Genomic DNA, 254,413 nt, shown 5'->3' on the forward strand with positions numbered 1-254,413 from the left:
GGTGTGGATGAGCCCAGGGTCCTCATTGTAGCCTGGGGGAGCCTGGTCCCTCTCCCAGCTGCGGAAAGGGGCGTGGTCACGCCCAGGGGGCGTGGCCCAGGCTTCAAGGACAGACCAATGGGGGCGCCGAAGGGCGCGGCCCTGACCGGCATGGGCGTGGCTTTGAGCGGGTGGGAGGGGCCAGGCCGCTGTGGGAGCCTCCGGGAAGAAGATGCTCGGGCCAGCAGCCACCGCCAGCCCTGCCGCCGCTGCCGCCCGCACCCGCCGCCCCCCGGGTCCCCACTAGCGGCTGCCTCCGCCTCCTACCTCCGGTCCCGCTCCTCCGGCCCCCCCGCCCCGAGTAGGGTCTGGGGGGCTCGGCCCTCCGGCCGGGGGAGCAAAGAGGGGGGTCCCGACCCCCCCAGTGGCGCGGCCGGTCCCTGGCCGCGGTGATCTTGAGAGAGACCCCACCCCTCAGTTCTCTCTGGGCCCTATCGGGGACTCCCCCTTGCCCTCCCGTCCGGCTCACACCCGCTCTCCGGGCTCTGTCAGCCCCCCAGAACCAGCTCCCTCCCTTCTTCCCTCTCCGGGGTTCCCCCTCCCCCATCCCTCCGCCGCCGCCCCCTCCCCCTCCCACATCCCCTTCCCTCCCCCTCCCCCACCCCCGTCCCCCGCCCCCCCCCCCGACCATGAGGATGATGGCCGCCGGCGCGGTGCACGGCCTCTTCACGGCCTCCGCGGCCCCGCAGCCGCCGCCGCCCCCGCCGCCGCCGCCGCCGCAACCCCAGCCTCCCCAGCAGCCGTCGCCGCCGCCACAGCAGCCGCCGCCGCCGCCGCCGCAGCCGCCGCAGCAGCAGCAGCCGCCGCCCCAGGCCCCCCCCATGGAGCCCGAGGCCCCGGATTCCCGCAAGAGGCCCCTCGAAACGCCCCCCGAGGTGGTCTGCACCAAGCGCAGCAACACGGGAGGTGAGAAAGGGTTGCGGCTCGGTGTGGGGGAGCGGGCAGGGGGCCTCGTCTTTCTCCATCCTCCTCCCCCCTCCGTGGCAGGTGCAAGGGCTCTGGGGAGGGGAAGGGCGCCCCTCCCTAGCCCCGGGAGCTGAGAGGGGCGTTGGGGAGGGGGCCGGACCCCCTCCCCCTCTCGCCGCTGCCCCGGGCTGAGAGCTTTGTCTGCGATGAAAAGGGGTGGGGGGGGGGAGGGGGTGGTAAGTGTCCTTGGGGGGCGCAAAGGATGGGGGGCGTGGGTCTCTCCGGGCGGGTGTCTCTGTGTCCTTGAGGGGTGTGTGATGTGACCCTTTCGGGGCAGGGGTGTTCCCGGGCTGGCGTGTCCTGGCAGGGGGGAGGGGAAGGAGTAGAGGAGGCCTGTGGACCCGGAGCTTCCCAGCCTCCCTCCCTGGGGATGTCCTGAGCAAGGGTTGTCCCAGAGGGAGGCATGAGTGGGCCATGGGCGGGATCGTGCGTGGGGACAAGCTGGGTGGGTGTGTTGGGTGAAATGGGGGAATGGGTGGGTGTGTAAACCCAGGTGGGAGAACGTGTGGCTGGGACAGGTGTGTGTGTGTTTGTGTGTAAGAGGCAGGGTGAGATGAGGGGCTGGGCCCTGTGTCTGAGGCTCTCAGAGGGGTAAGTGTGGCAAGGGAAAGTGTGTGCCTGTCACCCTGGAGGGGGCTGTGGCCTTGTGACACATGAGTGAGAGGGTGTGTGTGACATGCAAGGGGGCGTGTGGGGGAAGCTGAATGGGCCAGCTTTGGGTGTGAGCCACGAGAGGCCGTGTGGATCCAAGAAGGCAGTTCCGTGTGTGTGACACAGGCGTGTCTGGGGTGGGGTGGGACCAGGAGAAGCTGGTGAGGGTATGTGACAAGAAAAGGGTGTGGGCGTGACTCCAAAGAGGCTGGGGCTGGGTGTGACACATGGAGGTGTGCAACGGTGACATCAGAGGGGGCGTGTGCGACAAGGGAAGGTGGGCGTATGACGGGAGAGGTTGGGGCTCCGTGGGTGAACTGCACGAGGGTGTGTAACAAGGGGAGGGAAGGATGGGTGCCTGTGTGACAGGGAACAGGGAACGTGTATAGATGACACCCAAGGGCTATGCAAAGGGAAGGGGTATGTGCGCGTGTGCGTGTGTGTGTATGTAGCTGTCACAAAGGGCGGGTGTTTGTGTGAAATGGTTGAGCGTGTAACACCAGGAATGTGAGAGTGATCTGTGTGTGAGAGAGAGACAAGGGATTGTGTGTGTGTGTGTGTGTGTGTGTGATGTCTGAGTGTTTGACAACACAGAAGGTGTGTGCGTGGAAGACAGACGGGAGGGCCCCTCACTGTGTGTGTGACCCGAGGAGGTAGGTGTACCAGAGAATAAAAGACAAGCTGGTAACTCTAGGGGTGCGACTCTGTGGCCAGGGACTCAGGAAGGAGGTGGGGAGTCTCGGAGACCCCAGAGCCCAGCCTATTAGCTCCCTGGATGGAGGGAGACCCCAGAGCAGCCAAGCCCCTCCCCGCGGTCACCTTGGCCAAAATCTGCTTCCTCTGGCCTTTTCCTCCGGACGGGAGAGGGATGGCCTGGGGCAGAGTGCACTCCCCACCCCCCTCCACCCGGTGGGTGGGGTGGGGGCCTCCCGCCTCCTCCCCTCCACTCTCTTTCCTCCCACTCCAGCCCCCCTCCCACTCCTGTCGCGGTGGGACAGGAATCGGGGACCCCCTGGCTGCCTGTGGGGGGGGGTGTCCGGCAGAAATCGAAGGAAAGGGAAGTTGGGGGAGGGGTGAGAGGGAATTTCCTGTCCTTCTTCCTGCTCCCCCACCCCCCAGCACACACATGAATGTGTCCCAGCCAACTTCCTTCCCTCCTTCCTGCCGCGGGCCATTCCCAGTCCCGGGGAGAGCCCGACCTGGCAGCCCAGCCCTGCCCCTGCTTGAGGAAAGGGGTCTCGTCCTTCTTTGGAAGGGACTGAGGTCCTCCAAAGCTGCCTAACGGTGGTGATGCTGTGCCAAGGACGGTCAGGCCCAAGTACTCGGCACCTATTGCCAGTCGGGCTCAGAGATATGGGTTAATTTCCCAATACAGCCCTCTGGGGGAGACGACCGACCGGAGCTGCTTTTTCACAAGAGGAAAACAGGCTCGGCGAAACGAAGCCACTTGCCCCAAGTCACACAGCTCAGGAGTTGGTGGCGCTGGGATCTATCCAGCGCTGGGCTGCCTGGCTCCAAAGCCCGCGTGCTGAACCACCGTGCACCCGGCCTCCCTCAGCAGCGGGGAGACTGGGAGGAGCCCTTAGGGACCCTCTCCTCCAGACTCTGCCACCTCCCCTCCCGTGGACCCGCGGGGAAACTGAGGCCCGGAGCTGCAGAGGGACGGTCCTCCGTTGACGCTCAGGGGGCAGCGTTGGGCAAGGATGCGGGACTTCCATCTCAACGTTGAGGGCTTCTTGCAATAATACTGTCCCGACGCGGGGTGGGGGGGGGGTGGGGGGATGCCGGGTCACCCTCACGTCCCTTCTGAGCCTCAGGGTCACCATCTGGCAAGTGGGGAGATCCCAATAACCGCACCGATAATAGTAATAACGACGACCATTATCATTGTTTGCTGCTTCAGAGGCAGCATTTCATGTAATTCTCCCAACATTCTGTGATGTAATAATTAATAATGCATTATAATAATGGCTAACATCTATGGTCTGCAGTGCGCCAGGAAGTATTATGGAAAATGCTTGGCACGGACCCGATCATTAATCCTTATAATTCTGTTATGTTACCCTTCTCACAGATGACAAACCGAGGCACAGAGAGGTTAAGTCATGTGCCCGAGGTCGGTCAGCTAACAAGAGGCAGAGTTGGGGTTTGAACCCGGGAGACGGGCTCCGTTCTGTGGCTAGACACGAGAGTGAACCCCGTTTTCAGGCGAGGAAGCCGAGGCTCAGAGGGGTGAGGGAGTTTTCTGGGGTGTCACAGCAAGTCGTGGCAGACGGGGTGGGGGGGGCAGATTGAGCTCCTGCCCGCAGCGCCAGGCGGCCCATTCTTGGGGGCTCCTAGGAGGGGTAGCGGCTGTTACCATTGGTGCCTGTGCCCTGTGACTGACAGAGGCCACTGGGAGGGGGACAGGCTGTCCAAGCACAGGAGGACTTGGGTGAAGAGGTTGAACGGGAACTCCAGGGGGAACCCATCAGAGACACAAGTGACTGCAGTCTGGTGGGACAATAACAAAGAGTGTCACCTGCCTCCCACTCCCCCCCCCCGGGTGCAGATGGGACTCTTTATTTACTTTTTTTTAATGTTTATTTTATTTTATTTTTTGAGAGAGAGAGAGAGAGAGATAGAAACGGAGCAGGAGTGGGGTAGGGGCAGAGAGAGAGAGAGACAGACTCCGAAGCAGGCTCCAGGCTCTGAGCGGTCAGCACAGAGCCCGAGGTGGGGCTCGAACCCGCTAACCGCAAGATCACGACCTGAGCCGAAGTCGGCCGCTTAACCGACTGAGCCACCCAGGCGCCCCCAGATGGGACCCTTAAAGTGCCACTAGAATAGCAGACTGCCGACTGTATTCCCATCTCTGTCACCCCCATACGTACAGAAACAGCCACTCTCCCCCACATGCGGGCGCGCGCGCTCACCCCAGACTAGCTTAAGGCAGCGGCGTCTTGCTCCCAGCATCCCTCACTGTGTAACATCAAGACAATGTCACCAAGGGTCAAGAGCGAGACCTTCCCCCCGGGGGGGCGGGGGGATTTGTCGCCTCACTGCCACGTGCTTGGTGTGGGACCCTCAAGCAAGTTATTCTACGCCTCCGGGTCTCAGTCTCCGCATCTGGAAAGTGGGGGCCGCGGAGGCCCTGCGCCCCTCCCGGGGCTGTCGGAGTGGGTTCAATGAGATTGTCTCCGTGAAGCACTCGCCAAAAGGCCTGGCAGATGGGAGGCCTGGCGTTGCTATTGCTATTAGGGTAGGGCCGCCGCAGCCTCCACGACATCGCACCCAGCCACCCTTCTCTCACCCAGAGCCCAAATCGCCCCTTCGGCCTCTCGTCCCTTGGAAGCACGCGCCACGCCCCGGTTGGACTGCATTTCTCCCACGCACGGGCACCCCCGACGTCCACAGAGAGACTTCTTCATACGCCTGACGTCCCAGCCCTCCTGGGGGGGCGCCACTGTCCCTCTGCACCCCACCATGGCTTGCCTTTCACCAACAACACACCCCCACACACTCCCACAACAATACCAACCTCACACCCCAGCCACCTCGGAGCTCCGTGGGGCACACCGACCCTCCCCAAGGAGGTCCCCTCCCCAACCTCCCCACCCAGAGCAGGTACCCCGAGCACCGACACCCCAACGGCCGGTCCTCCCCAGACGTGCTGTGTCTGAAAGCACCTCTACAACATACACCCCTTCAGGTCTGCCTTTGTCATTAATGACCCCCCCTTTATTATTTTTTAATGACACCCCCCACCCTCCACGTAAAGCCACCTCTCAGGGTCAACTCTCTGACAATAAAAAGGGCCACCCTTGCCACGGCACCCCCAATCTCTTGGGCAGGTAAACATTATTGAAGGGGAGAGGGGTATTCTTTGCCTTTTGGAAGACTCCAGAAGCATGTCTGAGGACGGTGGGCACCAAAGTTAGGGGGAGACTAGAAGGAGGAAGACAGCCCCTTCCCAAGGGGCGAATGCTTGACATTGTAGTGGGAGGAAATCATCGGGAGAGGGGAAGTTGGCATCTCGACTGCTTCGGTCCCCATCGTGGGTAAAGGGAGCTTCCTGAGTCCCAAGGGAAGCGCCAAGAGGGGGGGTGGAGGTAGGTGGGTGCAGAGTCTGGGGGTTCAGACTCTGCTTTGGTAGAAGGAAGAACTTTTCCACAGGGAGAGCCTTGGTGGTTTGGACTGGGTGGGAGCGTGTGAAGTCTGGGGGCTCTGGGTTCAGCGGAGGGTCCGTGTCTCTCCTGGCTGCAAGGCAGGCCGGGAGATCGCGGCCTGGCTCTTTCCTGGGGGAGGCGGGGATCACATGGGAGGGAGGGGTGCCCCCGAATGAGAGGGATGTGCAGAAGATTCCGAAGAGGAGCAGAGTGGTCTGTTGGCCACACTGGGGACTCCCGCCCTGAGTTCTGCAGGCGGGAGGTCGCAATGGTCACTCTCCACAGGAGATGGGCCTGAGGTCGGTCTGATACGGGCACCCCACCCCCCACCCAGAGCACCCATAAGATGGTTTCAGGCGGTCCACGGACCAACTTTTTTTTTTTTCCTTTTACCCTTGTATGTGTCTATGATATGCTTCGTGGGGGTGGGTGGGACGTAACCCGCCTTCAAACCCTGATTATGAGCAGTGATGTTCAAATGTCCTCTTGAAATAGATGCGTTTAAATGTTCAAAGGGAGCGGACTTGAGGGAAATGGACCGTGGGTCTTGTTCCGTGCTGTGTCACCAGCACCTAAAACGAGGCCTGGCACAGAGTGGGTGCCCAGGAAGGATTTGTTGGAGGAAGGGAGGGGAGGAGAAGGAGAGAAGGCAGTCGAGGGAGGGGGTCAGAGATGCTGGGCGGGGGAAGGGCTGCAGGGGGGGGGTGGTGGCGGTGGGGGGGCGACTGGCTTCCATCAATGAGAGCTCCTTCCTCCTCCAAGAAACAGAGAAAGGCCTGGGGCAGCCCCTAGGGGTACGTGATGAAGGAAGTGGGGTCTCCCCTTCCTCCGGTTGCCCAACAAAAACCTCAGACCTTAGGGGCTCATCTCCCCGTTTGGGCCAGACGCTGTGAGAACTCTACTTGTGTTCCTGACATCAGCATCCCTAGCGATCGGGATGGAGGTAATGACAGCTAACGTTTCTCAAGGGCTCTACGTGCCCGAGACCATCCCAAGTGGTTTATGATTTATCATTTAACGAGTTGCCGTAGCCCTATGAGGTAGTGCTCTCATGTCCCCATCCTATCAGTGAGAAAACTGAGGCCCGGAGAGGCGAGGCGGCTTGCCCAAGGCCACGCGGCCTGTCAGTGGCAAAATTCACACTCTGTCTAGGGCTGTTTCTGCGGCTTCAAATGGAGATTCCTGGGGAAGTGTGACAGAGGGAACAGAAAACGGGGTGTGTGTGTGGGGGGGGTAATCAGTTTTTTTCAGAACAGATGAATACTTTCCATCTTTAAGAGGGGAGTTTGCGGAGGTGGGGGGGCGCCTGGGTGGCTCAGTCGGGTAAGCGTCCGACTTCGGGCTCAGGTCGTGATCTCGCGGTTTGTGAGTTCGAGCCCCGCGTCGGGTCTGTGCTGACGGCTCGGAGCCTGGAGCCTGCTTCGGCTTCTGTGCCTCCTCCTCTCTCTCTGCCCCTCCCCTGCTCGTGCTCTGTCTCTCTCTGTCTCTCGATAATAAATGAACATTAAAAAAAAAAAAAAAAGGAGGGAAGTTCAGGACGAGGCCCTGGCTGGAGAGAAGAGTGGCAATGAAGTCAAAGAAGGAAAAAGAGGATGGAACCCTTGCGAGAACGCCCTCCCCATCTTTCTGAGCCTCCCGGAGGTGGAGAGCTGGCCCCCCCATCTCTGTGGCAGGTTTAGGGGCGGCGTCAGGCAAGGGGCCACCTCTGTGACCCCAGAGAAGAAAGCGAATTCAGGAGGGGGGGGGGGGTCAGGATGATCGATGGGAAGGCACTCTGGGGGACTAATTACCTAATAGGTTTAATGGTCTGATGAGGCAAGTTTAAGAGGATTGCCTTGGGCTCGGGGCAACCCCTTCATTCTGGACCCTCTCACCATGCCTGCAAAGCCACATCCAACCCCTATACCCCCATCTCAACGCATCGGGGAGTTCAGAACCTTCCGTCTTAAGGGATCAAGCAGAGATGGGCAGGGCTCCCAGCCCCCCACCCTGCCCCCACTTTTACCAGAACAGTTTCTCTTTTCTCTGCTCTGTGTGTTGGAGTTTCATGTGAGACATTGAAAATAGGTTTCCTTTGGTTAAAAGAAAAAAATTAAAAAACCACTGGAGGATGGTTTAAGACCTTAAGCTTTGGAAGTAGAATGGCCTGGCCCCTCCCTTCCTTTCCCCCGGGTTTATTGCATGCCTACTATGTGCCAGGCACCACATGAGTCCCTGGGACACGAGGGTGAGCTCCAGTGACATGACCCACAATGGACCTTCTGTGATACATTGCTCTGAAGGCATAAGACAGGGAGGAGGGATCCACTCCTCCTCTGGGTTCCAGGAAAGCTTCCAAGAAGAAGCAATATTTGAGTGAGGGCCTGAAGGACAAGAGGAATTCGCTGTGGAAGGGGAGTTCCAAGCAAAGCGAATGTGCAAAGGCCCTGAGGTGGGGGGGGGGGGGCGGAGGGAACGTTTGAGGAGCAAAGTTACGTCTGATGGTCTGATGCACATAGTGGAAGATGAGGACGTGATGCTGGAAAGAAATGCAGGGCCAAATCACAGAGGATCTTATACTGAGAAGTCTCCAGAATTCCCACCCTATGAGAACTTAGGGGCAACAGTTTGGTTAGAAGGTAGGAGAGGTTAGGCATGTGCCTTGAGTGCATTCACAAAGTGCTTTACACATGACCGAGAAGATTGGTCCATAAAAAAGAATGGCCACAGTCCCACAGTGGCCACTGGCACCACCTGTAGGTCTTGGAGACTGTCCTTGAGTGTGTTGGTCTTAGCTAGCAGGATCGGAAGGTGCTAAGCAAGTGAGGGCCAAGAAGGAAGAAGGATTGCGTTGGACGCTCAAGCCAGTGGCTGTCTTGGCGCCCTTGAGCAGCTGACCTTCGGCTGGTGCCTTCACTGTCTCTGTGCCTCAGTTTCCTCCTACGTAAAAATGGAGCTCATTATGCCCACCTCATTGGGAGTTGTAGGGAATGGTTGAGGTCAAGCTTGCGAAGCACAGTGCCGGGTCCCTATTGAGTGTTGAGAACATCTCTGGAGTCCAGCCCTCCTCCCCACACCCCTCAGTGGTTCCACCAGTCAGATCGCCATTACTCCTGCCTCATGAGCATCAGAGGGATCTTCTTGAAACTTAAGTCAGACCCCATCCCTCCTCTGCTCAGAGCCTTCCCATGCTTCCCATCTCACTGGGAGTAAAAACCAAAGACCTCCCCGTGGTCCACAAAGTTCTACAGCCCACCACTACCACCACCCCTCCCGGCCCTCTCTTCCTCAGCCCCAGCGACACCAGCTGCCTCACTTTCCCTCGGACAACTCAGGCACGATCCCACCCCAGGGCCTTTGCACTTGCTCCCCCAGAGAGCCACATGGTTCCCTTCCCACCTCCACAGCCTGGAGGCAGCGTATCACAACAGTCGCCAGGTTGGGTTCAAATCTCAGCACTGCCACCTACTAGCTATGTGATCTGGGGCCATCATGTTACCTTTGTTTCCTCGTCTGTAAAATGGGCTTTCAAAAAGTACGTCTTTCCTGGCACCAGTGTGGAAATTCAAAGAACTGGTATGCGTACAGTAGTTGGAACAGAGTTTAGCATGTCCCGGGTTCTGTAGAAGGGTCTGTTAAACAGAGAATGCCACGTTCTTGGGGAGGGCTTTCCCGGCTACCGGATCTGACCCTGCAGCTCTCCCTACAACCCCTATCTCCTTTTCCTGCCCCTTTTTGTTTCCTTGGTGCTTACCACCATCCAACATAAAACATACTGTCTGTCTCCCCCCCCCCCCGCCTTCTAGAAGAATGTAGCTGTGTGAGCTCTTGGCTGAATCGCCCAAACTCTTTCGGTCTTATTTGCCTCATTTGCTTGCGAAATCAGGGAGTTTGTCTGCTTCCCTCAGGGCTGTTTCGCTAAAACAGTGCCAAGCGGGCGGTAACAGGTGCTCGGGAACTATTTGTGGGATGAATGAATGAGTGAGTGAGTGAATGAGTGAACATCATTATTTGTGTTATTTTCCCCACTGCTATTCTCATGATCATGGCCCCTGTGTGTTCCTGGGATGCCTGTGGTTTCCTGGGCCCACAACCATACCGGAGATGAAGACCCCTTCCCCTGACTCCCTCACTCCCCCCCCCTCCGTGTGCCCCTGCAGAGGAAGGCGAATACTTCCTGAAGGTGCTGATCCCCAGCTACGCAGCAGGCTCCATCATTGGCAAGGGCGGGCAGACCATCGTACAGCTGCAGAAGGAGACAGGAGCTACCATCAAGCTCTCTAAGTCCAAAGACTTCTATCCGGGTGAGCCCTGGCCCAGGACTCTGCCCTAGGCCTCCTGTCCTCCCACCTGGGTCCCGGATAAGCGGCAAGAGCTGCCCTTGGGGCAGTAAGAGTGATGGGGGGCCTCCCCCTCCTAAGGGGACAGAGCTGCTCTCAGCCCCAGGGGCCAGGCCTGAGCAGATGGGGGTGGGGGCAGGGCAAGACAATGGGCCTGCTGCATATTCATGAGCTCATTTGCATGGTGTGCTCGCAGATGTGCCCCTTCCCACACACCTGCCCCTTTGGGTCAGTTGGAGTTGCTGGAGGGGGGTGGGCAGGGAGGCAGGTGTCAGGGTGGCCCTTGGGGCGTGGGGGGGGCAGCCATCCGTGTTGCACACCCCCCGCCGCTTCTTTGCCCCCACTCTCCCCCTGTGGATTTCTCTGTTACCCCATCTTGCCCAGTCCGGGCCGCGCTGGTTTTCTCTGTGTCATTCTTCCTATGTCCTTCTCATTCTGTTTCTGACTTTCCCAGTCTCTTGTTCCCTGAGTCTCCATCCCCATCCGCCCTCTGTCTGCCTCCTCCAGCTCTTCTTTTTGCTTCTATCTCTCTGATTCTGTTGGGACCCCCCCACCTCTCGTTCCCATCGGTCGGTCCGTCTCTGCTTTTCCTCTTCTCTCCCTCCCTCCTCTTTCCCCCTCTTCCTGCCTTCCCACCCCTCTCCCCAACTTTTCCTTTCCCTCCACCTCTCGTGGTCTCACGTTTTTCTTTCTCTTGCTCCTTAACTCTCTCCGGCCAGTCGTGCACTCAACCAGTATTTCTTCGGTAGCACCCCTCAACAGGGTCACTCTGCCGGATTGCCCCTCGTTTCTCCCTGCCTCTGCTCACCCGTCTCTCCTTTTAGGTTTCCTTCTCAGTCTCAGCCCCCTTCATGGTTTTCCTTTCCTTTCTCCAAACCCAGCGTCTTTTCTGCCTGTCTTCCAGCTCTCTCTCTCCCACAACCATAACATTTTCAAGGCCCCTCCACTCCCTCTAATCCTCCTGCGTCTGTCACCCCCCACATCTCTCCCTCCCAAGACCAATGCCTGAGCTTCGACATCCAGGAATCCAGGGAAGGCCCCCAGAATTGCATCTTTGGTCCAGAGCTGGCTCTAGTTCATCCTTAATCCCCTTGGATTTTTTAGGTCAAACACCAGAGCTGTAGCCCAGGGTCAGGGCACATTCATATTCTCTCTTTCTCTCTCTCTCTCTCTCTCTTTCTGTCTCTGTCTCTCCCTCCTCCCTCCTCCGCCCGCCCTGCCTCCCATCTCACTAAGCAGCTTTGGCAAGAGGTTTAGAGAACAGTCCAGGGAACCAGGCACACACACACACACGCACACACACACACACACACCCGCCGCTTTCCTCTTCCACCCTGGCCCAGTTTCCCCCGCACCCCCCTAGGCCCACAAGATACGGATAAGAACCTGTACTTGGGGCATTTATCCGAGGACACTTGGTTCCTTACTCCTGGATCACATTGTGTGACATGAGACACATCATCTCCTCCCATCTCAGTGACACAGCCCACAGGCCAGGCAGCTGAGATCCCCCAGAGGATGGGACGGTCGTTGGCTCTCTTGGGCCAAATACCATTCACACAGGCAGCGTGAGCCAGCGACTCCCCCCAGCCCCAGGACATGTGGCCAGCGCACACACACACACACACACACACACACACACCATTCCTGACATGGAACTTCCAGATCGCCTGGCACGTGCCGGCTCTTGACTCAGAGGTACAGGACACAGCCCTCTAATCCTAGTCCTGCCCCTGGGACTTCCCACGAACCACAGGAACACGAGAAATGAGAATGCTACTGCTTGAGACCATCAGCTTATTTCCCTCTGCTCCTGACTAACCCCCTTTCATTAATTTATTCACCCCACATCCGCTGGACACCTACTGTATCGACAGCGATGAGGACACAGCAGTGACTGAGATGTCCCGCCCTTTCCCTCACAGATCTCACAGCGCAGGGGGGAAGACAGGCGGAACACCTTCAATGACCCAGCCATGGTCAGGGCTAAGACGGGGAAGGACAGAGGGTGGTGGCAGCCCAGCCAGGGCACCTGACCCAGCCTAGAAAGGTCAGGGAGGGCTTCCTGGAGGAGGGGCCCAGGACAATAAGTAAGAGTGAGCTAGATAAAAGCAGGGAAGGGCACTCCAGGAAGATGAACTGGCATGTTCAAAGACCGGAGGGGTAGTTGGTTCATTGTGACTGAAGCATCCAGAACAGATGACAAATGACAATGGTAACATCCAAAGGGCCCTCTAGGCCTTATGGGTTCACACACGATCACACAGACAGATGGACACACACACACACACACAGACTGCACTTGTGTTTACTACGTGAAACAAAAACCCACCTGACCTTTAACCCCAGGGGAGGGGCAGAACACAAAGGGTGTCCCCCTCCTTGGTACAGGAAAGTCCAAGCCCCAGATTCCATCCTTCAGATCATATGTGGAGAAACTGAGACCCAGAAAGCAGGTGCCCGCCCAAAGCCACACAGACTTCTGTACATCCACTCAGACACCCTAGAGTGATTCTAAACTCCTTCTGATTTTGAGCATTTGCCCAAAACTCTGTCCCCAGAAAAAAAAGCACAGACACACACACTTTAAAAAAAATTATTGATTTATAAAATGGTTGCCTTAAAGTGCAAAATCTTAAGTGAGTACTTAGTAAATCCATACACATTCTTTTTTACTATGAAAAATACAAAAGCAAAAATGTAACCATTTTATGCCTTTCCCCCAACACACACACACACACACACACACACACTCCACACACTCCATATTTAGCACAGGGTGTCTCAGTGGTTAAAAGCCCAGGCTCTGAAGCCAGACGCCTGCATTCAAGACCCTGAACTTCCACTACTGGCTGAGTGAACTTGGACAAATCCCAAACCTTCTCTGTGCCTCAGTGTCCTTAGCAGTAAATCAAGAATCATCGTGCTGCCTACCTCATCCTTTAAGTGCACGAATATATACCGAGTGCTCAGATCGGTGCCTAATACTTGGTATTTTGTAAGCACCAGCTGTCATTACTGGACGCTCTTTCAGGGGTTAACCGAACCCCTTCCCCCACAAAGCCCTTGTGGACCCCAGTTAAGAACGACAAAGAGCGGGAAGTCACAGACTCCTGAGCTGGAAGGGAGCCACGCAGAAATGGAGAGAGGAGCCACTCTAGCCAGGCTGTCCCTAGGGCCACCCCGCCCCCCTCCCCCCAGTTCCCACCCTGACCCACACCCTTTCCTATTTATACCCAGACGGAGGCAGCCTGCACGCTGACTCACCCTTGGCTCAGACCAATCCATTGTTCTGGGGTTGGGGGGAATAAGAGTGAGTAACGGCGGCCCAAAGGATATGGGGGATGTCAAGTACACAAGTGACCCAAGACAGTGATACCCAGATGCATGGAGAGACAGCCAGATGCCAGGCTGAGACATGGCAAGGGAGGGGTCAGAGTGGAAACACCATCGTGCTGCACTAGAACGCCCACAGGACGCCAGACACTCACCCCCCGATGTCCCAGACGCCCAGGCACACGAAGCCCGGCACACACTCAAGACCTTCTACAAACCCAGCGAGCTCATGGTCCTGCCGGCAGAGTCCCACCCCGGGAGAGAGACAGATACCGGTTCCACACACGAAACATGCCTGGCTCCCCTGGGCACTCATACAATTGTCACACGGACCAGTCATTGTAGAGTCACCTTTGCCCAGTTGTAATGTCTACACCAAAACACATATGCAGACAGATCAGTCCTCTCCAGTCTCACATACTGACACTTGAGTCTGCCTGGCACTCTCCCTCTTTCTCTCTCTCGTATACACATTCACGTACACACCAGTCATAGTCCCGTCTGTCTGTCTCCCATACGAAGGCTCGTGCACATACACACACACACCACACACAAGTCATACAAATAGTCTTTTTTAAAAAATGTTTTATTTATTTTTGAAAGAGAGAGAGAGAAAGACAGCACAAGTGGGGAGGGGCAGAGGGAGAGGGAGACACAGAATCCGAAGCAGGCTCCAGGCTCCGAGCTGTCAGCACAGAGCCCGGTGCGGGGCTCGAACCCACGGTCCTTGAGATGATGAGCTGAGCCACCCGGGTGCCCCTAGCCTTTGAACACCTAAAGGTTGTCTCTTTCTTGCCAACACTCCCACTGACATCCAGTCTCAAAGTGATACTCACTCGTCACACAGCCTCAATGCTGTTTCATGAGATTCTTTGTTTCTGTGTCTCAAACTCTCATGTTCTACCAGCCCGGTTCTCACCAATAGTATACATACCCTTGAACTTCACAGTGACATCCAAGTCTTTCCCCTGCATAACAGTGCACATATCTTTACTGGATTCACTATGTCACGCTGTCTCTCCCACTCTTTCTCTTACACACATACACAGATAAAGATAATTTAGCCAGTCCTGCCCAAGTATACACATGCATGTATGCGCACACACACACACACACACCACTCACTCAAACAGCCTAACAGATATATTCACACTGGTTAGAGTATCACCCAGAGTCTCTGTCCCACACACATATATCCCAACACCACCCAGAGTTGGCTTCTCTTCTCCTAGCTGCCTCCCCACCTCTCATACACACACACACACACACACACACACACGCGCACACACACGCACACACAATAAGCATGCCTAGATTAGAACCACAGCCAATATCTAGGCGATCTCCAGCAAAGGCATCCACCCCACCCTCCTTTCTCCATCCCTGAGTTCCTGCCCTTCCACAAGTTGCCTCCTCTCTCCCCTGTCCACACCCTTGCCCTCCCCCACCCTTCAGCCCTCCATCTGGTGGGTCCAAGCAGGCACTCAGGCCTCTCTTCTGCCTCCCCCATCCCCCAGCCCTTCCCCATCCTCTCCAAAAGCCCAGAGGCCTTCGCTGCAGGCTTTCAGGGGTTGCCACGGCAACGGGGCTTCGTCCCTCGTCCCCCTGGGGGTGGGCTGAGGACCCGGCCAGCCAGACCGATAAGGGGGTTCCAGTTACTGTGGCAACCGTTGCAGGCCTGAGCTCTCTCCGCTTCTGGGGGGGGGGTGGTTGGAGGGAGGGAGTGAACGGTTGCCAGAGCAACCGGGAGCCGGCAAGGCCTGGGAAGAGGCAGCTGAGCCCTGTCTCCCCTGCCCAGGGCTGCTGTGGGCATCGCAAAGCACTTAAGCATCATCCTTCCATCCCCCTGGGGTTGTTTTGGGGGAGGGACACGAAGTACAGATTATGAAACAGGCATTCCACTCACTTTTCCAGCTACCCATCATGGCCTGAGAACCCTGGATGCCAGCTTCCCCAGGCTTACTTGCCATGTGATCTGGGCCCAGTCAGGTTCACTTTCTGGACCTAGGTTTTCTCTTTCCATTAAGTGGGACCTGTCTCCCAGGAATTTTCCTATTCCTGTCTGATGAGTGTGCCCTCTCTCTCCCTTGCTCAACAGGAACCACAGAGCGAGTATGCCTGGTACAGGGCACAGCAGAGGCCTTGAATGCTGTGCACAGCTTTATTGCTGAGAAGGTCCGAGAAATCCCACAAGCAATGACCAAGCCTGAGGTGGTCAACATCCTTCAACCCCAAACCACGATGAACCCCGACAGAGCCAAGCAGGTCAGCAGGGGCAAAGGCTGGGTTTCTGTAAAACCGGTGAGGTTCGGAGAAGACACTTCTCCCATGCCACTGGGTTACTGTGGAAGTTTAATGGGGTAACGCCGATAAGAGGTTTGTCAATCAAATGCGTGGTAGTAGTTAGTTAGTCCTATTATTAGGGAATCAGCCTAGGGACTCCAAACCTCTTGGAGTGGGCTTGATTCAGAGAGAGAGTGAAAGTTTGGGAGAATTTGGCCCAGACAGCCCCCCCCCTCCAACTTATCCCTCCTTCCTGGGATTCTCTAGACCCTCTCTTTCCTTCCACCTCATCTTATTGTCTCCCAGAGCAACCTGCCTCCCACTTCCTGTTCTCACCGGAAGTGGCTTCAGTGACAGCCCGTCCTCATCCAGAAGAGTTTAGAAATGACTTCATACTCCCTCTCTCCATGAATTATTGTATGAGAGTAGCCACCATTTTGGAGAAATGGTATTTCGCTAGCGAGAGAGAAGGCACGTCCCTCTCCTACACAGCGCTCTCTAGGAGGGATGAAAGGAGGAGGGCCGTTCCTCTTGGTTGCCTCAGTTACTGGGAAGCGGTGGCGTAGGGGCGTGGCAGCGAGGGGACCAATCACTCTCCCAGCCTCTCTGGTTGCCATGACCACGGCGCTCACCGGGCAGGTGGGCTAGCGGCAGGGGCCCTGGAAGTGTGGCCCCGAATGGGTAGGAGGCGGAGGGGAAGGGAACTGCGCGCACTCCTGCTTTTCTCTCCCTTTCCCCGCTCCCATATGCTTGCGCAGACGAGGCAAAGGGGAGAGAGTCCCTGGCAGGAAGACAGGCCACTTGTGAGGGTTCCTTAACGTCTGCCTAGAAGCAAAGACAAGAGACAGACCCTCTGTAAAGGAATCTGGAATTCTTGGGAATTCTTGTTGCCCTGAGATGGGAGAAACCACGGACCTGAGTTCCCCCAAGCTCCTGGGAAAACGGTGGGCGGAAAACCCTGGAAGAATGCTGCCTAGCGGATCGTTCCCAAAAAAGACTTCGGGCTTGGGGGTTTGGAGCGCGGCTGCTGTCCTTGGTGCTGAAGCGTCTCTGCCCGGTCTCTCCCGATTCCCTTCCCACGGGCAGGCCACAGTTTACACACAGTTTACAGGGTCGCAAGGATATTGCCTCTTCCCTCTGCCTTGGTGGCGGCCTCAAAGGGCTCCAAGTTCACGAAGAGTTTGCACATGTTGCAGAGAAATGGGGTCAGCACCATCTGCGCCTGATCCTTCCACCCCACCCCCTAATCCACAGGAATTCAGAGGTAGAGGAATCGAAAGGTTATAGAACCAGGATTTTTCCTCCCCTTACTTACTACTGGGGGGCTTCAAAGAATGAAAGAGTTGAGACTGAAGGCTCAGGCTCTGGAGTCAGATGTTGAGTTGGATCTTACTCTGATAATGTACTTCTTACCTGTGCGACCTTGAACAAGTGACTTGATTTCTCCATGCCTCAAATTTTCTCATCTGCAAAATGAGATTCACTAGGGTACCCACTGAAGGGCAGTGATTAGTGTTCCCTGGTTTTTAAAAAAGCACATAGCATGTATCCCTAATACATAGAAAGTTCTCAAAAAATGTTAGCTGCTGTTATTATGGGATTTTTAGGTCGGGAGATGGGTCTATTCTCTTTCTACATTGGACTTGCTGTGTTACTCTGGGTCCCTTTCCCTTCTGTAAGCCTCAGTTTCCTTTCTTTACAGTGTGGAAGCTGGGCCAAATCAGGGATTATAAATTGAAATGCCTCCAAGATTCAGCAAGGGAACATAAAGAATTGAGGACTCTGGCCTCATCAGAGAGATATAATGCCCTAAACGGGGCAGCTGCTACTCAGCTCCACTTAATTCTTGCCTTTTGGGAATGTAGACAAAGTGTGGCCACATCTTCCACATTTTTCAAAAGAAGCCAGAAATATTTGAAATCGACTGATTTTTAAAGGTTGGCTCAGTCTTAAAAACACTATGTATGGGGCACCTGGGTGGCTCAGTCAGTTAAGCATCTGACTCTTGATCTCAGCTCAGTTCTCGATCTCAGGGTCGTTGAGTTCAAGCCCCCACACTGGGCTCCACACTGGGCATGGAGTCTACTTAAAAACAAAACAAAACAACTATGTGGCTGTGGGCTGCCTATGGCCTGAGGACCATCAGTTTGCCACCTCTGGACTACACCAGTGGTTCTCAGCCCTGGCTGATATCTTATCCTCTAGGTAGCATAGAATGCAGATTCCTGGGTCCCAGCCCAGAGCCACTGAATCAGAATTTCTGGGGTGAAGACTTGGGACTCTGAACACAGATTCTGGACTGGGATCAGATCCTGGCTCTATTACTTACTATCTGTGTGACCTTGAGCAAGTTATTTAACCTCTCTTGCCTCTGTTTTCCAATCCATAAAATGTGGTAATAGTACCCAACCTATTCTTGTAGGATGGTTATAGAAATTAAGTAAATTACTATACAGAAGTGTTTACAGAAGTGTCTGGGCTATGGAAGCACTGTTAGCTTCTGCTATTATTATCATCATCATCATTATTATTATTACCATTTGAAAATTTCCGCAGACTTGCAAATCATGGAGACAGATGGTCTCTCAGGTCTTTCTGGCCCTAAAACTCCTACAGTTCTATGGCTCTGTGATTTCAAGATTCTAGACATACATTATTCTAAAACTCTACTGTTCTAACATCCTGGCACTCCAGGAGTCTATGAAACTGCACCTTGCGATCTCACTAAGATGCTATGGTTCTACCACCTGACCCTATCATGAAGACAGCTACCATTTTCTGAGGGCTTCCCATGTGGCAGGCATTCCCATCACTGAATATTCCCAATAGTCATACGGAGTAGCTGTGGTTGTGTCGGTGCTGGAGATAAGGAAACTGAGGCACAGAGAGGTGAAGGCATTTGCTCTTGCCATGTTTTGGTGAACAATTACGTCATCCTTTTGCCCTCTGAAGTGCTGTATCATACTAAATACCTCTTTACTCTTAGGTCTGGTTTTGTGCATTCTGTTCTATCTGCTTGACTTGTCTGACATTTTTCTGATGATATATATTTTTTTTAATAACGGCTGTGTTGAGATATAATTCGCATGCTGTAAAGTTCACCATCTTAACGTATACAATTTATTGGTTGTTCAGTATACTCACAAAGCTGTGCGTCGATCACCTAATGTAATTCCAAAACGTCTTCACCACTCCAAAAAGAAGACTCATACCCCTTGGCAGTCACAGCCATTCCCTAGCCCCACTCCCTGTCCCTTCCAACCACTAACCTACTTTTGGTGTCTATGGATTTGCCTATTCTGGATGTTTTATATAAATTGAATGATATAATATGTGGCCTTTGGTGTCTGGCTTCTTTCCCGTAGCCTCATGTTTTCAAGATTAATCCGTATTGTAGGGGCGCCTGGGTGGCTCAGTCGGTTAAGCGTCCGACTTCAGCTCAGGTCATGATCTCCCGGTCTGTGAGTTCGAGCCCCGCGTCGGGCTCTGTGCTGACAGCTCGGAGCCTGGAGCCTGCTTCCGATTCTGTGTCTCCCTCTCTCTCTGACCCTCCCCTGTTCATGCTCTGTCTCTCTCTGTCTCAAAAATAAATAAACATTAAAAAATTAAAAAAAAAAAGATTAATCCGTATTGTAACATAGACCAAAACTTCCTTGTTTTTTATGGCCAAATAATACCTCACTCGATGGAGAGATCACATTTTGTTTGTCTATCAGTTGATAGTCCTTTGGGTTGTTTCTACTTTTCAGCTATTATGAATAATGCTGCTAGGAACATGTGTGGGCATAGTTTTCCGTTCTTTGGGGTATATACATATGAATGGAATTGGGTCAGATGATATGTTTAACTTTTTGAAGAACTGTTAGACCATTTTTAAAGTGACTGTACCACAGATGTGAGGTGTAAATCCAGGTCTGCCCATGGGGGTAACAACCACTTCCTGAGTAGCTACTATGAGCACATATTAACTGGATGCTTCACATGGCACCTAACTTAGCACATAGCAGGTGCTCAGAAAATGCTGCTGGTTTGAAGAAACGGATGATGATATGCCCATAAGAGCCAAGCAGAAACATAACTAAGGGGCAGTAGTTCCTTACTCAAGCTCATCATCCCATGAATGATCTCAGGCCTCACACAAATTATGTGGAGGAGGAATGAATAGCCCCATTTTACAGACGAGAAAACGGAGTCTCAAAGAGGGTGTGTCCCTTGCCCAGCATTAGTGGTAGAGCCAGGATTTTGAACCCGAGATCACCAATCTGTAAAAATTAGGGTGCCTCCCATTCTACAAATCAGAATTTCCAATTAATCTAGAAAACTCATATCAGGCTGAGTTTTCTGCCTCCTTGCCTACACACACACACACACACACACACACACACACCACCAGGTGAGATACACCTGGCCTCCTCCATCCAGTTCCATTCCTGCTTGGTCCTGTGGACACATTATTGTTCCTTCTTCCATCCATCCATCCATCCATCCACACACTTTTTGCTGTATGCGTACCAGGCATTCCCCGAGGCCCCAAGAACCCAGTAGTCAACAATCCAGACAAAAATCTCTACCCTTGTGGATCTTACATTCTTTCTTGGGGACACCAAAAACCAGAAAATGAATAAAATAAAACCAGAAAATGAATAAAATAAGCAGAGAGTGAAAAGTGCTATGAAGAAAAATAAAGCAGAAAAGAGGAGGAAAGAGCACTGGGGCATTTTTTTCTCCTTTTTATTTTGAAAATGTTTAAAAGTAACACAGTGAACTCTCTACACACTGCACTTACATTCACCAATTGTTAACATCTGCTTTACCTCTTCACACACACACACACACACACACACACACACACTGGTTGGTTTTATTTGTGTGTTTGTTGGGTTGTTTCTTTATTTTTGCTGATCCACTTGAGAATAAGTATAAACCTCATGACTCTTCACCCCTACATTCTTCAGCATGCGTCTCCCAAGACTAAGGGCGTGTCCTATATTGTTACGTTACTATTATCACACCTACAAAAGCTAACACCAATTCCATAATTTAAGTTAATAAAAAGTTCATATTCACATTGTCCCCAAATATCTTTTATATCTATAAAGTATTTTTCTTAAAAAAAAATGTTTTTTAAGGTTTGTTTTTGAAAGAGAGAGAGAGAGATAGCGCCAGCAGGGGAGGGGCAGAGAGAGGGAGACACAGAATCCGAAGCAGGCCCCAGGCTCTGAGCTGTCAGCACAGGGCCCAATGCGGAGCTTGAACCCTTGAACCGAGAGATCATGACCTGAGCTGAAGTTGGACGCTTAACCGACTGAGCCACCCAGGCACCCCTATAAAGTGTTTTTCTATCCAAGAATATTCATGCATTGCATTGGGTTGTTATGCCTCATTACTCTCTTTTAATCTAGAATAGCCTAATATATATTAGACTATATATTTTAGTCTATATATTATATAGACTATATACTTATAAATATAGTCTAATATATATAAGACTATATATTTATATATTATGTAGTATATATAAATATATACTATATATAAATATATGCTGTATATTTATATATAAATATATATATAGTGTGTATATATATGCACTATATACACTTAGTATATATAATATATATATAATATAAAGATTTTTTAAAGTAATCTCCACACCCAATGAGCGGCTCAAAATTGCAACCCTGAGATCAAGACTCACTGTCTACAGACTGAGCCAGCCAGACACCTCATCTACTATGTATTTTGAAGGTAGAGGCACCAGGATTGCTGATTGGGTGTTGAGTGGGAGAGAAAGAGAAGACTCCTAAGTCTTGAACCTGAGAAGTGAAAGAGTGCAGTTTCCACATACTGACATGAGGAAGACCATGGTAGAAACACATTTGAGAAGATGAAGAGTTTCACTTCGGACTTCTAAGTCTGAGGTGTCCATTCTGCATGATACTAGCGATGTGAGGTTAGCGGTTGGATACAAGTCTGGAGGTGTTTGTATGGGGACATAAAATAAGCAAAATAAACAAGCCTTGATAATTGGGGTGGTAAGGTCCCTCCAAGGAGGTGCATTTGTGCAAAAACCTGAATGATGAGAGAGGCGAGTCTTCTTTTCTGGGAAGGAACATCCTAAGTAAGGGAACAGCAGGTGCAAAGGCCCTGAGTCTGGACCAAGCTTGCAAGTTGGAGGAACAGCAGGGAGTCTAGTAGCCTGCGCAGGGGTCAGCAAGAGGGAGCGAGAGAAGAGTTGAAGTCAGATCCCACAGAGCAGAGCAAGGAGAGCAGTGGTTCTCAGTTTTGTCAAAGCCCACGCCCTCTTTCTCCTGCAAATATTTTTCCCCACCCCACTTAACTCTGAAGGTATATACACACACATACACACACTCATTGCGGCACATGAGAAAATGCATATAATGATATATTACATATCTAAATCTGTAATATTTTTTTTTAATTTTTTTTTCAACGTTTATTTATTTTTGGGACAGAGAGAGACAGAGCATGAACAGGCGAGGGGCAGAGAGAGAGGGAAACACAGAATCGGAAACAGGCTCCAGGCTCTGAGCCATCAGCCCAGAGCCCGACGCGGGGCTCGAACTCACGCACCGCGAGATCGTGACCTGGCTGAAGTCGGACGCTTAACCGACTGCGCCACCCAGGCGCCCCAATCTGTAATATTTTTAACAGTTGTATTGAGATACTCATTCGCATCCGTACAATTCACCCATGTAGAGTGCGCAGTTCGAAGTTTTTAGTATATGCAGAATTGTGCATCCGTGCCCACAATCAATTCTAGAACGTTTCATTTCCTCCAAAAGAAATCTTGATCCCCTTAGCTATCGCTCCTCAATCCCCACAGCTCAGCAGCACCACCACCCCCACTCCAGGCCTAAGCCACCACTAATCTACTTTCTGTCCCTATAGATTTCCCTGCTCTGAACATCCATATAAATGGAATCACACGATATGTGGTCTTTTGTGTCTGGCTTCGTTTCACACAGCGTGTTTTCTAGGTTCATCCATGTTGTAGCCTGGATCAGTACTTGGTCCATTTAAGTTGATTGCCAAAGAATATTCCATTGTACGGATGTACGTTTTCTTTATCCCATAAGACTTTTTTACATGAGAAATGAAAGGAAGGCGATTTGTTATAAAATGAGATGGATTTTAACACGTAAATGTTCAGCCAGGACCCCAGTAGAAGTAATGAAATAGTCACCTGCCCACACCTCACACAGCCTGAGCTAAAGAGACAGTGACAAACACAGGGATCCAGGGTGTAGCATCGGAGACGTAAATGATATATGTGGCGTTACTACTGTTGTCATGTTTTATTTTTAAATGACGAATGACTCTCGGTGAAATTCAAAACAAAACAAGGTACGATCTTCCCTTCATTTACTGATTGGTTGCATTCCTGGAAATTTCAGTAGATCTTAAAACCATTGGAGGGAAACAAAATTAGGTACTTACATGGATCGTGGGGCTCAGGTTTGGGCTCTGAGATTTAGAAACAGACTTTTTACCGAGATGAATGTCCAGGGAGGCATTTGATATCCATATAGGGGTCACCTGGGTGGCTCAGTCAAGTAAGCATCCAACTTCGGCTCGGGTCATGATCTCACAGTTTGTGAGTTTGGGCCCCGCATCGGGCTCTGTGCTGATGGCTCAGAGCCTGGAGCCTGCTTCGGATTCTCTGTCCCGGTCTCTCTGTGCCCCTTCCCTCCTCATGCTCTGTCTCTCTCTCTCTCTCTCACACAAAAATAAATAAACATTAAAAAAAATTTTTTTAATAACAATAAAAGCCACAGGGACCTGGACGGTTCATCCTTGTGAAGAACTGACTCTCACATTCTGGGGTGCAAATACCCAAGGCCCTGCCCACTGAATGCCTGTATCTGCTTCCAGTCACCATGACAACCAAAACCGCTCCCACAAATGTCCCAAACACCCCCCAGGGGCTGGCTCAGGGGCAGAGAGGAGACACAGGGGTGACAGCGTCAGGGGGTGGAACCCACAGGTCTGACAGGACACGGGGAAGACTGAGAAAGAGGAATTTAGGTGTGGAAATGCTCTCGGATATGTGAAAGGAGAATTTGGGCATTGAAATCTCTCCGCTGGAATTCAGACTGATCGGATTTGCAGCGGCAAAGGACCGGCTGCTCTGCACCCCAGTAGGGGACCACTGTTATTTAAGCGATCGATTTTCTCCCTGCCTTTGCCGGTGTAAGGTCTTGTTATCTTCATTCTACACCTAGGACAACGGTATTAGACTTCTAGGGCTGCCCTGACAAAGCGCCACCGGGTGGCTTACGCAACAGAAGAAATTCATTCGCTCCCAGTTCCTGAGACTGGAAGTCTGCGATCTGGGGCAGTGTTGGTTTCTTCGGAGGCTTCTCTCCTTGGCCTGCCGGCGGTCGTCCTCTCTCTGTGTGTTCTCATGCGGTCTTCCCTCTGTGCTGTGCGTGCCTGTGTCCTAATCCCCTCTTCTTCTAAGGACGCCAGTCCTATTGAATCAGGACCCACCCCGGTAGCCTCACTTAACCTTAGTTGCTTCCTGAAAGACTCTGTCTCCAGGGGCACCTGGGTGGCTCAGTAGGTTGAGGTCGGAATTCGGCTCAGGTCATGATCTCACAGTTTGTGAGTTCCAGCCCTGCGTCAGGGCTGTGTGCTGACGGCTCAGAGCCTTGAACCTGCTTCAGATTCTGTGTCTCCTTCTCTCTCTAACCCCACCCCCACCCCCACCCTGCCCTCTCTCTCTCAAAAGTAAACATTAAAAAAAATCAAAAATAAAAGACCCCCTCTCGAAATACAGCCCTATTCCGAAGCACTGGGGATCATGTGAATGGTGGGGACAACAATTTGGCTGATAACAAAAAGAGGTTAAGGGAGGCGACCTTGACATAGGGCAGGAAACACCATGGGGCAGGAATCCGTGAGTCTGGATTTCAGCTCCTTTGCTATCTGGGTTACCTTGGGGCAAGTCCCTTGGTCTCTTAGGCCTCAAGTGGCTCATCTGTAAAATGAGACTTAATGAGTCCTTTTCTGGGGCTGGGAGTCAGAGTGTTCAATGAGCTAGAAGGCTAGGGCACCAATGCGAGTGGGGAACAGCGTCCTGGAGGGGGCCCACTGGGTCAGCCATTAGGCCTTTAAGGTGCGGGATGGAAGAGAGGTCCCAGGGGCCCCAGAGGCATGGGACAGGGTGGCTGAGCGCCTACCGAGGGGACTTGGAGTATTGGCTCTTTTTATTTATTTTTTTAACCAACCTAGATGGAAGCATTTCACTTTTTAACAACCCATAGGACCCTGGGGTGCATTTCAAGGGGCACACCGGGCCTGGTTTGGGGCACTTGAGAGCAGGGGGCGAGAATGACTTAAGACGGCCAGCCCCAGACTGATTTACTGTTCAGCCTCCACCCACCATCCTAAAGACCCTCCCTCTCCCTCCACACGCAGGCCAAGCTGATCGTCCCCAACAGCACCGCGGGCCTGATCATCGGCAAGGGGGGCGCGACAGTGAAAGCCGTGATGGAACAGTCGGGTGCCTGGGTGCAGCTGTCCCAGAAGCCAGAGGGCATCAACCTTCAGGAGCGCGTGGTGACAGTCAGCGGCGAACCGGAGCAGGTGCACAAGGCCGTGAGCGCCATCGTGCAGAAGGTACAGGAAGACCCCCAGAGCAGCAGCTGTCTCAACATCAGCTACGCCAACGTGGCTGGCCCCGTGGCCAACTCCAACCCCACCGGCTCACCGTACGCCAGCCCCGCTGATGTGCTGCCCGCCGCCGCCGCCGCCTCGGCCGCCGCCGCCTCCGGCCTGCTGGGCCCCGCGGGGCTGGCGGGCGTGGGCGCCTTTCCGGCCGCCCTGCCCGCCTTCTCAGGCACCGACCTGCTGGCCATCAGCACGGCGCTAAACACGCTGGCCAGTTACGGCTACAACACCAACTCCCTCGGCCTGGGCCTCAACTCGGCCGCAGCCTCCGGGGTCCTGGCCGCCGTGGCCGCCGGTGCCAACCCCGCCGCCGCCGCCGCGGCCAACCTCCTGGCGTCCTACGCGGGGGAGGCCGGGGCCGGGCCGGCCGGAGGGGCCGCCCCGCCTCCACCCCCGCCCCCCGGAGCCCTGGGGTCCTTCGCCTTGGCCGCAGCCGCCAACGGCTACCTCGGGGCCGGGGCGGGCGGCGGGGCGGGCGGCGGGGGCGGCCCGCTGGTGGCCGCCGCAGCTGCGGCAGGGGCCGCCGGGGGCTTCCTGACGGCCGAGAAGTTGGCGGCCGAGAGTGCCAAGGAGCTGGTGGAGATTGCGGTGCCTGAGAACCTGGTGGGGGCCATCCTGGGCAAAGGGGGCAAGACGTTGGTGGAGTACCAGGAGCTGACGGGCGCCCGCATCCAGATCTCCAAGAAGGGGGAGTTCCTGCCAGGCACGCGGAACCGGCGGGTCACCATCACGGGCAGCCCTGCGGCCACGCAAGCCGCTCAATACCTCATCAGCCAGCGGGTCACCTACGAGCAGGGAGTGAGGGCCTCAAACCCCCAGAAAGTGGGATGAGGCCTGTGGTGTCTGCTCCCACCCTCCTTCCTGTCCCTTCTCCTCCTCTTCCTTCTCCTCCCCCTCCCCCACACCCCCAACTCCTGACCTCAGCTCGGTGTAGTCCTGCTCCTCGTGGGATGGGGCTGGGGTAGGCCTGACTGCACCCCCCCTTCTGGTAGTCATAGGCAGGATTGAGTGCTGGCTGGGGATGGGGCCCAGAAGCTCCCTCCCCAGCCCTGAACTGACCCCTCCTTCCCTCCCTATGCTTGACTGGGCCTGACCCTCCTCTCCCAGGGCCCAGGTCTGTGTGATATCTGTATATATTGCATTTTGTTGATTTTAATAGAAAACAAAGCGTTATTTTCTCTTTCTTTCCCTCCTTTTTTTTTTCTTTTTATTTTCCTTTTCTTCTACTTCTTCTTTTTTGTTTTGTTTTTTTGTTTGTTTGTTTTGGTTTGTTTTGGTTTGGTTTTTTGGTAAGGATTTCCGCCCCCCCCCCTCACCTTTAGAAGTTTTTGTTTCCATATGGGAGGAGGGGAGGGAGCCTCTGGGCCACCTAGAATGAGGGGCCTCCCCAAAACAACACCCCACCTCTCCTGCTTTCGGTTCCAGATCTGAAGGAAGGGATGGGAGTAGAGGTAGCCGAGGAATCTGAGCTGACATGGGGTATTCGGAGCAGGGACCCCAGAGTTCCCAGATCTTCTCAGCGGCTCTACCCCTCTTGGAATTGCCCCTTCTAGGTGGGACTGTTCACTGTTCTGTTGTCAGGTTGTTATGGTGGGGGAAGGGGGTGGGGGAGCGGTGTGCAGTGCCTGCTGGGAATGAGGCCGGCTCTGGGATTGGTCCAGTCCTGTGGGCATGACTCTTGCGACGGGCTGGAACAACTTCCGGTGGCATCTTCGGTGGTTTTACTTAGAGTGACGGGAATGAAGTTCTCCGTTGGGATGTCACTGAGTCAAGTACTTTCTGGGGTGCTTCTGGCACTCCTTATGATGTCACGGGAAGCAGTTCCCCAGAGGTCACTTCCTGTGATGATAGAAGAGACAGGTACTTCCTATGATGTCTCAGTGAGCCTTCCTTGAAGGCTACTTCAGGGATATCATGGGAGCAAGTACTTCCTGTGGGATCTCCAGGGTATTTCCCGTGACGTCACTGGGATGGAGCATGCACTTCCTGTACTGGGCCATGGCCAGTCACTGACACTCCTTCTCCACTCGCACCCCTCTTTGGTGGGTCGTGGCCCGGGGGTCTTCCTAGGAGGAGAATGAGGGGTGGGACTTGGATCTTATCTGGAGGACTCTAAGGAAAAAGACCCAGTATTGTCAGGGTCACCTCTATCCGAACACGCCAAGTCTGTGAACCCACCTGGCAGCGAGGGGTGGGAGATGGAGCTGGTGAAAACTGCTGTTAAAGACCCCCATTCCCACCCCGCCTTTTGTGTGCATGCTCGTGTCCGCGTGGCTTTGTTCCATTGAGTCTGGTGAGCCAAACGTGTGGTGGCTCTGTCGGGCCATCATGACCCCAGTGTAGAGTTCAGTGAGCCACGGCAGGGTCCCTTGAGCTGGAATGCTCCGTGTGGTCTGAGAGTTTAGATTGGCTTGTGGTTTCCAGCAAGCTGGAGTGCTTTAGTAGTATCGGAGGGATCCGAGTGTCTTGGTGCTCTCTCACCACGGGCCCTGAGGCGCTAGAATGTTCTTTCTGATGGAGTCTGCCAAGCCAGGCAGCCCTGAGAGATGGTTTGGGAGTGGCTTCGCTGAGCACTGCGGCTGTGGTCTGCTCTAAGGCCTTGTTGGCGGGCTGAGATTTCAGGGCCTGACAACGCTATGGACTTAGAATAGCTGAGACCCACCTCTACCCTCGCCCATCTCCCCCTTTCCCTTGGAGACCACCTCCGCTCCCTCCAACCCAAAGCAGGGCCCCCAGTGCCCTGGTTCCATCATCAGCATCTCTGGGGGAGGGGCACCCATGCCCATCCTCTCCCCCATTTGTTCCCCTCCTCGGTCTTCCAGACCCTTCTCTGTCCCATGGCTTTGGGGGAATCAGGCCTCCTCATCTCTCTCCCACACGAGAGAAGAAAAGCCAGAGACAATTCCCACCCCTAAAGCCTGGGAGACCCCTGCCCCTCGCTAGAGAGCCACCCCCAAATCAAAATGTGAAAATCCCTAGAAAGCAATAGCCTTCAAGGTACCTTGCACTGAATTTCCCACCCCGCCCCTTCCACCTAATGGGAGGCTGTAGCTTGGGCACTAGGGTGACTTTTTTCCATGGCCTCTTCATCTCCAGGGTGGGGGGCAGGCCCCATTTCCCCATCCCCCACCTCCCATCGCTGCTGCCCCCACCCCTAGTCTCCAGACTGAACCCAGATGGAGATTCCAGTGCCAAAACAATTCTTGATGTAACTTTGTACATATCTTCTGCAGGGGGCGGGGGCGGGGGCGGGGGGGGGGGGGCTCTTGGGGTTGGAGGTGGAGGTGGCCCTGTGGGCCATTGCTCCCCTCCACCTCTCAAAAGACCCTACAGTATTTCGCACTATCTCCACCCATAGTGGGTATTGCAGTGTCTAGCTGGAATATCCCCCTACGGCCCCCCAGGCCCCAATGAGGGGAAGGAGCCAGGGAGAGGTAAAACACGGTCTGGGAGTGGGGAGGTGGGATTTGAAAGCGCTAATTTGCATATCATTTGCATCCTCAGCTGCCCTGGTTTGTCAGATGCTTTCTATAGCCCCTTTCAAGGGGGTCCGGGTCCCAATCAGCAGGACCCAGTAGTCCTGTCACACAGACACGTCTCTGGAGGCTGGGCCTCCCGAAAAACGTTCCCCTGGGGTATGTGTGTGACAACCCTCTCCCTATTCACATTTCTCGGGGACCCCCCTACCCCACCAGCCAGGGGTATCTGAAAGGTAGTTTGCTAGCTCAGTGAGCTAGTTCACTCACCAGATTGGTGAGTGGAGAGCCACACACCTTTCTCCATTTTTACCCTAGGAAACCCCCTCCACCATCTTCCCCAACCCTTGAAAGTCTCTTTGCATTCTGACCTCAATCTTTCGTGCTGCAGTGTGTCCAGAGGGGACACAGATGTGGGGTCAGGGATGGGGATCATTGAAAAACCCACCGCCTCTTTTTTTTCTCCTCTTCCCTGTCAGCCAATCAGATCTCAGAGACTCTGAGTGGCCTCCTTGCACCCTGCTCTTCAGCACCCAGTAGGTGCTTAATAAGTGTTTGCTGCATTAAACTGTCTCCCTGTAACTCCCCATTCACCCTCCAGCTCCCAACATCTTCCCCCAGAACTTCCCTCTCTCTTTCTTGGGCTCCCTATGGCTTTCTACCTTTTTCTCCTTGTGGCTCCCATCATTACCTGTCCTGTCTCTATCTTTGTCTAAATCTGTCTTTTGCCCTCTTCTCAACCCTCTCAAATCTCTCCCCTCCCCCATTCCCCCAGCAATTAAAAAAAAAAAAAAAAGTGCCAAACTTCCTTAGAACTGAGCCGCTCTGGGGGGAGGGAACCTCAGATAGAGAGGAGAGAAATGGAGCCATCTCACTTTGAGGAGGCCCCTAAGAGGCATTGAAAAAGTCTGTGGACACTTAGCTAAATTGGGTCCCCCTTCCTCACCCCTCCCACCCTGAGTTTTTCTTAGAATCTTTGTAAGAAAAAAAAAAAAAAAGAAAGAAAAAAAAAAAAAACCTCCCTCTCAGCTAACCCCTAACCTTTTGGATCCCCCAAATTCCACCAGCCGGGGAGAACCCCACTTTGCCTCCTTCAGGCAATTCTGTAGAAATTGGGGAGGAGGGGACAAGCTCAACCCCTCTTCTGTTGGCCTTGAGGGACGGGTGCCAGCTGGATTCCAGAGAAGGACCTCAAAGCACTTAACGAGAAGGGGTTCAATGTGCCAAATTCACCTCCTTCATCCCCCGTCTCAGGGGCCTCTGAGCCAACCTGCCCCAGCCACCTTCTTCTGCCCTGTCCCAACCATCTCTGCATGGGCAAGGAGGCTTCACTGCAATAATTATTAGGGGATCAGAAGGTGAAGATCGTGTGCCACCTTTATCTGCCCTAGCCTGCCCCGGACTTGTAGGTGGGAATTATGGGTATCCCAAGCGGAGTTTGGTAAGAGTCAGACTTAGAGACCGTTGGGGACCTAGACTTGGAAGAACATGGCACCACTTTTCGGAGTGGTATTTCTTCTCCCCTTCTTAGCCCCCAAGTCCCGCACTCTCCCCTCTTTCCGTTTCTCTTGCCTACTTCTCCATCCCCCACCCTCCTTACTTCGTTTCTGATTGGTGGCCTACCGTTTGGAAAGTGAGGGGATTCCCCTGCATTGATTGTCGCTGTGGCAAGACCAGGACTCGAGGTCGTGATACGCGGAGCGGTGGAAAAAGTATTAACTAAGAGCGGCGACGAGGCTGGCTATTGGGGGCGTCCAGGCTGCTGATTGGGTGCCCACCTCTCGCGACAGCCAGGCAGGCCTTCGCTGTTGGCCACGCCCCTGCCCCGCGCCGACTTTGAAACTCCGAGGCCGGCTATCGCGAAAGCCTGAACCGGATGTCACGATGGGGAGGACGGGATCGCGATGCCCAAGTTGGGGCACCGAGGGCCGGGGACACAAGTTTACGGCTCTCGTGGAGTCGCGACACCCAGCCCTGCTATCTGATCCCTCTACACTGCAGTCAGCTGTCTGGACGCCGTGGTGGAGGGGCTTCTCTCGGTGGCGCCGCGGCTGGTGTGTGTCAGGTCCGTCTCAGTGGCCCCTGCCAGTCGCGTTGGGGATTGCTGGGTGGCAGGGAGGGAGATGGGGAACGTCTCTGTGGGGGTGGGGTGGGGGGGGTGGGGGTTGCTGTTTTTTAACCCCTTCTCAGCCAGTCCAGGACATTCTTGTCTCTCAGAGATAAGTGGGGGGGACCGCCTAATCCCCCTCCCGCACACCTTTCCTCCTCCCTACCCCACCCCCCCAAAACCACCAACCTCTCATATTCTAAGTGACTCCATCACCACCGGCCACCGGGACCTGCGGCCTCATTGCTCCAGCCCGCCCCACTCGACCGTCAGACTCGCTCATCGAACTCTTTTTGATTAACCCTTTCTGTGTTCATCCCACGGAAAACTGTGTGTCCGGCGAGGAGGAGGGGGGAGGCGAGGGGCAGCAGCTACCTTTCCTCCATCTCCTCCCACCGCCCATGCCTCCCCACCCGCACCCCATCCCATGGCCTACCCCATCCCTCACCTTAGGGTCCTCCCCGCCCTGGGGAGAGTGACCCTTTATAAATATCTCTGCTGTTTGGCTTTGTCCCTTTCAAAGGCGGGGCCAGGGGCGTGGCCTCCTGCACGCGGAGCGCTGACTCCGGCCCCAGTCTTATCTGTGCCCTCCCCCCACACTCCCCACCCCTTCATTGTAAATAGTCACTTTTGTACTGGGTTTGAGCCAGGGGACGTGGGGAGTCATTTTTTTTCTTTGTGTTGACATCTCAGGCCCCTGGAGGCATGGCCCACATTCCGGTTACATTTGGGAGAATCCCAAGGTGGGTCCTCTCACCTGCCCCCAGTGCCAAGGATTTCAAGATATCAGTATTACTCCCAGAGGAATGCGGTGCACCGATCCCCTCCACGGGGAGGTGGGAGAGGCGTGGCAAAGGTGTAGTCTGACGGGATGTCTCGGTTGTCCCCATCTATGAAATGGGTTGGTCCTCCAGGTTCCCTGGGGAGCCTCAGTGAGATAATGGTGGAGTTAGCATCTCTCTTTGCCCCTTTCTCTGTTTGGGACAGACAGGGTAGGAGAGTGGAGGCGAGGGGATGACTGTCTATGGAGAACAGACCGCTAAATCCTTACTGGGGACCTTAAGCTAGCTTCTCCCACGCCTGTTCTCGCTCTTGGACAATGGGGGGATTGGAGGACCTGTGAGGTCCCTTGGGTATCCCCAATCCTTACATTAAAGGCCCAAGCCCAGAGCTGGCCCGCTGCCTGCTGTCCCACATTCCCACATTCCATGTCTTGGGCCCAGACCATCCGCCATGTGGCCATGCCTCCAGTGCCTCCATTCAACCCCCTCTAACTGATTCCTTCCATCCTCTGCGACCAGAGAAGCCGCCCACCTCCCCACCTCCCCCCCACCCCCCCCCCCACCACCACCTCCAGAAGCTCCTGGCTGGGGCCCACTGCCCTCTCCCCTCCCCCTCCCCGCATTGCCATGCCTGGGCCACGCCCACCCCCCCACCCACCACCCCCAGTGTCCGTCGTGTGACCTAGTGCACCATGTATTAGCTTCCATGGCCCCCACCCCGGCCCCCACCACACCCCTCCCCCCTCCCTCGGCGACTTCACCTTTTTTTGCCGCGATAAACGCCATCTCAGCATCTGTGTCTAATGTTGTCTTTTTTGCTTGACATCACACACTCCTTCTTAACCCATCCCCTTCCCTCTCCCTCCTCCCCACACCTCCACCCTCATCCTAAATTCTTTCCCCCTTTCCCTCGAGGGCTCTGGGTATCCAGGGGAGGGGGTGGGGGGACCCCTGAGGATGGGCTCAGGAGGGGGAAAGAGGGGAGGGGTGGATTATTCTCTCTGGACTGGGCCAGCACCCAGAGCAAATGTGTCAGAGGGGAGCCAGCATCCAGGTTTGGGGGGGGGGGGCTCAGTGTCCAATCAGGAGGGTCGACGCCACTACCTGCACCACATATATTCAGCACGACGGCCGCGCAAAGACGCTCCTGGACCCAAGTCCACACGCACAGCATTGCAAATGCACAGCCCCGAGCAGAGTCAGGATAGCCTGGGGTTACGGTTTTGGAGTCAGGTAAGATCTGGATTCAGATCCCAGTGCTGCTATGTAACCCTGGGCCCTTGCCCCTCAGAACCTCCATCTCCCTATGTATGAAACGGAGACGTTTTTAATGTTATTTCTACGGTCGATACTAGGATTCAATACACCATCCGCTTAAAAAAAAAAAAAATACTGAGCACGTACAATCTATAAGGCACCATTCTGGGTGCTGGAGATAAAGCGGTTAACAAAACAGACCCAGATAGCTCTGCCTTCATGGAGCATAGATTCTCCTGGAAAATCTGGAGATTCTTCCTTAGCACAGAACCTGGAATGCGGGACTAAAACCAATTCAGAGGTTGCAAACCATCCGCCAGCAGGCCTATCTGATGCACACGCAATCTCGTTGGGCCCGAACAGCGGTTTGTGTGAATTTGGTGCCAGCATTTAAACCTTGGGAGACTTCCGAAAATGTGGGTTGCAGGACCCTCCTGAGGCATCAGATGCGCCATCTCTGGTGATAGCCACGTGGCCAGAATTGGCTGGAGTGGGCCAGTCACTACCCCTCATCCAGGGCAGGCAGCATCCGCCCCTCCCCCACCCTACACTCTGCTTTTGTGTCACCTGCCTGGCCCCTGGACACATTTGAGTTTGCAACCCCTGTGGTAAACGTTTAATACCAAGCCCCTTACGTTTTGGAGGTGTCAGAGATGGCTGGGCAGGTGATGATGTCCCGAGCACGAGGAAGAATGGCATTGGAGTTGGAGAGACAGGTTTAGGGTGAGGCCAGACGGGCTGGTTCCGGTGTGACCGGGGCGCCTGGCTTCCTCTCTCTGGGTCTCAGTCTCCACGTATGGAAAATACCCTACAAAGGTGTACTTACCTTCTGGAATATTCCAGAAGGATTCCACGAGCGCATCACCCCATCAGTACCTGACACAGAAGAGATGCTCAGCACACGGTGGTCACTTGTAGAGACCCCTCCAACTGAAAAATAACAATAAAAGGATTCTAGGGAAGAACAGAAACCGAGAGAGGGGGGTAGGAGGAAGGAAACTGAGGCTAGGACAAAGTGAGAAAGCAAGTAGCAGACGTGGAGAAGAGTCCTCAGCTGCTCGGGGTGTGGTTTGTTTGTTTTTTTTTGTTCATTCAGTCAACCATCCATTCATTCATTTGTTCCGCAGACATTTATTGAGCACCTGCTATGTTCTCAGGCCTAGGGACATGGCAATGGCCCTGACAGGTCACTGTTCTCGTGTTGCCAGTCCGAAAGCCACATCCGCACCTCTTAGCACACAGTCGATGCTCAAAAGTCTACCATTCCTGGCCCCACAGGCACGTCTGGTCCTGGTCTGTGGCCCACAAGTATTGCCTGGTATTCAGAAATATTGCCTAGCCAGGCCATTTTCTGGAAAAGTCGAGGACTTTTCCACCAGGAAGCTGGGAACTTCGAAGGGATTTGAGGGAGAGGGTGCAGTGTGGTCTCTAGCCTGCTGTGTGACTTTGGGAATCTCTCTGACCTCTCTGACCCAGGAGGTGGAAAGGAGAGGAGACGAGGTCAGGATGTAGGTGAGTAATGGGGGATTCCTGACTCCCTCAAAGCCTCCAAACCTTCTCCTCTGGAGGGGGGGGCGGATTTTAGGGGTGCAGGGTGGCCTCAATGAGAAGACAGATGAAGAAAAAAGAAGGAGTTGCCTGGAGGAGGGAGATGGCCCCTGAGGCAGGGCTGGGAGGGGAGGAAGGAGGGAAGAGCGGGGCCTGGGTCCGGGGATGGGGGTCTCCGGAGTGGCTCTGAGAGAGCACATCAGAGCAAGGTCATTTGGAGAGAACAGAGAAGGTAGAGGTGGACCGGCAGAGAGGGAAAGACAAGCAGAAACACGAAACAGACAAGAGACAGAAACAAGACAGGGATGGGGATACGGTTGCCAGATGTAGCATATAAAAATACAGTATGTCCGGTGACCTTTGAATTTCAGATTAAAAAAACATTTCCTTAAGGATAAATATGTCCCGTGCAATGTTGGAGCTATACTTACACTAAATATTAGCTGTTGCTTATCTAAAATCCAAAGGTAGCTGGGCATCCTGGATTTTATCCGGCAACCTTAGAAGGAAGAGAACACAGAGATCTGAGGGGCATCAGTGACGCCAGGACAACTAGTCAGAGAAGTCAGGTCGTCTGGGTCCACTTTCTGGAATCCTAAAGCCGGTGTGCTTGGCTCAGCGCCCCCCTCTCTCCCCGGGTCCCCTTCTCTCTGCCCCTGGGGCTCCCTCTTCTCTGCGTCAGTCTCCCCAGATCTCTGCCTCTCAGACCCCTCTCTTTTCCACTCCTTTTCCCTCTCCTGCAGTCTCTCCGTTCCCTCCATTCCTCTTCCCCCTTCAGTCTTGCTCAACCCTCAGGCATCTGCCTCAGACATCAAAGGTGATTGACCCACCAGGTCACCCTTCCCCAAGTTAAGTGGGCTTCGGGGCAAGTGACAGGCAGGTGGGGAGTGCATTCAGGGACACTACTGTTTTCCTCAGTCAGGGCTGTTGAAGCTTGGGGCTGGGAGGGGGAAGAGACAGTCTACTGGAAAAACTCTCCATCAGCAGGCCAGGCCTTGGTGAGTCTGGCAAGTACAGACCTCCCCAGGGTCCCCTCCATCCTCCTATCCCCAACTGTGACTTAGTCTTTCTAAAGTGTCCTCTCCACCAAAACGCCCCATTGCAGCATTCTGGAGAGAGCTCGGCCACATGGTTTCTGGCCCCCTTGCCCTTGCCTCTGTCTCTCTCTCTGCCTCAGTTTACCTTCAGTACCTCTCTGGGTGTCTGTCTCATCACATCTGCCTCCTTCCATCGCTCTTTTTCTCCCCCCCACCTCTTTTTTTTTTTTTTTTTTAAACTTCATCTCCTTGTATCCCTCCAGGGCTCTGCCTCTCTGCTCGCTTCCGCTGGGGGGGGGGGGATCTCTGCGTACCTCTCTGAATCACTTTCTGTTTCTGCCCGCCTCCGCATCTCCTTCTCCCTGTGTACCCATTATCGCTGAGTGGCAGCGAACAGAATCCACTCCGGCCAGTGTAAACTTATTAGGGGACACAGAGCCTGTATGAAGAAACTCTCCAGGCTGAGCCTTCAAGGCACTTCCAAATCTACCCTCCAGAAATAGCCGCCCAGGAACTGCTGGTCCTCCTGCAAGATCAGGAAGCCAGCCGCTGGGCTCCGCAAGGGCACCAGCCCTGGGAGCCGGTGGAGGCAGGGGCGGCGGCCTCGCGGCTACCTCCCTCCCCGCAGACTTTAGTTAGAAATTCAAGCTTCCCGCGAAGGCATCTGATTGGTGGACCCTAAACGTACTTCCGGAACGGCCAACCACAAGGTATTCTGGGAAGTGTAGTTTTTTTTTTTTGGCTTGCCAGTCTGCGGTCGCAGGAATGCGCTGCGGAAGACTGGGACAGACGCTACGCGGAAGAGATGTTGGGGGGACCCGTTTTCTCCCCATTATCGCACGCCCTCTTTCTCTGTCCACCTCTCTTTCTATGTGCATGTGTTTCCCACCTTCAGTCTTTCAGTTTGTCTCTATTTTTCTCTTTTTTGCCTCTTTTTCACCGTCCGGTTGTATTTCAGTCCTTCCACCTCTATGGCCTTCTCTGTCTTCTTTCTTCGCCACTGGCCGTGCCAAGCCCCACTGCGTTCCTGCCTCATCCCCACCTTTATCCCCAGTTCCAGCTCCAGTGTTGAGCAGAGTCTCCCTCCTGGCCCTCACCCCATTCTCAGCTGGACTGGAAGCTGAGAGTTCTAAAGCAGGGAATATATGGATGTCCCTGGTTCCAGGAACAAGCTAGGAAGAGAACCCAGGCTCTGACCTTACTCAGCTGCTCTCCCTGCAGGTGGGCAACGTGAACCACAAGTTGGGTGAGTTCCTGGCCAGGGCTGAAGTGGCCCCAGAGGTTTAGGGACAGAGCTAGACCCTCTGTTGGCCAGATATAATTGAACACTCCTGGCAGCTGTGGCCACGGCCACCTGCTCCCATCTGCACTATTCTTTCTCTGACCCAGTCATCCCAGAACCACCGGGAAATGGAGCTGCATCTTTCTCAGGAAGCACATGGTCATTCAAAAGGTATTAAGTGTCTGCTATATGACAGGCACTGTTCTAGACATTGAGTAACAAAAAGAGACAATTCTTCCTATCCTGGGGACCTTATACATTATGGGGGGCGGGGGGGGGGGAGAGATGGACAATAAACAAGATAAATAAGTAAATCACACAGTACACTAGGTGATAATACACATCATAAAGAAACATGAAGCAGAGAAGGGAAACTGAGAATTCTGGGAGAAAGAGGCATTGCAATTTTCAATAAGGTGAATGGTGAGACTTTACTGGAAATATGACATGTGAGTACATACCCGAAAGACGTGGCGGTGGGCATGTGGGTACCTGGGGAAAGAGCATTCCAGGCAGAGAAAACAGCAAGTGCAAAGGGCCTAGGGTGGGATGTCCCTGGAGTATGTGTGGAATAGCAAGGAGGCCAGGGTGGCTGGAACAGAGTGAACGAGGAAAGGGTGGGAGGAAATGGGGTCAGAAAAGAGAGAAAAGGGGCCATATTATTTAGGATCTTGGGGGCTAGTGTAGGACTTCTACTTTTCCTCCTAGTGAGATAAAAGCCATGGGAGGTTTCTAAGCAGACAGATGTGAGCCGACTCAGGTTTTAACAAGATCCCTTTGGCGGGGGGGGGGGGGGGGGGGGGGGCTAGAGAGTAAACAAGGAGCCTAGGGAGAGAGTGACTGAAGTAATCCAAGAAGATGATGATGGTGACTGAACCAGATGGTGACTGTGGAGGCAGAAAGGAGTAGTCAAACACTGATAGAACATGAAGGCAGCACTGTTAGCATTGACTGGCAGACAGGATGTGGGGAGTGAAAGAGAAACGAAAGTCAGGGATGACTCCAACTTACATGAAACTCTTAGCGCCGGAGTTTGGTTCCAATTAAGATTAGAAATTCAGAATCAGGCTAAGGCTAAGCTTAAGGATCAGTAGCAATCAGTATTGGTGGAGTTTGGTTTGGGGTTGAAGACAGGGTTAAGATTCAGGGTACAGGATGGGGCACCTGGGTGGCTCAGTCGGTTGATTTGACTGACTCTTGATTTCAGCTTAAGTCAAGATCCCAGGGTCGTGGGATGAAGCCCTGAGTCGGGCTCTGTGCTGGGCATGAAGCCTGCTTAAGATTCTCTGTCCCTCTCCCTTGTCTCTCTCTCTCTCTCTCTCTCTCTCTCTCTCTCTCTCTCGTTGAAAAAAAAAATTCAGGTAAAGGTGACAACCAGCCTAGTGTTTGGGTTATGGCTATGGTTGGGGTTAAGGCTGAGTACACAGGACCTGGGTAAAGACTGGGTATAGAGTTAAGACAGCTAGAATCAAAATCAAGGCTAGGATTGTAGCTAAAATCAGGGCTGGATTTGGATCTAGGGCTGGATTGGGACTGACACAGAGATCAAGGTCAGCGTGAATCTCTGCTTAGGACCAGGATTAAGGTTCAGACTTGTGATATAAGTGGGTCATAATCATCAGACTTAAGAGTAGTATCAGGGCCAAGGTCATTAGAGAGAGAATTAGGCCAAGACAGTGTTGGGTTCAAGGACAGATTCAAATTTGGGTTTATACCAGAAACAGAGCTAGGGATTTACCTGAGGTCAGAGTCAGGTTAGGTCAAAGGTAGAATTGAGACTAAGACTGGGGTAAGATTACCTTTAAATGTTCACTCAGCTTTTGACAGGATGTGAGTTGGGTCCTAATATGAGAAGACATTGTCCTCCCATTGGAGATGGATATGTGAATTGAAGATTCAGGAATTTTAATGTTGGGGTCTTGTCAGCTTTCTGTAAGAGAAGGTAGGTTGGGCATGGTAGATAGTAAGGTAACTTTAGCTGCTGTAACAAATAAACCCTGACATCTCAATGGCTTAGGACAACAGCAGGTTAGCTCCTGCTCACACAACAGTACAATGTGGGCTCAAAGTAGATGTCCATTTATAGGCTCCACCATCACCAATGCGTGCTGCCCAAGGAAGGGGAAGGGGAAGGTGAAGAAGCCTTCCTGACTTCCTTCTGTCACCTCTGCTAATCTTCTATCTGCGAACACTAATCACTTGCCCCTTACCAGTGATACAGAAGAGGACCCTGGGAGGAGTAGAGTGGAGTAACAGCCCTAGAATTGATGGGGAGAAATATGCGTGGACAGTCTTCAGCCCTGGTGTTGGAGGGCTGAGAAGGGGCATGGCCAAAAATCCAGGTAGATGGCAGAGACTGAGAAGGCAGAGAAACTCGGTGTCGGAGAGAAACAGAGACCCCAGAGAGGAGGGGAGAAGTCAGAGAGAGGGACAAGAGATGCAGAGAAAGGACAGAGACACACAAGAGAGGCAGAGCCAGAGAGATGGGAGATAGAAACCCAGAGAGAGCAGGACGGACGTATCATGAGGGGGTGAGTAGAGACCCAGAGAAAGAGAAAAAGAGAAGCGAAAATACAGAAATCCAGGGAAGGTGGCTGGGGGGCAGACCCCAGAAGCCCCCTCCTCACCTTCCCTGGGTCTACCTTTCACTCCTCTCTTCACTCAGCGATGAATGACCCCCCACTCTGGGTCCTTCTAAGTGATACCGATATGTTGTTGATTTTAGTAAATGAACTGTCATTTCCCTTTCTTTTCTTTCCTTTCCTTTTTTTTTTTTTTTAAGTTTTGTATCTTAGAGGCAGGAGGGAGTCTGCCCAATTCTGACCACCCCCCTTTAAAAACAAAACAAAACAATCATAACGCTTTCCTCTCTTGCTATAGATTCCAGAGATTGGGTGGAACTTTGAGGATGAAGGTAGAAAACAAGCGGCCTTTGGTGAGGGGTATCCCCACATCACCCCAGGTGCCTTTGGCTCTTTTCTCCCCACCGGAAGATTGATCCCTGGAGACGTTTTTCAAATACAGATCACTTGCGGACCAAGAGGGGGTGGGCAGAGGTCTCTGGGTCGGCTTCTGCCTACCCCGCGAGGCCCAGAGATTCATGTGTCCGTAGGGCAAGATGTACTTCGCCAACCTCCCATGGCAAGACCTTTTCGCGGGCAAATAAAGTCTCCAGGACCCACACCCTTCCACAATCTAGTGACTGCTCGAGGCCAGGTGCTAGAAGGGGGGCGGTGCTGGAGTCGGTGGGGGAGAAGGCGTGGCTAGAGCGGGAAGAGAGGGAGGCGTGGTGTGCTGTGGGAGGACTTCGGCACACCCAGCCGTGGAATTGACAGATGGGCGTGGCTTAATGGCCTCACGCCTGGGATTGGAGGGCTGAGGCGTGACCACATAATGTTGGGCGTGGCTGAGGAAAGCAGGCTTCCGGGAGAGGGAAGGTAGCTGTCGCTGTTTAGCCCTGGGATTGGAGGGCTGGGGAGAGGGCGTGGTTCCGGAACCCGGGCCTGCGCGGGCGTCTGAGAGTGGATGCCAGGGTTAACCTTGTAACTAGCCCTGGGGACAGAAGATGCGGAAAGTATCGACGCAGGTCCTCCAAGCGCTCAGGAGTACACGGGTTGGCAAACATAACACCCAGAGGAGGCACAGTGAAGTTGATGGAATGTCACCCAGCAGACACTGTGGAATGACGCACTAGATCGAATAGGCTGCCCTTGAGGAGCCCCTTGCCACGGGCTGGGTGACCCCCGACATGCTCCATCTCCTTGAATCCTCCCTCACAAAGCCTTATGAGGTGGAAGCTGTGATTGCCCCCATTCTACAGACAAGGAAAAGGAGACACAGAGACGCTAAGTAATTTGCCCGAAATCGTCCAGCTAGTGAGCCGTGAGCAAGAGTTGAAGCCGTGCCACCTTCCCGAGCCTATGCTCTCATTTACTAAAACTCAAATACTCCCACGGACCCCAGGAGCAGACACAAGGTAACAAGCAACAAACGCACACAACGCACACCCTGACTGGATCCTCTCCCCATGCCCACCTTGCCAGCTGTGGAACTCCACAACCCAGCCTCCCTGCCTCCCAAGCCTGGGGTCCTCACCTGACCCAGCAATGACAATCCTTGCTTTATTTACCCAGCTTTCTTGGCGCAGCTGGGGTCAAATAACCAAAGTTGCTAGCCACTGAGCCTGAGACCCGTGGAAAGACCTAGCATGGATTTCAGAGTGTCTTTGCCCCCTAAGCTTGAGTTAACTTGGAGGGAGTCCTGGCCTAATAGCTAAGAAGAGAGACTCCGGGTTTGTCACCCTTCCTTTGTCATTGGCTACCTGTGGGATCATGGAAAAGGCAGCCCTCTCTCGTTCTCTCTTTCCCATCTATACCATGGGGGATCGTCAAGGACCTTCCGTCTTGGATTGTGGCAAAGACTGTGCTATCCGTTTATAAAGTACTTAGAACACAGCCTGACACAGACTAAGGGCTCTGTAGGTGCTAGTTATTAGTAGATGTGAGTCTCCATTTCTCTGTCCAAGGGGTGTGACAAACCAGATAGTCTGAACCTGAGCATTCATTGAACCCCCCGAAACTGCACACAAAATTGCATGTGTTTACATACAACTTTTATTAGATTCCCCAGTGGGTCCCCAAAATGGTAAGAGAAGTCCACAGGAAGGCACAAAAAGATGTCTTTCTCTATAGCAAGGGACCCCCAATCACATCACCCTGTCCTGACACCAGGCTTCCCATGTAAAATCCACACTACCCATCCCGGTCTGCAGCGTCCCATTCCACTGGCCAACCCATCAGCCTGACCTTGAGGGGACTCGGATTCAGCCTTGCTGGCTCTCCTTGCCACCCCCCCACCCCCCATCCCTGGCCCTCTCTCTGTTCATCAAACACACCAAATTCTGTCTGGCCTCAGGGACTTTTTACATTTGCTTTTCCTCTTCTTTCCAACTCAGCTTCCTACCTAAAATAGCCACACAACTCACCTCACCCCTCCCCAGAGTCTCTCATGAATATCCCCTTTTAGCGCCTAAAGCTCTTCATTCATTGCTTCCAACATGACTTTATAAAGCGGACGTGTCAGGTGCTCTTTCAGGCAACAGACACAGCAGTAAACAAGACAAAGTCGCTGCCTTCACGGGGGGCTGACCCTCTGAACCTCTTAACTGTTTATTTGCTGGTCTATTGTCTTCCTCCACCACCCCACCCCCAAATAAAATGTTTACTCCCTGAGAACCAGAAGTATTCCTGTCTCCTGCTCTCTAACACACTTTTTTTTTAAGTGTTAAAATGTATCCTAAACAGGATCTGCATACAGTCTCCACCTGTGTTCCAGACATTCCTTGGTAATTACAAAGGGGGGAAGGTATTTATACAGTGGTGAGATCATACGTCTCATCTGACTCTGTACTGACACCGTGGGAACCTGCTTGGGAGTCTCTCTCTGCCCCCCCCCCCACTTGCATTCTCTCTCTCTCTCAAAAATAATAAACAAACTTTAAAAATATATGTATATATATGCTTGAATTTCAAATTTGAACGTGCGAAGTTTGAACACTTGAAATTTGAATGTTTGATAGTATTAAGAAATTATGATTAATATTTAGACATCCTATTGTGTGGCGGTACGTCAAAAACAACCTTATTTAGAGCCGCATACTCTAGTGTGAGTAGTTGAAATGATCTCATGGCTGGGATTTATTTCAAATAATCTAGCAGATGCAAGAACAGAGATGAAACGAGAACGGCCATGTGGCAATAACAGCGGAGCCTGGGTGACAGGTATGTGAGGCTTCAGTAAACCATTTGTGTACGTATGAATCTGCTCAGGCTGAGATAACAAAACTCCCTAGACTGGGTAGATTAGATCACATACATCTATTTTCTCCTAGTTCTGCAAGTCCAAGAACAGGGTTCTCGCCGTGTCCTCACACAGACTTCCCTTCGTGCTGGTGGAGAGGGAGAAAGAAACAGAGAGAGAGTGTGCGCTGGTGTTTCTTCCTCTCCAAGGACACCACTTTCAACACATTGGGGTCCCACTCTTATGTTCTCCCTTAACCGTAATCACCTCCCCCAAGACCCCATCTCCAAATACCATCCCCCGATGGTTAGGGCTTCACCATATGAGTAGGACGGGAAGGGAACCACAGTTGAGTCCATAACAGCATGTGTTTGAAATTTTCCATGATAAGAAGTTCTTCAGGAGAATTCTCAAATGCCAGTGTGCATCAGAATCGCCCAGAGTGCTGGTTTAAAATGCGGCTACTTGGGGGGGGAAGGGGGGACGGGGGGGGGGAGTGCCTGGCTAGCGCAGCTGGTAGAGCTTGTGTGTGACTCTTGATTTCACTGTCGTGAGTTCCATCCCCATGTTGGGTGTGGAGCCTACTTAAAAACATAAAATGAAATCTAAAGTGCAGCTAGAGACTCATCCTCAGAAACATCTGATTCTCTGGTGTGGGGCCCAGAGGCTGCACGTTTAACGAGCTCCCCAAGCTCTTCTGATGACCCTTGGACCATCATCACCCTACTTCACTCCCAACCTCGGAAAAATAGTGCCAAGTACAGAAATCCAGGAGTTAGGGTGCAACGCAGTCCCTCTGAGTGCAAGAGGTCAGTGGACTCTGGGGAGTGAGTCCCAGCCATGCTTCATGTAAACCTCCACTGTTAATTCAAACACATTCCAGCCATCCTGTCATTTCATCCATATATTCCAGGGGGTATCTTTAAAAACAAGGGCTTTTTAGAGGCACCTGGCTGCTTCACTCAGAAAAGCATACGACTCTTGGTCTTGAGGTCATGAGTTCAAGGCCCACGTTGGGTGTAGAGATTACTGAAATAAATTAAAAAAAAAAAAACAAACTTAAATAAGGGCATTTAAAAACATCACTAAAATATAATTATCACATCTAATTTTAAAATTTTGGGGGCGCCTGGGTGGCGCAGTCGGTTAAGCGCCCGACTTCAGCCAGGTCACGATCTCGCGGTCCGTGAGTTCGAGCCCCGCGTCGGGCTCTGGGCTGATGGCTCGGAGCCTGGAGCCTGTTTCCGATTCTGTGTCTCCCTCTCTCTCTGCCCCTCGCCTGTTCATGCTCTGTCTCTCTCTGTCCCAAAAATAAATAAATAAAAACGTTGAAAAAAAATTAAAAAAAAATAAAATTTTTAAAAAATGTTTATTTATTCTCTAGATAAAGAGACAGAGTGAGAGTGGGGGAGGGGCAGAGAGCGAGAGACAAAGAATCCGGAGCAGGCTCCAGACTCTGAGCTGTCAGCGCAGAACCTGACATGGGGCTCGAACTCACAAACCACGAGATCATGACCTGAGCCAAAGTCGGACGTTTAACTGACTGAGCCACCCAGGCGCCCCACACCTAAATTTTTTTTTAGAATAATTCCTAACATCACTTAAAACTCCTATGTCACCCAGTGTGTTTGAACATATGAGAGGAGTTTTTACTCTTATGGTGAGGATTCCATGGTGGGAAATTAAGGCAACAACAACAGATGGCAATTATTCAATCTCATGAAAACAAAAAGTTATCAGAGAAAATAAATGTAATCATAGCACACTATAAGGCTCAGCTGGGGACAGGATTTTACTTAGTCATAATAATACAGACACGAATATTGATCTAATAATAAATTGCAAAGTGATTCTACAGTGAGGAAGGAGAGGGGATGTGAAGTCAATAGATAATGTGAAATAGAAACATAAGAAGTAGAGATTTAAACATGTTATCCAGAATCCTGGAAGTAAAATACCAAAAGAAACAGTTACAAGATTTCAAAGTGGTGGGGCGCCTGGGTGGCTCAGTTGGTTAAGCGTCTGACTTCTGCTCAGGTCATGATCTCACCGTTTGTCAGTTTAAACTCGGCATCCGTCTCTGTGCTGACAGCTCAGAGCCTGGAGTCTGCTTGGGATTCTGTGTCTCCCTCTCTCTCTGCCCCTCCCTTGCTCACACTCTGTCTCTCTCTCAAAAAAAAAAAAAGGTTTCAAAGTGGTTTGATAAGAATAAAAATTAAATAAATTAAAAAAAAAAGAATTGACATTAAATGCACTTATCATGGAGTGTCCATAGTCTCAGAAGGGTGGCGGTCCTTGGGCCATAGGGTTTTGTGTTTGTGTATGTTTTGTTCAAAGAAGTGGGGTGCTGGGGTGGTGCCTGAGTGGCTCAGTCAAACAACAGACTCTTGGTTTCCGCTCAGATCATGATCTCATGGTAGTGAGATCAAGCCCTGAGTCAGGCTCCACACTCAGCCTGGGTCTGGAATCTGCTTGGGATTCTCTCTCTCCCTGTCTCTCTGTCCCTTCCCCCACCCCATGCACACACACCTCTCTCTCAAAGATAAATAAAAAAGAAAAAGAAACGGGTGGACTCTGGAGGTTCTCTGAGATGAGGCAGTGGGGGGGAAGGTGGAGGCAGAGCTACTAGGATTTATAAGGAGCCTAGCACAAGTTCAGGGAGCTCTCATCACCCCCCCACTCCCCCACCCCCACTGCCAAAGGAAACTCAGGACCCCCCAGGGAAAGCCAGACTACTGTCCCCAAAGGAAACAGAGGGCACGTTCCATTGGAGTTGTTTCAGCAGCTGAATGAGGAGGCTATTTACAAAGGTATAGCCAACCCCCAAGAGGACGGTGCAATATCCTGGGTCAGGTAACCTTGGGGAGCCGTGACCACCCCAGGCTGGGAGCTGTGAGGAGGGGGAATGCGACCAGGACCCAGAGATAGGGAAGGGTCTTCGAGGGGCTTGGGCAAGAGCTGATGCCTTGACCTGTCTCTCCCTTCAATTCCTCCCTTGTCTTGGAGGGAGAGGGGAGGCAGGCATTGGCCGAACCCGACGGGAAGGGGAAGCGGGATCCCATTGATGCACCCCGATCAGAGGTGGGAGAAGAAGGGCAGAATCTGACAGGGGCAAATGGAAATTGACCACAGCAGGGGAGCTGAGGGACAAACCAGTGAGTCAGATTCTGCGCGCAACTGAAAGGGAGGATGGTGATAGCCAGGCCCTTGGCTACGGGGAACCTCCCCCCTGCCTCCCCTTGCAGACGCCGGGATCTCTTCCCGGGTCCTCTCCAAGTGTTTCTCCTCACCACCCGCGTTCCTCCTCCTTCTGAAATGCTTCCCTGGTGAGGAAGGTGGTTCCTGGAAATAGCGAAGGAGCCACACTGGACCAGGGAATACAAATGAGTCATCAGCATAAGAAAAGACACTCACCTTAGGGACCTTGGACGAGGGAATGAAACCAGTAACGATCTTTAGAAAAGATTGCAACCTGGAGAAGTCGTGGTCTGGCCATCTTCTGAAAGCCAATACGTTGGAAAGTTTAGTTTTTTTCTGCTTCCGGTAATGGCAGGCTGAGTTATTTGCCTCAAGGGAAACGCTGGCAAGTATAATGTTTAATCTCAGAAGCCCCGAGGAGAAAACAGTTTAACACTTTGTTACAACACCAATCAGGCAATCACCACATGACCCAGCAAGTTACAGTCTGGGCAGCTTCCCTGAGAAATGAAAATATACGTTCGTATGGGCAACTGGTACGTGAATGGTCATGCATGGCAGCTTTGTACAGATAGTCAAAAATCAAAACCGATTCAGATGCCTTTCAGTAGGTGAACGGTTTTGAAGGCACCGGGGTTCGCCCATGCCCCGGACCACAACTCAGCAACAAGACGGAACGAACCATTGGCACATTCAACAACGTGGATGAATTTCCAGAGAATTACGCTGTGTGAAAAAAGCCAATCTCTTGGGGCGCCTGGGTGGCTCAGTTGGTTAAGCGTCCGACTTGGGCTCAGGTCATGATCTCAAGGTTCGTGGGTTCGAGCCCTGCGTCGGGCTCTGGGCTGACAGCTCAGAGCCTGGAGCCTGCTTCCCATCCTGTGTCTCCCTCCCTCTCTCTGCCCCTCCCCTGCTCGTGCTCTGTCTCTTTCTCTCTCAAAAATAAATAAAAACATTTAAAAAAAACTGCATAGAACTAAACACTCACACATACACACAGATGAATTCAACTAAATGCAAACTCCAGATAAGATCAGCAGATTGTATCAACATCTACACCGCAGTTGTGGTATTATATTATGGCTTTGTAAAATATTATTAATCAGGCAAACTGAGCTAAGAACGTGCAGGATTTCTATTATTTCTTACGACTGAAGGAGAGCCCACAGTTTATCTCAAAACAGAAAGTTTTATTAACAGCATTCCCGAGATGAAAACACAGATGGGATATAAACCTACTAGAGTTTGCAGTAGAAACAGAGATGCAGGAAGAATTTACAGAAGGTGTTGTAACCTAAGGGTGTTTTCCTGGAGGACACAGTTGGGTTTCCTATCGTGGCCCCCCAGGGTCAAAGGCCCATTGCCTGGCCAAGACAGGAAGTAGACTGGAAGGCACCCCCACATTAACCTGAGACCCCAAAGTGCTTTTCCGAGTTAGGGCAAAAGCCAGATCTAAACCTGTCCCTGCCCCGACTCCGGGAGCAACCGCCTTGACACAGCAGAAGAGGAGAATGACATTTTCAAAAGTCCTTTACAGAGGTGCCTGGGTGGCTCCGTCAGCTAAGTGTCCAGATTGATCTCAGCTCAGGTCCTGATCTCAGGGTTCCTGGGATCAAGCCCCACATCGGGCGCTGGGCTGACAGCACAGAACCTACTTGGGGTTCTCTGTCTCCCTCTCTTCCTGCCCCTCCACCCCGCTCAAAATCAATAAATATTTTAAAAACCTTTTAAGTTTATTTATTTATGTTGAGAGAGAGAGAGGGAGAAAGCACGAGCAGGGGAGGACCTGAGAGAGAAAGAGAGAATTCCAAGCAGTCTCCGTACTGCTCAGAGGCCGATACGGGGGCTCGAACCCACAAACGGAGAGATCGTGACCCGAGCTGAAGTCAGACGCTCAACGGACTGAGCCACCCAGGCGCCCCTGAAAATAAATAAGCAGTTTTTTAAAAGTCCCTTAGAAGTTGTGACCTCAGAATGACTCCAGGACAGGGATGCCTGGCTGGCTCAGTTGGAAAAGCATGTGACTCTTGGTCTCAGGGTCATGAGTTTGAATCCCACGTGAGATAGAGAGACTAAATAAATAAACCTTAAAAAAAAAAAAAAAAAGAATGACTCAGGAACAGATTGAAACCCCTGGGACAGAGATCTGGGTGAGCCAAGGAACATCAAGGCAGAACTGGGTCTAAGGTGGCTCTGATTGGAAGTGTTGCCCCAGAGCCCGGCCAAAGCAAACACAGCCTCCGGTGGTGGCACATCCGTGTTGGGACTAGGGGAAATCCCACCAATCAGTAATCATCAGTCAGAAATAATCAGGTCACAAGAAAATACTACAACATCAAGAGCCAAGAGAACAGAACAGGTGAACACAGGCTACAGGTTCTAGAATGATTAGACACTGATTTTAAAAGTTATGCTTATTACCATGTTGGAATAAGGGCACGCACGCTTGAGAATATCTGCCGATAATTAGGAAACGATCGAAAGTGACACTGTTTTCTGAAAGAGAACCAAAAAACCAGAAATGAAAAAGAGGAGCAATGAAATTTAAAAATCAACAGGTGTGGGGCGCCTGGGTTGTTCAGTTGGTTGAGCATCTGACTTCAGCTCAGGCCATGATCTCCTGGTTCTTGAGTGCAGCCCCATGTGGGGCTCTGTGCTGACAGCTCAGAGCCCGGAGCCTGTTTCAGATTCTGTGTCTCCCTCTCTCTCTGCCCCTCCCCTCCCCTCCAAAATAAACATTAAAGGGGCGCCTGGGTGGCGCAGTCGGTTAAGCGTCCGACTTCAGCCAGGTCACGATCTCGCGGTCCGTGAGTTCGAGCCCCGCGTCGGGCTCTGGGCTGATGGCTCAGAGCCTGGAGCCTGTTTCCGATTCTGTGTCTCCCTCTCTCTCTGCCCCTCCCCCGTTCATGCTCTGTCTCTGTCCCAAAAATAAATAAACGTTGAAAAAAAAAAAAAAATTTAAAAAAAATTAAAAAAAAAAAAAAAAACAAAATAAACATTAAAAAAATTTTTTTTCAATAAAATTAAATAAATAAAAATCAACAGGCGTGTGTAACAGCAGGATGGGTACAGCAGAAGAGAAAGCAAACGAAATTATCCAAGACATAGCACCAAGAGAGGGGAAAAACAGAAAACACAGAGAAAGAGAGAGGTTGATAGATAATACAGGGAAAAGGTCTAACACGCACCCTTACTTCCAATCCTAGAAGGAGAGACGAGGGAGGATAGGGCGGAAGTAGCGTCTGTAGAATAGTTGAAAATTGTCCAGAACTGATCAAAGACATCAGATCACAACTTGAAGAAGCCAGCGAATCCAAAACAAGACAAACACGAATACACAAGTTGAAAACTCAGAGTAAAAAGTTAAAAGCTTCCGGGTCAGGGGGGTGGGGGGAGGGGCAGGCTGGGGGGGGGGGGCGTAGATTACTTTCAGCAGAAGGCTGTTAAACTAGACGTGACTCCTGGACAGCACCAGCGGAAGTCACCAGAACGTGACATGAAATCTCCAATGTGATAAAAGGCTCTAACTTCAAATGTAAAATTTCGCAACCTGCACAAGCAACTCCTAAAAGGCTTAACATTTGAAATTTTGCACCCGTAAAAGGCACTCCTGGTTCGGGGGCGCCTGGCTGGGTCAGTTAGAAGGGCACGCGACTCTTGATCTTGGGGTGGTGAGTTCAAGCCCTATGTTGGGTATCGCGACTATTTAAATTAATAAATAAAAACTGGAAAAAAAGGGGGTAGGTTTTACTAGTTTTGTCGGGCCATCATGACAAAATACTACTGACTGAGGGACTTAACAGAAACTTATTTCGGAGGCCACAAGCCCAAAATTACGGTCTGCAGGTTGGCAGACCTGAGGCTTCTCCCTGTGGGTTGCACATGGCCACCAGTGAGAACACAGTGGCCTCATATGGTCTCTCCTCTGTGTACCCATGTGTCTTGGGTCTCTCTTTTTTTTTTTTAATCTTTTAAAAATTATTTATTTCTGAGACACAGACGGAGCATGAGCGGGGCAGGGGCAGAGAGAGAGGGAGACACAGAATCGGAAGCAGGCTCCAGGCTCCGAGCCGTCAGCACAGAGCCCGACGCGGGGCTCGGACTCACGGACCGTGAGATCATGGCCTGAGCCGAAGTTGGACGCTCAACCGACTGAGCCACCCAGGCGCCCCTCTTGTGTCTCTTTCTATGTCCTCATCTCTTCTTCTTCTAGGACATCAGTCATATTGGGTTAAGGCCCATCCTAGCAACCTGATTTTCACTGGATCACCTCTTTAAAGGCCCTATCTCCTGATACAGTCACCTTCTGAAGTCACATAGTGAGAGTCAGACTCAGCGTCAGTCACATACTGAGAGTCAGGGCTTCAATATATGAATTTCGAGGGAACACAAATCCGTCCATAACCTAGGTAACCTAAAAAAGGTTTTCAGACTACAAAATGAGTTCATGAGAGATGAGAGATGAGAGAGATGAGAGAGTTCATCACCACCAGACCATCATTAGGGAAAATTATGACGGATATACTTTGGGCAGAATGCAACACCATCCCAGAGAGAAGGTCTGAGAATGTAAAAAAAAATTAAAAAATAAAATAGAATAGTAATGTTGGGGTGCCTACTGGCTCAGTGAGTGGAGCATGATCTTGGGGTTGTGCGTTTGAGCCCCATATTGGGTGGGGAGATTACTTAAAAACAGAATCTTAACTGAACTAAAAATAGCAGACAATAGTAATTCATACACTGGGAACAAACGAAGGGAAGGTAAAGTGTTCTCAGGTCCTTGTATTATCCAGGAGCAGATGAAGCGTAAATAGTGATTTCAATATGTTAACTATGCATTTGTAATTTCCGGGATGCCCAGTGAAGGAACAGAAACGGGGCACCTGCGTGGCTCAGTTGCCTTCTGCTCAGAACCCCACCCTCCCACTCTCCCTCTCAATCCACCCAAACCATGATGTCCCTTGAATACCTCCGTCATGCCCTGACCTCAGGGCCTTTGCACCGGCTGCTCCCTCCGAGACATTCTTCCCCCACGTATCTCTAAGACTCCCTCTCTCACCCCCTTTAAGTCTCTTCTCTAATGTCACCTCCTCCAAAAGATCTTCCCTGGCCGTTCTCTACCTGTATCCCACACCTTTTATTTTTTTCTCTATAGCACATAGCCTTACCCAATACACTATCATCTATCTTATTTGTTTGTTACCTGTAGAAAATTCCAGCTCCATGAAGGCAGGGGATTTCTGGATATTTTGCTCATCGCTGTATCTTTAGCAACTAGAACTGTGCCAGACACACATCAAGTAATCAGTAAATGTTTGTTGAATGAATGAGCAAATATTCTCCCCATCTCTCTGGGCCCCCACTGTCTACATGCCTCGGCATAGCACTCCTCAGTAAATCTTTAGTGAGAGAGATTAAGCATAATGGCCAAAAGTCACTATGTACCTGTGCTAATGACTTTACCTGCGCTCTCAGCTGTCATCCTCAAAAACAGCCCCAGGCGCCCCTGGGTGGCTCAGTCGGTTAAGCAATCCGCCAGCAAGCGATTTGGGTTCAGGTCGAGTTCGAGCCCCCACGTCAGGCTCTGTGCTGACAGTTCAGAGCCTAGAGCCTGCTTTGGATTCTGTGTCTCCCTCGCTCCCTGCCTCCTCACCACTCGTGCTCTCTCTGTCAAATGCAAATAAACATTAAAAAAGTAAAAAAAAAAAAAAAAACACAAAACAAAACACAAAAACCCAGTCCCATAGTAGGGGGTCTGCAATGGTCTCCCTTTTTGTTAAACAGGGGAGACAGAAGTCCAGAGAGGTGACATGACTCCCTCAAAAGCACACAGCTGTGAGTGGCAATGCCCAGATTTTACCCAGGCATTCTGGCTTGCAGTGACCACACTCCCAATCACCAGGCGACATCACGTATTTTTCTTTTATACGTATATTAAAAAAAATTTTTTTTAGCATTTATTTATTTTCGAGAGACAGACAAAGCATGAGCAGGGGAAGAGCAGAGAAAAAGGAAGACAAGAAAGAGGGAGACAGAGAATCCAAAGCAGGCTCCAGGCTCGGAGCTGTCAGCACAGAGCCCAACGCGGGGCTCAAACTCAGAACCGCGAGATCATGACCTGAGCCGAAGTCGGACGCTTAACTGACTGAGCCACGCAGGCATCCCCGTAGCATATTGTTCTTATTTTCTGTCTCCTGTCTCCATCTTTCTCTCCAAGAGTCTCTCTTTAACTTCCCTTGTGTTGGTCTCTGCACAAGTACACCCCTCGGGTCCCTCTGGGAATCCCTGCCGCCTCTCTCTGTGTGTCTCCCCCACTTTCTCGGGGTCCCCCTGCTCCTGACTCACGCGTGCCCCGCCCCGTCCTTCTCTGAACTTCCCAGGAGCTGTTTTCCCACCAGGCACCAGGTTGAGGGGGAAACTCACGAGTAAACAGGGCAGCCTTGGAGTCTGGTCCACTGAGAGTGGTGTGGCCACTGGTGGGAGTGGAGGCTGGGATCGAGTAAACACCATGGCTGATGAATTTCTCATCAGTATCATCTCTGACTTTCCCTCAATACACAGCTCTGACCACTCCAGGGAAGAAGGCTTGTCTGAAGAGGGATGTCCTTCAATTACTGATCCAGTAAAACACCACTGGGAGGGGGAGGCAGGGTAGCCATGTGCTAATAACAGTGTCCTAGAAAAAAACGACCCTGGGGGCGGGGCGGGGCGGGAGGGGGGAATAATAAGGTAAAAAAAAAAAAAAAAAAAAGACTCGCAAGCAAGGGAATCTGAGAGTCTCCAAATGGTAGGTGCGATTATTAAGGGGAGTTCATGGAACCTCCAAACCCCCACTTCTCCATAGTCAGCCTCACACGTGCTGCGGATGTCATGGCTGCCGGGACTGGCACCGTGTCCCTACGTCTCCGTCCTGCAACGCACAGGGACTCCTATACCTGCTGGCTCGAAAGCTCCCAGCTGTGACTTTGTGGAAAGCACTTAGCACAGAGACCCCCACACTCGTCCTGGTCCCTCCCTCCAGGAGCCTTGTTCTTCCACATGGCAGATTCTGGTCTCTTCCGCCTCAAGAGGGTCCATCGATGGCCGGCAGGTCTCTTGTGTTCTCCCTGTGAAAATCTATGTGGCTCAGCTACCCCCAACCTTCCCAGTTTTCCACTGCAGAATGCAGAATGTCCCTACACCCGGGAAGTCCCTTTTCTGCTCCTCTCCTAACCACTTTTGCAGACTTTCAGGGGAGTGGGTGGATGTCCTGAGTTCAGCTCCAGCCCCCACTCCATACTATCCATATAACCTTGGACAAGCCCCTCGGCCCCTCTGAGCCTCCCACTGCTTATCTGTAAAATGGGGCTGCCTGATAGGGTCTGGGGAGGATTCAAGAACACACGTAGCCCATCATGCTGACCCAAAGGAGATGCTCCGTAAATAAGTGCCCTTAAAATCATTGCCTTCTCTGTGTCTTAATTATCCTAGCTAACGTTTTTGGTTGGTTGGTTGTTTTTTTAGAGAGTGAGAGACAGTGCGAGTGCTGGGGAGAGGGAGAGGGAGAATCGGAAGCAGGCTCCACACCCAGCGAGAAGCCCTCCGTGCAGCCAGACGCGACAGGGGCAGGTGGCAGAACCATACGCGGAACCTGATGTGGGGCTCAATCTCACGAATCAAGAGTCAGATGCCAACCTGACTCAGCCACCCAGGCAGCTCTCTAGCTAACATTTAATAAACATATCCAGGGGCGCCTGGGTGGCTCAGTCGGTTGGGCGTCAGACTTCAGCTCAGGTCACGATCTCACGGTCCGTGAGTTCAAGCCCCGCGTCGGGCTCTGGGCTGATGGCTCGGAGCCTGGAGCCTGCTTCGGATTCTGTGTCTCCCTCTCTCTCTCTGCCCCTCCCCCATTCATGCTCTGTCTCTCTCTGTCTCAAAAATAAATAAACATTAAAAAAAATTAAAAAAAATAATAATAATAATAAACATATCCAGGGGCGCCTGGGTGGCTCAGTCAGTTAAGCCTCCGACTCCGACTCGGGTCGCGATCTCCTCAGGTCATGAGTTCGAGCCCCGCGTTGGGCTCTGTGTGGACAGCTCGGAGCCTGGAGCCAGCTTCAGATTCTATCTCCCAATCTCTCTCTCTCTCTCTGCTCCTCCCCCCCCCAGCCCTCTGACGGTCTCTCTCTTTCTCAAAAATAAAAATGAACATTTAAAAAATGGCATCTTTCGATAAATAAATAAATAAATAAATAAATGAAACACATCTCATCAGGCGGATACTAGCATCTCTGTGTAGACGTCCATGAATGAGACAGGAATAAACTGTGTGTTGTCTGGACAGTTGCCACCATTAGGCTGGGTGGTGGGGCTTCTAGAAATAGTGAACAACTCTGCAAAACAATATACGCGGGAATTGCGTTCCAAGAAGAGTCAGTGTATCTGAAAATATCGTGGAAGTGCTGGCGTTTATACGCAAAACACAGCTAGGTTCTAGGCTTAGATCATCATAAATGGCTTTTTCTACACATGTGGGTGTCCAATAACACACTGGACAGTTAAATGGGGCCCAAAACAGATCTTGGTCATGTGGGTTGTTGAGCTATCCGGCATTCTCTGCTCACTAATCCCAGTCACACTTCCTTTTTTTTTTTTTTTTTTTTAACGTTTATTTATATTTGAGAGAGAGAGAAAGAGACAGAGTGCGAGCACGGGAGGGGCCGAGAGAGAGGGGGACACAGAATCCGAAGCAGGCTCCGGGCTCCGAGCTGACAGCACAGAGCCCGACGCGGGGCTCGAACTCACAAACTTCGAGATCATAGCCTGAGCCGAAGTCAGACGCTTAACCGACTAAGCCACCCAGGCGCCCCTCCAGTCACTCTTCCAATCGCTGTGACAAACCCAAAGAGCCCCCAACCATTTCCAAAACATCCCCTAAAAGCGATCCATAGTCCGATGGCTTCTAGCCACCCCTGCACGCTGGGCTGGCTTATTTTGGGATACTCGCTCTGTTCTGTCCACCCTATTCCTCCTGCTGTCCCCAAATTTTAGGCTTCCATAGCTTGCGTTCCTCTTTCTGGAAGATTCTTCTCTGTGGTTTCAGCTTCTAGGTCACTTCCCTCAGCCCCGCCTCCCTTGGAGCACCCTCGCTATATGTAAGCGGGTATTTGGGGTCTATTGTTTTCTCATTTGCTGGCTGTCCCCCCAGTGGACTGGCAGCTCGTGAAACGGGCACTAGGTAGCCGTCACTGCTGAGTTTCCAGCATCCAAAACAAGGAGCCTCGGTGACTCTGCACTGAGTGGTCAAGGCAACAAATGGAGGTGGTTAGTGGAGGAAGAATTCCCCGAGGTGACGTGGGCAGGAGGCAAAGGCTTTTCCTGGCCCCCAAGTTCAGGTGGGATTTGTGACAACGCACAGGGCCATGACGGGGCATTCTAAGTAAGGCTGTGCCATGCCAAGGTCCTCTGCCTGCTGCTTCTAAGATCAATTCCCAGTATTTCTAGAGTCACATGGGGCATGAATTCCAGGTATGCCATTTCCCTACTGTGTGACCTTGAGTACCTCCCTTAACCTCTCTGAGCCCCCTATCCTCCTCTGTAAAATGCAAGTGATAACCACCTCCTTGAGTGGCTATGAGGCTCAAAACCTGTTTATAGATGTCACTTATAAAACACTGTGGTGTGCACTCAAAAAACATGTATTGAATATATGCTTCCCAGGTCCAGACGTGATGGAAAAATTAGGAGTGCTTGCTTTGGGGTCCCGAAGTCTTGGGTAAGAGCCCCAGCTCGGTCACTTGCATGCTCTGTGACTCTGGGCCGGTGAGTTTCCCCCTCTGAGCTTCAGGTAACTCATCTATCACAGGGGGCCCATAACCACAGTGAGAAGGAGATCAGATCGCGCGGGGAACTGCGCAGCACAGCGTGTGGTCCGTGGTAAGGGGCGGTTATTATAATCAGGAACGGGTCTGGAGTAAATGGAGGACCCCGGCCCGGGAGTAAAGGAGGAGGGGGGTGAGAGGGGCATTTGTGGACACGGAGCTTTATTGAATGGATGGAGAAACTGAGGCCAGGGGAAAGGAAGGGCCTTTCTGGAAGTCTCGAGGCACCCTGGAGGCAGAGCAAGGACCAGAGACCAGGGAAAGGGCCTCCTTCCTGATCTCTGTGGGGGATTACAGTCAGATGGAGTCGTGGGTAAGGAGTGGGCCCTTTAAATCCTAAGCTCCACCTTTGCTTAGAAGGGTCTTTGGGGGAGTATAAAAGGGGGTGCAGTTCCTCTCTGCTCCGTAAAAGCACCTGCTGCTCCTTCCCCCTGGTCCCCGCGGCCCTGGCCTCTCTCTAGCCACGCGTCACCTCTGCCGGAGAGCCATGCAGCTGCCTCCCTTCGACATGTGGAAGGACTACTTCAACCTGAGCCAGGTGGTGTTGGCGCTGATCCGGAGTGGGGGGCAGAGGCCAGAGGCCCCAGGGACCGGGGAGCCGAGACCTGGGCCCCCGCTGGAGCAGGCTCAGGGTCCGGGAGGGCCCGGGGCCAGCGGAGGCCTGGCCACCTTGTGCAATTTCTGCAAGCACAATGGGGAATCGCGTCACGTCTACTCGTCACACCAGCTGAAGACCCCAGACGGCGTGGTGATGTGCCCCATCCTGCGGCATTACGTGTGTCCCCTGTGCGGGGCCACCGGCGGCCAGGCACACACGCTCAAGTACTGCCCGCTCAACGGTGGCCAGCAGTCTCTCTACCGCCGCAGCGGGCGCAACTCGGCCGGCCGCAAGGTCAAGCGCTGAGGACTGTGAGGTGCCCGCCCCCCAACCCCTCCTGGTTCAGTCCCTGCCAAGTCCCTGGACCCTCCCCCTGACTCCCCCAGCCCTCTGGAACTCCTGGCCCCCCAGAAGGACATCCCTGTGGATCCTGAAACAACAGAGGCTGTTAGGGGGCCAAGCCAGCCCTGCCCCTGGGACCTCTCGGCCACGGGGGTTCTGTCCTGGGGGTGTCTGTGGATTCTTGGTGCGGCAGGACCGCTGCCTCTTGGGACCGCACGGCCTCGTGGCCCTTTGTGCGCCACCGTTCTTGGATCTTTACTCCTCCTGGGGCTGCTGGTGACGCTAGCCCTGCCCCCCTCGACTTCTCAGCCCTCTGGTTCCATTCCTCGTGGGTTCTTGCATCCATGGACCTAGGGGACACCGTGTGCTCTCCCAGGCCAGCCCTCAGAATCTGGAGAGAGTGAACAAGACTGGTTTGGACACCCCCCCCCCCGCCACCAAGAACTTTCAAGATGGGATTCGGACTCAAGACCAGCCTTGTCCACCTTCTTCAGCCACCTGTAGAGCCGCTGGTGCCTCATGGACCTCCCTTGACTGTTCCTTCTCTGGCCCAGCAGCCCATCCATCATCAGGAGCTGGGGGAGGGAGGGGACACAGGGGGGGCACCCTGTCTTCGAAGGCTTATCTGGGAGTGGAGAGCCTTGTGGTGTGCTGACACCTTTCACCGCCCCCCCCACCTTCTTGTTCATTCCATTTCACAGCACTCAACCCCCACCTGCAAATCACCAATGGGTGTTTTCCCCCCGCCCGGGGGCGTCTCTCCACTGCCTCTCACCCTTCAAATCCTGCTAGTTTGCTAAATGTCTTTTTTTTTTTTTCTCCTGTTTTTTTTCATCCTCCAACACTTAAGTCAACAAGCTCCCCGAGAAGCATGGGGTTTTAGTGCCCAGAAGGGAAAGGCAGGTGCCTAGATTTTATGTTAGGGGCGAAGTAAAGAAAGAGCCCAGGTCAGATTTTTAAGTTGCGTGGTTTTTGGCTCCTGGCTGGGGCCCTGGGGGGTTGAGCTCTAGCGAATAAAGAGCGTTTCTGGTTGTCTTTGAAATCACTGTTTGTCTTCTCACTGGAGGCTGGGGGAGGGAACCACGTCTGCCCCCAACGCGGGGAGGAAGAGCAGGAGGGGGTCCTGGGTTCCTCTCACGACGTGTCCTCCCTCATGTCCTCTGACACAGGTCACCTATGGACTAGTCCCCACGTCCTGGCCTCCACCTTAACCCCAGATTCCCTTTCTTCGTCCTTCCTGGGGCTCTGTCCAGGGGTCCCTCTCCCGCCCCTCTAAACCACGGGTCTAAAAGGACCAACTTTGATGGTAGCTCTTAAACTTTGGGCTCCCAGACCCCCTTCGGAGAGGTGACAGAAAGTATGGTCCCTGCCCCTTAGAAAGGCACACGTAGGCACAAAACATTGCCTGTAACATCAGGTCTCCTTTTATTCCACACGTTCACAGATATTTATTGATCACCTGCTTTGTGCCAGGCACCTTTCTAGGGGGTGTAGCAGTAAGCAACTCAGACAACACTCCTGCCCTCATGCACCTGACTTTCTAGTGGGGCGGGGGGGGGTGCACTGACGATTAATCAACAAATATCTCATGAAATGTCGGGTGGATGATGAGTGCTCCGCTGGGAAAGAAGGCAGGGGAAGGCTTCTCCGTGAAAGTGACATTTGAGCAAAACCCAAATGAAGGGGCGCCTGGGGGGCTCCGCCGGTTAAGCGTCCGACTTCAGCTCAGGTCACGATCTCACGGTTCACAGGTTCGAGCCCCTCTGTGCAGAGCCCTCTCCCGATCCTCTGTCCCCGTCTCTCTCCGCCCCTCCCCCGCTCTCTCGCTCTCTCTCAAAAACAAACATTACCTGAGCTGAAGTCGGACCCTTCACCAACCGAGCCACCCAGGCACCTTTGCACCCCCCCCCCCATTTGTATTCTGCACGTATCTGTGTCTGGACATAATCTACTCTAGTCCCATTGATGGCTGATTTCTTCCCTCATTGAACCTTCCCCATTTTTATATTGTTACATTGTCTTAGCTTAAGTTTAGTTGGGTTTTCTCCTCCATGCATTTAAATGATTCCCAACCGGTTCCCAGACGTCGGCTATGATTCCGGGCGGGGAGTTACGCTGAAAATCGAAGGTGTTCTTTCCACCCGGGGGCCCGGCAGAATGGCTCCCACAAAGAAGGGTAGCGAGAAGGGCCCTTCTGCCATCAAGGAGGTGGGGTCCAGAGAACACAGCAACATTCACAAGCGCATTCATGGAGTGGGTTTCAAGAAGGGAGCCCCCTGGCAGTCGAGGAGATCTGGACACTCGCCACGAGGGAGATGGAAACTCCAGATGCGAGCTTTGACGCCAAGGCTCAACAAAGCTGTCTGGGCCAAAGGAAGAAGGAACGTTCCATCGTGTACCCGTGTGTGGTGGTCCAGAATACACAACAAGGATGAAGGTTCACCAGACCAGCTCTCTACGTTGGTTACCTATGCACCTGTCACCGCTCACAAAAAAATCTCCAGTCGGTTAATGTGGAGGAGAATTAGTCGCTGATTGTCAAATAAAGGTATAAAACTGAAAAAAAAAATTAAAAATAACAATAAATTGAAAATAATAATAATTAAAGAAAAGATATTTGGGTTTTAAAAAAAAAATTTAACGTTTTATTTATTTTTGAGACAGGGAGAAACAGCATGAACAGGGGAGGGTCAGAGAGAGGGAAACACAGAATCGGAAACAGGCTCCAGGCTCTGAGCTGTCAGCACAGAGCCCGACGCGGGGCTCGAACTCACGGACCGAGAGATCATGACCTGAGCCGAAGTCGGACGCTTAACCGACTGAGCCACCCAGGCGCCCCTAAAGAAAAGATATTTGTAAAAAAAAAAAAAAAAAAAAGGCAAGGGAGCAATGTACCTTGACCTCTATCTTCCGGCACCTCACCCCTGTAGAGGGCCCCGTGCACCTCTGCGGGTACAGCCTCGTCGTGATCTCCACACCAGATTTAGACCCAGCTCCCCACTTAGCCCAGACTCTCAATGAGTCACGGCATCCTGGCTGCCTCCCCTAGATGCCCAGGGGAAGGGGACGGCTGGGTGACACGCGGGTGTCCGGGGCAAGTCCCAGTTGGAGGTAATGGGGTCAGTGAGGACATGATGAGTATAAGGTGCTCCAAGGGTGTTACGGGTTGAGTTTTGTCCCACCCCCACCCCCAAAAAAGATGTGTTGACGTCCTAACCCTCAGCATTTCAGAATGTGACCTTCTCTGGAAACGCACGGTCATCAGAGATGTAATGGGTTCAGATGAGGTCCTACTGGAGTAGGGTGGGGGGCCTTAATCCAACATGACCAGTGTCCTTATAAGAAGAGGAAAGAGGGGCGCCTGGCTGGCTCAGTCCGCAGGGCATGCAACTCTTGATCTCGGGGTTGTGAGTTCGAGCCCCAGGTTGGGTGTTAGAGATTGCTTAAAAGATCAAATAGAATTTTAGAAAGGAAAAGGAAAGAGAGGTGCACACAGGGAGGACAGAGGCAGAGATTGGAGTAGTCCTGTCACGAGCCAAGGAAGGACCCGGGGCTGCCGGAGGCTCCAAGAGGCGAGGAAGGATCCTCCCCAGTGACTGCGGCACTACCGACAGCGTGGCTTCAGGATTTCTAGCTTCCAGAACTTGGAGAATACATTTGTGTTGTTTTAGGCCACCCAGTTAGTGGTATTGTTATGGGTGCCCTCGAAAACTGAGGCGTCCCTAAGAAACGAATACACCGGGCATCCAGGGGAGGCATCCAGAATGTTCTTGGTGCCAGGGGAGTCTGGGTTGAGAGGGGAGCTGGGTCTAAATCAGCTCTCACGAGAAGGCTGGAGACAGGGAGCCATGGACAGCAGCGAGGCATACAGAGCTCTGCAGGTGTGGGTACATCGAGGCAGGCTCAAGAGGCCTGGCATCCCCCAGCACCTCCCCCGTCCCCCATGAACACAGAGACAAGGCAGCTGGGCAGATGCACAAACACACAAGGCAGCCCCCTGGGCTCAGAGCAGGCAGACAAGGGGCAGGGTGGGCCGGGAGAGCATCTGGAAAGTTCTGCTCAGGGGCCTTGTGCGCCCACTCTGTGCCTGCTAGAGCACAGCAGAGGAGGAGACAAGAGGCTGCACTCCATGCAGAAGTGCAAATGCTTAGAAGTGACCCCCTCCCTCCAGCACCACGCTGGGCTTAGGAGGGGCGGTTCTACACCCACTTAGAGCCAGGGAAGGAAAGTCAGGTGCACGCAAGATGGCTCTAGAACCCCACAGAGTTCCCGTTGCCCCCTGAAGCGTACGAGCCTCAGGCCGAATTCCCTGAACCTCAGTTTCCCGCTGTGCGCACGGGTGCCTACCATTTTGGGGGGTCTCGGAAATTGAATTGGTGCCCCGGTGGAGGTCCAGCGGTCCCCCGGTGAGGTGTGACTATAGGTTAAAGCTGATTTTTTGTTTTGGGGGGCGGGCAGGAGAAGCAGAGAGAGAGGGAACGAGAGAGAATCCCAAGCAGGCTCTGCACTGTCAGCATGGAGCCCGATGCAGGGTTCACTGCGAAACTGGATGCAGGGCTTGAACTCACAAACTGTGAGATCGTGACCTGAGCCGAAGTCAGATGCTCAACCGACCGAGCCACCCCGGTGCCCTCCCTCCTTTTTTTTTTTTTTTTTTTTTTAAGGTCCTCACTGTTCCTTGAATGCTCTAGGAACTCTCATGCCTCAGGGCCTTTGCACTTACGCTTCCCCCTACTTGGATTGCCCTTGCCCCAGATAGCCACACATTTTGTTCCCTGCCTCCTGCAGTCCTTGGCTCGTACATCACCTCCTCTGTGAGATCTTCTCACCCTCTCACTCCTGATGTTTCTTTTTTTTTTTTAAGTTTATTTAGTTTGAGAGAGAGAGAGAGAAAGAGAGAGCATGTGCAGGGGAGGGGAAGAGAGAGAGAGGAAGAGGGAGAATCCCAAGCAGGCTCCATGCTCAGTGTGGAGCCCAGTGAGGGGCTCGAACTCACAAACCGTGAGATCATGACCTGAGCCGAGATCGAGTCGGGCACTTAACTGACCGAGCCACCCAGGGGCCCCGCTCCTGATCTTTCTTACCCTGTTCTATTCCTCTTTCCTCCTCAACACCGACCAGCATCTAACAGGGTTTACCACTTACTTATTGATGACGTCTGTGGTTAAGATGGTCAGTTTGATGTATCCCCTTGATGAGGCTACAGTCCCCAGTTATTGAAACGCTAATCCTGGTGTTGCCACGAAGGCATTTGGTCGATGCGATTAAAGTCTATATTCAGTTCACTTTAAGTAAGGAAGATTATCCTGGATAATCGGGGTGGGCCTGATCCAATTAGTTGAAAGGTTTAGAGAGCAGAAACTTCCTCTCTCGAATTCAGTGCCTTTCACTTTTTTACTACAAACCACAATGAGAAATTCATTTCACGTCTTTTTTTTTTAATGTTTATTTATTTTTGAGACAGAGAGAGACAGAGCATGAACAGGCAGGGGCAGAGAGAGAGGGAGACACAGAATCGGAAGCAGGTTCCGGGCTCCGAGCTGTCAGCACAGAGCCCGACGCGGGGCTTGAACTCACGGACCATGAGATCGTGACCTGAGCCGAGGTCGGACGCTCAACCGACTGAGCCAACCAGGAGCCCCTTCACGTCTTTTTCTTTAAAGCTTTTTAAAAATGTTTTTTACTTATTTTGAGGGGGGCAAGCAGAGAGAGAGGAGGAGAGAGAATCCCAAGCAGGCTCCACACTGTCAGTGCAGAGCCCAATGTGGGGCTTGAACTCACAAACCGTGAGATCATGACCTGAGCTGAAATCAAGAGTCAGACACTTAACCAACTGAGCCCCCCAGGTGCCCCAAAATTCATTTCACATCCCTTTTTTTTAATGTTTGTTTATTTTTTGAGAGAGTGTGAGCAGGGGAGGGGCAGAGAGAGAGGGAGACATAGAATCCAAAGGAGGCTCCAGGCTCTGAGCTGTCAGCACAGAGCCTGACGTGGGGCTCGAACCCATGAACTGCGGGATCATGACCTGAGCCAAAGTTGGATGCTCAACTGACTGAGCCACCCAGGCGCCCCCTGAGATGTGTCTTAAGAACGTCTGAAAATATCGGGGCGCCTGGGTGGCGCAGTCGGTTAAGCGTCCGACTTCAGCCAGGTCACGATCTTGCGGTGCGTGAGTTCGAGCCCCGCGTCGGGCTCTGGGCTGATGGCTCAGAGCCTGGAGCCTGTTTCCGATTCTGTGTCTCCCTCTCTCTCTGCCCCTCCCCCGTTCATGCTCTGTCTCTCTCTGTCCCAAAAATAAATAAACGTTAAAAAAAAAATTAAAAAAAAAAAAAGAACGTCTGAAAATATCTAACAAACCAGAGTTCCTCCAAGCAATATTTACCCCACACAGCACATTCGGATATTTGGGTTCTTCAATGCTTGTGGCAACCCATTAAATATTTTTCAGGATCCACAGTTTGGAAAACATGCCTTAGAAAGGCTTCCCTGGGGTGCCTGGGTGGCTCAGTCAGTTGAGCAGCCGACTACTGGTTTGGGCTCAGGTCATGATCTCGCAGTTTGTGAGTTCGAGCCCCGAATCGAACTCCACGCTCACAGCTTGGAGCCTGCTTTGGAACTTCTGTCTCCTTCTCTCTGTCCCTCCCCGACTCGTGCTCCTGCTCGCTCTCTCTCTCTCTCTCAAAAATAAATAAATGTTTAAGAAGGAAAGAAAGAGAGAGGAAGGAAGGAAGGAAGGAAGGAAGGAAGGAAGGAGGAAGGAAGGAAGAAGGAAGGAAGGAAGGAGGAAGGAAGGAAGGAAGGAAGGAAGGAAGGAAGGAAGGAAGGAGGAAGGAGGGAGGGAGGGAGGGAGGGAGGGAAGGAAGGAAGGAAGGAAGGAAGGAAGGAAGGAAGAAGGAAGGAGGGAAGGAAGGAAGGAAGGAAGAAGGAAGGAGGGAGGGAGGGAGGGAGGGAAGGAAGGAAGGAAGGAAGGAAGGAAGGAAGGAAGGAAGGAAGGAGGGAAGGAAGGAAGGAAGGAAGGAGGAAGGAAGGAAGGAAGGAAGGAAGGAAGGAAGGAAGGAAGGAAGGAAGGAAGATAAAGAAAAGCTTCTCTGTTCAACCAGCATCCCAGGGCCCTGGCTCTCTGACCTCCTACACCCACACCTACAGACCTCTATCCGCCTCACCTCTGCCCATGGTTCCTTGTCTCCGGCCTTCTCATGAGCTCCAGACCTGAATTGGATCCACAGCTCCCCCCCCCAACCCACTCTTCTCTGGTTCCACCAGCATCCTGGATGCCTCCTCTCGATGCCCGGCCTGTTAGCTTTCCCAGCGCTTCCATAACAAAGTACCACAAACCAGTGACTTAAAACGAAAGGTATTCTCCTAGTTCTGGAAGCTGGAGACCCGAAATCGAGCTGGTGGCAGTGCCGCAGTCCCTCCGAAGACGCTAGGGGAGGATCCTTCCTCGCCTCTTCCTCCGGCCTCCTTGCTTCCTTCCTTGCCTCTTGGAGTTTCTGGAAGCCCCCGGCCTGCCTTGGCTTGTGGTAGGATCACTCCCATCTCTGCCTCTGTCTTCCCTCCGTGCGTCTCTTTCCTCTTCGTATAAGGACACCGGTCATGTTGGATTAAGGGTCCCTCCTACTCAAGCATGGCCTTATCTCAACTAATTACATCTCCAATGACCCTATTTCCAAAGAAGGTCTCATTCTGAAGTCATGGGGCGGTTAGGACGTCCACGTATCTTTCTGGGGGGACAAAGTGGAGTGCCTTACAACCACCTTGTCCTAGCTGACTCCACACCCCCGACAGGAACCTGGAGCAGAGGACCGGCTGTCACCTAGAGGGCTCCCTTCCCCTCCCCAGACTGACAGTCACACCCCCTGTACATGCTGCCTCTCAAATGTCTCCCAATTCATTTCTACCCTTCCCACCGTCCCCTGCCTAGTCTCCTCCACCTCTCTTCCTAGCTCCCTCCTGCCCCTGCCCCAGATTTCTCTTTTGAGTCTAGCCAATAGTCTTCCTCCTTCCCATAAGAGCGGGGAAGAGGGGTGTCTTTCTAAAGCACAAATCAGACCCTGCCCTTTCTTGCTCAGAACCTGCACTGAAGTTCCTTAATGTTGCCCACAAGGCCTGGTGTGGGCTGGCCCTGAGCTCTGGACCTCATGGGGCCCATGGCGGGACCTCATATAAACCCAGCCCTGGCGAAAGTCAACTTGTTACTCACTGTGCACCTGCACCCACTCAGAGAAGTGCGACCCGAGAAGAATTCATCTCACTTCAACCTCATAGCCGATAACCTCCAAAGATTGGGTCTATTTGTCCACATTTCCCTGGCCACTCACTCACTATTTCAATGCTTTTCTCCTTTGTTGTCCCTAACCTCGGAGCCTCCCTCTCACCTCAGACTCTGCTTCCTACTCTACTGAGACAACCGAAGGCACAGAAGAGAAAATTCACATGGCCCTGACATCCATCCTGCCTCCTGCCTGCCTCTGTGCCCTCCCCCTCCCACTGTTTTCTGTAGATGACCAGCTCGCGCCCCTTGGACCACTCTCTACTTGCGCCCGCCCTGCCTAGTCAAGGCTCCAGCCACTCTCCCCTCTCTCCTCTGCACCATTAATCTCCCCTCTTGTGATTCATCCTGAATTGGGACACACCATACTTTTACAACTCCCGTCTTAAATAAACCTCTGGAGATCCCATGCCCCCTTCCAGATATACCCCTTTGCTGTGCTAGAAAGGATCATCTACACTGGTTCTCCCCAAACCCTCTCAACAAACATATAAGCAAACCCTCTCTTGAACCCACCCAATCAGACCACTGCCCCCACCGCATCACCAAAGTTGCCCTCTTCGAGATTACTAATGACTTCCAGATTGCCGGTCCCAATGGTCAGCTCTCAGGCTTATGGGCCTTGGGCTCTAGGCAGCATTTGGCATTGATTCCTTCCTTTGTCTTTGATTGATGCCCTTCGCTTGGCCTCCCGGACAGCAGACAGCCCTGGGTCTCCTCTCATTTTACAGATTCTTCAACCTCCTTTGCTGGTGTCAGCCCTCTACCACTGGAGTGCCCCCACCTCAGGCCGGGGACTTCCGTCTACAGCTGTTCCCTCTCTAACCTCTCCCATTCTTGGGGATTTCGATTCATGTAGTCACTGACAACGCCTAAATTTGTATCTCATGACCCAACCGCTCCCCTGACGTCCAGTCTCAAACATTCCAACTGCCTACTCCACATCTGTACTCGGTTGGGTAAAGGCCACCTCAAGTTTGGGGAAACTTGAACTCTCGATCCACTTGAATCCCTGCCCATCTTCCCTTCTGGTAGCTCCAGACTTCCTGATGCTCAGACCAAAGACGATGGAGTCACCCTCAACTCCCCTCTTTCTCTGGCTTCCTGTGCCCAGTTCTACTGCCCCCACCCTCCCCGCCTACCCCTCTGGCGGGAACCCCCACCCCCTCGCTCCTGAACCACCTGTCTCCTCAATTCACTGGGCACCCAGCTTCCACTCTTGCTTCTAAACTCCATTCCTCCCCGCCGCGGAGGAAGCCTATTAAAACCAGAGCCAGACCATGTCTTTCCTCTGCTCGGGGCCCTTCTGTGACTCTCACTTGGGTAAAGGCCGAAGGAAGTCCCTTACAGGGCTCGGTAAAGCCAGCACGTTCCTGGAACACCGCAGGGCACACCCGCTCCCTCACCTCCTACACGTGTCTACTCAAATGTCCCCTTCTCAGGTAGGTCTCCCTTGCCAACTTATTTTAAAGTCACAGACACATACAGGCACCATACTCCCCAACCCTGTTCCGACGTCTGCGTTTTCCCCATAATATTCATCACCTCCTCACGTATGTATCATATTTGCATACTGTTTCTCCCAACTAAAATGTGATTTTAGCGTTTATTTTTTTTTTTACGTTTATTTATTTTTTTGTGAGACAGACAGCGAGCGGGGGAGGGGCAGAGAGAGAGAGGGAGACACAGAATCTGAAGCAGGCTCCAGGCTCTGAGCTGTCAGCACAGACCCGGACGCGGGGCTCCAGCCCACGAACCATGAGATCATGCATGACCTGCTTAACCGACTGAGCCACCCTGGTGCTCAGATTTTTTGTCTTTTGTATTCGCTGCACTTGGAACCGCGTAGGTGCTCAATAACTATTTGTTGAATAGGTGAACGAAACGCTGTCTGTTGGATGACCTTGAGGACTCCTGCAAAGATGCAAATCAAATTTCTCAGCCCGACTTAACTCCATCACCCTTTCTTCCAGCTCATCCAACCCGTGTTCTAGATTAATTGCTGCCTCCGCGCATTTGCTTGAAGCCCTACCTGCGCCAGGATCACCCTCCCTACGCGCCGAACTCTCCCTCTAAATTCTCGCTCCCCGCGCCATGACGTCACTGTGTGGACAGGGGCCCCCAGGCACCGTTGGAAGGTTGACGGGTTGCCATGGTTACTGCACCGCCTGGGGTGGAATATCCCCAGGGTGCCCCGCCCCCGTGGGTACGAGTTGGCTGGCAGATCCAGGGCAGCCCCGCGCCGGGGCAGGTACGAGTGGGCGGCAATCCGGTTTCCTTACGCCCCCACCCCGCCCACACCGTTGTCATGGAAACGCAGCGCATCCCTTTAGCGTCGTCTCCCTCCCCTTTCTCCTAGAGAAGGGGACCCCAGCACAGTAAGAGGGCTGGGTTCGGCTGGAAGACTGGCCGAAAAGCGAGGACGCAGCTTGTTCTCAGCGCTCTCTCTCTCCATCATTTCTCCCACTTCCTCCAAGGATTGCTACGCCTGCGCAGGGACGCAGCCCCGGGATACCAAAGCTAACTAGGAGCGAGGGGCACGCATGCGTGGACAGAGTTCCGCGCGAATGCTCTTGTGGCCTCAAGAAGCTAGGGGAACGGACGCAGCGCTAATGTTGCGCCTGCGCAGCTAAGCCCCCACGCGAGGAGGGCGGTGGAAGGCAATTCTGCGCTTGCGCCGTGGGAGGGGCGTGAAACTCTAGCGGTAAGGGCGTTGGGGGCTGACTGGCGCTAGGTGCGCCTGCGCCATGGCTCTTGGGGCGGACGGGGGCGGGGCCCAGAGGGGGACCAGAGAGGAGGGGGGAGGGAAGAGGCCGCAGAAGCCCGAGCCTTGACCGACGGGCAGGCGGGGGCTGCGGCGGCGCCGGTGAGTGACCCGCGGCCCGACTCGGTCCCCACCCTCCACGACCCTCACTCTTCATGGAGTCCCCGATCGCCTCCGTTGTCCCCTCTTACTCCCGGACCCCTTTACCCCCAGAGATCTTCTTAATTCCTGGCAATCCCCAGAGCCCCCACAATCCCCGCAGACCCTAATCCCTAGTATTTGATAGTCCCAGCTTCTCCACTGTCCCAGGAGCCCCCAACTCCCCATTCTACCTGGACATCCCTTCTGAGGACCCCATCTCGTACCGTTCTTACAGACGTCCTATTGCCCCGGAGCCCCCAGAGCGCTCCTCTGCTCCAGATCCCCCCTTCTTGCTGCGTCTCTCCTTCAGCATCTCCTTACCCCCATGCTTCTTCGACCCCGAGACACCCCCATTCTCCCTCCATTTCGCTTTCTCCCATGCCCCCATTCTCCTCTAACTCCTGCAGACACCCCCTCTTCTTTCGCCTTTCCTCATTTCTCTCCACCCCTCCAGACCCTCCCCCAATTTCCATCAACTCCTCGGCGTGGCACTTTGCGCCGCGCGAGGCACAAGAGGAGCGCTCAGCGGGTGTCAGCTATTATTAGGCGCTCTGAATGTCCCCCGTGGCCCGTCGCCCCCGGCCACTCTCCGCCCCAACCCCTGGCCCCGGGGGCATTGGAGGCGGTGTCTGGGCGGCCGGGGTGGGGCTGGCGGCGCGCGGACGCCGAGCCCCCGCCAGCGCCGTGCGCCCTGTGCCCGCAGCGCCGGCGCCCCCCCATGCGCCAGGCGGCCGGACGGCGGCGTCGGGGGGCGCCATGGCCTCGGCGGCGGCGGGCGAAGCGGAAGAGACCACCCGGCTGCGCAAGCCGCGCTTTTCGTTTGAGGAGAACCAGATCCTGATCCGTGAGGTGCGCGCCCACTACCCACAGCTCTACGGCGCGCAGAGCCGTCGGGTGAGCGTGGCCGAGCGGCGGCGTGTGTGGGACGGCATCGCCGCCAAGATCAACGGCATCACCAGCTGGAAGCGCACTGGCCAAGAGGTGCAGAAGCGCTGGAATGACTTCAAGCGCCGCACCAAGGAGAAGCTGGCCCGCGTGCCGCACTCCACGCAGGGCGCCGGGCCTGCCGCCGAGGACGCCTTCTCCGCGGAGGAGGAGACCATTTTTGCCATCCTGGGGCCGGGAGTGGCGGCACCGGGAGCTGGTGCGGGAGCCGAGCAGCCCTCGGTGGCCGCTTCCTCACAGCCGTCAGCCGCAAGTGCGGGCACCCAACGCTACGTCTTGTCCGAGGACCGCAGGGAAGACCGACGGGCAGGTGAGTTCCTTCGGTGTCACCTTAGCCAGAGCAAGACAGTCGCGAACTCAGCTGTTTGCTCGGCACGGTTCCCCAGCTCTTTACGTGGCTTGCCCAAAGTCCCACAGCCCATGACTGTCAGCGTCATGAACGGAACCTAGAAGGCCTGGCTCCAGAGTCCACACCTGGGATTATCAGCACAGGCAGGATTTCATTAAACGTAATGTAGGGTAGTGACCAATGGAGGCTGACCGGGCTCCAGTCGTGACTTTGTCACTCAGCTGTGTCATTCTGGGTACGTTATCGCAGGTCAGTTTCCACATCTGTAAAATGGGGATTAAAAAAAAAAAAAAAGCCCCCACCTCAAAAGCATGCTGTGAAGATTGAACGAGTTAATATGCGTGAATTGCTGAGTACAGCGCTTCCTGAACCTTCCTTGTTCGCTCTTGATAGGATTACCAATGCTGCGAGGTATGAACTATTTTGCCATTTTATGTATCAAAGCCTTGGAGAGGTTTGGTAACTTTCCCAAGGTCATGCCATGCATAGAGGAAGTGTGGAGAGCAGAGTACAAAGACATCCCACTTGGCCTTGACTCTGGCTTCTTATTTCTTCTACAGCTATTTCCCCAGCACCTCCCCTGTACTGGGCAGTGTTGGGGACACTGCTGTGAGGGAGACATCTCCAGCCCTGCCCTCCTGGGCCTGAGTTTGGGAGTCCCGAGGGGGCACCTAACCCAGGCTGGAGGTCAAGGAAGGCTTCCTGGAGGAGGAGACATCAGAAAAGCAGAGTGAGAATGAAGAGCTGAGGAAGTGTTGCTGGTAGAAGAAACAGCATGTAGAGTGGCTTTGAGACAAGAAAGCTTAGCCAGTTTAGGAACTGAGAAGTTTCCAAGTTCGAGGAAGGGGAAAGTAGAAAGATTGAAGAAATGTTTTGAGATGAGGTCAGAGAGGTCAGCAGAGGCCAGACAGTGAAGAATTTTATCCAGAATGCCATACGGAGTCACTGAAGGGTGTTTTGAGAAAGGGACGGAGGTGGATATGATCAAACAAGTTCAGGATCATGTGGTTCAGAGAGTTTCATTCATCCACCCAAGGTCACCCAGAAACTAAGTAGTAGAATTGGGACTCAAATGCAGGTTGTGTCCAACTCACAATGCATGCACTTAACCTAACCACTGGGCTAGATTGTCTGGCAATAACAACAACAATTAATATTGACTGAGAGTTAATGGGTATGCCGGAATTAGATCACACGCAGTTTGTAAGTGAAGGTCGGAACTTTGGACTTTATCTTCAGGGCATTTGGGAGGCGTGAAAGTGTCTTAAGCAGGGGAGAGAGAGACACGATCACGTGGGACCCCTGTTCTCCACATGAATCTCAAATCTCATTGTTTCTGTCTGTGAAACGGCCACACTGAACCAGAGCAGAGACGGCAAACATTTTTTCGAGAGTCGTACAACTGTGTTCTTCCTGCATTAATTCAACAAATATTTATCAAGCACCTATTCTGAGGGAGGCGCTGTGGCAGATGCGGGGAATACCGTGGAGAAAAAGCCACCTTCCCTTTTCTTACGGAGCCAGCATTCCAGTTATTGGAGAAAGACACGAACAAACAACCCCAAAACAGATCACATACCAGGAGGTGATAAGAACTAAGAAGAAAAATAAAGCATGTTAAAAGGATAGGGAGTTGGGGTGCCTGGGTAGCTCGGTCCGGTTACGCGTCCAAATCTTGATTTCCGTTCAGGTCGTGATCTCACGGTTCGCAGGTTCGAGCCCCAGGCTGGCCTCCCCGCTGACAGTGCAAAAGCCTACTTGCAAGTCTGTGTCTCCCTCATTCCCTGCCCCTCCCCCCGCTAGCCCTCTCTCCCTCAAAAATAAATAAACATTAAACACACGAAAGAGGACAGTAAGTGATAGAAGGGGGTTGCTCTAGATCGTGTAGTCAAGGAGGGCTTCTCTGAGAAGGTGGAATTTGAGCAGAGACCTGAATAGAGAAATTGCGGCAAGTAGATAATCTGATAGAACAGCACTTGAGCCAGAGGAAGCAGTATATGCAAAGGCCCGGAGGCAGGAACGTGCTTAAAGCATCCTTGATTAGAACCTCACGCAAATTACCCACTGCGTAAAATTCATAAAAGATGAACAGGCTTTGATTGAAAGACTGGAATGGGGCCTGGGGTGGCCTGAGGTGTCTGTGTTGACACTAGAGGAGAGCTCGGGATAATTTATCTCTGACCTAATATTTGAAAACAAAAAAACAAACAGTCACAGCATTGAAGATGCACTGTGCCTGGGGTGATTCAGTTAATCCCTGTGATGGCCCTCAGGGAGAGGTTCTGTTATTGGGTCACTTGGTCCTTTGCCTGCTTACGGCGCGCGCGCCCACACACACACATACACACACCTATTTTACAGGTGGGGAAATGGAGGCCCAAAGGTTGCAAATAAATGATTTTACATGTGGCAGTGGCCCTTCCGTGACCCCTGTGGGCACGAAGTGTGGGCCATTTTCTATTCTATGGTTCAGTAGGCTAGAAGAACAGTATTCCAGAGTGGCAACAATCCTCACACCCCTCATGAGGGGGACTTACCACTCTTGAGCCCTCAAATGCCTCTTCTCGCATTCACCAGCACTGTGGTGTCTCTCTGGGCCTCAGGTCTCTGCATCTGTAAAATGGGATGATAATGGCAGCACATACCCCTTCCCCTCCGCCCCCCGCCCGCAGGAGAATGGCTGAGAGGACTCACTGAAATGACGTAGGAGGAAAGCATAGCCGCTTCGCCCAGGGCCTGGCCAGGAAAGTGTCCAACAAGTGTTAGCTCTGGTTATCATCTCTCTCCGTGCCTCCCCCACCTCCTCTGCCTGCCTGGTCCAGGGAGGCTGGACCCCCAGCATTGAAGGCTGGAGGGGATTGGCTGTTTCTGCAATAGGAGAGCAGGGAGATCAGATCTGGCCTAGGAGCAGGAAGCAGGCTTCTCTGAGGAAGGACTATCTGAACTGGCCAAGAGGCCATGCAAGGGGGATACTCTTAATAGAGGGAACCTCACGTACACTCTCCCTGAGGCAAGGAAGAGGGACCGAAAGGGGTAAGGGCTAGGGCTTTGTAGCCTTGGGGGCTGGACTGTCCCCTGTGGGTGCTGGGGAGCTGTGGGAGGGTTGCAGCAAGGACCTGGGGCCTGGGGCCCCAATCCGTGCTGACTCCTTGGAAGCCACAGTTCTTTTTTCATTAAAGAAAACATTTTGTGCTGGACATTGTTCTAGGCGCTGGGTAAACAGCAGTGAACAAAACAAAGCCCTGCCTGATGGAGCTGACATCAGGAGGAGGAGACAGACAACAAACAGAGCGACCCCATGCCAGGTGGAGATAAGTGCTAATAAAAGAAATCAGGTAGGGTTAGGAGAGAGAAGAGGACAGAGCCGGGAAATGCTGTCGACAGAAGGTCAAGGAAGATCTTCCCAAGGAGGCCGCATTTGAGCAGAGGAGCTGAGAGAGAGGGAGCCAGGAAGGTGTCTGGGGAAAGGTCTTTCCAGGCCAAGGAACAGCAAATGCAAAGGCCCCGAGGCAGGAGCAGGCGTATTGTGCGTGTGGACCGACAAGAAGGCCAGTGTGGCTGGAGCCTAGTGAGTGAGACAGAGAAGGGAAGGGGTAGAGATGAGGTCAGGGAGGCCCTGGAGCAAATTGTGCGGAGCCTTGAGAGCCTCAGGGACTTTGCTTTTAGTCTGAGACATGAGAGCCCCAGGAAGCTTTCGAGCGGAGAAAGACAACATCTGACTTGTATTTGTTAAACACCTTTATCGAGATACAGTTCCCATACCGTACCGCCACCCCTTTAAAGAGGACAGTGCGGTAGCTTTTAGCATCCTCGTGGAGTTGTGCAACCATCACCACTGTCAATCTTAGAACATTTTCGTCACCCGAAAAAAAAACCCCGCATCTCTCAGCCATCACCCCCACCTGGCCCCCCCAGCTCCGCCCAGCCCCAGGCAACCACTAATCTACTTTCTGTCTCTGGTAGATTTGCCTGTTTGGACATTTCCTATACATAGATCCTCGGATATGTGGTCCTCTGTGGGTAGCGTAACTGACATGTATATTGTTTGGACCTCTGAGACTTTGGAGGAGGCCGGCGACCCAGTCGAGGAAGCAGTTGCAAAAGTCCCAAGCGGGAAATGCGGGTGGTTGGACTAGGAGGGGCTTGTGGAGGTGGATGGAAGCGGGACGTTGAAATAGTTTGAAGGCAGAGCCAGTGACCATTGTACATGAACAGTGTCTTGGGCGAGAAACAGAGTGAAAGTTGTAGCCCCCAGCGGCTGGAAGGATGGGGCTGTCATCAGCAGCGATGGGGGGTGGCGGAGCCAGGAGCGGGATGTGAGAGGGTCAGGAGCTCAGCTCCAGGCAGGAGGGTGTGAGGCAATACTAGACCATCGAGGGGCTGTGTGGCCGGTACACAAATGGAGCAGAGGTTTCAGGCAGGGCCCGGAAATCTGAAAGCCTCTGTATGCAGACTCTGTCCAAGTTCCTGAGCGTGAGTGAAGTCTCAGGTGACAGGAGACGCGTGCGGAAACCCAACGGGCTTGGGGTTGAGGGTTGAACTGGTACAGACCACAGCTGAGGGAGAAATCCCACCACCCGGCCAGAGAGAGCCCGCAGAGGCGTGTGGTGGGGGGAGCGTCCAGATAGTTGGAGGAGCCTTCTAGAATGTTGGTTCTGCCTGGCTCCAGCAGGGGACCTCCAGGACCCTGTTTCCACCAAGGCTGGCATCAGCCACCAGGTGGTCATTCGCTATATTGTTTTTCTCCCCTGTGTTCTCCTCCAAGGCACCATCCGACTTGGGTTTTGAAAAGATGGCTCTGGGGCCAGGGTGGGTGGGAGGTGGAAAGGGGAAATCGAGACACATGGTGGGGGGAGGGGGGGTCACGTCACCTTACCTACATCTCTCTCTCCACAGATACGCCAGCCCACAGCAAGGGGGGCTCCAGCAGCCCCGAGCAGTGGGCCCGGCCCTCCTGCAGCCCCCAGGAAGGGGGCTGCCCGCCACCCAAGGAGCGTGAGTCCCCGCCCCCTCCGGCCCTGCAGACCGTGCAGCTGCCGCGCCTGGCCTTGTCTCCTCCGCCCCCGGCCCCTCCACCGCCACCACCCCAGCCGCCTCAGCAGGTCCACGTGGCACCCTCGTCCCCCAGCCCACCACCTCCTCCACTGCCACCACCCACGCCCTCGGCCCCGGACCCCTCCCTGGACTTCCTGCGGGCCCAGCAGGAGACGGCCAACGCCATCCGGGAGCTGGCTGGCACCCTTCAGCAGGGACTGGCCAAACTGAGCGAGGCCCTCAGCGCCCTACTGCCCCTTCTGCCCGGAACCGCCGTCGACAGGCTGCCCCCGCCTCTGCCCCCACCCCCGCCCCCGCCCCCACCCCCCAGGCCCCTCTTGCCCCCGCCTACCCCGAAAGCGGAGATCACCCCAGAGCCCGTGTCCGTGGTGGCTGCCGTGGTGGACGGAGCGGTGGTAGCAGCCAGGGGGGTGATCATCGCCCCTAGGAGCGAGGAGGCGGGGGCCCCCCGGCCTCCCCCGGCTCCCCTTCCTCCGCACGACTCACCCCCACACAAGAGGAGGAAAGGTTTCCCTACACGGAAGAGGCGGGGGCGTTGGAAATCTCCCTGAAATCTGCTGTTGGGTTCGAGCTCCTTCTGCCTGTACCTCCTCCCCACCCCCACCCCCAGCTTAGCCCAGTGGAGGAGGGCGACGCACCTTCCCCATCTCGGCTGCACCCCGGCTCCCTGCTGCGGGGGGGCGCGAGCACCCCACTCCCTATACTAGTTAGTGCCTGATTCTCAGGGGGGCTTGTTGATGGGTCCCCCACCCCTTTCTCCAGTACAGCGCTGTCTGCCTGGCTGCTTCCCTGAACCCTAACTTCTAAGCCATCAATTTTAACGTTATTTATTATTGCCCTTTGTGGGTTGCTGAGAGAACCTCTCGGGTCTGCACATGCGCCCCCCTTCCCTAACAGCTCCTGGTCTTGACTTGAAGAGAATTGACCCGTAGGGGCCTCCTCACCTCCCCAATCCAGACTTTGGAGGGGGTGGGAGTCGCAAGACAAATCAGAATATGGATGACAAAGGATATAGCAGTCTGTACCCTAGGGAGAGGGGGGCAGAGTTCTCACTGGGGAGATACAGGTTGGGCCCTCTGCCTCCCATTGCAGTCTCTGACTTCCAGAGCTCAACCCCCTCATTTCTCCCCAGTGGTGACAAGATATGAATAAACTTATTTTTAATACAATTACTTTGGGCTCTGAGACAGGCCTGGGGTTTCAGCACCTACACCTGTCCCCCTCACCACCCTCCCTCCCCCAACCCTGCCTCCATGGACAGTGGCATCCCTTTGAAGTTGGGAGGCTGGTGATTTTCCAGCTTTTTTCTCTTTCTTTCTTTCTTTCTTTCTTTCTTTCTTTCTTTCTTTCTCTTTCCTTCCTTCCTTCCTTCCTTCCTTCCTTCCTTCCTTCCTTCCTTCCTTCCTTCCAGCCATCAGATCCTGTGTTCAAATCTTATTCCAACTTACTCATCCTTCCCATACCAGCCTAAGTGTCCTCTCCTCCAGGAGAGCTTTCTGGATTTCCTCCTCCAGGCTAGGATGGGTCTGCTCAGATTATCTTCTAGTGTCCTCTGTTCTCTAAATGAATACATGCCTTTATCTGTTTAAAGCTGCCCCCCCCACACACCCCCACCCCCTTTTCATGAAGGCAAGAGCTGGTTTTCTTTTTTACTCCCAAACCTGCTGGAAAGCAAAGTAGCCAATAACCACCACCCTGAAATCAGTCACACCTGGCTCCGTCCCTGGTGCTGCCCTGGCCAGCTGTGTGGGGCTCCCTTTTCCTCGTCTGTAAAATGGGCATAAAAATGTAGGCGTCTACATCTACATTCTATGTTCATCCTTCAGGTCTCAGCTCAAATATTGCTGCCTCAGGAAACTCTTTTCTGGCACTCCCTCTCCCCTAGCAGTCGGGGGGTGGAGGGGGGTAGGGAGGTGGGGAGAATGCAGTTAAATAATCATTTGAGTAAATTTAAGTTGAATGTCTGCCTCCATCACCAGGATGAGCCTTGTCAGGGCAAGGCCTGAACGTATCTCAGTCACTGCTGTGTCCTCAGCCTTGCCCAACACAGAAGAGGGTTGCATCTTTGAATTAATGAGCAGCTTAAAAAACAGTTTCCATTTATGTATGCTGTTCCTTTTCTGGGCCAGGCACCATGCTAAACGTTTATATGTGTGTTTTCATTTTAACTTGGAGCTATCCAATGAAGAGCAACTTCTACAGCGTCTCTGTCCTGAGAAGTGTAGGGACTTGCCCTAAACTTGCCAGGGGACAATCCCAATTCAGCCCACCTGAAGCCGAACTCTGGCCAGAACTCTTGACCCCCCCAGGAGTGTTTACTGAAGAATGGCTTAAACGCAATTTTAGGTGATCCCTGAATGGCCTCTTTAGTGGTTCCATACATAGTGTTAACTTACTTGATTAAAATGTAGCTAGTACATAAAAAAACCGTAGGACTGTGCCCATAATACAGACATACCTCGTTTTATTGCGCTTCGCAGATACTGCATTTTTTTTTTTTAAGTTTATGTATTCGTTTTGAGAGAGAGAAAAGGAGAGAGAACACAAGCAGGGAGGAGCAGATAGAAAATCCCAAGCAGGCTCCGCACTGTCTACGAAAAGCCTGATGCAGGGCTCAGACTCACCAACCATGAGGTCATGACCTGAGCTGAAATCAAGTGGGACGCTTAACTGACTGAGCCCCCCCCCCAGGCGCCCCAGATACTGCATTTTTTTAGAAGTTGAGGTTTGTGGCAACCCCGCCACAAGCAAGTGTATCAGTATCCCTTTCCCAACAGCCGCTCACTTTTATCTGTGTCACATTTGGGTAATTCTTTGACTATTTCAAATTTTCTCATTATTATCACATTTGTTACGGTGCTGTGTGATCAGGGACAAAATGTGAAAGCTCAGACGATGGTGACCATCTTTTTTGGCAATAAAGTATTTTTTAGAAGTTTTTTTTTTTTTTTTTAACGTTTATTTTTGAGAGAGTTAGAGCGTGAGCAGGGGAGGGGCAGAGATAGAGGGAGAGAAAGAATCCGAAGCAGGCTCTAAGCTGGCTCGAGCTCACCAACTGTGAGATCGTGACCTGAGTGGAAGTGGGACACTTAACCGACGGAGCCACCTAGACGCCCCAGCAATAAATGTATTTTTAAATTAAGGTATGTACCTTGTTTCTTTGGACATAATGCTGTTGCACACTTAATACGTGACAGCCTAAACTTAACTTTTAGATGCACAGGAAAAACCGGAACGTTTGTTTGACTTGCTCTATTGTGCTACTTGCTTCATTGCTAAGATTTGTTGTATCGTGGTAGTCTGGAGGGAGAATGCAATACTTCCGAGGTATGCCTGTATTGCTCAGGACGAGGCAAAAGTAGATGGCCTTTTTTCCCATGGGAGTCCATATAAAGAAAAGAATACAGGTGGTGAGTGAAATTGCAAAGCTGAGGCTGATGTTTGGAGAACAAAATCACAGCGGCTGTGATTGCAGCGGGCTGGGGGAGAGGAAGCAGACAGTCCGATTAGTTTGAAAACCAGTAACGAATGCAGCTCTGGCAAGTCACGTAAATACTTTTGAGCGCTTGTCACGGACCCAGGCTTAGCGGACAGAAAGAGGGTGATGGGGGGTTAGAACCCGAAGACTTGCCTCTCCTCCCCTCCCTACTCTTCCAGTCTGACTCCCACTGTTCCAGATGTTGAGAAGAAAAACCTAGGCGGGGGGGGGGGGGGGGGGGTGGAGTCCCCAAAGCCCGGTTGGGCCGATCAGGGAATGAGCGCTCAAGGCTGGAGAAAGGTGGTTTCCCCGGAAACTAACCCCACAACTCTTAACTCGCCATCTCTGGCCTCCGTCCCTTCCCCCCAAATTAGGGAGCAGTAGAGGGTGAGGATTTCCTCAACCCAGTGCTCCGAGAAAACGTAAAGCCACCCCAAAATTGAGCCGGGGGTGGAAGACAGCGGGAATCGGGAAGGCCTGCCCCCACCTCCCATTCAGCGGAAGTGCGTCCTCGCTGCAGAGCATTTTGGGAATTGTAGTGAGTGGTTGATGGGGCTGGCAGGGAGAGATACAGTGTAACCCTTTGTAGACCAGAGCGCGCCGGCAGAACTGGAAGAGAGTTCGAGGGCGCTCGACCACTCTCTTTAATGGATGAGGCAACTGAGGCAGAGGCCTTGACCGAGAGGCCTTCGTTCTTCCCCTTTCTCCCGCTGTTGCCAGCCCCATTCCGAGAATGGTATACAAGAGTTGAGGAAAACGAACTGCCATGCAGAACCCTCCCTCCCCCAGTTGCCAGCTTCCCGTCCCCCTACCCCGAAACCGTCCAATCAGAGCCCCTCCGCCCCGCCCCAGGAGATGCTGCCTTCCTAACCAGTCATTGGCCCACCTCTGATGGGCGGGGAACGGAGCCTCAGAAAGAGCAAGACTTTTGCCTAAAGCTGCACAGCAAGTCGGAACAGAAATTATGCGCGCGGAACCCTGTCCACTTCCTACCATTTCTGAACCCGTGGCAGCTCTGGCCATTCATATCTCCTTTCCGCCCCCAAACCCTGTGCCGGAGCTCCGCGAAGCGCGCCGAACTCCCTGCCCCGCCGTGATGAGTGGTCGGGTTTGCGCGTCGGAGAGGCGGCGAGCCCACTCCCTCTGCCGCCGGCTGTCCCCTTTAAGAATCAGCCCCGGCGGGACTACGTTTCCCAGAAGGCTTTGCCGGCGCGTTATGTAACTTTCCCTGCGAAGCGGCCTCTGGGGCAGAAGGAGGTGGAGGCGGCGACGGCCGTTGCAACGGCGGCGGCGTCGGCGGCGGGAGCGGCGGGAGCCCGAGGCGGCGGCGCCCGCGGCCCATCGCGGGGCCCGAGCTGTGCGCCTCGGCCGGGAGCCCGGACCGGGCGGGGGCGCCGACGTGCCTCTAACAAGCTTTTCAAGGAGGCGGGAGTGAGGAAAAAGGCTTAGGGCCCAGGGGGCGGGGAAGGGGGGCCGGGCCTGGATCGGCGGGGAGGCCGAGCCGGAGGCCTGACTGTGGCTCGCGCGGTCCGGGGGACACGAATCAAACGTCGGCGGCGCGGATCGTACGTCGGCGGCGGGTGGAACGCCGGGGCTCGGCGGCGCGCGCGCGGGGGGTCATGGCGTCGGTGCAGGCGTCCCGCCGCCAGTGGTGCTACCTGTGCGACCTGCCCAAGATGCCGTGGGCCATGGTGTGGGACTTCAGCGAGGCTGTGTGTCGCGGCTGCGTGAACTTCGAGGGTGCGGATCGCATCGAGCTGCTCATCGACGCTGCCCGCCAACTCAAACGCAGCCACGTGCTCCCCGAGGGCCGCTCTCCCGGGCCCCCCGCCCTCAAGCACCCGACCACTAAGGACCTGGCTGCGGCCGCTGCACAGGGGCCTCAGTTACCGCCTCCGCAGGCCCAGCCCCAGCCGTCAGGAACAGGCGGCGGCATCTCTGGCCAGGACCGCTATGACAGGGCCACCTCGTCGGGCCGCCTCCCCCTACCCTCGCCCGCCCTGGAGTACACCCTGGGGTCCCGCTTGGCTAATGGGCTGGGCCGCGAGGAGGCCGTGGCGGAGGGGGCGCGAAGGGCCTTGCTTGGCTCTATGCCCAGCTTGGTGCCCCCCGGGCTGCTGGCAGCTGCGGTGTCTGGCCTGGGAAGCCGAGGCCTGACGCTGGCACCCGGCTTGAGTCCTGCCCGTCCAGCTTTTGGCTCCGATTTCGAGAAGGAGAAGCAGCAGAGGAATGCGGACTGTCTGGCAGAACTGAACGAGGCCATGCGTGGCCGGGCAGAGGAGTGGCACGGGCGCCCCAAAGCGGTGCGGGAACAGCTGCTGGCGCTGTCAGCCTGTGCCCCCTTCAACGTCCGCTTCAAGAAGGATCACGGGCTGGTGGGGCGGGTGTTCGCTTTTGATGCCACTGCCCGCCCGCCCGGCTACGAGTTCGAGCTGAAGCTTTTTACCGAATACCCCTGTGGTTCTGGCAACGTGTATGCGGGAGTCCTGGCCGTGGCGCGCCAGATGTTTCACGATGCTCTGCGGGAGCCGGGCAAGGCTCTAGCCTCCTCAGGCTTCAAGTACCTCGAATATGAACGGAGGCACGGCTCCGGGGAATGGCGCCAGCTGGGGGAGCTGCTGACCGACGGTGTCCGCAGCTTCCGAGAGCCAGCTCCTGCCGAGGCCCTGCCCCAGCAGTACCCAGAGGCAGCCCCTGCAGCTCTGTGTGGCCCACCGCCGCGAGCCCCGTCCCGGAACCTGGCGCCCACGCCACGCCGTCGCAAGGCCTCCCCTGAGCCCGAGGGTGAGGCGGCTGGGAAGATGACCACCGAGGAGCAGCAGCAGCGGCACTGGGTAGCACCCGGTGGCCCGTTCTCCGCCGACACCCCTGGTGTGCCCTCACCCATCGCCGCCCTGAAGAATGTGGCCGAGGCCCTGGGCCACTCCCCCAAGGACCCTGGCGGGGGCGGGGGCCCCGTGCGCGCTGGGGGTGCCAGCCCCGCAGCTTCCTCCGCAGCCCAGCCTGCGACCCAGCATCGTCTAGTGGCCCGCAATGGTGAAGCCGAAGTCAGCCCCACAGCTGGGGCAGAAGCGGTCAGCGGGGGTGGTAGCGGCACGGGGGCGACCCCCGGGGCACCCCTGTGCTGTACCCTGTGCCGGGAGCGGCTGGAAGACACCCACTTCGTCCAGTGCCCCTCAGTGCCCGGACACAAGTTCTGCTTTCCCTGCTCAAGGGAGTTCATCAAGGCACAGGGCCCTGCTGGGGAGGTGTACTGCCCCAGTGGGGACAAGTGTCCCCTGGTGGGCTCCTCTGTCCCCTGGGCCTTCATGCAGGGCGAGATCGCCACTATCCTTGCTGGAGACATCAAGGTTAAGAAAGAACGGGACCCCTAGGCCACCACTGCCACCAGTCTACTGCGTCCTACCCCCTTGCCACCCACCGCTGCTGCGGATAAATTATTCCCTCCCCGACCCAACCCAGTGCTACCCCCACCTGTGTACATACCCCTTCCTCATCCCGGATGGTTCCCTGGGGTAGATGCATTGAGGGTGGGGGGAGAAAGCTTGTGGCTTCTGCCCAAGGGGGTGTTTGGGGTCCCTTGGCCCCTCCAGTTTCCCTCTCCCCTCCTTGGCTTGGCTTTGCTGCTGCTTATAGTCGGGGGAGAGGTGCCCCCCTCCTCCTCGAGAAGGGGCCTCCTGAAATCTCGCTCTTTATAAACAAAGCAAAAGCATTTTATTGCCCCCCCCCTCCCGCCCCCTTTTCCTCCTTCAATAAACCGAAAGATGGTTTTTTTTTTTTTCCTTCTTGGTCCCTTAGTTGTGTGAGACGCTGCGCCCCCTTTGGGACCGAACTGATCCTGCAGGGAAAGGACGATGCGTGGTAGCCTCCAGGTGGCGCCCTCCACTCAGGCGGGCCCCTTGGCGCTTTTCAGAAGTGCTGGCCACTGGTCAAGCGGTCTAGCCATCTGCCCGTTTTCCAGATGACAGAACTGAGGCTTAGAGAGCACGGGAAGCTCCTTGCATGGGAACCAGAGCCATGCTCGGGAATTTGGTTTCTCTTCTGGTCCCGCCCCTGTATCTACCCAAGGTGTGGGGGACTAGCGCCCGCGAGGGGAGGGGAAAGGAGAGAGGCATTAGGAGGCTTCCTAGAAGGGATGGGCAGTGAGTTCTTGCTCAGCAGGCAGAGAATTACGTTACATTGCTTAGAGGGACTGCCCTAGGAAAGAGGAAAATTACCTCCATGGGGTACACTAACAGGATCCCTGGAAACAAGGTGACTGCATCCCCCCTCTGGTGGTGCCCTGAGCTGCGTTGCTCGCACCCATCTTGGGAGACCAGTCTCAACGGTGGCCATCCTAGGACACCGTGACTGGCAGGGTGAAAGGCACTCCCCCCCGCGGCAGCCTCTGATGTGCGCGGCCTTGTCCCGCACCTGTCCCGACGGGCTGATCATTAACCAGGACTTCCTGCTCTCTGGCGTCAAGGGGCGGGGCCTGAGCAGGCTGCGGCAAAGCAAGGGTTAAGGGGAGGGGGCTGCCCCAAGAGCCCAGCCTAGACCCCCGCGGTGTCTCTGCGACCCTGAAGTGGAGACTGCGGGAAGGGGGAATGCGGGGCGCCAAGGCCAGTGGATGGACAGAAAGATGGGGGGGGGGGATTGTAGTGTGTCCTTTGACCGCACAGCACTGTCCTACAGCCCTGAAACCCCAGGTTGCCCCGGATCTCAGGAACACGGGTGTTCCACCGCCGAAATCTGGAAGACCTTAAAGTCTGGACCCATCTGGTTGGTTATGCACGTGTCCGACGCACACATCTTGCAGAGTCACATGGCCCAAATCCCAAACATTAAGGACCCTGGGACTTTGTCCTCCGCATCTGGAGGACGCTCAACTCTTTTTTTTTTTTTTTTTAATTTTTTTTTTTCAACGTTTATTCATTTTTGGGATAGAGAGAGACAGAGCATGAACGGGGGAGGGGCAGAGAGAGAGGGAGACACAGAATCAGAAACAGGCTCCAGGCTCTGAGCCATCAGCCCAGAGCCTGACGCGGGGCTCGAACTCCCGGACTGCGAGATCGTGACCTGGCTGAAGTCGGACGCTTAACCGACTGCGCCACCCAGGCGCCCCTAAAGGACGCTCAACTCTTAAACCGCCAGCTCTTGGGCTGAGGGGTCCCCTCCCCTCCCCCAGCCATCAGGTCTCAGGTGTTCTGTCACCCCCGGTACTGCCAGCCTGGGCCCTGGGCAGGGCTGGGAAAACCACCCCTGATTAAATATACAGGCGATAAGCCTGGGGCAAGGGAGACGCTGGATGGAGCTCCAGGCCTGGGCACCCATCCCTGGCAATCTTGTGGCCTCCCCTGCCCCAGCTCTGTAGACCCAAGCACTGGGTAGTTCCCCCTCCCCCATCCCCAGGGCGAGAGGCCTCCAGACGCCAGGGTCCCCAGTGAGGGCTAAAGAGCTATGGAGGACACCTGGTCCTTTAAGAACAGCTGGTAGGGGGGTGGGCAGGGGAGTCACCCCCAGCCTGGCTGGTGTGTGTATTCTAGATAGAGGTTGAGTTAACCATTAACGGAGCAGACGGCCTGACCTGTGTGGGTGTGGGGGGCTGAATCAGTCCCCCTTCCCCCAGTGCCAGGGTGGGGCCAGAGCGGAGGGATTCTGGATGTATTGGGGGGATCCGTGAGTAGGTGAAGAGACTTCCAGAAAGGAGACACAGCCAGACCCAGGGAAAGATGGGAGACAACAGAGGTGGAAAGGTATAGAAAAACCAGCTCACTGGAAGAGGACAGACCCAGAGGGGGACAAGAGAGCTCAAAGACCCTCTTGAGATGGAGGAAACGAGGTAAAAACAGAGGGACAGACAGACGTTCAGAAGAGAGAAATACCCAGATAGGTGCAGAGAGCCTGAGATACACAGATGAGACACCAAGAATAGAGACCTAGAAGGAGGGAGAGAACATTTGAAAGCAGGAGAAAGGGGAGACTGTGAAATCAAGGAAAGGTTCGGGTTTAAACTAGAGAGTTAAGACATCTTGAAACTCAAGTTCTGCGAAGACAGATCGCTTCTCGGCCTTCTGGCTAAGATCAAGTGAAGCTCTACGAGGCAGAGGGAGAGAACGGAGATCTGTGAAGACGAGCGAGGCTGGGTCTGTCTCGATCAGTTGGTCCCCACGACAAGGCCTGGCTCACTCCTACTCATCCCTCAGGTCTCTGCTCAGCTACCACCTCCTCCGGGAAGCCCTCCTTGGCCCCCAAGCTGTGTCAAGTACCATTTCTGGGCTCTCACAGACCCTGCACTCCCCTATCCCGGCCCTGCACATTCTGGATCGTCATTGGGAAATCGACTGTGGGCCCCATGAGGACAGGGTTAAAGCCGTCTCAGTCACCACTATGAACCCAGCATTGCCTAGCACAGGGCTAGTTTAAAGGACGGATAGGGAACAGCAGGAAACAGAATGCAGCCCCTACTCTCATGGAGCTGACGTTCATGTAAGAGGTACAGACAGACCCATAAAATGTGACAGCCATGGAGTCCTAAGAAGAAAAAAGAAACCAGGGGAAGGGGATAGAGAGTGATGGAGGTTGCTGCCACAAAGGAGGAGGTAGAGAAGGGCTCACTGAGGAGATGACACTAAATTGAAGGAAGCGAGGGAGCAAGCCGGGGGAAATCTAGGGGGATAGCGCATGCAAAGGTCCTGAGGCAGGAGTCTGCTTGGTTTGTTCCAGAAGCAGCCAGGTGGCCAGGGCAGCCATGGCAAAGGGGAGAGGTAGAAGAATGAGGTCAGAGTGGGGCGCGTGACTGGCTCAGTCAGTAGAGCATGTGACTCTTGATCTCGGGGTTGTAAGTTCGAGCCCCACGTTGGGCGTAGAGATTACTTAAAAACAAGATCTTAACGGGGTGCCTGGGTGGCTCAGTCGGTTAAGCGTCCGACTTTGGCTCAGGTCATGATCTCGAGGTCTGTGAGTTCGATCCCTGTGTCGGGCTCTGTGCTGACAGCTCAGAGCCTGGAGCCTGTTTCCAGTTCTGTGTCTCCCTCTTGCTCTGCCCCTCCCCCACTCGTGCTCTGTCTCTCTTGCTCTCAAAAATAAATAAAACATAAAAAAATTTTTTTAATGAAAAAAATAAGATCTTAACCAAGAAACAGAAAAAGAATGGGGTCACAGGGATAGCAGGGAAGCATCGGCCACGGTAAGGACTTTGGGTTATATTTTCATGGGAAGGGAAAGAGCGCTGAGTGAGGAGATAGCAGCCGTGAGACAGTAATTGCAAAGAATCAGCTGGGATGGACGGCATCTCATTTATCTGTGTCTGGGGCTCAACAGAGGGCCTAGTACATGTGCCCAACAACAGCGTGTGCACGAGCGAATACGGCCCAAACCAGCAGAGAAAAAGTCAGAATGACATTAGATGGATGGACAGACTCCCAGGGAGAAGCCAGGTAAGGACCCGGGGGACACCCAGGGACAACAGACACAGACAGACAGCAGCCGGCTGAGAAGTCCCATTCCTTCCCCACCCGGAAAGCTTCCCTGCAGCTGGAAAAGTCCCCAGGCCCCCCTGCCCGCCTCGCCCGTGGCGTGCCCACTCACACCTCAGGCAGAGGAAGCTGGCAGGCCCCACAGGAACCTTTCTGTGCGGGAGGGGGGGGAGTGGAGGCGGGCGGGTAGCAGGGACGAAGGGAGAGGAGTGGCGGGCGGGCAGGCAGCGGGCAGTGGCTACACAAAGGCCCCAGTGTCTGCCCCTCCTGCCCCCGGGTACAGATATAAATAATATGTACATATACCTTTATATATATACCAGCGGGCTGGGGGCGGGAGGCTGGGGGCCACGCATTTTCCCAAGGGCCCCAGGATGACAGAAGCTGGCTCCTGTGGGGGTTGGGGGCTCAGAGACACACACAGAGAGTGGCCAAGAGTGAGAGACATGGGCTGAGAAGGACACAGTGACAGGAGGAGAGAGAAAAACTTCTCAAGTATGAAAGAGCAACAGAAGGACTGGCAGAGAGAGATACAGAGTCAGCGACCCGAGGGGCAGGGAGAGAAGGCAGACTCCAAGGGAGACGGACCAGGAAAAGGGAGAGATCGACCTTCACCGAGAAAGAACAGAGAAAGATGGAGTAGAGGGGACAGTGGCAGAATGAAGACAAAGGTCATTCCAGAGAAAGGCAGAGCCACAGAGAAAGGGACAAGCCAGAGAGAGACAGACGGAGAGAGAAGACAGACAGAGAGACAGGGCTGGGCCGAGGCTGGGGGCTTGGGAGGCTGGTGACCGTGGGTGAGGGGAGGGTCAGGGCAAGTCTCCAGTTTGGGGACAGCGCCCGTGGGGCTCTGGCGCAGCCCGGTCCGGGGCAGGCTGAGGGACAGGGAGCAGAGGTGAGGGAGGTGGCCCTTGGGTTCCGGATCTTGGTGTTTACCTGTGGCCGGGCATTGCAAACAGGCACCCAGCCTGGCCCACAGCAGGCGAGGGTGGGATGGGCTGGGCCCCAGCCCTGGCACCAGTGGGCCCGACACGCCCACCTGTGGCCTGGGTGGTGAGTAACGCGGTGACACCTGGGTAGATGGTGACACATAGGGGAACAGACATGGTGACAAACAGGGACAGATATAGGCAGACCCAGAGTGTTGGAGACATAAACAGACCCATAGGACCCAGTCACAGAGGCACACTGTTAACAGACGCAGTGACAGACACACACAGTAATGACATCGGGATACGGATACGAGGAGGGGCAAGCACACTGTTAGGCGCGGAGAGACGATGACAAAACACAAGCAGTGACAGAGACGACACAGTGACAGACAGGCACATACAACACACACTGATACGCTGACTGGAGAGACATGTCATGGGGAACACATAAGCCTGTCACGTAATGACCCTGACATGTTCACACCAAGATAGAGATGGTACACTTTACACAACACACACACACACACACACACACACACACACACGCACTTGCAATGCACCCCGACTGCTGGCTTCTGGGCATGCTTCCCTCCTGGTGCAGGTTGTGGTAGGGAATGGTGGGGGGGGGACTCTGAGGGAGGGCTCGGGACCCCAAGTTCCCCCCCCCCACCTTGCTGTCACCCCTCTTGTGCTCTAGAACAGCACAGCGGTGGAGGGCACTGACTCTGGGCCGGACTGCCTGGGTTCAAGGCCTAGCTCCCCCCCTACACTAACCGTGTGACCTTGGGCAGGTGGCTTCACCTCTTCCAGCCGGCCTCCGTTTCCACAAGAATAAAATGGGGGTGGGGTGGTGGGAAGGATGAGGCCAATCCACTCTGTAAGGTGCTCACACAATACCTGACCGGTGATAAGCCCCTAGGAGCCATTGTCAGGATGACTCCCTCCGTCATGGTTATGGCACGCCTCCCAATACAATTGGACCTCTGCCTGCAGCTGGGACCCTGCCCTGGCCCTCTTTCTCCCCAGCCGTGGGCCCCTCCCTTGGACCATGTCACCTCAGGCCTATAGGCTCTGTCCAGTTTCACCTGTCCCAGCCCAGGCTTCTCTGTGTCCCCACGGCTGTCCCTCCATCCCCAATCGCTGGCATCATCATGTCTGTCCATGCGTCCCACGTCTGACCGTGGTACTTTTCCACGCTGGACATCAGCCGGCTGTCCCTGGGGTGGGGGTCACACCTGCCCACGCCAGCCCGAGCTGGTGGCCACCAGACACCCTGACGGATGGCCCCACCCTCCCCCCCAGGACCCTACAACAACACCCGCCCCTCCGGCCACCTGAGGTCCCTACTGGGGCGATCTGAGGCCCAAGCCTGGGGACAGGAAGCCCCAGGCCTGGCCGCCCTGAAAGCCTCTTTCAGCCTGGGCCTCCTCCCGCCACCACCGACTCCTCCTGCGGAATAATATTTGGGCTGTTGGCCGGGGGGCGGGGGCCAGATCCGGAGGCCGCCTGGGAGAAGCCAGAAACCGCAGGGCTTCCTGCCTCGGGCCGGCCGACTCCGGGAGAGACCCCCAGGCCCGAGGGAGGGGGGCAGGCGCCCGGGGAGACTGAGGGCCTTTCTCTCGGCCCCAGTTGTTTTTTCCAGGAACCAGGAGGAATTCCCCGGCCTGCCCAGGACAGCGAGGCCGGTGGGACGGCTGACGCGAGCCAGCACGGCAGGGGGCGGGGGGGGGGGTGACACACAGCCGCGGCGGCAGGGCGGGCACAGCGACAGAAATAGAGGGCCTGGCCTGCGAGGTGGCAGGTAGGGGCAGAAACTCAGGGAGAAGGAGGAGGGAGGCCAGAGATCCAAAGGCGGGAAAGGGAAGGCCGACCCCAGAAAGGAGTCACAGTTCCCAAGAGAAGGAGGGAGAGACCCAGAGCCCAGAGAGAGCAAGGGACAGAGTCAAAGCAACGGAGAGAATGAGAGAGAAAGCACAAGGCAGACCACAGAAGAGGAAGGCATCCCGAGGATGAGTAAAATTTTCAAAACAGCCAAGAGACAAAGTCCAGGGACAGGGCTAGGGACAGCGTGCCACAGAAAGATGGCACTAAGAGACAGAAAGATGGGGGCGCCTGGGTGACTCAGTCAGTTGAGCAGTCCGACTTCGGCCCAGGTCATGATCTCGCGGTTCGTGGGTTCGAGCCCCGTGTCGGGCTCTGCGCTGACAGCTCAGAGCCTGGAGCCTGTTTCGGATTCTGGGTCTCCCTCTCTCTCTCTGCCCCTCCCCACCGCCTCTCAACAATGAATAAACGTTAAAAAAAAATTTTTTTTTTAAGAGACCGAAAGATGAACACAGAGAAACCGGGGGAGACATCACACAACACGTAAACAGACAGCCTTTGGTCTCTGAACGAATGCTAACGAACAAATGAATGAATGACCGGGCAAGCAAGAACCAAGAAAGGCAAACCCCAAATAAGGAAAGGACAAAAAAAAAAACCAAAAAACCGAGAGCAGGCCTGGCCACCTGCTCTAGCCCGGCTGAACGGCTGAACGATGTTGGCCCGGGGCCTTTCCTTCTGAACCTCCGCTTCTCCTCCATGAAATGAGATCCGTGCGCTCGGGACATCTGAGCGACTGACACCAGACCCAGAGCCTAGGGAAGAGACCTGGAGGAAGAGAGACACCCAGAGACCCACAGCTCCCGAAGGCAGACCGAGCTCCTTCCCCCCACACACCTGTGGCCAGAAGTGACAGGCGCGCTGTGCAAACCCAGGCGGGCGCTTGTTAACACGCAGGCAGATGCCGACTCGCAGAGGTACACGTAAGACACATAGTGACAGGCAGGCCCGCGACACGGATAGAGCCACACACAGATTCCTCAGGGCCGCGGGTTTGCACACAAACTGAGACACAGACCCGCACCTGATAGTGTGAGACCCAGAAGGCCCCAGGGGTAGGTGTATGAAGAGAACAACACACACAAAACGGTAAGAAATCCCAGGCCAGCGGCGCCTGGGGGTCTCGGTCGGTTTGAGCGTCCCACTCTTGATTTCGGCTCGGGTCATGATCTCACGGTTTGTGGGTTTGAGCCCCGCATCGAGCTCTGCGCTGACAGTGTGGAGCCTGCTTGGGATTCTCTTTCTCTCTCTCTCTCTCTCTCTCTCTCTCTCTCTGTCTCCATGCCCCTCCCCCCCCTCCTGCTCCCGCCTGCACTCTCTCTCAAAATAAATAAATAAACATTAAAAAAATTGTAAAAAACCCCACAAAATCAGGACACCTACAGTTAGCACCCAGGGTAAGAACAGACATGCAAACCCACACAATCGAGGGATATGAACAATAGGTAACAATCAGAGGTAACAACAGGCAGACCACAGAGACCTCAGTGGGCACAGTGATATCCTAGGACCAACAGAGGCCCACCCCGCCCCCCACACGGATAAGCCCCACACACCATGTCCTTCAATTAACGCTCTGTTTGTCCCTTCCCTTCCTCCCCAGCTTAACCAAAAATTGAGCAGCCCCCTGGGCTCCTTGGGCCCCAGAGCGAGAGGTGTGTGTCTGGGGAGTGGGGGTGGGGAGATGGCCTTGGTCACTGCAGAGCCACCTCCCCCTTCTGCCCTGGCCCCACTGCTGCGGGGGCTGCTATCTATGAGCAAACTGTCCTTGGGGTCAGGGACAGCAAAGAGCCAAAGGTCAGGTCGATGCCTCCCCCAGCCCCTCCCCCAGAGGCAGCCAGCTCCTGGGGGACAGGGAAACGACAATTCAGGTGTTCAAGCCCCACAGGGCCCGCCGGCCAAGGAAACGAGACATTCAATGAGAGGCAGAAACAGTGCCTTTAATGGTCAAACACAGCCAGTATCCCGCTTCCCAGGCAAGAACCAGATTTCAGTAGAAATTTCCCACACCCTAGCCAGTCCTTTCTGGATTCTCCTGGACCAGAGAGGGGGAATAGGCTCCCGAAAAAAAAACAAGGAATATTCTCACCTCCATTCCTCACTCAACTCGCACCAAAGAGATGGTGATGACATGGCCAACACAGGGGCTGTGATGGCCGTCATGGTGCACAAGCGTGCACTGGTAATGTCAGCCAACCAAGATAGTGGCCATCATAGCACCCAATGGGCCAAATAAAGATGTTATGCAGGATGTTGGCCAACTTGGCATCTCCTATGCCAAGAAGTTCCCCAAGAAAGAAGGGATCACAGCCCCCAACGGGCCAAAGAAGTTGTAATTGCAATGGTATCACCATCACATGCAAAGGGTCAGTCAAGAGGACGTCCGTCACCATGTCCAAAGGGCCAACTAAGATGTCATCCAAGATGGCAGCCATCAGAGCACCCAATGGATCAACTTATAACATCGATCAATACGGCAGTCTTTGTAACACCCAGCGGGCCCACCACCATGTCGATGGCAGTCATCACAGTACCCAAAGGATAGACATGATGCCCACAGAGACAGCAGTCACCACAGTAACAGACCGGCCAAGATGTTAACTGACGGGACAAGCAAAGTGTCACCAGGTGGGTCAGGCCCCAAGGGCCAGATGGTGGGAGCTACAGCCATACCCCACCCACCACACTCCCACGCCCCTGCTAGGATGCGTTAAGCAGAGAGCGGGAATAGACACCCTGGTAGTACACCCCAGGCTCCCCACCCTCTGCCCCATAGCCCCCAAACCCCACGTCCAGTTTAGGAGGTGCTGGTGTCTGTTCCGACATCAGGTTGTTGATGGAGAAGGGGTGGTTGAAATTGTAGGGTGCATCCAGCTTCAGCTCCCCTGGGAGCTCCAGGCCAGCGAAGTAGGGGGTGGAGGAAGGGGGAGAGCCACAGTCCAGAGCCCCCACGTCTTCCCCACCCTGGGCCTCGGGCTCAGGCGGTGGAGGCTGGGGCTGGGGGGGAGAGGTGACCGTGGCAGCAGGCGTGGTGGCCGGGGCAGCAGACCCTGCACTGTTCCTGGAGGTGGACGTCCCCCCAGCCCCCTTCTTCACCTTCTCCTCCAGCTTGAAGCGCTTCTGGCGGCGCAGGTAGCAGCCATTCTCAAACATGTTACCTGAGCTGGGGTGCAGGGCCCAGTAGGAGCCCTTGCCTGGCTTGTCTGGGGAGCGCGCCACCTTGACAAAGCAGTCGTTGAAAGACAGGGAGTGGCGGATGGAGTTCTGCCAGCGCTGCTGGTTCTCCCGGTAGTAAGGGAAGAGGTCCATGATCCACTGGTAGATCTCACTCAGGGTCAGCATTTTGCCCGGCGCCTGCTGGATGGCCATGGTGATGAGCGAGATGTAGGAATATGGCGGCTTGGCATGGGCCAGTGGCCTCCGGTAGCCTTTTGGCATCTCCTTCCCGTGCACCAGCCCCGGGCCCGGGCCCCCATACCCTGAGCTGCTGCCTCCACCAGTGCTGGCACCCAGGCCCGGGAAGGTGGGCCCCAGGGGTGCCGCGGGGGCTGGGGGCGCCAGGGGTCCTGAGGGCAGCGGAGAGGCAGGGAGCCCCCCGGGGGGGTAGGGAGAGCTCAGAGGGTTCAGGGTCATGTAGGAGTTGAGGGGGGCCATGGTGGGCACTGGGGTCACCGGTGAGTAGACCTGGAAGGAAAGAAGGACACAAGGGGAGAGGTCAGTGAGTTTCTACTCTGCTGGTCAGCAAAGGATCACTGGCCCCCTCTGTGCATCTATCCGTCTGTCTGCCTTGCCTTTTCTACAAAGTCCCTCCCATCCTTACCTCTCTCTGTGGATGGCTGTCTCTTGAAGTCTCTCTCTCTTCTCTGTCCTCATGCACCCCATCCCTGACCTCATCCTCCACCCCCCCAGGCCCCCCCGTATACTGAAGCTCACCCTTTAAGTGGTTCTCAAAGTGTGGCCCAGGACACCCTGGAGAGTCTCCAAGACGCTTTTAGGGTGTCCATGAGGTCAAAACTATTTGCGTATAATGCTAAGATATTACCAGCCCTTTTCACTTTCTCTCATGAGTATACAGTGGAGTTTTCCAGAGGCCACGGGGCAGGGGATATCGCAACAGACCAAATGTAGGAGCAGCCACAAGAATCCAGCTGTCTCCTATTGAACCAGACACTGAAGAGATTTGCCAAAAATATAACAGTGCCACTCCTCTCACTAAATGTTTTGAAATATAGTTACTTTATTTTATCCTCTCCTCTCCTCTCCTCTCCTCTCCTCTCCTATCCTGTTCTATTCTATTTTGTTCTATTATTTTTTTCTCCTATCCTATCCTTTCCTATCCTATTTTGTTCTATTATTTTTATCCTCTCCTCTCCTCTCCTATCCTGTTCTATTCTATTTTGTTCTATTATTTTTTTATCGTCTCCTCTCCTCTCCTATCCTATCCTGTTCTATTCTATTTTGTTCTATTATTTTTTTAAGTAGGCTCCATGCCCAATGTGGGGCTTGAACTGACAATCCTAAGACTGGCCAACTGAGCCAGACAGGTACCCCGAAATATAGTCATTCATTCATTCGTTTTGAGAGAGAGAGAGCGGCAAAGTGAAAGAGAGAGAGAATCTTAAGCAGGTTCCGCAATGAGCGTGGAGCCCAACTCGGGGCTTGATCCCATGATCCTGGGGTCAGGACCTGCGCCAACATCAACAGTCAGAAGCTTGACCGACCAAACCACCCAGGCACCCCCAAAGTATAGTTATTTTAACAAAAAACACAGTATTTATACTAAAAAATTATTTTATTTTTTTACTAAAAATATTTGTAATGTTTATTTTTGAAACGGAGACAGAGCGCAAGCGGGGGAGGGGCAGAAAGAGAGAGGGAGACACAGAATCCGAAGCAGGCTCCGGGCTCTGAGCTGTCAGCACGGAGCCCGACATGGGGCTCGAACCCACGAACCGCGAGATCACGACCTGAGCTGAAGCAGACGCTTCACCGACTGAGCCACCCAGGTCCCCCTAAACAATTATTATTTTTAAACTAATTAATCCATATCTTAAAATTTTTTTCAGTTGTAATCTCAAATGCAGTAAATTTTTTTTAGTGCGGTAACTCCTGATAGACATAATCCACATGAATGAAAACTGTTTGGGGTCCTCAATAACTTTTTAAGCGTGTAAAGAGGTCTTGAAACTGAAAAAATTGGAAACTGCTGATCTCTCCAACCATCTCACCTACATGGGTACTCTCTATCAATCTTTTAGGTTATAGAATTACAGTGGTTATAGGTCAAAAATGTTTCAGTATCCAAAATGATAGATTTCAATCTAATGTGTGTGTGTGTGTGTGTGTGTGTGTGTGTGTAAAATTTGTATTTATTTTGAGAGAGATAGAGCGGCAGCAGGGACGGGGCAGAGAAAGAGGGAGAAAGGGAGAATTCCAAGCAGGCTCACTGCTGTCAGTGCAGAGCCCAACTTGGGGCTTGAACTCACAAACCGTGAGATCATGACCTGAGCCAAAATCAAGAACTGAATGCTCAACCAACTGAGCCACCCAGGCGCCCCCCCACCCAACCTAATATATATTCTGTAGTTACAATATATCGTCAAATCTAAGACATCGTCATTGGTAAGATGCAGCGTTGTTTCAAGTAGCAATAAAAATGGGGGAAGAAAACACGGTCAATCCCTCGACGCTATCGACTAGAAGACCCATTCCAGACTGTAAAACATTTCAGAAACGTTCAAATGGGGAAAAACACGCATCTGCACTCAATGGAATGCGGTAGACATTGCTATGTCTCTCTAAATAACCCTCTATTCTTTCATCCATTGAACAAATATCTATTGGCCACCTACTTTGTGCCGGGCACAGCTCCAAACACTTCACGGGGAAAGGTCTCCTTTTCAACCTTTACAAAGGTACTATGGGGGAGGTGCTATTATGACACCCATCGCATAGCTGGGCAAGCTGAGGCCCAGAGAGGCAGTCCAGGGTCACACAGTAAGAAGGGGGCAGAACTGGGATTCTGAATTTAGGCAGTCTGGCTCCAGACCACCACTCGGGATTGTGCTATAGAAGCAGTGACCAAGACAGATGGAAGTGCCTCCCTTCGCAGACCTGACAGTCTAGCAGGAAGTGAACAAGATAAACAAGGAAAATGTAAAGCGGAGATTTCTCCCTTCTGGTGTGCATTTACCCTCCCATCCACTGTCTACCGTCCTCTCTCCCTCATAGCCCCGTCTGCCCTGCTCCCTCCCCACGCTGGGGTCTCCTGCGGCTCTATTTGGCTCTATTTCCTATTTCCGGGAGGAGCCACCTTTGCGGTGAGTCAGTGGGTCCTGTCTTAGACCCTGTCACTGCAAGGGTCTGCAGGTCCCAAAGTCCTGAGAGAAAAGGGAATTGCCAGGGTCACTCAGAGAGTCAGAGACAGGTGGGAACCAACCCTAGTCTGAGGGCAGGTAGAGACTTTCTCTCTCTCATGAGCTTTCAGGTAGCTCTTTTGTCCCCTGTCTCTGAATCTCCCAGCTGGCTCCATATGTATCTGTCCATCTCTTTCCCTGTCTCAGAACCTCTGTGCTCCTCCCCTCTCTCACTCCGCGTCTCCCTCCGTCTCTACTCCCCAATCTCTTCTAGCCCTGTCCCTCCCCATCTCTTTCTCGCCCCTCTCTTTTCACCTCCTTCTCCAGTCTCTCCCTCTCGCTCATCTCTCCCCAACCCCCCTGCCTTTCCCTCCTCCTAACTCTTTCCAACCCCATCTCTCTCTCCCCCACCCTCTCTCTCCCTGTCTCTCTCTATCCCATTCCCCTGCTAGGTCTCTTGCCCTCCAGCACATCTTTGTATCTCTGTTCTCTCCATTCAGCATCGCCGTCTCCCCAGAAGCCTCACAATGAAACTGGGAGTCACAGCTACCCCTCTTCCCTGCACCGGTCTCCCCACCACCACCTTGGCTGCGTCTGCCTTCTCCCCAGAATGAGGGAAGCGGGTCCTTCGGAGCTGAAGGGAGGCAATGGACTCAGGGGCATCCACAGAGAGTTGGTAAATCCCTCTGCAACCTCCACTCCAATTCTCCAACTCCATCGGACTCCTTTGTATCACAGAGGAAGACTGACCAGGACCCCAGGGCCCTCCTTTTCTGGTCCCCACCCACCCGGAAGTCCTCCTTTGCATCTGACCTCAAGCTCTCCTGCTGCCCTAATCCACCCTGGGCTTTCCCACGCCCTAGGGCTGGGATGAACCCCCAGTGTCCGGGTGTGAGCCTGTGAACCGGATCTCCCCAGCCGGGCGGGGCTGAGACTGGGGGGAAGCCTTCAGGGGACCTGCACCCCCATCCCAGGAGGCTGGAATTTCTCTCCTTTCATTTCCTTATTGTCTCTGAGGAAGGGTGTGACAGCGGGCAGAGGAAGGCGGTGTGAAACCAGAAGCCTAGTTTTTGGTCCCAGCCCCAGTCCAGATCCTCAAGCAGCCCCCCGACACTCGACACTTCAGAGTTCCCATCTCTAACAGGGGGGAGCCCTCGGACCAGCTGATCTGTAAAACTGGAGTCCAGGGGGGACACCCCAGGGTGCTAACTTTCCAATTTCCTTCCAGATGGGGAGCCTGATCCGGGGTGTCAATCACCCCAGCAGGAGGGTGCTGTGCGCAAGAGGCAGTTTGGGGACCTTCTTAGTTCTTAGACGCTGAGTGAGTGCAGATGTTTCTCTATTGTTCAGACCCAAGGGGGAGGAGGTGGCTTTGCTGGTGGCTGATCCAAAGGCTGGGGCTACCATCAGATCGTATTTCCATTTCCAGCCCCCAACATGCTAACTCTTCCAAAATATGCCCCCCAATGCTAATCCTCTCTAGACTCTCTAGACTGTCCTTGGATATCTGACAGATTCCATACAAATTCTTAAACTTCAGACTGTGCCCCAAATGGCAACTCCTCTGTCCTTAGACCCCGCAGGGCTTACTTCTTCAAGATGTGCCCTCCCCCCCCCCAACACAGATCGGCAGTTGGTTCTCTTAAATCATGTCCCCAGGCTGAACTCTCTAGGGGTTCAGCTGGGATCCCTCACTCCCTGGGAGCCTCCACGTCGGACCTGGTCTGTGCCTTCCCCACTGCCCAACTGATATCTCCAGTAGGTCCCAGCTCTGTCTCTCAGCACCCCCAATCCCTTCCCTGGTCGGCCCGCCCCACCCCACGTGCACCTCACACCTCCACAGCCCCAGGACTGGCCCCTCCCGGGCACCCTGCCAAGCCCCGCAGGCCTGGGGAACCAGGAGTCCCACCCTAAGCTTCAAACCCCAGATCCAGAACTCAGGCACGGTGGGGCCCCTGGAACCTCCAGATCTCAGAATCTTTGGAGCTCTCAGCCATTCCAGCCCCACTCCGACCTGAAGCCCAAAGCCTCCTTCCAGGCTAGGAACCCAAGTGTCTGGACCCCCATAACCCTCCTACCAGGACCCCTCCCCCGTCACTTCACAATCTTGACTCTCTAGAAAGAATGAGCTAAGGGGGAGCCCTTGCAGCAACTGGAATGGGAGTTAGACTTGGGTAAGGACTTTCGGTCAGCTGAGGTGCGGGAATTAAGATACACCCCGCCCCCTACTCCAAGGGCGGCCTTGTCGAAGGTGGGACAGTAAGGACGTTGGCAATTACTGGAGATAACTGGAAGGGGGGTGGTGGTGTGAAATCTGAAACCCTCCAGCCTCCAATTAGGAGTATCCCTGCTGAGGGTCTCTGAAAACAATTAAACCACTGAAGTTCAGTCGGGAGGGGTAAGGATCAGGAATAGGGTTGGAGGGTGGAGACTGACCCCTCTCCAGCCAATGCCGTGGCTCACATCTGCTCTCAGGCTCCCAACTCTGACCCCATCTGGGCCCCCATCTATCTGAGCCCCAACTCTCACCCACCTGTTATTACAGACTCCCCCAAACCATGTCTCGCCTCTTTGAGCACCAATCCCTATTTTCTGATTCTTAGACCGCCACTCCCGTGTTTATCTCCCAGCCCTCAATTCTGATTTCTACCCCAGAACCCCCATCTTTAACTATATTCTAACCTTGAGTTCCCGCCTCAGGCTTTCCTTCATGGGGACCCCTTTCTCTCATCTCTTCGTTCCGGTCTTCCTCCCCCAACCCCCCCCCATTTTGAACACCATTTCTCAATCCCCCAGCTGGGTCCCCTATCCTGGACCTCGGATTCCCATCTTTGGTTTTTAAAATTTCTGTCCCTTGGATTTGGGGGTCCCCGAGCCCCAGTCTTCACGCGTAAACTATGACCTGACCCTTGCCTAAATTTTTCTGACTCCCATTAAAGGCCTGGCTCCGGTCAGCCTAAACCGCACTCCCGTGCTTCCCCCCCCCATCCCTGACTCTTACACCTGGTCTCGGTGTCTCCAGTTCCTCCGCCCCTCAACCGTGGTTGGGGCCCCCATTTAATCCCCATCCTTGTCCTCGATTACACCCGCACCCTGATTCCTGCCCCCCGCTTCCCGCTCCGCCATCCCCGAGGACACACCTCGCCCGCCTCCGGGTAGTAGCTCCACTCGGCCAGGTCATGGGCCTCCATCTTCACAGAGCCCAGCATCCCCCGGGCCCGCGCCCCCTCCCGCCCCCGCTCCGGCCCGGGGTGGGGGGGGAAACCGAGCGCTTCAGATCTCTCAGCCGGCACGGCCCGAGTTCCGACCGGTGCCCGCCCGTCCGACCGCCCGGGGTCCCAGCCGTCCTGGGCGCCGCGGGAGGCGGCCACGCTTTATAGCTGGGACACCCCCCCCCCCCCGCCCCGCTCTCGCCCGCCCCGGGCTCCCCTCCCGCCTCCCCGAGGGCCGGCGCGCTCGGGCTGGGGCGCCCCCTGCGGGATTGCGAGGAGATAGACCTCAGGCGCCGGGAGCCGCAGCCCGTGGCCGCGAAAGCTGGAGGTGGCCGAAGAGAGACGGAGCTGCAGGTGGGAGACGCTGCGGATGCTAAAGCCAAGGGCAGAACTCTGGGGCTTTTCTACTCCAGTGGGTTTCATCATCTCGACAGGAGAGGGCGAATAGCCAGTGCCCAGTATGACGGCGGCGGAGGAAAGGGGGCTCAGAGCGCAGTGGATTGCAGAGGTCCTTATGCTGCTATAAGGACCGTAAGAGGCCCTCGAACCCACATTCCCACTGGACAGACTGGATGATTGAAGCTTCCGACAGCTGGAAGTGCTCCAGCCTGTGTAAATGGTCAGGACCAACGGTGGAGGGGATCGGAGCCTCTGCTTGGGTTCCACTGGGGCGACAGACCATCTCCAGGACCTAAGAGCTTCGTCGCCCGGACTGTCCACTCGCTCTAACGCCGGCCGTCCAGGGACTCAGAACCACCGAGAACTCCATTTCCCAAAAGCCTCTACCTTCCTTTCCGTCCAGTGCCTCTGCCAAGGGACTACATTTCCCTTAAGGCACGGCGCTCAAAGGCCGGAAACGAAGGGCGCCCCAGCGTGGTCTGGCTGAAGGCGGAAGGCCGCTCGCGCAGCCGGAGGTAGGGGCGGGTTCGGGCCGCACCGTGGACTCCATTTCCCGGCGGCCCCGCGCGCGCGGCGCGTGCGCGGTGTCCCGGCGGCGAACGGAAGATGGCGACGGCGGCGTCTGCGAAGAGGCGCTGCTGAGGGGGCGCGAGGGGGACGGAGGCCGGCGCCGCGGTGAGCGGGGGGCGGCGTGGGGGCCCGGGAACGAAGGGAGGAGGGGCCCCCAAGCGGCAGGGGCGCTGGCCGGGGGGTTGGGGCGCTGCGAGGAAAGGGGAGCAGTGACGTTCGGGACCCCAGTTTCTTCTCCTGCTCAGGACCCTCCCGTGGCTCCCCAGTGCCCTCAGGGCAAAGTTCCAACGTGGCCCCCAAGGCGCGTCGGCCCCGCCGGCCTCGGCTCGGCCTCTCTGCCCGCTCCTCACTTCGCACAGCTGCCCTGGCCTTCCGGTTCCTCAAACTCGCCTTGGGCCTTCCCGCCTCAGGCTTTTTGCACATGCTGTCCCCCCTCTGCCCGCAACATCCTTTTACCCATTCTGCCTGGCTAACTCCCATTCATCTTTCGGGTCTCGGCACCAACGTCACTTCCTATGCGAAGCCCTCCTTTCCCGCCCTCCGTCCCGAAATCCGCCTGTTAAACGCTCTCATAGGTCCCTCTTCCTTTCCTTCATGTCACACGTGGTCTGACTTACCATTGGACCTTTATTTGTGAGGCTTTTTGATTAGGTCCTTGACCGTGAGCTCCACGGGGACAGGGAGGGACTGAGTATGTGTTGGTCATCGCCGAATTCCCAGCACGGCGCTGGTCGCACTGAAGACACCCGGGTACTGTTCGTTGAATGAATGAATGAATGAAAGATAGTCCTGGGGTTACTGCGTAAATGAGGGGAGTCGTCGTACGCCCGTGTGGGAGTATACCGGGAGGGAAAGGGGAACAATGAGCGTTGGCAATAGCCAAAAGACTGCAAACACCCCCAGATGTTCTTTACTAGGCAGAAAGGCTGGCAGAAAAAAAGCTGGTTAACATCCACGTAATAAAAAGCTATGCAACCGTAAAAAGGAATGAGGGGCTGGGGGGGGGGGAAGGGAAGGAAGAAAATACCTGTACACGGATACAGAGAGTGGGCTCCAGAATATCTTAAGTGAAAACGAGTGACATGGAAGGCAGGGCTTATTATATGCGTCCCCCCCCCCTTTTTTTTTTTTTTACAAAAGAAAGGGAAATGTGTTTATGCTCCACGACAGCAAAGGATAAACCAAAAAGTAGAAGAGGAAGAACACAGGGCAAATAATAAAAAAAATAAATAGTAAATAAATAAAAAATAAAGTGGGAGATGTCAACGCATTATTATCGTGGACAGAGTGGAAAGGTTCATCATGAAAAAGGTGTATTGTGATCTGGTAAGAGACAGCAGTCTGCTGGCTGTCAGGTGACCATGCCCCTTGTGTTGCATGAACAGACCTGGACGGGAGCAGGTGTTCCATTGAGAGAGGCAGCCCCGCGTGGTGGGGAGGAGGACAGATCCTGCGGTCCTACTGCTGGGTCTGTGTTTTAGAAGCTGTGAGCCTTCGGTCAAGTGACTTTCCCTCCCTTGCCTTCCAATTTCCTCATCTGTGAAATGGAGATTAAAAATAATACCTGCCTCAGGGCACCTGGCTGACTCTGTCAGTGGAGCATGCAATTCTTGATCTCAGGGTGGTGAGTTCAAATCCTGCGTTGGGTGTGAAACCTGCTTTAAAAAATAAAAATAAAAATAGTACCTGCCTCAAAGAGTTGGTGCCGTGAGGTTTAAATAAGTGAATGTATGTATTAGAATCGTGCCTGGCACGTGTTATTAAACGTTAGCTATTATTTTTCAAACATTCTAGAACCAAAGGGCATGGATACTAAGTCCAGTGGTTGCTGAAGCCCTTTGGCATTCCCTCAGATATTTACTGAGCACTTAATAGGTGCCGAGCGCTGTTCCGTGCTGAAGATCTAGAAAGTGAACACACACACACACACACACACACACACACACACACACACACCGGCTTTCATGGAGCTTATGAATATATAGTATGTTGGTGGTAATAAATGCTGTGTAGAAAAAGAGTAACACAGTTGGAGAAGGAGACGGAATTGACATGTAAAATAGGGAAGACCTGGGGCACGGAGACTAGAGGAAAGCGAGGACAGAGGTGGAAACAGCCACTCATAGGAGGTCTTGTAGTGAGGATGATGGCTTTGACTCTAAGCAAGATGTGGGTGTGACAGATGGCAGGGAGACAGGAAGGAGGTCTTTGGATACTCATTCATTCAGCAGAGTCTGGTGAATTACACTCCTTTTAGAAAGTGCATCTTTTTTTTGCCTTCAAAGGATCATTAACAGTCTGTGCAACATCCTCCAGGTCTTTTCAGGTGTACATAAAAATAGTAGCTATACTTATCACATGTGTTATGTTTCCTAAGTTATCTAGTCCTCAGAATGGTCCTGGGAGGGTAAACATTGTTACCACCCCTGTTCTATAGAAAAGGAAACAGACCCGGTTCGTTCAGTGTGTCCACACACAAACTTGACAAAAAGGAATTGCTCTATTCTGTGGTCTGTGGGCTGATGCAGACACGTCGTTTTTTGATAATACGTTGAGATCCACCAGATTTATTTTACTGTTTTCTCCCACTTCCGCTTTTTGGTTTATCTTTTCAGTCTTTTTAAAGTATGTATGCGTATGTACGTATTTCCCTTTTGTAAAAAGGGAGCAGGGGCACCTGGGTGGCCCAGCCGGTCAGACGTCCGACTTCAGCTCAGGTCATGATCTCACAGTTGGTGGGTTCGAGCCCCATGTCGGGCTCTGTGCTGACAGCTCAGAGCCTGGAGCCTGCTTCGGATTCTGTGTCTCCCTCTCTCTTTGCCCCTCCCCCACTCGTGCTCTGTCTCTCTCAAAAATAAATATTAAAAAAAGGGCGGGGAGAGCATACAGTAAACATTTGCTTCCACTTTGCTTGTTCTCACTTAACATACACTGGAATCCACTGTTTATCCATGCAGAGAGATTTTCCTCACTTCCTTATTCAGTTTCCTCCTTTCTTTATACAGTTGCCTAGTATTTTATTATGTGAACTTATCATGGCTTTTCAGCCACTCTCCCTGTTGAGAATCCTTGGGATGCTAACAGTCTTTTGCTGTTGGGAATAATGCTGTAATTGATCCATGTTTCATAGTTCTGCCAAGTGTGACCTTGGGACAGATGCGCAAGTCTCGCCTCCCCCCCCCCCACCTTTTTAAATATAAAATGTTCATTTTGAGGAGAGGGAAAGAGCGTGAACAGGGGAGAGGCGGGCGGGGGGACAGCAGATCCAGAGCCAGCTGGGGTTCGAACTCAGGACCACGGTGAGATCATGACCTGAGCTGAAGTCAGATGCTTAACTGACTGAGCCACCCAGGCACCCCTTCTCCTCCCCTTTCAACAAACAAACACCCTCCAGAGTATTCCAGAAAATGGTTGAAACCTTTCTTTAGGCCTTTTCTGATGTGAATACTTAGCATGTAGGACTCTGTGACTGGTGCTCCTCAGAGCTATATTTTAGAAGACTTGCTCTCACTTCTAGTCCAGAGTACAGCCCAGATGGCAAGACGGGGCACGGAAACCAGCGAGGTGGCTGCTGTGTGTCCATTTGTTCAGTCATTCAGCAGACGTTTGTGGTCAGCCTGCTGTGTGTAAAGTGCTGGAGGTGAGGCTTGGTACTCCACGAGGTACTGCCTCTGACCTGGGAGGCATCAGTTTCTCCCAGATTATAACCCCCAAGTCTGAGACAGACCCTGGATCGGGGAGGGACTTCAGAAGACCCAACAGGGACGAGGCAGAATGGAAAGGAGGGTTGAGCCCTTTGTGGAGTGGGGGTGAAGGTCCAGCCCATCCGCAGGGCCCTGGAGCTTGATCTCTCCTCTCCTTTTCCAGGAGATACGGGACAGCAGGCATGGCAGGCAGCAGCGGAGATAGTATCACTCGCCGGAGTGTGGCATCCCAGTTTTTCACACAAGAGGAGGGGCCGGGCATCGATGGCATGACCACCTCAGAGAGAGTGAGCACGGAGAGAAGGGCTTGGAATGGGGAGCCACAGCCCCTGTCTTGGGGCAGTCCACCCCCAGGTGACGGGGCCCAGGGGGTGCCAACGGGGCTGGGCTGGCCAGGCTAGCACCGTCACCTGCCTCTCCCCTCCGTCCAGGTGGTGGATCTCCTGAACCAGGCGGCACTGATCACCAATGACTCGAAGATCACAGTACTCAAACAGGTGAGGGGGTAGGGGGATGCTGGACGGAGCAGCGCGAGGGTAGGGGGTGGTGGGAACATGCGCAAAACAAGATGCTGGTGTGACACCGGCGTCCACGTTTAAGCATTTAGAATGTGCTTGCTGTGGTGCTCAGTGCCATACAGGCATGTTCTCACTTAATTCTCACAAAAGCTGAGAGGCAGGGTACTCTGGTCCCCAGTTTCTACAGAAGGCAGCAGAGTCCAGGACTTAAAAAAAAAATGAGCCTCGGGTCAGTCTGCTGGAGCTGGCTGAACCAGGACTTGAATGCTGGGCTCCACCTCCAAATCCGCTGCTCTTCATGCTTGTATTTCCTCACTGCCGGGTTTCTGTCCAGTGGGGAAGACGTGCAGGTCACCAGACAGTGGGAGCAGAGTGGGCAGGGCTGGGATGGAGGAGCCCAGCCTGCTGACCTGGCCTAGGGGTGGGGAGTCAGGGAGGGCTTTCTGGAAGAGGGGACATCAGAGCTGAGACCTGGAGGACAAGGAGAGAAGCAGGCGAAGTGAGAGAGGGAGAGTGTCTCCAGCAGAGGGCACCATCGGTTATGCAGAGGCAAAAGAAGGCGTGAAGAATTAGATGGGGGTGGGGGCTGGATGTGGTTCAGACCGGGAGGCAGGTGAAGTTCGGGAGCCGGGGGTTTGGGTTGGCCGAATGAGAACCCTCGTTCTGCTACTTGCTCGGCGTGTGGCCTTGGGTAGCTGACTCCTCAGCAGTGGAAGCCAGGCCTGTGCTGGCCCTGGGCCTAGATGAGACTGTCTGTGGGCAGGGCTAATTCCAAAGAGCCTGGCAAGTCCAAGAGCATCAGGAGACGGGTTCTCACTGTCATAACTGGCAGTGTGAATGGGGAATAGAAACACGCAGAGTGGAGAGAATTGATGGATGGGCCTCAAGAAGGAATTCGGGCAGCACTTTCCTCTTTTCTTTAGCCCCCTTGTATATCATGTGCTTGCTACCCACCAGGACCCTGTGCCCTGTATGATCTTCTTACTTTTTTTTTTTAACGTTTATTTATTATCGAGAGACACAGAGAGACAGACCGTGAGCAGGGAAGGGGCAGAGAGAGAGGGAGACACAGAATCTGAAGCAGGCTCCAGGCTCTGAGCTTGTCGGCACAGAGCCCTGACACGGGGCTCGAACTCACAAGCCAAGAGATCATGACCTGAGCTGAAGTCGGACGCTTAACCGACTGAGTCACCCAGGCGCCCCCTGTATGATCTTCTTATTCAAGCCTCACAGGAGCCCTGTGAGTTGGCATTTCAGATCCCCGTTTTATAGAAGAGCAAACAGACTCAGGGGAAGCCAACCTGCCTGGGCCGTGGGTGGGAGTGGCAGAGCCAGGATTTGAACTGAGTTTATCTGCTGCCTCCCTCCATGCTGTGTTCTACACACTCCTATCTGTACTGACTGGCCCCTGGTTTTATACGCATGGCCCTCCTCCTCATCCCCAGTCTCCTTCCAGGTCCAGGAACTGATCATCAACAAAGATCCCACACTACTGGACAACTTCCTGGACGTGAGTGACCAACGGGAGAGAAAAGGTGTGGGTGTGGGGGGAAGGGGAAGGATCCTGGTGCAACCCTGACCCACCTTCCTGATGTTGGCAGGAGATCATCGCTTTCCAGGCGGACAAGTCAATTGAAGTGCGCAAATTTGTCATCGGCTTCATCGAGGAGGCATGGTACGGGGTGGTGCAGGGAGCCCCTGGGAGCACCCCTGGTGGAGACCGCCTCTTCAGCTCCCTGCCTGGCCCTACCCTCTGCTTCTCAGACCCATTTTCCCTCCTACGTGCACTGATTCCTCAGCAAATATTTAATAAGGTCAAAATCTTGGAGTCATTCATGATTCCTCTACTTCTCCCATACTTCACATCTACATCATCAGTAAGGACTGTTTGCTCTACCTTCGAATTTAAACAGTATCTAACCATTTTTCAACCACTTCCTGGGCCATTAGGCTGCTCTAAGCCACCATTACTTCCTCCCTAGATGACTTCAGGGAGGGGCCTTTCTGGTTCCCCTGCTTCCACTTTCTCTCCTGTTTAATTGAACTGAAATTCACATGACATAAAATTGACTACTTAAAAAAAAATTTTTTTTTAATGTTTACTTCTTTTTGAGAGAGAGAGAGACAGAGTGTGATCGGGAGAGGGGCAGAGAAAGAGAGAGAGGGAGACACAGACACCAAAGCGGGCTCCAGGCTCTGAGCTGTCAGCAGAGCCCCATGCAGGAGTTGAACTCAAACCGTGAGATCAGGACCTGAGCCGAAGTCGGACGGTTAACTGACTGAGCCGCCCAGGTGCCCCCAAATTAACTATTTTTCAGCGAACAATTCAGTGACATTTATAGTACATTCACCCATCTAGTTCAAACATTTTTATCCTTCCCTGAGGAAATAGCATAACCATTCCCTGCTTCCTTCTTACAGCAGCCAGAGTCATCCTGTTAAAATGTCAATCAGATCTTGGCAGTCCCCTGCTGTCAGACCTCCACTGGCCCACTGTCTCACCTAGATTGAAACCCAGACTCTTCCCCCTCACGTCATCTGCTCCTGGTGGCCTCTCTGATCTTCACTCACATCTTCCAGCACCCCCCGCCCCTCCCCCCTGTTGTTCCTTAAAAAACTCTGTTCTCTCAGCATGCTGTACCTGCAAAGGATGCTCACCTCCCCCCCAGGCCCCGCCCCGGGAGCCACCTGGCTCGCTCCTTGACTTCCCTCTGGTCTTCCTCAGTAAGCCTTTCCTGGCCACGCCAGTCCACTGCCACACCTCTGGCATCCCCATCTGCACTGTTTTTTTATAGTGTTTTTACTAGTTGGAAATACCTTGACGCTTTTTCTTTCAAAAATGTCCACCCTGTGAGGACAGGCCTTCTCTGTGTTGTGGACCAACTCTATCCCAGTGCCTGGAACAGTGTTGGCACGTAGGAGGAACTGAATACATACTGGTTGAACAGAAATTTCATCGCAGTGGTGACCACATGGCACGCTTACTCTGCCATGCCCTGTGTGAAAACCTCTCCTCTGTTTTCACTTGTCATCTTCGCAGCAGCCTTGGCTCTGTTATCCTCCTTTTAAGGGAACGGAAACGGAGGCTCAAAATGATAAAGTGATTTGTTCAAGCCGAGTCATTTGTTCATTCAGCATTTACTTGGTGCTTTGTGACGCAGGAAATAAAATAGCCCCTATTTAGTGACTGTTTTCTGTTTGTCAGGCACCATACTGAACGCTTTACCTAGTTACCTACTTTGATTCTCAAAACAACACCATGGATTAGTTATTTGGCCCATTTATCTCAAGACAAAACCGTGACTCAGAGAGGTGAAGTAAGTTTCCTAAGATCACACGGCCAGTATGTGGCGGGGCTGGGATTTTAACCCATATCTGTAATGCCATTGCCCAGATTCGTAATCGCCACCTTTTACTGGGAGAATATGTGGTAAGTTTCCAGAGTTTGCAGAAAAACCGAATGTTCAGCAGGTACGTGCCAGGCATTTGTGTGAGGCTGTAGGAATACGACAGTAAGTAGAGATACTGTTTCTGCCTTGATGTAGCTGGCAGTTGAGTTTCACATTTTTTTTAAGACCGATGAGCTTAATATTTGACTTCACGTTGTAGAATGTCGTGAAAATTACATTCATGACCTGAGCTCTAGGTGTGGCCTTCCTGAAGTTTTTAGTTCATCAAACAAATAACGTATTTCATTCTCCACAGAAAATGGGGCTCCACTAGGACTGACTTTGAAAGGGTCCCCTGCTTTCAGAGGCCCCACGTTGAGGTAAACAAATTAGTAAAGAAGACCAGTGATTACATAAAGCGAAGTGCTTTCTAGTAATGCCAGCCCGTATTTACAGATGCTTTCTCTCCTGTTCTAAGTACTTTACAAGTATTGTTGCAGTGTTCACAGCAAGCTGTGAGGTAAGTAGTATCCTAGACGAGACAGTTGGCTTGGCCAGATTCACACCGTTGTCTGGCGATGCCGTGCCTTACGTGAACAGCAGAGTCCTAACAGTGAAAGAGTGGGGTTTGCAGCACTAACCTAGAGAGAAGGTTCATGGGTGGCTAAGTCTGAAGGTGCCAGGCATTGTTTGCTGACAGACAGGGCAGGTGCAGTCCCTGACTTTGCCCCGCCTCTACTCCAGTCTCCTGACATTGATTCCAATTTCCCTTTCCTCATGGACCCCAGGCTCCCATCACATACCCAAAGAACCAGCTTGCCCTTGCCATTTTTTCTCCATCCCCCAGCAAACGAGACATTGAGTTACTCCTGAAACTGATCGCAAACCTCAACATGCTCTTGAGGGATGAGAATGTGAATGTGGTGAAGAAGGCCATCCTCACCATGACCCAGCTCTACAAGGTGGCCCTGCAGGTAAGCGCTCCCTCCCACCGGGGGGCGTCCCGATCTGACAGGTCTCATTTGTAGCCTCCTTGGTTAGACAGGGACAGCTGTGTTAAACCAGGGACGGGTCAAATTCTTTATGGGCAAGATGTGCTGTTGCTTTTTGGGAACAGACAACAAAGGGGTCTAATGTCCTAATGGTCAGGGAATCCCCATTCATCCATCCATCCATGCATTTAACAAATATTCCCTGAGTACTTCCTCTGTGACTCACAGGGGCCTCAGTGGTGCTTATGGCCTAGTGAGAGAGACCGACTTGTGTCAAAAGCATCACAGAAATTTTAATTTTAGATCTAGTAAGTTCTATAAGGAAAAGAACACACTGTGATGTGGTATTCTTTACCGTGAATGAAATAAATGAATCCATTTGATTTCCGCTGCCGTGTCATGAGGTCAGCGTTGTTATCCCTTTGTCGTAAGATTTGAGCCTCTTCACTCCGGGTTGTTAACCGTGCGTGAACCTCATGATGGCGGAACCAGACCTGTCGTGGTCATCACTGGGCCTTGTCCCCACCATCACCTAGCACAGGGTCTGGGGCAGAGGTGTAGCTCAGTAAATGTTTTCCAGATGAATGTATGCGTCATCATTTATGGACCTCTGAGTAGTGATGGAGTTGGCGATGTCTTGTCCCCGTCCCTCTGTCCCTGTCCCTCTCGCAGTGGATGGTGAAGTCACGAGTCATCAGTGAGCTCCAGGAGGCCTGCTGGGACATGGTGTCCGCCATGGCTGGTGACATCATTCTGCTGCTGGATTCTGATAATGACGGCATCCGCACCCACGCCATCAAGTTTGTGGAGGGCCTCATTGTCACCCTGTCACCCCGCATGGCAGACTCGGAGGTGCCCCGCCGCCAGGAGCATGATATCAGCCTGGACCGCATCCCTCGTGACCACCCCTACATCCAGTACAGTGAGTGCCACCCATCAGCCCGTCCCATTTGTCAGTCACTACACCAACTACTTTCCTCCCCTTCCTCCGCCCCTGTTTTCTCTCTTAGTTTTTCATTTCTGGAGACAGTATAAGACGTTGGTAAGAGCCCAGATGCTAGGGTCAAATCCTAGCTTCAACACTTATTGTATGAACTTGGGCGAGTTACTTCTCTCTGAACTTCATTTCCTTTTCCACGGGTTTGTAGTGAGGTCCCATGAGGAGGTGAGCACTTAGTAAATGCTGGCTGGTTTTAAGATTTCTTAAAAGTAAGCTCCATACCCAGTGTGGGGTTTGAATTCATTACCCTGAGATGAAGAGTGGAATGCTCTACCAACTGAACCAGCCAGGCGCCCCTAAGTTTTTATGCTCATTAATAGTCCATCTCCTAGGACTCATCAGCCACTAAATTTTCTGGTCTTTTCCAGCCATTCTGAGCCATGTGTAAGGGTCTCTCCCCTTTTGGCCCCAAAGGCTGCTTTCTCCAGAGGCCAGGGAGAAAGGCCCCTGCTAACTGGTTCTTTTCTCTCCCTCATTAGATGTGCTGTGGGAAGAGGGCAAGGCAGCTTTGGAGCAGTTGCTCAAGTTCATGGTGCATCCCGCCATCTCCTCCATCAACCTGACCACAGCTCTGGGCTCCCTTGCCAACATCGCCCGCCAGAGGCCCATGTTCATGTCAGAGGTGATCCAGGCCTACGAAACCCTGCATGGTAGGTTGGGCCACTGCCCTCCCACTCTCCACTGGCCAGTCTGCTCCTTCCTGAGAAAATGTGAGCCGGGTAGTGGGTCCCTGAGGGATTCATCATTCTGGTAGGTCTGGACACAGGAAGCATTCTTTAGACAGGAATCTCTGGTTGCATATGACAGAAACCTGGTTCAAAGCTGGCTTTAATATTAAGATATGTGTGGGTGAAATCATATGATGTCTGCTAAATACTTTAAAATATTCCAGACTCTCCCGCCCCCACCAAAAAAAAAAAAAAGAAAGAAAAAAAGGGCACGGTTGATGTGCCAAGATAAGCAGAGTGTTGATGGGTACTTGGTTATTTGTTATACTCTTTTCTCTGCTTTTGTGCATGTATGAAAACTGAAATGTCTGGGGTTGAGGCGTGAATATGTACAGATCAGGATCTATCTCCATTTCTTGGCTCTTATTTTCTCCTTGTTGGTTTTGTTCTGTGTCACTTTCCTTGGGGTAGCAAAGATGGCCCCCAATACCTCCAGGCCTCCATTCTGTCCACTTGGCAACCCCAGGGGACAGAGTGTTTCCTTCCCAGTCATTCCATCAGAAGTCCAAGGGCTGATGCCCATTGTGCCTGATTGGCTGAGTAGACCCTGGTAACCTGTCTCTGAACCAATCACAATGCCCGAGGGATTTACATTGTTCTTACTGGCTCTGAGTCTTTTTCCCACTTGGACTGAGAATGGAGCCGGGGGGTGGTTCCCTCAAAGGAAAATGGGAGCACTGTTGGCTGATGAAGGAGGGAAGGATGCTGAGCAAGCAGAATTCAGGCATCCTCTTTCTCTCTAGAACAGGGAAGGTTTGCTCATGAAGGTGACTGTTAGACATTAGAATATCATTCTGGTGGCAGGGCCGACGAGGCACTGTTGACGGCAGTTCAGTTGGGACATTGTGGAGGTGAAGTTGGTGATGATAGCCTTCCCCGGGGGAGGCATATTGGAATTTCCAGACCAGAGATGGAAGGAGATGAGACTTTATGTTTAATAGGAGAGAGGGTGCGCTTTCTTCTTGTTTGAAGGTTGACTAATCCCGATGGAGACCTCTTGAGGGTTTTAAGCACCAGCTCGTGCAGGGGGACGGCTGCACATGAGATCTGAGAGCGCAGGAGCCTTCCTAGGGGGCGCCTGCAACCACTGCCCAAGCTGGGGACTCTGGAACTGAGCTTTGCAGGGCCCCATAAGCTCCGTCCACAGGACAGAGCTCCTGCTTCTTTCCTCACAGCCAACCTGCCCCCTACGCTGGCCAAATCCCAGGTGAGCAGCGTGCGCAAGAACCTCAAGTTGCACCTGTTGAGTGTCCTGAAGCACCCGGCCTCCTTGGAGTTTCAGGCCCAGATTACCACCCTGCTGGTGGACCTAGGCACACCTCAGGCTGAGATTGCCCGCAATATGCCCAGCGGCAAGGATGCCCGCAAGCGGCCCCGGGACGACTCGGATTCCACGCTCAAGAAGATGAAGTTAGGTGAGCGGAGGAGCTGAGCCAGGCCTGGCGAGAGGTGGGGGCAGGGACTGGCCGCGTTTGTAGTATTCAGTTACTTACGTTCAACTGTCAGCTTTATTTATGTTGGTTAATATTACATTGTAAATTATAGCGTTTAGATATGACCTAGCAAATGATATCAAAATAGAATTATTAAAGTAATTGCTTAAATCATGCAGAAGGTGAATAAACTGAAAAGTCTCCCTCTTGCTCCTCTCCCCAAAAGTAACCACTCCCTAAGTAGTAACACTTAGGTTTTCTTTCAGAAATACCTCTGAGTTCTTCTTTCCTTTGTTTCCTTTATAATTGGATTTGTTTTCTGAAGTAATTTTTTTTTTTCTAAATTTTTTTTTTTAACATTTATTTATTATTGAGAGACAGAGAGAAACGGAGCGTGAGCAGGAGAGGGGCAGAGACACACAGGGAGACACAGAATCCGAAGCGGGCTCCAGGATCTGAGCTGTCAGCACAGAGCCTGACGTGGGGCTCAAACTCACAAACCGCGAGATCATGACCTGAGCCGAAGTCGGACGCTTAGCCGACTGAGCCACCCAGGCGCCCCTGAAGTAATTTTTTAATGGTTGTATTATTTTGTCAATGGTGTGAACCATGGCAGACTTTCTTACTATAAAACTTTTCTTTTTAAATCACCGATGTTCAGTTCTAGAACATTTATGAAAGAATTAGATTTTCTTTTTTTTTTTTTTTTAAATTTTTCAACGTTTATTTATTTTTGGGACAGAGAGAGACAGAGCATGAACGGGGGAGGGGCAGAGAGAGAGGGAGACACAGAATCGGAAACAGGCTCCAGGCTCCGAGCCATCAGCCCAGAGCCTGACGCGGGGCTCGAACTCACGGACTGTGAGATCGTGACCTGGCTGAAGTCGGACGCTTAACCGACTGCGCCACCCAGGCGCCCCTAGATTTTCTTTTTTAAGGAGGCTCCACGCCCAACATGGGATTTGAACAAGAATCAGATGCTTTACTGACTAGAGCCGCCCAGGCGCCCCAAATTCCAAGCAGGCTTCACACTGTCAGCGTGAAGCCCAGTACAGGGCTTGAACTCACAAACCGTGAGATCATGACCTGAGCTGAAACCAAGAATCAGATGCATGACTGAGCCACCCAGGTGCCCCTTTTCCCCGTTGTAAATACTAAGTTGAGGGAGGTACTTGTACTGTGTACAATACATGTTCCCCTTCAAATTTTGACCCAGTGGCTTTAACATCTGTTGATGATTATTGCCTGCATCTGTTACTGCTATAATGGTTATGAGAAGATTTCCTTCTGCATTTATTAGTTGGCATTCTGTAAGGAAGAGCTTTCTTCTTCCAGCTCAGGTCATGATCTTACGGTTCGTGAGTTTGAGCCCCACGTCGGACTCTGTGCTGACAGTATGGAGCTTGGAGCTTGCTTCGGATTCTGGGTCTCCCTCTCTCTCTACCCCTCCCTCACTCACAGTCTGTCTGTCTGTCTGTCTCTCTCTCTCTCTCTCTCTCTCTCTCTCTCTCTCTCTCAAAAATACATAACATTAACGTATCCCATACTTTTTTTGAGCATTTTTTACTTTCTGACATAACAAGATGTTCTAGACTTTACTTACCCCAGCTTTGGAATCAGCCTTTTCTCTAAGGAGCTCTGGATTCTTTTAAGTAGGGAGTAGTTTCAGAAACTAAGATTCGAGCCCTGGGCGTGCCCATTGCTACTGGGCGCGTGGAAATTCTTGATAGCCACTGCCAGACTGTTTTCCAAACAACTGCACCACGTACAAAACCCCCGCAGCCTGTGAATGGCAGTCACTACACTCTTACAGCCCTGAATGTTCTATAAACCGCCTGGGTGTAAACAGTATCCTGGGCTTAGATTTGCTTTCTTGCAGGTATTGGAGTCAGGCTGGAAGTCCTTTTACATTTCTTAGCCATTGGTTAGCTGTTTGCTGGTCTGTGAGGTGCCTATTCTGTTTGACATTTTGTAACTGAATTGTATATACCCTTGCTCTTGGTTAACAGCAGAGTATCAGCTTTCGTTAACATGTGTTGCACACTTTTTTAAAAGGCTGCATAACAGTGGTGCCTGGCAGTCTCAGTCAGTAGAGCACACCATGCTTGATCATAGGGTTGCCCAAGTGGGCATGGAGCCTACTTTAAAAAAAAAAAAAAAAATTGTGTGATGTGGCATCCTATTTTTGCCATAATCTACTTAAATCATTACCCCGTTAAACATTCCAGCTTTTCCGTTTTTTATAAATACAGTTTCCAGGAACATGTTTGTACGTAAAGCTTTTTCTCTGAGACTCAAAGTACTAGTTTTGGTCCTTGAGCTGGAACCACTGTACTTGGATGAGCCAGCCTGTTCCTGATGGAGACTGTGTGCCATTTCTCATTGTATAGTCAGTGGCAAAGTGAATTCCCTGTACGTTTTACCTTCAGTCTGCCCGTGACCTATGTGCTTAGGGTCAATACTTAGAAGTAGGTTTGCTGGGTCGGAAAGGTATGTACATGGCAAATTTTGGCCTTCAGTCAAATTGCCCTTCCGAAAGGCCTTACCAGTTTACCTTTCCACAGTCCACACCCCTCCTAACAACGGTCACTATCAGCCTTATTTATTTATTTATTTATTTATTTTGTCGGTCATATAGGCAAAAAGGCTATCTCATTAGGTGGCTTTTACATTTTCCTGATTCTTGGTGAGGTTGAGCAATATTCCAAAGACAGAGGATTTTTATGTTTTTTGTTTCTCATGTTTTTTTTTTTTTTTTTTTTTTAACGTTTGTTTATTTTTGGGAGAGAGAGAAAGCACGAGCAGGGGAGGGGCAGAGAGAGACAGACACAGAATCCGAAGCAGGCTCCAGGCTCTGAGCTGTCAGTCAGCACAGAGCCTGACGTGGGGCTCAAACTCACAGACTTCGAGATCATGACCTGAGCCGAAGTCGGACGCCCCACTAACTGAGCCACCCGGGCATCCCCAAAGATAGAGGTTTTTCTAAACAAGCTCGGTGAAATTATTAGTTACCCTTTTCATCTTGGAGTTTGGTGTGATCGGCCGGGCTGGTGTGGCTTATTCCCCTTTCCCAGATGAGGAGAATGAGGCCTAAAGAGAGGCAGGTCATTCTGCAGGGTCCTGTGGTGCTTTGAGGTCTGTGTTCACCGCACGGCTCCTACTTGCCGAGGCTGCCTGGAGGCAGGGACCCCCGGGGCCCCCTGGGAGGAGGGAGGGCCCGGTGCTCACTCTAGCACCATCACCTCCTCTCCTTCCCTCTCCCAGAGCCCAACCTGGGGGAAGATGATGAGGACAAGGACTTGGAGCCAGGCCCATCGGGAACCTCCAAGGCCTCAGCCCAGATCTCAGGCCAGTCAGATACAGACATCACCGCTGAGTTCCTGCAGCCTTTGCTGACACCTGACAACGTGGCCAATCTGGTGAGGATGGATGGGAGCCATTTCCCACGGGGCAGGGAAGAAGGCCTTCTAGTCTTTCCCTACCCTTCCGCTCCACACTGCCCCCTCTCCCAGATGGCATGAGTCCCAGAACACCTCTGTTCTCCGTTGGGAGGGTGTGATCCCGTGGGCCCTCCCAACCTTGGATGGACCTTTCCTCTTGTCTTTACTCCTTCAGGAGGTCCCTTGTCACCACTCCCAGCTGTCCCTCTTTGGGTAGTCTGAGTCCCCATCCAAACTCATCCCCTCTCGCTCTCTCCTCTCCTTTGAATGGAGGTTGTATTAATTGGGGAGTGAACACCATGACTTGTTTGCTAAGTGGCGTGGGATTGGCATTGGTGGGGCGGGATGGCCAGTGTTTTCCTTAGATTCTCGAAGATACCCTGCTGTGCACTGAAAGAACCGCTGGTTTGAGTTGCTGGGGGCGGGGTGTGTGTCTCACCTCAGTCCTCAGGCTGTAGCGGCACTGAGACCTGTCCATCGGGTGCTGCTGGACAGCGCCTCTTCCCCTGCAGTCCTTCCCTGCTCTCTGCCTAGAGGCTCCAGGGGGCTTAGTTGTTGGGTGCATGGAATGGAATTTTTGTCACCAGGGTAGCAAGAAGGAGTTTTCTCTCGCGCTCAGATCTCTTTGGTGAGCTCCAGGCCTGGAGACGTGTCTACGTCATGCACCGTTCTCCCCTCAGATGTTCCACAGGCCCCGCAGACTCATTATGTCAGAAGTGAACTTGCAGAATTTCTCCCTATGTTCTTCTCCAGGCCCACAGCCCTCTCTGTGTTCTTGGCACACCAGCCTCCCAGTTCCCAACCCACAAGCCTGGGAGTTAAGCTCTTTGCCTTTCCTCCAGTCCTTCTTCTTGTTCTCCATCCCCCAACCCCCGCCACGGGCCCCTGCAATCTTCCCGAAGCACCGGGCCTGCCGTTCCCCTGGCTCCCCTGCTCCAACCCCTGCCGTGGCTCTCCATTTCCTTCCAGATAAAACTTGAATGCAGCTTGCCTCAGGCCCTGCCTGATTATGCTTCCGTTCAGTCGGTGTACCTCATCTGTCCTCTTCACATCCTGGGAAATTTGTCCTTTTTAAATTATTGGCTGAAAGCTCTTCACAAGATTCTTTTACTTTTGTAATAACTGCCGTTTGTTAGTAATGTGCAGCGTTTTGGTTTCTAATATTGTCTTACTCTTTTTGGTATCATTCAATCTTGCCATAGGTTTGCCTTTCAAAGAACTGGCTCTGAAGTTTTGTTTATACTCTTGTGTAACCTTTTCTGTTTTATTTCTGTTGTCTTTATTTCTTTCCTTGAATATCTTATCCCCCAGAGTTTTAAGTTAAATGCTTGGCTTATAAGTTTTCAACTGTCTTACCCCGGCCAGCCCTCCCCGCCCCCTCCCTCCCTCCCTGCCTCCCCCCGCCGCTGCCCCCACCATAAGCATTTAAGGATTTGATTTTCCAAGTACCATTTTAGCTGCATCCCACACATTTTGATTTGTAGTTGTTTTAGTATCTGTCTGTTCTAATTATTTGATTATTTCAGGTATATATTTAAACCTCTAAGCATGTAGGGATTTTCAAATTACTTTCTGTCACCAGCTCCTGACCAAAATAGACAAGCTCTCCTTAGGATATGGATTTCTTTTTAAGCCATTTTTTCACATTTGTTTGTTTTTGAGAGAGAGAGAGGGAGAGATCATGCGTACATGGGTGATGGGCAGAGAGAGAGGGAGATGGAGAATCCCAAGCAGGTTCTGTGCTGTCCGCGGAGAGCCTGATGTGGGGCTCGAACTCACACGCCATGAGATCATGACCTGAGCTGAAATCTAGAGTGGGATGTTTAATCATCTGAGCCACCCAGGCTCCCCAATGGATTTTTGTAAAGTCCATTTCTGGTTCACAGGACATTCTTCACAGAACTTCCAGGCTCTTGGCCGGATTCTGCTGCTCCTTAGCACCCCCATGCTGTTCCTATACCCAGAATACGCACCCCGTTCCACTGTGAGATGTCACAGTATACCAGTCTGAAGCTTGCCCTCCTCTCAGATCTCAGTCTAGGTGCCACTTCCCCGGGGAGCCAAAGCTGCCCCTGGCCCTCCTGAGCACCTAGCACCCTCTACTTCCCCCTCTCGGGCACCATGCTGCAGCATTGCTCATTTTCTGTCTGACTTACCCAGGAGTCTGAGCCCCGTGAGACCCGGCCCGGGACTGTCTTAGTCACCGTCCTTTGTCCAGCCTGGGCCTGGGCCTGGAACAGGTGTTTGTTGAGTCAGTGAGTAAGGAAGGACTCCTCTCCCTGGGCATCCTGCAGGTCCTCATCAGCATGGTGTACCTGCCCGAGGCCATGCCTGCCTCCTTCCAAGCCATCTATACCCCCGTGGAGTCAGCAGGCACCGAAGCCCAGATCAAGCACCTGGCTCGGCTCATGGCCACACAGATGACGGCTGCGGGACTGGGGCCAGGTGAGTGTCACGTGGAGCTGACCTGGACAGGGCTTGGCCCCGTGGCCGCTGGCTTCTGCTTACTGGAGGAGCACCTCTTCCTGGTGGTACAAATGACACTCACGGGAGATGTTAGGGGTAAATAATTACAAGTCCCCTAGATACCTTGAGTGCTTGATATTTTCAGTCCCTGGGCTTTGAATCCAACAGACCTTGGTGTGAGGTCTGTGTTGAACCAGACTGCCTCAGCCACTTAATAGCTGTATAACTTTGGTCAAGTTACTTAACCTCTCTGAGATTCAGGTGTTTTCCTACATTTACAGTACTTTTGAGCTATAAATTATGTAGAGAGACACAACTCTGAACTGTACATCTTAGTGAATTTTCGTAAAGAGAGCACAGCAACGTAGTCACCATCCAGATAGAGATATAGACCATTTCCACCACTCCAGAACATTCCTTCTTGCTCCTACCAGTCGCACTCACGGCATCCCACTTCCTGAGATGATCCCCTTTTTTTTTTTTTTTTTTAAGTTTATTTATTTGAGAGCACAAGCAGGGGAGGGGCAGAGAGAGAGGGAGAGACAGAATCCCAAGCAGGCTCTGCGCTGTCAGTGCAGAGCCTGATGTGGGGCTCGAACTCCCGACTCATGAGATCATGACCTGAGCCGATATCAAGAGTCAGACGCTCGACCGGCTGTGTCACCCGGGTGCCCCAGATGACCGCTCTTCTGATTCCTGTCTCCATAGATTAATTTTTCCTAGTCCTGAATTTCGTATAAAATGGGATCATAGAGAGTCTGGCTCCCACTCGACATAAGTTTTTGAGATGTGCCCGTGTTTCATGTGACCCAGTGGTTTATTTGTATCGCTCAATAGTATTTGCTTCTGTGACTAGGCCATCATTTGTTTATGGGCCTGTGGCTTGTGTCCAGTTTTTGACCGCTGCGAGTGAAGCTGTACAAATGTGTGCGAGTGTTTTTGGCCGGTTGGTTGGGTTTGCGGGGGTGGTTGGGTCTTTTTTGTGTGCTTGAGTGTAGTTGGTGTGTGTAAGTGTTTTGGTATACACACGCCCTCGTTTTCCTTGAGTATATACACTAAGGGGTGGAATGTTGGGTCACAGGTTAGGGTATGTTCGGTGTTATTAGACGGTGCCCATCAGTGTTCCACAGGGGCTGTGCCATTTGATACTCTCACCAGCAGTAAATGGCATTTCTACTTTGAGCCTTGGTTGTATTGCCAAACGGGGATGAAAAGCATGCCTGTTCCAGAATGGTGTTTTGCAGATTTACACGACTTTTGTGTATACAAGGCTTAAAATAGAGCCCAGCACACGGGAGGTCCTTGGATGGGAGCAGGTGGGTGTGACAGTCCTGGAGCCTGTTTGCTTACCTCCCTCTCAGGTGTGGAGCAGACCAAACAGTGCAAGGAGGAGCCCAAGGAGGAAAAGGTGGTGAAGCCAGAGAGTGTCCTGATTAAGCGACGCCTGTCGGCCCAGGGCCAGGCCATCTCAGTGGTGGGCTCCCTGAGCTCCATGTCTACTCTGGAGGAGGAGGCGCCCCAGGCCAAGAGGAGGCCAGAGCCCATCATCCCTGTCACACAGCCCCGGTGAGTTCCCTGGTAGGTGCAGGTGCAGGACTGAGGGCCTGGTTCTTGGTGCGCGCGTGCACCTGTGTGTGTGCACGTGTTAGAGACAGAGACAGATAAACTGGTGGGGCTGGAGGAGGATCTGTCTGATCCCAGAGTCAATGCCATGGCCACCAAGCCTTACCTGTCATTTTCTTTTACGTAAAAATGCCCCCTTACTTAGGTCTAAAGTTGGGATGGTAGTACCTCTAAGGATCAAGGGAGAATTAGGTGGGTTCACAGTGATAGTTTGATCATTAAATGAGGTGACTCTTGAGGTTGGAAGTGAATTTGATAAAAAGTATTTAGCCTGATTCCTAACAGGTAGTTAAGTGCTGCTGGTGGTTGTTCTCCTCCTCATTGTTATCCCCCTTACAGACCACAAAATCCAACCAGTCCCTGCCCATCCCCAACCATGATTTGCTTCCTGGTCCTCCCTCCCAGCCCTCCCTTCCCCTCACTCCCTCCTGCAGTCACACCTGCCTCTTGAACAGCCAGGCAGGTAGGTCCCCACTGGAAGCTTCCAGCCTTGGCGCTTTCTGTTCTCTCTACCTAGAAAGCTCATCCTCCAGGTATTTGTGCGTCCTGTCCCCTTGCCTCGTTCAGATCTGCACTCCCACCTTGCCTCCTCCTATAAGCATTCCCTTTACACGCTTTACAAAGACAAAATGGCACCCTCCTCCTTTCTCCTTCCCCTGTGCCCTGCCGTGGCTGAGTCACGGGAGAGTTAGAGGTGCGGCGCGGTGGGGGCTGGGACGGGGAGGGTGGTCTCCGTATGGCCCCTGGTGGGCCTCTGCTCCAGAAAGGCTGTTTGAGTCACCGTGTCCCTGTCCCTGCTCCCCCATGTAGGCTGGCGGGCGCTGGTGGGCGCAAGAAAATCTTCCGTCTGAGCGATGTGCTCAAGCCCCTGACCGACGCCCAGGTTGAGGCTATGAAGCTGGGCGCCGTGAAGCGGATCCTCCGGGCAGAGAAGGCCGTGGCCTGCAGCGGGGCGGCCCAGGTGTGCCCCGGTCCCCCCAGCCCATTCTTCCCGGCCCTCCCCCCACCAGCTCGCCTCATATCCCGAGAAAGACACAGCCTTAGACCCAAACCTCCCTGGCTCCGGGTCCCACCTGTGCTGCCCGCCAGCCCTCCGTGCCTCGCTTCTGTCCCCCTCCTTAAGGTGGAGGTGGCGGCAGCAGCCACACCAGTGATGAGGAAGAAACGCACGGACGCGCACGGCTCTCGCCCAGCACAGGGTGGCTGCGCGGAGAGCCCTGCGAGTGAGGGCTGCCGCCGTGTGCTTTCTTCCTGGTGGTTAAGAGTGTTGTTCCTCTCAGGTTCAGACAGACCTGGTCTAAGTGCTGATTCTGCCACTTGCTGGCGTTATAACCTCAGCCAGGCGACTTTTTTCCCATTTCTTTAAGTTTAATTTTAAATAACCAAGAAGTATGTAAGAGTACTTTCTCTGTTAAAAACAAAAAATTTCCGGGCCATAGAGGTACCATGTCAGTCTTCCCTGGCTCCCCGACCTGCCTCCAGTCTCCCGTCCTCAGAGGTGACCATGTACAAATTAAGGGAAGCCTTTAGGATCTCTTTCTGCTTTCTTAAGTATGTAGATACTACTTTTACAAACTCAGTTTTATTGTGTGATGATTGATCCCCCCACCCCCACCCCTGCCTTGTTTTTCCTCCCGCACAAATGAGACCTATGGGGGTATGAGGTTCTTCAGCTGGCCTTCCTCACTTAACACTGGGTCTGCACCGGGCATCCCTGAGCAGGAAGAGTCACAAGACACGATCACAAGGTATCTGGGATCGCCCACCCGCACGCCAACACATACACCCGCTCTCCTGTCAGGTGCGCATAAAGATCCTGGCCAGTCTGGTGACACAGTTTGACTCGGGCCTGAAGGCCGAGGTCTTGTCCTTCATCCTGGAGGATGTGCGGGCCCGCCTGGACTTGGCCTTCGCTTGGCTCTACCAGGAGTACAATGCCTACCTGGCAGCTGGTGCCTCGGGCACCCTGGACAAGTACGAGGACTGCCTTATCCGCCTGCTCTCCGGCCTGCAGGAGAAGCCAGACCAGAAGGATGGGTGAGGGAGACAGCCCTGCGCTCTCCTGTGTCCTGCCTTTTCTGGTTTCTGATCACCTCCCTCTTTACCACCCAAGTCCGTGTATCCATCCCGAGACTCCCTTGTCTCCTTACCTTCTGGAGGCACATACGAGGCAGATACAGTGTGGGCTCTGGGGCACACTCCCCGGGTTTGTCCCCGGCTCTGCCGCTTGCCCTCTTAAGTGATCGGTGTCACTCCCCCTCTGGGCCTCCATTTTCATAAATAACAGCGCCTGCCTCGTGGGCTTGTATCGCAGGTTGACCTCTCCAGCCCCGTCTCTCGCCTGAATTGCTTCTGTAGCTTCCTCCTTGTCCTCGACCTCCTGCTTATCTATCCATTCTCCACACAGCGGCCTGGGTGACATTTTATAATGTAAATACTATCTTGTTATTTACCCACTAAAACCCTCCATGATTCTCCGTTGTTCTTGGGATAAAATGCAGCCTTTTTTCTATGCCCTATGAGACCCGCGTAATCCCATTCCTACCAACCTCTTTACCTTCTTTTTCTGCCCTCTTCCTCACGGCCCCCAAACCTTAGCTACACTGGCCTTCTGTTTCTGATCTTTGAACATGCCAAGTGCAGGGCTTAGCAGTTCCTGCTTCTGTACCTGGAATGCTATCCCCCAAGTCTTGGCATGGCTGGCTCTTTCTCCCCACCCCCACCCCCAGTGTCAAATCAGGGTCACTTCAAAGCAGCCACTTTTGGCCACCACATCTGAAAGGCAGTACCCCTCCCCACTCCCCATCATTCCCTTCCATTACTGTAGTAAATGAGTAACGTTAGAAATCCTTGTTTGACAGAGGGGAGAAACTGAGTTTCAGAGAGGTAAGTCACCCAGTCGGCAGCTTTTGAATCCTGCTCCGTTCACCTCCAAAACTCTGTAACCAGGGGGTTGAACGAGCTGTATGTGAGGAGCAGCCCTGCCGGCTCAGCTCCAGCAGGGCTGGGAAGCTTGTCTGCAGCCACTCCCCCTCCCTTCCTCTCTGGCAGGATCTTCACCAAGGTTGTGCTGGAGGCACCGCTGATCACTGAGAGCGCCCTGGAGGTGATTCGCAAGTACTGCGAGGATGAGGTGAGGACAGGCGAGGACAGGCGGCAGATCTCCCTCAGCCCCTAGCACCTAGATAGATGCATGCAGGAACCCTGCGGAGGGACGGGGACCTGAAGAGAGGAGGCACATGGCCTAGACCTAGTGTCAGGGGATGCTGTGAGGGGGCAGGTCCTTTCTTGCCCAGTATTAGATCTGGAGGGAGGCAAGGGAGAAATCCCCCTTGCCGGTTTCCCTCCTTCCTGCCACAGAGTCGCACTTACCTGGGCATGTCTACTCTTCGAGACCTGATCTTCAAGCGCCCGTCCCGCCAGTTCCAGTACCTGCATGTTCTGCTAGACCTCAGCTCCCACGAGAAGGACAAGGTGATCCCCGCCAGCCTGAGCTGGGCTACACTCAGCCTTTCCCGTGTCCTGAGGAACTTGCCCAGCCTCTTCCACATTCCCCCTGGAAGTCCTGTCTGGGCCTGTTGCCCTTCCTGCAGTAGTGTGTCAGTGGTGGTTAGTTTTTGATTTTTGGTGGCACGAAACTGCGTAGATATATACACGTATATACACACCTTCCCAGGAGGGGTCCATTCTCCCTCCTCACGCCACCTGTGTTGGGGAGCCCCCTTTTTTTTTTTTTTTTTTTCAACGTTTATTTATTTTTGGGACAGAGAGAGACAGAGCATGAACGGGGGAGGGGCAGAGAGAGAGGGAGACACAGATTCGGAAACAGGCTCCAGGCTCCGAGCCATCAGCCCAGAGCCCGACGCGGGGCTCGAACTCACGGACCGCGAGATCGTGACCTGGCTGAAGTCGGACGCTTGACCGACTGCGCCACCCAGGCGCCCCAGGGGAGCCCCTTTTAAGGCCTGCTGCTGTGCTGGGACCTGGTTGGGGAGGTGACAGGAGAGGAGCCGTGTGGCCTATCAGCACACAGGGAGGACACAGAGAGCTCTTGGAGTCGAGTGGCATTAGAGCAGCAAATGCAGCTGTGGGAGCCCTGGGGCGGGGCCTGGCCTACCTGATGGGGGACAGGCAGGGGCAGGGGCTAAGGCTTCTGGAGGAGGCAGCGGGTAAGCCAAGACCTGGAATCTAAGTAGATGGGTGTAACTGAACAGAGGAGACAAGGTGCGTGCATGCATGTGATTGAGAGGGCTCTTGACTCATCCCTGCTCTATCTAGTGTTTTCCAATTCCTTTCCTGGTGTCGTGTGTCCATTCATTCAGCAGACCCTCACTGTGGACTCTGGCTTGGCCTTTCAGTACTGCTGGGCACAGAGCAGGGCCCAAGAATAGTCCCTGTCCTCAGGGCATTCTGGGCAGCAGGAACCTTTAGTGCCAAGTCTCAAAGCCGGGGAGAATGCTGTCACTTTTGAGGAACTAAGGAAAGTTCATTCTGGTTGGAATGTAGCAAGCAAGGCAAGAAATGGTAAAAGAGGGGGCGGGCAGGGAGATGGAGAGGTGATACAGGGCCCTGACCGGGCCGGGAAACCTCTCTCCCAAGCCGGTGAGCAGCCTGGGGCACAGGTGACCCAGGGAGTTGAGGCCTTTCTCGGTCTTGGACTTGTTTCCCACCGGTACTTCCAGACTCAGTACAGCGGTCTCCCCCCTCCACCGTCTTGCCCCCACTGTCTCAGGTGCGTTCCCAGGCCCTGCTGTTCATCAAGCGCATGTACGAAAAGGAGCAGCTGCGAGAGTATGTGGAGAAATTTGCCCTCAACTACCTGCAACTCCTGGTCCACCCCAACCCGCCATCTGTGCTATTTGGAGCTGACAAGGACACAGGTTTGCTGCAGCTCATCAGATGCGTGTTGAGAACCTGCCGAACCCCAGGCTCCAGGCTGGGCCCTGGGAATAGAACCGGATGGAAACTGAGCTCTGTTCAGCCTGCTAGGGAAGAGAGCCAGGCAATAAGAGCCAGAACGAGCAGGCCTAGGGGCTGCGGGAAGAGGGGCGTCTGACCCCAGCCAGGGGTCAGGGAGAGCATCCTGGAGCAGGGAGTGGTTGGGCTGAGAGTCAGAGGACAAGGAGAGCTAGCCTGTGATGGTGCTCTGGGAAGGGCCAGACAGGTCATCACAGGCCTGTTCCTTCAGCAAAGCCCTGGGTCCCCCAGAATTACAGATGGGGAGACCCAGGCCCTTGGACCATTAAACTGGAAGGTTCAGGGGTGCCTGGGTGGATCAGTCAGTGGAGCATGAGACTCTTGATATAGGAGTTGTGGGTTTAAGCCCCATGATGGGCGTAGAGCTTACTTAAAATTAAAAAAAAAAAAAAATTAAGTTTGTTTATTTTGAGAGCACAAGCATAAGTTGGGGGGGGGCAGAGAGAGGGGGAGAGAGTCCCAAGGAGGCTCTGCACTGTCTGTGCAGAGCCTGATGTGGGGCTCGATCTCATGAACCATGACATCATGATCTGAGCTGAAACCAAGAGTCAGATGCTTAACCGACTGAGCCACCCAGGTGCCCATACTTAAATTTAAAAAACTGGAAGGTTCAGGTTGTGACAGGAAGCACAGGGCCTTCTGGGAGAATAGGGGCCCTGGCACAGCCCAGGTGCCCTGAGGACTTACTAGCAGAGACACTGTTGCTTGAGGCCCAGAGCATGAGATAGAGAGGAGTTGGACAGCAGAGTTAACACGCAAAGGAGTGATGTGTCACGCAAAGTGACTTGGGGTTCTGAGGGACTGTCAGAAGTAGGATATGGCCAGAGCCCAGGGGCAGGGGCTGCCCCAAACAGCATCCTGCGGGTAGAGCAAGGTGAGGTGCTGGGGACTTGTCCTGGGAGCGCTGAGCAGGAGGACAGGGTCGGAACTTCACTTTGGAAAGATCCCTCTGGCTCCCCAGTGGGTTGATGGTCAGAGACGAGGTGGGACTTCCGGTGCAAAGGTTTCTCAAAGGGGAGCAGTCCTGGTCCCACCCCATTTCCCTGATGATTGACTTCCTGCCCTAGAACAGTTTGCTTCCCAGGCCCACCTCCCTTCTATGCCTGCCGCCCCGCCCCCCCCAAGAAGGGACAGACACTGAGGGTGGGAGGTGGTTGGGAGGAGAATGGTCCCTGATCCCCGCCCCCCTGCCCTATCAGAGGTGGCAGCGCCCTGGACCGAGGAGACAGTAAAGCAGTGTCTGTACCTCTACCTGGCTCTCCTGCCTCAGAACCACAAGCTGATCCACGAACTGGCCGCCGTGTACACTGAGGCCATCGCTGACATCAAGCGGACGGTGCTGAGGGTCATCGAACAGCCGGTGAGGCCCCTGAGCTCACCAGGCTCTGCCCACTCATGGGCAGGGCCCAGCCCCACGCCCAGCCCTTCCCTTGGTATCTCCACCTCGGCGTGTGCTGGGCACTAGTGGTCGCCACTCCGGGCCGAGTGGCTCTGTAGCTTGGGGGTGGCCCACGTGCGCCAGCTGCCAGTGAAAGGACAACAGGGTAGCCCCGCAGTTACCGGCCTGGAGTTCGACAGACCTGGATTCACATTCTGCCTCTCACTTTCCCCCTGAACAGGCTGACACCTCTTCGGTAAAATTAGCGAGGATAATTCAGTCCCCCAGGTTTGCTGCTGCAGGGATTCCCTGACCTCATGCACACAGACATCTGTGGCACTGTTATCATTTATGAACTGGCCTTCCCCTGCCTTGCCTACGGCAGTCTTCAGTTGTCGTTACACAAGTCCCTCCTGCTCCTCTCTTCCAAGCCACTCGGCCACCCACCCAAGAAGCAATTCAGAGCGTCTGTCCTTCCAATTTGCCGCTGGTTTTGAAACCACTTTTTTGTATATGTCTGTCCCTGATGGGTTTTTTTTTTATTATGGAAAATTTCTAACATAAACAAAAGGAGGGAGTACAGTAATGCTAATTCCCAAATAGCTGCCGCTCAGATTCAGCGGTGTCCTCGCCTGTAGCATGGGGATAATAGTGGTTTGCTCGGAAGAAGCAGATCCTTCTCCCTGTTTTCACAGTGAGCCCACCAGACTGTGAGCTCCTGGAGGGCAAAGACTGCTGGTTCCCGGATGATTATGAACATTTATTGGCAGAGGAAGGCGTGAGCCCTTGAAGCCGGGCCCCGCGTTCTCTGCATTCGTTGCTTCTGGAGTGGGGCGGGCTGCAGACGGAACCCCGATCTGAGCCAGCCGCCGCGCCCGGGCACTGGCAGTCACCGATGCCTTTAAAAGCCTGCAAAGTCTTCACCAAGGAATCAGAGGGCGGGTTGGGCATTAGAGGGCGGGTTAGGTCAGAGGCGACGGGGAGAAAGGGCCGGGCCTGCTGACTAGGCAGCCGGCACTGGCGAAGGCGTGGGGGCTACCCCAAGTCTGTGCCCTGTGAGATGGGGGTAGACGCAGCCCGGATGCTGCTGCCCTGCCCCCTCCCCACATTCCCCCCAGTTCTTCAAGGCTTCTTTCCCCCCCAGGTTCACTGAGGTAAAATTGGCACAGAGCATTGTGTTAGCCTGAGGTGTAAAATGGTGCTTTGGTGTGTTTTTGTGTGTTGCAAAGTGATGATTACCACAGTTCGGTTAACATCAGCTCATGTAGTTTTTTCTCTGGTGATGAGAACTTTTCAGATCTCTCTGTCCCCAGTTCTTGCCCCAGAGTCCTGTCATCCCCCCAGCCACCCTGCCTCTGACGCCTGGGCTGCCCTGAGCTCTCCTGGGCCCCCTCACCCTCCCCACATCACCCAGCTCCTTCCCCAGCCTGCTCTCCCTCTCTCTCCCTGTAGATCCGAGGAATGGGCATGAACTCACCAGAGCTGCTCCTGCTTGTAGAAAACTGTCCCAAGGGGGCAGAGACACTGGTCACACGATGTCTGCACAGCCTCACGGACAAAGGTGCCCCCAGGACCCCCACCTTTCATCCTTTTCCTCCGTGCCCTAGACCCTCCCTACTTCCCCTTCCCAAGACCTGAGGATCAGAGCTGCGGGGTATATTGCCAAATGCATTTGAAAAACCGAGGGCCAAAGATTCCCGCTCTGAAATGTAGTTGGCCCTCCCCTCCCCTCGCACACAGCTGCCGTCATTTCACCTTCCCCTCGGTGCTCACCCCCACCCCGTCTGTGGTCCTGCTTCTTTTGCCCACAGTCCCGCCCTCCCCGGAGCTGGTGAAGCGGGTCCGGGATCTCTACCACAAGCGATTGCCAGATGTCCGCTTCCTCATCCCTGTGCTCAATGGACTGGAGAAGGTACGGAGCAGGGTGTCCCTGGATGCCCCCACAGATGAAGACAGGGCAGGGCAGGGATGGTGGGGAGGCAGGCACCACCAGTCAGATGCTTGTGGGCCCTTCCCAGGGCTCATCAGACTAGGGGTCAGTCTCAACTCTGCTTCATCCTCTGTGACCTTTAGCAAGCCACCCCCTTCTCTGCACTTTGGTTTCCTCCTGTCAAGTGAGGATCGCAGTGACACACACACACACACACACACACACACACACACACACAGACTGTCTCCAGGCCTAAATGAAACTGCAGACACAGCACGTATGTGCTTCCCCTGCTTGGGTCTTACTCCTGACAGGCTGTGAGGCCCTAGCAAGCCTCAGTCGTCTCGTGTGTAAAGAGATGGTGACCACACTGTCCGCTTGCAGGGGGCCTCAGGGCATGTGACACAAGGAGGGCTCAGATGGGGAGCGATGAACTGGGGCTGAGTCAGGCCCAGTGACTTGGAGACAAAGCTCAGCTCCAGGCGAGAGAGGGAGCAAGAGGAGGGAAGCGTCGGGGCATGATGAGGCCAGAGCATCTCCTCACTTCCCCAGAGTGAGCATTTGGGATGGGGGTACAATCTGACCTGCCTCCCCTGCCCTCCGCCTGCAGAAAGAAGTGATCCAGGCCCTGCCAAAGCTCATCAAACTCAACCCCATTGTGGTGAAAGAGGTCTTCAACCGCCTGCTGGGCACCCAGCACGGTAGGTGACGTCGTGGACGTGGCCAGAAAGCAATGAAGTAGAACCCCAAGATAGAGAAGCTACCCGGTGTTGAAGGATGACCTCCTCTCCCCTCACCCCCGTGGCCGGCGTGGAGGCTGTCTGGTGCACACATAACACGGAGATTTAAAACCCACACACAAGAGCGCCTGGGACCCTCAGCACAGCACTGGCAGAGTGCCGTCTGCCCTGGCGCCTCCCCACAGCGCCGTCTCGGAGCTCTGTTAGCAAGCCCACTGCCCGGCCCGGCCTGGCTCGGCCTGTCCAGTGAATGCCCACATCTGTGCTGTGCTGGGGTCCTGCCCTGCTGCGTGCACAGCCCAGGGAGGAGGGAGAGAAACTGCTGGACCACATCAGATGTTGTCTTAAGGAGGGAAGGAACCCCTCAAGGGGAGGAGAGCAAGATAAAGGCCTCCGGCTGTGAAGGAGGGCTTCCCAGAAAGGGTGGCATTTAGTCCGTCTTTCTTCCCCTGCTCCAGCCCTCTGTCCTCCCAGTCCCATCGAAGAAGAGGGCGCCTCATCCTCATTCGCCACTACCCTGATCTGGGGAGCACAGACACAGCTCTTCACTTAGGCTTCCGCACTGTCTCCTTCCCCTTCCCGCCCCCGCCCGCTGCAGGTGAAGGGAACTCGGCCTTGTCCCCGCTGAACCCTGGAGAGCTGCTTATTGCGTTGCACAACATTGACTCGGTGAAGTGTGACATGAAGTCCATCATCAAAGGTGAGGCGCTCCCCCCATCCCCCCCCCCAAGTGGCCTGGCTGCTGTGGACCCAGGGAAGAACCTCAGTCACCCACATGTCCCCGCTGGAATCTGCCAAGTTGGAGATTGTGCCACCTGCAACCCCATCTCAGCTCTGGATACCCGCCCTCCTCCCTTTTCCTCCCTCCTCCTCTCCCTCCTCCCCTCCCTCCTCCCTCCCTCCCTCCATCCAAGGAACTGGCTTATCTACTATGCGCTGGCACAGAGTAGCCCTCAAGAAAGGTGGGGAGCCCCTCCCTCCCCAGGCCTGGCCTGAGGAATGAAGGAAGCTGAGCCCTCGGCCGAGCAGGGGCAGAGGTGTGGCCAGCAGAGCAGATGGAGCGCACCGGGGCACTTGTTGGACGAGGAGTAGGTGCAGAGTCCGGTCTGGGCTCCTGGGCTCCGGTTGAGGCAGGAGAATGTGCCTCCAGGGCAGGGGCTTGGGGACAAGCTGGCCGGCTCACCACAATCAGCAGTTTCACAGTGGCTGCTGTCACCGTTTTGTGAGCACTTACACTGAGCCCGGGCGTCCTCTGTGCCCTACGGGCCTGCCTGCCCCTGCGCACCGCCCCTTACCTGGTGAGTATGCCGACGTCCGTGTTATAGACGAGGAAATGGAGGTTCCGGAGAGATTGAGTAACTTGCTCAGGGCCACACACAGCTAAGTGGTGTAGTAGAACGTAACAGGAGCTGACGTCCGGTAGACCCGAGCTGGAATCCGGCTCTGCCAGTTCCACCTGTGCGTGCACCCTGGGTCTCAGGCCGCCTCCCTAGGAAGCCTTCTGTCCCTCAGCCCTCCTCGGCACTACCCCCGCTCCTCCCCGAGGGAGGTTTCTGGTCCAGAAGCCGTGCTTTCCCACGGAGGTGGGAGCCCTTACTGTCGCCTGCTGTCCTCAGAAGACCCCTTTGACCCATCTCCTTTAAGAGCAAGGAGGGGGGCCTTCCCTTCGCCACTTAGTTTCACGTGTGGCCTAAAGTAGCTTCTTAGAAGACTGCTTGTTTCCTAGCCTTCCTCAGCAAGCTGTCAGAATCTTTTAGATCAAGAGAGGAGCTAACGGAAATTTAAAACCCACACCACAACTGAGGAGGCACTAAGGCCTCTAGCGAAAAGGGTCTCGAAGCTGAGCATCCAGGAGTGGCCTTCTTATTTATTTATTTTTTAAGTTTGTTTGTTTATTTACTTACTTAAGTAATCTCCACACCCAGCGTGATGCTCAAACTCAGAACCCAGAGATGAAGAGTCGCATGCTCCTGCGACCGAGCCAGCCAGGCACCCCTAGGAGTGGCCTTTTTACACACTGTCGCTCCTTTGATGTCAGGGAAGCTCTGGGCCCACTCCCAAGGACGGCACGCTCACACAGTTTTGCTCCTTTGATGTCAGGGAAGCTCTGGGCCCACTCCCAAGGACGGCATGCTCACACAGTTTTGCGTACAATTTGAGGGGATTCACAGACCCCACCACCCCCACTAACCCCATTCACAGACCCAGATGTAGTCCCTGGGGGAACACCTGGCTGCAGGTTGCTCCAGTGAACAGTGGCCAGGTCCCTGGAGAGATTCTCAAGGCCTAGCCTTTTTAAATTTATTTATCTCTTTTTAAATGCTTATTTTTGAGAGAGAGAGACGGAAGGCACGAGCAAGGGAGGGGTAGAGAGGGGTGGGGGACAGAGGTTCCGAAGCGGGGCCTACGCTGACAGCAGAGAGCCCGATGTGGCGCTCAAACTCACAAGCCGTGAGATCATGAACCTGAGCTGAAGTCGGTCACTTAATCAACTGAGCCCCCCAGGATAAGCATTCTTTCATGGCATTCACACCTCTTTTAAACCACCCTCTTTCTGTGGTGAGTTTTTCTATAACTGGACCTGCCCCCAGTGGCCTGGTGCAGCAATTAAGAAAACTCATTGAGCACCTCTGCTCAGCCCTTTGCTGGGCGGTGCTGGGATGGAGACAGCCTTGGTCCTCCCTCAGGGACTCATAGTCTGTCCCTGGACAATAACAACCCACAGTGAGCAGGGCTGAGACAGGGGAGCCCCAAGGGGACACCAAAACTGAAACCACAGAAGGAGGATTAGGAGTGAGGTAGCCAGGGAGATGATGATCCCAGAGAAAGCAAGACTATTTGCAGAGGCCAAGAGATGTGCTGGCATGGTGTGGTTCTGGAACTGCAGACATGAAGCTGATTAGATCTTGTGGCTTAGGGGAAGGGGCCCGGTCAAGAGAGGTCAGACTGGAAGCATTAAGAAAACCATGCCTGGGCCCCATCCACAGAGTGTCTCATAGGCCCACAGGAGGAGATTGGGCTTGATTTCTGGGAGGCATGGGGTTCAGAGTAAGCTTTTTAAAAACCCCTCAGGCTGCTATGGAGGGTGGATTAGAGGGCTGGGTGGGAGGCCCAGGAGGAGACTGGAGCAGAGGGGGAGGGGAGGACAGGGGGTTGGTTGTGGACCCTTTCAGGCAGAGCAGGCAGGAGCCAGCCACTGCCTGGAAGGGAGGAGGAGGCGCTTTCTTGGTTTCTGGTAGGTTCACTCTGGCTTCTACACTGTCCTTCCCTTCTACACTCTCCTCTGGCCCAGATACCTGCCCTGTCCCCATCCAGTCTCCTTCCTGCCTGCATTCCTGTAATGCCTCCGTCCTCCCCCTGTTCCTTATAGGAGCCCCCTCATTCCTTATAGGCACCCACCCCTGTTCTCCATTAGCCTCTCAAGGATTGGGGGCCTCTCTTCTGGCTCAATAAAGACTTCCTGGTTGACAGACTCACATGGCAAGTGGTGTTTGGGGAAGAAGGGGTTCGGAGGCAGTTCCTGGGGTCTCCCCCTTAGCACAATGGATCAGAGCACTGCCAATCCTGATTTTGGGGTTGCCACAACCCACTCCTGAGGGAACAGACCCCAAAGCCTGCCTGCCTTCATGGATGCCCATACTGTGCCCACCCTCCTTGAGCCCTTCCCCACACTGGGTCTGGAGCTGGAGAGCTCTTCGAATGCCCAGGCTTCCTCCTCTTGCTCCTTCCTCCCTTCTTCTGTGGACCGTGCCTCCCACGTGGCCCCAGGCCTGGTATCCCTCCAGCACCAGCACAAACCCTTATGCCCTGGTCAGGATGGGGAGTGGGCAGCCCCGAGGCCAGCCTGCTGGTGGAGAGCATCTCTCCTATGAGGGGGCTTATGGAAGTCAAAGCTGCCTTCCCACTCTGGTGGGGGTGGGGAGGGCAAGCCAGAAGGGGCCCCCAGGCTTTGGCAACCTGTCTTTCCTGCCTCAGCCTTCCCATGGGTTGTCCCTGGAGAAAAAGGGCCAAGGTCTGCCCGCTCTGCCCAGCGTGGGGCTCCCAGGAGCTGGGCATGTCTTTAGCCTTGGACCAAGACCGCAGGCTTTCCAAGGACCAGGCCACAGTACATCCCCTCAGGGACCTGCTGGGCGAGGAAGTCCCTCTCGCCTGGAGCTTCAGGAAGTGAAGGCTAGGTCTCCACTCAACATGGGCAGATGATGGGGCTCTGTCAGGGCGGTGTGGGGGGGGGGGGCTCCCACCTCCCAGGGGGCAGGCGGGCAAAGAGGACAGGCCCACTTTCCGCCTCCTCGCAGCCACCAACCTGTGCTTTGCGGAGCGGAACGTGTACACGTCGGAGGTGCTGGCCGTGGTGATGCAGCAGCTGATGGAGCAGAGCCCCCTGCCCATGCTGCTCATGAGGACCGTCATCCAGTCTCTGACCATGTACCCCCGCCTGGGGGGGTTCGTCATGAACATCCTGTCCCGCCTCATCATGAAGCAGGTAACCCGCCCCTGACCACCCCAGTCCCGCAGGCAGGACACCACAGCAGGACACGCTGGAGACAGATTGGGGGCAGAACCCCAGGCTTTCCCGGCCTGCTTGCCTGCCGCCCCCCCAGAGGGAGCCGGGAGGAGAGCACGCTCCAGGAGGCCCGCCAGCCCCTTTGCCCTCCCTGGCCTGGGCCAAGACGAGACAGCCCAACAGGGGGCGCTCACTCAGCTCCAGGATGGCCACTGGGTGGCAGGAGAAGTTGGCAGGCTTCACGGGGCCCGCGTCCCAGGAGAGGCGCAGTGCCCCTTGGCACTAGCGCTGCACCCGGCCAGGAGGCACACTAGAGCTGAGAGATGGGCCCGTTTTTCAAGAGAAGCTTGAAATCTGGGTGTTTAGAAATACCAAGAGGAAGTAAGTAACAAACCCCACTCATAAGCTCTCAGACGAGATCCAGCCCACAGGTTGCCACTTTGCAACATCTGGCTCACAGGTAAAATGCAGACTCAGACGACCCTGGGTTCAAATCTCGGCTCTGCCCCCTCGGTACCCACGGTACCCTGTGCCTCCGCCTCCCTGGGCCTCATCTGTCTAGCAGGGCCGGTGTTGCCCCTCAGGGCTGCTGTGGAAGTGAAATGAGACGGTGCTTGCCTGATAGGGCCACTCCCGTTTCCCTCTCCTCTTTTCCTAAGTGGCCCTCATGAGCCGCTTGGGATCAGAAAGAGAGTCACAAGGTCTTCTGGAGGGCCAGAGGTTGCGGGGCGTGTAGCCCAGAGCAATCTGTTGCCTGGTAGGGATTTGGGCCCCGTCTTGGTCAGGTCTCTCTCCTGGTTCGGGGGGGGTGGCTACCTGCACGCCCCCTCAGGACCGCTCCCTCCCTGCCCCGTCCAGGTGTGGAAGTATCCCAAGGTGTGGGAGGGCTTCATCAAGTGCTGTCAACGTACCAAGCCCCAGAGCTTCCAGGTCATCCTGCAGTTGCCACCCCAGCAGCTGGGTGCCGTCTTTGACAAGTGCCCAGAGCTCCGGGAGCCCCTGCTGGCCCACGTCCGATCCTTCACCCCCCACCAGGTACCCCAGGGTGTGGGATGGGTGGCCCCGTGGGTTCAGTCCTGGAGGAGTGGATGGGGGTGGGGAGAGGGGAGCCCTGCACTGCCACAGAGGGTCAGGGATCAGGGATCTGGGGTGTCCACTTGGGGTCTCGAGTCCGAGCACTCCGTAGAGCCCCCAACCTGCTCTTCCCCTAGCAAGCACACATCCCCAACTCCATCATGACCATCCTGGAGGCCAGTGGCAAGCAGGAGCCAGAGGCCAAGGAAGTGCCCGCGGGGCCCCTGGAAGAGGTGAGGGCCCACAGCCCCCCGCTCCCCAAGCCATCAAGGCCCACCCTGTTCTCCTCACCCCAGACACCCGTCTGGGAGAGGCTCCTGCCGAAAGGGATGGGAGGTGGGGGAACAGTTGCCCCGTACTTACTCCTTGTGCCCACCCTGCCGTCTGCCTCAGGGTGCCTTCTGGCCCTTTGCCACCATCCCCTGACAGTCTGTGACCTGCCGCCCCCCTCCCCTGAGCTTCTCTTTGCCCTTCCCGACCCCCAGGATGACCTGGAGCCCCTGGCCCTGGCCCCAGCCCCAGCCCCCCGGCCCCCTCAGGACCTCATCGGCCTTCGGCTGGCCCAGGAGAAAGCCTTAAAGCGGCAGCTGGAGGAGGAACAGAAGCTGAAGCCGGGAGGAGTGGGAGCCCCCTCGTCCTCCTCCTCGTCCTCCTCTTCCTCCACCCGGCCAGGCCCTCCCCAGCCCGAGGAAACCATAGATTTCCGGGAGGAGGGGCCTGAGTGTGAGACCCCCGCCATCTTCATCAGCATGGATGACGACTCGGGGCTGACCGAGGCCGCACTCCTGGACTCTAGTCTCGAGGGGCCCCTACCGAAGGTAGGGATGACAACTTCAAAGCAGCAAGGGAAGAAAACAATCAGGGCCCCGGGGTGAAGGGTGTGTGCCAAGTGCCCAAGGTTGGGGTGGGGAGGGGAGGGTACAGCCCGAAGGAAGGCTCGTAGGTAGGATCACACTGTCCTTGACCCACTCCCCCTTCTGTCACCAGGAGGCAACAGGCGGGTTGACCTCAAAGGAGGAGCGCAGCCCCCAGACCCTCACCCCTGCCGGAGACGATACCGTGAAGACCCCCAGCCCCGCCGCCGAGGAATCCGGGGAACCCGAGACCAAGGGGAACAGCTGACGGGGCTCGGTGGGGAAGGGGAGTGGGGCAGAGAGCTCGGGGAGGGCAGGGCGGGGCCTAGCCGGCGGGGCTTTGCCTTTACAATTAAAAAGATCGCGGGTCTGGGGCGTGGATGCAGTCTCTGGTCTCTACCTGCGTGTCAGCTGTGGGACTGCGCGGTACCTAGTGAACGCGCCCAGCCGCTGGCTGGAGGACAGGCAGCTCCTCGCTCGTGGGGCTGCGCCTGCGCGGAAACCGGCTCCTAGGCCCCCCGGCGTCCCCGCGCGCCCTCCCCTGGTAACGGCCCGCCCCCTCCCTCCTTAGAAACCGGGGCGGCTGGCACAGAGGCTAGCCGGCCTGTGGCGGCAGGCGGGCGACCGGTCTAGCCTGCCTGTCTGCAAGCCTTCCTCCTGGAAGTCGGCGATCCCTTTTGAACTATGGGGGACCCACCGCCCGACCCTGAGCCCCCTTCCCAGCCGCCTTCAAGTCGGAGGAGTTCCCAGGTTTCCCAGCGGCGCGGTCTGGAACTCTCTCGGCCCCAGCCCGCCTTCCCCGAGGAGGCGGAGCAGATACCACTTGATACCTCCATCCTGCAGAGCAATCGGGGGATTCTGGCCAGCCAGGCCAACCTCCAGGGCTGGTCGCTAGGGGCCAGCCCGACCCAGCAGGAGAACTTGCCGATGTTCCAAGCTGAGGAGGCCCAGCTGGGTGGGGTGGAGTACCCGTCCCCGAATATGGGCTTTCCCTCCGAGCTACAGCCCCAGCTTTATCTGGAAGAAGGTGGGATCCAGGCCACCCAAAACGCCGGCCTAATGCTGCAGCAACTACAGCGGGGCCAAAGCAACCTCTTCCAGCAACTGGAGTCTGCCTACCTGGAGACCCAGCCGGACTTATTGGGCCAGTTCAACATGTACCAGAGAGATGACCTGCAGTTCAGCCAGCATGGGCCCTACTTGAGGGATGAGCCCACCCTCCAGTTCTCACCGTCCGAGCCGGGCTTCACGCCCTTCACTCTGGAGGTGCCCGAGCCGGAGCCTCTGGAGCTGGCCGTGCAGAACGCCAAGGCCTACCTGCTGCAGACCAGCGTCAGTTGCAGCCTCAGCCTGTGAGAAGGGGCTCCTAAGTGGGGGGGAGAGGGGGTGGGATCCTAGCCGGGAGAGGACCCAGCCAAGGCTCTGTGTCAGGCTCCCAGGTCCCTTCAGTCAGACCGGGGATCACCCCTCATGGGTAACCAGGGACTGTTCCAGGGGCATCTAACTCAGGCTAGGAGTCAGGGGATGGAAACGCTAACAACAGCTAGCATTTACTTACCAGGTTGCCACCATTCATACATTAACATCTAGTTCTCACAGCTGAGATTAGCACATCTACTGTCCCCGTTTTACAGAGGACGAAGCCAAGACAGAAAGATTCAGTCCCATATCCAAAGCGATAACAGCTAGGAGGTGGCGGAGTACGTGTGATTTGACTCCTGAGGCCCTGTTAGCCACTAACTTGCCAAAGCCTCTTAGCTGTAGTTAGAATACAGTTCTCAGTCCCCATTACGTCATCATGGAACTTACATTTTGGTGGGAGAATGGGCAATAAATATAATAAATGATAGGTAATGATGGGAGCTAAGGTGGAAAATAAGGCACGGCGAGGGGAGTTAGGGAGTGCATGTGAAATAGCATGAGGTCTGGGGAGGCCTCTGAGGAGGTGACATTTGATCAGGGACCTGAAGGAGAAGAGGGAGAGCACCTTGCAGGTGACAGAGGAAGCACATTTAAAGGCTTCAAGGCTGGGGCGCCTGGGTGGCGCAGTCGGTTAAGCGTCCGACTTCAGCCAGGTCACGATCTCGCGGTCCGTGAGTTCGAGCCCCGCGTCAGGCTCTGGGCTGATGGCTCGGAGCCTGGAGACTGTTTCTGATTCTGTGTCTCCCTCTCTCTCTGCCCCTCCCCCGTTCATGCTCTGTCTCTCTCTGTCCCAAAAATAAATAAAAACGTTGAAAAAAAAATTAAAAAAAAATAAAAAAAATAAATAAATAAAGGCTTCAAGGCTTGCTGTGTTTGAGGAACAGCAAGGAGGCTGGTACAACTGGAACCAAGGGAGAAAGAGGGAGAGCAGGAAAGGGCCAGGTTGGAGAAGCAACAGTTCTTGCTAAAGCACAAAACTGACCCCATCTCTCCCAGGCACAGGGCTTGCCATGGCTCAGGAGTAAGTGCTTCCTCCTCACAAGAGCCATTCAGCCCCTGCCGCTCTCCAAACTTCATCTCTAGTCAGCTCCTGGCCTCAGATCCTAGAGTCTAGCCAGAATTAACCTCTAGCTTTTCCCAACAGTTCCCACCCTTGGAATCTTTAAGGTCCTTTATTCAAAAGCCATGGTCAAAGTCTGACCTCTCCTTACCCTTCCCAATTCAGTGATGGCTCTCCAGCACACCCAAGACAACTGCCGAAGGGTTTCCACCCTGCAGACAGTTAGACATACATGTTTTCTTGGAGAGAGAGACAGAGAGAAAGCACGCTCAAACATGACAGCATGCGAGAGGGGTTGAGAGGGAGAATTCCAAGCAGGCTCCGCACCTAGCCTGGAGCCTGATGCGGGGCTCGATCCTTTAACACTGGGATCATGACCTGAGCTGAAATCGAGAGTCAGACATTCAGCCAACTGAGCCACCCGGGCGCATCACAGACACACATGCTTTGAAATCAGACCAACCTGGTTTCAAATCGTGACTGTGCTACCACTGTGTGATCTCATGGCCTCAACTTTTCGGAGCCTCAGTTTCCTCACCTGGAGAGTAGGGATTGTAATTGTTCCTCAGATGTACAATTGTGGTGAGAATCCAACACTGCTCTCAAGTGCTCAGCATCGTCCCTGGCTCAGGTAGAAGGAAGCCAATACAATACTGTTATCACAGTATTGTCTCACTGTGTATCAGGCGGTGTCACTGCCTCCTCTCCTCCCCTGATCCCTCCCTCTCCTTCCACTCCAGCCAACATGCCAGGCACACCCTCCACTCAAGGCCTCTGCACATCACCCCCAATCATACCACCTGCAAACCATGGCAGTTTTCCTTCTTCCTTTCCGATCCTTTTTGCCTTTCCTTTTTCATGTCATATTGCATTAGCCACGACCTCCAGTGTAGTCGTGAAAGCAGGCATCCTCGTCCCCAATCTCATAAGGAAAAAATGTTCAGTCTTTCACCATTATGTGCCATAGGTTCCCCTTTATGCGATTGTAAAAAATTACCTTCTGGGGCGCCTGGGTGGTTCAGTCAGTCTGACTCTTGATTTCAGCTCAGGTCATGATTTCACGGTTCGTGAGATCAAGTCCCTCATTAGGCTCTGTGCGGACAGCCAGAGCCTGCTTAATATTCTATCTGTCCCTCCCCCACTCTCACTCACATGTGTGCGCGCGCGCTCTCTGTAAATAAATAAACGTTTTTTTTTTAATTACCTTCTAGGGGCATCTGGGTGGCTCAGTTGGTTAAGCACCTGACTTCAGCTCAAGTCACGACCTCATGGTTCGTGAGTTCAAGCCCTGGGTCGGGCTCTGTGCTGACAGCTCAGAGCCTGGAGCCTGCTTCACATTCTGTGTTTTCCTCTCTTTCTCCCCCTCCCCTGCTCACTCTCTGTCTCTCTCTCAAAACATAAATAAACATGAAAAAAATTAAAAATAAAATAAAATTACCTTCTGTTCCTAGTTTGGTAGGGTTTTTAAAAATCATAAACGGGTGTTGAATGTTATCAAACAACTTCTCTGCACCTACTGAAGTTATCTTACATATATTTTGAACATATTAATATGATGAGTTAATTTTTTTTCTGTTTTTCTAATATCTTCCCAGGCTTGCATTCCTGTTATTAGCCCAGTTTAATCATGATGCATCATTTGTTGAGAGCATCTTTTTGCTGGATGTCATTTGCTAATATTTTGCTTAGGGTTTCAGCATCTATATTTCTAAGCAAGATTGGCATGGAATTTTCCTTTCTCCTAGTTTCCTTCAGTTTTTTTTTTTAATCTTTTTTTTTGAAAGTTTATTTATTTTGAGAGAGAGACAGAGAGACAGTGCACATGAGTGGAGGGAGAGACAGAGAGAGAGAGGGAGAGGGAGAGAGAGAGAGAGAGAGAGAGAGAGAGAGAGAGAATCCCAAGCAGGCTCTGCACCCTAAGTGGGGCTCCATCTGATGAGCCCACGAGATTGTGACCTGAGCCAAAATCGAGAATCAGACACTTAACTGACTGAGCCACCCAGGCACCCTTTCCTTGAGTTTTGTTGTCAAGATCATGTAAGACTCACGAGATGTCTCAGGGCCTATGCACCTGCTGTTCCCTCTGACTGAAATACTTCTCCACCCCCCCACCCCCACCCCCAGTATCTGTATGGTTTGCCTCCTCACGTCTTTCAGATCTCAGCTTAAATGTCACCTTGGTGTGACCTTCCCTGGCCTTCCTATTTAAACTTACAAGCCATCTCCTATCCCTGGCATTCCCAGCCCCCCTCCAGCCAACCCCTCTTTGTCTCCATAGAAATTACCACCTCCCGACACACTGTATGTTTTGCACATTTGGTTCATTTCTGTCTCCATCATCAGAATGTCAGCCCCACCAGGGCAGGGACCTTTTCTGTACTGTGTCCCCAGCGCCAGGCACGGGGGCCAGGTACGCTGAGCTCACTGAGCTGAGCGAGTGATGTCTCCCACCTCCCACTCCCTCCCACGGGAGGCAGGTATGAGCACCTAGTGAACCTGCTGACCAAGATCCTGAACCAGCGGCCCGAGGACCCTTTGTCCATCCTGGAGTCGCTGAACCGCACCACGCAATGGGAGTGGTTCCACCCCAAGCTGGACACCCTGCGGGACGACCCAGAGATGCAGCCCACCTACGAGATGGCGGACAGACAGAAGGCGCTGTTCCTGCGGAGCGGAGGAGGCGAGGGCCAACAGGAAATGGAAGAGGAGGTGGTGAGAGAGGCGATGGGGAGGGGCGCGTGGCAGGAGGGGCAGTGACCTAGGCTTAGGCACAGCCGGTGCTAAGGTCCAGGGGCGAGGGGATGCACAGTAGGACCCAGAAACCGCAAACAATTTCAGGTCAGTGTGCGAGGTGCGCCACGGGGGGGTGGGGGTGGGGGTGTGGGGGGGTGGGAGGACCAGGTCACAGAGGACTTTGAATGCCAGACCAAGGAGATTGGGCTTACTCCTGAGGCCGCTGGAGCACCACGGAAGGGTTTGAAGCAGAGGAAAGGCTAGTGGGCTTTGCTTTTTAGAAGACAGACTCCAGGGGCCCCTGGGTGGCTCAGTCGGTTTAAGCTGCAGACTCTTGATTTCGACTCAGGTCACGATCTCACAATTGTGAGATCGAGCCCCTCATCAGGCTCTGCGCTGGGTGTGGAACCTACTTAAAATTCTCTCCCTCAGCTCCTCCCCCACTCGCTCTCTCTCTCCCTCTCTGTCTCTCTCAAAAACAACAACAACAACAACAAAAAGCTGACTCCAGCAGCTAAGTGGGGGTGGAGGCTGGTCTCCCTCTTGCCGTCCTTTACTCCTCCCTCCCCCAAATAATTCTGATTTGCAGGTGTTTTCTGTGAAACTCATTGCCTCCTGGAGTCTCTCAACACTGAAGTGCCCCTTATCCCCAGACTCAGTTTCCCCTTTTGTAAGTCGACCCCTTGCTAAGAGCTCTTCAACTCCTGGCCCAGTAACATTTCACTAGCCTCAGAATATTTAATTCCACAATTCTGTTTCCAGGCTTGGACAACGGCATAAAATTCAGGTGAAGGACTCTTCCACTCGTTCAAGAAACATTTGCTGGGGACTCTATTTATCATGATTCCGACGCCTCCTAGGCCCCCGCTAAGAGCCTTGAGAGCCTTGTCTCGGCTCATCCCCCGAAACAACCCTGCAAAGCAAGCGCTACTTAATTTCTATTTGTAGAGGAAAGACTTCAGCTCGGAGGGCGGGAAGCTAGGACGTACCAGAGACAGAACTAGGAAGGCAGGACCGTGACCTCCAAGCCCGTGCTATACAGAACCTTTGCCCCATCTGCGGATGCGATTGCTCTGTGCTCACGTCCATGCTTCTGAGAGTCTGGGATTCTGGCGACGGTGGGGTGGGATGGTGAGAGACCACGGGAGCGACAATCTTACAAAGGAATGAGCCCTTGGGTGAGCAAAGCGCAGGTGGAAATACCAAGCCTCGCGCCAAGTTTTACCTGGGAATATGGTTTTAAATTTCAGATGCAGTTTCTCCTCGGGAGGTCCCACCCACTTGGAAATACACCCTTCCTTTCCACCTCCAGGTCTTACCCACATCTAACGCAAGGCCCCGAAGGCTCCGCCTCCTTAGAACGCTTGGCTCCTAGAGGCTCCGCCCCCTTGGAGCACCACGGCGCTTGAGGCTCCGCCCCGTTGAAATGCCAACCCCCGGAGACTCCGCCCCCTGACGGGCTTGTCCCTGAAGGCCCCACCCACTTAGAATTTGGAGCTGGAATTCTTTCTGGGAGGTCCGCAAACTCGTGGCAAAATTGTGGACGTTTGTGGCCTGTGCATGTTTCTAGGAAGAGACTCAAAGAAATCAGTGATTCATCATTTTTTATATATTTCTCTGACAAGAGGTAGGGCTCTCATTTCCTTTTTTCTATTTCTCCCAAGTCGCTAGCCACGATCCCCAACAGCCATGGTGGAATAATGCATTCTTTCCCCCCATCCTCTGAAACGCCATCTCTGATTTATTTACACCTCTACGGACTCGACCTGTTTGTGGATTCCCTATCCTTCTCCTTCCCCCTCTTGTAGATGGCTTTCTGCCCCGGAACTCACTGCGCCTCTGTTTCATAAAGCTCCTGACTACTCTCCAAGTTATAATTTCAGACTAACTTCAGTATTATTGCATCACATTCCAAAAGCTGACACTTTACTTATTTGACAACATAGACCATGTGAGGGCAGGAAACAGACGATGTTGCAGAAGTGGAGACAAGTGATGTAAACAAGACAGAAGTTTCTCCTCACACCCAATGGTCAGGTGCAAGCTATCTGGAGATGGCAGGAGGATGCCACATGTACGTTCTCTCCCCCCAGACACGCATTACTGGCAATAGCAGAGGATGGGGAGAGAAGCAGAGTCTGACCTGACCTTGGGGGGCAGTTTCCCACTCTTGCTGAAATTAACAGTGAGCGGGGTGGAGTGATATCACTTAAACATGGTTGGTGAGGCCACTCCATTGCCATGTGGATGGAGGGTGGGGATTCCCAGAAAGAGGGTGATGGCCATTGGCTCATGGGCCAGGCACACACTTTTTGTTAAAATAAAAATTTTAAGATGTTTTATTTATTTTTCAGAGAGAGAGAGAGAGAGAGCAGGGGAGGGGCAGAGAGGGAGGGGGGGCAGAGGATCCGAAGCAGGCTCTGCGCTGACAGCACAGAGCCTGATCTGGGGCTTGAACTCCCGAATCTGAATCCGAGATCACCGAGCCACCCGGGCACCGCTCTACCCTCCTTCCTTTGTCTTCCTCCCCGTCAGCGAGGTGTCTTGGAATTAAGCTTGACTCCGCTCCCCCTGAGTGGCTGGTGTCACCACCATTCAGGAAAACCAGCTTTTGCATTGCGTTTATGACGGGAAGAAAGCGCCAGAACCACTTTCAAAAGAACGATTCTCCTACTATTGAGCATTAGGGTGTGCTACATCTCGAGCTGAGGTAAAAACAAACAAACAAACACACAAAACCCCAGAATCCGAAGCAGGCGCCAGGCTCCGAGCTATCAGCACAGAGCCTGACGCGGGGCTCGAACCCACAGACTGTGAGATCATGACCTGAGCCGAAGTCGGACGCTCAACTGACTGAGCCACCCAAGCGCCCCCTTATGAAGTATTCTTATGAAGGGTGATGTATCCCTCACCCAGACCCTTCAGAATGTGACCTTATTTGGAAGGAGGGTCATTGCCGATGTAATGAGTTATAATGAGGTCCTTCTGGAATAGGGTGAAGCCCTCGTCCATTATGCCTAGTGTCCTTACAAAAGGTGAAGTTTGGACACAAAGTCTCAGTCATCCAGCATGTGGCTCCCACACTTGCCTGTTTCACTTGCCGCCACACGCACAGAGTGGACCCGTATTAGTCTGTTATGGCTGCTGTAACAAACTTAGTGGCTTAAGACCACATAATGTTTTACCTTATAGCTCTGGAGGTCAGAAGTCCGCTTCGGATTGGGCTTCACCAGGCTGAGGTCAGGGTTGGCAGGGTTGCCCTACTGATGGAGACTCTTGAAGAGAAACCATTTCCTAGCCTTTTCCAGCTTCCAGAAGCAGCACACTTTCCTTCCTCCTGGGCCCTCCTCCGGAACCTTCCAGTCTCTGACTCTGATTTCTGCTTTCATCACATCTTCTCTGACCCTCCTGCCTTCCCCACTTTCACTTAGCAAGACCCTTGTGTTGACTTGGGGCCCACCCGGACCATCCAGGATGATTTCCCTGTCTCAGGATCCTTCATTTAATCACACATGTAAGTCACTTTTGCCGTGTCAGGTAGTCACAGGCCCAGGAATCGGGACATGGACATCTTGTGGGGGGATCATTACTCTACCTTCTATACCTCCTCTCTCTCCCTTCTGCTTTCAAATTCTGGCAAGAGAGCATGTGGTCTCCCCGATTTGGGCAATGTGTTTCCCTGGGCCAGTCATGTTGGCCAAGGGTGGGTCATGCCAATCTCCTGAGGAAGGACCTCATGTGTTTTGGTCTCTGCTATATCTCAATGCCTGCCTAGCCTGGGACTGGCACCCACTGGGTCCTTAATAAAGATTTCTGGACTGACTGAAAAGTATTGGGGTCAGCCTGTGGCCATGTGGCTATGGGAGTGGCTGCCTCAGTCCAAACCTCACTGTATTCTAATCTCAGCCCTCAATTTGCTTGTTCTCACTCCCTTTCTGCCCCCACTTCCCCGTCTCTCTGCCTCTCCCCCTCTGTCTCCCTGAACCAAGTAGATGGTGAAGGAGGAGGCGGTGGGGGCAACGGTTATCACCACCATCCTCCAGCATCATTGATTCCTGGGCTCAAGACCTGCATCTTCCCTTAATTTGTTATATGATTTGGGGTATCTGTTAGGGGTGCATTTGGCTGCAAGTAACGGAAAACATGACTAGAAGTGGCCCCTTTGCCCCATACGACAAGAAGGGAGGTAAGGTGGCTCAGTGATGCCACCAGGCACCCGGCAGTTTCCACCTTTCAACTCTACCATCATTAAGGTATGGGTACACACCATCCCATGCATTGCCTCATGGTCCCAAAATCGCTGCTGTGCCTCCAGATCTCACATCCCATTGCAGGCAGAAAGAAGGGGGAAGGATGAAGGAGCAAAGGATTTTCTCCTGGTGGTTTTCCTTTTCCTTTCTTTCTCCCCCCACACCCCCCCCCTTTTCTTTTCCTTAAGGGACCTCCTCCCCAAGGACTTGCCCCTACATCCCCCTGGCCTGCAGCGGTCGCATGAGCAGCTGGGTTACAGAGCAGTTTAGCCCTCCGGATTTCACAAGTCAGGCTAGGGAGCAGGGCTTCAGCCTTCTTTCCTCTGCCCTCCGCCCGCCCCTCTGCAGGCTGAGACGGCGGTGCCCAACGTCATGGAGACGGCCTTCTACTTGGAACAGGCTGGCGTGGGCCTGAGCTCGGACGAGAGTTTCCGCATCTTCACGGCCCTGAAGCAGCTGGTGGATCAGCAGCCCATCCATACCTGCCGCTTCTGGGGCAAGATCCTGGGGCTCAGCCGCAGCTACCTGGTGGCCGAGGTGTCCTTCCGGGAGGGCGAGGAGGAGGAAGGGGAGGAGGCGGAGGAGGAGATGATGGAGGGCGGCGCGGGCGTGGACGCGCCCGACGAGGAGGAGGGCGAGGAGGACGAGGAGAAGGACACGGACATTATCCCCAAGCCCACGTGGAAGCCACCGCCCGTCATCCCCAGGGAGGAGAGCCGCTCGGGCACCAACAAGTACCTGTATTTCGTGTGCAACGAGCCGGGCCGCCCGTGGACGCGGCTGCCGCACGTCACGCCCGTGCAGATCGTGCAGGCCCGCAAGATCAAGAAATTCTTCACCGGCTTCCTGGACGCGCCAGTCGTCAGCTACCCGCCCTTCCCGGGCAACGAGGCCAGCTACCTGCGGGCCCAGATCGCCCGCATCTCGGCCGCCACGCACATCAGCCCGCTCGGCTTCTACCAGTTTGGGGAGGAGGAGGGCGATGAAGAGGAGGAGGGCGGCGCGGGGCGCGACTCCTACGAGGAGAACCCCGACTTCGAGGGCATCCCGGTGCTCGAGCTGGTGGACTCCATGGCCAACTGGGTGCATCACGCCCAGCACATCCTGCCGCAGGTGAGGACAGGGGACTCACCGGGGTGGGGGGTGGGGGGTGGGGGGGGCGGGGAGGGGGAGCTCCAGGCAATGCTCTCAAGCGCTGGCTCTCTGCCTGACGTGCTGCATAATATTCACCGTCCGGCAGATATGGGTTGACGATGCCCTGCAAGACACTGTTGGGGCCGGATGCATCCTGGAGTTCCGAGCTTTTCAGATTCCAGAAAGGTGACAGGGCACACATACCAGAATATTACGCAACAGCTCAGCTCAAGGAGGGGCTGGGGCACCAGCCGGTGCTCAAAGATTTCATGATTTCTTTTTTCTTTTTGTAAAAAGTTTTTTTTTTTTAACGTTTATTTATTTTTGAGACAGAGACAGAGCATGAGCAGGGGAAGGGCAGAGAGAGAGGGAGACACAGAATCCGAAGCAGGCTCCAGGCTCTGAGCGGTCAGTACAGAGCCCGACGCGGGGCTCGAACTCACGGACCGCGAGATCATGACCTGAGCCGAAGTCGGCCGCTCAACCGACTGAGCCACCCAGGCACCCCAAGGCCTGCCTTTTTTGACCGCCTGATGTGTTGGACTCTGTATTCGTGCATTCACTGGTTCAAGGAAGCCCCTGCTGTGTGCTAGGAGCTTTTATTCATTCAGTCCACAAACTTTTATTGACTCTGCCACGCCTTCTTGAATCCAAACAACTTCTTTTGGGAGTGTTGCACGGCACGACTGTCATCCCCACTGCCTCGCTGAGGCAGATGAGTCTGCTCTGTGCTGTGCACTTAGGTGCGTTCACTTAACAAACACATTTCAGCTCTTCAGGGCCTCGTGTAGCCCGTCAGCAATCCAACGAGAGAACCCCTATGCTACCCTCATTTCACTGATGAGCAGAAGATCATATGGGAGGCTGAATATCAGCTCCCTGGGGCAGAAATTGGGGGCGGGGGGGTCTCTCCTCTCAAGGATGTTTCCCCAGCACCTATCTGTATGTAGTAGGTGCTCATTAAATATCTGACAAATGAATGAATGAATGCCCAGATGGGGGGCCACACAGCCAACAGGTGGCAGGAGTCTCCATCTCACAACTATAGCTCTCTCTCCCCCCACCCGTGTGACTAGCCCTGCCCCCCCCCTGCCCATACTTGGGTCCCTGAGGACAGGGCCAGGCCCCGGTGTCCTTCCTGGCCCCTCACCACCTCCCAGGGTGCAGGCGGGTTACTATCCCCCCGGGGGATGTGGTCTGACCTCCCCCCCCCCCCACCACCTCCAGGGCCGCTGCACTTGGGTGAACCCTTTGCAGAAGACAGAGGAGGAAGAGGAGTTAGGGGAGGAGGAAGAGAAGGCAGACGAGGGGATGGAAGGCGTGGAGCAGGAGGTCGGGCCCCCGCTGCTGACGCCGCTCTCCGAAGACGCAGGTAACAGTCCTCTTGGCGTCACGCACGCCAGCCCACCGGCCCAGGTGGGGACTGGGGAGAAAGCGGGGTTGGGGGGGGCATCTCTCTCAGCCTCAGTTGCTCCCTCGTCTATAACACGGGCCTGGCGATCGTGCCTCCCTCCTGGGGTTGCAGGAACACGTCCATCTTGTGAGCCGTGTCTGGCATGCGGCAGTGTTCCGGGTGGTGGGATATGATCTTTCCAGTCCCGTGTGGGTTTGGGGCGAGAGACAGAGAGAATTAGACAGGCCTTCCCCAAGAAGGCAGGACCCGAGCTGGAATTTGGAAGACTGGATGGCGATTACCCGAGGTCAGGGTCTCAGGCACCCGGAGGAAGGAGGAAGGAGAGGCCGAGAGCCGGTGAACGGGCAGAGCCCGAATTTGAACCCGGATTTCCGGGACCACAGGGCCTGTGCCGTGCCCTCTGACCCTGGTCCAAAGCCATGGCTGACCTGGAAGGGCGATCACCGAGCACGGCAGCGCCTGCAAGGGAGGTGAGATAAGTATACCCACTTCTTGGATGCGGTCACTGAGGCTCAGACTGGCGAGGTGGCTCCCTGGGGCCACACGGTGAGAAAGTGATCTGGAGCCAACCACACTCCCTTCACGAAGCCCCTCCCTGTCTTCCTTCTTTGCGCCCTCCCCTCTTTCTCTCAGTCTCCCCTCCAGGGGGCTGGGCAGGGGTGTGGGGAGCTCTGACCTCCCCTGGTGCTCTCCACTCCCCTGCAGAAATCATGCACATGTCACCGTGGACCACCCGCCTGTCCTGCAGCCTTTGCCCACAGTACTCCGTGGCTGTCGTGCGCTCCAATCTTTGGCCAGGGGCCTATGCCTACGCCAGCGGCAAGTAGGTCTTCTCCTAGTCCCTTCCAGAAGAGGAAGCCCCTATAACCTCTTCCGAGCCAGGCTGAGGGTGGACGGGGGCAGAGAGTGGAAGGAACCCCTTTCAAGAAGCCCCCTGGGCTGACCCCCTCACTCAGCTCCAGGACTTCCAACCAGGGCCAAAATGAGAAATCCCGGACAAAAAGTGGGAGCCCCTCAGATAAGAGAACGGAGGATCAGAGAGGGTGAGGAACTGACCCAGGGTCACACAGCGTATGCGGGATTCAAACCTGGATCTCTGGCCTCCCGGCCCAGGCTTCTCAGCTCTATGAGTCACAGAGCCAGACGGGACTCAGGAGTCCACTTTGATGTGGCCCTGCCAGGGGCACCGTCTTCTTTCCGGGGGACCTAACTTCTTCCCTGGGCCCCCTGGCAGTTCTTCCAATTTGAAGGGTCTTGGGTCCATGGGGCAGAAGTCTTCCCTGCCAGGATCCCCCACAAGTTGCTCCCCAAAGATTTCTCACTGCTGCATATTCCCACCCACGCACACTCACTGAGACACTCACCACACACTCGCCGGGCACCGAGAGGCCCTCAGTCTCTCCCACTGGGCGCGACGGAGCCTTTCTGCTTTGCCGCTTAGGGAGCGCCCTCGGCAGCCCCGCGCTGGGCGCACTTACCAACTCCGTCCACCAGATGGCAGGATAAGTTTTCCTAGATTTTTCCCTTTCCAGCTCCGTGCCCAAGGTGCACTGTTCCATCCTGTGATGAGATTTCGTGTCATCTGGCTACTTTCACCACATTCTTGGCGATTTTTTCGCCTCCAGAAACAGGGAAGAGTCTCCTTGGCTTGCTTTCGCCAGCCCCTTCTTCTGACCGCACCCTAATTTGCCAGCAGCTTTCTTTTCTTTTTAAGGATTTTATTTATTTATCTTTTAAGTTAATTTATTTATCTTGAGAGAGACAGAGACAGCATGAGTCAGGGAAGGGCAGAGAGAGAGAGAGAGTGGGAGAGAGAGAATCCCAAGCAAGCTCCGCACTGCCAGCACAGAGCCCCATGCAGGCGTCGAACCCATGAACCCCCAAATCATGACCTGAGCCGAAACCAAGAGTCAGATGCTTAACTCACTGAGCCGCCAGGCTCCCCTTAAAGATTTTATTTTTAAGTAATCCCAACCCCCCCAACACAGGGGTCAAACGCACAACCCCGAGATCAAGAGTCACACGCTCCACTGACTGAGCCAGGCAGGCGCCCTGCCAACATCTTTCTGAAAGCAAAAGATAGATCCAAATTGGGAACTCAACTCACCCATCCATCCACCACTCGATCATGCATCCCTCCCACCATCCATTTGTTTTCTCTTTATAAAACCCTCTTGGGTGTCACTGTTTGCCAGATGTATGCTAGGTCCCAGGCCCTTATTGAAAAGGCGATATGGATCCTGCCTCTGAGAGCAGGCAGAGGAAACACAGAAACTAATAATATAGCGCCCCCCCCCCCCAGCCAAATAAATACCCTGTTACAAACTAAGTACCACTAGGGACAGTGCGGGGACCAATTAAAGCTCATACCTGTCGGGGCGCCTGGGTGGCTCAGTCGGTTAAGCGTCCGACTTCAGCTCAGGTCACGATCTCGTGGTCCGTGAGTTCGAGCCCCGCGTCAGGCTCTGGGCTGATGGCTCAGAGCCTGGAGCCTGTTTCCGATTCTGTGTCTCCCTCTCTCTCTGACCCTCCCCCATTCATGCTCTCTCTCTGTCTCAAAAATAAATAAACATTAAAAAAAAAAAACAAAAAACCTCATACCTGTCATCTTAAGGGGATCAAAGTGGGATTCCTGGGCAGAGCAACCTTGAGGTGAAATCTCTGGGGAAAGAGAGAAGTAAGGAGGGGGGGAGGGGGAAGCAGGTAGACCAGAGCTTCCCAGACTGTGAGTGTACACGACCCCAGGGATCTGATTCAAGTGAAGGTTCTGGTGACACACGAGTGGGGTTGGGGCCTGAAGGTCTATCTTTTTATTTTTTTTTAATGTTTCTATTTATTTTCGAGACAGAGAGAGAGAGCATGAGCAGGGGAGGGGCAGAAAGAGGGGGAAGACACAGAATCCAAAGCAGGCTCCAGGCTCTGAGCTGTCAGCACAGAGCCCGACATGGGGCTCGAACTCATGGAGTGTGAGATCATGACCTGACCTGAGCTAAAGCCAGACGCTTAACCAACTGAGCCACCCAGGCGCCCCTCTGAAGGTCTGTCTTTCTAGAGAAGCTCAACCTCCCTGGTGAGGCTTCCAAGGAAGCAGTGTTTTCGAAGGTTCTAGGAAGACCTGGAGGAAAGCAAAGGTCTCAAGAACGGCAAGGCTGTGAAAATAAGGGCAAAGCCAAACAGCCTGCGGGGCAAATTCTCCATCCCTCTCTCTCCCCCCCACCCCCTGCCCCTCACTGCCTCTCTCCCTATCTCCCAGTCCCCTCCTTTTCCTCCCATTTCCTCCTCTAGTTAAAATTCTGGGAACAGGTGGGCCGGCAGGCTTGGCCCCAACCCCTTCTGTTCTTGTTTATTATCAGTCTCCTCCTTCTAGAATGCAGGCACCACAGCAGGGATTTTTGTCTAATGTGTTCACTGCTGGGTCCCCACACCTAGACCAGCACTGTCCAACGTAAAGAAAATGCAGGCCACCTGCATTGCTCTACATTTTCTAGAGGAGCCCCCAGGTGGCTCAGCCAGTTAAGCGTCTTGACTCTTGATCTCAGCTCAGGTCTTGATCTCAGGGTCATGAGTTCAAGCTCCGCGTTGGGCTCCGTGCTGGATGTGCGGCCTACTTAAAATAAATAAGTAAGTAGTAAATAAATAAATAAATAAAATGTCCTAGAACTAGCCGTGTTCAAGAGTAAAAACAGGCAAGGTTCCTTTTAATAGTTTATTTTACCCTATTATATTTTAAATGTTGTCATCGCTATGTGAAATCGGTAATGTAAAACTTAACGAGCTATTTTACATTCTTTTTTTAAACTTTTCATACTCTGTCTTCAGAATCTGGTGTGAAGTTCACACTTACAGCACATTCCATCTGGATGCTACGTTCTCATCAGAAGTACTTGACCTTGGATTCAGATTTCACCACATTTACAGCTGAGAAAATAGATTCAGGGACCCAAGTTGCCCCAGGCACACTTCGACATTCTCCCGTTACCCAATAACAGAACTGAATATCGGTTTTATTGTTTACATCTGAATTCATTAAAATGAAGTAAAATCCACCCAGACGACAGCAGAACACACATTCTTTTCTTTTCTTTTTTAGCATTTATTTATTTTTGAGACACAGAGCACGAGTGGGGGAGGGGCAGAGGGAGAAGGAGACACAGAATCTGAAGCAGGCTCCAGGCTCTGAGCTGTCGGCACCCTGACGGGCTCGAACTCATGAACCATGAGGTCATGACCTGAGCCTGTCAAAACACACATTCTTTTCAAGTGCCCATGGAACTGTCTCTAGGATTAGACCATATGCTAGGCCAGGAAACAAGTGTCGATAAATTTAACCGGATTGATTGTACAAAATATGTTCTCTGGCCACACTGGAGCGAAATTAGAAATCAATAACAAAGGAATTTGGGGGACTTTCACGGATATGTAGAAATTAAACAACACACCCCGTAAGTGACCAGGGGGCCGAAGGAGAAAGCACGGGTGAACTTAGAACATCAAATACAATTAGAAACTCAGGCTTTTGGGGCGCCTGGGTGGCTCAGTCGGTTAAGCATCCAACTGCGGCTCAGATCATGATCTCGCAGTTCACAAGTTCGAGCCCCGAGGCAGGCTCTGTGCTGACAGCTCAGAGCCTGGAGCCTGCTTCGGATCTTCCGCCCCCCCCTCCCCCCCGCCCTCTCTGCCCCTCCCCGGCTCTCTCTCTCTCTCTCTCAAAAATAAATAAAACACTAAAAAAAAAAAAAAAAAAAAAAGGAAAGAAACTCAGGTTTTTGGTCCCACCAGCCACGTTTCAAGTGCTCAGCAGTGACATGCATTGTTGCAGGGTACAGCTCTAGACAGCCCGGCACTTAGGAGACAGATGCTCAGTAAACACTCAAGAGCACGTGAACGGAGAGACCTGGTAGGCACAGCACATTCCACCCCACCACCCACACCAGTGCAGCCAGGCCAAGCCCTCGCGGGGTCCCACCTTCAGTGGAAGTCCAGGCTGGGGCCTTGGAGGGAGGATCTCTCAGTATCTCCCTGCCTTTCCAGGAAGTTTGAGAACATCTACATTGGCTGGGGCCACAAGTACAGTCCCGAGAACTTCAACCCACCCCTGCCAGCCCCCGTTCAGCAGGAGTACCCCAACAGCCCCGAGATCTTGGAGATGAGTGACCCCACGGTGGAGGAAGAGCAGGCCCTCAAGGCAGCCCAGGAGCAGGCCCTGGCGGCCGCGGAGGAAGAGGAGGAAGATGAGGAGGAAGACGAGGAGGAGGATCTGGATGACTGAAGGGGGCCCCCCCAAGCCCCTTCCGCAAGCAGGTAGATAGTAGGTTTTCCCTTATACATAGTTAGTGATGGGGTGTTGTTTTCTCCCCCCACTGTCGGTTTGCTTTCTGCCCCTGGAGGGCAGGAGTAGAAGAGGGAGGTAGCTGCTCTAAAATAAAATTTCCCCATGGCACTATGGGCTAGTTTCTCATTTGTGTGTTGCATTTTCTCACTGCAGTTGTTGACATGGCCCCCAAGTCAGGGCTGTCGAGCTCTGCTGGGAACAGACATTCCTGCATAGGCCCTCCCATCTGTTTCATTCATTCATCTGGCCACCAAACAACTATTTTTTTCAATGTTTCTTTATTTATGTTGAGAGAGGGGGAAGGGCAGAGAGAGAGAAGCCCAAGCAGGCTCCACGATGTCAGCGCAGAGCCCAACGCAGGGCATGAACTCACGAACCGTGAGATCATGACCTGAGCCAAGATCAAGAGTCAGATGCTTAACTGACTGAGCCATCCAGGTGCCCCCAAACAACTATTGAAGTGCCTTCTGTCAGCTCAGCCCTGTGCTGGGGACACAGGGGGGGCCAAGCAGCTCCAGCTCTGCTTTCCCGGGGGCTCACTCTCTACAGGAGAGGCAGTCACATCTCTCGGCAGTGACAACCTGGATGGGGGAGCCCAGAGAACTGACCGAGCTCCTCAGCTGGCTCTCAAAGGGTCAAGAACAGAGTGGGGAAGAGCATTCCAAGCAGAGGGAACAACATGTGCAAAGACCAAGGGCAAGAGAGAGTTCTATGTTGAGGTAGTTTCCCGAATCTCCATGTTTGGGACGTGGGGTGAGGAGTTAGTTGTAAGAGATGAGGTTGGAAAGAGAGGTTGGCAGGAGCAGATCACTCAGGGCTTTATTTTGCCCCAAGAACACTAGGGAGCCACAGGTGGTCTTGGAGCAAGGGAGGGCCCCAGTCATACTCATGTTTAGAAAGACCTCTCTAGATGCCAAGTGGAGTGTTGGGATGGGAGTCTGGGAGAGCAGAGACCAGGCTGCTGGGAGGGCAGGACTGGAGTGGAGGGCTTTGGACCAGGGCGATGCAGAGAAAGGGACTAGAAAAGAGGAATTCAGGTAACAGAATGCAAAAGACTTGGGGGCTAGAAGCAGGGGGTGAAGGAAGATGATACAGATCTAGGGAGACACTGAGGTCTGCAGACTGGGTGAGTGGGGGGATGGCAGTGTGAACTCTAAGATGGGGACACAGGAGAGGAGCAGGATTTGGAGGAAGATTTCAATTTCATTGTAGGTCTTCCTGAGTGTGAGATGCCTCTGGGACATTTTGATGAGAAATCTGAGAGACCACTGAGAATGGGTCTAGGAAGATCTGTGATGGGGTCAGGGTGGCTTCAGCAGAAGTGAAGGGCACTGGCAATCAGTGGGGCGTCATGGATTACTAGTGGGTCATCGGGACACTGCGGGCATTGCGGGGATCGATGAAATTTTGGCATCAGAAGAGGGTGTTGGAGAACCAAGTGAGATTGTTAAAGATAGTGAAGTCATGGAGACATATATCGGAGGTTGGAGGGAAATGTGGAAATGTTTGGGGTTAACGTTAATCAGTAGTGGGTGGGTGTAGCCCTAGGAGTTTTATGGAGACACTGGAGATCAGCAGGATTTGGGACATCATCCAGGGTGGGGTGGAATGACTGGAGATGCTGTCGTCAGTCAGGGATTTTAAGATGTCAGTGGGAAACACTGGAGATCAGAAAGGTGTATGTTGCGAGTCTAAGAAGGCACTAGAACCACCTGGGGTCGTCTGTGAAGCGATGGGAAGGCCAGTTATGAAGGAGGCCTCCTCTTGAGGGTCCCTCCGTTGCTAGGCAAACGGTTCCCTGGGCGCCGTTGCTAGGGATTTGAGCTTTTCCACGACCCCGCCCATCTCCCGCTGGGCCCCGCCCCGCATCCAACCACACGTCGGCCGCTGGCACAAAGGCCACGCCCCATCTTGCGCCCCGCCCCCAGTCCCTGAACCGTTACCGGAGCGACGGCCCGAGCTCATCCCGCCTCCCGATCCTGTTGCCAATCGAAGAGGCGTCGCCCGGGTGACCACCCCACCCCTTCCGGCGCGAGCCCGCGGCTTCCGGCAGGGGCCCGGCGGCGGGCGGCGGTCCGGCAGCGGCGGGGCCCGGGCGGGAGGGGGGCGCCCAAGATGGCGGCGGGCGGCGCGGAGGGCGGCTCGGGCCCCGGCGCCGCCATGGGGGACTGCGCGGAAATCAAGTCGCAGTTCCGCACCCGCGAGGGCTTCTACAAGCTGCTCCCCGGCGATGGCGCCGCTCGCAGGTCGGGTCCGGCTTCCGCCCAGACCCCGGCGCCGCCCCAGCCGCCGCAGCCCCCGCCCGGCCCTGCCTCCTCCTCCGGCCCCGGCGCCGCGGGCTCCGCGCCGTCCCCGCCGCCCGCAGGCCCGGGGCCAGGGCCCGCGCTGCCCGCCGTGCGCCTCAGCCTCGTGCGCCTCGGGGAGCCCGACGGCGCCGGGGCCGGGGAACCGCCCGCCACGCCCGCGGGGCTGGGTGCCGGAGGAGACCGCGTCTGCTTCAACTTGGGCCGCGAGCTGTATTTCTACCCCGGCTGCTGCCGCCGCGGGAGCCAACGGGTGAGCGGCCTGCATCGTGGTGGCCTCGGTGCTGGCAGAGAGGATAGGGCCCCCTGAGGTGATCCCGAAGTGATGGGAGGGTCTCTGATTGATGTGGGGTTTGGAAATGGCATCCTAGATGTGACGGATGTCCTAGGATGCAAAGGTGCCTGGAGGTTATGCAGAATTCTAAAAGGTGGTGGCCTCTTAGCCCTTTAGCACCCTCCGAGGTGCTGGCCATCGTAGAGGTGATGGAGAATCGTGAGGTCATGTGGGATCTGCGAGTTATGCGTGGGGGGTTCTGTGCTGGTATTTTGGAGAGATTCCCAGATGGCATGGGACCCTGTGTGGTTCTGGGTGGTAGGGATCTGCAGGTGATAGGGATTCCTGAGGTGATGCAGGCTGGAAGGTGATGGAGAACCCAGGGGTATTGCAAGTCTGCAGCTATTGGGGGGGGTGGGGGGGAGTCTTGAAACTTTGGGAGCCCAGAGGTGAGGATGATTGTGGAACTGATGGGGCTCTGAGAGGTCATAGGGATCCTGCAGGTGAATGGGATCTTAGGGAACGCAGGTTCTGGAGACACAGGGTCCTGGAGGGAGTGAGAATCTCTGAACTGATGGAGAGCTGAGGGTGATGAGAGCCCAAGAGGACATCCTCAGGTGTGATGGTTGTCTCTAGAGAGATGTAGGTCCCAGAGGGGGATGAGGCCCGTGGAGGTTATGGTGGTCCCCAGACGTGATGGAGATCCTGGGAGCCCAGAGGTGCTGAAGGACCAAAAATGTGGGGGACCATGAGGTTTAATGCGTCTGTGAACTGTGATGGAGGTCCCGAGATTTAGGGACTCCAAAGGAAACAGAATCTTGGGATGTTGGGCATTAGAGTCCTGGGGATGTGGGCGGCCCTGAGTTTGGGGAAGCTTGGATATTGAGGTGCTAAGATCCAGGGGAGTTGCTGAGGCCGTGGGGCAGGACTGGAAAGGAATGGGACTGTGGGGGTCTGCAAGCTTTGATACTACGGGCAAGGGTGTCCCCTAAAGTTAGGGGGTCCAACTTTGGGGGTAAGCACCGTGGTCTCATGTGGGGTGGAGGGGGGGGGGGGAACCTTCCTGTCTGTGTTTTTCCTTTACTGGGTCTGTGATTTGGGTCCCCCTTCCTGTCTGTGGTTGCCCACTCACCCATCCACCTACCCACTTCCCTCAGGGATTTAACCCTGCTTCCTCTTAGTGGTTTCCCCCAACCTCAACACCCTCTTCCTTCCTCTCAGTAGTAGAAGCTATTAACTGCTTTTCTCCCGCTGCTCAAGTCTATTGATCTCAACAAGCCAATTGACAAGCGGATCTATAAGGGCACCCAGCCCACCTGCCATGACTTCAACCAGTTCACTGCTGCCACAGAGACCATCTCCCTGCTGGTGGGGTTCTCAGCCGGCCAGGTGCAGTACCTTGATCTCATCAAGAAGGACACCAGCAAGCTATTCAATGAAGAGGTGATTATGGGCCCCCGGGGCCTAGAGCGGCTCCCCCCTTCCCATTCACCCACCCGTACACTGTGGCCACGAGACTGCAGCTGCCTGGGAGCTGTGTAGACCTGGTGGGGTGGCGGTGGGGGGGCGGTGCAGGATATGAGAGAGAGGGGATGGGCTGACGGGTGTGTGGGCCGAGGTAACAGCTAGCGTGATAAGGACCAATAATGACAGCTGCGCCTGCTGTGCCCAAGTCCTGTGCTGCTGGGTTAGGGCTCGTGGTGCCCATGTTGCGGAGAAGACAGCTGAGCCTAGTCAGCTGTTGGGACTCGTTTGACATCAGAATTTGGTCTCCAAATTCAAGTCCTTGCCTCACCATTTCCTCACTGTGTGGTTTCGGGAAGGTGACACCTCCCCCCCCCCCCGAGCCTCAGTTTTACTCCTCTGCAAAATGGGATTCTCATCCCTACCTCACAGGACTGTCATTACAAAATCATATGTGGGGATTGCCCAGTCCTGGCTGGATTCGGCACAAGAGGGCGTGCTGATGAACGACCTCATCTGTGGGCAGGGGCTGCTCTTGTCCTCTTTTTTTTTTTTTTTTTTAATGTTTGTTTATTTTTGAGACCGTGCAGGCAGGGGAGGGGCAGAACGATAGGGAGAGAGAGGATCCAAAGCAGGCTCTGCGCCGACAGCAGCGAGTCCGATGTGGGGCTCGAACTCATGAACCGCCCGACATCGTGAGCTGAGCCAAAGTCAGACGCTCAACGGACTGAGCCATCCAGGCGCCCCGTCCTCTGTCTTTTTCTCTCTGTTCAGAGGAGGTGTTCCAAGTACACAGAGTGCCTGAATGGCAGAAGGGAGCGGAACCGTGAATGGATTAAAAACGCACTAGCTCGTCCATTCACAAAATAGGAGAGGCCTCCTTGCAGGGGGCAAGGGGAGGGGACATTGAAATAAAGACCTGAAGGAGGCCGGAAAGTTATCAGGGGAAGTGTGGGAGGAGGACAGCAGAAAGGCTGAGTGGCCAGAGCAGTTCTTGAGGGGAGGGTGGTGGATGGGTTCTGAGAAAGACCTGGTAGGGACCAGCCCGTGTAGGGTCTGGAGGGCCATGGAAAAGAGACGAGTTCGGCTGTTAGAGCCTTTCTTGACTAGGGTTCATCTCAGCCGTAGAACAAAGAAGTGATTTGATGGTTTCCGAATCTTTCCCAACAACGAGGAGCCACCTCGCTGCCTGGGGAGGAAGTTACTTCGTTGTGTAGTGCGGGTGCCCAGGGCTTCGTTCTCTCTGGAACCCTGCTTGAGAAAGGCCGCCGTGGTGTTTGGGGCTGGACGGTGCCTGGTGCTGACTTCCATTTTAACAGCCTCCGTCTGGCAACCGAGCGGCAGTGGCAGCCTGGGTGGCCAGTTAGGCCAGCGCAGGGTTGATGGTGACTGGGACCTGCGTGGTTGGAGTGGGGGTGGGGCGAGAAGAGGGCAGGTCCCGGTGTTCTGGAAGGACTGGATGTGGGCTGGAAGGCGGACAGAGCAGAGGCGCGTGTGCAGCTGGCGGGCTGGTGCTGCCCCTCGCGTGTCTAGGAGATGTTGTGCGCACAGCGCTGTGCTCTGGGGCTAGGCCAGCGAACCACACAGATCGAGAGCCCTTCTTTGGGGGCTGATGTTCTGTGAATCGATCTCGTGCCTTAAGCCTGACGTGGTGAAGACTGTGGAGAGGGTTAGACAGAGGAGGATAGTTCTCTGAAAGGCAGGACCGTCCCCTTGCAGAAGATGGGGCATCGTGGCTCCGTGGAGCTCCCCGTGGCTGCCTCACAGGCCACCCTTCTTCCCCTGCGTTCCCATGGCCTGGTGTCCATCCCTTACCCTCGGTGTGGGAGGCCCCGTCCGAGAAGGTCTGGGCCACGTCCGAGGGCCTTTTCGGGGGAACCACGTTGGGGAGGAGGTCTGCCGGGAGCGGATTACCTTCTCCCAACCCCCACGGTTTCTCCTGGCAGCGGCTGATCGACAAGACCAAGGTGACCTATCTGAAGTGGCTGCCCGAATCAGAGAGCCTGTTCCTGGCCTCACACGCCAGTGGCCACCTGTACCTGTACAACGTCAGCCACCCTTGCGCCTCGGCCCCGCCGCAGTACAGCCTGCTGAAGCAGGGCGAGGGCTTCGCCGTCTATGCCGCCAAGAGCAAGGCGCCCCGCAACCCGCTGGCCAAGTGGGCGGTGGGCGAGGGCCCCCTCAACGAGTTCGCCTTCTCGCCGGATGGCCGGCACCTGGCCTGCGTCAGCCAGGACGGCTGCCTGCGCGTCTTCCACTTCGACTCCATGCTGCTGCGGGGGCTCATGAAGAGCTACTTTGGGGGCCTGCTCTGCGTGTGCTGGAGCCCGGATGGGCGCTACGTCGTGACGGGTGGCGAAGACGACCTGGTCACCGTGTGGTCCTTCACCGAGGGCCGAGTGGTGGCCCGGGGCCACGGCCACAAGTCCTGGGTCAATGCTGTGGCCTTCGACCCCTACACCACGAGGGCCGAGGAGGCAGCCGCGGCCGGCGGTGACGGGGAGCGGAGCGGCGAGGAGGAGGAGGAGCCTGAGGCCGGGGGCCCGGGCTCGGGCGGGGGAGCCCCCCTCTCCCCGCTGCCCAAAGCCGGCCCCATCACCTACCGCTTCGGCTCGGCCGGCCAGGACACGCAGTTCTGCCTGTGGGACCTCACCGAAGACGTGCTTTACCCCCACCCGCCCCTGGCCCGCACCCGCACCCTCCCCGGCACGCCCGGTGCCACGCCGCCCACCGCCGGCAGCTCTCGGGGCGCCGAGCCGGGCCCCGGCCCCCTGCCTCGCTCGCTGTCCCGCTCCAACAGCCTTCCGCACCCGGCGGGCAGCGGCAAGGCGGGCGGCCCGGGCGCGACCGCCGAGCCGGGCACGCCGTTCAGCATCGGCCGCTTTGCCACGCTCACGCTGCAGGAGCGGAGGGACCGGGGGTCAGAGAAAGAGCACAAGCGCTACCACAGCCTGGGCAACATCAGCCGGGGCGGCGGCGGGGGGCGGCGGCGGCGGCGGCGGGGACAAGCCCAGCGGCCCGGCCCCCCGCAGCCGGCTGGACCCGGCCAAGGTGCTGGGCACGGCGCTGTGCCCACGCATCCACGAGGTGCCGCTGCTCGAGCCCCTGGTGTGCAAGAAGATCGCCCAGGAGCGGCTCACGGTCCTCCTCTTCCTGGAGGACTGCATCATCACCGCCTGCCAGGAGGGCCTCATCTGTACCTGGGCCCGGCCGGGCAAGGCGGTGAGTCGCCCCACGCCAGCCTCCCCAGGGCCCAGGAAGAGGCGGGCATCGGCGGAGGGGTTGGCCACCGCCACAGCCTTTAGCCCTGTGGGATGAGGGGGAGCCAGGGAACTCTTAGTGTCCCAGAGTGAGACCCCTCAGGTCTCAGGGTGCCGGGCTTCTAGAACTCTCGGTGACGACCGAGAGAGGGTTGGGGATAAGACAGCTGGGAGTAGTGGGGACCGTGGCCAGCTATCTGAAGCGGGGAGCCAGTGGGCCCGGCATGGCCCCATCTGATCACATGTCACTCGAAGCCAGATCTCTGTTTCTATGGGACATGTGATTTGCCAGTTGTGAAACCTGGTGAATGATGCTGGTCAAATTCTCTGGGCGACACTGAGCCCGTGGGCCCGGCTTCCGGCCTGGGTCTCAGACTCTGGACCTGAGCCCACCGCTGGAGTCACGGCCTGGGGAGTCCCAGCGTGGGTTCTGGCACTGCTCCCTGTGACCTCGGGCAGGTCACTGCTCGTTGACCTCCATCACCTCTTAGGGAGCCTTGAAGGTGGGTGGTGGGCAGATGTGTCCACCTCCCACTGTAGCTGTGGGGTTCGGCGAGGTCCCGGTCGGGAAGGTCCCAGTAGGGGAAGCACAGACCTGGCGCCTTGTCTCTTTGGAGCTCTTGTCTCATGGCTCAGCTTCTCGGGGATGTGGGCACAGTGCCCAGGGTGCCAGGTCTGAGGGCCGAGGCTGGGTTCCCTCGAAGAGCGGTTTTAGGATTGTGTAGGGTCTTGAATCCTTAGAACGTAATAGCACAGTCTCAGAGGCAGGGTCGTTGGGATCTGGGGAGTCCGGCAAGTCCTAAAAGAGACCCCTCTATCTCCCTAGTTCACAGACGAGGAGGCCGAGGCCCAGACAGGGGAAGGAAGTTGGCCCAGGTCACCCAGCAAGTCAGTGGTAGAGGTAGGATTGTCCCTGAGTTCTCTATCCCCCGCACCCCCCAGTCAGAAAGGGCCCCGTCCTCTCCCCATCCTCTCCACCCCTACCCCATCCTCTCTGCTCGGGATCACCCCGAGGACTTTAATTATTGTCTAAGAGTGCCGCCTGCCGGGACAGGGAAGCTAGCTGAGATGTAAGTTCCTGACCTAGAGCAGCGGCCTCTGTCCGGGCGGGGTCTGGGGCGGACTGAAGGGCAAGGTCAGGGCGGCAGCCGCCTTGGGGACTCTGGGCTGGCTCCCTCCCCATGGGACTGACGGGAGCCCCAGGCAGCCTCTAACCCTCCTGTCTCCCCTCTCGTCTTCCCCAGGGCCTCTCCTCCCAGCCCAGCAACTCCCCGAGCGGCACAGTGGTGTGAAACCATGGATGTCGGGGTCCCCCCTCTGTTCCCCACCTCCTAGCCATAACCCCCCCGCCGACCTCACGGATCAACGTATGATTAACAAGACTAACCATGACGGATGGACTGCTCCAGTCCCTTGCCCTGCACAGATTAGGGGATCAGAGGGTCCCCCAGACCGGCCCAGCACTTGGGGGGACGTAGTGGCCCATGTGGCCTCAGCCCTGTCCCCACCCACTGCCAAGTACAATGACCCCTCCCTCTGAAACATCAGTGTTCGCCTCGTCCCTGTCCCCAGCATGTGACTGGTCACTCCCGGGGGAGACCCCCCCCCAAAGCTCTGCAATGTGCCCCTCGGCCTGTGGGCAGGGCAGGGGTGGCCTACCCCTCCCCTGGCCCGCACCCTGCCCGTGCTGTTGTTTGTGCTTTTGAAGAGTGTTAAATTATGGAAGCCCCTCGGGGGCCCTCCCTGTCCCCCCGGGACCTCTTATTTATACTAAAGTTCCCTGTTTTCACAGCGTCTCTGTTCCCTTCCGGGAGGTGTGGAGGGAGTGCGTGCGCACTTTTGCTGCAGTCCTAGAATCCAGTTGCTTCGACCAAAAGGAAGAGCTAGGCCCTCCCTGCCTCTCCCCCACCCAGTCCTCTCCCTGCTCCCTTCTAATAGCCCGGAACACTGAAGGGCGGAGGGGGGCTCACTCAGTGGGGGACACCCAGCCGGTCCAGCCCCAGGCAGGGCCCTTGGGACGGAGGAGGACGTTGCTCTGGCTCCCAAACTCTAGAAGAAAGTCCGTCCAGGACCCCCTCAGAGACGTTTGAGAGGGCCCAAACCGGCCCAAGTCGGATATTCCGGGGGGCCTGTCCGGATGGGTCCTCCGGGCCGCTCCTGAGGTGCCCGGAGTGCGCATGTCTGGGCCTCCCGCCGCCTCGGGCCGGCTCACGAGGCCCAGGCGCCCAGAGCCAGCTAGAGACCGCGGTTTCCTCCGGGAGAGCTGTCCAGCCCTCCCGAGAACAGCGAGAGTCCGTCCGGCTGCTGCAGGGAGTGGTGTCTTCCCGCTCTGCCCTCCACCCCCCGAAATGTTTCTGTTTCTAATCCTAGCCCGGGCAGGAATGTGGCTGCGGGGCCAGGGTCCAAGGAGCTATTTTGGGGGCTCCTTTTTCTCCCCCAGGCTTTGGCCAGCGGGTCACTCCTGGTCCTGGCTCCTGAGGGCCTCCCTTCCCAATTCTCTCACCACCCCTTCCCCACCTCCTGCCAAAAAAAAAAAAAAAAAAAAAAAGTCAGTGTAAAGCAGAGGTCCTGAGGGCTAAATTTAAACCATCCCAAAGTCTGACTCCGTGGCTGAGTCACCCGCGAAGCTGGCCTCCTACCCCCCCCTTCCCAGGCCTCACCCCTTTCTCACCCCACCCCGATTCCTGGGCTTGAGAAGGGGGCGTTACTCGATCATTCTGAACCTCAATTGGCCCCCTCGGAATGGAATGGGAGGGCTCATCTTTGGCATCTGCCACACCTGTAGCTTCCTCTGTGCTCCGCCTTTTTTTGGGGGGGATGCATGGTGGGAGAGTTGAAATTCTTCACCCCCCCCATCTCACTCCGAAGTGTTCTGAGGGGCCCCGGGAGGAGGGAGTTGGGGGGCCTGGCTCATGAGGGGTTAAGGCTGGGAGGCGGGAGGGGGCCGAACCGAGGGGTGGGGAGAGGGGAGGAGGCCTCAGCAGCAGAGAGAAGTGGCCAGAGAGGCCCAGGGGACAGCCAGGGACAGGCAGACATGCAGCCAGAGCCCCGAGGCCTGGACAGGGGCTGCCAGGCCCCGTGACGGGAGGACCCCGAGCCCCTGGCCCGGGGAGGGGGCCATGGTGCTGCCTGCCCGACATGTCAGCCGAGGTGCGGCTGAGGCGGCTCGAGCAGCTGGTGCTGGACCCCGGCTTCCTGGGGCTGGAGCCCCTGCTCGACCTTCTCCTGGGCGTCCACCAGGAGCTGGGCGCCTCCGACCTGGCGCAGGACAAGTATGTGGCCGACTTCTTGCAGTGGGGTGAGTGCCCGCCTGCATGGATGCCCCCGGATTGGGGGCCGGTGGGGGCAGGGCAGAGGCAGGAGATGGGGCTGGGCACGGGGGGCTGGTGGTTGGGGGCAGGATGGACGTGGGAGAGCCTCCCATTCAGGAGCCCGGAACTCGGTGCCGGGTCCCAGGGTGACATGCCCCTTCCCCCGTGCCACCCTGGCAGGGCAGGCTGGGGTCAGCAGAGGCCAGGACAGCCAGGACTCACAACCAGGACTTGGGAGGCTGGGCTGGGCACAGCTTCCCGTGGTCCCTCTGTACCCCCTCCACAAAGTCTAGGCCTAAGGACATGCCGGGAGCCCCGTATTTTAGGGTGCCCCCACTGAAACGGGCCCCATGGCCTTCCACCCTGGTTTCCCAGAGCGCAGGGGCAGGCAGAAAGGACAGCACGGGGCAGCTGCCAGGGGCGCGGCCAACGGGCAGGTGTTTGGCTCCAGCCTCTCCAGCTGCCCCGACAGGTGCCCAGGCACTGGGAGGGTGCGGTGACTCAGGCGGGCCCCGGGGGAGAGCCAGCTCTGAGACAGGCGCCACTCAGTGCCCCTCACCCCCTGGATGGAGGAGGAACAGCTTAAGGTTCTTCTGGGTGTACCCCCCCAGCCCTGTTTCACTGTGGTCTGCATGGGGAGCCCCGACTCCCCTCTAGCTAACTCCCTCCCGTCACTCATTCTCCTAGCTCATGACCTCCGACCTCCCGGCTCTCCCACAAAGTCCCTTCTTGCCAGGTCTTTCCCCGGAGACAGGTCTGGAGGGAAGATGTGCCCGCCTCAGCTTCTGGCCTTGTCTGCCCGGCCCTTCCTCCACCCCAGGGCCCAGGCTCCTTTTTTCTGTCTCTCTGACACCCTGCCACTTGGTCCCCACACTGGGTTGCCCCTCCAGCGGTCTGCTCTTGGTCCGTGGGCTCCGTGTGTCTCTCTCTGCCTTCTCCCTCTTGCTCCTTTCTTGTGACCATCTCTGACCCAGGGCCCACTCCTGTCCCTCCCATTTCACAGACAGGAAGGTGGAGACCAAAGGCCAGGCCGCTCAGCCCCTGTAGGAACTTTCTCTCCGCCTCCCCCAACCCTTAGTACCTCTGTCAGCCCTGATTTCGCAGAGCGTGAAGTGGGGCTAGCAGGGTAAACTGAGCCCTGAGCTGGGGGCAGGGGTCTGGCTCTCCCGTAAGGAGCGCTCCTTTTGTGGCCCGAGCAGCGTCCTGCGGCCCCTCCCCTGCCGGGCCGCCCGGGCGGGGGAGGGGGCCTGGGTTCCTGCTGCCTTAAAAGGGCTCAACGTCTTGGCTCTCTCCTCCCTCCCCCGTTCTGGGCCCTGGCTGGTTCTTCCCTGCCTGCGGCCCACTCTCCCCGAACCTCATGGGGGGGCTCCTCTCTCCCTTCCATAACGCACTCCGTCTCCCCTTATTCCCACTTGCACACGTCCCTCTCTCTGTCCTGCCTCTCAAGTCCCCGGCGTCTGCTACTTCCCGCCCTCCCTCTCCATGTCCCAGTCTCCCCCTCCCAACCTGCCCCCTTTAACTCCTAGCTGTGGGGCCTTGGGACGACCGCTTCACCCGCCTGGGCCCTGACTCCCCACCTGTAAGTGAGGGGTACTGAAGAAGCCCTCTTTGTGGAGTTGAGGGCAGAGAGAATACACTAGAGCCTGGGATTTGGGGGTCCACGCTGGCTTTGTGTTTCTTGTTCCTTCTCCCAGCCCCAGCCCCAGCCCCAAATCCAGTGTCTCCCAAAGTGTGGTCCAAAGCCACCTGCATCATAAACCTGGAGGTACTGGATTAAACCGAATGTTCCAGAGACAGGTGACCAGAGACAGACTGAGAATGCTGGGGTGGGCCTGTTGGGCACTCCCTCCACCAGCCTGAGTGGGGGTGGGGCCTGAAGCTCAGGGGGCCCTAAGGCCTGGGTCTCATATCTTCCCCGTCGGTCCTGCAGAGCCCGCGCTCTCCACCTGCAGCCACTAGGGCCCTCCGGCCCAATGGCCTTCCCAAAGAGGGGTTCCCAGGCATCCCACCTTTTTCTGTAGGAGGGCAGTTTGGGGAGTCCCCAACCCTCACAGTGTTTTGGTGGGGAAGCCCTTGGGAGACTGACAGTCCTAGGAGAGAGAGAGAAGAGAGAACAAGGGACAGAGGAGACCGAGGATGGAGAGAGGGGGAGACTGAGGGGCAGAGGGTGGGACTTCCTCCTGTCTGGGGTGTCAGTCCCAGTTAGCCTCGGTTCTCACCTCCCCTCGCCCCTCAGTGGAGCCCATCGCCGAGAGGCTTAAGGAGGCCCGACTGCAGAGGGATGACTTCGAGATTCTGAAGGTGATCGGACGCGGGGCGTTCAGCGAGGTGAGCCGTGAGCTGTCACTGCAGCTCGGCGGAGCGGGAGACGCGACTGCTCACGCAGTGGGCGGGACACAGGGGTTCGGGGCGGGTCCTTAGAAATTGATGAATGACTGAGTTTAGAAAAACTACACCAGAGGGGCGGGGGGCGGGACTTTGGGTCGATGGGCGTGGCGTTGGCGGTGGGGCGGGGCCACGACTGGGTTGTGTCGGGGGTGGAGTCCGATCGGAGCGAGCCCGGGTGTTTCCGCCCCCCTCCCCCCCCCCCCCCCCGCGCCACCTCAGCCCCTGTCACCCCGTTTCGGCCTTCAGGTGGCGGTGGTGAAGATGAAGCAGACGGGCCAGGTGTACGCCATGAAGATCATGAATAAATGGGACATGCTGAAGAGAGGAGAGGTGAGGGCCGGGGCTGGAAGTGCGGGACGCGAGGATTACCCACCCCAACTCCCGCCCGGCCCGCTTCAGCGCCCGCGGGTGCCCCGCAGGTGTCGTGCTTCCGCGAGGAGAGGGATGTGTTGGTGAACGGGGACCGGCGCTGGATCACGGAGCTGCACTTCGCTTTCCAGGACGAGAACTACCTGGTGAGCCCCGGGCCGGGGCGACTAGAGAGCTGGACCCCGACCCCGAGGCTGGCAGTTAACGAGACGGGGTCAGGCAGAGGAAGGGCTAGGCTTGGGGAGCTGCCTCTGGGTGTGGTAGGAACTGGTCTTCCTGGCCCGGGAGGGGAGATGTCACTTACGGCTCTTTTCCCGGGCGGATTCTAGTGGACTCTTCAAAGATGCCGCCGTCGGGGGTGGGGGTGGGGCGGGGATCTCTCACCGGGACTGGGATAGCTCTCTAGTCGGTGTGGGGGCCACTGGGCAGGGGGTATCTGGGCACTGGGTGGGGGGGGTTCTCTGAGTTCTCTTTTTCCCTCCTTCTGTCCGGTGACATCCTGGGGGAAATTAGGGGTTTTTTTTGGGGGGGGGGAGTGTCTCTGATTTGGCCTCGGAGATCTCTTGGGCTCTCTTGGGGCTGGGGCTGCGGGGTCTCTCCCCAGGGATGGGGCATCTGTGGGAGTCTTTGTCCCGGCCTATCGGCGATCGGTGCCGAGGGGTGCTACTGACCCCCCCCCCCATGACACGCCCCCTGCTAGTACCTGGTCATGGAGTACTACGTGGGCGGGGACCTGCTAACGCTGCTGAGCAAGTTTGGGGAGCGGATCCCAGCCGAAATGGCGCGCTTCTACCTGGCCGAGATTGTCATGGCCATAGACTCAGTGCACCGGCTGGGCTATGTACACAGGTGGGCGCAGCAGGGGCTGAGGGGCGGGGGCCTGAGGGCGGGGCCCAGAGAGGGAAAGCAAAGTTGCACCTGGGCACGGTACCGCAAAGGTGGGGACCCAGAGGGGGCGGGCCCTGCAGAGGGACCTCCTTGGTTGGGGCCACTGGGGACAGGGCCAGAGGAGTGGGGTTCAGAATTGCAGAGTCCCCTAAGGGGCGGAAGCCGAGGAAATGGGTTCTGAGGGGCTAGGGAGTGGAGGGGCCCGGAGCTGGAGAGCATGGTCCCTAAGAGGGTGGGACCCGAGGCCGCGCTGCCCGGAGGGGTGGAACCTGCCGAGATGGATGGAGGGAGGCTCACATCCACCCCCACCCTTCCGTTTGCCCAGGGACATCAAACCCGACAACATCCTGCTGGACCGCTGTGGCCACATCCGCTTGGCCGACTTCGGGTCCTGCCTCAAGTTGAGGGCGGACGGAACGGTGCGTGGGGCGCCGCTTCGGGCACTGCGGCCACCAATGAGGAGTGGGGGCAGGTGGGGGGACAGAAGCGCAGAGTGTGGGGGCGGGGCTGAGGCGCCCAGGTAGAGGTGGGGGCCCGACCAGATTTAGAGGGGTTACAGGGAGGGGACCCACGCCTAAGTGTGTGAGCCGCTCCGGGTTAGAACAGAAAAGGGGAGGGACTAATGCACTCGGGGCGTGGTTAGGAGGAGGGGAGGAGCCAGAGCTGGGAGGGGCGGGGCCGAGCCCAGCTCTGGACCTTTTTGGCTCAGGTGCGGTCGCTGGTGGCTGTGGGCACCCCGGACTACTTGTCCCCTGAGATCCTGCAGGCTGTGGGCGGCGGGCCCGGGCTGGGCAGCTATGGGCCCGAGTGTGACTGGTGGGCACTGGGAGTGTTCGCCTATGAAATGTTCTACGGGCAGACGCCTTTCTACGCCGACTCCACGGCTGAGACCTACGGCAAGATCGTGCACTACAAGGTGAGCACGGCCAGAGGAACCCCTGATCTCCCTTGGCACGTAACGCCAGGCCAGCATCCCCTGCCCTCCCTCTCCCTCGTGCAGGAGCACCTGTCTCTACCGCTTGCGGACGCAGGGGTCCCTGAGGAGGCCCGAGACCTCATCCAGCGGCTGCTGTGTCCTCCTGAGACGCGGCTGGGCCGGGACGGAGCAGGTGATTTCCAGAATCATCCTTTTTTCTTTGGCCTTGACTGGGACAGTCTCCGAGACAGCGTGCCCCCATTTACACCGGATTTCGAGGGTGCCACTGACACGTGCAACTTCGATGTGGTGGAAGACGGGCTCACTGCCATGGTGAGCGGGGGCGGGGTAGGTACCTGCGACCCCTGCTGGGCAGAGGGTATTCCCCCCACCCACGCCCCACCCCCATCCCTCATCCAGAGAGCTGGGGTTAGAATAGTACCCATCTCCTGGGGTCTTGAAATCATTCCTCCCCCAGAGCGCCTGCTCTGTGCCCACCCAGCGCCGGGAACCCAGCGGTGATCTGGATTCGCAGTCCAGTGGGGAACATAGACTTGTCCCCAGACAGTGGTGCCCCAGAGGGAGAGTTCAGGGGTGAGACAAGGGAGGGGGGGTGTGCGGAGGGGGGCGCGGGCTCCCCACCCAGCCTGGAAAGTTTTGGAGGGCTTCCTGGAGGAGGAAGCCTCGGCTATCTGAGCCGAGACCTGGAAGGAAAAGAAGTGAGGCAGGAAAACACCGTAGAGGAATCTCTCCTAGGCCATCTCTCTCTCAACTGTTGTACAAGCCACCCCAGTGCTGGGTACTGCTGGGGACCCACAGGGACCAGACCAGCCCCGGTCCACGTGTAGTCGGGAGAAGTATAGAATGACACTGTGGAGAGCGCCCTGAGGGAGGCAGCCGGATACAATGAAAGAAGATGAGGGAGGGACCACTTTAGACGAGGCCCCAAGCTGGGATGGGGTGGGGAGCTGGCATTTAAGCCACGACTGGGAAGGGGTGAGGCACCAGCCCTGAGGAGCACAGGTCACTCCACATCTGGATTTCTCTGGTACAGGAGACGCTGTCCGACATGCGGGAAGGCATGCCCCTGGGGGTCCACCTGCCATTTGTGGGCTACTCCTACTCCTGCATGGCCCTCAGGTAAGCGCTGTTCAGGGGCTCCCAGTAGGGTTGCAGGATCAGGCTCAGAAGCGTAGCGTCTTGGGACCAAGGACTGTTGGGAGTCCGGAGTTGTAGGACCTTACGATGTCAGACCGTAAGTACTGTGAAGTTTTAGATTCCCTTGCAAAACCTCGGAGCCACAGACTTGGCCTTCCAGAATCTTCCAGGCATCCACTTTTAGATTGCTAGTCCAGTCACGGGACCTCAGAATCTTAGAAAATAAGAAACATGGAATTTTAAAATCAGTCTTAAAGGAATACAAACTTTTTTGAATCGCTCATATAAAGTTACTTCTTTATTTGTTTATTTATTTTTTTTAACGTTTATTTATTTTTGAGACAGAGAGAGACACAGCATGAACGGGGGAGGGGCAGAGAGAGAGGGAGACACAGAATCGGAAGCAGGCTCCAGGCTCTGAGCCATCAGCCCAGAGCCCAACACGGGGCTCGAACTCGCAGACCGCGAGATCGTGACCTGGGCTGAAGTCGGACGCCCAACCGACTGAGCCACCCAGGCGCCCCTTGTTTGTTTATTTAAAGGAGGCTCCACACCCAATGTGGGGCTTGAACTCACAACCCCTGAGATCAAGCGTCAGATGCTCTACTGACTGAGCCAGCCAGGCGCCCCTAACCATAAAGGCTTTTAAAAACATTAATTATACAAACAATACATCGTTTGTCACTGGTAAATTAGAAAATTCTGGCAAGGGAAAGGAGCTCCCTGGCTCACACATGCGCACACACAAACTGGACAACTGTGAGAACATGCTGTGATCCAATCTAGTCTTTTGCTGAACAATGTATCAAAATGTCCCTTCTTGTCCTGAACGAAGGCCAAACATGAGCCACTGTGCGGTACTCTCCTTTCTGGGGGGGGGGGGGGGGGCGGGACAGGACTCCGTTAACCCGTCTTCTCTGTTATAACCCAGATTGGATGGACAGCTGCAGCGTGGTCTCGGGGGGTGCCCAGGATCCTGGGGTCCTTGAGACCTGTTTCCAGAGAGGGAGTGCTGGGTGCGAGGGGCCATCCACTTTTATTGTAATTTCATATTCCTGGGGAGGAGGGGTCTCCCTCCAGCAGCTGGGGATGGCAGGGGGCGGGGTGCAGAGAACTAGAATCAGTCCTGGGATCCCACACCCAGTCTTAACACTGTATCTTTGGAGGTGGCCAGAGCTGGGTGGGGTCCCCCTCATTGTCCTGAAGTCCTAAGGAGAGGGGTCTGCAAAGGTCACGTGGACGGGGAGATGAAGTGACCCCGCATACGGGTGTCTCGGCCCCAGGTTCTCACAGAAGGTGCAGAGAGGCCAGCTCCCAGGGGCCTGAGGCCATGTGAAGGGCGGGCCTTTACTAACAAGAAGGGGACCCGTCCCATCAACCTGCCCCGCCCCCTCCTCACTCCAGGGGCCCTTCAGGGCCTGGCTGTCCCACGCCCACAGAAGAGGGAGTCCTGGCTCTAAACCCAGGGGGGTGGACAACCTCTTGAGGGGGCCCGGCTCTCCCTCCCCTCGCCCTCTTCCTCTCCCCAGGGACGAGGAGGTCCCAGGCCCCACGGCCATGGAACTGGAGGCCGAGCCATTGCCTGAGCCACCTGTGCGGGCGGCCAGCCCAGAGCCCACGGTGCCGCCACCAGAGGAAACAGTGAGTCTCTGGAGGAGAAGGTCGGTCAGGGAGAATCCGAGAAAGGCAGGGGCTTCCGGGGTCTTGTGTGCTGCCAGCCTGAAGCCCTCTGGGAGCTGGCTTGATAGAAAGAGAGAATGCAAAGTGGAGACAAAGTTACTTCAGTCAGAAATCATCCCTCTGAAGAAATAAAGGCCTTTGTGTGTGGGAGGAGGGGGCCGGCCCTTGGTCAGCAGACAGAACCTCAAGGCAAAGGTTTATTCTTGAACCGGAAAGGAGGGTAGTTAGGCTGAATTGTTCCCGGAAGAGGGGGCTGGAGAATGAGGGGAGGGGAGACAGAGACAAACCAAACAGGGCCTTTTGGTGAGGCAGGCCTTCTCCTGAGGACGCCCAGGGACTGGAGAAGAGGGGAGGGCCATGGTCAAGTTGGGTAAGAGTTGTAGGAATAGCCCTTTTTTCCTGTGTGGAAGGTGGGTGGGAAGGGCCCAGACTGGAGGCCGGAGACCAAGGCAGGGGCTGGGGTTAGTTAGGGAAGGAGGAGACTTGGGTCACTGCAGGAGCTGTGGGGATTCCGGAAAGATCTAGAGGACAAGGGAAGATCCCAGCCTAGAACCGGTGCCCAAGTCTTGGGCGCTGCAGGAGCGGGCAGCCCTAAGCCAGGTCCCGCACGCAGGCCGAAGCGGCAGCTCCGGAGGCCGTTCCCGCGGCGGCGGCGGCGGCGGTGGCGGCGGAGGCCCAGGTGACGCTGCGGGAGCTCCAGGAGGCCCTGGAGGAGGAGGTGCTTACACGGCAGAGCCTGAGCCGGGAGCTGGAGGCCATCCGCACAGCCAACCAGAGCTTTGCCAGGTCGGGGTCGGGGCGCCGGGGCTGGTCGCTACCGTCGGCAGCCCGTCTCGCCCAGGTCCGGTCCGGAAGGGCTCACGGTCTTTCCCTCCCCGCAGTCAGCTCCGTGAGGCCGAGGCCCGGAACCGAGACCTGGAGGCGCGCGTCCGGCAGCTGCAGGAGCGGATGGAGCTGCTGCAGGCCGGGGGAGACGCAGGCGAGTCCCCCATCCGTCCCCTTTCCCGAGGGCGACGGGGGGAGGTGGGCCCGCGGCGTGTGTGGACACCTGGGGGAGGGCGAGGGGCCCAGGCTGGGGCACGCCGCGCCACCGCCCTCCTCCGTCCCTCCACGCGCCCTACGCCTCTCTCTTCTCCTTCCAGCTGTCACGGGGGTCCCCAGTCCCCGGGCCACGGATGCACCTTCCCATGTAAGACCCCTCTTTTTTCCCCTGTATCAAGCCTGCTGGCCCCTCTGCAACCCCGGCCCCGTCTCCCCGTCCGGATTTAGGGATCACCCTATGTCTTTGGGGTTCCAGACGGCAGACACCCTCCACTCAGCCCCACGTCTACCAGACAGCCCTCGGTCCGGGCCTCTAACCAGATCCCATCTAGGATCTCCCTAGATTCCCTCCCCGACTCCGTTCGCTGTCTCTCGCCTCCTGCCGAGGGCGGCCGGGCCGGGCTGGGCTCCGATCGGGTCACCTATCCCTTCTCTCTCCAGCTAGATGGCCCCCCGGCCGTGGCTCTGGGCCAATGCCCGCTGGTGGGGCCAGGCCCCATGCACCGCCGCCACCTGCTGCTCCCTGCCAGGGTACGTCCGGCTGCTCACGCCCGCCCGCCGCCGCGCCCCCTCCTCGCACCAAGCACCCCAAGCCTCCTTTGCTTAGCTGCGCCTCTGTCGAGCGGGGCCGCCGCGGGGAGGGAGGATGCGCGGGCAGCCAATCAGCTCAGGCCGCTAGGAAGCAGCCAGTGGCGAGTTCGGACGAGACTTGAAGCTTGCCCGCGGACCAACCGCAACTGCCCGCGGGGGCGGGGCGGGGCGGGACGAGAGAGGATTGTGAACCCACCTATGGGCGTGGGCGTGGCGAGTCCCAGGAGCCAATCGGGGGGCCGTGCCGCCAAGACCTGATCACGCCCTCTTGTCCGCAGGTCCCTAAACCTGACCTATCGGAGGCGCGTTCCCTGCTCCTGTTCGCCGTTGCTCTGGCTGCTGCCGCCGCCTTGGGCTGCACTGGGTTGGTGGCCTGCGCCCACCATCTCGCCCCGGTCTGGCGCCACCCGGGAGCCGCCTTCGCCCCCTGAACCCTAGGACCCCAAGCTGGAGGGTTGGGTGACCTGGGCACGGCGCAGAAGCCATTCCTACCGCCTCCCGGTTCACAGCGCCTCCCAGCGTGGGTCTCCGCCCGAGCTCCAGCCCTGTGATCCGGGCCCGCCCCCTGGCGGCCGGGGAGGGAGGAGCAGGAGGCTCCAGGGAGGCTTGTAACCGGGAATGCTGCAGTTGCTGCTGGGGAGAATCGCAGACCAACCACCTACTAACTCCGGCCTGGCTGAGGCCCCGCCGTGGATGGGCAAACTGCGATCTAGAGGAGACAGCAGGGCCAGGGCTCGGCCATCAGTTTTTCACCCTCCACGCGCCCCCCGCCTATCGGCTCGCAGACCACAAATCCCTGTGCATGAGGCCCTACTATCCCGGGAATGTTCTCTTCCCGCGGCGAACGTCTAGTGCGAGCCCCGCCCGCCTTCTCGAGAACCTTTTGCTTTCGCCAGCCCCGCTTTTTCGGGGACTCGCGCGCCCTCCTCACGTACGTAGCTCTCGGGGCCACAGCAGGCTCCGCCCGCCTCGGCAGTTTGGGTATTTATTGACCTGTCCTCCGACCCGCCAAGTTCCAGGACCCCAGCACCCTAATCCACGTTTTGGATGCACTGAGACCCCGACATTCCTCAGTATTTATTGTCTCTCCACACCTAGGACCCCACCCCCGATCCTCGCGAATAAAAGGCCCTCCCGTCTGCCCAACGCTCTGGACTCCGCGGTGTCCGCTCTCTTTGCGTTGCGGGAACGAGGCTGCTCAGTGGGCCAATTGGAAGGCGAGTGCAGGCGCCCAATGGCCTGGCAAGAAGCTACAGGGCCGCCAAGCAGACGAATCGGGGCTGGGGGTGGGGGTGGGGACGCTGAAAGGCGTGGCTTCGGCATCCGGCCAATAGGAGGTGGCTAGCGAGCCGCCCGGAGGCACCGCCCCTTGCCCAGCTGTGGCCCAGCTGTGCCACCCGCAGGCCGGCAAGAAGGGGGTTGGGCCGGCTGCGCGCGCGCGCGCGCGCGGCCATCCTCCTACTACTGCGCTTGCGCGGGCCACGCGACTCGGTCCCAGCGACTAGCTCGAGAAAAGTTGCTGCAAACTTTCTAACCCGTTTCCCCCGCCCCTTCTCCCTGCCGGACCCGCCCCCCTGCGGAGCCGGGAATTCCGAGGGGCGGAGCGCGGGCCGAGATGGGGCATGGGGGGGCCTTCAGAGGACTCTGGAGACGGAGGCGTGCAGAAGCTTAGTCTCGGGGCGGAGGTGGCTTCGCGCCCTTAGCCTTCCCGGACGGCCCGTTACCTTCTCCGTTGTCCCGATGGGGAAACTGAGGCCCTCAGCCTGAGGCACACGCGGGGGGAGGAAAAAGCGCGGCCTGAGGCGGAGGGAAAACAAAAGGAGAATCACGGACAGACGGGGAGGGGGGCGGGCACACACACAGACACTGGGACAGAGACCCTAGTGGAGAGCTGGGCCTGGCACTGCTGGGGGAGACGCGGGGTCGGCGGGGGGTGGAAGATCGGGAAGCGCGAAGGGGAGGGCGGAGGGGGGGGGACGGGCGGGGGAGGGGGCTGGGGAAAGCCCGAGGGAGGAGGAGAAGGAGGGAGGAACTTCCCAAAGTTGCAAAACATGGCTACCTTGCCTGCGGAGCCGAGCGCGGGGCCGGCGGCTGGGGGGGAGGCGGTGGCGGCGGCGGCGACCGAAGAAGAGGAGGAGGAAGCGCGCCAGCTCCTGCAGACTTTGCAGGCGGCCGAGGGTGAGGCGGCGGCCGCAGCCGGGGCCGGGGCGGGCGAAGCGGCGGCGGGAGCGGAGGGCCCGGGATCCCCGGGCGTCCCCGGGTCGCCCCCCGAGGCCGCTGCCGAGCCGCCCACGGGCCTCCGCTTCTCGCCCGAGCAGGTGGCGTGCGTTTGCGAGGCGCTGCTACAGGCGGGCCACGCCGGCCGCTTGAGCCGCTTCCTGGGCGCACTGCCCCCGGCCGAGCGCCTACGTGGCAGCGATCCGGTGCTGCGCGCTCGGGCCCTGGTGGCCTTCCAGCGAGGCGAGTACGCCGAGCTCTACCGGCTGCTCGAGAGCCGCCCCTTCCCCGCCGCCCACCACGCCTTTCTGCAGGACCTCTACCTGCGCGCGCGCTACCACGAGGCCGAGCGAGCCCGCGGCCGCGCGCTGGGCGCAGTGGACAAGTACCGTCTGCGCAAGAAGTTCCCGCTGCCCAAGACCATATGGGACGGCGAGGAGACCGTCTACTGCTTCAAGGAGCGCTCCCGCGCCGCGCTTAAGGCCTGCTATCGCGGCAACCGCTACCCTACGCCGGACGAGAAGCGCCGCCTGGCCACGCTCACCGGCCTCTCGCTCACGCAGGTCAGCAACTGGTTCAAGAACCGGCGACAGCGCGATCGGACCGGGGGCGGCGGCGCGCCCTGCAAGAGGTGAGGGGACCCGGGCGGCGCAAGTCCCGCTTTCCCGGGGACGTGCTACCTACCAACCCCCTCTCCCCCATACCCGCGCCGAGCTCCTGGGGACACCTCCTGCACACACCTTCAGGCGCTCCCCGCCCCCCAGCGCAGGGAATACGTGTGGACGGAACTGGCACACGCCCGGGGCCCTCTCCCCGACCTCACTTCTGTCGCGTAGGCTGGGAGACCTCTTCCCTCTGCTCCATTCGGAGCTCCATCCCGAATCCCATCCATGTTCTTGGCCAGGGGGAGGCAGTGAAGAAAACGGGGGGACTGCGGAAAGGGGGGCGGGCCTTTGTCCATCCATCCCGCGTGGGGGCATCTTTCACGCCCGCGGGCTGCCGGGCCTTTCCCTGACCGAGGCTCTTCCTCACCCCCCCCCACCCCCCTGTGTGCCCAAACAGCGTGGTCCGTCGTCTGTCTTTGTTGTGAAACGTGAACCTTCCCCAGCTCCGGTTTCCCTGTAACCCAAGCCCTTCCCCTCCCACCCCTCGCGCCGGCCTCTCTCCCTTCTCTGACGCCCCGGGGGTGGGGGGAAGGCACCGGGAACTGAGCGGGCGGCTGCCTCTCCACTCTCCGAAGACGCTGGGCTGCTTGCAGCCTGACCCAGGGGACTTCGGGCAGCCCAGTGCTCAGCCTCTGGGGCCCCGAGGCCAAGGGGCTGGGAGAGGAGGGCCTCCTCCCTCCGATGTGGCCAGCTTCGGCTCTTATGAAGAGGTATCAGTGCTGGACTTGGAAACGCTCTGTCTCAGGGGGCCTTGGGTGGTCTGACTGAGGAGGTTTTATAACCTCCTGAAATTGGCCACAGAAGTTTGGGCCGGGGAGAGGTGGGGAGGCAGTGGTGGGCCTGTGCTCCTGCAGGGCAGCTTGCTGGCCGATGCGGAAGCTCAGGCATCGAGGACCACAACTCACGATCCTTTCTCTGGCCAGCGAGTCTGACGGGAACCCCACGACTGAGGACGAGTCCAGCCGCAGTCCCGAGGACCTGGACAGGGGCGTGGCTCCAGTGGCATCCGAGGCCCCTGCCCAGGGCTCCATATTTCTGGCGGGGGCCGCCCCTCCAGCACCGTGCCCTGCCTCCTCTTCCATCCTGGTGAATGGGAGCTTCCTGGCTGCAGGCAGCTCCCCAGCCGTGCTCCTCAATGGGAGCCCCGTCATCATCAACAGCCTGGCCCTGGGGGAGGCCTCCAGCCTGGGCCCCCTGCTGCTCACGGGGGGCAGTGGCGCTCCTCCACCACCACCACCGCCCCCGCAGCCCAGTCCCCAGGGGGCCAGTGAGGGCAAGACCTCCCTGGTCCTGGACCCTCAGACCGGGGAGGTTCGACTAGAGGAGGCTCAGCCCGAGGCCCCGGAGACCAAGGAGGCCCAGGGGGCTGCTTCGGTGCCGGCCGGAGAAGAGGCTCCGGGGCCTCTGCCCCAAGTGGTGCCCGGCCCCCCGCCGGCCGCCACCTTTCCTCTGCCCCCGGGACCGGTGCCTTCTGTAGCTGCTCCCCAAGTGGTGCCGCTTTCCCCACCCCCTGGGTACCCCGCAGGCCTGGGCCCCACCTCCCCGCTGTTGAACTTGCCCCAGGTGGTACCCACCTCACAGGTGGTGACGCTGCCCCAGGCTGTGGGGCCACTGCAACTGTTAGCCGCGGGGCCGGGCAGTCCTGTGAAGGTGGCGGCTGCCGCGGGCCCTACCAACGTGCACCTGATAAACTCCGGCGTGGGCGTGACCGCCCTGCAGCTGCCCTCGGCTGCGGCCCCAGGTACCTCCTGCCTGGCTGGGGCCTGGGTGACGGCTGGGCTGGCCGAGAGTGCTGTCGGTGGGCTTCTGGGAGGTGGGGCAGCCTGTCCCTGGCGGTGTGTCCCAGAACCCTCCCGACGCCTGGCCCACCTCTCGTCCCCACAGGAAACTTTCTCCTGGCCAACCCCGTGTCTGGCAGCCCCATCGTGACAGGCGTGGCCGTGCAACAGGGCAAGATCATCCTCACCGCCACCTTCCCCACAAGCATGCTGGTCTCCCAGGTCCTGCCACCTGCCCCCAGCCTGGCCCTGCCCCTGAAGCCAGACGCAGCCATCTCGGTGCCCGAGGGAGCCCTCCCAGTGGCGCCCAGCCCTGCCCTCCCGGAGGTCCACGCCCTCGGCCCGCTCTCTGCACATCAGCCGCCACAGCCGCCACCCGCCCCTGCCGCCACCACTGCCGCCAGCCTGCCCTTCCCTGCGGACTCCTCCGGCCTCCTGCCGGGCTTCCCGGCGCCCCCGCCGGAAGGGCTCATGCTGTCGCCTGCAGCTATGCCCGTCTGGCCGGCAGGCCTGGAACTGAGCGCAGGCGCAGAAGGGCTGCTAGAAGCAGAGAAGGGGCTGGGGACGCAGGCCCCCCACACCGTGCTGAGGCTGCCGGACCCTGACCCTGAAGGACTGCTCCTGGGGTCCACGGCGGGGGGCGAAGTCGATGAGGGGCTGGAAGCCGAGACCAAGGTTCTGACCCAGCTACAGTCGGTGCCTGTGGAAGACCCCCTGGAACTGTGACCCGGCCGGGCCTCATCGCCTCTCCTGACAATGGTGCTCAAGGTCCAGGACAGCTCCAGACGAGGGGATCGCTCGGACATGACCGCTGGGAGCTGAAGATCCCACACACTACGTATCCCTGGGCCCCTTAACCTCTCCAAGCCCTGGAGGTGCCAGGGGGCCCCCCACTGTCTGCTCCTGCCCGGGGACACCGTCCTCTGGATTGGAGGCCTCCTCTGTTACAGCCCTGTCCTTGCTCTGTGTCCCCAGTATATGGGGAGATTTGGGGGTCCTGACTCCGGGGCTGTGCCCCCCTCAACCCAGTACTAGCCGTGAGCTGAAAGTCCTGCCACGTGGCTGGATTTCCAGCCCCCTTGAGCCCTCTCCCTATCACTCCCTAAAACACTATTAATAGCTCCACTGACATCCAGCGTTCCCAGAACCACTTGGAGGGTGGAGGACAGGCAGTCCGCGCCCCAGACCACCAGCCCCTCCCAGCTGGGCCCTTCCTGCTGAAAAGGGAGGCAGGTGCGGGGAGGCCTGGGTGAGGCTCCTCCAGGACTAGAGGCCGCCTGATCACGTCCAGCCCCAGACCAAAGATCCCCTCACCCCTGGGGCAACCCTGACCCCTGTGTCTAGTTTGTATCATAAATCTTTATTTTTCTAGGACATGTTATGCCTCCGTTTCAATCAAAATAAAGTTAACAGACAACTAGAACCTCCAGGGGTGTGGGTTCCCTTCTAAATTACTTGCTCAAAGGAAAAGCTGAACTCTAAAAAGCCCCACCTGAGCTTCTGGCTTTCTCACTGTTGCTCCCTGGTGGGGGTGGGGGTGGGGGGGGGCGGGGTGGGAGTTTAGCTCCGTGGTGCCGCTTGGGAAGGTGTGGGCAGGGTGTTTCTCAAACTGCAGGCCTCGGGGCCTCTAGATCCTGCAGAAGGAGCACCTCCCACCCAGCGTTGAGGAAGCCAGGGGGCCAAAGGAGCCTCCCTTGTCTTTCTTGCTGGTAACAAGGGTTCCACTTACTTTATTTTGTGGAGAACAATAAATAGTCTATAAATAGGACAGGGGAGGGAGGTGTGGGGTGAGGCAAGAATGAATGGGGTTGAAACCATTGGATTCTGGGGTGGGCAAAGGAAGGGCAGGGCGAGACCCTCCGTGTAGACTTTACCTTACTGCATTTCATTCAGGGCTTCCTCCCACCCTGCAGCTCCCAGGATACACTGGCTAGAAAGGGGGTGAGGGAGGGGCAGTGGACTGCGGGCAGGCACAGTTCAGGCCGCCCTAGTACAAGGAGGCAAACTCATAAAGCATCAGGGTCAATAAATACGTCCCCTCCCAGCCGCACAGGAACCGGCCAAGGGACCTGCTCGAGGAGGGTTGAGGCCCGGGAGGGGACAACCTCTTTGTCCTGGCTCCTCATTGCAAACCACCCAGAGCTGCAGGAGCTGTGAGATGGGCGGGGGAGGGGAGGGGAGGAGAGGAGAGGCGAGGCAGGGTTACCCTCTCAGTTGTGAGGGGGCAGCAGAGAAGCCAGATCTGAGGAAGAGCGGGCCTTCTCAGCCAGCAGCTGGTAGAAGGGCTTGGGGGTCCCCCAGTCTTCGTCCTCGCTGCTGGAGCTGTCCTGCTTCACGATCCGGTTGTGCTGGAGGCTGAACCTGCGCGCTTTGACGCTGGGGGGGAGGAGGCAGATCTGTCATTCCTTCCCTGTTCCCCGTCCCACCTCCCCTGGCCCAGAGCCTGGCTGAGGGGGAGACGGGAGCCTTGTTTGGCCCCATCAGGCCAACCTCTGGGCCCCCAAGTCCAGGTCTGTGCGATGGAAAGAGTCAAGGGCTCTTCGCTGGAGCCTCAGACTCCCACGAGGTGTTAAAAACCGTGCACAGACATGTCATGTGTTTCAGGGGCCAGTGAGAAAGGGGCAGGTGACAGCTCTGATGTTAGACAGGAGAGGGTGGCAGAGAGGGGGAGGCAGGGAGGAGGCCTAGTGACAGGGCGATAAGAGTCAGCTTCCTGCCCTGAGAAGCTCCCTGCGGCAACAAGGGCAGAAGGGGGTCCACAGCCTGCTATTTGCCCTTCTGAGCTGCGAGGTAGGGCCCCTCTCTACCCAACACCCCCTAACACGTTCCTAGGCATTTGCAACACCCAACTCTTCCACCCCAGGTCAGCTCCAGCCTGTCTCCGATACCATGAAGCTGGAGGCTCTGGGAAACAGAGCAGCAGTAGGGAGCAGGGAGGGCCCTCGGCTCAGGGCAGGGGCTCCTCACCAGTATGGTCTGCGCTCCTGCTGGGTCATCACCCGCCACAGTTGGGCCAGCTCCTTGGTGGCAGCCGTGGATGCGGTCCCAGGGCAGGCTCTGGGACAGGAGGGAGGAGGTCAGGAGAGGCCTTCAGGGGAGCCCGTGAAGGAGGTTTCCCTGCCCTCTCAGGGTCCTGGCTTTCCCATCCACGTTGGCCTGAAAAGCCTCAGAACAGACCCTCTGGGGCTCAGTTGTCAGAAAAGGGAGTGGGACTAAATGGTTGTTGGGAAGGGGACACCGTGTCTTGGGACGTGCGGAGGACCTGGATCTGCTGGTCCAGTACCAGCACCTGGATCTTCCTGTCAGGGCACCGTCTCCCCGTTGTGGATCGGGGGGCCTCCCCACCCTCCGCTGTCAGGGCTGGGCGACTGATCTAGCAGGTGAGCCCCAAGAACTTTTGCCAGAAACATTAGAAACAAGGAGCTCTCCTCCCACCAGGTTGTTTGGTGTGACCCTGCACTGACCCCACCCTGAGTGCTGAAGGACAAAGCCAACCCAGAGGAGCCAAGTAGGAGATGGGGACAAAACTTCCAGACAGCAACGTCTGAGCCCTAGGCCCAGCGGCACCTGAAGCAATCGCGTTCTCCCCTTCTGTCAGGTTATATAAGCCAATTGTCTTTTTCTTTAAGTGTGAGTCGGGTTTCACTGCTTATAATTCGCAGGCCTTGACCAAGGCAGTGGGACCAGGTTAGATGCTGGGGGGCAAGGCGGGGGGTGGGGAGTGTGGCCGAGGAAGGGTCACTGGGTCGTTTCTGGAAGGGGCAAATGTGTCAGACAGCAGGGACGACGCACTCTGGGGGCGGGGGGCGGGTGGACAGTGCAGGTCAGGCCCCAGCCAGGGCCCCAAAGGACCCCCACCCACCGGATGTACTGTTTCCGGTTCATCCTGCAGAACATGATGAAGCCATTGACACACTTTTTCTTCATCTGGGTAGGGCAGGGGGGTTTCTTGTTCTCCTTGGGCTTCACCTGGTCCCTGCCCACCTGGCCCTTGCCCGCCCGGCCCTTCCTGGCCTTTCTCCCGGCAGAGGGCTGGGTCGCGGCCCGCCTGGTGGGGGTCCATGTGTAGTCTCCGTCCTCATCGCTGGAGGACTGCAGGCGCTCGGGGTCGGCCTCATTGTCCTGGGCAGGGGACAGGGAGGTGAGAGTGGGCCAGAGACATGGGACCGACCCCTCCGATGGCTGTCCCCCCTTCACCTCTGGCTGCCTCCACACTGACTCTTCGTCCGTGTTCTCAGAGCTGGAGCTGGACGGCGCCTTGCTGTTCTCGCTCAGCGACAGGTAGCAGTGGTCCAGTGAGACAGAGGACTGGCACAGGCTGTGGGAGTCGGGGGGGTCCTTGGGAGCCTCAGAGGGTGTCTCCTGGGGAGTGAAGGAGAAAGACGGGAGATGTGGGGGAGACCGCAGTGTCCCAGCTCAAATTTAAGACTCCCTGGTCCAAACACCTCCTGGACATGCAGGCAAATGTTCCCAAGTTCCCACAGCAGGTCAGAGAGGGGCTGGATGGGGCTCGGGTCCTCCGGGGCAATAGCTCTCGACGCCATCAATTCAGCAGCTGTTGTGTCCTGGGCAAGGCGTAGCTTCTCTGAGCATCACGCTTGCCCACAGAATGGTGGTCACTACACGTGCCTCACAGGGCCGAGAAGCACCCAGCACAGTGCCCGGCGCTTACTAGGAGCTCCGCCAAAGGTGTCTATGCTGTGATTCAGTTACTCGCTGAGGCAGGGGGCCGCCTCCCACACGAAGGAACACTTATCTGGGGACCAGCTGGGTGAGTGGCGGGCCTTGGGGCCTGGTGTGTGTGTGGGGGGGTCCTCTTTCCAGCTGAAGATTCCTGAGCTTAGTCTGCCGTTTTTAGTTTCCTCATCTGTTGAATGCGGGTCACAAGAGACCCCACCTCACAGAGCAGTTGTAAAATTACGTGGGGTCTCTTATGGGCACCTGGCAGCTTTTAGCTCTTATCCTTTGTGTCTAGTTTATTCCAAATGCCCAGCACAGAGTGGGGTGCCTGGTGGCCAGCAGTGAATGTTCAAAGGATAAGGACGGACAGACAAGGGCACAGACGGTAGATGAATCTCTGGAAAGACGAGGAGAAGGGTGAGCAGGTGGATGGTGAGTGGGTGGGGGAAGGCGGCTTAACGGTAGAGGAGACGGAGGAGTAAACGAAACAGGTGAGTGACACGTGTGGAAAGAAGGATGGATGTGTCTGCGGACAGATGCCTACCTTGTTCTGTGGCACCTCAAGCAAGCCATCGGAGAGTGGAGACTCAGGATCTAGGAACACTTCTTCAAAGAGACCTGTCAGGGAGGGAGACCAGGGCGGGGGCTGGAATGGAAATGCCTCCCTCGCAGGGCCGGCCGGAGAGCCTCAGTGCCCTTCTCTAGATTTCTGTTCTGGGATCTCCTGTCCCAGGTCCAAATCCAGCTCACAGGCCAGCTCCCCTGGGGCACCTCCAACCTGAGCCGAGTGAGTGGGTCCCCACCGCAGGCTCCTGGAGCCTTCTCCTCACCACACTGGCCTGGGCTGCTTCCCCACGAGGCTGTGGGCTTCTCGAGGCAGGGCCTGGGTGGGATTCACCCCTGGGGACCCAGTTCTGCCGAGCACAGGGCAGCACACTTGGTGGGCATCACCGTATGTTTTCTTTCTTTCTTTTTTTTCTTTCAAGTAGGCTTCGACACCCAGCGTGGAGCCCAATGTGGGGCCTGAACTCCCAACCCTGAGATCAAGACCCGAGCCGAGATCAAAAGTCAGACACTTCACCGGCTGAGCCACCCAGGCGGCCCTCACTGAATGTTTTCTGAATGAACCAAGCGTCAGATCTAGCCCTGGGCTCTCACCTTGCATCAGGTACTCAGTACCGTCCTCCAGGATCTGTTCTGGCAGCGTGTTTCCTGGGGAGCTGAAGAGGGAGGGGCTGAGCCCGAGGATCTCACTCGGGTGGCCTGTCACAGCCCAGCTGTTAACCTGGGGAGGCCCCAAGCTCCCTGAAAAGGAAACATCAGGCTTGAGGATGTGTCAGCCCCGACACAGCAGCTGGCTTTGAGGAGGTGGTGCTGGGCACTGGGAAAGGTGACTCTGTCAATTGCTCATTTGGAGCGCTCGGGAGAGGAAATGAAGAGACAAGATGCCCGGCATGGTGCTGTGGATGGCCAAATCCAAAACCGTCAATATCTGGTGTGCCAAATATGATAGATTGATTGTAGCTCCCCGGAGCTCTGTGTTAAGAAAGAGTCTGAGGCAGTCTCTGGGCTCAACAGAAAGAATGATGGTTGATCACTGATGTCTGCCATAGCAACCGATGGCTCAGTGATAGCAGGTAAGCTTACGTGGCCCTGCCCGCAGCAGCAGTCCTGGTCTCCTCCCCGCCAGTAAGCCTCAGGAGGAAACGACCAAGGAAGGCCCCCACACTATCCTACAGGGAGGACAGACAGATCCAGTCACCATGGGGGCTGCCCTCTGGGGTCCAGGCAGGAAGCCAAGGGTCAGCATCTGGGGACTCCTTGTCCACTTCCTCGCTGGAATCGTAGAACACCATCTTCTGTCTGCAAGAGGTAGAATTCAAGAGGCAGACCCGGAGCCCTGGGCTGGGAGCTGCATGTGACCTGGGGCGAGCCGTTTCTCCCTGGGGCGTCTTGGTGTCACCCACTGTGATTGAAGATGGGGGTCGCTTTGTGCTGGCTGCTGGGGGGGGGTGGGGCGAGGTGGGCCGGAAGCTTAATCAGCTGAGGCACCTGCCCTCAAGGGGCTTCAGACTGTGAGGAGAGGCAGGTGTCATGGGGTGCTGGTGACACAGGGGGCAGGGCTGTGATGGGTGGCGTTCCAGGAGGACAGAGAGGGTGGACAAGGCAGGAGGGAGGACCACACTGAGGTCAGCCGAAAGGGTGGAGGCTTTCTAGGGGGATGAGGGAAACAGGCTTGCCGGGAAGAGGGATCAGAGGGTGAAAAGCCCAGAGGCGGCAAGAGCGTGGCTCCTGTGGAGTGGCAAATATTTCGTGGTGTTAAGGGTAAGATTCATGGGTGAGGGGCAACAGAGAGGGCTGGCAAGATGAACCAGGGCCAGGGAAGTTCTACTTGGGCTCTTCCCCATGGGCACTGAGGGAGGCCTTAAAGCCATGAGCTGATGTGACCACAGTGTGTGGTTAGAGAAGTCAGGCAACTAGGGAGGACGGGCTGGAAGGGGTGAGACAGGAGGCAGAGAGGCTGGCGAGGGGCTGCAGCCCTGGTCCAGCAGACCGGAAGCAGGGCCCTCCTTGGAGCCTCAACCGCCTGCACCAAGCTAGGCCCACAGAGGTACTCTCTCCACAGATACCAGCAAGGATGTAAATCAACCTCGCTTCTCACTGCCCCTCAGCCATTCCAGACCACACACCTCAGCCTCCCCCCCTCAGAGCCCTTGGGGTTCCCTTACCTGGGACAGGGCTGTGTCCTGTTGAGAAAATGGATCCCCTCGGCCCCTTGTTGGGCCTTGAAGGCAAGGTAGGGCCCATTACCCTGGGCACTGACTCTGCAACAGCAGCCTACGGGGGCAAGTCGGGATGCTTACTCCTGTGACTGGAACACCTCCTGGGACTCACAGACACAGGGATGCAGAGGTGCCGGGGCCTGCTACAGCCTCTCCCGCCCAGATCCTAGCAAGACCTCAGGCTGCGGGGCCTCTGCGTGAGGCTCCAGGACAACCGGAATGACCCCTGGGTTTCTGGAACCCTACCTCTTTCTCAGAAGCTGGAAGGGAGCTAAAATCCTGAAGTGGAATAGTGTCGATGAAAATGACGATAGCAAAGACAAGGACAGAGTGCTTACCGTGCCAGCGAGGTTTTAGACATTTTACGTGGCAGTCGGCAGCCCTGGGCTGAAAGGCGCCATTTTTACAAGCCTTTCACAGTTAAGTGAACAGAGGGGATAGAACAGCTCAGGGCCTTGCCTTCCAAGCACCCCTTTCTCGCCTGGCTCCCTGCTGGGTGTGTGTCTGCAACTTTTCAACCTGGCACACAGACCAGAGTCACGAGAGCAACTGCCTGCCCTCCCCCAGTTCTGTGACCCACAGCCTCACATGAGGGCCACACTGAGGCTGTCCCACAACAGAGCCTGAGAAGAAAAGAGAACAGGGAAAGAGGCCTGAGACAGCGTCTCTCTTGTGCACCATGGAGTCCTCAGCTACTGGGACCGGACTCAGGACATTGCTGGTACCTGACAAGCAGTGTATAAATAACCGGCTAAGATTAACAGTGAGGAAGGAGACCAACTTGAGATGTCACAGTGGATGCTGTTCTCAGCCATGTCCAGCAACGTCAGCCGGGACCTTCCTCCCTTTCTGTCATCTTGAGGCAGGGCTGATGCAGCTTTGGGGTGATGGCTGGAGGTGGTGCATCTTGAAGGAGTGGTGGTCCTCCCCACATTTCCTCCTTGCTGGTCTGGGGATGGGGTTACCCACTTCTTGGGCTTGTCCAGGGCCAGGCAGCGGCGAGGCTTCTGGGCCCGGGTCTGGCGTTCTGGGGGAGCAGAGAGACAGGCGTCAGAGGGGGCCAGAATATGGCTCAGATGGGGGGCTATCTTTGCTCTGGGTTCCACAACCTATTCAAAGCTTTGCCCAGGTAAGCCTGGGCCTCAGTTGGAGATCAGCTCAACGTAGGCTCCCTTCCCCTGCCCACACGTTAGAATCATCTTGTGAGCTCTGGAAAAATACTGATGCCCAGGTTCCATCCCAGACCACTGGAACTTGACTTTCAGGGTATGAGGCACAGAGATAGGCATTTTTTAAAAGTTTATTTATTTACTTCAAGAGAGAGAGAAAGCATGAGTGAGGGAGGGGCAGAGAGAGAGAATCCCAACCAGGCTCTGCATTGTCAACACAGAGCCTGATGTGGGGATCAAACTCACGAACCAGGAGATCATGACCTGAGCCAAAACTAAGAGTCTGACCTTTAACTGACTGAGCCACCCAGGAGCCCCAGGGACAGGCATTGTGTTTTTTTTTTCTTTTTTCTTTTTTTTTTTTGAGAGAGAGAGAGGGCACAAGTAAGTGAGTGGTAGAGAGAGAGAGAGGGAAAGCTAGAGCGAGAATCCTATGAGGGGAAGAGAGAGAGAAGCGGGGCTCACCTGAAGCGGGGCACGAGCTCACCCAAAGTAGGGCTTGAACTCACAAACTGTGAGATCATGACCTGAGCTGAAGTTAGATGCTTAACCAACTGAGCCACCCCGGTGCCCCAGGGATAAGCATTTTTCAAAGTACCCTGGATGATTCAATTAGATATGCAGCCAAGACTGGAAATCATCGTTTAGGTACAAGTCCCATTTTAAAAACATGTAAACTGAGGCATGTGGAGGGGAAGGGACACACAGCGAGTCAGTAGCAAGGCTGAGGCCAGCCCTAGGATGCTTGCTTTCCACACGTGGGTCTTTCCATCACCCCGCGCTCCCTGATGTCCTGGCCCAGGATGCATGACTGGGTGTAAAGACTACGTGGTAACAGCAGCTTCCACTCACTGGGCGCTGACCATGTGCCTCTCCACTCAGCATTGCTCGAGGGGTGTGTACACAGGCTCATCCTTAACACCACCCAGTGGCAGGTACTACAATTTCCAGACCAGGAAGCTGAGGCTCAGAGGAGGAAAGTAACCGCTCCAGGGGCTGGGAGTTGAACCAGGTGGGTCTGTCTCACTGTAAAGCCTGGTCAGGGGCTCTGGGTTGCTGCCTGGGCCTCCCCGGAGTAAGAACGGCTCTGGGGAAGGAGCTCTGCTCCCAGTGACCTGGCTTCCTGTCTAGCCTCACTTGTACCTGACGATCCGGTCAGTTTCTTCTTCCGAGGTTTCCGGCAGCCTCCCTGAAGACGGGACTTCCTCCAGTGTGGGGAGCGCGAAGGGGTGGAGCGTCTCAGCTTTGCTGGGCCCACGGCCGGGTTCCGAGCCAGCCCTGCACAGGATGGAGAAAGAGTCAGGTCGGATCGCCCCAACCAGCTGACTTTACAAATGTGGAAACTGAGCTCCTGGGAAGAGATCGGATGGATGGGTGTGAGGCTGCACATCCAGGCAGTAGAGGTACAGGGCGAAAAGTCAGGCGTCCCCAGGGCCATCCTGGGCCTCTGCCAAGAGGGAAGACGGGCTCAGTGCTTCCCAAATGCTTCCCCATAGGCCTCATCCCCAACCAATGCCTCCTCCTACCTTCCCCAGGGCACTGAAGACTCCGCTGCCCACCCTGGCTTGCCTGGGGCCTATCAGGCCTCTCAACTGTCCTTTGTTAGCACCTCCCAAATGTACCACTTCTGTCTACAGCCTTACCCGCAGTGCTAGATCGGTCTGTCCAGTGATCCTGTCCAGATCACTCCTAAAGGCCTCTTCGCTGACCTCCCCGACTCCAGTTTCTCACTTAATACCCAATCCCACACACTAGATGTCAGGCTCGTCTTCCAAAAAAAAAAAAAAAAAAATCTGATCCTGGCTTTTCCTGGCTCAAAGCCCTTCAGGGTCTTGGATCCTCACCTCACCTCCTCTCACTGTGGCCCGTGGATTCTTTATGCCGGAAACAAGGACGGCACCCGGCACACGGGGAACAACCGGCTTGTTCCAGGCACCGTGTGACACTTTCTATGTGTATTAACTCATTTAAGCCTCATGACGAACACAGGAAGGAAGTACAGGTGACCCCTGAACAAGCAGGGCTAGGGGCGCCCATCCCCCTGCGCTGTGGAACATCCACATCTAATTTGGACTCTCCAGAAACTTCACTACTAATAGCCTATTGCCGACCAGAAGCCTGATCGATAAACATAAACAGTTGATTCACATATATTTTGCATATTATATGTGTTATCTACTGAACTCTTACCACAAAGTGAACTAGAGAAAAGAAAATGTTAAAAAAACCGTAAGGAAGAGAAAATACATTTACGGTTCCGTACGATATTTCTCCCGAAGTGCCTGTGCAGAGGTGAGTCCGTGCGGTTCAAACCCATGTTAGTCCAGGCTCAACTGTACTAGTATCGTCTTCATTTTGCAGCCGTGGAAACTGAGGCATTGAGAGGTTAAGGTCCCGAGACCTGTGTCTGCGTCAGGATCCGGTTCAAGAACCTCGCGCGGCATCTTGATGTTACGCGGTCCCTCCAAGCGTGCCCGCTGCTGGCCTGTCCCAGACCTTCCACAGGTGTCTCCTCATACACGCCCACTGCTGCTTCTGCCTGGTGGGGGCCCCCTGCCCCTGTCCTCCAAGGCCCAATTGCAAGGCCCCTCCCCGCCACAGTCTTCCCAGATGCCCCTAAGTTCACAGCATCACCCACGTCTCTCTGTCTCTGTCCCCTCTGCCAGGCTCTGAGAGGCCGGAGGGCCTGGACTCATCTAAGTCACTCGCTCGGTGCCCCCGACGGCAGCACAGCTCTTGGTCTGTGGCAGGCATTGGGAAATGGGGACTGAACTTACTTACCCCCAAGTCTGCCTTCCCCATTGGCGGTGTGGAATTTGAGCAAGGCCTTGGCCACATCGATGTTTTTCTGGAGGTACTGAATGTAGTGCAGGACGTGCAGGAGAATCTCCTTCTGCCCTCGAAAGAAAGACAAGGCTGAGCACAAGAGTGGGGTCCCACGACAGTGTGAGGCTACTGGGGACCAGAGACAGAAAGGCTCTGGGACCGCGTTCCCCATCCCAACAATTCCTCCACTGGCAGAGGTGCTCCTATTCTGCTGTTTAGTCCTTGCTGCCGCTCAGGGAGACTTCTGTTACAGCTAAGGAAACTGAGGCTCAGAGTGCTAACGCTAAGGCGAAAGAGAGGAAGTGGCAGTGCTGGGATCTGAACTCGGGTCTGCCTGCCTCCTGGCCCAGTTTTTCAACACACACCGTCTGGCTTTCCACCCCTGACCCTTCGCATATGCTGTATTCTCTACCTGCAAGGCCCCCCTCCCCCCTCCCCACAGACCCCTGCTCTGGCTTCTCCACCTTTGAGCCTTACTCAGCACAGTGGTCTCCCCTTCCAGAAACTTTCCACCTCCCTGACCCCTCTCACCCAGGCTGGGTCAGATGTCCCTCCTCAGCATTCTTGTAACACCCTGGGCCTGTTTTATAATTACCTGTTTATGCGTTATTTTCTCTCATTGACCTTGAACTAGTTGAGGGTAGAGATTGTAGCTAAGCGGTTCCTGTATCCCTTACTCCCAGAATAAAGAGGTAGCTTAGCCAGTGTTGGCTGAAGATCGACCTCCCCCGTAGCACTGAGCATGATGCCTTCTGCCCCGCAGGCATCAGCCAGCCAGCCACCAAGTACTGACTCAGTTGGTATTGGAGACACGAAGCTCCAACAGACTACTACCCACTGAGGGCCAGGTATGTAGGGGTGAACCAACACACTTCTGTTTACCTTCCTGGAATTTATAATCTAGGGAGGGCAGTGGGCCTTAATAAACTCAGAAATGATGCAAAATTACCAACCGTGTGATAAGCATTATGAATAAGAGTGTAACAAGAGATTCTGAAAGTGGACTTGAGTGTCTGAAAAAGCATTTAAACGGAGACCTGAAGAATGACAGGGGTTCGCCTGGGGAAGAGGAGAGGGAAGAATGCCAGCAAGTATTTCTTGGATTGAACTGGATCCCTAGAATAACAACAAAACCATTAGCAGTAATCTTCCAAACCCTAGATCAGGAAACACGATCCCACAAAGGGAAATGTGTGAAAGCATTCCAGAAGATATAATACCGATGGTCGCTGAAATGATCTGACCTGATCCACGGAAGGAAGCTGTAATCTAACTAAGGAATATGTGTGACACAGGCAGGAGACTATGTATTACTTTGGAAGGACCTGGACCCCATGTGCCACTTCCTGGCTGGGTATTGGGAGCAGGCCGTGCTACCTCTTTGTGCCTCAGTTTTCTCATCTGTGCAGTGGGAATGAGGATATTCACATAGGCTCAGAGGATCATCGTTAGGACTGAATAAACTAGTGTGTGTGAAACTGCCCAGCACAGAGCCTGATACACTATGGGTGAGAACACTTTCATCAGGTTCTCAAAGGATTAAGTGAGGACCTTTTCTAACTCTGAGAACCGAACTGTGGGTTTCTCAAGATCAGGTATGGTATCTCCAACACCAGGCTTGGCACACGATTGGCACTCACTAAGCTAAAATGTTTATGAACTATAAAGTAATATGAAATGTTTTTTATTACTGGTATAATTTTTTAGTGTTTATTTATTTCTGAGAGAGAGAGAGAGAGAGAAAGAGAAAGAGGGAGAGTGAGTGGGGGAGGGGTAGAGAGCAAGAGATACACAGAATCCAAGGCAGGCTCCAGGCTCTGAGCTGTCAGCACAGAGCCTGACGGGCTGGAACTCACAAACCGTGAGATCATGACCTGAGCTGAAGTTGGATGCTCGACCGACTGAGCCACCCAGGCGCCTCATACTGGTATTGTTTTTATACAGAAGGCAATTGGGCATCACCTCAGACTCCAAGACCAAAGGCTCAGTGATCAATACTTCAGGAAGGTTAGTATGGGGACTACCAGCAGAGGTTCAAATCCCGGAGACCTTCTGAAGGGAAGATAGATGGTCCTGTAACATTCTCAACTCAGGGAATTCATGCACTCATTCATCTACTCGTTCTTTCATTCAACAAACACCTATGGAGCACTGAATGACAGAACCGTGGAGGAGGTGAGCCTTTGGAATGCCACAAACCTGACTCTCTCTCTCTGCTATTAACCAGCTGTGTCCTCAACCCCTCTGTGCTTCAGAGGGGTGAGTTCCGCCAATGGGGAACTCATGTTGGGAACTCTGTGAGTTCCCAGAGGATGGGTCCCAAATTTCTTTGCCTTCCCTTGTTGAGACTAGAACAGCTTCTGACATCCAACCGTCTTTCCATAACCAGCTGATGAATGAAGGAATAACAGGATGGAATGAGAGGAACTAGAGTGAGAAAGCATCACACCAGGCCTTCCAGATCTTTGAGTCCCTTATTAAGTTGCTCCCAGTGGCGGCAGCAAGGTGTCAGCTCAGCACTGCATACTTTCATTGAGGAGCCACTGCGGACGCCCAGAGAAGCCTTATCTATCTCTACCTCGCGGAGAAGATGCCCACAGGACACAAAACAAGGGACTCACAGAGAGGGAACCGACACTTGTTCATGGCTATTATGTCATTTTGGCCTCACAGTATTGCTGGGTAGTAGATGTTATTGTTTCTTGTTTTCCAGCTGAGAAGCATGATGCTGGAGAGGCTGACAAGCTGAGCGCCCGGCCCAGAGTCCTATCGTTTGGGGGCTGAAGGGCTCAAACCCATGGCTGTTTGAGTCCCAAAGTGATGACCTTTACCAGGCTCCTTGCCGATTTTCCCCTCCCAGGTTCCCCTGCGTCTTTTGCAAAAACAGCCACCCTCTGCCCCCTGCCACCACCACCACCCGTCTTCTGGTCATGGGAATCACAGAAATGCCCCATCGAGGGCGCCGTCCCTGAAAGGGCCTGTCGAGGGGTCCCAGCATGAGGGAGGCTAAGCTGGTTACGGATATTTTCAGATCTGCCTCCCGCGTCCGCCTCCCCTCCCTCGGTCCCCATACCTTGGTGAGCTTCTTGGTACCCTTCTTCAGGGCCATGGGTAGCAGCAATGCCAGTTCCTGCAGTTTGCTGGTGTGGTTTTTCCTTTGCCTCCTGTTTTGGGCCAAGAGCCGGTTTGGGTTAGGACAGCCAAAATGGAAATTGGCCCCTGACCCCCAAACCACTGGTCTCAGTGGTCCCCTTCTCAGAGAAGCTCCCCGCCCCTGACACCCCAGACAGAATCCTCATCCCCTCGGTCATCAAATCTCACCCGTTCCCCTTGCAATCCCTTCTCTCCACCCCCAGCCCCTGGCCTGGTCCACATGTTGACATTCCCCTAGCTCTCCCGGCCTCCTGTCTGGCCTCCTCCAGCCCATACTGTCTCCTAGAGTCAGGGTGATCTTTCTGAAAACCAGATCTGCCCACGGTTTTCTCATCTGTGCAGTGGGAATGAGGAGATCCATTCAGGCTCAGAGGATCATCAATAGGACTGAATAAATCAGTGTGTGTGAAGCCGCCCAGCACAGAGCCCGATATGTTACTTGACTAATAAGTGCTTCAAATCTCTCAAGGCCATCCTATTATTAAAGGTCAAGTTTAAACTCTGAACACAGCTTTTATAATGCCCCTCAAGGCCTGGCTCTGCTGACCATCCTGGTCTCATCTCTTACTTTCTTTGGTTCTCTCCCATCAAGTGACTCTAACTCCACAGGACAGGTGGGATACCTCTGCTAAGGTCCCTCAGCCCCATCCATGCTCACGCACTTCTCTGGGCCCTGCTCTGAGCTGAGAGCTGGTGGAGGGGGGAACCACTCTATCTCTAGCATCTAGAACAGGGTCTGGCACGTCGTGGGAACTCGCCACATCTCTGCTAGATAAATAAATAAGGGCATGGCAGAAGCTGACTCCTGGGGGGGATGCAGAACTTCCAGGATCTAATCCCTGAATCCATAATTCATCATATATCCCTGTATACACACCTCCACCCCAATCTTGACAGATGGAGACACAAAGACAATGGAGCCTCTCTCCCAAATTACACACCATTGCCACCACTCCCATGACTCCTTTTGAATGCCCAGATCCCCCCGTTTCCACCCATCTTTGTCTCACCTTCCTTGGGGCTCAGTTCAATTGCCACCTGCCCCAGGCAGCCCCTGGCGACCACCCTTGCCTTCCTCCCTTGCTCTGAATGGCCACAGCACTTTGTCACCTGCAGCATGGCCACGCCCAAAACACTCCCTTGATTACAGCCAGATGTTTAGTTCCTACTCACACATCCACAAACTAACACCCCCTCCTTTTTAGGCCCCGCGCTGGACACCACGGAAGGTAAGAGAAATCATGGTCATTGCCCTCGAGGAGATGGGGGAGTAGTGTGGGACACACACTTATCTCCCTAACCAAACGCTGGAGCTCTAAAAGAATCTTTCTCACTCATTCACTTAGCAATTACTGATTGGGCACCTACTATGTGCCAGGAATGGTGATAGGCGATAGGGATAAACGTATATAAACAAAGGGACGCCTGGGTGGCTCAGTTGGTTAAGCATCTGACTGCAGCTCAGGTCATGATCTCATGGTTCGTGGGTTCAAGCCCCACATCGGGACCTATGTTGACCGTGCGGAGCCTGCTTGGGATTCTCTCTCTCTGCCCCTCCCCTGCTCTCTCTCTCTCTCTCTCAAAATAAGTAAGCTTTATTTAAAAAGTATAAAAAACAAAATACAGCTCCTTCTACAGCCCACAGTACACTCAGGGATAAAGGCATTAATCAAATTGTCACACAAACATAAAATTCCAATTGGGACCAGAAACAGCTATAAAACTTACTGGGAAGGGGAGCCTTGCAGATGAAAATGTGGGGCCCCTTTTTCAAAAATTAAGAATTTCTAGATGGTGAGAGCAGAGCATCAAACCAAGAATCAGGCTCTGCCAAGCACAGGGCTCTGTAACTGCATGAGTTGCACGCCCATGAAGTTGGCCCTGATGGAGACAAAGACACCTGCTTGGTGTTAGGAGAACTTGTAACAGGTGTCTTTGATCTAATCTGAGGTTTCCCCTGAGGAAGTAAACCTGGCCAGAACCTGTGCTGAAGGATGAGTGGAGATGTATAGGTGAAGAGAGAACAAGAACATTTCAGAGGGAACATGTGCAAAGGCCCTGTGGCACGAGGAAGCATAGAGAACTCAAAGGAAGTAAAGCTGCCAGTGTCCTGGCCCACAGAAAGCAAGGGGTCTTGTGGGGTGACACAAGGCTGGAGAAGATAGGGGCCAGATGAGGCAGGGTCTCAGAGGCTCATGGTACAGAAGAGTTTTGCCCTTATCTGAAGACCAACAGGAAGCCATAAAAGGGCCTTACACAGGGGATGATATCATTAGTGTACCCTCTCAAAACTGCTATGAATACAGAAGACTATGCATATTAGTCAACTGAATGGAGGAATAAAAGAAAAACAAATCTCTGGTCTCAAGTTACTTCCTGGTAGAAACCACAACTTTGAGGGGCTAGGGTGTTAGCGTTCTATCCTTGGAGGAAAACTGGGTTAGGCTGACCTCTAAAGTCCTGTTGGGCCCTGATATTTACTTTTTGCATACCACTTTCCTTCTGTTCTAGAGGAGCCCCTGGAAGCCCCAGCAAGAAGCAAGGAAGGAAAGCAAGGAAGAAAAAAGTGTCCAGGCCTATTTAAGTTCAAGGTGTTATTTGACCATGTCTGGGAAAAAGAGTTTCATTTCAACTGTATGTAGTCCCTGGGTGGTTTACTCAGGGTTTTGCAAAGCACCGAGAGAGCCTTCTGTGTGCAAACACAGAAGTTCCAGGAAAAAAATTTAGAGGGAGGAAAAGGATGATTAGGCATCACAAAATCTTGGCATCTCGTGGGCAGTAGTCCTGAATAGGTGTAACCTGGGGTCTGCCCCCAGGGGCCTCTGGGCTCCGGGCACTTCCTCCCATGGCTGCCTCTTTCCTTACTGGATGGTTCGGGTTTCAGACAAACTCTTTCCTCATAGTGTCTATAATTTTCACCCGCTAATTCCAGCTCTGCCCTCTGGGGCTTCAGGAACAGGCCAGCTGCAGCCACATGGGTCCTTTTTCCGTTTCTCTAAACCGCCAAGTTTCTCTCTCCCTTAGGGCTTTTACTATTCCTCCACCTGGAATGTTCTTTTGCCCTAACTGTTGTATGGCTGGTGTGTTCAGCACCTAGCTTAAATATGACCCCCTCAGAGAGGCCTTTTCTGACCAACTGATCGAACTAAACACATTCTTTGTCACCTCCCCATATCATTTATCAGAACCTGAAATCTTTCTTTATTATAAATACCACAGGGCAGGGATTTTGGTCTTTTTTATTAATTGTTATATCCCACACTGACTTATCCATTAGGTACAGTAAGTACAGTACATAAATTCTGGTGCCGCTTTTAAGGACTCATGAAAATATTTTCTTTTTTCTTTTGAGATTTTGTTTTTAAGTAATTTCTACACCCACTATAGGGCTTGAGCTCAAAACCCTGAGTTCAAATGTTGCATGCTCCCCTGACTGAGCCAGTCAAACACCCTAAAAATGTTTTAATTTCTTTTAAAATCGATACTGATGTTGTTGTAAACTATAATTTAAAATATGTTTTTGGGGGCGCCTGGGTGGCTCAGTCGGTTAAGCATCCAACTTTGACTCAGGTCATGATCTCTCGGTCTGTAAGTTTGAGACCCGTGTCAGGCTCTGTGCTGACAGCTCAGAGCCTGGAGCCTGCTTTGAATTCTGTGTTTCCCTCTCTCTCTCAAAAGTAAATAAAACATTAAAATTTTTAAGGGGCGCCTGGGTGGCTCAGTCGGTTGAGTGTCCGACTTCGGCTCAGGTCATGATCTCACGGTCCGTGAGTTCGAGCGCTGTGTTGGGCTCTGTGCTGACAGCTTGGAGCCTGGAGCCTGCTTTGGATTCCGTGTCTCCCTTTCTCTCTTCCCCTCCTCCACTCGTGCTCCATGTCTCTCAAAAATACATAAACATTAAATTAAAAAAAGTTTTAATACAAAACTTCTTAAAAATTAAAAAACATTTTAAATACATTTCTAATGGAGGAAGGGGTTCAAGAAGGCAAATGGCCTAGGGCCCATGAAAGTCATGTGTTGCCCTGACTATATCCCAGCTCCTAGAATAATGACCAGCACTAAGTAAGTGTTCAACAAAAAAAATTATTGAATTTATGGATGTTCCTTCTGTCTTCTGATGGCCTCAGCCTTTGAAATGGCAAATGACTCTATTTCTTGGGTTTCCTCTTCCCTGAGCTAATCAGGCTAAACCCTCCCTAGTTTTTATTTTACGGGAGCTGGAAGAGCCAGTCCAAATATCTCGTATTAGATATAGGAAAACTAAGGCCCAGATCCTAATGTGCAGACATTTAAGAGTAAGAGCTGCCCCAAAGTGGGACAAAGCAGGGGGCAGTGCCCGGAGGCAGCATAATAGTTCGTTATAAGCTCCAGCTTTTGAATAAGACAGATCTAGATGGAAATCCCAGCTCTGTCACTTGCTGTGTGACTTTGGAAAAATTTTTGATCTCTCTGAGGCTGTTTTAAACTAATTTATAAAATGGAGGTGGCTAGAAAGTTTTATCTTGTCTGGAGGGTGTTGAGCATAACACCTGGCACATTGAGAGTGCTCACAAAATGTTCGAGATAGAAGGTGAACGGTCATTTGTCAGAATTTTCTAGGGAGAAAGGATGCTGAAGGAGGGGGTGGAAGGTTGGCAAACCTGTTGGTTTTGGTTGATGAACATTTAATCCCCCTTGTCTGGTAATAATTTCCTTTGGAACCACCCCTCCCCCACTCTCAGTCTATGTGGCCCAGAAAGGTCAAACCCAACCTCCCCCTCCACTCGGCAGCATAGAACTAAGGTCCAGCTAAGAAGAGTCACAGTGATTGGTTCGGGATTGGGGTCCTAACCCAGCTTTGGCCAATCGGAATCAAGGGTCCTGGAAAGAGACTCCCTGCTGGGGTTGTCAGGCTGGCAGGATGTGGTTCTGGAGCTTCTGGAAGCCATCTTGCCCTCACAAAGAGAGAGCCTGCTTAAGAAGGGAGCCAACAGAGGGCAACAGCAGAGCCAAGCGAGGCAGGTTCCTTGCCTGGACCCAGCCAAGCCGGATGCCCCTGAATTTTTTGTTTAAAGGACCCAATGAGGAACCAATGACCCTTTTATGCTTAAGCTGGTTTCAGCATGTTTCCCGTTAGCAACTAAGAGTCTTTATTAATACAATGACCAACACCCTCCCCCCATCTAGAAAGGGGGAAAAGGGAATACATTGTTGGTGACCTCTGGGATTCCAGGAGGAATGGGCAGCAGGAAAGGCATTCTTCATTTTCTTCATAGTGCTCCTTCTGAGCACAGAACCTAAGTCAAGAACCTGAACAAAGCAGATGCTGAATTTTAGAGTTAATAAATGAATGGAGAGATGGATGGACAGTAAGTCATTTGGGGAGACAATGGGGATAAGATGAGCTGTGGCTCTCTTTTCTTTAGCCAGGCTTTGGAGGGAAGGAGAAACCGACCCAACCCTCAATCTGCTGTGAAAATCCCCTCTATGAGATTCCTGGCCCTTGATAGGTGTTTGCCGGATGAATGAATACAGGAAAAAAAGAAAGGGAGGAGGGCGTTTAAGAAACTCAGAAGGTCAAAGCCTGCAAGGGTCTCAGAGATGATCTTTGGCAACCACCTCAGAGTTCTTTCATCTTGAAAATGGCAGTAATATTCGCCCATACTCCCTTCTGCAGTTGTAAGGATTAAAGAATATCATACAAACAAAGGGCTTAGGGGAGAGTCTGACAAACAGTAAACGCTCAGTAAACATTATTGTTATTATTCAACCAACGAGAGTGGCCGAAGCTGTAAGGGAGATGGACAGGGTAGAGCCCTTACCTCTCACTGGGACCCAGGGGACTGGCTCTGGGCCATTCAGGGGAACACAAGTGTGTACTGGAATGCCACATCTGCAAAGAGGGAAAAAAGAAAGAATTATTAGTGACCTCTGGGATTCCAGGAGGAATGGCTAGCAAGGTGGGCAGCCTTCATTTTCCCCAAGTTGTTCCTTTGAGGACTCAGACAGCCCAAGGGTCCCTGACCCCCACAAATATGGGCCCAGAGACCAAAGTCAAACCCTTGAACTCTCAACCGAAGTCCCTGAATCCCAAACTGTAAATTTGGGCCAAGTTGTGATCTGTACCTAAAACTAAAAACACATTCCCACACTTTAACTTCAGAACTTCTGTCTTAATAGTGACACGTCACACGGCCAGGCCTGCGACCTGGCTTGAGCTCTCTAAACGGTGAGGTTAAGATGCAAAAACCATGACTTGAAACTCTCAAAGTGAAGATCTAAAACCCCCAAAGATGCCCTCCCAAACCTCAAAACCCTCAACAGTAATACTGAGATACTCTAGACCCCCGAACTGGCTACTTCTGATCTCTAAATACGACCCCAATCCCAGTCCAGTTGAGATCACAGACCACAAACCTTAACAGAGAACCCAAACCCTAAAACAAGAAACCCACGCCCCCAGAGCAAACCAGAGTCTCCGACGGTGACGTTGGATCCAAACACAAAGACCTCCAGACCCCAGAACTATCCTATCAGACCTTCAAATTGTGACCCCCCCCAACCCTACAATCGAGATCTCACAGGTGAGTCCCCAAACTGACGCCCCGTACTCAGCGTGGGGACTCCAGGCCCCGAAAGTTAAGCCTCAAAGTCCCAAATGATGACTTCAGCCCCGAAATCTCATACCTCCTACTCCACACTGGGATGCTAGATCCCTAAATCCAATGCAAGGCTTCAAACCTCCCATATCAGGCCCCGGGGCCCCCAAGTGGTACCCCGGAACTCAAAATCTCCCCAGGATCTCCCGATCCCAACAGGAAAGCTTCCAGTCACAAAGCCGCCACACCTCCAGACTCCAATACTAGTTACTCCCAGATACAAAGCCGGAGATCCCAGGTCCCGGATCCCTATCCGACAGCCCCGACACTCTTCAGGGTCTTCAGTATCTCAAACCTGAGCCTGGACCCCCAAACCTCGGCCCAACCTCAAACCCAACACCCACCCCGCTCTGCGGCCCCTGGCCTGCCTTGCTCCGAGCACCCGGGCACGTCCGCCTTCCTGTCCCCCTGCACCTCCGGGAGGGAGGCCACGACCACAGAGTGCAGCTCCTGAGCGGACCCCAGGCTCCCCACTTCTGGAGGGCGAGTTCGCCTCGGCCTCCAGCACCCGCCTCAGGACGTGCAAAATGGCGCGAGGCCCCCCCTTGTGGTTTCACGCCAGCTCCACGCTCAGGAGCCTGATCGGACAGCGTCCGGCGCGCCTCCTGGGAGGCGGGCTGCGCCCGCGAGCCTCAGGCCGGCCTCGGCCACCGCGCTCCCCACCCGGGCGTGGGGTGGCCGCGAACCCCCTTAGCTCGAGGCTCCCGGGCGAGGCCCGTGGAGGGGAGCAAAAGCGAGCTCCTGAGGCCAGGCCACGCCCCCGCCGGTTCCCGCCAAGGTGTGCGGGGCACGAGACTGCAGAGGCGAAACGGCAGGGTGCGAGGGGCCGTGCGCAAGCGCGCCTGGGGACGGGCCCCGTCTTCCAGCGCCCGCGGGAGCTTCGCCTCGCGCCTCCAGACAAGGCCCCTGCCAGTGCGCGCCAAAGGGCCAACCAATCAGCGCTCAGTCAGCTGCCCGCCTCCCCGCCCCCGTCTGGCCTCGCCCCCTCAGCTGATTCCTGAGGTCCAGGACCCCGGGATCCCGAGGAGGCGGAGTCTCCCCAACTGCCGACTCTCAGGAACAGAGAAGGATCTGGCCAGGGTCCTTTCCGGCCTTCATTCCACCTTTTGCCTTTGGCGCATAACTGAGGAAGGCCTGCTCGGTGCCAAGGATCGTGCTGGAGGCTGGGAATTTCGCTGCGGTCCTCCCCGCGCAGTCGGGAAGCTCACAGCCCTTGAGACTCTAGTGAAGCAGTGGCTGCGTTAAAGAGCGATAAATTGAGAAAAGATGCAAAGAGGAGGATCGTTGGAATTGGCCTTCGGGAGCAGGTCCCCTCGCGAAGGTGTATGCTCCTTGATAGAGCAAACTGTCTTTTAGAAAGCTCTTTCTGATGGCCCGTGAGGATGGACTGGAAAAGACAGCTTAAGGGAAAGTGATCTAACGACCAAGTGGAGACTTGGAGACCCTGGCGTCCAACACATTTCAGTTCAAATCACTTTCTTGCTGTATTGCCATGGAGAAGGGTTTTAATTTCTTTTTGCCTTAACTTTCACGAAGTTGGAATACTACTTGGGTTGTCTGGGGGCGCCTGGGTGGCCCAGTCGGTGAAGCCTCCGACCTCAACTCAGGTCAAGATCTGCTGGTCTGAGAGTTAGTTCCAGCCTGCGTTGGGCTCTGTGTGGACAGGTCAGAGCCTGGAGCCTGCTTCCGATTGTGTATCTCCCTCTGTCTCGGCCCCTTCCCCGCTTGCACTCTGTCTCTCTCTCAAAAATAAATAAACATTAAAAAAAAAAATACTTGGGTTGTCTGCAGGGTGTCTGGCATATGGTTAGTATGCAATACATATTTACACAAGACTTATTTACACTGTTCTGGGCGCTTGAAGGAGATACAAAGGTGCCTGTCCTCGTGGAGCTTCTATGATGTTGACTAGTTCCTAGTTCGTGGGGCTTTCCTCCCTTCTAACAATGTTATCATTTGTAAATTAGGAGGTGGTGGTAAGAAAATCAGGAGGTGGTGGTGGCGATGGAAAAATGTCTGAGAAAGTAGAGGGCACTGTTAATTATTATGTTAATTGGTATAACTAAACGTGCTCTTTCCCAACTCTCCACCCCTCACAAACGTCTCTTGGCAATTTGCTCAATTTCTTCCAAAGGGCCCCGGGCCAAAATGGAGGAGCCTGGACTCCATCTCCCAGAGCGCCTGGCGGGGCGCTCTCTGCGCCTGCGCCGCAAAGTGCCCTCTCCGCCTCCTGGGAGTTAGAGTCGATCTTCTCCCCAGCCCGCCCAGTTTGCTTCCTTTCTCCACCTCCAAGCTTGATCACGCTGCCTTCTGGGAGGTGTAGTCCGTGGCCACTCGGACTCCAATTCCCAGCGGGCTTCGGGGCGGGAACCCGGAAGGGGAGGCTGGAGAGGAGCGAGTGGGGGAAACCCGCGTAGCCGAGAAGAGCTGCGGCGCGGAGAGATGGTGAGAACCCCGAGCGGGGGCTGGGGACGCTGGAAAGCTGGGGCGGAGGTTCGGGGCCGGTGGCGAGAAGGAAGGGGCAGTGGCTAAAGAAGAGGCTGGACGAGGAGAGATCGCTTTGGGGAGGGGTTTGGGAGAAACGGGAGCCGGAGGGAGTAGTAGAAGAATGGGGGCTGGGGAGGGGTCTTGGAGGTGGGGAGGGAGTCGAGCCTTGGGATTGATTGTAAGGGAGCTCCGAGCTGGGGAAGGGAGTCCCGAGTTGGAGAAGGGGCTGGGCGTCCCGATAGAGGCCCTGAAGGGAGCAATTTCGAGGGGGAGTAGCCTGGGGGATGCGGAGAGGCATGGGAGTCAGGGCTAGATGAATGAGGGGGTCTGTAGGCTCCGAGGGAGAAGCCGGCTGTGGCTGCGGTGGGTTGGGGCCTCTAGATCGGACTGGGGGCAGGAGGGCAAGCTGAGGTGGTGGAAGGAGAGAAATCAATGGTAGAGTGATGTGTTGGTTAGGCTACCGTACTGGGAATGGGTGGAGAGCATGAGATTAGGCGCCTGGATGTAACGATAGTTTGCCTAGACCAGCCGGAGACTCCCAAGAAACTGGACAGTCACAGAACTAGGATAAGACGGCCAGAAAGGGCCACAGAGAGAACCTTTTGCACTCGCGTTTCTCCAGTGGGATCTCGAAAAGTGTAGTGGTTGTTGTGTACTGGCGGTCCAGCCCTCAGATCTCATTCGGTCACTCCTCGGTGACCTGAACAAGTCTCCCTTCTCTGGGACTTGGTGCCCTTATCTGAGTTGTGGGAACAACTTGCCACTGAGAAGAGGGAGGGCCTCTTAAGATTGTTACCCTCTCTTGCAATAAGTCCCCAGTCTCAGAGCTGTTGGTGGGAAGTTCCCCACCCCAGGAATGTGACTGGGTCACAGGTGCTGATGGATTCCCTCCTTATCAGTCCAACCCCGGAGGCAGTTTCTCAAAACCTGGCACTGCTCTGGGCATATCCCGGCTAAGAAGCATGCCATGCCCGGGCTCTCCTCAGTGGATTACAGCTGACATTTATGGTTTAGGAAGTGCCTGGCCCTTCTCTTAACTCTTGGTGCATATTAACTCATTTAATTCTGGCAACACCCCTAAGGTGTAGGTGCTGTTATTATTTCCATTCTACAGAAAGGAAGCAGAGGCACAGAGAACTTAAGCAACTTTCCTAATGTCATCCAGCATTAAATGGTAGGCTCAGGATTCCAAGCTAGGCACACTGGCACAGAATCCGGTTTCACCACTGCAATTCAGTCCCTTTGCCTTGTACTGAAACGCCAAGAGTAGGGCAGAGACTCGAGAACAGAGGCAGTCTTCAGTTTGAATTGTGGTTCTGTCATTTGCTGTGTGACCTTGGGCAAGTCTTTTGACTTCTCCTTAACTATGAAATGGGATCGGTAACCCTAGGAAGGTTAGAGGATCCAGGGAGGTCAGCGCGTAAAGTTCTTGGAGTAAGTGCTCAATACACATGAGTTAGCATTTTTTGAGCGGGAGCGGGAAACAGACTCGAGAGAGAGAAAGTGGAGGACAGCGACCAGTGAGGGAGACATCAGCCAGTCTGCCTCCTTTTCGTTCTCTCACAGATTGCCCCCATATCTCACCCTTCTGGTGTCCCACCCACTACCCCTAGGCTCCCATGTCCAAGGGCGACTCCCCAAGGGGGGTTGCTCAGAGACTCAATCTGTCCCCATTCCCATCGCCAGCCAAATATAAATAATTCACTTCCCAATGCCCAGCCTGGCCCAGCTCCAGGCATTTCAGTGAATAGGAAATATTTCCAACAACTGTGTTTTCTTACCCCAACCTTTGGGTCGTTCCAGCCTCCCCTGGCAGTCAGGTAACTTTGTAATTCATCTTGAAACAGTTTGGTTCATTTGTTGTGAGGCTTTCTGAGTTTATCACATAAGTTTTCTGACTCTGATGGGAAAGTTTATGCTTAAAAGCGCTGGCCTCAGATACACCGGGGTACAAATCCCTTCCTCTGCGCTGTGTGTCCTTGGCCAAGTTGCATTCCCACTCTGGCCCTCGAGTTTTCTTGTGTAAGCTGGGGCCACATTCCAAGCACGGGGCTCTTGTAAGGAGATGATAAGGTAACGTATATAAAATGTTTAGTGAATATGAAGTATGAGGTGTTTTTATGATTTTTATTCTTTCGAGAAAGAAACTATTGAGCATACGCTTTGGAACCAGAACGCTCAGATTTGAATCCTGGCCCCATCACACACTGTGTGACTTTAGGCAAGTCACTTAACCCCTCTGGACCTCGGTTTCCTCTTCCAGAAAATGGGGGTTCCTTCCTTGAGTAGTTCACAGTGTTGATAGAGCACCTACTATGTGTAGACTGACACCTTGCCCCTGGGGAGCTTGCTGTTGTCACAGCGCTGGTGACATTCGTGCTCATTTTTCGGGTTTGGGATTTCTCTTACTGATTCATTTGCAGCCCCTCATGCTAGCTTTGCCTGCTTGTCCTTGCTTTCAGGGTCTTTAACCCTTTGTCTTCAGCTCTCAGTGACTTATCTGAAAACTTACTGGTTTGGGGGTAAAGCTTGCCAGCCTCTCACTTGTCCCTGTGCCTGTATGTCACATCTGGCCCCCCTGGGGTAAGGTGACACTTTGCTCCCCCTTTCCTTTATTTGTCCGTCTTGGGAAATGTGCCTGCTTTCCAAGTCATTTTGCCTTTTCTTAAAATCTTAAATGTGTTTTTCAGCCTGTGCCTGTCCGAAGCTTACTCATACAATGATATTTTTACCATTTCTTTTCTTTTCTTTTTTTTAAAGTAGGCTTCATGCCCAGCATGGAGACCAATGCGGGGCTTGAACTCACGGTCCTATGATCAACACCTGAGCTCAACACCTGAGCTGGGGCGCCTGGGTGGCTCAGTCGGTTAAGCATCTGACTTCAGTTCAGGTCAAGATCTCGCGGTCCGTGAGTTCGAGCCCCGTGTCAGGCTCTGTGCTGACAGCTCGGAGCCTGGAGCCTGCTTCGGATTCTGTATCTCCCGCTCCCTCTCCCCCTGCCCCTCCCCCGCCTCAAAAATAAAATAAACACTAAAAAAAAAATTAAAGACCTGAGCCGAGATCATGAATTGGAAGCTTAACTGACTGAGCCACCCAGGTGCCCCTATTTTTACCAGTTCTAATGGTATATTTCTAGTAGCTCTGGTAATGCTGTATTATTCCTAAAAGTACAAGTTTTCCTGGCTTGTCACCTGCTCCATGATGCCGTCCTAACCCCTCGAATAAGATCATAACCCTCACTATGGGGCTCCTGGGTGGCTCAGTTAGTTAAGCATCTGACTCTTGATTTTGACTCTTGATTTTGGCTCGGGTCATGATCTCATAGTTTGTGAGATCTGACGGCACAGAGCCTGCTTGGGATTCTCTCTCTCCTCCTCTCTCTGCCCCTCCCCGGCTCACGTTCTCTCCCCTCCTCTCTCTCTCAAAAATAAATAAACTTAACAACAACAAAAAAAGATCATAATTTCCACTTCCACTCCCAGTCCTCCTACTCGCCGTATTTGTTTCCCCATAGCGCTTGCCACCTTGGAACTTAACTTACTCTATTTTTACTGTTACTGCCTCCAATTAGTATGTGAGCCCCAGGAAGGCGAGGATTTTTATCTCTTTTCCCCTGCATATCCCCAGTGCCCGGAACAAGCGGCTGGCACACAGTACCTGCTCTGTAAATATCTGTTTCATTAATAGGGGAGACCCAGTACACGACAGGAACAAAGGAATGTCCATATTTTGGTTACTATGAGGGACTAGGGTCAGTTTCACTTCAGAGTTCTTAAATAAAGAGGGACGAAGTCTTTGGTTCGGCCAGTGATTTCCAAACTGTTAGGTAGTCTCACGTTCTCTTAATAATACTAGAGCCTGGGGGCGCCTGGGTGGCTCCGTGGGTTAAGTGTCTGACTTCGGTGAAGTGTCTTGACTTCCGCTCAGGTCATCATCCCGTGGTTTGGTTCCTGAGTTCGAGCCCTGCACTGGGCTCTGTGCTGACAGTTCAGAGCCTGGAGAGCCCGTCTCCCTCTGTCTCTGCCCCTCCCCCACTTGTTCTCTCTCTCTCTCTCTCTCTCTCTCTCTCTGTCTCTCTCTCTCTCTCTCTCTCTGTATCTCTCTCTCTGTCTCAAAAATAAACAAACATAAAAAAAATAATAATCCCAGGGGCACCTGGGTGGCTCAGTCGGTTAAGTGTCTGACTTTGGCTCAGGTCAGGATCTCACCGTTATGAGTTCCAGCCCCGCATCAGGCTTTGTGCTGATGGCTCAGATCCTGGAGCCTGCTTCGGATTCTGCGTGTGTGTCTCTCTCTCTGCCCCTCCCTGCTCATGCTCTGACTCTCTGTCTCTCAAAAATAAATAAGCACTGAAAAAAATAATAATCCCAGAGCCTGAACACTGAGCCTCTCCTTGGTGCCTAGCTGACACTGAGCACTGTACCAAGGTTGATCTCAGTGAATCATCAACCAGCCCGTGGGTGGGTATTGTTATTATCTGCATTTTACAGTGGAGGAAACTGAGGCACCGAGGGTTAAGCACCCTGCCTATGGGCACATAGGGAAAAGTGGGAAAGCTGGGGTGTCTGCCCTCCCTGCCTGGATTCTTTCTGCATCTTGAATCTCTAGATCCTGAGGATTTGGATGATTCCTATCACTAGGGAGCTGTTGGGAAGGAAAATTTGAGAGGGAGGCAGAGACCAGCAGACCCTGAGGCCAAAAAGCCGAGAAAGGGGCCTGGATGAATCAAGATTGTGGACAGAATGGTGGCAGGAGTGGGGGTGGAGAGGGTGGGGGATAGAAGCAGCAGGACCAGGAACAGAGCTCTGGTAAGAAGCCACCGATTCCTGCGGGACGGTGGACCAGTGCATTCCCTGAGCACCTGCTCTGTGCCCAGCCCTGTGCTGCCGTGACCCTGACAGCCCTATCCCTGGGATGGAGGCGCCCCGAGGGCGGGGGTTGGTGGGGACATCACCGTGAGTCAGAGTGAGGGGGCCCAGGCATCCACTTTTTATTGCCTTTCTCCTTTCTTTGCTGTATCCTGCTGTAGTTGACATTGTTTCCAACTTCTTAAGATGTGCACTTAGCTTGTGAATTGTTAGCCTTCCTCCTTTCTTTGTGCATTGATGGGAACGGGTTCTCCCTAGACCTCCTGCACCGCACTGTCCTCCCAGGCTGTCCCTTTACCTTCATGTGGGGATTCCTTTTGCCTCGCTTCCGGGGCTACGCTTAGTTCTTTGATCTGATAGCTCCCTTTTTCTTCGTTCACTGTTTTCATATTGGAGAAGCAAATCCTCCGGTAGCTTCCCGAGAAGGGTTCCCGGACAGGTATTTTTGCTTTTGCAGACTTGCGCCTCTCACAGAAAGGTTTTCAGCAGGGGAGTGATGTGGTCTGATTTCTGTTTGGAGCAGTCTCTCTGGCTACCGTGGAAAGGATAGAGCCGGAAGAGCTAAACTAGGCCAGTTGAGCCAAGTGCGGAGGCTGGAGCAGCTGTGCCTTCGAGGAGAGGTCCCAGCCTTCCAGAAACCCACAGGGTGGAGGGGAGATGGGCCCTCACCCAGGTCATTGTCATTCCGCAGTGACAGGTGACAGGTGCTGCCAGAGGAGGCCTCAGGAGAAGAGATCCTGAATAGCTTGGGAGGGCACTCCCGAATAATTCCTGGAGGAGGTGCTGGGGGCAGGCTTTCCCCACAGGGGCTTGTCTGGAACCAGCCAGCTTTTCCCAAGAGGTCCCCAGTAGCCCGAGGGAAGACGGGCAGCATGGCAGGGTTAGGAGTTTGTTCCAACAAATATGCATCGCATACCTCTGATGTGTTAGGGCATTGCCTCTCCAACTTATACGTGCATATGAATCCCCGAGAGAGTTTGTCAAAGGGCACCTTCCGACTCAGCAGGTGTAGGGCAGAGCCCGAGACTATGAGACTACGTTCCCCCTTTTTTTTTTTTTTTACGTTTTTTATTGTATTTACTTATTCTTTTAAGTTTATTTATTTTGAGAGAGAGAGCAGGGGAGGGGAAGAGAGAGAGGGAGAGAGAGAGAGAGAGAGAGAGAGACTCCCAAGCAGGCTCCTCACTGTCAAGCACAGAGCTCGACCTGGGGCTCAAACTCACAAACTGTAAGATCATGACCTGAGCCGAAATCAAGAGTCGGAGGCTTAAAGCTTAACCGACTGAACCACCCGGGTGCCCCAAGACTACATTCCTAACACACTCCCAGGGACCACGGTTCCAGGGAGAACGGTCTGAGTCGCCAAGTGCTTGGTGCTGTTCTAAAAGCTGGGGATCTAGCCGTGAAATAAAGTGGACGAAACCACCAGTCCTGCGGGAGCTTGCGTTTTAGTGAGGGGAGACCGACAAACTTTATAGACAAAGTTTATAGTGTATTAGATAGTGATATGTGCTAAGGAAAAAAGCAAATCGGGGGCCCCTGGGTGGCTCCGTCGGTTGAGCATCCGACTCTTGATTTCAGCTCAGGCCATGATCGCAGGATCATGAGATCGAGCCCCCCCATGGGGCTCTGTACTGAGCTTGGAGTCTGCTTAGGATTCTCAGTCCCTCTCCCTTTGCCCCTCTCCCCTGCTTACATGCGCTCGCTCTCCTCTCTCTCTCTCTCAAAAAAAAAAAAAAAATCGGGAAGGGAAAGGAGAATGTATGTGGCTGTTGCTGGGGGGACTGCAGTTTTTGAGGACGGAGTAACTTGATCCACACAAAGTGCTGCTCGGTGAATAAAGCTGCTGGTACTTCGTGAACTCCTGCCACAAAGCTGTGTCTGAGGGCAATTACTTCGCCCTTCTGTGCCTCCACTTCCTTGAAATGAGGTCAGAAATGGCGAGGTGATGTGAGAATGAAGTGAGTTAATATCCGTAAAACGCTCCGAGCCAAGCCTGGCAACCAGCGAGTGCTCGAGGGTGAACCGCCGTCGTGATCGTCATTTTCTCTGCTGATACATTCATGTGGGTCATGACTGTTTATTTGGACGTCTGCCCCCTTTCTCATGAGCTCCTCGTGGTGAGCTCAGTGTCATCTCTGTGTCCCCAGCGCCCAACTCCAAGCCAGCACACAGGAGGGCCTCTGAATGTCAGCTAGGGGATTCTCGAACTGTTGGGATCTTTCCACCCCGGGTGTTGATGGTGTGGTTCAGTTCCTTACTAATTTCATCTGTCCAGCCCATCTCTTCTGGGGAGATGCTTTGCGGTTTCCCACCACAATTGTGGAGTGGCCAGACTGTTTGCCGTCCTGTTTTCTGGCTTTATATATTTTGACGCCAGAGTGTTATTAGCATGGGTCGGGAACGTTTGTCTATGATGGGTCGGTTTGTTTTGTTACCAACTTTGTGTGTACCGATACCTCTTGCTTTTGTCAGATGCTGCTATTTCTTTTTTATTTCTTTCTTTCTTTCAACATTTTAAGGTTTGTTTATCTATTTTGAGAGCGAATGCACGTGGGCTTGCGCTTTCAGGGTTGCACAAGCGGAGGAGCGGGGGAGGGGCAGAGAGAGAGAATGGCAAGCAAGCTCCCTGCCGTGGGACTTGAACCCATAAACCACGAGATCGCGAGATCATGACCTGAGCCGAAATCAGGAGTCCATTGCTTCACCGACTGAGCCACCCAGGGGCCCCGCCGTTTTTTTTAAACGGTATTGGCACTCTTCTGCTTGTCTCTTGGTTCGTATTTGTCTGGTCTTTTTCCTTTTTTTTTTTCTTTTTTCAACTTTCAGTCTTCTGGGTCACGATGTTTTACAGTATTGGACCTTCATGGAGCATTCTCTGAAAGCTGACCTCGTGTAGGGCCATGTGGAGGGTTCAGTGTGTGGGAAGTTAGAAAATTCTGCCCCAGTGACCTCAGACACAGACAGAATCTGGCTGTGAAACAGAGTCTACACTGCCAGGCCTCGTAAAGTTTAAGACAGGGAGCTGCAGGGGAGGTCCATCCATTCAGTCTCAACGCTGGGCACTGCTGCTGGGGACACCGTAATGACCATGACTGCTCTGGCCCTTCTGGGTTCACTGTCCAGCAGAAGAGACAAATCCATCTGTAGAGACAGTGATGACTCAGCATGGGCAGGGCTGGGACTCGTCAGAGATCCTTCTCTGGGCAGGTGGGAGGTTTCCCCGGAAGGGAGCTCAGGCAAGCCCTCCCTTTACAGTTACATTTGAGCAAAGCAAATGGATTAAAGAACTGAGCCACGTGGAGATCTGGAGGGAGAGCATTCCAGTTAGTGGGAAGAACCAATGCAAAGACCATGGAAGGGAAGAGTTTGAAGGCGCCCGAGGAGGGGGGAGCGCAGAGGGGGAGTCTGACCCAGGCTGGGAGATCTGCTTCTTAGAGAAAGGAATGGCTGAGCTAGTACCCCAGAGAATATATAGCAAAGCAATGGGGCACAGCGTTCTAGAATCAGATTCCCTGGATTCCTATCCCTGCTCCCACTCGCACCAGTTCTGTGTAGGCCACCTGTCTGGCTTCTGTTTCTTTATTCTTACATTGGAGAGGATAATAGTTTCTACTGAGGGTCAGACAGGGTTGCAAGTACTCAAACCACTCTCTATGCCAGATCTGGTGCCCTCCGGGGTCCACTGGGGGTGTGGAGGAGTGAGGAGGGGGTGTGGAGGAGTGAGGAGGAGTGAGGTTGGACTTGTAGGGTACCGGGGCTTTTTCCCAAGGGCACCGGGGAGTCATTCATGGTAGGTTTTGTACAGGGTAGTGACAGGGTCAGGTTTGTGCTTGAAGACCCTTCTGGCTGTGATGTGCAGGATTGGTGGAAGCAGGCATGGCGGGGGCAGGGTGGTGGAAGGACAGACAGGTGACACTTGGACAGATGGCTGCAGTGGAGTCACTTTGGATATCTCTTCAATCAGCCTGGCTTTGTAAGGATCTAGGTGAGCCCTGTTCAATAGAAATATAATGCGAGCCGTATGTGTAATTTCAAATCTTCTAGTAGCCACATTTTTTAAAAAGTCAAAAGAAAGAGATGAAGTTAATTTTAAGTAATTTATTTAAATTATATCCTAAGTATTATCATTTTAACAGGTAACTAATATTTAAAAAGCATTGTTGAAAGTATTTAATATTCTTTCCTTGTACTAAGTCTGAGTCAGATTTGGGGCGCCTGGTTGGAAAGGTTGAATGGAGAGGTCCATTTGGACACACAGCTTGAGCCTTGAATGCCAAGCCCAGAGGCTTAGACTCAGTGCCGCGACAGAGGTGGGGAAGGCGGGTGGGGAGGCATCGCAGAGTTCTGCCATTTGTTTTTCAAGGATGATGTGATCCCGCTGCCCAGTTTCCCCCACTGGAAATCTCGGTCTCCAGGGTTCCCAACCAAACCTGGGCACTCAGATCTTTCTGCCCGGTTCCTTCTGCCCTCAATCCTGAAGCTGCCCGGCCCTTTAAATCTCAACTGTCAATCGGGGCTCCTCTTTAGAGGGAAAGCCGTGTAATGTACCTATCCCTGAATACCATGGCCTCTGTCCTGGCCTTGATCCTCCGTTTTAGCAAGAAGTTGGGAATTGTTCCACGCTCTCTTACACTCCGCAGTTTCCACACCCCCTTCACCTCTCGCCTACTCCTCCCTCTTTCGAAGTTAGGCCCCTTCGCCAAGCCATTCCTTATATGGGCACGGCCCCGAACGGCAGCCGCTCATTGGCTGGGGGCGTCACGCGCGCGTCTGTCAACAAAGGGGCGGAGAGAAAGCAGTCGCGCGCCACCACGCGACGTCCGGAGAGAAGGAGTGAGGGGGCGGGCCCTCTTCACTTTTGCGCGCATGCGTATGTGCTGCCTCCCTCTCCCGCCGCAGGGGGGCGGGGCTCGAGGGTGAGGGCCCTTTGGGGGCGTGTCTAGGTTTCGGGGGTCGTCCGAATGGGGGGGCAGTTCAAAATTTGGGGCTCCCTTCGCGGCTAATCGTTATTTGGGGGCTTGAGAAAGTGTTTGCGTGGGTGTGGGGGATACTTGGGGTTCCCTTGAGCTTAGGGGGAGCCTTGGGGTTTGGGTTTGGGTTCTTTCGTAATGTGGAACTTTCGGTTGTATTGTAGGGGTCTCCTTTGTGGTTTGAGATGTCTGGTGGGTTTGTGATTTGAGGAGCTCACGGAGAGACTTAGGAACAAAATAAAGAATCCAGGGGTACCGATGCTGGAGCCAGAATGCCTGGGCTTTTGCCGCCTCAACTTCTTCCTACCTGTCTGACCCTCGATTTGGGGTTAAACCTTTCTGTGTCTCATCTGGACACAGGAACTAATTAATACGCTAACCTGCTTCATCGGGACCGAGGAGGATTAGCAGGAATTGTTAGAACACTATCTAATAAGCTCCAGCGAACACGCAATAAGCACGTGTCAGTTGTGAGGATTCTTTGGGAGCATTTGGGGGTTTGGGGGACTTTGAAAAATATAAGGTTTGGGATTAGTCTTATGTGTTAGGGAGCTTTTATGTTTTAGGGTTTTTTTTTTGTTTTTTTTTGTTTTTTTTTTTTTTTCAGTCGAAGGGCTTGTGTGGAATTAGGAAATACATATAGAGGTTTAGAAAGTATTTGAAGGGGAGTATAGGATTTCAGGAGACTCCTCTTTTTGGGGTATCTGTGAGGTTGGGAAATCACTGTGAATGTCGGAGTCCTTGGTAGACATGGGATTTGCGAGGGGTTCCTTGAGATTGGAGCCTTCTGTGCTGGAGGGGATATTTATAGGTTTAGGAATTTAAATTAGGTTTGGAGAGAGTCTGGATATTTGGGGGAAGGCATATATTCTGAAGATAAGGGTAGGGTCTGAATGGAGGATTTTAGAGGGTAGCCAAGTTGTAGAGTGATCTGTAGAGCATCTATAGAAAATGGCTTTTGCTATGTTAGTGTGTCTATTCCTGAGCATTTGGATGTATTGATGAATGGTAGACTTCGTCCTCTATAGGTTTTAGGGGTTGTATGGTGATTCTTGTTTTAAACAAAGAACTGGGATTTCAGCAGGGGTTGTAAGTATTTGAGGGGAAGGTGGGATCATGGATTATGAGGGATAAGTATTTTTAGGATTAGGACTCTCTTTGTGACTGGTGTCTGTGGGTGGCTGTCTGGATTTTGAATGCTGTCCACAGGACCACGAAATGATGGAATTTTTAGTGGTCTCTGTGGAATTGCCTGAATTTAGAATTCAGGACCCCTGGAATAGTCTGTAGTGCAGGGGTCAGCTGACTTTTTCTATAAAGGGCCAGATAATGAGTATTTTAGACTTTGCAAGGCCGTATGTCCTCTGTTGCAACTATTCTGCCATTGTAGTATGCAAGCAGCAATAGATAGATGAGCATGTTTCAGTAAAACTTTATTTGCAGAGACAGGCAATGGGCTGTAGTTTGCTGACCCCCGGTCTATGGGCACGTGGGAGGTTGGAGGTTTGGAGAGTATTTTGGTTTCAAGATGCCTGGAGGGAGATGGGCCCAGGGAACGATTGAGACGGAGGGATGTGCTGCCTGGTGGTCCTGCAGTGCAAAGCGGTCACGTCAGACTCAGTGGCAGAATTGTCTCCAGAGTAGGTCATGCACAAAGTCGTTGCAAAATAAAACGGTCGTCATTAAGAGAGCCCTGAATTGAAAAGTCCCGAAACCAAGTTTGAGGGCCTGGTGTTACGCCAAGTAAACCCTTCCCCACTCAGTTGACCTGTGTCCACCAGAGCAGGCCTTCTTATCCCAGAGGTCTGTGGCTGTGCCTAACGGAATTAATCACCTGCACGGTCTTGTGCGAGTGTGTGCATTCTTTCTGGGCGAGGACACACAGCTTTGAGGGTGTCTCAGGGAGCCCCACGACTTGAACAAAGTGAAGAGCCGATTTCTTAAGGGCCTGGCTGGCTGTGACCTTGGATTTTCTCCCCCTGCCCAGCCTACCTCATTCCTTCGTCCGTGGGCTCAAGTAGCCGTAGCTGTGAGTAGGGCTGGGAATTCTTGTCTTTTGAGGAACTGGCTGTTGGGTGAGCAAGGAGACAAAGGAGGACCTGTCAGTTGCTGCTTTCACTGGAGTCCAGGGTTATGGTAGCAGGAGGCCTCTGGATCGTGAGTGAGGGCAGTCGGGCCACGGAGTATGACCTGCATGGTTGCGACAGGCTGCCGGCTCTGGTTACCTTCTGGGTGTTTAAAGACCGGCTCTCATCCCCTCTGCAGCCCTCCCTTTGCTCACCTGTGCAGCGGGGCAGGAGTAGAGTTCTCAGTGGTCTAAGTTGGTCTGTCCCCTCAGAAGAGGTTGAGGCCGGGGTGGTAGGAGGAGGGCAAGCTATTCCCCCACCTCCCCAACCTCCTCTTCCCTGTCTCCAGGTGGCCTGCGGAGCCTCCCCTGACCATCCAGGCAGGTCCTGAAATGCGGTGAACCCCGGCCTGTCTGCTACCGTTTCCCAGGATGGACCGCAGCGGCCTCCTGCCCTTCCAGCTCTGGTGCCCCCGGCCCTTTGGCACCTACTCCCAGAACCAGCCGCGCCCGCCTGCCGCGGCCCTCAAGCCATCAGCCTGCCCAGAGCCGGGCAGCGGGACCGAGCCAGACCACGGGCCTGCCCACTCAGAGAACACCCCGCCCACCTTGGCCACGGAGGCCCCTGCCTCCCAGCCTGCCCCGCTCCTCTCCGCAGCAGCTGCTGGCGATGAGGGCCGAGTCCTGCTGGACACGTGGTACGTGATCAAGCCCGGGAATACAAAGGAGAAGGTGGCCTTCTTTGTGGCCCACCAGTGTGGTGGGGGCAGCCGGGCCAGCTCCATGAAGGTCAAGGGGCACTGGGGCAGTGACAGCTCCAAGGCCAAGCGGAGGAGGCGCTGTCTTGAGCCTACTAAGGCCCCACCGGACCCAGGGGGCCGAGAGGGGCCCCCTGCCACTGAAGGGGCCCCGGCCTCAGCTGGTGAGGATGTAGACCTGCTCTCTGTGGCTGAGATGGTGGCCCTGGTGGAACAGCGGGCCGCCCTGGCCCTGCAGAACTACCCACGCCCCGGCACCCCGGCGCCTGTGGTCTTCGTGTCGGCTGAGCAGGGTGGGCCTGCCAAAGGGCTGGGGTCCGAGCGGAGGTCTGGTGGCGGGGACTGCAGCCGCGTAGCTGAGGCAGTGGCCCACTTTGAGGCCCAGCGGGACAGCCCTCCAGCCAAAGGCCTCCGCAAAGAGGAGCGGCCTGGGCCCGGCCCAGGGGAGGTGCGCATCGCCTTTCGTATCTCCAACGGCCGAGAGCCCCGGGCGCCCGACGGCAGCTTGCCCAACGGGAGCAGCGGCCGGCCCGGTTGTGCCTACCCTGGCAGCCCAGGCCCCGGGGCCCGAGCCAAGGACAAGATCACCTGTGACCTGTACCAGCTCATCAGCCCCTCTCGGGATGCCCTGCCCAGCAATGTGGAGTTCCTTCTGGCTCGGGCGGATGAAGCCAGCGAGGGGGAGAGCCCGGTCCCTGCCAGGCCTGAGGACACTCCCCCGGCGCCCCCTCCACCCCCTGCCCGGGACTGCGGCGCGTCGGGCTTCCACGTGGACGTGGTAGTGACGGGTGTGGTGGACGAGTGCATCTTCTTTGGCAAGGATGGCACCAAGAATGTGAAAGAGGAGACGGTGTGCCTGACGGTCAGCCCCGAGGAGCCGCCCCCACCGGGCCAGCTCTTCTTCCTCCAGTCCCGGGGTCCGGACGGGCCCCCCGAGCCGCCCCCAGCCGACTCCCCCACCACCGCGCCAGGCCCGGACGACGCTGAGGGGACAGCGGACACCTCCCTGTGCCGCCTGTATCGGCACGTGTCGCACGACTTCCTGGAGATCCGCTTCAAGATCCAGCGGCTGCTGGAGCCGCGGCAGTACATGCTGCTGCTGCCCGAGCACGTACTGGTGAAGATCTTCAGCTTCCTGCCCACGCGGGCCCTGGCGGCCCTCAAGTGCACCTGCCACCACTTCAAGGGCATCATTGAGGCGTTCGGTGTGCGGGCCACAGACTCGCGCTGGAGCCGCGACCCCCTGTATCGCGATGACCCTTGCAAGCAGTGCCGCAAGAGATACGAGAAGGGTGACGTGTCGCTGTGCCGCTGGCACCCGAAGCCCTACCACCACGACCTGCCTTACGGACGTTCCTACTGGATGTGCTGCCGCCGAGCGGACCGCGAGACGCCTGGCTGCCGCCTGGGTCTGCACGATAACAACTGGGTGCTGCCCTGCAACGGGCCGGGCGGGGGCCGGGCCGGCCGGGAGGAAGGGAGGTGAAGCCGGGGGAGGGGTGGGGGGAGAGCCCACCGTGCCCACCCCTCCCCCTGCCCCCTGGGAGCCCAGGGCCAGGACTGGGTCACCCTCCAGGCGGTGTTGATCCCCTTCCAGAACCGAGATGGGGTTCAGGGGGATGATTGAGAAGGCACTCCGATCGACCAACCCCTATTGGTTTTCTACTCTTCAGACCCAGGGCCCGTGGACCCCTCGAGCAGGGTGGTTTTTATCAGCATCTCAATTTCTTCTCCGTTCAGCCCCAACACCCTCCTTGCCACTCTACACCCCAGGGACCCACCAGCAGGGAGCAGACGGCAGCTAATTTTGGTACTACTTAAGGGTTCCCCCATTCTGGCCCCCTTCTGCTGCACCCCCCGCCCCCATCCCATGCCAGCCAGTTCTTTGTCTCTGGAGCTGTGTTCTCCCAAGAGGCTGCAGCATGCAAAGCCAGTATCTCTCCTGACCTGCCACACCAGGGCTCACCTCCTCTTTAGGAATTGGGGGCCATCAGATCACAGATCAGATGTGGCACTTTTCGTGGCAACCTGCCATTTCTAGATGTTTTCCCCATTAAAACAATAAAAAAAAAAATCACTGTTTTCTTCTTAACCTAAAGCTACCATACCAGTCTCTTCGCTTCCCCTAAAGAAGAGAAAATAAAGCTGAAATATAAAAATTCCCCATCTCCCATTATTTAAACTATTGCCATCGCTTCTCTACCCCCCCCCCCCAAAAAAAAGCTGTGAAGCCCTTTGCCTCGCTCTTGACAGCGTGGGGGGCCGGTGGGCAGGGACTGTGGGTTTGAATTTCCGGATTGTTTTTCCTTCCATTCTGGGTACTTGTTCAGGCATTGGGGTCTCTCCAGCCCCAGCCACGTGAGTTTCTTTAGAATCCTTTGGTCACCTGAGACCTTGATTTTTCAGGCAGTTTGGTCTGGGGTATTCTTGTTTGTTCTGTTTGGGGTTTTTTGTGGTTTTTTTTTTTTTTTTTTTTTTTTGGTTTTGGATTTTCATCCTTGTGGTTCTGGAAGCTTCTGGTGTGTGGCATCTGACCAGTTTTGAATTGGTCCTTTCTATAAAATCAATATTTATAAGGCTGGGCCCGGACTGGTTTGTGTGTTGTTTAGGGAGGGGGTTGGAGAGAGGAGGGAGCCCTGGGCCACTGCATGGTGAGCTGGAAAAGACTGAGAAAAGAATCGTTAGCCAAGTCCCTTAGCTTGAGATTGTTTTTGACTCTCCTTCGTCTGTGTCCATTTGGATTCAAAAATCTCAACGTTATTAGTAGCCTAAACAAGATAGTTTTTATTTCTTTAGAAATCCAGGATGGGCAGGTACGGTGGCCCTGAAGTCATCAGGAACCCAGGCTGCTTCCGGCTCACTATTCTTTGGCTGTGGCCCCCATCCTCATGGTCTAAGATGGCTGCTAGAACTCCAGCCATCATTATTTTGCGGGAAGAGAAGACTCCTTCCTCCCAGAACTACTGCACCATACAACATTTCATTAGTCACAGCTTAAGCCACATGGAAGGGCTGCAAGGGAGACTGGGAAATGTTGTGCCTTAGCTGGTACATCATGCCCAACAACAAAAAAACTATTTTACTAAAGACTCCTGTGTTTCCCATAATTGAAGCTTTAAAATCCTCACTTATTTACTAAATAAGAAGAGGAATTAAGTCATTTAAACAATTCAAGTATAAAGGAAGAGAGAAGAATGGATATTGAGAGCCAATTAACAGTCTCTGATATTCTCATCAGGGTATAAAAATGACCAGAGAGAGTAGGATACATCACGGTCGTTATTTAATACTTAGATTTTGGAATCAAAGAGAGCTGGGTTTGAGTCTTGGCTTGGCTTTGTGGGCCAGTTTCCTGGAGGGAGAAACCAGATTATTTGGATTCTTCTGCTGAAAAGAGGTAGTTAAAAAATCGTAAAAGCATCAAATAGCCAATATAATACAGTTAAAGGACACATCACGCCAGAAATTTAAGGGAAAGGTACATGGGGCATGGAAGCTACTTTTGCTCTGAGGGCATTTGCTTATGCCAACAAACTTGAGTTTCCTATTTGTAATCTTGTAGGGACAAGCAGACAAAAGTCAAGGCCAAGCCTGCCCAAGGTGGGAAATCTCACAGGAGCTGGGATCCCACCAAACTACAAGCTCCAGTAAGGATGACCCAGAAGACTGCAGAGAAGATGTTCTAAACACTGAGGGGACGGGTGCCTGGGTGGCTCTGTCAGTGAAGCACCCGACTTAGGCTCAGGTCATGACCTCACGGTTCGTGAGTTCAAGCCCCGTGTTAGGCTCTGTGCCGACAGCTCAGAGCCTGGAGGCTGTTTGAGATTCTGTGTCTCTCTCTCTCTCTCTCTCTCAAAAATAAACATTAAAAAAAAATTTTTTTTTAAATAACACTGAGGGGAGCACAAGACCAAAGGAGAGAAAAAAGTGGACCCCAAGAATTCATGGACACAGGCTGGCCCTTGGCTCAGGTTTGTGGCCCAGGTTTGTATCATCTGTGTTGCAGGGTACTTCTTAGCTGAGACGTCTGGCAGAAACAAACATAAATCCTCTGGGGTAAGGAACTGTCATCTAGAATGCCCACAAGTGATTTTTCAGACAATGACTAGTAGACAGTCACAGACAACAGCAGAAGCAGACTCACAAAGGCTTCACAGGGTGAACCGGTCAGGCACAGGTTAGAATACAGGTATCCCCCCCTTCCCGAAAGTTCAAGTTAATTCACCTAACCTTTACACAAGACCTACATTAATATGGTAACGGCTGTTTTCATAAAAGTGAAAATCTTCAGATCTCTTTCCTTTAGTGAAAATAGGTACCAGTGTAGGTCTTTTTGTAAAAGTGGTGGGACATGAACTTTTGGAAAGCAGGGGATACTCTTTGTGGCTTATAGGTTTCATAGGATTGCTCTATACAAGAGCTTGGAAATCTGGGGGGTGGGGAGTGGGCGGAAAGAAGCCACAGGAGCGCCTGGGTGGCTTAGTTGGTTAAGCGTCCAACTAAGCTCATGTCCCGATCTCACAGCTTGTGAGTTCGAGCCCCACATTGGGCTCTGTGTTGACAGCTCACAGCCAGGAGCGTGCTTCGGATTCTGTGTCTCCCTCTCTCTCTGCCCCTCCTCCACTCATGTGCATGCGTGCTCTCTCTCTCTCTCTCAAAAATAAATAAACATTTTTAAAAAGGGGGGTGGGGGAGAGGGGAAAATGGGTGATGGGCACTGAGGAGGGCACTTACTGGGATAAGCACTGGGTGTTGTATGTAAGCGATGAACCACAGGAATCTACCCCAAAAACCAATAGCACGCTTTACACACTGTATGTTAGCCAATTTGACAACAGATTATATTAGTAACAATAACAGGGAAAAAAGCCACAGACTCAATAACCCAAAGTAAAAACTCAATAGCTGGGCTAAACAGCAAATAAGCCAAGACTGAAAAAAGATTTGTTGAACCAGAGCTAGGTCTGAAAAGTTAGCACAGAGACAAAAAAGAGACACACAAAAAAATATGAAAGAATGTCATGGAGAATACAATGTCTAACATATTCAGTTGACCTTCTAGAATCAGAAGAGACAATGGTACAAAGATAATATTTAAAGACAGGATGGTTGGCGAATCCTAGACTGATGAATGACACCAACAAGCCCAAATAATTATAAGCAGAGCGAATTAAAAAAAAAGTGCCCCTAGACACGTTGCATGAAAGTGTCCGGCTACGTGACCTATAGCCATTGATTTCTCTGAAGCTGTTTGTTCAAGTGCAAAATGAGAATACTGACCCTTCTTCGAAAGGTCGATGCGTGAGTCATCGGCACCTGGATTGCTCAACAGGTGTACTTCAGATAAACCTAGCGGCCCCTCCAGAGTTGTAAAACCAGCAAGCCCCTAGTTTGGGGGACAAGTGGGAGCTGCGGAAGACACCTGGCCAAGCATCAGCAGCCTCATCTGTGAAATGGGGCTAAGGATCCCTGTCCCCGATTCAAGGGTGAAATGTGCATCAGGCCTCCCTGCCCGGTGCCTGGTACTCGGTACACCCCACTGGGAGGTCTTGCAGGAGACGTAGAGAGCCCGGGGTGTGTAACTGAACACACGGCTCCCCGTCTCTAACACCGAGGTGATGGTCTCCCCTCCCTCGGGGATGGCAGTGACGCTAAGGGGAGATGAAACCCTCTCGGGTGCTTGGCACTGTGGGTAACACACAAGAAATGAACAAACAGGAGCCGTGCCTGTGGCTTGAGATCCAGGCCACCCTGGCTGTTGATAGAAGACACAGAACTTCCATTTCTAAACTCGACTAGTGCCATGTCCACCTGTAAGAGGCCACCAGTGTCCCCCCAACCCTGCTCTAACTTGCAGTTAATTATGCGGCAGGAGGAGCTACTTTTTGTCAACCATCTGTTGGGCCGGCACAGGGGATTTCTGGGAGATGAGACATGGGGTTAAGAGTGCAGTTGTGGGTGAGAACGTGGGCTCTGTAAACAACGGGATATCATTCTCAGCCCTAGCCACTTCCTTTGCAAAATGAGAACCGAAATTGTACCTACCTCAGGACTTGGGCGGTGACTCCATGAGCCAATCTGTGTAAAGTGCTCATGGCGCCTGGCACACAGCAGGTGCCAGATGAAGGTCAGCTACTGTGGAAAACCACGAACGAGGACCTATTTCTCCTCTCTCATTTGATATCCTGGGTTTCAGCCTGTGAGTTTTCTGGAGTCTTCTCCAGCCCCGAGCTGGCTCGGAAGGCCAGTGCTCACCTTCACTACGTAAGTTCTGATTCTCTGGAGTTCTGATTCAGCAAGTTTGGGTGGTGGTTGTGGGGGGGGGGGGAACGGGAGGAACCTGGGATTCTGAATTTTTTAATAAGCACTCCAGTTGAGCATGAATATTAGGTAGGGTTGGGAAATACGTCCTCAACTGGAGTTGCAGTGACCCCCACCTTCTCACACTCCCACACCCACAACAGAAAGACAAAGGATGGTTTGGTAGACCTGGTGGGCAGTGAATCAAGGTCCGTCTTATTCCCTCCACGGACACACTCAAACTTCTCAAAACCGAGTGTTTCCCAATGTGACTTCTGAGGTACCCTAGTTCCACGAGCCTTGCAATAAAGGGGTTCCACGCTGAAATAGTTTGGGGGAAACAACACTGCATTCTGTCTTACTCTTGGAAATGTCACGTTGTGCAATGAAGAAACTCCTTTAATGTCTCCTCCCGCGTCTCTGATCCCCCTTTCTCATGCAACACCTAGTCATGCTAATTCTGCAGAATATGTTCCCCAGAAACACTGGTTTATTGCCCTTGGGTCTGGCAGACTCGAGTCCCCAAATATCGGCTTCCGTCTCCTCTGTTCCTGTTTACAAGCACGTCCCCTGTGGACCCCCCATGGCAATCCACGGACATCGTAAGAACATAAGCCACGGAGGATTCATTTGGTGGGGCGGTGCTGCTGGTCCAGATGCCTGGCCAAGGTGTGCTGACTCCAACCAAACAGCATTTGGTGCCTGTGAACCTTCAAACCAAGTGCTTCAGGACAGGGTCCGAGCTCTCATGCCTTTGGCTCTCGCCCCCACAGTGGCCTTGTCTCTTCCGTGTCTTTGAAGAGTGACAGCTTGAGACCATCAAAGGAAAGAGGATCTTCCGATCATGGCATAAATAGAGCTGAAGAAAGGATCAGGCAGCCTGGCTTGAGCTCTGTTGGCTCCGGGTGCCCTTGGGACGTCCCAGCTGGACACTTCTCCTTCAGAGTCCGCCAAGGGGGGCTAGAGCCCCAGATACTCAGCCAGGAACACGGCGAGGATGCGGCTCAGGTTGTGCACCGTGGGGGGGTGCAGGTTGGCCTCCGAGTCGCCAGGCGTGTGCCAGACAGAGGGGAAGGGCATGGAGATGAGGTGGAGTACTGGGACCCCTGTAGGAGAGAGGGGAGGCTTGGTCAGGCCGACGGCCGACCCAGGAGCCCAGACCCAGGCCCGGGCAAAGTTGTCTCACCCCCACCCAGAAGATACTGAGTCCTGGCCCTTGAAGAACTCTGAATGACGATTTTATGCACGTGAGGGCAACGTGTTCGTTTGAAAAAACACATCTGGTGTATCTATTGTTCTCAGACACACATTAGAGAAACTGAATAGTTAATGGATTAGGCAAAGACCAGAAGAAGGGAAAGAGGGCCTTTGAGTTTCCTTACCAGGTAGACTATTAGGCTGTTTTTCTGTTCTTTATTTATAGCTCGTACCTTTTAAAAAAATTTTTTGTTTAAAGCAATCTCTAGGCATGCCTGGGTGGCTCAGTCGGTTAAGCATCTGACTTCGGCTCGGGTCACAATCTTGAGGTTCGTGGGTTTGAGCCCCACATTGGGCTCTGTGCTGATGACTCAGAGCCTGGAGCCTGCTTTGGATTCTGTGTCTCTTTCTCTGCCCCTCCCTCGCTCACGTTTTGTCTCTGTCTCTCTCTCAAAAATAAATAAATATTAAAAAAAAAATTTAAAGCAATCTCTAACACCCAGTGTGGGGCTCCAATTCACAACCCCAAGATCAAGAGTCAGATGCTCTATCTACTGAGCTAGTCAGGTGCCCTTAGCTTGTACTTTTATCATACATGTTCTATTCTAGGCCCTACACTGAGGCCATACACATCCCCACACACCATTTTATCCCTGCAATAATCCTTTAGAGTAATCCTATATTTACCCCTATTTCATAGACGAGGATACCCAGGCACAGAGGCAGGCACAGTGATTTGCTTAAGCTCCGGCCTCTAGTAAACCTGCACAGCAGTAATTGGAACCCAGGACACCTGTCTCCTAAGTCTGTTTTCCTAATCCCTGCACTGCGATGAGTTCCTGTCCTCAGAGCACTTTCTTCTGTGTTTGTCAATATCTGTCAATATCCAATACCCTCTGTGTTTGTCAATATCTGTCCCCCCCCCACTAGACAGGACCCAGGCAGATTATTGTCCATCACTGTATCCCTGACACCTGGCCCAGTACTGCAGTGGGAAATAGTCACTGAATGAATCAATAAAGAAGGCTCTGGAGGGGCACCTGCATGGCTCAGTCGGTTAAGGGTCTGACTCTTGGTTTTGGCTCAGGTTTGTGAGTTTGAGCCCCGCATCAGGCTCTGTGCTAACAGTGCGGATTCTCTCTCTCCCTCTCTCTCTGCCCCTCCCATGCTCATGCCCTCTCTCTCTCCAAAAGTAAATAAGTAAACTTAAAAAAAAATAATTAAAACGGACTTCAAGCTGTATTATAAAGCTGGAATCATCAAAACAGTATAATACTAGCACAAAAACAGACACTCAGATCAATGGAACAGAATAGAGAACCCAGAAATGGACCCACAAATGTATGGCCAACTAATCTTTGACAAAGCAGGAAAGAATATCCAATGGAATAAAGACAGTCTCTTTAGCAATGGTGCTGGGAAAACTGGACAGCGACATGCAGAAGAATGAACCTGGACCACTTTCTTACACCAGACACAAAAATAAACTCAAAATGGATGAAAGACCTAAATGTAAGACAGGAAGCCATCAAAATCCTCGAGGAGAAAGCAGGCAAAACCTTCTTTGACCTTGGCCGCAGCAACTTCTTACTCAACACGTCTCTGGAGGCAAGGGAAACCAAAGCAAAAATGAACTATTGGGACCTCATCAAAATAAAAAGCTTCTGCACAGCGAAGGAAACAATCAGCAAAACTAAAAGGCAACTGACAGAATGGGAGAAGATATTTGCAAATGGCATGTCAGATAAAGAACTCATCAAACTCAACACCCAAAAAACAAATAATCCAGTGAAGAAATGGGCAAAAGACATGAATAGACACTTCTCCAAGGAAGACATCCAGACGGCCAACCGACACACGAAAAAATGCTCCACATCACTCATCATCAGGGAAAGACAAGTCAAAACCACAATGAGATACCACCTCGCACCTGTCACAATGGCTAACATTAACAACTCAGGCAACAACAGATGTTGGAGAGGATGTGGAGAAAGAGGATCTCTTTTGCATTGTTGGTGGGAAGGCAAACTGGTGCAGCCACTCTGGAAAACAGTGTGGAGGTTCCTCAAAAAACTAAAAATAGAACTACCCTACCACCCAGCAATTGCACTACTAGGTATTTATCCAAGGGATACATACAGGTGTGCTGTTTCGAAGGGACACATGCATGCCAATGGTTATAGCATCACTATCAACAATAGCCAAAGTATAGAAAGAGCCCAAATGTCCATCGACGGATGCATGGATAAAGAAGATGTGGTATATAGATACAATGGAGTATTACTCGGCAATCAAAAAGAATGAAATCTTGCCATTTGCAACTACGTGGATGGAACTGGAGGGTATCATGCTAAGCGAAATTAGTCAGAGAAAGACAAATATCATATGACTTCACTCCTATGAGGACTTCAAGATATAAAACAGATGAACATAAGGGAAGGGAAACAAAAATAATCTAAAAACAGGAAAGGGGACAAAACATAAGAGACTCTTAAATATGGACAACAAACAGAGGGTTACTGGAGGGGTGTGGGAGGCAGGATGGGCTAAATGGGGAAGGGGCATTAAGGAATCTACTCCTGAAATCATTGTTGCACTATATGATAACCAACTCGAATGTAAATTAAAAAAATAAATAAATAAATAAAATAAATAAAAATGAAAAAAATAAATAAATAAAAGGTGCCCTAGAATCAGAAAAAAAAAAAGATTAAAAAAAAAAGGCACTGTAAGGAATGCATATTTGTTCAATGAGTAAATTATAGAGCAAAAGTTTAAAAAGCAGTTGTTAATACTCACTATATGCCAAGCACTGCATACGAAGGCATTTTATATACCTACTCTTGTTCAATCCTCCCTACCCTGTGAGTATGAATATACACATACAGGTGTGTTTGTATGTATATGTCTCTTCGTTTTCTAGAAGAAACATAGGCAAGAGGCTCAGAGAGGCTGGCTAATCTGCCTCGGGTCAACCCATGGGAAGTGGCAGAACCCAAGCCTGTCCAGTTCTAAAAACCTAGGTTCTGAACCCCTCTAGCAGATGTCTGCAGCCCTGGCTGTGCCTCAGGATCATCTGGGAGTCTTGCAGAAATAATTCAGAGACCCGAGACTGTGGTTCAGTAGGCCAGAAATGAATGCAACCGGGCATTTCTCGAAGTTCCTTGGGTGATTCTGCTGGGCTGTCAGGGCCTGGAAAGACAGGCTTGGGCTGGAATCCACAATCACTGAGGCACCAACAAGAGTAGCTAACATTTTCTTGAACGCTTATTATGCGCCATCACCATGCAAGTGGCATCTTTACACGTATTAGCTCAGTCGGTTCCCTCCACAGCTCTGAGACAGGGGTTGCTAGTGACCCCGTTTTACAGATGAGAAAGTCGAGGCACGAAGATGTTAAACAACTTGCCACCAGTCCCCAGCCCTGGGAGTGGGCCAGGGCCAGGTCCCATCTGTGCTTTCCTTGGACCCCCGCCCCTCCCCAACCCTCACTCCTCCCTACAGCACCTACCTCTGCGGAGGAAGGGGATGTGGTCATCTTCCACAGAGCCGGGGGGCTCCCCGGGCTGGAAGTACATCACCTCCTGGGGATGAGACTGCAGCAGGTTCAAGCGGTGCAGACGCTTCTCTGGAGGTGGTGGCATTAGAGAGTAAGAGCCAGCCCCTCAGGGTCAGAGGTTCTGCTCACAAATCAGAGCAGGGCAGGAGGCCTGGGCAAAGCACTGATCATCCCGACAAGAATGTAGTTACCCCTTCCTGAAGGCTCACTGTGTACCCGGTCTATTTATTCCCTCTGAGCCTCAGAGGCAGATACCCCTCCTATTGTCAGTTTTGTGCCCATTTTACAGATAGGAAATTGAGGCTCAGAGAGACGAAGCCATTTGCCCAGGTTCACACAGCCTGTAAGAGGCAGAACCAGAATTCAAACCTGGGGCTATTTGACCCCAGAGCCCCTGTTTGTAGTCACTGCACTTGATTGCTGTGGGATCTTTGTGTGTTTCTGCCCTAGTGCCTTAGAGGCTAGGGAGGTAGAGGGCAGGCTGGATGACCCCTTAGAGACAGGTGCCTGACTCGGCTGGCCGTCCCTCCCACATCCCAGGCTGGCGCCTGCCTCCGCCTACATCCTTACCTATGCTCCTCAGCCGATGGAACCAGCGGGCCGTGTGAGGAAAGTGACTGTAGAAGTTTGGATTGGGGGCGCCCAGGAGATCAAGAAGCATGAAGAGCTCCTAGAGAGAGAGGCCAGGTGGGATGTGGCCAACCTTGCACGGCCCTCTCCCTCCCTCGCCGGAACCCAGTGGGGCCCTGGTCTTACGATAGCCTGGATCCTGGTGGGGCCTGGGCTGTGGGGTGCAGACTCCATGAGCTGGGCCAGGTGCCGGGAGCCATAAAGGGAGTCCTTGGGTCCCCACTCCTTCAGTGCCTCCTCGCCATCCAAAAAGAGCAGCTGCAGAGTCACCGGGGCTTCCTGTGGGAGCTGGTGGTCAGGGCCTGGACCCATCCACATTCCCTGCCCTCTTGCACAGCTGAGCAGGGAAAACTAGGTCTCCTCCCTCATAGAAGGTGGTGGCCGGAAGTACAGACTCTGAGCCAGACTGCCTGGGTTCAAATCCTGGCTCGGCCACTTCGTAGCTGAGCAGTTATGGGTAAGTGACTTCTCACAGCATCAGATGTCAAAATGGGGTTAATAACAAGTCTCACCACACAGTAGGATTCAAATTTGGGTCCTGGCGTAGTGTCTGGCATATAGTAACTAAAAAGGGTCAGCTCTGACTGTCAGTGTTATTTCTTAGGCTCATTTAGCAAAAGAGACCCACACGCGAGTAAGTGTACAAACAGTGAAATACACTTGGGACAAATGCTTCCAAGAATTACAGGGTTCTCGGGGCACCTGGGTGGCTCAGTCGGACTTCGGCTCAGGTCATGATCTCACGGTCCGTGGGTTCGAGCCCCGCATCGGGCTCTGCGCTGACAGCTCGGAGCCTGGAGCCTGCTTCGGATTCTGTGTCTCCCTCTCTCTTGCCCTTCCCCTGCTCACAGTCTATCTCTCTCTCAAAAATAAATAAACATTAAAAAAAGAAGAAGAACTATAGGGTTCTAAAAGAGCATAGGAAGGGAGTCGGGGATAAACTAGCCTGGGAAACACGTCGGGTCTCCTGGGAAGAGACGTTTGCACCGAGATGAGTGGGAGCTGGCCTGGCAGAATGGAGCAGAGGGAAGAGTGTCCCCAGGCAAGGAAGCAACATGGATGAGGGCTGGGGCCAGAGCCAGAGAGCTTGGTGAAAAGGCCCGGGGGGATTAGCGAGGGCCTTGTTACAAGGATCTTGGGCCTTGTTACAAGGGGTTGAGCCAAGGAAGGGGTCTGAGCAGGGGAGGAGCATGAGGAGATTTGTGGTTTCATTCATTTATTCATCCCACACATTTCCACCGACATCTGAATTTATGCCGGGTAATCATCTGGGCGCAGGGAATACAGCAGAAAACCAAGGCAGCCAAATCCCTGCCTGTGTGGAGCTTATTCTAGTTGGGGAGACAGACAGACAAAGCGCCATAAAGCCTGGGATGGTGACGGGGGGGCTCTTTCAGGGTGGTTGGGAAACCATCTCAGAGGGGGTGACATTGGAGGACACTTGGAGGAAAGGCGGGAGCCAGCCGGGAAGGTATCTGTGAAAAGCACATTCTAGGCAGAGCAAAGAGCAAGTGCAAACGCCCTCAGATGGGAGGGACTCTGGGAACTCTCCAGAATCTGAGGAACAGGGAGGAGGTGGGTGGCTAGAGCACAGTGAGGAGGGACAGGGGTGAGAGATGGGAATGGAGAGGTGACAGGGCACACCTCATGGGCCTCTGTAAGGACTCTGGCTCAGGCTTGCAATGAGGTGGGACCCTGGGGAGGGTTTCGGGCAGAGGAGGGACAGGATCTGACATTCAGGGGGTGAAAACATCCCTGTGGCTATGTGTGTGGAGTGGAAGCAGGAAGACAAGTCCAGGCAGGGGAGGCTGGTGGCTTGGACCAGGGTAGAGGCAGCCCGGGCCCCCCACTCCTCACCTGCTCCTTGGCTCTACTCAACTCCCTGTCCAGGGCCTGGGCCAGCTCCAGCAGCAGGGCGCAAGGCACGGCCGAATCCGTGGCCCCCACAAAGGGAGCCGACCCAGACGGGAAGAGCTTGGAGTCGTAATGGCAGGCAAGGGTGAGGTGACGGGCAGCCCCTGGGTCCAGCGTGGCCACCACGTTGCCAAAGTCCAGTGGCCCCAGGGGTGTCGAGGCCGTGAAGGGGTCCAGTTCCACATGCCAGCCTGCCGTCAGGGTCCGTAGGGTAGTCTCCAGGAACTAGTGGCAGGAGAGAGGTGGGAGGGTGGGTGGGGACTGGGGAGGAGGTCGGGAGAAGGGCCATGTGACCTGAGCCATGCAGAGCGCTTGGGCTGACTCATGATCCCCACTTCTGTTTAAGTCATTCCCTTGACACACTTTTGCTGAGTCCCTACTGAGTGTGTGTAGTGACCCTGCCTCTTCAAGACTAATCCCAGCTCACTCTTCCAATAGCACTCACTGAGTGCCACGCCTCATTCTAGCAGCCTTATGGGGATAGGACTGTCGGTGGCTCGCTCCATTTCATAGATGAGGAAACTAAGGCACAGAGAGGTTAAGACACTAGTCCAAGGTCACACTCCAAGTGGCTGAGGTCGGATATGAACTCAAGGAGTAGGGATTCAAACGACTCTGGATGCCCCAAAGGGAGGCAATACAAAGATGTTGTTGTGCCAGCTCTGGAGCCAACCTGAAACTTGGTATATCATTTATTAGCTGGGCAAAATGCTTAACTGCTCTGGGCCTCAGTTTCCCCATTTGCATAGTGAGGATCACATTGTTACGCACCTCATGAAACAGTTGTCTAGCACATAGTAAGCTCTTGGGAGCAGTACAGAAGGCAGTACAGCCTGGTGGTTACTAAAGTGGGACTCTAGATTCAGATTATCCCCAGTCAGAGCCCCAGCTCTGCGTCTTAGTTGCTCGAGGGATCTTGGGCAGAATGCCTAGTTCTTATTCCCTGGCAGGCTGCCAGGTCAGGCCTTGGAGGTGGGGCCCTTTACCTTTCTGACTTGGAGATTGCCGGGGCTGCCCGGGGTCCGCACAACCAGCAGGGGGCGCAGGTAAGTGTTCCAGAGACGGTGTGGGTCCAGTTGCCCCACCACCCTCCGCAGCCGGGCTTCAGGGAGGCTTCCGATCAACCGGCCCTTGGGAGGGGGGTAAGATAGGGAAGACAAGTGCAGAGCATGAGAACAACCCCCATACCGACCCTACCCCGGAGGCCACCTCCCCTAAGAACCCCGGTTCTTCCTAATTCGGGCCTCCAGCATCGGAGGTTTCCAAGATAAATCCTAGATAGACTCAGAAAAGGTCCCTCTAAATCCATCAGATTGCCCACCCCAATCCTGATTGGGAAATCGAGGCCGAGAGAGGGGAAAGGACTCTTCCAAATGGCTGACTTTCAGATTGGAACCCAGAACTGCCAATCTTACTACTTCCAGACTCTTCCTCTGAGGGAGAACCACCTATTACAGAACAAGCCCTATAGCAACGGGCATGCGCTCTATTGACGGAGACCGCAGCACCTGCGGCTACCGCCGTACGATACAGACACGTCCACCTGAGACCTCAGGGAAACGCAGGCGGGGTTAAGGGGTACCCGTGTCCCTGCCCAGCCTCACCCGCAGCTCCCGGCCCCGCGGCAGCTCCTCAGTCTGGCGGTGCCAGCCGCTCCAGATGGTGTAGAACGCCGAGGCCACGGCCAGGGACAGCAGAAGCAGAGGCAAGAAGTGCGCCCGCGGTAGCAGGCGGCGCTTGGGCGGTGAGGGTGGCTCCAAGAGGCCACGTTCCCCCAGCCGTAGCCGGGGCCGCCCGCGGCCCCCGGAAGGCATGGCAGCTTCGCCCTGAAACCGGTCCGGGACCGCGGATAGTTTAGGCCCAGCCAAATCCCACCCCATGGAATCACCGGACCAATGAACAAGAAGAGCGACTACACCATCCCACCCTTTCTCCACGGGTGAAGCCAATGCGGACTCTCGTTCTGAGAGCACGCCTTCCTGTCTCCCTAGGGCTTTGGGGGTTGGTCCCCTGAGGGTTGCACAACCCAAAAGGGAGCGCGAAAGGCATAGGCTCCACCTCAGCGGAAGAAGGGAAACCAATGAGAAATGTTTGATCATGGAAAACATTCGACCTAGGCGCAGGTCCACGCCCCTCGTGTATGAAGGCAAAGGATTGGTTACTCGGAGTCGGAAAGCTCAACAGACCCGAAAAGGACCGTCCCTAATGGAAAAGGGGCGGTGTCCATGCCTGAAGCGAGGAGCCGATTGGCTTCGCGGAGGCCGCGCCCCCGGAGGCAGGGCCGGCGGGCATTTGGAATGGCGTGTCCTTTCCCTCCTTCAGCCGGTGCCACTCTACAATGAAGTGATTTGAGTCGGCCCCGTTTCTTCTCTCCATTCTCGTGAATATCTGCCCCGTACGGTCCTAAAAGACCTGGAACCACTACGCGAGGCTTCTACTCCACCTCCGCGCAGGCCTGGCGCGGATCGCTATGGCAACAGGCCACGCCCCACCCCCCCCCTGGTTGGGAATGCGCAGGCGCCAACGGAAGTGGACCAAGGGAAACGGAAGTCCCTTCTGTAGCTCTAGTTTCAGAGGCGGGAGCAACGCGGACGAGACGCCGCTGACCTGAGAGCGCAGCCACTACCACCATGTGAGGCCGGGCTAGGCTTTGGCGGCGGGAGTGGGGTTGAGGGCGCAAATGTGGCCGCTTATCAGTGATGGGCAGAGGCGGGACGGAGGCAGATTTTAGGGGTAAAGTACGCACCTTTCCACCGATGAGATTGAGGGCGGGCGTGGGGCCCTTGATGGATCCTAAGTTCGGGAGAGAAGGCAGCTTTGTCAGATAATAGGCTAGGAGCTTTCCCAGAGAATTAATCTTATTGAAATGGATTTTAAGGGGAAGAACCTGCGAAAGGGGAGTGCGGAGTTTTAGAAATAACGGTTTGAGGCATGGGACTTAGCCGGACAACTAGAGCTGGAAACGGTTGGCTTTTCACCTATTTCGTGACTTTTTCGACTAACGAGTCGCCGTAATGATTTCGCTTGTTTATTTATTCATTCGTCAATTCTTGAGTGCTCATGTATCAGACACTGCTTTAGACACGTGGGATAGATACATCAGTGAGTAGCACTCCCCACCCCGCAAGGGAAAAAAAAAAAAACCCTGCTGCGGCTTATGGGGTGGGCAGAGGCAGGCAATAAATACACTGATAATAAACATGTAAAGCATATGGCATGTTAGGTGACCAGAGCTGTGAGTAAAGAAACAATAGAGCAGGGTAAAAAGAATGGGGAATGCCAGTTTTGAGAGAGATTAACTTAATAATAAGTGCAGAAGGACACATTGAGAGGGCAACACTTGAGCAAAGACCTGAAGACAGAACCACAGAGATAACCTGGGGAGGTATCCAGGCTGACGGAAAACAAATGGAGAGGCCAAAGGTGAAAGTTTGCCTAATACCTTAAAGGACCACCTAGGAGGCCCCTGGTTGGAACAGAGGTATGGGGGGAGATGCAGGACATTGTAAAAAAAAAAAAAAAAAACAGTTGGATTTTACTTTTTACAGAGATGGGAGCCATGGGAGGGTTTTGAAGAGTGCGATGATATAACTTAGGTTTTGATACAACATCCAGGACTACTCTGGAGAACAGACTGTCCGGGAGCATGGGTGGAAGCAGGGAGACAAGTAAGGCTCTGAGGAGCGAGATGGCGGAGGTTTAGGCCATGGTTAGAAATGGTGACATTCTGGATGTATTTTAGAAGCAGATGGCAGGGTTTGCCGACAGATTGAATGGCGGATGTGAGAGAGAAGAGTCAAGTTGATACCAGAGTTTTTGCTCAAGGAACTAGAAGGATGGAGACAGGGAAGGCTCTGGATAGAGTAAGTGGGGGCGGTTGGGAGATCTGGAGCTCAACCGACGATGCGTAAGGTTGGAAATGTCTATTAAGCATCTGAGCTGTGGTGCCAAGCGAGGGGGGCTGAGCAGGAGGGTGGGCGTGTTAGGGGAAGGTTGAGGAGACGCTGAGTGCAAGGCCATGTGACCACCCATGCTCCAGCTCTGGGCCCTCTCACCTACCGCTTCCATACTTGCCCCCTCAGGAGCCTCCTCAACAAGCCCAAGAGTGAGATGACCCCCGAGGAGCTGCAGAAGCGGGAGGAGGAAGAGTTTAACACGGGTCCGCTCTCTGTGCTCACGCAGTCGGTCAAGAACAACACCCAAGTGCTCATCAACTGCCGCAACAACAAGAAGCTCCTGGGCCGCGTGAAGGCCTTCGATAGGTGAGCGCCTGGCTCTTGGAAGGTGTTCCGTCCAGGCCTGCAGGGGCGGCCCCAGCTCCAGTATGAGGAGCCCAGACACAAGGTTTTCAGAGTCTTGGGGCCTAAGCCTCTTCAGACCTCGAGGTGTGCAGTACAGTAGTTAACGGGCATGTACTTGGGAGCCGGTCTTCCTGGGTTCGCGTCCCAGCTCTGCCTCTTAGCAGCCGCGACACCTTCGGCAACCCACTTTCTCTCTTCCGTACAGTGGCAGTAATTCTGGTGGTTGCAAAGACTCCGTGACTTGATACACGCGGCATCTAATCAAGTCATTAGAAGTACAGCATCTGGTGGGGCGCCTGGGTGGCTCAGTCAGTTGAGTGTCCAACTTCGGCTCAGGTCATGATCTCATGGTTCGTGAGTTCGAGCCCCGCATCGGGCTCTGTGCTGACAGCTCAGAGCCCGGAGCCTTCTTCTAATACTGTGTTTCCGGCACCCACTTGTGCTCTGTCTCTGTCTCTGTCTCTCTCTCTCTCAAAAATAAATACACATTTAAAAAAAAATTAAAAGAAGGACAGCATCTGGCACACAGGAAGCACTTAATCAGTGTTTGCGGCTATAACATAGAATGTCTAACATCAAGTACCCATGCTGGGGACTTTTTTAGGCTCCAGAGACACAGCAGTGACTAAAGCAAAGTACAGGATAGCTCCTGTACTCAGAGAGCTTGTGCTGTAGGTAGGGAAGCCGACGGCAAGCACATGAATAAGGTGTCGTGAGAAAAGTAAAGCCAGGTAAGAGTATGGAATGCTGGGAAGGGGGTGCCATCCTAGATGGTGACGTGAGAGGCCCCATAGGAAGAGGCAGTGGTGAACACCCGAATAAAATAAAGGAACAAGCTAGGATCTGAGAGTTTCAGCCAGAGGGAACAGCAAGTGATTTTTTTCCTCTCTGAGCCTCAGTTTCTTCTCCAGGAGGTTGAGACCGAGACCAGGAAGTGCCGAGCCCAAGGAGGCAGGTAGACCTGGCCTTGAACACAGGCTCTGCCACTTCTAAAATGTCATCCCACTGTGTGCAGTGTCCTGCTCTGGAAGCCGGAGATGACACTCGTGTTTACCTCCCGGGGGTAAGCTGCAGTGAGGATTGCTGGGTCAGTGCTCAGAAAGTGCTCAGAAGAGGCCGGGGCGCTTGATAAGCGCTCAGTAGGTGGTGGTTTGTTTCTATGTAGGATATGTATTTTATTACATATGTTTTTTATGTATGATATAGATCAGCCTGCCACCCTAGTATGTATCCTGCCACATTTGACTCACACACACACACACACCCGGGGGCTCCTTCGTGGTGTTTGCCGACAGCTTTATTGAGGTCTCATTGGCATGTCGTCGCTATCGTGAATTTAGTTGTTTTTAAGGTAGAATCTTCCACGTGGTCTTCTGCGTCTGTTTTTCACACATATCCGCGGTCTGAGAACATCACTGCAGGTCAGCAAAGGCATTCTTTTTTTTTTTTTTTTTTTTTTTTGAGAGAGAGAGAGAGAGAGTGAGCAGGGGAGCAGCAGAGAGAGAGGGAGACAGAATCGGAAGGCTGCCTTCCTCAGGAAGCCCTCCATGGCAGATTCCTCGGGTCTCCTTACGTGTTCTCATGCAGACAGACAGAGGAGGGTGCTTTTTCTTTCTTCATTTTTTTTTTTAATTTTTTTTTTTTTAATTTTTTTTTTCAACGTTTTTATTTATTTTTGGAACAGAGAGAGACAGAGCATGAACGGGGGAGGGGCAGAGAGAGAGGGAGACACAGAATCGGAAACAGGCTCCAGGCTCCGAGCCATCAGCCCAGAGCCTGACGCGGGGCTCGAACCCACGGACCGTGAGATCGTGACCTGGCTGAAGTCGGACGCTTAACCGACTGCGCCACCCAGGCGCCCCTTAATTTTTTTTTTTTAACATTTATTTATTTTTGAGACAGAGACAGAGCATGAACGGGGGAGGGTCAGAGAGAGGGAGACACAGAATCAGAAGCAGGCTCCAGGCTCTGAGCCATTAGCCCAGAGCCTGACGCGGGGCTCGAACTCACGGACCGCGAGACCGTGACCTGAGCTGAAGTCGGACGCTCAACCGACTGAGCCACCCAGGCGCCCCTAGCTTTTTCTTTATTTTTAAATCACTGCTGGAGCACCTGGGTGGCTCAGTCGGTTAAGCCTCTGACTCCTGATTTCGGCTCAGGTCATGATCTCGCGGTCCGTGGGATCGAGCCCCGTGTCGGGCTGTGCGCTGACAATGTGGAGCCTGCTTGGGATTCTCTCTCTGCCCCTCTTGCATGCCCCTCCCCTTCAAAAAAAAAATAAACAAACTTTAAAAAATAAATCCGTGCCAATGGCCTACCACGCAGTTTTAGACCTCGGCTTTTTCACTTAACGGTATATCTCAGGAATGTTTCCATATTGGTACACTACTTTTTTTTTTTTTTTTTTTTCAAGTGCTAATGTGTTCACATCATTCCAAAAACAGTAATAGCACTCCAGTGGCAAGTTTCCATCTAGCTTGTCCCCAGTCCACCTAGGTCACCTTACTGCTCCCAGTTTCTGAGTGTCTTCCAGGATTCTGCATTGTACAATGCCAAGCGGGTGGTATATATGCTTCTCCTACCCTCTTTCTTCCCTTCAGAAGATCACTTTCCATGCACACTTGGCCTTTTTCACTCAGCAGTCCCTCCTGGATATCACTCTATAGCAAGGCACAGAGTTTCCCTGCTCCTCCTCCTCTTCTTCTTCTTCTTTTTAATTAATTAACATTTGTTTATTTTTGAGAGAGAGAGAGAGCGAGTGCGTGCAAGCAGGGGAGGGGTAGAGAGAGAGGGAGACACAAAATCCAAAGCAGGCTCCAGGCTCCAAGCTGTCAGCACAGAGCCTGACGCGGGGCTCAAACTCATGGACCGAGAGATCGTGACCTGAACCGGTCAGACTCTCAACCAACTGAGCCACCCAGGCGCCCCTTTAATTTTTTTTTTTTTTTAATGTTTATTTTTGAGAGAGAGAGGAGACAGAGTATGAGCAGGGGAGCAGCAGAGACAGAGGGAGAAACAGAATCGGAAGCAGGCTCCAGGCACCAAGGTGTCAGCACAGAGCCCGACGTGGGGCTCGAACTCACGAACCGTGAGATCATGACCCGAGCCGTAGTCGGCCGCTTACCCCACTGGGCCACCCAGGCGCCCCTGCTTCCCCACTCTTCTTAAGGATTTTCTTTTCTTGTTAGCACTTGATCACATTTCCTCATATCCTTCTGTCCCTTCACCCGGCTTGAATTGTTCTTCTTAGCAGTTAACATAACCTGAGAGCACATCCGGTCCCTTTGTTTACTCGCTTGGCATCCTTCTGTCCTCACTGGGACGCAGGCCCCGTCAGGGCGGGGATATCCTCTGTTTCATTCACTGCCATGTTCATGGCAAGTGTTTGTTGAGGGAGCTAATCCAAACCGTCCTCACCCGTGTCCCCCTGGCACCCTGAGCAGGACTACAGTGGAGGCGTCATGCACACCATAGGCCCCTGCGGCCTCTGTTTCTCTAAAGAGAAGCAGCATCCCTGCTGGTGCCTTTAGACGCACTTGGAGTTCAGAAGAAACACAGGCAGACCCATTTTGCTTGCCTTTATCCTGGGCCAGTCCCTTATCGTAAGTCTTGACAAGAATAAGAATACTGTATTGATTTTTTTTTTTTTAATTATTTATAGAAAGAGAGAGGGGAGGGGCAGAGAGAGAGAGGGAGAGGGAGAGAAAGAATATCCCAAGCAGGCTCCACGTTCAGCACAGAGCCCGATGCGGGACTTGATCCCATGACCCGGGGATCGTGACATGAGCCGAAATCAAGAAGAGGGCGCTGAACTGACTGAGCTACCACCCAGGAGCCCTCTGTATTGATTCATTTCATCGAGACGCCGTACGAGGGAGGTGTTGCAAATGGTTCCATTTTAGGGAGGAGGACACTGAGGCACGGAGGGGTGAAGTTCATTGCCCAAGCCTCAACCTGAGGACTTGTAGAGGTGGCGTGGGAGCCCCAGCTGTCCTGGCCCCGGGCCCGCACCTTCTCCCATGCTGCGCTGCTGGAAGAGGGTGGGCGGAAGGCTCCCACCTCACTCCTGGTGCCTCCCCACCCCCTGCCCCCACCAGGCACTGCAACATGGTGCTGGAGAATGTGAAAGAGATGTGGACCGAGGTCCCCAAGAGCGGCAAGGGCAAGAAGAAGTCCAAGCCAGTCAACAAGGACCGCTACATCTCCAAGATGTTCCTGCGCGGGGACTCCGTCATCGTGGTCCTGCGGAACCCGCTCATCGCCGGCAAGTAGGGGCCTCGTCCCCGCTGTCATCCTGCGAAGACCTGCCCTCTGTAGTGGGAATAATAAAGTCCTGTGTTTTTCTTAGTGACATCTGTCTGTTCCCAGAGCCTTGTGAGCGAGGCAGACTCGGGAGGGAGGCAGCTGGGCGTGTAGCCAGGCGCTGGAATCGGGACCTCTCTGAGCAGGTGAAGAGGTCCCGTCTCTGCCCCTTCCAGGCCTCACTTTTCCCGTCTGTGAAACGAACAGGTTGGATACAGAGAGCTCGTTTTTCTGTCTTCATCTTTTCTAGCTGCTTCTTGTCACCGCATCTGGCTCTTTGCTTCCTCTACCCCTCTCTCAGTAAGTTGGGCTCGAACTCAGGATTTCTTTCAGTCTTTTTTTCCATTTGTTCAGTCAGGAAACAGTCCCCCAAGTGCCTCCCCTGTGCCAGGCCTGTGTTGCCATGCTGGGGACCCAGCAGTACCCAGGAGAGCCCCGACCTGCCCTCCCCGAGGGGAGGAGAAGGTACCGTTGTAGCAGTCGGTACCCAAATATTGATAGCGACCGCAGCTGACACCTGCCAAACTGTTAGGGTGCCAGGCCCCGGCCCCTGTGCCGCTCAGCCTTCCTGTCCGCCACTGTGAGCAGGCGCTGTCAATTCTGGCCTCCGTTTCCAGAGGAGGGACCTGAGAGGTACAGAGAGGTGAGCACTTCCCCGGAGGTACCCAGCCGGGAAGCCGGGAAGCCGGGAAGCCGTCATTCAGACCCACCCTGCTCCAGAGCCTGGGGCTCAACCCTGAGCTCTGCTGCCCTTGAATTACAACTTAATTGCCCTCGGGTGAAATTCTCTGACAAACCTAGGGCGATAGAGGTGGGAAGGCAGGGTGGGAGGCTCACTTATTGTGGGGAGGGGGATAAGGAAGATCCCTGTCTTGCGGTGATGCGCAACCGTTGTGCTCTCCCCCACCCGTGTCTCTGTTCTGTCTCTGCCTGCGTCTTTCACTCCGTTCTCCAGATGGGGCCAAACGCTCGGTTGGTCAGGAGTTGGCAGGCCTCGGGTCAGGATGAGGACAAAATGAGATGTCTGATGCCCTGAGCTGTGGAAGGCACATCCTGAGTTATTCCAGGAGTCCATTAGTGACAGCGAGGGACCCCGTAACAGGAGAAGGCATGACACAAAGCGACAGCTGTAAGGTTATAAAGGTGCACATTTACTGAGTGGTCCACATCTAATTGGAACACTCGTCTGGTGAGTAGATACTAGAGCCATCCCATTTTATAGATGAGACAGCCGAGGCCCAGAGAGGGTAAGTGACTTTCCCAGGGTCACTCAGGAAATGATGGAGCCACGTTATCTAACGTGGGAGCAGTGGTGCTGCTGCAGGAGATACTCCTCCCAGCGCCCCACCCCCCACCCCCCCCCACCCCCCACCCCCCCCGCCCGCTCTCCACCCCTGCAAGGATTCGATTCTTGTGCAGCAGCTGGGAAAGCACAGGCTCTGGAATCCCAGTCCTGGCTTCAGATCCCTGTCCTGCCTCCCCCTTCTTGGTGACTTCTCCCCAGGAAGTGGGAAGTTGTTTCCCTATCTCGAGGGCTGGCAGCAAAGGCTCCTGCCTCAGGCACCCTGCTTGGCATCAGTCTGAATTTCCTCACCCCTTCACCTGCCCCTGCCCAAATGGTTTCTAATCACCCCTTCCTTCATTGGGTGAAAGCGAAAGCAGAGATTGCAGGAAAAGCGTGCCCCCTGCACCAGGGAGTATCCTAAGAGTAACTCGCCGGAGTCTCGGGCAACCGTAGAATGTAGGTGCCATCATTGTACCCGCTTTCCAGAAGTAGAAGCTGAGGCACAGAGAAGCTGGGAATTTTTCCCAAGTCACACAGCTAGTAAGTACCCAAACTAAGCTTGAACCAGGCTGCTTTCTGCAGTCTTGCCGTTCCTACGCCATTGTTCAGAGAAGCAGCCCTCAGAAAATGTTTGGCGCACACACGCAATTTTAATTGTACACACGGCAGAGAGTTGAGTATCGGGAGATCACAGAACATTCCCAGTAGGGTTTTCTCCTAGGCACGGGGGACGGTGGCAGCACGTGGCTGAAAAGCAGTGCTACCCTCCAGAAGTTACCCGGCCATGCAGCCAGCCTCATTTCTCATGCTTTATTTTCGAGGTCCCTGCTCCAGAGCACCCCCCAACGCCCACGAGGGGGTCCCAGCGGGACCACATGCTTGAAGGACTCCGTTCGGCAGCAGCGGGCCACATCTGTCCAGGGGGCTGCGGACCCCAAGGCAAACACCCAGCTACTAAGGGGCGGATTTAGGAGTGAGAGTCTAGTGTGGGTACAGGTGGTCCGGACACAGGCTGTCGGCTTCCCCCTAATTCTCCCAGTTCCCAGGGGCCGCCCAGGAGGGTGGGGATGTGCGTCCGCACCCCCAGCCGGCCGTGGTCCTGGGTCCAGCTCCGAGGCCTGCCTTTAACGGCCCATATTTAGCCTACAGGCCAAGTCCCTTCTGGCCCAGCATTCTACCCCCGTTTGTATTTCTGTCTCCCCTCCTGTGAGCCCCAGGTCCTCTTTCCCAGCCTGACGTGACCAAAAGGCACTCCTGATTCTCCCCACCCTGAACTCCCATCTCCCTATCTCTTTCCTCTCCACCATCCAAAACTTAGGAGTCTTCGTGGACTTCTGGCTGCACTTCCCATGTGCGACACATTAGCAAGTCCTCAGTTCTACCTTTAGAATAGCGCCGGAGTCTGACCACTTCACCCCCCTCTGCAGTGGCCACTCCTGCCCCTAATAATCGGTTTCCTCACATGGCGGACAGAGGATCTGCTTAAAACATTAGCCCATCACGTGTGCCTGGGTGGCTCAGTCGGTTAAGCATCCGACTCTTGATTTCGGCTCAGGTCGCGATCTCATGGTTCTTGGGATCCCCTGCGTGGGGCTCAACGCTGATAGCGAGGACCCTGCTTGGGATTTTCTCTCACTCTTTCAAAACAAACATTAAAAAAAAAATTAGCCCATGAGACACTCCTGCTAGGAATCTTCAATGCCCCTGGAAGAAAACTCCAGATCTTGTGCCCCTGCCCACTTCTCTCTCCCCATCGGTTGGGCGCTGACTCACCTCACTCCAGCCACGCAGGCCACCTGTCCCCCAAGCTCTTCCCTGCCTCGAGGCCTTTGCAGATGCTGTTGCTTCTGCCTAGAATTTTCTTCCCAAAGTGGTCTCCTTCACCTCTTGCAGGTATGGCCTAAGTGTCACCTCAGAGACAGAGATCCTCCTGGCTCACCTTAGGCTCCCTTTTCATTTTTCTTCATGGGCCATTCCACAACGAATGTGTCACTTGGTGTTCTGTCTTTGCTGTTTCCCCCACTCATTGGTGAACTGCAACAGGGACCTTTTCTTCTGTTTCCCCCCTCCCACCCCCACCCCAACTTCCCCAGTGCCCTCCACACTGGACCTGGTACACAGCAGGCGCTCAATAAATACGTGCTAACTCGAATGGACCGCTGCCTAGCAGTGACTTTCCAAGCCCCGGCTGGCCTCATTCCCAGGCCCTGGGAGGGTCCCCAAGGACGGGGTGCGGTCAGTGGCGACCGGGCGGGGGCCTGAGCCCGTCGGCGGGGTCCTGGAGGCGCGCTCCGGTGGCTGGCGCCGCTCCGCACCGAGGCTGTGGCGCAGGCGACAGCGATGCCAGCAGCGGCGGATCTCCGCCTGCACCTGCAACGGAACGTCGCTCAGAGGCGGCCCCGGGCGCGCCGTTCCCTGCGCGGCCACCAGAGGGCGCGGGCGGCGAGCCGGGGCTGTCCCTCCCTACCTCCTTGTTGATAAAGCAGTAGACCACGCCGACGAGGAAGCCCTGCCAGAAGGAGGCGCGGGGGTCAATCGAGAGTGGGGGCCGGATGGCAGATACCCCTTCAAGGGCTCGGACCCTTAGCAGGTCCCAAACCACCTCGGCTGCCGCCACCCTGGTCCTAGACTATTTCAGTCACTTTCTCCCGGCCCCGGAACGCCTTCCGCCCTCTCCTGTTTGCTGAACGGTCAGGTTGAGAACAGGGGGACCGCCGCCTAGATAGGATACCCTGCTTGGCCACTTTCCGACCCACTGAGGCCAGTACTTAACCCCTCTGTGCCTCAGTTTCTCCATCTGGAAAGTGGGGTAATTATAATGGAGTGGTGATTGTGAGAACTGAGGTAATAAATATGCAAGAAGCTCTGGTTCCTGGCCCCTCGTGTTGAAATATCATATTACGTGTTGTTAATAAATTAGTTTTACTTGACGCTTATCTATTTCTATAAATATATACGTTCTACATATAAACTTAAGATCCAAACTATGCATAACTACGAATAAATTACTTGATAAACTAACAAATCAATCATTTGTTATTAAGATATTATAAATCTCATTAATTTCCATGATCCCATTAAAATCTAATTCTGGAGCGCCTGGGCGGCTCAGTCGGTTAAGCATCTGACTTCAGCTCAGGTCATGATCTCACAGTTTGAGTTCGAGCCCTGCTGTGAGCACAGAGCCCGCTTTGGAACCTCTGTCTCCCTCTCTCTCTCTGTCTGCCCTTCCCCCACTAGCTCTCTCACTCTCTCCTAAAAAAAAAAAAAATAATAAAAAATAAAAAAGATTTTTTTAAGGGGCGCCTGGGTGGCTCAGTCGGTTGGGCACCTGACTTTGGCTCAGGTCATGATCTCGCAGTTTGTGAGTTCGAGCCCCGCTACGGACTCCGTGCTGACAGCTCGGAGCTCAGAGCCTGCTTCAGGTTCTGTGTCCCTCTTTCTCTGCCCCTCCCCCCTTGTGCGCACGCTCTCTCTCTCTCTCTCTCTCTCTCAGAAATAAACATTAAAAATTTTTTATTCTAAATAAATAAATAAATTTTTAAAATAAGCTCTAACTCTGATCACATCCCTCTCCGCTGGCTCCCAACCCACTCAAGGAAAAGCCAAGGTACGCACTGCCCGGGTACCTCGCCTCTCTGGGCTATCTCCCCCTTGCTTCCTCTGGCTCCCACCGCTTCAGGCATGTTGGCCTTCTTCCTTCATGAAAGGTACTCTCTCCCACGTCAGGGGTCTTGCACTTCATGTTTCTCTCCCTGGAACATCTTCCCCAAATATCTGCCTGGCTCGTTCCCTCACCTCCAACGTATGTCTTCTCAGCGAGGCCTTCCCTGGCCCCCTGTCTATAACCCCATATATTGTCTGCCCCTCTATTTCCTTCAGGGCACGTCTCCCCATCTGACATTCGGTAGATTTTTCTCCTATGGCATGTTTAGCATCTGTCTCGCCCACTAGAGGGTAGGAGCCATTTGGTTCCTGGCCGTATGCCCATAGTAAGCCTGGAAGATGGCTTGGGACCCGGTAAGCGTTCAATAGGTTTTTGCTGAATTGAATGAAGGAACGGCCTTGTGAGGTGAGATTCGTGTTGTTCCCACTTAGAGATGAGAAAACTGAGGCCCAACAAGGAAAAGCAGGCGGCTACTGGGGTAGAACAAGTGCAGGCAGGGTTGGCCCTAAATTCTGGAGTGAGTGCCTCCTTACATTTTGAGCCCCAGGCACCTCATCTAACCCCCACCCTAGCTCAGACTCTAGGTGAAGGCCACGGAGGTGGGAAGCCCTGGGAGGCCCTGTGGGGCTGCAAAGCCCTCCATCTTCCCCAGGAGGCAGTACTGCTGAGCCACCTGGTCTACTGTCCCCATCCTGGCTGCCTCCCCAGCTCAGGACAGAGCTAGCTCAGTACCTTGCACAGAATGGAGGAACATGTTCATGTGTCCACACTGCATTCAGTGGCTGCATCGGTGGACGATTGTAGCGCCCCCCCCACCGCCCCTTCTGGGGAGGAGGGCCCCAGGCCGAAGGGTGTACCCCCTGCACCCCGCCTTAGCACCTGGAACGAGCTGAGGAAGATCTCAAAGCCGAGCTTGGCGAAGCGCAGGGCACCCCGGGCCTGTTCCTCTGTCACGGGAGCAAACACCACCTCGTGGACGCCCAGCAGGGGCACCAGCGTCAGCGTGGAGCGAGCCAGCCTGGGGGGCGGAGGGTGGCAGTGGTCCCGCAGCCCCAGGTCCTCCTCCCTCTCGCGCCCCGCCCCTTTCCCTCCGTCCCGGCCACCCTGCCTCACCTCAGCCGGTAGTCCGGGCAGCGCATCTGTCGCGTCCTCAGTTTGGACACGAGGATGCCAAGGATGCGAATAAAGATGAGAAAATTAATCTGCAGGGAGAGACAGAGGCTGAGCCAGCCGCATCCTGTCCCGGGGGACAGGAGGCGCCCAGTTTCCCAGGGTGGGGAATTCCAGAGGATGGCCCGGAGGAGGCAGGGTCGGCCTTACCGAGATAGTCACGAGGATAGGCGTGCGTATGATCCACCAAATGGCCTTGACTTCGTTCCGCTCCCAGCACCTGGTGGGAGAGGGAGTAGAGCTAAGAGAAAACCCCAGGACCCTCGGGATCACGCACACCCTTTCGCCAGCTCCGCCCACTTTCCTTAACGCCACACCCACGTTCCTTCAAAGCCCCGCCCTCTACGATCCAGGCCCCGCCCTTATTCCGCCCTCCCCCACCCCGTTCCAGCACACAACCTTTCCTAGCTCCCCGTTCCTTTAGATCCCACCAAGCCCCTTTCCCTCCGAGCCCTGACGTGCCATCCGAACCTCCCCGCGTTTCCATCACAACCCGCCCGCGTCCCTCAAAGCTCCGCCCACCTCCCAGGCCCCACCCCAGACCCCAAGACTCACTGCGTGTTCTCGTACAGGTACCTGACGATCACCCAGGGAATGACGAAAAGCGCGGGGGCCCCTGTGCAGACCCCGACCCCCGCCCCCCACCCCGCCGCAGCCGTCAGCGCGCGCACGGGCCCCGCCAGGCCCAAGACCCGCGGAATTTCCCCCACCGGGGTGGGGAGGCAAAAACCCGGAGAGGGGAGGAGACCCCCTGAGGTAGACCAGCGGGGTAATCGGGAGAGTGGAGACGCGCTGGGCTGGGCAGGGGACAGGGTCGGGGCTCACCCCAGCCGAGGAACACGTAGCAGCGGAAGTGGCCCCCCTCGGAACCTCCCACAAGCACCAGGAGACTGTGTAGGTAGACCCCCTCCACCAGCAGCCACGTGTAGTTGGCGCCCACGCAGTACTGGGTCACGATCTGGGCCGTGCGGCAGGCAGCTAGCGCCTAGGGAGTGGCCAGACCGGGGGAGGGGGCAGTCAAGGCCTCCAGGGGGGCCCCAAGCCTTCCTCCTCCATCTCCCGCCATCAAACATTCACCTCCCTCTCTGCACCGCCAGCGGATGGAGCCCGTCGTCGATTTCCCTCATCTGTTCTCTTCCCCTGCGAGCTATGCCACGCTTAACCTTGTCTTTAACAATTGGTATCACCCATCTTGCTTATCAGAGTCCCTCCCAATCCTCCCCTCCCCCAAATATGGCCTCTCGCACCCCACCTCCTAAAAATTGAACTTAACTACTTACCCTATCCAAACTACTTACCCCATCCCATTCCCCTGGTCCCACCAGCACATGGGCTCTCCCACCCCATGGCTTCTTAACAAGTGGTATGGCCCATCTAGCGACCGCAAAGTTTTTCTCACCCGGGCCCCCAGACCCTTAGCCTCTCCCACCTTTGTCTCTCAGTAACAAATTGGTGTGTTACCGAATCCCCCTCCCCCGCCCCCCGCGCGCCCAGTTAGTTTCTCCCATCCTGCCACGCCCCGCCTCCAGCAAGGGGACTCTCTCCTTGGTGGACAAGTCCGGGGAGGGGTGAGATAATAAGAGAAAGGGAATGGCAAAGTCCCATACAGGAGGTGAGGGGGTCAACGATGGAGGACGCTGAGGAGGGAGGGCCCCTCTCCAAATATGTTTGGAGAGGTCAAGAGAAACTGTTGACAGGGTAGGAGGTGGTGAGTAGATTGGCAACCTCTCGGCCCCACCAGAGGAGGCAGAACCCCAATTTGAGAAGAGCGGGACGACGCTCACCGGTTTCCACAGGACAGGGGCTTGGTCCCCAGGGTAGGGGCTAGGAGGAGGTAGCAAACGGTCTCGAGTGAGGATGGCCGCCGCCCGCAGCATGAAAGACGTGAACAGGTTGATGTGGATGTAGTTTCGAGTGCAGCGCAACCGCCTAGGGGAGATGGGAGGCAGGCTGGGGACCCCTGGAGACCTGTCCGTGGCCCCAGAGAACCCCTTAAGTCACCTCCCAGCCCTTCCCACAGAACCGCTTCTTGGATGCCTGTTGGTCGTGGAGCCTGACCACCCCATCTTACTGGGCAAACTGAGGCCCAGTGTCTGCCGCTGCCGCTCAGGGCTGGAGGTCCCACCTGAAGAAACTCAAGATGAGCAGGGCCAGCAGCAGTGTGGCCAGGGACACGGAGTAGCCCACGGTGTACATGACCTGCAGCCGCTCCAAAATCAGCCGTTGATCCTAAGCCGGGGTGGGGGTGGGGTGCAGGGGGACAGGGGGACACAGGAACAGAGTTCAGTGCTTCCCCCAGGGCCAGAAAGGGGCCCTGCTTTTTGTTCCCGCCCAGCTTCCCAATTTTCCCTTGGGGATCCATCTACCCTCTTTTGAGTGGGGCTGACTCCGCCCCTCAGTCCAGGGCTGAGCACGTGACCAGCCAGCCAATCAGAGCATTCTATGTAACCCCCTGCACACACAGACACACCCTTACACAGCGTGCCGGGCGGACGCGACCCAAAACAGGCCAATAAGTGTCAGTCCTGGGACATTTCGTTAGAGCTATGGAGAGCAAAATCCAGTCTCCCCACCGTCTTGCTTGGTTGGTGGGATGTGAACCTGGTGTTCGTTAATGGGGACCACACTTTTCACCCCACGGAAAAGATGAGACCAGCACAGAGAAAAACAAAGTCATGGTGTAGTGAGAGACAGAGAGATTTCCAACAACAGCATTTGAGCGCCTAGATCCAGCTGTGCCTGAAACTGTGGCCTAGTGCTTTTCAATCACAGAAGCCAATATACATTTCTCTTTCTTTCTCCATCGCGCAAGTTTAAGTTAGGTTTCTATCTTCAACAGTACAAGGGGTTTCAGGCTCTACCCGAGACAGCTGTCTTTTCATCTCCCTGCACATCCTAACCTGAATCCCTCACCGCTCTTTACCTGAAAGGCTCCATTCTTCTCCGGGTCCTCACACTGAGAATGGTCCCTCCAAGGTCCCCATTGGCCATCACTGCCACAATGGCGGAGGACAAAGCCTGTAGCCACTGTAAAAAAAAAAAAAAAAAAAAGGAGGGGGTCAGAGGCACGAGAAAGAGAGAGAAACAGAAAGACAAGAGTACTATTATCAACCCCATTTTACAGATGAGGAAGTTGAGGCATAAAGAGGTTAAATAAATTGCTCTAGGCCACATAGCTGGTTAGGAGAGGAAGATCAAGACGCCCAAAGACAGACTCAGGAAAAGGAAAAGGAAAAGGAAAAGGAAAAGGAAAAGGAAAAGGAAAAGGAAAAGGAGAGAAAATAAGAAGCCAGGGGCTCTCAGAGAGATACAGAGACAGAGCTTGGTCAGGCACAAGGAGACACCCAGCCGGACAGAAAGGAGCAGGAGATCAAGCGTAGGCGAGATTTGGGTGAGTGGTGTCTGGGGCAGGGTTAGGATCTATTTTTGTCCGGGGGTGCGGGGTCCAGGGGGCACCTCACCGTGGCTGTGCCAGGGCAGGTACCAGGGGCAGGACGCACGGGCGGTGGCGTTGGGTGCAGCGTAGTCCCAGCAGACGTACATATCGAAGGACCCGTTACAGGCGAGGCCTGGGGTGGGCGTGGGGGCCAGGCGTCGGGTGGACCGGCTGCACCCAGCGCAAGGCTTCTCCGCCTTCCACGAGCAAGCTCTGCCCTACCCCCGCCCACCCGGAGCAGTCTGCCACGGCCCCTCCCACCAGGCCCCAGGCCCCGCCCCTTCGCGGGCCACGTTAGGCCCCACCCACCGGATTCAGCCCCGCCCCAACCCCCGCCCACTTCAAGTTGCTTCTCGGGCGGCTCCCACTCATACGAGCTACGCCCGAGTCTCTCCAAGCACTGAGGTCTAGATGCTTCCCGCCGAGGCCAAGCATCACCCAGGCCTCTGCGACCCAGCCCACCTCGACCCCAGCCTTCCTTCAGGCCCCGCCCCCCAGTCCTAGCCCCGCCTCAAGCGCCCGCCTCTCAGCCCTAGTCCTCCCCCTGCCCTCAGTTCCCGCCTCCAGTCACACCTGCTGGGGGGTCCACGGCCTCCAGCGTCTCCTGGCACTCTCTACGGTACCGTTCCCAGCGCTGGTACAGCTCCCCCGCCGTCTGCCCCACAGAGCCTGTCTATGGAAAGAGAGGAGGGAGGACCCCCCCCCGCCCAACGACCGACCCCTCCTCCCAGGCAGCGCGGTTCGTGTGGGCCAAAAACACCCTGCGGGGACTTGAAGAGGCTGCCCTGTTTTGTCCGGGAGTCTTGGGTGGCTTAGAAACCTCTTCTAAGTCTTCGGGGGTGCCTAGACCGGGAAGTTGGGGGTGCGGGTGGGGGCAGGGCTGAAAACCGCCAGGAAAACTAGGGGAAAGAGTGGCTGGAAATCATCAGGGGAATTTGAGGGGGAAACAACTTGAATCTGGACAGGCGGGGCAGCCTTAAAACTCTCTCTGCAGTGGGGGAAGACTTAAAACCGTCCCCAGACCGCCCTCCCAGGCTTGAACTCCTGTGGCTCCTCGGGTCCTCACCTCCGCCCTCCGGAGCAGCGGCCCCCACGACCAGAGTAGCGGTAGAAGCAGCTGCCAAGGCGGACCGTTCGGCATCGTGAGGACGGTGGGGCATGGGGGGAGAGGGGGACCAAGGGTCTGATCCCGTAGGGGCAGTCGGGCCTGCAGGGTCAGGGGGTAGAGTCAGGAGCCTCCGCCCTCCCCTCCGGCCCCAGCGCCATCGGCTCTCGGAATCAAACTTGCAGACTGGGAGGCAGCGCCCCCCACTCCGCTCCCACGAGTGACGACGGAAGGGGTGGGGGCGAGGGGGCGAGGCCGAGATCCGACACGTGATCCCCAGGCCCGCCCCCAAGTGTTGCTGGGGCAGCGGCGGTGGAAGGGGGGTGTTTGCTGAGGGCGCGGTTGCCTTAGAGCTGCTTGGACAGGGCGGAAGCGCTAATGTCACCCGGAGTCTAGACCTAGAGACTCTGGGAAACCTGGGGACTGCCTCGGAGAAGAGGTCACAGAAATCGTCAGGCACGGGGCTTGAAAGGACCCTCGGAGTTCCCACTCTCCCAGCCCACAGGGTTTTCAAATGACAGATGGGGACTCGACCTTATCGAACTTGCCCGATCCGGAGAAAGCCGAGTCGATGGAACAACCCTCTCCCTAGGGACTAGAGAGGCGTCAGAGCCTGGGCTTAGGTCTGCGGGGACCCAGATGCCTGGAAATGCGTCTGACCCCGATACCTGGCACATTAGCACCATGTAGAGAAAGGGGGGCGGGCAGGGGAAGATCTCAGACGGAGCCCGAGAAATGGATGAAACAGAAATACAGAGACTGAGCGGAATGCGACACACAGCAAGAGACCAGAGAGCAAACGACAGAAAAAGACAAAAATGTGGGCAAGGAGACAAAGAGGGGAGAGAGACATGGAGAGAGACACAGAGAATGGGGCAAGGAGAGATAAAGGTTCAGCGATAGGCTGAACAGAGATTGGGAGACCTGGAGACGGAGATACTCAGGGACAGACAGGAGGATAGAGACTGTGGGCACGGAGAGACAAAGACAGCAAGGCGTGGGTTAAGAAACAGAGAAAGAGGGACCCAGAGACTTGAGCGGGACATGGGGGCAGGGGAACCGGCTGGGGTTGGGGGAGCTCTCACCTGTCCCCAGATCTCCTCTTGGTCACTCACTCCGGGGCGCTGTGGCTGCCTCTGCTGTTGCCTCCACTGCCTCACCAGGGCTCTGGAGGAGGTGACAGCCTGGGGTGGTGGGAGAGGGCGGGGCCGGGGAGTAGGAGGGGGGAGCTCTGGAGAGACCCAGAGCAGGGGGCCAGTGGCGTGTGAGTATCAAAGTCGCTCAGAGTCACGTGCGACAGCAGCCAGGGAGCCGGGGTCACAGTCTGTCACGCTGTCCCACCCATCGCACCCAGCCGTCACACACAACCGCAGTCACGCAACCACACACGGTGTCACACGAGGTCCCATCCACTGAGCCATAGGAGAGGCACAGCACGGTCACACGCTGTGGCTCCCTGAACACTTTTCCGCCGGTCATTTACGGCTGTGCAATCCAGGGTCACCCTCAGAGAACCAAGGTCTTTTCCCCCCAGGTATGACAGTCATCCACGGCGATACAGTCACGTGCACCCCGAGTGCAGACCCCTCCACTCACCTAGCAACACAGTCACGTCTTCGCGAAGCCCCGGGGATACCGTGTCAGTCACACACACTGTCACACAATCACTAGGTCACGTCACAGACACCTTCTGTCTCTCCAACTGGCCTGTGGCAACTTGTGGACCCGGCCAGGGCCTTGCGGTCATCACTGGGTCCCCAGTGTCACTCAGCACAGGTTGGGGCATACAGCAGAGGCTCCAAGAATGACTGTCGGTGACATAAAGCCACCGTGATGTGGCTCTTCACCCTGTCACATCATCCTTTAATGCCACGACCTACAGGTCACACAACCATACCCACTGATGCTCTTACAGTTCACTTAAGTCACCAGGGTCCACAGCCACATCCCGAGGACACACATTCCCCAGTTGTCACTGAGGCACACACTCTCACGGCTGCTGCCACATGGCCACACTGTCACCCTCACGTGGTCACCCCCAGCGCCGTGGTGGTACAGGCACAGGACTCTGCATGGCACCCTCACCCGCACTCACCGGTCCCAGGCGGTCACATGCACGTCACGCGCCATGATGCCACCATCACACCATCACGCAAAGCCACACAGACGCACCGAGGGTCACAGGCCATCGTCCCACGATCACACACAAACCCACAGGCTCACAGGGTCTCGTGGTCCCCATCACCACAGAATCACACACCTTGGCATGGTCTCCGCTTCCAGTCTCTTCCTTTGCCTAAAAACGTCTGTACGGGACTGGGGGGGGAAGCCTTAGAAACGGAGTCCCAGTTCCCAAGGTGCAAATCCCTCATTAGTACAAACTGCGACACACTTCGTGCACGTTAGTCAACTAGTAACATTCAGGAGCACACACCCCCCCCCCCCGGGACCTATTAGATAAGTGGGGCAGAGGTGAGTCTGCCCACTTTGCAGAGGAGAAACTGAGGCCCAGAGGCCCCAGCAGGGGCAGGGAGTAGGGGGAGGCCAGGTCCAGCACCAGGGGCTGGAAGGAGACAAGTCTGGGAGAAGGGGTGACCGGGAGGGGTCCTGGCTCTCTGGCCTCCAGCTGTGGCCTCCTTGCTCTCTGCCCCACATTCCTGGCGCCCTCTGGGTCCTGGGAAAGGCTCGGTTGGCGGGGTGGAGAGGGAGAGGGGTCTGAGATAGCCCAGCACCTCGGGGAGAGGCTGGGGGTGGGAGGGCGTTTCTCCTGGGCCCCAAGAGAGCCTGGGAGGGGTGCCCAGCTAGAGCTGGGAAGGTAGTGGGGAGGCTGGAAAGGGGGAGGGGAGAGACCGGAGAAGAGGGGGGAGCAGTGGAGTGGAATTTAGGTGGTGAGAGAGACAGGAAAAGAAACCAAGGGTCCAGAGAGACCAGAGACAGACAGACAGGAAGAGATGGAGACAAGGAGACCAAGAGAGACAGGGACAGAGAGAGAAAGAGACAAACATAGAGAAAAGTACACAGGGAGACAAGGAGGGAGAAACAGAGGCAACGAGGGGGCGGTACAGAGGAGGAGGGGAAGAGGGAGAGAGAACATGCAGAAACTGAGCGATGGCCACTTTGAGAGGAAGACGGGGAAGGGTGGAGGGAGAGAGGGCCTGAAAAATGGGCCGTGAGGAGAGGTGACCAGCCAGGACGCTGCTGTGGCTTTAGAGCTTCTCATCAGCCCTCAGAGTCTGGAGGTCCCCTGCGGGGGGAACCGGTCACAACCCAGCACAGGGTGCACAGGAGGGGCGGTGCCTGGCCCTCTGCTCCCCCCACCAACCCTCCTGGGTTCTGGGGAGGGGGCAGCAGGGCCACATACACACAACACACACACACTCTGATTCCCACACCTCTGTTCTCTCCATGTGCGTGTGTGTGTGTGTGTGTGTGTGTGTGTGTGAATCTCTCCCCCTCCCATCTTTAACCTCTCCCCTTTCTCTTCCCTGAGTCTCCTCTCCTCTCAGCTCTTAGGGTGTCCGTCTCTCTGTTCCTCTCTCTCCATTGCCTCAGGTCCTGGGTCTCTGTGCCTGTCACCGCCCCACCCCCAGCAAGGAGCAGGCGCTGCCCCCCAAAGGAGGCAGTCAGGCGAGGTGGGGTCGTGAGGAAGAAGCTGGAAGGTCTGTGCCTTTGTGGGGAGCAGGCAGGGGCCTGGTGTGCCAGCAGATGGTACAGGAGAAATGAGGCAGAGAGAGATGGGGACAGGGGGCACCCTGTGGGGACTGAGGCCAGAAATGGGAGGCTGAGATGGCCCCCCTGAGATTCAGGACTGCAGAGAGATGAGGCCTGAAAGACAGACACACACACACACACACACACACACACACGCAGGATCCAGAGAAAGCAGGAACCCAGGGGCAGAAAGGGACAGGGGTCCAGAGACAGGGGCCTAGAGAGACAAACACAAACATGGGATCCCAGAGACAGACAGAGACAAAGCCCCAAAGACAGACCAAGATACAGAGACGTGAAACCCAGAGAGGGCTAGAGCCACGGAGAAGCATAGAGCTGGGGACCCAGAGAGAGACAGTAAAGGACAGAGCAAGAGACCCACAGAGATGAGGCCTGAGAGACAGAGACCCACAGACAGGTATCCAGAGACAGAGACAGAGATGAAGAGACGGTTCAGAGAGAGAAACGTGAAAGGCAGACAGGATGGGGGGAAACTCTCAGACACAATCAGACCGAGATGAGGCAGAGATGCCCAGCACCCCTCGCCCTCTTCCGGGAGGGGGTGCTCCCCCCACCCTGCAGCCCCGTCTCCATAGCGACCTCCCCAGATCCTGAGGACAAATATTGTCCTGGCTAGAAGCGGCGGGGCTGTATTGACATAATCTCCTGCTGGTGGGGTGGGGGGGCTCCAGGGGCCCAAGGGGCCAGGGTGGGGGCAGGAGAGCAGAGGGGCTCTCAGCCGGCCCCACAGATAGCTCCAACTTCCCCCCCCCCCACCTCCAAAGCAAGGTGTAAACCTCCCCACCCTGGGAAAACACACGGAGAGATTCAAACCTGTAGCCCTGGCTGCCCCCTGGTGGTGGCGGGCCAGCCCTGAAGCCCCTTTCCTGGTGTCCAGGAGAGCCCGCTGGCCTGGGCATTTTCCTCCAGGTTTCTAGTATCTCCCCCTAGACCCGGTTCTGATCCAGGGCACCCCGGTTGCAACCGTCTTCTTTCCATCTGCACGTCTTCCCATAGGACAGCCAGGCAGCCAGAGTGATCATGCTAAAGCAAGAACTGCCCCTGTCCCTCTCCAGCTCAGAACCTGCCATGGCTCCCCAGTGCCCTCAGAAGGAAGCCCAGCCTCCTTCTCCCTGGCCTCCAAGGCCCTTGCTGACCTCTTCAGCCCTTTTTCCGAGATGTCCCAGCTCTTCAGACTCTTCCCGGGCCCTTGACCTTTGTTCTAGCAGTATTCTCTGCCTCAAGTGACTCCACTCAAATATTGTCCAGTATCCCAAGCCCACCTCAAAGTTAGCTCATTTATGTGCTCATCCATCCATTCATCCATCCATTCAACAAATAACTACTTCCTCTTCCAGACTGTGAGCTCTGTGAGGACAGGACTGGGGCTATCTCAGTCACCCCAGTTGGGGCTATCTCAGTCGCTTGTGGGTCCCCAGCATCGCCCAACACTGGTTTGGCACGGAACAGGGTTCTGTTCATTTTACTGGGTACTTTTAATGTATCAGGCCCCGGGCTTGGCAATGCTAGGGGGTCCCGGGGCCCTGCCCCCTTGGAACTCCCAACCCCGGCATAGACCCAAATAGGGACACAGACTAACAGAAGGCGAGGTAGGAAGAGAAACACAAAGAAAGAAGAAGGAATCAGAAAGACAGAGGTTACTGCAGTAGCAGTAATAATAATTATAATAAGAACAGTAGGTAACCAGGCATTGGTCATTTCACACACATGTCATCTCATTTAATCCTCGGAACAGACCTGCAGCAGAGGTATTCCCATCTCCATTTTCCCGATGAAGAAACTGAGGCTCAGAGAAGGGAGGTAACTTGCTCAAGGTCACATAGCTCATAAGCGATGGATCAACAACCCATTTCCAGACAGAGACACAGAGGGAGACAGAGAAGAGAGAAGAGTGGCGAAGGAAGCCTGGAGGCAGAGAGAAAAGACAAAGCCACGCCGAAAGCCCTCCCCCCTCAGTCACTGCAGAGCCCTCCCCTCCCCACTCCTGTCTTCCAGGCCTTTGACATCTCCCTGCAAAAGCACTTGTAATAAAACTAGTTCCATGCGTTGTACCCAAAAGCCACCGTGCTGAGCACTTGACAGGCCTGAGCTCACTGAACCTGTTTTTCTCCCCTGGGACTTGGGTGCTGGAATGACTCCCGTTTTGCAGAGAAGCAAAAGCTATTTGGCCAAGGTCACTGCGCTCACCTGGATCCCAACCCCTCGAGGGCTTATCTCTGGGTGTCACTCTCCGCCCCCCCCCCCCCCAGCACATAACCTACCAGGCTAAATTCCTCTGCCTGTGGCTCCTCTCCCCTCCCCCAACACATGGAGCTTGCAGGATCTGAACTCTGGGCCCCCACTAGTGTCCCCTCTGGGAGCAGTCCATATCAGCCTGAAGCCTGTGTGGAGTTCTGTACTAGGAGTCTGACTTGCCCTCTCTTAGCGTCTGAGCTCACGGAGGCGGAGGGTGGGAGAAGTGGGAGTTGGGGAGGCAGGATATGTGGGTTCCTGCTTTGTTTCGATCAATAACACAACTAGCTGTCATCACAGGATGAAAATGGCCCACATCTACTTTGGTCATCGCTTTGAACCCATTATTGATCTTGGTGCCTTACACAGTGGGTGTTCGCTGGGAAAGGAATAGGAGTTGCCATCATTTACGTGAGCCTACGTGTGTCAGGCACTGTACTCGTGTGTAATCTACATCTGTGACTCACGGAGGATACAGTACCAAACTGCAAACATCTTCCCGCAGCCTTCTAGGCCCTGGAGTATCTGTGGGCCCATCTCCTCCCTGACCTCATCTACCCTCCGCTCTCCTCTCCCTCTGTGGCCCCAGCCCTACCAGGCTTCTTCTTGTTGTCCCAGGAACATGCCAAACTCATACCTACCTCTGGACCTTTGCACCTACTGATGCCTCTGCTCGGAAAGCTTTCCCCCCCCAACTTCGTGCATAATTCCTTCCTTGTCATTCACAGCTCAGCTCAAATGTTACCTCCTCAGAGAGACCTACCCTGGCCCCACTCTCCCTGAATTAGCTTCACCCTCTTATCCTTGATCACATCACTCCTTATCTCTGTAATACAAGGTTCTGAAATTATCTTAGCCTGTTTCTTCATCTGGGAAATGGTGGTGAAAATAGGGCTGGCGGTGAAGATAACTGAGTGTTTGGCATGTAGTAAGGGCTTCATAAATGTTAGCTATTATTACTTATTTGTTGTGCGCATGGTGGCTTACTTCCTCCATCAACCTGCAAGATCCATCAAGATCCCCTCCCCCCTTTATTTATGAATGTTCATCTTTACTTTTTTAGTTTATTTATTTTTGAGAGCTAGAGAGAGCGAGAGAGAGAGAAGGCGAGAGAGAGAGAGCACGAGTGGAGCAGAGAGAGAGAGGGAGAGAGAGAATCCCAAGCAGGCTCTGTGCCATCAGCTCAGAGGGTGACAGGGGGACCTCGATCTCACAAAACCCAAGATCGTCACCTGGGCCCACGTCAAGAGTCAAGACGCTTAACCAACTGAGCCACCTAGGCGCCCCTGTTCCCCCCTTTGCTAAATCAAAAGCCATTTTTGAATGAATGAGAGAGGCACGATATGACCGCCCACTTTCCAGATGTGGACATTGAGGCTCAGGGTCACAAGCAGAAACTGGTGGAGTCAGGATTTAAACCCAGGTCCATCTGATTCCAAAGCCCAGTGCTTTCAGGATAAGCCTGTGTGTCCTGAGGTAGGTCTCTGCCCGCTTTGGGTTCGCTTCTTCCTATAAAACGTGGTCTAGGTGCTGACCCTCAGTGGGGACTGGGGGAAGGTGGTCCACCATTCTTTAAATCCATTGTCAGGTTTTCTACCCTCCCCTCCTCCCCCAACATCAGAGCCGGCACGGACTGACACCGCCAGGGTTCCCGGAGTCACAGCTGGGCCTATGTCAAAACCCGGACTGGATAATTTAGTTGTGGGAGCTGAGGGCTGTAGGGGGGGAACTACGGGGACCCTCCTCTCCCCCGTAAGAAAGAGGAAGGAAGTGTTGGGGAGGGATATCAGACTTGGGAGGGGAGGAGTCTAAACCCCGGGGCGGAGCTAATCCTATAAGAAGGCGGGGCCGAGGGCTCTGAGCGAAGTACTGTAGCTCTCGGAGGCTTTGGGGGCGGTGCCAAAGGCTCTTGGGGCAGGAATAGAACTTAAGCTCCCGCGGGATTCTGGGGGTGGAGCTAAGAGCTTGGGGGCGGGCCTACATCTAATAAACAAGGACTCTAAGAATAAGAGTTCGAGGGCGGAGCTGGTGGATATCTGGGCATATTTGAGGCTCTAGGGTCAGGCCCTGGTCTTGAGAGGGGGCTTTTGGGAAATTCAGCGAAAGATTAAGGAGAAGGTTTTGGGGTTATGGGAGTGTCTTCCTCCACCCTATCTTCCTCTCACAGCCCGGGGCTGAGCTTTAGGCTGAAAAGCAGCGAAAGCCCTGCCCCTTCCAATCCTTCTGCATCCCTATTGGCTGAGGGGCCTGCGCGACAGCCTCTCATTGGTCCTGAACTGGCGAGGAGGGGGTCTAGAGAGAATGCGCGCAGACTGTGGGCGGGACCAGACGGTACCTAGGGGGATATAGGCTCAACCAATCCCGGTCCAAGGATTGTGTCCAAGGGGGGGGGGGGCCTGGCAGGGGGTGTCCCGACCCCCCTTTCTTGGCATCCTGGGGGATGACCCCGGTGCCAGGCCCGGCGCCGGCCGCCTGATGCCGGGCGGGCCGAGCCGGGGATGCTGGAACGAAGGGCGTTGCTATGGCAACGGGAGGCAGGGCCTGGAGGGGGGGACCGGGCCCAGGCTGGGGCCGGGGGGGCCGGCGGTGGCTGTGGCGGGGCGATGGCGGAGCGCGGCCCGGCCTTCTGCGGCCTCTACGACACGTCCTCGCTGCTTCAATACTGCAACGGTGAGACCCCTCCTCAGTTCCGACCCTGGCTCCGCCCAGGGCTGGACCCATTTCCTCCTGCCCCAACCTCCTCCTTCCAAGTCCCCATCCTGGCCCTTTGCTGAAGATCTTCCTCTCTCCCCCCAGGTGGACCCTGACCCCAGAGCAAGGTTCCTGATCCCCCAAACCCTGATCCCAGTCCCCCACCCGCTTCGACCCTCCCCTTCTCCCGAGGTGGCTGGATGGAGAGAAGGGGGCAGAACCTTCAGGAGCCTGGGGTCGAAGGGGGTAGGCCTGAAGGTCTGGAACTCTACCCTATCCCCTCTCAATCCTCTGGGACCCTCCCCCTTCTCTCTGGCAGAGGGACTGACAGATTAGGGGGAGGTGGGATTTGGTGTTGGCTTGTGGGCAGTGTGTGGGACCAGGCAGGATAACCAGAGGATTCAGCCTCCACTCTACCTGCAAATCCTCAGCCCCCACCACTCCCACTCACTGGGACTCACCCCTCCTTCCTAGACACCCCTTCCTCCTTCCAGAAAAGCCACTGTGTCAGACCCAGATGAGGGGGAGCAGGAGGCAGAGGGGAGGGGAGAAGGGGAAGAGTGGGAAACCAGAGCTGGTCTCTGGGCAAAAGGGCTGGGGGAGTGCTCAGGAAGGAGTAGAGGACTTGAGTTTGGGGTGGAGGGACGGGGCGAGGCCTCAAGATGCAGCTGGTCGTTCTGGGTGGGGGCTGAAGGACCTAGGTGAATGCTATCCATTTCCCCCAGAGGAGACTATCTTCCAGTTTGTGGGCTCACTCCCCCGGTCACACTGGAGTTGGCAGAGGACCTGAATGTTTGTTTTGTCCTCCTCTGCCCCTCTAAGAGGCAGGATGCCTCAGCCTGGCTGTTCTGCTGCCGGAAGGCTGTGTGTCATGAACAAGTAACTTCATCTCTCTGGGCCTCAATCCCCTTTCTCCTCCCCTCCTCCTAAAACGGGTGGGATCCCACCATTACTGGAGTTGCCTGGAACAGTAGGTACCATAATAATAGTTCATTGTATTCTGGCTTTAGTGAGCATCTACCATGAGCCAGTGTTCTGCTAAGTGTTTTGCCTGTCACACGCAAGCTCACTATAACGTTATAATTTGTCTCTCTCTCTCTGGGGAAGGTGGGGGTGGGTAGAATCTGTAAAGGTGGGTAGGAGGGGGCCTGGCACAGCTAGGTGATTGGGCCCTCCCGCCCCTCATTTATTGACCGTGTGACCTTTAGCGAGTCTCCGCGCGCCTCCCCAACCTCCGTTCTTAGTTTCCTCCGGTGGAAAACGGGATACCGGCAGGACCCCGAGATTCCCTCTTCTTCCGAGTTCTCAGTCCTGACAGCTCCCTTCCTCCGACTTCGGGAGGCCCCCACCTTCCTCTGCAGGTCCGGGCACCGGACCATAGTGGCGCTGGGTGGGGGGCAGGGCGGGCGAGGCCGGGCTGGCGATTGGGCCGCTAAGGTGGGGGGAGGGAGGGGAGGGACCGACGGCTGCACTGCGGAGCCCGGCGGGCGGGCGGGCGGGGCGGCCTTCCGACTCGGGATGGCAGGTGCGACCTCCACGCCCCGTCCCTGTTAATGATA

The 254,413-nt window shown here is 54.7% G+C and overlaps 15 protein-coding genes across 23 annotated transcripts; 11 read left to right on the top strand and 4 right to left on the bottom strand.

Moving 5' to 3' along the window:
* The first annotated feature begins 854 nt into the window (after nt 1-854).
* NOVA2 (NOVA alternative splicing regulator 2) lies at nt 855-26,269 on the top strand. The gene is made up of 4 exons (XM_047079210.1): nt 855-945; nt 9,944-10,087; nt 15,558-15,724; nt 25,187-26,269. Exons 1-4 carry the CDS (start codon nt 861-863, stop codon nt 26,267-26,269), a joined length of 1,479 nt encoding a protein of 492 aa, XP_046935166.1. The 5' UTR covers nt 855-860.
* A 30,002-nt stretch (nt 26,270-56,271) lies between these two features.
* Nucleotides 56,272-56,688, top strand: NANOS2 (nanos C2HC-type zinc finger 2). The gene has a single exon (XM_047079023.1). It carries the CDS (start codon nt 56,272-56,274, stop codon nt 56,686-56,688), a length of 417 nt encoding a protein of 138 aa, XP_046934979.1.
* Nucleotides 56,689-68,631: 11,943 nt separating this feature from the next.
* MYPOP (Myb related transcription factor, partner of profilin) lies at nt 68,632-75,595 on the top strand. The gene is made up of 2 exons (XM_047077809.1): nt 68,632-69,156; nt 74,092-75,595. The coding sequence occupies exons 1-2, from the start codon at nt 68,658-68,660 to the stop codon at nt 74,799-74,801; spliced, it is 1,209 nt and encodes a 402-aa protein (XP_046933765.1). The 5' UTR covers nt 68,632-68,657; the 3' UTR covers nt 74,802-75,595.
* Nucleotides 75,596-79,024: 3,429 nt separating this feature from the next.
* On the top strand, nt 79,025-81,490 carry IRF2BP1 (interferon regulatory factor 2 binding protein 1). The gene has a single exon (XM_047077810.1). It carries the CDS (start codon nt 79,348-79,350, stop codon nt 81,100-81,102), a length of 1,755 nt encoding a protein of 584 aa, XP_046933766.1. The 5' UTR covers nt 79,025-79,347; the 3' UTR covers nt 81,103-81,490.
* A 9,208-nt stretch (nt 81,491-90,698) lies between these two features.
* Nucleotides 90,699-97,563, bottom strand: FOXA3 (forkhead box A3). The gene is made up of 2 exons (XM_047078879.1): nt 97,495-97,563; nt 90,699-91,682 (listed from the first exon to the last, which is right to left on the bottom strand). Exons 1-2 carry the CDS (start codon nt 97,561-97,563, stop codon nt 90,699-90,701), a joined length of 1,053 nt encoding a protein of 350 aa, XP_046934835.1.
* Nucleotides 97,564-98,532: 969 nt separating this feature from the next.
* On the top strand, nt 98,533-133,660 carry SYMPK (symplekin scaffold protein). Of its 4 annotated transcripts, XM_047077813.1 has the most exons (28): nt 98,542-98,640; nt 102,053-102,175; nt 102,403-102,526; nt 102,671-102,736; nt 104,214-104,267; nt 104,359-104,432; nt 106,994-107,120; nt 107,811-108,060; nt 108,618-108,788; nt 110,042-110,281; nt 113,564-113,718; nt 116,034-116,184; nt 117,567-117,771; nt 118,639-118,789; nt 119,630-119,865; nt 120,880-120,961; nt 121,189-121,302; nt 122,561-122,708; nt 124,005-124,165; nt 125,636-125,744; nt 125,995-126,095; nt 126,724-126,814; nt 127,452-127,553; nt 131,149-131,336; nt 132,216-132,392; nt 132,569-132,664; nt 132,917-133,249; nt 133,419-133,660. In XM_047077813.1, the coding sequence occupies exons 3-28, from the start codon at nt 102,422-102,424 to the stop codon at nt 133,551-133,553; spliced, it is 3,822 nt and encodes a 1,273-aa protein (XP_046933769.1). In that variant the 5' UTR covers nt 98,542-98,640; nt 102,053-102,175; nt 102,403-102,421; the 3' UTR covers nt 133,554-133,660. The 4 variants fall into 4 exon arrangements, with proteins under 4 accessions (XP_046933767.1, XP_046933771.1, XP_046933770.1 ...); XM_047077811.1 differs by lacking the exon at nt 102,053-102,175 and having other exon boundaries at nt 98,533-98,640; XM_047077815.1 differs by lacking the exons at nt 102,053-102,175; nt 132,569-132,664; nt 132,917-133,249; nt 133,419-133,660 and having other exon boundaries at nt 98,533-98,640; nt 131,149-132,309.
* A 40-nt stretch (nt 133,661-133,700) lies between these two features.
* On the top strand, nt 133,701-150,567 carry RSPH6A (radial spoke head 6 homolog A). The gene is made up of 6 exons (XM_047079276.1): nt 133,701-134,637; nt 138,245-138,479; nt 143,099-143,863; nt 145,112-145,256; nt 146,004-146,121; nt 150,330-150,567. The coding sequence occupies exons 1-6, from the start codon at nt 133,970-133,972 to the stop codon at nt 150,565-150,567; spliced, it is 2,169 nt and encodes a 722-aa protein (XP_046935232.1). The 5' UTR covers nt 133,701-133,969.
* A 2,173-nt stretch (nt 150,568-152,740) lies between these two features.
* DMWD (DM1 locus, WD repeat containing) lies at nt 152,741-159,323 on the top strand. Its single transcript, XM_047077816.1, is given in 6 exon segments — nt 152,741-153,186; nt 154,468-154,650; nt 156,618-157,648; nt 157,650-157,893; nt 158,758-158,832; nt 159,176-159,323. Coding segments are annotated over 6 exon segments (2,022 nt in total). The 5' UTR covers nt 152,741-152,745; the 3' UTR covers nt 159,224-159,323.
* A 1,682-nt stretch (nt 159,324-161,005) lies between these two features.
* On the top strand, nt 161,006-171,470 carry DMPK (DM1 protein kinase). Of its 5 annotated transcripts, none has more exons than XM_047079150.1 (15): nt 161,006-161,229; nt 163,479-163,570; nt 163,877-163,960; nt 164,050-164,145; nt 164,700-164,848; nt 165,213-165,306; nt 165,597-165,803; nt 165,888-166,151; nt 166,858-166,943; nt 168,491-168,602; nt 169,255-169,427; nt 169,523-169,620; nt 169,784-169,830; nt 170,124-170,213; nt 170,552-171,470. In XM_047079150.1, exons 1-15 carry the CDS (start codon nt 161,070-161,072, stop codon nt 170,702-170,704), a joined length of 1,905 nt encoding a protein of 634 aa, XP_046935106.1. In that variant the 5' UTR covers nt 161,006-161,069; the 3' UTR covers nt 170,705-171,470. The 5 variants fall into 5 exon arrangements, 4 of the variants coding, with proteins under 4 accessions (XP_046935106.1, XP_046935105.1, XP_046935108.1 ...); XM_047079149.1 differs by having other exon boundaries at nt 170,128-170,213; XM_047079152.1 differs by having other exon boundaries at nt 165,888-166,136.
* An 854-nt stretch (nt 171,471-172,324) lies between these two features.
* Nucleotides 172,325-176,311, top strand: SIX5 (SIX homeobox 5). The gene is made up of 3 exons (XM_047079275.1): nt 172,325-173,121; nt 174,079-174,896; nt 175,040-176,311. Exons 1-3 carry the CDS (start codon nt 172,325-172,327, stop codon nt 175,657-175,659), a joined length of 2,235 nt encoding a protein of 744 aa, XP_046935231.1. The 3' UTR covers nt 175,660-176,311.
* Nucleotides 176,312-177,143: 832 nt separating this feature from the next.
* Nucleotides 177,144-195,416, bottom strand: MEIOSIN (meiosis initiator). The gene is made up of 13 exons (XM_047079017.1): nt 195,346-195,416; nt 189,465-189,555; nt 186,347-186,458; nt 184,709-184,843; nt 183,178-183,423; nt 182,343-182,451; nt 181,376-181,476; nt 180,772-180,918; nt 180,158-180,231; nt 179,131-179,295; nt 178,796-179,055; nt 177,901-177,990; nt 177,144-177,309 (listed from the first exon to the last, which is right to left on the bottom strand). Exons 1-13 carry the CDS (start codon nt 195,414-195,416, stop codon nt 177,144-177,146), a joined length of 1,767 nt encoding a protein of 588 aa, XP_046934973.1.
* A 3,133-nt stretch (nt 195,417-198,549) lies between these two features.
* FBXO46 (F-box protein 46) lies at nt 198,550-213,915 on the top strand. The gene is made up of 2 exons (XM_047077817.1): nt 198,550-198,627; nt 210,926-213,915. Exon 2 carries the CDS (start codon nt 211,008-211,010, stop codon nt 212,817-212,819), a length of 1,812 nt encoding a protein of 603 aa, XP_046933773.1. The 5' UTR covers nt 198,550-198,627; nt 210,926-211,007; the 3' UTR covers nt 212,820-213,915.
* A 3,583-nt stretch (nt 213,916-217,498) lies between these two features.
* On the bottom strand, nt 217,499-226,940 carry QPCTL (glutaminyl-peptide cyclotransferase like). Of its 2 annotated transcripts, XM_047077818.1 has the most exons (7): nt 226,538-226,938; nt 225,920-226,063; nt 224,877-225,158; nt 223,146-223,298; nt 222,960-223,059; nt 222,342-222,458; nt 217,499-218,739 (listed from the first exon to the last, which is right to left on the bottom strand). In XM_047077818.1, exons 1-7 carry the CDS (start codon nt 226,811-226,813, stop codon nt 218,594-218,596), a joined length of 1,218 nt encoding a protein of 405 aa, XP_046933774.1. In that variant the 5' UTR covers nt 226,814-226,938; the 3' UTR covers nt 217,499-218,593. The 2 variants fall into 2 exon arrangements, with proteins under 2 accessions (XP_046933774.1, XP_046933775.1); XM_047077819.1 differs by lacking the exons at nt 217,499-218,739; nt 222,342-222,458 and adding an exon at nt 222,470-222,552 and having other exon boundaries at nt 226,538-226,940.
* Nucleotides 226,941-227,482: 542 nt separating this feature from the next.
* Nucleotides 227,483-233,585, top strand: SNRPD2 (small nuclear ribonucleoprotein D2 polypeptide). The gene is made up of 3 exons (XM_047077820.1): nt 227,483-227,565; nt 229,016-229,195; nt 233,332-233,585. Coding segments are annotated over exons 1-3 (357 nt in total). The 5' UTR covers nt 227,483-227,563; the 3' UTR covers nt 233,507-233,585.
* A 3,351-nt stretch (nt 233,586-236,936) lies between these two features.
* Nucleotides 236,937-244,235, bottom strand: GIPR (gastric inhibitory polypeptide receptor). Its single transcript, XM_047077383.1, has 13 exons — nt 244,161-244,235; nt 243,668-243,767; nt 243,120-243,227; nt 242,582-242,685; nt 241,784-241,887; nt 241,443-241,587; nt 240,484-240,643; nt 240,214-240,274; nt 239,809-239,878; nt 239,602-239,690; nt 239,368-239,506; nt 237,289-237,330; nt 236,937-237,191 (listed from the first exon to the last, which is right to left on the bottom strand). Exons 1-13 carry the CDS (start codon nt 244,233-244,235, stop codon nt 236,985-236,987), a joined length of 1,404 nt encoding a protein of 467 aa, XP_046933339.1. The 3' UTR covers nt 236,937-236,984.
* Nucleotides 244,236-254,413: the final 10,178 nt, after the last annotated feature.

The sequence above is a fragment of the Lynx rufus genome, unplaced genomic scaffold, assembly GCF_022079265.1.
Source record: "Lynx rufus isolate CCGP_SWC_20201006 ecotype Redwood Valley unplaced genomic scaffold, mLynRuf1.p SCAF_16, whole genome shotgun sequence".
NCBI classification, from domain to species: domain Eukaryota; kingdom Metazoa; phylum Chordata; class Mammalia; order Carnivora; family Felidae; genus Lynx; species Lynx rufus.

Excerpts from the sequence above, each read along its gene's own strand:
- NOVA2 (XM_047079210.1), top strand. The coding sequence starts at position 861 with ATGGAGCCCGAGGCCCCGGATTCCCGCAAGAGGCCCCTCGAAACGCCC. Across the intron at positions 10,088-15,557 it reads GTCCAAAGACTTCTATCCGG|GAACCACAGAGCGAGTATGC; the intron begins GTGAGCCCTGGC and ends CTTGCTCAACAG. Across the intron at positions 15,725-25,186 it reads ACCCCGACAGAGCCAAGCAG|GCCAAGCTGATCGTCCCCAA; the intron begins GTCAGCAGGGGC and ends CTCCACACGCAG.
- NANOS2 (XM_047079023.1), top strand. The coding sequence starts at position 56,272 with ATGCAGCTGCCTCCCTTCGACATGTGGAAGGACTACTTCAACCTGAGC.
- MYPOP (XM_047077809.1), top strand. The coding sequence starts at position 68,658 with ATGGCCTCGGCGGCGGCGGGCGAAGCGGAAGAGACCACCCGGCTGCGC. Across the intron at positions 69,157-74,091 it reads CAGGGAAGACCGACGGGCAG|ATACGCCAGCCCACAGCAAG; the intron begins GTGAGTTCCTTC and ends CTCTCTCCACAG.
- IRF2BP1 (XM_047077810.1), top strand. The coding sequence starts at position 79,348 with ATGGCGTCGGTGCAGGCGTCCCGCCGCCAGTGGTGCTACCTGTGCGAC.
- FOXA3 (XM_047078879.1), bottom strand. The coding sequence starts at position 97,563 with ATGCTGGGCTCTGTGAAGATGGAGGCCCATGACCTGGCCGAGTGGAGC. Across the intron at positions 91,683-97,494 it reads ACTACCCGGAGGCGGGCGAG|GTCTACTCACCGGTGACCCC; the intron begins GTGTGTCCTCGG and ends CTTTCCTTCCAG.
- SYMPK (XM_047077811.1), top strand. The coding sequence starts at position 102,422 with ATGGCAGGCAGCAGCGGAGATAGTATCACTCGCCGGAGTGTGGCATCC. Across the intron at positions 102,527-102,670 it reads GCATGACCACCTCAGAGAGA|GTGGTGGATCTCCTGAACCA; the intron begins GTGAGCACGGAG and ends CCCTCCGTCCAG. Across the intron at positions 126,096-126,723 it reads TGCTCAATGGACTGGAGAAG|AAAGAAGTGATCCAGGCCCT; the intron begins GTACGGAGCAGG and ends CTCCGCCTGCAG.
- RSPH6A (XM_047079276.1), top strand. The coding sequence starts at position 133,970 with ATGGGGGACCCACCGCCCGACCCTGAGCCCCCTTCCCAGCCGCCTTCA. Across the intron at positions 134,638-138,244 it reads GTCAGTTGCAGCCTCAGCCT|GTATGAGCACCTAGTGAACC; the intron begins GTGAGAAGGGGC and ends CACGGGAGGCAG. Across the intron at positions 138,480-143,098 it reads AGGAAATGGAAGAGGAGGTG|GCTGAGACGGCGGTGCCCAA; the intron begins GTGAGAGAGGCG and ends GCCCCTCTGCAG.
- DMPK (XM_047079149.1), top strand. The coding sequence starts at position 161,070 with ATGTCAGCCGAGGTGCGGCTGAGGCGGCTCGAGCAGCTGGTGCTGGAC. Across the intron at positions 164,849-165,212 it reads CGGCTGGGCTATGTACACAG|GGACATCAAACCCGACAACA; the intron begins GTGGGCGCAGCA and ends CCGTTTGCCCAG. Across the intron at positions 166,944-168,490 it reads TACTCCTGCATGGCCCTCAG|GGACGAGGAGGTCCCAGGCC; the intron begins GTAAGCGCTGTT and ends TCCTCTCCCCAG.
- SIX5 (XM_047079275.1), top strand. The coding sequence starts at position 172,325 with ATGGCTACCTTGCCTGCGGAGCCGAGCGCGGGGCCGGCGGCTGGGGGG. Across the intron at positions 173,122-174,078 it reads GGCGGCGCGCCCTGCAAGAG|CGAGTCTGACGGGAACCCCA; the intron begins GTGAGGGGACCC and ends TTCTCTGGCCAG. Across the intron at positions 174,897-175,039 it reads GCCCTCGGCTGCGGCCCCAG|GAAACTTTCTCCTGGCCAAC; the intron begins GTACCTCCTGCC and ends TCGTCCCCACAG.
- MEIOSIN (XM_047079017.1), bottom strand. The coding sequence starts at position 195,416 with ATGTGGCATTCCAGTACACACTTGTGTTCCCCTGAATGGCCCAGAGCC. Across the intron at positions 189,556-195,345 it reads CCCCTGGGTCCCAGTGAGAG|GAGGCAAAGGAAAAACCACA; the intron begins GTAAGGGCTCTA and ends GGCCCAAAACAG. Across the intron at positions 180,232-180,771 it reads TACTGAGTACCTGATGCAAG|GTCTCTTTGAAGAAGTGTTC; the intron begins GTGAGAGCCCAG and ends CCTCCCTGACAG.
- FBXO46 (XM_047077817.1), top strand. The coding sequence starts at position 211,008 with ATGGACCGCAGCGGCCTCCTGCCCTTCCAGCTCTGGTGCCCCCGGCCC.
- QPCTL (XM_047077818.1), bottom strand. The coding sequence starts at position 226,813 with ATGGGGTGGGATTTGGCTGGGCCTAAACTATCCGCGGTCCCGGACCGG. Across the intron at positions 223,299-224,876 it reads TGAGTAGAGCCAAGGAGCAG|GAAGCCCCGGTGACTCTGCA; the intron begins GTGAGGAGTGGG and ends CAGCTCCCACAG. Across the intron at positions 222,459-222,959 it reads CCATCGGCTGAGGAGCATAG|AGAAGCGTCTGCACCGCTTG; the intron begins GTAAGGATGTAG and ends CACCACCTCCAG.
- SNRPD2 (XM_047077820.1), top strand. Across the intron at positions 229,196-233,331 it reads CGCGTGAAGGCCTTCGATAG|GCACTGCAACATGGTGCTGG; the intron begins GTGAGCGCCTGG and ends TGCCCCCACCAG.
- GIPR (XM_047077383.1), bottom strand. The coding sequence starts at position 244,235 with ATGCCGAACGGTCCGCCTTGGCAGCTGCTTCTACCGCTACTCTGGTCG. Across the intron at positions 243,228-243,667 it reads GGCCGTGGACCCCCCAGCAG|GCCTCGCCTGTAACGGGTCC; the intron begins GTGTGACTGGAG and ends CGCCCACCCCAG. Across the intron at positions 237,192-237,288 it reads ACTGCTTTATCAACAAGGAG|GTGCAGGCGGAGATCCGCCG; the intron begins GTAGGGAGGGAC and ends GTTCCGTTGCAG.